The sequence below is a fragment of the Geotrypetes seraphini genome, chromosome 3, assembly GCF_902459505.1.
Source record: "Geotrypetes seraphini chromosome 3, aGeoSer1.1, whole genome shotgun sequence".
NCBI classification, from domain to species: domain Eukaryota; kingdom Metazoa; phylum Chordata; class Amphibia; order Gymnophiona; family Dermophiidae; genus Geotrypetes; species Geotrypetes seraphini.
The window spans coordinates 76,922,525-77,210,882 of NC_047086.1; the positions used below are offsets into that span (position 1 = coordinate 76,922,525).

The window sequence follows — 288,358 nt, forward strand, 5'->3', positions numbered from 1 at the left end:
CTTCAGATTGTGGCGCGGGGGTGCCGAATCGCGGCAGGGGTTGCTGTATCGCGGCGGGGGTGCCGGATCGCAGGGGGGTGCCGGATCGTGGGGGGAGGGTGCCAGATCACGGGGAGCATCGCCCGCAAATCGAGGCACACTTGGTTTCCGAGGTGCCGATTTCACAAATGTTTTGCTCGTCTTGCAAAACACTCGCAAACCGGTGCACTCATAAACCAAGGTACCACTGTACATATTTTCTGATAGATCTTAACTTTCTCATCACAAGGAAAGATTGTTTTATTATTGATTGTACTTGGCTTTTCATGGATAGGTGTCTATGAATTTCTACTCCCATGATTTGGGATTGTAGTTCTAATGGAAAGTCTGTATTGTCTATTGTAATTCTCGGAATGTAGTGTGGGTCAGTAGAGGGTTCTAGCCAAAGGAATTTAATTTTGTTATTATTAGTTTGAGGCAGTTGGTTGAGGTCTAGTTTTCTATGGTGTGGACACATTTCTTGACTGCAGTGAGGGTATTGTCTTAAGCAGCCATTACAGGTAGTAAGATCATTATGTCGTCCACATAGGTGAAATGTTAAATGCATACAAGATCTACAGTGGGTCAGCTCCTAAGGATTGCATTAGGAGGTTGAACACTGATGGTGAGAGTGGGGATCCTTGGGGGACCCAGCTGGGAGGGTGCCAGCTATCAGATAGTTTACCATCCTTACATACAGCATAGTGTCAAGTGGTTAGGAAGCTTTGGAACCAGGAGAGGACTGGGCTACTAAACAAAATCACTGATGATCTTGAACATTTGATTGAAGTCTACTAGATCAAATGTGCTGCTTAGGTCAAATTGGATTACGATTGCGTTGTGACCCTTGCTTAGTAGTTCTTTGCCATATGTTACTAGCACTATGACAACTGTCTCAGTGCTGTGATTTTTCCCTGAATCCCGATTGTGCAGGGTGGAGGATATTGAAGCATTGTAAATAGCATTTGAGTTGTTCTGTGACACATCCCTCCATCATTTTGATGAGTAGGGGGATGGAGGCTACTGGTCAGAAGGACTGAGTTTAGGGTTTTTAGGAATGGGCGTTAAGATAATTCTTCCTCCTAATTCATAGAAAAGACCAGTTTTTAGGTAATAGTTGAACTATTGGGTTATTTTTCCTATGGTTGTCAGGGTGGCTGCTTTGATCAGGTAAGGTGGGCAGGTGTCGAGGCTGTATGCATTGAAGTATTTTAGGAGAAGTCGTTTTGTGTCTTTGAATGTAATCTCTTCAAAATCATTCCAATATCTGTCTAGTGGTATTTCCATAGGTGGTTTTGTTGCAGTGGGCCTAGCTAGACTGATGGGGGGATAACTGATCTCATGTGGATTGGGTCTTTGTTTTAAAATAGTTGGCTAGTTCTGGGGCAGTTGGAGCAGAGGTGTTGTCGCCATTTGTGATCTTGTTCATATTGATTATATTGTCTGATATTGAGAACAGTTTGTTGATTTTAAGATTATCTTCTATGCTGATCTGTTTAGAGTAGTACTTTTTCTTCTTTTGTGTCAGTAGTAATTTATATTCTAGTGTTTTCTGGCTCTTGTTTTCCAGGGATGGGTGTTTACACCAGTAACGCTCGGCTTATGGCAAGCTCTTTTTAGGGACAGAAGCGTCAAGTCGCACATCTTTTCTGATGATCTTTGGATTCTTTTGCTGTATTTGAGTGGGGCTAGTTTGTTTAGGATTTGTTCATTAATCATTTTCCAATGGTCTAGGAAGTCTTGGTCAGGGATGGGGAGGGATAATAATGAATTATCAATTTCATTCCAGTATAATTCAAGGGCTACTTTGTTTCTATAATAAGAGGCTACTTAGTTATTGATATCTCATTCCAGAATATGGTAAATTTTAGGAGGAGGTGATCTGACCAAGGTACTTTGGATAAGGAATCAAGTTATAGGTAGCTTTTGCTTTTTGTTGAAGTAGAGGAGACAACTAATGATCCTTTTCATGTGTGGGTTGTTGAAACAGGGGTTTGAGAGCTAGCTCATTTAAGAGATTGAGGAATTTCAGGGTTTGAGAGATTGAGATTAAGTCTAGGTGGAAGTTGAGGCCTCCTATGATAAAAGTGGACTCATATTGTACTGTGGTTTTTGAGATGATGACTGAGAACTGTGGCTCAGCTTCCAGTCACTTTCCAGGAGGGATGTAGAATAGTATGCAGCAAATGGGGCATTCAGAAGAGTCGCTGTTTATTTCTACCATTAGTAATTCTAGTGAGGTGAGTGCTATAGATTCCATGGGTTCGATGTGAAAAAATGATTTGTGCAGTATCACCAGACTACCACCCCAGCAACCAGTTCTCGATAGGTGGTATCCCTGTCTCAACTGATGAATTCTCATTCATTTCTTCTATTCACTGGAAAGCTTGTCCAAGTTTGGATGTTTGCTTTCATAATTCAACACTTTTTGCTTTTAAAAAAAAATTTCTTCCATTTGTGCGTCACACATACCTATTCAAGCTCTAGGTGACATTAGAGAGGAAGGGGTTATAAGAGGGCAGGAAGGAGTGGAGAGAAACATGTAGAATATTTCATAGAAATTCCTACCTTTACAGATAGGAGCACCATCTATGTAAATGATATCGAAATGAATTAAAGGAATATGTAAAAAGGAATAGAAGGGAGGAACCATTAAACAATAGAATTCAGGGGAATTCAATTAATAAAATAAAAACAATGGGGTAAAAACAATGGAATAAAATTTATAAACTGGAAAAAAAAATCAAATAATTCTGACAGAAGTCCAATTTCCTGAAGCAGCTCTGTTGCCTCAGCATATTTTAAATAATCCCAAAGGCAAAAGTCCAGATGGGACAGATATCAGCTCAAGCTTTCCAGCTGCTGCAGCCCTGACTCATCGCTTCCAAACAGAAGATGCACAGAAATAGAACAATCCAGCGCCGGGCCATATTGTTCTCGGTGGGTCTGTTGATATTTTTAAGTATGCCTGGAGGCCTATGATATTAAACCTGTATCTACTTCTATAAGATCCCTTCGTGTTTCAGCTCTTGCAATGTACAATTTCAACATACACCAATTCTTATAGATTACTTCTTGGGCAGAGAGTTTTCTTTTTTTATATACAGTACTCCCCCGATATTCACGGGGGTTCCGTTCCAGGAACCCCCGCGAATCTTGAAAAACCATGAATATGTTTTTTTTGTGGGGGGAGACTGGAGAGGGCAGTGGGAGAGGTAGGAGAGAGCACCGGCAAGTGAAGGAAATCACTCGCTGTATGCTCCGACCTCTTCCTGCACTAAAGTCGGGCCTTACCAATCATGAGCTGCGTGTCAAAGCAGTGATTTCCTTCACTCGCCGGTGCTCCAGCTGCTCTCTCCTGCCTCTCCATCTGTCCTCTCCTGGGCGGCGGTTCATGGTCGGAAAATACCGCGAATGACCGGGACCGCGAACCGCGAATGACTGGGGGAACACTTTACTTCATTATGTATTTATCTGAGAGTCCTTGTGCTATTTCAACCAGAGTGACTGCAAGATGTACTACAAGTCAAACATGTCTTAAGTGCAGATGATGATGTGTGGCTTGTGTTTCCATAAGCTATCGCCAACCTATTCAGTTCGAGATTAATTTAATTAATGCTAGAGCTGTGAACAAGAATATCTTTCTTATTGAATGATTGTATTACTGATTATAATTTGAGCTCATGTCTTTACCACTGTAATAAATAAAATGAAAAAAGAAAATAAGATGATATCATCTTTTAATTAGAAACATAGAATATGACGGCAGAAAAGGGCCGACGGCCCATCAAGTCTGCCCACTCAAGAAACCTCCCTCCCAACTAGTCTGCCTACTCAATACATTTTAGTTTAGCTTTCAAAGGCAATGCCTTCTTCAGATCAGAAATGAGCAAATGTTAATAAATATTGGAACATATAAGTGAAACATAAAAGCATTTCTATGACAGTCTCACAGGAAGAGATGAGGGGTAAGAAACAGGGAAAAATGGATGGATGATCAGAGGGTGACAAAGCAGTATAATTTTATGGCTTATAATGTGATAAAAGAAACCCAGATCTTTGTAAAGTCCTGTCTGGTGGGTGTCATCATTTCAAAGGTCTTACATTCCTGGATTGTCTTAAAATTTGCTTTTAGCATTCTGATGGTAAAAGTCATCGATGCAGTGCTCTGGTTTTGTAGAGCGCTGTCCCACAGAAGTGGTATTCTGAATTGCATTCTGGTCTTTAATATGATATCTGTGTAAGTTAATGCTTGTCTTTAGCATCTGGCTTGTCTTCACACTTTTTGCACTGAATGATATATACCACATTTGAAAATGAGCATGTGCATGATCCTCTTATACCAAATGCTTTACCCACATGAATGACAGTGCTGTCCTGTAATATATGCTGACTCAGTTTGTAGCTTGGTATATTGCAGGGGTGTGTGTGCCATTCTCCTCTATTTTCAGCTTCTATTGGCAGTCTTTATAACTGAAACTTGGATAAGTGCAACCTGTTCACGCTTCAACAACTGGGTGTAATGGGGGTTTTCAGGCCAGATCTTGGTAAGGTGAGAGGGGGGTGCTAGTGAACATATAAAAATCTCTTTTGTGGTTAACTATGCTGCGTATCAAAGATATGTCTCCCACAGAATGTTTGTTAGTGTCTTTTTCTGCATCTTGAGGGACCAGCAAGTGATCATGCTTTAAGAAAGAAAAACTAGCAAGGGATCGTCTAACCTGCCCAATCTGTTGACGTGGTAGCTTTGTTGATGCGTAGTCTGCCCTATATTATTGCAGATAGTTGTTGGATTTTATGGATTTGCTTTCTAACTTTTTTGTTCAGCATAACAGATTATGGTGGGAGATTTTTTTAAAGATGCCTATAATTGACTATTTGATTTAGTCCAGCAAATTTGTTAACTTTTCCCTACCCTAATGTACTTTCCTTTAATGTATCTTTTCTCGATAAATATTGTAGTTCTCCCCCCCCTCCCCTTCCACTGTACCACTAAGGTCTTAATAGTTAAGTAAGAAAACTGTCTGACTTATTTGTTTGTCTATAAAAGTTTTTATTATTATTGTACAACGCTTAGTATCCTAGGATAAGCGTTTAATCAAATATATGAATAAACTTGAAACTTGATTTTAAATTGTTCTCATGAGGGAACGCATCAGGGTTATGATGCTCTTTGAGTCCAATTTGACCTAATATGATCCATCATGGTCTGTTACTGTTTTCTTTGTAAAACACAGGATTTTGTTCTTCCGTCCATGCTGGATGTTCTTATTTAACTGAGAGAACACCGAGAGTCTCTTAGAACTCTTTCTATGTTTGAATTCAAGAGTTTGACAGGAGGGGTCCCGCGAGGCTCTCTTTTATCTCCAATGTAATTTTCATTTCTACACATGACATTTTTGACAAATTCTTGAGGGTTTTGATGTGGAATTTCATATTTTTGCTGATGACATTCAATTGATAGTTTTTGTCAAGGACAATCCATGTGAGGCTATGGCACTTAAAAGTATGTGAGGCACTGAGGACTGTGCCTTTGTATTTGTCTAAGGCTAGAGGAGTACATTGCAGCCAGAGACTCGTGCGTTTTCACAGCTCTCCTTGCTTCAGTTTCCTCCTTTAGCTCCAAATTTCTGCTACCAGAAACAGAGCATTCAATTATGTTGATCTGTCTCTCCAGGATGCCCTACCTGTAGATTTGCATAGCACCAGTAGTTATCTTTGTTTTCCTAAAGTTTTCAAAACCACACTGTTTTTAAACCATTTTAAAAGCTGATATTTTAGATCTGAGCTGATCATAGTCTTGTGAAGTGACTTTTATGGTTAGTCTGATATTGCCATATGTACTTTTGATTATATTATCAAGACTATCATCTCTGTTTTAGATAAGACATACAAGTCAGAATTTAGACATCCAGATCAGAATGTCTCAGGTTTTATTAGTATTTTAGAACAGAATCTGCCAAAATACAGGAAAAATGGATGTTTATGCACCAAGTGTGGCTGGCACAAAACACTCATTTTCGAAAAGAAAAATGTTGACAATTTCCCTGGATTGAAAACCAGCACATAAACACGAATGTTTGACAGCACATACACATTTATCTATGGCAGTTTGAAAGTAGATACATGCATTTTCCCTGCGCTGTCACAGAGACCGATATCCCTTATCAGTTTGGTTTTTGGGTGGGACATAAACCACTGAGGGATTAAGGGAGCAACCTCCCCTAATTCCTCCAGTGGAGTGCTGCTCAATAGAAGCAGTTTGCCAAAACCTAAATATGCTTGGTAGAGGTGCATCTCCCTCACAAAATGGCTGCCACAACCTCTCACAGCAGCCTTGTAGTACTACACCAGTATTGTGAGCTGCCTCAATAAGTCGCAGAAGCCATTTCATGAAGCCAGCCACCAAGGGCAGGAGCAAGGTGACTACATTCCTGCTTCCATTGATCCACTGGACTACCAGGAATCAGAGGCAGGCCTAGGGAGGGTCTACCTAGAGCACTGGGAGGGATGGGGTTTGGGGTGGGGGAGAGGGAGATGGGCTTAAACTTGGTGTGTACTAGGGAGAGGTTTGGAAAGGGGATCGCGCACTTTTAAAACATTTTTTAAAGTTATGCGGGTGCCAGGCTGATATTCAGTGTCGGCATCTAAAACCTTAGATGCCTGTTAATTAAGCCAATTAGCAATGCAGATGACAGCATCTGCACAACAGTGGTCTCCGTCTTAATGCTGCCTATGACCTCCTCACTTTTTTTGTGAGCAATCAGAGGCAATATTTAGCAGTACTGCCCAGTTTATTGCTGTTAATATCGGGGGTTAGGCTGACACAGGAGATTTAAACAGGCAGGGGCCTCACCTGCCCACTTAAACTGCTTTGAATACCGGTTCATTTTGTTCAAGTTATTTTAATGTCACAGCCATGTTTTCGATTTTGCTCAGTTTTCCTTTAAGAAATATTTTTACTATTCTTACTACCGCTAAGTGTTGATCACAAGGCCTGAGAAAACCCTGCTACCTATCTATGCTGTCGCGGGATCCTAAAGTCAGGCCGCAGCAGCCATAAACTGATCACAACAGGAGAAGTTATCCCCGAACAGCTGAGCCAGCAGTGTTCCCCGAAACCATTAGCCAGGGTTTTCTGGGACTACATTTCAGCCACCTATCTTGTCTGAATTTAGGCGCGATTCTGTAACTGGGGCTGTCATGTGATTGACACACGATCAGCGACTGCTTTTAAGGCGGCCACCAACATAGGCACCGGTTACAGAATCCTGCCCTAAGTGCTTACACATGTCTACCACAGCTTAAAACTGCATACCATGGGACACACTCAGGCATCCTGCGGTAAGAGCCACATGTGCATGCTCTAATTGCGCACGAATAAAATATCCTCTTGATATTCAGCCAGCAGCAGGCAGCGCTTTGACTACCCGCTGCTAGCATTAAACACGGATATTCAATGGCAAAGCCATTTCTGTGACTAGCTTTGAATATCCAGGTTTTTCAATACCAGCTAGTGCTTGGCTAGTTAAGGCAATATTCAGACTTAACCATTCATGGCTTAGCAGGCAAAGATAGACCTGCTTTTAGTGTGGCCTTATTTGCCTGCTAAACCTGTCCACTTAAGTTTCAAATATCAGGTCTTAAGCGGTCACAATCCCAGAACACCTCCGGAAAGCCCCCATCACTTTTTTTTTTTTTTATAGGACTTATAAATGTTTATTTCACATTGTTAACTGAGCATTTTTTAGTGGGGGGATGGTGGCAGGAGCATGTGAGCATCCCTTCTGCCGGGGAATTTCTTGGAGGGTTCAGGGGTGGCAGTGGGAGGGAGTAGGCAACCCTTCTGCCAGCTGATTTCATGGTGGGGGGTTCCCTGGCATGGCTACTTAGCTGATCTTGACAGGGAGATTTACTTGCCACAATCAGGCATCTATTGCGGCCCTAAGGAGATGCCTAGGGCCACTTAAGCTTACCCAAGGCCTCTTCCAGGCAAAACCACACCCATACCCAGCCTTGGACAAGCTTAAGTATTCTAATGTGTCTCCCTGCACCCTTTACAGACACCTACAACGTAGATGGCTTGCCTCTGGGTGTTGTTTTTTTTTTTTTTACAAAACATGCATTCCGATTGGCTGGTTAGCAGTAGGACGCCTACCACTCCCTACAATTGGGAGGATGTTTATAGAATTTGCCCTAAATGTCCATTTTGATGGGCCATTTAGAAGAATATATGAATGCAATGGATTCCATAACCTGAGTTAGCATGGCAAGCCCAACAACCTTAGCTGAACCATACAATTTCACACCTCTAGCTGATTTGCATATTATACAATAAGATGCCAAAGATGCCCTATTTTACCACTGCATGTATATGCATGTGAATAATGCATGCATTGAAATCTAACTTCTAGTCAAAAGCAAGGCCAGGTCAAATATAGAACAGAAAGGCTTTTGTAGCTAAAAAGATGCTCTTTCAAGTGACACAAAAAATTAAAAAAAATTAGACAATGTAGAGTTGAGATATTTGTGCACAAAATATGGCCAAATTTTGTATGAAGAACTAATATCATTTCTTTGTGTAATTATATCTTTGCTTCCAATTGGCTACAAAGCCTCTTAATGCAAATCCTATGTGCATGTCATGTGCCATGACTGCTGGTACAGTTGTGACATTAATCGAAATACAGGTCAGGTGCAATGAGGAGTCAAAGTAGGCATTAAATTTCTTTTATAACATTTTTTGCCTACTTTGCTGGCTCATAAAAGGTGAGGTATACTAATGTTATATTCCAAACTTTGCACATGAAGTTAGTGTCATAGGTTGTATTAATCCGCAAAATTTCAATTCTCTTGGAGAGTTTGTTGGGCTGTAATGGTTGGACAAAGTTGCCATTTTGTGTTACACAGAGCACAATACTCTGAGAGACCTATATTTGACAGCCTCTAGGTCTCAAACCAATAGAGATCTAGCAGAAAAATATTACATGGTATCATTTGAGTCTATAGGGAAAATCCACATAAAATTTTATTCAATTTGGAGGAGGTTGAGTGGAGATGATTTTCAATATTGGACCACTTGACATGGAATAACCTAAATGGCTCATCCAGTCTGCCCAAAAACAGCATCCACTATCTTCTCTCTCCTTAAAAGATCCCATGTGCCTGTTCTACACTTTTTTTTTTTTTTTTAAATTCAGACACAGCCTTTGTCAGACACAGACACATCTTAGATTACTCCTAAGCCAATCATCTCTTAACTTCATCCTATGCCCTCTCATTCCAGAGCTTCATTTCAAATGAAAGAGATTTGCCTCATGTACATTTATGCCATGTAAGTATTTAGATGTCTATATCATATCTCCCCTCTCCCACCTTTCCTACAAAGTATACATATTGAGATCTTTAAGTCTGTTCCCATATATCTTTTCAAGAAGACCACCAACCATCTTAGTAGCCTTCCTCTGGATCGACTCCATCCTGTTTATATCTTTTTGAAGGTGTGGTCTCCAGATTTATACACAATACCTCCGACCGCCTCTTCCTGTACTAAAGTTGGACCTTACCAATCATGAGCTGCGTGTCCTGATTGGTGAGGCCTGACTTTAGTACAGGAAGAGGCGGTCGAAGTATACAGCGAGTAATTTCCTTCACTTGCCGGCACTCCGGCTGCTCTCTCCTGCATCTCCCGCTGCCCTCTCCAGTCTCCCCCACAAAAAAACGTATTCACAGTTTTTCAAGATTCGCGGGGGTTCCTGGAACGGAACCCCTGTGAATATCAGGGGAGTACTGTACACCACATCTAGCACACTTCATCTCTGCAAAGCTAACAGTTTATAGAATAATTACAAAAATCTAGGGCTCCATTTACTAAGGTGCACTAGCGTTTTTAGCGCACACACAAGGTTAGCACACGCTACAGTGCGCGCTAGATGAAAAATTACTGCCTGCTTAAAAGGAGGCGGTAGCAGCTAGCACGCACGACATATTAGCGTGCGCAAGTGCATGCTAAAACCACTAGCACACCTTTGTAAAAGGAGCCCCTGCTATTATAAGAGGGCAAATAAGAATAGCTGGACTGGATCCTGTATAAGTAATAATAATAATAATTTTATTTCTTATATACCGCCAAAGCCATAGTAGTTCGAGGTGGTTTACAACGAAGAAGGGCTGGACAATCAGCGAAATTGGTACAATGGTACAAACAGAGAAAATAGGTGGCAGAGAAAAATGGTACAAACAGAGAAAAATAGAACAATAAGCGAACGGTGGTACAATCGGCGAAGAATGGTACAATCAGCGAGGATAGTTACAATCAGGGTAATAAATGGTACAGGGAAGAAGGTCAAGATGATCTGCGTAAAGGACATGGTGAGTTAGAAGGGGCCAGGGAATGGCATAGGGGGTTAGGGTGTGATTCGGGTGAAAAGATTAGTTTTTAGTAATTTCCTGAAGTTTAAGTAAGATGAAATGCGTGAGATGATGTGGGCCAGCCAGTCATTGAGCTGACCTGCTTGGAAGGCAAGAGTTCTACTTAGATATCTTTTGTAACGGCAGGCCTTTAGGGTAGGATAGCTAAACAGGTGGGTTCTATGTGTGAGTTTGGATGGGTGGTCTAGGCTGAAATGGGATACCAAGTAAAGGCAGGCCGAGCCAAGGATGGATTTGTAACAGAAACAGGCGAACTTGAATTGCACTCTTGCTTCCAGGGGTAGCCAGTGAAGTTTGTGGTAGAAGGGAGTTAAGTGTTCCCATTTTTTTAGTCCGAAGATCAGTCGGATTGCTGTGTTTTAGATGATTCGCAGTCTTTGTATGGTTTTTTTTGAAAGATCCCAGGTAGATGATGTTGCAGTAGTCGAGTAGACTTAAGATGGAGGATTGCACTAGTAGGCGGAATGAGGGAGCGTCAAAGTATTTTCTGATGGATCTTAGCTTCCATAAGGTGGCGAAGCCTTTTTTGACCAGAAGGTCGGTGTGAGCTTCAAAGGTAAGATTGCGGTCGAGAGTCACTCCAAGGATTTTTAAGGAGTTTGTTATGGGAAAGACTTGGCCATTCAGGGAAATTGAGGTGTAGGAACTAGCTGGGAAACCTGGGTTTAACTGAATAGAAAAAGCTGCTGTAACTTATTTGGGATTAAAAATTGTTTGGAATTCCTGGCTAAGCCAAAGTATGTTAACATGGAAATTCATGTAAAGGAAGAGATCATCCTTTTGTTATTTTGGGTTTATGTTTGCAATAAAGTGGAAGCCTACAGAGTTCTGACCTCAGTCTTGGTCCTTCTTAAAGGACCTAGTGATAGAGTGGTGTAAAAAGGCATGAGATGCTCTTGTATCCATGACCAGAGAGAGACTCCCTAATCCTTGTACATTAGAATGTACAGAATGGGTAAAAAGATGGAATACATGTGCAGTCATCTGGCCAACCAACTCTTCATCTGTGCCTTATCTCCAGGATCAAAGGTTGTCTTCTCTTCAGATAGAAATGAAAGGTTACTATCTCACGTAAAAGGCAATTTGGGACTTTCCATAGTCTCAGCATTAATATGCAATGCATGTATTGAGACTGGGCTTCCTATGTGAGTATGCCTAATCCCCTTTCCCTACATTTTATCCTGTGTGATTGCTTCTCTCCTATACCGAAATGGTGTTCATTTCACAAGTAATTTTACTTCTATATTTTATTACAATCTGCTTTGACCTGCTGGTTAATAAAAGCAGTATATCAAAATCTTTCCAATAAACATAAACGTATTATCTCTCATAAACTGTGCAGGGTTATTGTAGAGAGAATCTATGTTGTGTGAAACAACAGGAAACTGCTTAAAGTTCTACTGTGAGATAACTTTACAGTTTCGGTCAGCTCCGGCTTTTTGAGTTTGCAGATCAGCCTACATGTTTCCCTGAATAAATACTTTTATGTGGATGATTTTTATTTTATGTGGATGATTTTAGTGTACCTTTGGAACTTTGACATTTTCAAATAAAGTCCATTAAGGAACATCATCATTCCACAGAGTTTCTTTTGGTTTCTTCTGGATTTTCTTCTCTGTGGATATTTTGGGGTCAATTTTTTGGATTTTCCCTGAATAAATAGCCTGTTGCTGAAGTTATACAAGTTTCAAGTTTATTCAATTTTTGATGAATCGCCTATTACAGATTCTAGGCGATGTACATATTACAATTTAGATAGAAGAAACTTACAAAATAAATACAAATTTCAAATTTAAAACTATATATACATGAGTTTGAGGAAAAGGGATAAAAGTTATAATATTTGGGTATAGTTAAAAAAGGAAAAAACAATAGGAAGGGTATTTTAAAACCAAAGCACCATGTAAGAAATAAATTTTAAAATATTTGAAAAAAAACTAGTTTTAAAAATCATACTACAAATCTGATTCATATGTTTTAGGAGGCCAGGATTACAGTACATCAGTAAATGGCACCATGCTCCTCCCACGATGGTCAGAATGTTAAGAATAGTATATGAATTGCCCTAAGGTCATGATCTTCCATGCACCTTTCATCTATACGTGCACTTTCAGCTACCGCATCTTCTAAGGTTTTCCAGTAGGTTGCCTTTGAAAAGGTCCATCAGGTAGTTTAGACCCTAACAACTGAAGAGATTGTATTTTGTATAGATATCTGGGGTCATTCTTTGCTAAAAGTAATAGTATGAGAGGAACTACAGGGTTTATCTCATGATTCTGTACAGGTCATCCAAATTTGGGTGCAGAGCTCAGATGTGCATGTAAACTAATTAATCAATTAGGTGTCAGCAATTAGGTACGCTTCTGGATTAAAATTTTAATCACGATTAATGGTACATTATTTATTTCCCTCACCCCACCCCTCACCTGAAGCTCATGACTTTGGGCAAATCTCTTAACCCTCCATTGCCCAGAGTCACAAGGAGCTGCAGAGGGAACAAAACTAAACAAAAAACTTACCTTTAACTGTGCAATTAATCGTGATTACACATTTTAATCAAAACTCAGTCCTAAATAAATTAAACAATAAAAAGTCATGAAAAGATAAGGAATACAAATTGCAAATTAAAGAATCTAAAACAGCATGCAGAAAAGCTGTAAACAGCCTTACAGTTTTCAGAGCCTACTTCAGAAATATGGCCTTACTAATAAAGGGCCAGATTCACCAACCTGCCCCCATCTGCCGGCATGGATTGCTTTTCTGCAATCCCCACGCATGCACAGACCATCTGTAGATGGTCTACGCTTGCCCGGCAGAGCTGCAATCTTTTTTTTTTTTTTTTTTACTTTAACTTTTATTATTAGTTTTTAGCCCTGCGAGCCCATGGTTTTAACTCGCTTTAAACCCGTGGGTTAAAACCACCGGCTCGCAGGGTGGGGAAGGGCAGGAAAGATTCGGGGAAGTCAGGGCAGGAGAAAACTGGGGCGACGATGCGACGAGCAGGCAGGAGAGTTTCAGGAAAGGGCAGGAGAGATTCGGGGAAGTCAAGGCAGGAGCAAACCGGGGCGGCGATGTGGCGATTCGGGGCGAGCAGGCAGGAGAGGGCGGCGAGCAGGGCTTCCAGAGTTGGAAAGACATTTTCGACTAGTCCCCAGCAGTTGCTTCTTCAGTTGATCAGCCAGCCCAGTCGGATGTGAAATTTTAATTTAATTTAATTCTTATATACCGCTAATAACCATGAGGTTTCTAAGCGGTTTACAAAAATGATATATTAAAGATACAATAAATAAAAACTAAATAAATAAGATAGGTACTTGGAAATTCCCTAACTGTCCCAAAGGCTCACAATCTAACTAAATTACCTGAAGAAACAGTATGAAAAATAGAATTAAAATAAACTGAAGTGATTGGGACGGGCATAATTGGGACTTGGGAAAGTTCACTTCGAACCCCAGGCGTTGAAGGAAGGCCATAGTATGTAGGGTCGCTGAGATAACACCTTCCCTGGTCGGGGCCTTGATCAGCCAATCGTCCAGGTAAGGAAAGACCTGGAACCCCCGAGACCGTAGTGCTGCAGCGACTACCACCATACACTTCGTGAAGACTCGAGGGGACGAGGCCAGGCCGAAGGGGAGGACTCTGTACTGCAGGTGCAGCTCGCCCACCTGGAACCATAAGAATTTGCAGAAAGCGGGATGCACCGGAACATGGGTGTACGCTTCCTTGAGATCCAGGGAGCACATCCAGTCCCCTGCCTCCAAGAGAGGATATAATACCGGAAGTGACAACATCCGGAACTTCTCCCGGACCAGGAACTTGTTGAGCTTCCTGAGGTCTAGAATGGGGCGCAAGTCCCCGGTCTTCTTTGGGACCAAAAAGTAACAGGAGTAAAACCCCCGCCCCCGCTGGTCGGAGGGAACAGGTTCCACCGCCCGAAGCCTCAACAAGGCCCTGGCCTCGGCCATGAGGACGGGGAGCTGGGTCCGGTTGTATGGGCAAGCCCCCGGTGAATGTTCCGGTGGCGCAGAGCAAAAGTTGAGAGAGTAGCCCTCGGAGACGGTCCGGAGCACCCAAGCGTCGGATGTTATCTCGGTCCAGGCCGCGTAAAAGGACCGGAGTCGACCCCCTGTGGGAAGGGGGTCCGGTGCGATGGCGGAGGGGGGCCGGCCCCATCCGCCTATCCCGTCAAAAGGACGGTGCAGGCTTGGCAGGACCCTGCGGTGGAGTCTTGGTTTGTCCCCCTCTGCCCTGTCTAGGGGGGCGCCGAGGCGGTGGCCTTGAAAAAGCCGGGGTCGACTTTTGAAGGTACCTCCTCGGGGGAGGCCGGAAAGGTTTCTGCGGCGTGACTCGAGGTTTCGGACGGACCAAGGAAGCTAACAAGCGCTCCTGTTCCGAGAGCCGTTTGGTCGCCGCCTCCAGGGATTCATCGAATAATTCGGACCCCACGCAAGGCAAGTCCACAAGGCGTTCCTGCAGGTTTGGGTCCATATCGAGGGTGCGTAGCCACGCCAACCGGCACATAGCTACCGCAAAGGCCGACACCCTCGATACCAGCTCAAACGTATCGTACACCGCATGGAAAAGGTACAACCGCAATTGAGACAGGTTGGACACAAACCTGTCGAACCCTTCCTTGCAGGAGTCCGGCAAGGCCTCACGATATTGGGGCAAATCCTTTACCATACCACGTAGATAGGAGGAAAAGGTAAAGGCATAATTTAACGCCCTGGTTGCCATAAAGGAGTTGGCATAGAGGCGACGACCAAACTTGTCCAGGGTCCGACCCTCCCTGCCGGGCGGAACCGCCGCAGAAACCCGGGAGGGTTGCGTCTTTTTGAGCGCAGACTCGACCAGTAGAGACTGGTGGGAGAGTTGAGCCTTCTCAAACCCCTTGGGTGGTATCGTCCTGTACTTGGACTCCATCTTAGACGGCACCGCTGCGACTGTAAGAGGTGAAGTCAGGTTTCTAAGCAAGGTCTGATGAAGGACCTTGTTCAGGGGTAGCCGAGGGGATTCCCTAGGGGGAGCAGGAAGGTCCTGCTCCTCGAGGAACTCCTTAGTATATTGCGACCCAGCCATGAGGTCCAGGCCCAAGGCCCGCGCCATGTCCTGAACAAAGCCAGAGAAGGAGGACTGCCTGGCCGGCGGGGAGGGAGTTCTCGACCTCTCCGCCGAACAAAAGGGGGAGGGCTCATGTGAATAACGGGGCTCCCTACCGGACCCCGAGCCCCATGAGGCCAGATCTAATGGTCTCGAGGGGGTCGGGGAACGTCTTCGCCTCGAAGAACCCCTGGGAGACGTCCCAGGCGTCCGAGGGACCGAGGTACGCCCACTTTTCCTCGGCGAGGAGTCGCAAGAACCCCCTCTCGCAGGGGAACGGAGAAGCCTCGGGTTATCGAGACGAAGCTCCGAAACCCGCAAGGCCTCGCCCCCGAGCGGCGAGGAGCGACCACGTCGCCGAGGAGAGCCTCGCGAACGCTTCGGCTTCCTCGGGCGACGCCTCGCCCGAGGCCGGCCCGAGGGCGAGGAACCCTGGGAGGACCTCGAGGAGGAGGAGGAGGAAATCCGTCTCACTCGGCGCACCTTGTCCCGGGGCCGAACGCTGCTCTCAGGCGGGGCCCCCGAGGTCGAGGGTAAGGTCGAGGCCGAGGTCGGTGGTGCCCCGGCCGCCGAGACCGAGGGAGTCGAGACCGAGGTCGCCGAGGTCGGAGCCCCCGAGGCCAAAGCAGTCGAGGTCGCAGCCCGCTGCAGTTGTTCGAGGGCGCCAGACAGCTCCGAGGAAATCAATGCTCGGAGCAGGTCCTGGAACGCCGGGATCCCAACCATGGTAGGCAGGTCCGAGGCCGGGGGATGCTCCCTGGAGGGCGACCTCGGTCTCGAGTATTCCCTCGGGGCATTAGTGGCCGGAGTCCTGGGCGGGGCCGAGGACGACCCACCCGCCGCAGAGGAACTCGAGGATGGCTTCTTCGACGACCCTGGAGTCGGGGATGGAAAAGAGGACTTACCCGAGGCAGGTTTGGTCGGGGCCGTCGGCTTCGAAGTCGAGGTCGAGGCACGCGGCGACGCCGAAGGCGCCGAGGCCGAGGTCAAGGCCGGGGCCGAAGCTGAGGCCGACGTCGAGGCCTTTCCGGGCGCGGAGTCAACTTGAAAAAGCTCTGCCATTCTGGCGCGGCGTCGACGAAGCGCTCTAGCCTGAAGAGTGGCACACCGATCGCAGGAACTAGTCGGGTGCTCGGGTCCAAGGCAGAGCAAGCACCACCGGTGGGGGTCTGTGATGGATAGTAACCGCTCACACCGGGTGCATTTTTTAAAGCCCGTCGAGGGACGGGACATGAAAAGAAAGTGGCCGGGAATGAACGAAGTCCCGCGGCCGCGGCTCCCGGGAGCCCCCGGAGCCGAACGGAGGAATTTTTTTTTTTTTTTGACGAAAACGACGAACTAAATCGAAAAAAACAATAAAGAAAGCACAGCGACCGAGCTAAACAACCCAGGCGCGGTGTCAGAAGGCTGAAAAAACAGAGCACAATTTCCACAGGGCTTCTGGCTCCGCGGAAAAAACTGAACTGAGGACCACGAGGTGGGATGCGCCCTCTAGTGGGCAAGAAGGCATGCACATGCGTGGTGCAGTGTAGCAAACTTGAAACTTCAATCAAGTTTGCTTGAAAAGCTGTCCGCGCTGGGGCTCCGTAGATGACGTCACCCACATGTGAGAATATGCTGCCTGCTTGTCCTGGGATAAAAACCCTTTACAGAATGCTTGCTTAGTGTAAATCATCCCAGCACCTAACGTTGGGTGCCATTTATTGAATTAGCCTTAACCGCATAAGGAACTGAGACCTGTCCATGGTGCCTTATGCACTCAATTTACCTTTCAGCAACGCCACAAAAGTGTAGCTAAGGAGACCAGGCTTCCCATTCTAAGAGCTGTGGTTATGGGTGGTTTACTACACACATCGTTGCTATCAAACTACATGATATGTCAAAATATACTCATAGATAAAATCACACATACATATAGGCAAAACTATTTCAATGTCAGAGGTTCCTATCTCACTTATTTACTGTAATCTCAGTAATACATTCCCTATCTATAAGAGCATTAGGTCATAGTTTATTTGAATTTTGATTAAACGCTTCACCAGGGGTACAAAGCGTTGTACATAGTAATTTAAAATAGATAGGGGACGAACATATTAAATAATTAAACATAGAGCAACAAAACAAACATACTTATGACATGAGAAACATTGGGAGAAAAGGGAAGAGCTACAATTTATTACAAAACAATACATAAAAGGAAAATAGGGAAATAGGAAAATAGGGAAGAGAGACAAATCAAGTAATGCGGAAGTAAATACATATGCAAGAAATCAATTATAGGCATCTTTAAAGAGAAAACATTTTAGGCTACTTTTAAATTTCTGCAAGTTTTGTTCGGCTCTGAAGTATAGAGGGAGAGAGTTCCAAATTAATAGGGCAGTGATTGAGAAAATGAGAGTACAACAAGTACCAATTATTTTTAAGGATGGGACATTAAGGGAATGTTGAGAGGCTGATCTTAAAGTTCTGGGAGGGTCATAAGGAATCAGTAATCTATCTATGAATGCAGGAGTATTAGTCTGTATAGTTTTAAAGGTTAAAAAAGCAATTTTATAGGTGATCCGGTGTGAAATAGGCAGCCAAAGGGGTGACATGATCAAATTTTTTGGAGTCCGAAATAATTTTGATAGCTGTATTTTGTATGAGTTGAAGGCGTTTTATATCTTTTTGATACAACCCTTTATATAATGAGTTACGATAATCAATTTTAGATATTATGAGGGGAAAATTTTATACAAGGCACCTAACTTAAAGCTCGTTATTGAAGCCAATTTACTAATTAACAAGTTCATAATTGGAAAAAATAAAATTTAATTGGGAGAGAGGCTCCCGGTTAGAGAATTGAGCCTGATCCCTTGCCATCAGCTGATCGCGGCAAGGGAATCCTCCTGCCATGATCAGCTGAGTGGCTGCTGCAACGAACCCCTGAACCCACCAATGAACTCGGTAGGCAGGAGGGATGCCCAATCTCTCCTGCCAGAAACCCCATCCATGAAGTAAGACAGGCAGGAGGGATGCCCACTGCTCCTGCTGCCACCCCCCCCAACTTGAACCCCCTGATACCTTCCCAAGGCTCAGGCCCCCCACCACACACCTCTTACTCTACCCTCAAACCCCCTGTTCTTTCAATTGAATGTCCAGTCAGAGGGACGCTCACACCCTCCAGATGACTGGCCTGCCACTACAAAATGGTAGGCCTTCCCAGTGCATCCTGGGATACAGTGGGAGTGGCCAAAGACTCCATTTGGCCCAGGTGCCTAAGGCCCTTCCTATGGGAGGGGGCCTTAGGCATCTGAGCAAATCAGAGCCTTTGGCCTCTCCGGCCAGACATTCAATTGAAAAGTACAGGTGGGATTGAGGGTTAGAGTTAGGAATGCACACTATAAAAGGCTTTGTTTAATGTAAGACTATCTTTACTCCACAAAGTAGGTCAAAGCTTGACTCTTCTCTTAAGCCTTTAATAGAAGCAACTAACTCTCTAGTCTCACACACAAGGACTAACACCAGCTGTACATACTGTAACAGGACTTGCTTATCCACACCTACTCTAGCTGAGATCATTTGCTTGCACATTTTCTGACTTCATTTGCAATTTTACAAGTCACCCACATTTTCAGTCTAGCTCCTGTAATTCTGTCTTATCTGTTTATATATTTCATCTCCTCTTCCACCCTGTGCTGTCTATTAAAATGTTTTAATGTGTTGTGTTGACATTGTAAATCATTGTAAACAGGTGTTTTACCTGACTCATTTAAAAAACAAACAAAAAAAGAATCCAACTGTTGACCCTTTGCTTTAAAACGATACGACCCAGATGTTGAAAGTACTTATTGGCTGATTTCTACCTTACCTGCCTTTAGCAAAACTTATTGAAAAAGTGGCATCAAAACAGCTGGACATGAACAACTGTTAGATTCTTATCAATATGAATTTAGGAACTCACATAATACAGAGACATTGTTGTTGTTTACAGTGGATGTTATGATAAGAGTATTTTGTGGTCCTTATGGATATTTCTGCTGCATTCGATACCCTTAATCATATAATTTTATTGATAAAATTGGTCTCATCTAGTTGACAGGGTATGTTTTAGCTTAGTTTACCTCCTACTTGTCAGGGAGCCAACAAATTGTACAAGTAGTGTCACATTGTACTACTGCTCGACCATTATCAGCAAGAGTGCCTCAGTGTTGTGCCTTAAGTGTGATGCTTTTTAACTTATATAGAGTATGGTTCCTTTATATCAACAGTTTAGGTAAATGAATGTATGTTATAGGATATATGCAGATGCTAATTTTTCTTTCCAATTTACTAATTTTTTGGAGCTTAGGAGTAAACTGTAGTCCTTGCGTACTTAGAACCCTCATTTCCCCAGTGGAAAGAAGCGTAAGGGAGCTTCAAGAGGAATAAGAGCTCAGAAGAGAAGTAAGAAACATAGTATGGAATCCCAGGGGCTAGAAGAGGTTGTTGTGTTTCTGAGGAATTGGGAATATCAGAAACTGATGTCCAGAAGGCATTGGAATCATCAGCTCAGGAAGTAGAGGGGCTGAGAAAAACCTGGGCTGATGCCTCCATATTGGAAAGGGTTTTAGTAGCCTCCTGGACCCTATTATAAAGGAAGGGAGTATAGGTATGGGTCCCTTTAAAGGCGGGGGGATGGGAGTCCCAGGACACTGGGGAATACTCCAGCAGCTAGGGAGACAGAAGAGAAGGGACGGGACAAGCAGAGAGAGAGAGAGAGAAAACCCATATGGAGCCAAGCTAGAGGGCAGAAAGGGCTCCCTCCCAGAGAGAGAGAGAGCCAGACAGAGTAAATGGGCTATCCAGCCTGGGTAAGGAGGACCCCAAATTAAGGACTGAGCCAGGAAGTTGTCCAAGAAGGAAATGAAACCTGAGGCGCTTGAGCGTGAGTGGAGAAAACCGCCGCCAAAGTTACAATGGATAACATGGAGTTGAGATAAGTCTCCAACATTATTGGCTTGTTATGACCTACAGCAGGGGTAAGCAATTCCGGTCCTCGAGAGCCGGAGCCAGGTCAGGTTTTCAGGATCTTCACAATGAATATGTATGAGATGGATTTGCATGCACTGCTTCCTTGAGATGCAAATCTATCTCATGCATATTTATTGTAGATATCCTGAAAACCTGACCTCCGGCTCTCGAGGACCAGAATTGCCTACCCCTGACCTACAGACTTCTTGTGTGCTGAGTTTTTGTATTCTTTTTACACCTGTGGCAGCAGTGGATGGGACAGTGTGGGCTGAATACTGTAAGGGAGGTGGTTGCCCTAGCCTGGGGAAGGTGCTATACAAGCCCCAAAGCTAAAGGGTTTTTCTGTTGTTGATTTTTGCAGGAAAAGCCTGAGAAAATAACTTTTGAACTTCATAAGTGCTAGCACAACGTTAAACTCTAAAAGAAGTGGAAAAGCAAAGGGGGTGAGGATCCCCCCATACTCATCTGGAACTCTATAGGTATCAATGTCTCTCAAGCCACATGGAGTAGTGTTTCTCAGTGAACCTAAGACAGGTGTTTGGTCAACCTTGTAGAAGCCACTGGAGACCAGAATGCTGCCATGAGAATCTGGCTCTGGAAACCAAGAGGAGGGGTTTTGTTTTTCCAGTTTTTGTTATTAACAGTTGATTTTTGGAAAAAGGGATAAACTCTGTAGCCTGGGAGGCTACTTCCACTAATAGCCAGTGATGGGGAGGGGGGAGGGGAGAGAAATGTACAAGCAAACGGTCTAAGCAAGATATTCTCTTCAAGGCATGCCGGTTCTCCTTGCATTGGCACAACAGCGAGGACCCCTCTGGATTTTCCCTGCACATTCACTTCAAAACACGTTGAGATTTATCCAGGCGGAGGAGTAGCAGTTACAGCCATCCTTACTTTCCCCCTTTCTTTAGACATAATTCAAGTTTCAAGTTTATTCATGTATCTGGATGGTTTACGATATTAAAAATTAGAAAGGTCTAATATAATTTTTTATTTAGGTAGGGTAAAATAAAAAGAGGGTAAACCTAAAACTATGACAAATTAGGACTGATTGGAAACAAGAGGTTTAGAGGGATAGGGAAGTTTTAATTACAATGATAAATAAAAATAAAAGGAAGGGTAGGGGAAGGGGAGTAACAAGAGGGAAACAGGGATGTCGCTTCTTAAAAGCTTCCCCCTCCCCCCCCCCCACACACACTTATTGGTAGGCATCTTTAAAGAGAAATGTTTTGAAATTTGTTTGAAATTTACTTAAGGAATTTTCATTGCGAAGATAAAATGGCATTGCATTTTAAAGCGAGGGAGCAACTGCTGAGAAAATGGAATTTCTAGTATGATTGAAGGTACTGTCAATAGGTTTTGATTCGTAGATCTAAGGACCCTAGGAGGGGAGTGTGGAATGAGATATTTATCTAGAAAGACAGGGAGGTGAGAGATCTTGATTTTTAAAGTTAGAAGGAGAATTTTATATCTAGTTCGGCAAGAGACCGGTAACCAGTGTAACTCTCGAAAAAGTGAGGTAACATGATCATATTTTTTGGCCTTAAAAATGACTTTGACTGCGGTATTTTGGATCAGATGTAATCTACGGATTTCTTTTTGAGTTATAGCATGGTAAAGAGAGTTGTAGTAGTCTATATGTGAAATAATTAGAGAATGAATTAGAATTTGGATTGAAGAGGTTTCAAGAACAGAAGTTATGGAACGAATTAAGCAAAGTTTGTAGAAGCAATTTTTGGTCACGGAACTGATTTGATCGTGCATTAAATAGCAATAAAAGGCAAAGTTGCAGGGAGACACCAGGTTTTTGAACAGTGGTAGTCTTTAGTATCGTCAGTACTTCACAGGTACTAATTTGTAATTGGAGTGTTCTCAAACGCAATGCAGATCTTTACAACTAGCACAGGATGTTAATTGTGGTTTATGTCTCATTGTTATTTGATAGTTATGTATGTACTTTTGTGAACTGCTTAGGTGTAAGCAGGCTAAAAGAACTTTTAAATAAATAAATGCTGCATCTAGACTTACCCCTCTTTTTACTAAACCTCGATAGCCGTTAGCACAGGGAGCCGCGCTGCTTCCGATGCTCATAGAATTCCTATGCTCAATATATGAGCATTGATTGGTCTAAGAAAACCATTTATTTATATATTGAGCATTGATTGGTCTAAGGCAATATTCAAGCCAGTTTCAGTTGGCATAGAGTTCCTATGAGCATCAGGAGCACCGTGGAACATTCAACGCGGCTCCCTGTGCTAATAACCGCTGTCGCAGTTTAGTAAAAGGGGGCTTAATGCAGGAATCACCAAGAAAAAGCACATATTACCAACTTTGATTAATGTGTATTTTTTCAATGGTCTATTTTATAGTGCAATTTAAAGTGTTTCTGCTGATATTCAAGACATGGAAGGAAGGAGGAGCTTACTAATCGTCACAAATCTTCCGTGACGAGTGTGTGGGGCACTTAGCAATTCTAGCTGGGAACCTTTTCTGTTGTTGGCTCAGGAGTGAAATTCCTAGAGGGCTTAGAGTAATTCCTATAGTTGAAATGCATTTAAGATGCTTTTGAAGGCAGACTCTTGTTTACTCAAGACTTTTTAGCAACTTAAATAGAATTTAAAGACTGATTAATCAATACATGTGTCTGTTATGTTTTAAGTTATGGATTTTATTGCTTTTAATTTATTTAATTTTCCATACCATTCTCCCAGGGGAGTTCAGAACAGTTTAGTTTAAGTTTCAAGTTTATTAAAATTGCTGATTAAACGCAAATCAAGATTTCTAAGCGTTTTACAAATTATGTTAAAAAGAGGGAAACGAAATTGACAAATGTCCACTTAACAACTCTTAACTGACAAAAACATTAGAGACGTTGGAAGAACTACAAATTAAAAGTACAGAATGCAAAAAAGGTAAACCACAATAGGGAGGGGAAGAAGTCAGGATTATCGAGCAACTCTGGCTATTATCGAGATCCATTTAGGAGTCATATGCATCCTGGAAAAGGTAGGTCTTTAAATTTCCCTTAAATTTGGCTGTTTTTCTCTGACCTGATATACAGAGGTAAGGAGTTCCATATTGTAGGAGCTGTAACTGCGAAGGAAGTAGCCCGACATGAGCCAATAATTTTCAATGATGGTATATGAAGAAGATACTGTGTGGAGGATCTTAGGGATAAGAAGTTTATGGATGAAGGCCGGTTCTTCAGTGTCTGGAGATTTAAAAGAGAGAAGTGCTATTTTATAAATGATACGGTGTGGGATAGGTACTCAAGCATTTTTTCCCTGTTTTTCCTGGTGGGCTCGCAATCTATCTAATGTACCTGGGGCAATGGGGGGCATTAAGGGCTAGATTTTTAAAAATCTGCATAAAAAACCAACGGTTTCCTGTCGCAGCTGTTATTGTACCGATTCTTTTTAAAAAGCAAGTCGTTCTCCCAGAAACGCTCATGCAAATGAGGTTGGCAGAGAGTAATGAAAATTTGCTAAGTTTGCAGGTGCCACTACTCCTGCTGCTAAGAAACCCCCCCCCCCAACACCCCTCGGTGGCAGGAGAGATGCCCATGCTCTCCCGCCACCAAGCAACACCTCCCCCCTTCTCTCTGCCCTCCTCCCGCTCCTCTCCTTGCGCGTGTGCACACCCCTTGCCTTCCCCCGTACCTTTTTTACTTCCCCAGTGCGAGGTTGCTGCCCACATTGGCTTTGGCGCTCTCTCTGATGTCACTTCCAGGACCCGCACCTAGTAAGTGACATCAAAGGGTGAGTGGACACTGACGTGGGCATGCTGCTCACACCGGAGAAGTTAAAACGGTACGGGGAAAGGGAAGAGATGCGCATGCGGCAGGGGGGGGGGGGCAGGGAAGAGGGTGGGGGAGGGGCTCCACTGCCCTGGGCGCTGCTCAGCCTTACTACGCCACTGGGGCTTGGTAAGGCTGTTTTTAGAAACAGCGCTAATTGCCATTTTTGTGACAAATGAGAAAATTCTTCAATTGGACACCTCATTTTAGATGCTCTCAGGACAGATGGTAGGACCCTATTTTATAACAGAATTTACATGCTAATTGCTTACTACACTGAAAGTAAAAAAAAAAAAAAAAATCAATGTGTGTCAGAACCCTGGATGCTGAAGCTCAGTATACCATTCTAACATATGGTTTTTTTACATGTATAGGTGCCTTTCTATGGTTGGTACTTACTGCTAGAGGGCGCTAAGCTGATCTGTGAAGTACAATTGGTGCAGAGTGAAAAATCCAGAGTGGATTCCTTCTGCAGTCCATGCAAGTATGGGGAAATAACCCTGTTATCTAGAATGTCCCCCCTATCTACTGGAAAAGAGCTTACCAGGGTAAGTGCATAATCTCTTTTTATAGGAGATTTTAACTAGATCCAAGATGGAATACTAGACAGGCAACCTAATAGTCCGTACAGATACTCTAAATCTAATACAGCCATCACAGGTAACCTAATACTCCTTACAGATACTCTAAATCTAATACAGCCATCACAGGACTAACACAGCATCAACATTCTCCTAGTCTATAAGGGCTGCATACAATTATTCACAGTAGATCCATTTTTCTTTTATTTCCTGTATGCTTCAGATATACAAAAAGGATAAGCTATCCTCCTAATTAAGGGGGGAGCGGCCACAAATGGGCCGAGGACTGACAGCAAAGGGTGGTGGGGGAGGGGGAGCCAAGGGGAGAAAAGGGACAGGAGAAGGCTAGGGCTGGATGGGTAGGCCAATCAGGGAGGAGGCAGAGGGATTAGGCACCCGGAGGAAGGCCGGAAGAGGAGGTCGGAAGAGTAGTGCCGGAGGAAGGTGAGGCAGTACAGCACACCAGTGGTGAGAAAATGTTTTAAATGCTTAAAATAGGCTTCAAAAAGTTTCCCAAAATATTTGTCAATAATACAAATAATACTACCCAAAACACAATTGGCAATTTTCCCCTACGCATTAGTTTGATTTTGCTAAGCTTTGGTGGATTATGCTCGCAGGATTTATGGTTGCCTGTTGCTTTACAATGAACTAGCTTCTTTTGCATCTCATCTTACCAGCAATTTAATCTCTGCTCCTGACAAAGATACCGAAACGAGGCTCTGTCGAGTGGTGATACAAACTTTTGATGGGTTTCAGCTAAGTGCTTCTTATTAATGGCTACAGTTTTTCAATGACTTTTTAATGTTAGCACAATTTCACTTTAATGTTTCTTATACAGATTTTTGATGAATTTATGATACTGGGAGACTAAAATGTTCATAATTCTTTTTTTCACCTGGTTCGATTTTATGCTTATGATTCATGGATTTTTTGCATTAATAAATTTAAAATATTGGACATAATGATGTACGGGGCAGGTCTTATTTAGACCTTGAGTCTGGTGCTTGTCACCTATGAGATCCTGCCCGGGGCTAAATCTTGCTCCCATTAGTGAGCTGTGCCCGTACTGACGTCCTATTATTATTATTATCATTATATATTTTTTTTCTAATATTCTTTTGAGCCTTATTTTCCGGCATACTCTTTCCAGGGGAAAAAAGTTGTTGCCAATTGTGTTTTGGGTAGTATTAAATGCTTAAATACAACTACATTAAGCTAAAACCAAGAGAACTGCATAGTTCTTTCAAATGGTAAGCACTGCAAGACATATGTGACTGTTAAGAGCAAGATTAGCTAAATCCCCTGCAGTGTTTAAATGAGTTTGCCATCATGATTAAACAGTTCTAAATATTTGGCTGATTTAGCTTTTAATGGTGCGAGTGAAGAAAAAGCAATGTTATTTTCATTACTCTGTAGCAGACCAGTTAACTTAAGATCTCGTTAATAAAGCGAAGGTAGAGCAAGGCAGTGGCAGAATGGACATAAATGCTCAAATGAAAGGATTCATCCAAGTCGTATTTTCACTAGATCACACTTCTTTCTTTCCTCTGATTAATATATAGCTTTTCAGTCAACACCAAAAAGATTTTACCTAGAGATGAATGCATTCTGAATCATGGTTCTACAAATGTGCAACTTTCGTAAATGTATTGCTTTTGTAGTTTTCTCAAAAACTGGAATATACAACTTTATTGTCTCTTACTCTCATTGTATGTATCATGCTGTAAACCGCTTTGAACTTATGGTATAGCGGTATATAAGAAATAAAATTATTATTATTATTATTAAATTATATTAATCAAGCATATACATTTGAAAACACAGGGAACAGGGCACGACATATAGCAATATGCAAAGAAGAAACAGAAATGAAAATAAATAATCCATAATCTTTTTTTTTTTTTTTTAATCTTTATTCATTTCATATCTTAAAATCAAGTCCAGTAAATGATGTTTAACAACTGAACATTTAAAAACACTTGAATTCTTACATTTGATCGTATCATCCTAAAATATTGTATCCCCCTCATTTTATTATATATATAATATATATATATATATATATATATATATATATATATATTTATAAAATGATCTATTTCTTTAATAATCAAATTTTCCCTCCCCCCACCCTCCCTCATATGTCATATATTATAATCGGGGAAGAATATTTTTAATCTTTGCAATAATCTATCAATGGCCTCCACACATCCTGAAATTTGCTATAATTTCCTTTTTGGACAGCTCATATGTGCCACATATATAAAATGGAAAGGACATTAGCTGTCCAAAAAGGAAATTATAATCCATGATCTTAAATTGTCCCCATGGACCCACAAAAAGATAAGAGGGAAGATAACCAATTAAGTAATAAGGCTGCTGTTTAAACTACAAAAAAAGAAAATAAGGAAAAATATAAATTCCCAGACATCTAAAATGGTGCTGCTTTTCGGGGCCCATTGTCTTTTTTTTAATTAATCTGCTTATTTAGCAAAGTCAGTTTAGACAATAGTTTAGCCTCCACCGCAGTTCTTCCCCTCTCTGATCATCTGTTAAGCTTCACAATTCAATCCCCTCCCCCTCCCCTAGACCCAGCCAATCAACACCAATAACTCGTACATTCAGAAATCTCCAGGTCATTGTCCCTTGCACTCTCTCCACCATTGTTTCACACCTCCTCTCAACCACAATACTACACAAGTCTGTCAAAGAGGCTGTCTTCTCCTATAATACCATGCTCTCTTCTGCTCTAGATACCCTCGCTCCCTCCACTCTGAATTCTGTACTGCACACCAAACCCCAGCTCGAGCTGACCTCCAGTATCCACTATGTTTGCTCCTGTGCCAGGCTTGCTGAATGCCTTTGGCTCAAATCCCACACTCATGCTGATTTTATACATTTCAAATTCCTCCTGACCTCCTTCCAGTCCACTCTTTCATTTGCCAAACAAGACTACTATACCCATCTGACTAACTCTCTTTGTCACACTGAATTATCTACTCAAAGTGCCTTTACCTCCAACCTCTCCATCATTCTCCACCAAGACTTTGGCTAAGTACTTCCATGACAAAGTTTGCAAGATTAACCTTGAGTTCTCAACCAAGTCACCTCCACCTCTCCCTCCCCCAGCCTACTCTTTCAACCCTCCATTGACCCCTGCTGCTTTTTCTTCCTTTCCTGAAATTAATGAAGAGGAAATTGCACATTTTCTTTTCACCTCCAAACTCACTACCTGCTCATCTGATCCAATTTCTACTCATCTACTCAGCACTATCTCTCCCACTGTCATCCCTTCCACATTCTCAAACTATCACTGTCCACTGCAACTGTCCCTGATGCCTTCAAACATGCTGTAATTACACCATTCCTCAAAAAACCTTCACAAAACCCTACACGCTCTTCCAACTTGCCCCATCTCCCTCTTCCCCTTCTTATCCAAGCTTCTAGAACACGCTGTTTACCACCGTTGCTTTGATTTTCTTTCAGCCCTAGTTATTCTTGACCTATTCCAATCAAGTTTTCACCCCCTGAACTCTACGGAAACTGCCCCTGCTAAAGTCATCAATGACCTGTTCTTGTCCAAATCCAAATTTGACACTTTTGAGACTGTAGAACACGACCTTTTTCTTGATATGCTGTACTCACTTGGATTTTAGGGCTCTGTTTTTTCTTGGTTCCATTCTTATCTTTCACACCACACCTTTAATGTATGCAGTGGTGGATCCTTCTTCACTGCTATCCCATTATCAGTCAATGTACCCTAAGGCCCTGTCCTGGGACCTCTTATTTTTTCCTTCAATACTCATTTTGTTGGTGCCCTGATCTTCTGCCATGGTTTTTAATATCACCTCTATGCTGATGACTCCCAGATCTACCTCTTCACATCTAAAATCTCTACAGAAATCCAGGCTCAAGTCTCAGCCTGCCTGTTTGACATCACTGCCAAGATGTCCCACTACCACTTAAATCTACTGACTGAGCTACTTATTCTTCCACCTAAACCTGCCCCCTCCTCTCTCTATTTCAATGGATAACACTCTTATCTTCCCTGTCTCGTCAGCTTATCATCTTTGACTCCTCTCTCTCTTTCTCTGCACAAATCCAACAGCCCATCAAAACCTGTCATTTCTCTCTCTATAATATCACCAAAATTTGACTCTTTCTCTCTTAGCACCTCTCACCTAGTCTACTACTTTTGTGAACCGCTTAGGTGTAAGCAGGCTAAAAGAACTTTTAAATAAATGCTGCATCTAGACTTACCCCTCCTTTTAATAAACCTCGATTGCTTCTCACAGGTCTTCCAAATACAGTAAAACCTTGGATTATAGAGGCATTTAAGTACCTACATGGCATAAATGCACATAAGGGAGCATAAGATGGAGGTAAAAGGGGATAGATTCAGAAGTAAACTCAGAAAATACTTTTTCAAGGAAAGGGTGGTGAATGTGTGGAACAGTCTCCTGAGGAGCTGGTGGAGACAAAAAATGTGTCTGAATTCAAGCTCGGGGCATGTATGTTGAATCTCTTGGAACAGCCTCATGGAGGAGGTGGTGAAGACAAAAAAAGTGTCTGAATTCAAGAAAGCTTGGGATAAGTAAGTTAAATCTCTAATGGAGAGAAAGAGATGGCATGAATAGACTAGATAGGCCATATGATCTTTATCAGCCTTCATTTTTCTAGTTCCTGTATTAATCTGTGATTACCAAACCTCTGACTAAAGTCAACTGGAGGTATCCAATTTTAATATTAAGAGACTATCTAGCAATAATCTTGTCTGGAAGGGGGTTAAGAGGTCCTCAAAAAGTTTATGTTGGATAGAGAAATTTTCTGGATGTGTCTGAGTTTGTTTAATGTTTGTTCCAAAAATTTCAATAACAATTGAATAATTAAAAAACAAACAAACCCTAACTGCTTCAGATTATAAAAGATGCAGTGATTTTAATTCATTTATACAACATGTTTAACCAGAAAATAAGGAAAAAGTTGCTCCAATGTTGACAACTTCTTGGCGCATTAAGAAAATTTGGTTTTTCATAATCTGTATCACACAGGAAATGTCAGGGATAACCATAGAGGGGCATAATCGGAAGGGACATCTAAGTCCATTTACGTCCATCTTGCAAGTCGTCCAAAGTTAAAAAGAGCATAAGACACATTTTCGAAAGATACGTCCAACTTTTTTTTACTTTCGAAAATGGTCTAATTATACGTCCTGCCGATCTGATCGTCCAAGTTGCTAAATCGTCCATCTCTATACCACATTTCCGTCCAACTTTCCGTCCAAGTCCAAAATGCCTAGAACAAGCCCTGTTGGTTGTGGGAGGGGTCTGCAAAGTGATGGACTGCACACCCAGACATGCCACCTAAATAGTGGGGTACCTTACAGGGCACTGCTGTGAACTTCACAAAAAGAGTGCCGTGGCTTCTCCTCACCACAGCTCCCTTATAGGTTGTGGTGAGCCCCCCAAACCACCTCCAGCATCCCCTAGATCCACTTATCTACCACCCCATTAGCCCTTATGGCTTCAGGAGCCACTTATGTCAGTCAAAAAGAGTTTTGGGGATGTATAGGGGAGTGCACGTTTAAGTATCAATGCAGTAATTACAGGGGCTTATGGACATGGGTCCTCCTCTCTATGGGTCCCTAACCCACCCCCAAGATGACTTAAGCCGCCTTTGTGCTGGACGACTAGGCTTTCCTATGCCAGGCGGCCAGGTGATGATGGTCTGGAGGCTGAAATTTAAAATCGTGAATAAAATTTTTATGGGGGTGGGGGGAGTTGGTGATCACTGGGGTAGTGTGTGGGGGTCTGTGTTATGTGTTTTCAGTGCTTATCTGGTGAGTTTAGGTGGGTTTTTGTGACTTAGACCATGTTTTACGTGGTCTAAGCCACAATGTCCAAGTTCTGTCTAGGCTCTGTTGTTAAACTTTCGGTTATACATGCTGTACGACTAAGTCTACGCCGGCCCACGCCCTGCCCAACTCCCGCCCTCGACACGCCTCCCGAAATGCCCCGTTTAGCTTTGGACGTTGAGCGGCACTATGAAGGCCTAGGTCATTTATAAATACGTCCAAAACCCAGTTTTATTATCGGCACTTGGACGTTTTTGAGAAAAGTTTGTTCAAGTGCTGACTTAGGCCGGTTTTTGGACATTTTTCTCTTTTGATTATGAGCCCCATAGCTTTTGATCTAAGAATAATTTCTCTTTATTACGAAAATACAATTTTAAGGTCTAGAATCTATCTGACTCTAAAATAAAAGATACAAGAAGAGTTGCTCTCACAATTCTCTCTACAAGTATATCTGGTTCTAAAATGCTCTCACAATTCCCTCTATATAGTAGAATCAACCAAAGCTTGAGTCAAATTCAAACCACTCAAAATTCAGATCCTCCAGGGTAGCGTTTTCAGAAATGTTCTTCGTTCCATGCTCATGTCCCAAAAGGCAAGCAGGGATCTGATGTCTTAATGTGTGGTTGAGACAATGGTGAAGGGATGAGGGATTTAGATTTGTTAGAAACTGGGAAACATTTTGGGAAAGCAGGAGCCTATTCCAAAAGGATAGACTCTACCTTAAATGGGGTAGAACCAGGCTGCTGGCACTAACATTTAAAAAAGAGATAGAACAGCTTTTAAACTAAAATGGGGGAAAGCCGACAGTTTCCCAGGAGAGCATGGTTTAGCATGCCATATCCTTGAAGGATACTATTGAAATAGGACATTTAGGCAATCCCAATAGAGAGGTTTCATCAACAGGAAAAGGACTGAACTGAGGACTTTCTTAGAGATCAGACTCTACAGGTGACCTTTGAGGGGAGGAATTCTGGCCTAGTGCCTAACCCTCAGTAAGGCTGATTCTAAGAGAGAGATTGTAGAGGCTCAGCAACCTGTGAACTGCATATATAATTTGCATATATTTGCTTGAGGAGAGAACTGTTGACTTAAAGGCTTCTTTGGATTTGTTTAGGTCCTTTTTGAGACTTTGGGGAGTAGTAAGTGGGAGAGAGGCCTGGAAAACTCTTAAAGTCAGGCCAAGTGCGCTATATTTCATGGGGGTGTGAATCCTTTTACCCTAACTGAAAAGTGCTCCTTGAGGAGAGACCTTTGAGACTGAACTCTGAGGACTTTCTTAGAGATCAGACTCCACAGAGGTGACCCTTGAGGTTAATTCCCTTTCACTCACACCAAGTTGGAGCTTTTTTGGTTTTGCAGCCAACCAAGAACAGGGCATTGCTTTAGTAGGATTTTTCTGTTCTTTATTTTTACTTCCAGGTGTAAGTACTTCTGCAACCACAGTACGTCTGGGAAACATCTTGTCACCAAAGCTGCTGCTCAGGTTATAGCTTCTGTTTCTGTGCAGACAGAAAATGCTACCCAGGCAGAGGGAGTGTTTCCTTGTGCGTGCTGTCTTCAGCTTGAATCCCTCATGAAGGAAGGAAAGAAACAGAGAGGATGTGGCAAAACTGAGACGCATCCATGAGAATGAGAGGTACATCAATGAAATGGTTCAAAGATTTCCAGTAGTGAGGAAGAAGTTGTGCTGAGGGAAGACAACTGGACTCACGGAACCCTGCAAGATTGGTACTGTGACTCCACCTGCCCTTGAACAGAAGAACCGGTATACTACCCTGGAAGTGGAGGAGATGAGAACATCCCAGGGAGAGGAAGGACCAAAGCTAGAAATCTTGAAATTGCTGGATCCATGACCACTAGGAGGTATAAGTTAGTGGTGGTCCCTTCTGAGAGGTACTGAAGTGACCAACTGCAGACCAGACATTATGTCCCGGGAGATATGCTGTCTGCCTAGTGCCAAAATCAAAGATGTTAAGGAGAGATTGCCAAGACTCGTCAAGCCTGATGACTATTATCCGATGCTGCTCATCTGTGTTGGCACTAATGATACTGCCAGGTACCCCTACAAACATATCAAAAGTGACTTTGTGGTTCTGGGAGAGGTGAAGCAGTCAGGTGTGCAGGTGGTATTCTCATCCATTCTCCCTGTCGAGAGTAAGGGCCAGGTCAGAGAAGCATGCATCCTAGAGATGAATGTATGGCTACGTGAATGGTGTCATCAGGAGCATTTTGGCTTCCTGAACCATAGGATGATTTTCTAAGGGCTGCTAAGCAGGGATGGTATAGATCAGGGATCTCAAAGTCCCTCCTTGAGGGCTGCAATCCAATCGGGTTTTCAGGTATTCCCCAATGAATATGCATTGAAAGCAGTGCATACACGTAGATCTCATGCATATTCATTGATGAAATCCTGAAAACCCGACTGGATTGTGGCCCTCAAGGAAGGACTTTGAGACCCCTGGTATAGATCTATTAAAGTAGGGAAGAAGTGTCTTTGGCAGCAGGCTGGCTAATCTACTGAAGATGGCTTTAAACTAGAAGTGATGGGGCAGAGTGATCAAAGTCCCCAAGTGAGTATAAGCCCTCACGTTAGTAAATTACTGAATACTTCTACATGGATGGGAAAAGATACAAGAAGGGTAATACGTATCTGGAAAGCAGTATATACTAATGCTTGAAGTATAGGAAACAAGATTCTGGATCTAGAAGCTGTCATGGAGGAAGATGAGTTGGATATAGTGGCAATCACAGAGATGTGATTCATAGAGAACCATGGCTGTGATGTAGTTGTACCAGGCTATAATCTGTTCAGGAAAGACAGGGTAGGAAGAAAAGAAGAGGGAGTAGTGTTATATGTTAAAGATCATATTAAAGCCGCACAATTGCAGGATCTGCAGGGCAAGGAAGAGGCACTGTGGATCAATTTGGAAAGAGGGAATGGTAAATATATTTACATTGGTGTGATATGCCAAATTTTCCTAGGTACACTCGTGTTGTGCGATGTGTGGATTGTTACTAAAAATCATGTTTTTCATATAGATGAGGGGGGTATCAAAATTTGATAGGCCCCAGGTGTCACGTATGCTAGGTATGCCACTGACAGAGTGAATGCACTTGTAAATCAATAAGAGGAATATGAACTGTATGTGGAAATGGATAGGTAGCTAATGAAGTGACTTGAGAAGGGTAATGTGAGCATAGCGACACCGGCAGAATATAAGTCATGCAGTACCTGGCAAAATCTCAAAATGAAAAACAGATTTCATGCTGCTTATCCTAGGAATAAGCAGTGGATTTCCCCAAGTCATCTTAATAATGGCAAGATTTCAGAGAACTGAAAACACTGGGGAGCAGATGCATACCACAGTAACTGAACAGCCTCCATAGAGCAGATGAGTCTTCAAAGCAGAGGAGGAAAGAGGTTTTTTGTTATGATTAAAAAGCTTATTTCTGATACTCCAGCTCAATGTACCTCTTTATTCTGTCAGGGAAAGGTCTTTCAGATTGTCAATTCATTTGAATCTATATCATTGCAATTGCCTGAATATAGCAGCCCTGAGGTTGATGTAGTATGAGAAGACTTTGCACTGGTGTTGAAAGAATTTATGCTCAATATAATTACTTTACTTATGGGTCCTTTTACTAAAGTGAGGCAAAATCAGGGCTTAACGCATTTTAACACAGGACTCTCCTTTGCGCTAAGCCCAGATTTAATGTGGGACTTATAGGAATTTTTTTTTTTTTAAAGCATGTCGTGCTAATGTTGCCAACACACAACACTTGCTTACAGTGAACACGAGAGTACAGCACATATTAATCGTAACACGCAAGCTGGACAACACAGGAATGCCCATGGCATGCCCCTTTCACAAATATTTTCAAAAAATATATAGTGCAAAATACTGCACAATGCTTAATGCATTCTGAGATATCCTGTTCTCATAGATACAGAGAAAAATGAAAGCAGATAAAGACCATATGGCCAATCTAGTTTGCCTATCCATGCTATCTACTATCCCTTCCTCTCCCTTAAAGATCCAATGTACGAGGGTTCGTTTCCGCACTTTCATATTTTTGTGCTCAACCAGAAATATTCTTTTCTGATGGCATTAAGAAGTTAGTAGGACGCTGGGAAAAATGTATCGCAAAACAGGGTGATTATGTGGAAAAGTGATGTAATTTGTCTTTGAGATATTTAATAAACCGTGTTTAAAAAAATAAAACTATGAATACTTTTTGAAGATTCCTCGTACTTATCCCAAGCTTCCTTCAATTCAGATATATTTTTTGTCTCCACTACCTCCACCGGGAGGCGATTCCATGTATTCACTATCCCTTCCATAGGTTCCTCTCTCTCTCTCTCATTACTCTTTAGCATCAGCCTCCGCCTTTTAACTCCCTGATTTGTATGCAGCTTTGAAACATCTAATACTTCTTCTGAAGTGATTTCTTTCCTAATGTTTTTACCACTCCTCATTTACCATCCTTTTTCATTAATTTTACTTCAATGTATTTTAAATAACCTCTCCCCCCCCTACTTTCCTTCCGTTTCATGTATGTTAATCTGAACTTGTCCAGTATTTTTAATATTTGTTAAATTGCTGTTTTTATGTGCTTATTTTAATTGCCTCTTATAATTTTTTATAATTTACACCGTCTAGACGTATTTTTATAGACGGTATATGAAAAATAAAGAAACTTGAAACTTGAGCCCATTTACAGCAAATCTTCAAGACAAAACAGTAGATTCCAGTTAATCAGACCATATTGGGACTAGAATATCTTGTTCCAGTTAAATGGTTTCCCCAACAAAGTTGCAGATAAAAGAGTCTAAGATCTGAATGTACACTTAAGACAAAAGATAAGCTTTCCATTCATTGACTAACAAAATACAGTACTAACTTTAGATGAGCAGAAACAATTGGTACAAATCACAGAAAAATATCATCATGAAAACAGTTAATTGGGTTAATTTGGGTTATTGCCAAGTACTTGTGACCTGGATTGACCTCCGTGAAGACAGGATACTGAGCTAGATGGACCATTGGTCTGATCCAGTAAGGCTGTTCTTATGTTCTTGGAGGAATTGATCAAGTGTAGCTGAACATAATTGGCACCAGTGCCAATTCTAGTGCAGATATTGGCATCAGCAAGCGTAATCTCTCCCAGTCAAGATTGAGAACAATAGTAACCAAGAGTTAATTTACACTCACTAAAGGGTGTACCAACTAAACGGTGTTAAGTCCTAATGAGCCCTTAACACACGTGAAAATGCTTACTGCAAAGCACCTTAAAGGGTTTTTTGGTAAGTAACCTTTATACGCACATTGAGCATGCATTATTTATTTTTATTTTTTTGGCGAGGGCATGTCAGTGGTAGAGAACTGGTGTGGCTATATTATTTAGCTAGCGCATCAACATTTGTGCGTACTATCTGGCCTTTACCATCTCCTAAATATGAGGCAGTAGGCACTCCCAAATCATTTTTCAGATTGCATGCACTAAGGTGAACATTAGCACACAACATGAAAAAGAAATACTAGAAAATGCTCTATTTCCTGGGCATGCTAGAAATGGACTTAGCATGAGCAGAAGTCCCACATTAGCGCACGCTAAGCCCTTGTATTAGTGCACTTTAGTAGGCATATCCATAAGTGACACATTGATGACGTGGAGGGTCATTTTCAATATGACATCTAAATCCAAGTTTAAGAGGTTTTGCAAAACACAGAGAAAATACCGGTACCAAATAAGCTCATTTTCAAAACTGCAAATCATCTATCTTGTTTTTTTGACAATGGATGTGCTTGTGCCTATCTTTTTGAACCATTTCCTCCTCCAAAAAAGTCCAAAACAAAAATGCACAGAGCAAGCCATTAGGATGTAGGATGGGGCCAGCATTCTTAGTAGACTGGCCATAGAGACATCTCAGCAGAGCAGTGGGGCACCCTAGAGGGCACTGCAGTGAACCTCACATAAAAGTTCCTAATATACTCCCATAAAACTCCCCTTATATTGTATGTTGAGCCCTCCAAAACCCATGGACCCAACTGTACACCACATTAATAGCCTTTTGCCTGCATGTGGTACCTATATGTGGGCACAGCGGAATTAGTTTTGGAGGGCTTACAAATTCCACTGTAAGCGTGGTAGTGGAGTATTGGCCTGAGTCCCTATCTCTGTGGTTCACTCCACCACCCACAGGTTACTCCAGGAACCTGCTTGTTGCTCTATTAGGACTGCCTATAACATCTGAAGCTGTCATAAAGACAGGTATGTACTGTTTCAGTCATATCTTTGGGGGATGGGAGGGGGTTATGCTTACATCCCTCCAGTGAGCACCTGTTCAGTTTTGGGCACTTTTACGTTGTTAAAACAGGTCCAGCCCCAGCCATCTAAATTGTGCCTTGGATTTATTTTTAATTGTTCAATTATGGCAGAAAAATGTCCAACTCATAAGCCCACCTTAGCCCTGCCCACACCATGCCTCTAACACACCCTCTTGAGATTTAGACAAACTGTAGATGAACAGCATAGAAAATATGTTTCAAGAATAGTGAATAAGAAGGTTTTGGCAAGACAAACATCTATCTGCCCCTTTATGACACTTTTTGGGCATTTTCTTTTTTGAAAATGAACTCCATAGTGATCAAAAGCATGCCATGTGGCAGGTATTGGTCCAATGTAATGGCAGGATGGCCTAAATAAGCAAATCAAATTTTGGTTGTATTGATTTATTTGCTCAAAATAAACAGCTGTACCAATTACCTGGTATCTCAATTAATTGGAATCCGCTGTATTTTATAGATTGGTTTGACACTTGAGGGACTGTTTGCATTTTATCATTTTTGGACTATACACTTCTCCCTCCGTATTCGCAGGGGTTTGGGTAACAGTCCACATGCGAATATGGAAAAATCACAAATAACTTTTTCTATGTTATTTGCAGGTTTTTTTTTAAACCATCATGAATTTGATGAAATCGCGAATAAAACCCTATGTTCACATTTGCGATTGTTTTGGACGTGCTAGAAAACAGCAAATTTCTCTCCCTGCACGCTGAAGCAAGTGCTGGGAAAAAAGCGCCAAACTTTTTATCGGCACTCTGGGATGACATCATTTGGGGGAGGAGCCATCAAGCCAAAAACCGTGAATAATCGAAATCGCGAGTAGTAAACCTGTGAATACGGAAGGAGAAGTGTAATTCAAAGCTTAGTTACTTCACATTTCAATTATTGTAATGCATTGTTTTGAGAGTTTACCATTATATTATTTCAGGATTCTCCAGGTATCCCAGAATTCTGCAGGTTATTTACTAATGATGACATCTTGTACAGACTTCATTTGCCCTTTACTTTTAAAGCTCCACTGGCTTCACACCTTTCGTCATACTCAGTTTAAGGTGTTATCTATTGTACACCATGGACCAGATTCTATAAACGGCACTTAAATCAACAGTCACCTACAAAAACAACACCAGTCGCGTGTTAATCATGCTTAGACACCATTTAAAAAGAATTACAGCTAATGGCGCCTACCAGAAAACTTAGACGTCTTCAATATAGGTCAGGGTTTTACTGGCCTACATTGTAGATGGCTCAGTTCTTTTGAGAATCATGTCTAATGGTGCCAAAGATCATTTCCGCCCCTTAACCAGGCCTACTTTGACCTTAGGTGTTAGGTGGCTTCGTGTAGATGCAATTGTTGCTGTCAAACTTCTACTATACAGATACAGCTCTTTGCATAGTCTTCAGGTTTTTGTACTGAAGCAAGGAATTCTCTAAGTTACTGGCCACTGTAAGAGTTTCCTGCTCAGCCAACCCCTAATTCCTTAATCTTGATGCCACCAGTTAGACTCTGAATCAATTGAACAGTTCTTTAATAACAAAGCAAATAACTTACAGTCAGATTATAGTTCAATGTAGTTCAAGCCTGTACATTCCTTCTCACTCCGCTAACATATCACATCTATGCTAGGAGTGTCTACACTGTGGAGATGACACTGGATTCCAGACTTAGAAGCTGTATTTGATTGTCAGAATTAAAGGGGTGAAAAACCTGGTGCAAGAATACCATTCTCAGGCTCTCACTCTAGCATGTGCTTAGCAAATATGGCCACTGTTCTCTTCAGACTGAAGGAGGCGGGCCCATGCTCTGTGGAAGCAGCCCAGACTACTGGAAGCAAAGCTCTCTGGGTAGTTGAGTCCACAGAGCAACCATAACTACTATACATTTAAATAAACATTAACTAAGCAAATGCCCACATAACATGGGGGCATAACAGCAATTACAAAACCTACTTTTTAAACACATTTTTAATCGGTATGTAATGGCACAGTCAGTTACCACACTGTTTAAAGCCAATTAAAACAATCAAGTTAGGTAGCAATAGGGCACCTACTGCTGCCTAATTTACAGCACACTTTACGGAATCAGGCCCCATGTCTTGAATGATACTATATCTTTACCTGTGTCCTCCATTTTAAAAATGTATTGTCTCTCATGATCATTGCTGTCAAGATTCTGACATTTCAACAGGCGAAGTTAGAATATATACACAACACAAAAAAGAGGCAAGTGAGAATACAACACGCCGACAAGGCTATTTGCGTACACCTTATCAACAAGTATCTGACTAGTCCCCTGAGAAAGGCTTGTGCCGAAACTGGAATCCTAGTTGGGACTACAACCGATGATAGTGTTTCTCTTTGTTGCACTAATAAACGTGTCTCATTTGGTTGTTTTTAGACATCTCACTTGCCTCTTTTTTTTTTGTTTTGTTGCTGATTTTATAGATGCTGGTTTTGTGCTTTTCTCCTTGTGAAGTTAGAATATATAACATCTTTTTATGTGGCTGGACATACCCATTGCATGTCTAACCTCTTAAACTCAGGCAAGTATCAAACAGTAATACTGAAAAAAAGAAGCTGGGGGTAGTAAATACCATCCAAACAAAACAAAAATCTCCCACCAGAAATATTTAGAACTACCAAGCACACAAGCTACCAGGGCAGTGCTGCTTTCATAGCGAAACGAAAGAAAAAGCCTGTAAATTTGTGTGCTTGTTGTTGAACCCGTTCTGTGTGCTGCTGCAAATGGTTCCTGAAGAAGCCTTGGAGGTGAAACAGGGATGACCCTGTAGGATCGCTGCATTGTTTTTTTCTCAACCTGTGCGAATGAAAGAGACACCGCGAGGGAGGACCGTTGTTGTGAGAATGGTCAGTTTTCAACAAGAGCTAAGTGATATTTTCTTTATTGTTGAACCATCGTGTTTGGCTGGAGATAATTTATTATACACTGATATATAAAAGCATGAAAATTCAATTATAAAAGTACAATGATAAAAAATACAGTGATAAAAATCCAACTGGACCCTACACGGTCCGTGTTTCGGCGAACACCCCTTCCTCAGGGGTCCAATGGTTTGCAAACTCACATATAGAGAATTGGACTGAAAACAGTCTATTGTCTTTAAACATGTGAGCAAAGAACACTGCAGACAATTGAATTTTCATGTTTTTATATGTCAATGTTTAATAAATTATCTCCAGAACATCTATATCCACAGTTTTTTGTTTTCATCGGTGGATTATTTTCACTGTGGATTATTGGGTCTCCCCTTTTTCTTCATTATAATAATAATAATAACTTTATTCTTTTATGCCGCCATAACCAAAAGTTCTAGGCGGGTTACACTAAAAAAAGCTGGACAATCAGCGAAATACAATAATACAGTAAAAAAATGCTAATATTTGTAAAATAGAATTTCAATAATAAAACTCATCAAATAATAAACTTATCGAACAAAGTGGTCTTAATTAATTTTCAAAAACAGCAATAGGATAACATAGCTTGCTGAATATATTTACCTAACCAAGATTGTTGCCTACCAGCTTAAACTGCTAGGGTCCTATCTAAGAAGGTCTTATATCTGCACCCATTAATTTTTGGATAAACAAATAAGTTGAAGTTTCTAGTTTCTCTTGAAGGTCTATGCAACACAAAGTGAGGAAAAAGATAAGCTGGAGACAATCCTGATATCAGCTTGCACTGGCACTATTTGATACAAACTTTTCATTGGTTCATTTGGGAGGTTTTTTGGGGCCATATGAAGCTGAACTGAGGCTTTTTTCTCCCAGTTTTGAAAGTGTGTAGGTTTTGGTTTTTGGAATAGTGTCACTGCTGAGTATTAGGGTTATAACGGTGTGCCCTGTCAAATTAAAATTATCCTGCAATTATATCTGAGTAAGGATTTTTGATTGAACGGTAACCCTCTCCACCATCCAACTATCATAGGCAAAAAAAAACTTTTGTTGCTATAAGCAGGCACCTTTTGCAAAATATACTTATGTTTAAATCCAAAACAAGAGGAACAACGCATTTCTAATCCGCACACAGAAAAGTAGCACATGAAATTATCTGTCACAAGCCAGCCTACGATCGTTTTGTAGCCTAGATGCTACTTCCTCAGGGTTATCCTCTTGCAAATAGCACCATAACAGTTAAATCTATAGATCCTCTGTGTCCTCTGACGATATATGCTTTGTATCAAATAAAAAGAGGAGCACCTGTAGGCACTGGAATATCTCCTGGGCGGCAGTGGTTGCTGAGATGTAGAGGTGGATAAGTCATGCAATCGGTGAGAAGCCTCCTCTATTTGGTCTCTGAACAAATCATGTGTAGGGAATGTTAGTGAGATGATCTTGGAGGAAAAGTCCATACTCTGCTGTTGAGACAGACATGGGGAAGGCCACTTCTTGCCCTGGATTGGTGGCATGGAATGCTGCTACTAATTGGGTTTTTGTCAGATACTTGTGACTTGGATTGGCCTCCATGAAGACAGGATACTGGGCTAGATGGACCCACTGGTCTGACCCAGTAAGGCTATTCTTATGTTGTTATATACCCAATGCACACACAGGCAAGTCTTTATAATTTTCTGAAGTATATTTTATTGAGCAAATAAGGTAGATTAGCTCACAATTGGTGAATCTCTTAGATGTTGCAGATGGAGAAGTTGTACATTTGAAAAATGAAGGTGGGGCAGAGTTGAGGTAAAAGGTAGACAGAAAGGTGCTCCTAGTTTCAGGATTGAAAGGCTGAATTCTTGCATGTGGCTGGGTAGTTTAAAGTAACAACACAGGTGCTTTTCTGCAGTGGATACAGCCATGTGCTAAGATGGAACCATGTGTGACTATTGGGAGAGAGAATCTCAGGCAGAAGCACCCAAGAAACACACACAGACTGGGGGGGGGGGACAGAGAGTAGAGGCCAATAGAGAGAGGGCTTGGCAACTGGGAGCAGACCAGGAAGTACAGCAGTAAGACAAAGAACCCAAGCTTAGATGAGAGGAAGAGGGAGGAGGTCTCAGGAAAAAGACCAATAGAGATGGGACTTGTACAGTAAGCAGGAATAGTTTCAGTGTGAAACTACATTCAATCAGAGCCTTAGGCCCACCATTTTATAGAGGCAGGCCTGCTAGCCGGAAGGAGTAGACATCCCTCCAGCCGGCCATCGTAAACAAGTTAAGAGGGAGGGGCGGGGGATGTCGGAGGCACAGGGGTGTCAGGGGGGTGTTGCTTGATTGCGGGAGGGAGTGGGCAACTCTCCCACAGCTGGGGAAGGTTGCTTGACATCGGTGGCGGGAGGGAGTGGGCATCTCTCCTGCTGCTGCAGAGGTGGATGTCAGGGTGTTGCTTGGTGGTGGGAGGGAATGGACATCTCTCCTGCTGCCATGGAGAGGGGACGAATTCGGCGGTGGGAAGGAATGGACATCCCTCCTGCCGATCTTCAATTTTTTTTTGTTGTGTGTTTATTTTGCACATGTGCTGATCGCTATTACCAGTGATGGGCACACTACTCTCTGCCAACCTCATTTGCATGCATGGTTTTTGGAGAATGACTCGCCTTTTTGAAATCGCTACAATAACGGCTGTGACGGCGGTCCATAGTTTTTTTAACCACAAAGTTATGAGAATCTAGCCCTGAATCAGGGACCTTGCTCATAGCAATGCTGAACACTGCCACTGTGCCAGTCTTCCATTTTAAAAAAGCCAAATCTGAACTTTATAAATGCGGCATGAAGTTTTCATAAAGCTAGCTCTCAGTTTTAGATTAATTTTCTGCCAATGCTATGAGACATACAAGCCTGGAAAAGATGGGATTGCTTTGTTATTGGAAGGTAAAGACCAGGGCCAGACTCCTATGTCTCAAGCTTTATTTTCCAAAGGCAGACCTTTTTTCTTTGTAGCACAGATTTCTAATAGCCATACTAGTCCTAAACAAAACTTGATCTAGACTATGTATCTCTGTTGGTATTTTAAAAAAGGTGTTGTTATAAGTACGCTAAGCATTCAAGATCACAACCTTTTCCTGAAAAAAAGCATGGACAGATTCAGAAGTCTCACAGTACAGTTTTTTGACTTTATAATCTGGACTGCTTTTATTTCAGTCCTCAGGTAAGTCAACATGTGCCTTCCACTGGTTCAAACGGCCAATTCAGAACATATCTATTTCTGGTGGAAAATTCAATGATCATCCACTGATTGTAAAGAATTATTTTACCTATATTTTTTCTACTTGAACACTTGGAAATACTATTGGAGCACTGCCATGTAAGCACTTGCATGACTATAAAATATGGAGTGGAATTGTCCTAATCAGAATGATGACCACAAACTATTATAAAAATGTCCTTTTATTCATCCAATGGTTCAAATGACTTTATTCATTCAATAACTCAATGACTCAACATGTACATGTTTTGGCCAAACAGGCCTACTTCAGGAGTCTACAAATATTCTGTATATATACATAAATAGGTTAACAACATGAAAATGCATCGGATCACAAATCAAAACACATGAAAATGAATAAGTATAAAAGCATATTTGCATAACCATAGCAACTTATGAATGAGAAAAACGAAATTACCCATAAAAACAAAATATTAATAATGCAAAAAAAAAAAACAATACCAACATGACAATAATATATATATATCTCATATACATACAGGGCCAACATTGTGAATAAATATATACCCCATATACATAAATCAATACTTTGCATGACCTACATTAAGCTTACCAGCTGGCTCCATTTTTTTCTAGTTAGACAGATCTAATCTTGATTTCTACCCTGCTCTCCATCCCCAAAGAAAATGGGCTGCAAGTCCATGGATGTAGTGCATAGATTCTCAACCCAGTCCTCAGGACATATCCAGTCAGTCAGGTTTTCAGGATATCCATAATGAATATGAATGAGAGAGATTGGCATAGAGTGCAGGTAGGGTGCCTGGGCCAATCAAGCCTTAGGATTAGTGGGATGGGCGAAGCCGCTATGCCTAAGGCCTGATTGGCCCAGGCTTCTAGAGCATGGGCCAATAAGGCCTTAGACTTAGTGGGGATGGGCCGGGAAGAGACAGGCCCGCCTCATTTCGACGAGGCGGGCCTGCCGGCTGGACGGCAACAAGACCCAGCCGGCCGTCCAACAATTTAGAGGTTAGTTGGGGGGGAGGTTATGGGGGTCAGCGGGGGGGGGGGGGTCGTTAGCATGGGGGGTCCGGAGGGGGTCTGGCTTTCCGGCAGGAGGGTTTGGGCACCCTCCTGCCGGCAATTGGGAGTTTGGGGGGGTGTTCCGGCAGGAGGGGTTGGGCACCCTCCTGCTGGCGATCGGACAGGCGGCTGCTATATTTATCCCTTTCCGCGATAAGTGTAGCAGCCGCGTCTACTCTAACCTGATTCTCTAACTGGCGTCTGTAACATGGACGCCGGTTACAGAATCGGGGTTAGTGTAGGCCCGATTCTGTATAGGATACCTCTCCCGGGCATCCTATATAGAATCAGGGCCTAAATGTGCATGTCTGAACTTCAAGATCTTATTCGGTATTTGTCCTCTATTAATTCCTCTGTCTTGGAACTCCAAAAAATATGGACTGGTTAGAACTATTCAAAAACTTAAATTATCTTTTCCCTCTTTGAAAGGTATAGCTTCTACTAGTAAACTGGGGAAGTCTCTCTTTATTTCAAACTAACTGAATTATGGAACAATATCCCTTTGTGACTGAAAGAACAAGGTTCTCTTCAAATCTTCCATAAACATATGATAACTTGCTATCCACCAAATTGTAAATTTCCTTCTTTATCATTTTCCCCTTTAATATTACTTACTGTAAATTGAGTCAAGCTTTATTTTTATAAAGATGACATGGTCTATAAATTCAAGTTTTAGTTTAGTTTAGGGCATGCAAATTTATCTCATGCATAGTCATTGCGGATTTTCTGAAAACCTGACTGGCTAAATGTGTCCCAAGGATTGGGCTGAGAGCCTCTGAGATAGTGAGATGAAAACCGGGTCTCGATCAATTTGACCTAGAGAAAGAGTCAATTGGCAGCATTACCTCACATATCCTGCATGTAATATGTCTGTGGAGGAAAAGATAACAGATGAGAATCTGTGGTATAAAAAGCAAATCCAAAAGAACAGAAGGCAGCTAATCTAAATTTGTCTCATGAGAATGGAAAACCAGTTCCAGAGCATGTGTTCTTCCCTCTTTCCAAAGCTTAGGGTGAAGAAATTCCAGCCCAAAATGCTTCTTTTTTTTCTTCAAAATATCGAGAATGAAAATATAATAGATATGTGTTGAGATGAAAAATCTTTAATTGAAAAATCTGGACAAGCTTGGCCTCACCTGATGGCCCAGTAGCATCACTGTACAGTATCATTTGGAAGACATGGGACCAGTTCCCTCATCCAGAGTCTACTCTTCAAGCCAGCAAAGACTGTTGATGCTGAAAAGGCAGAAAGAGCAATAGCCATGTCCCAGCACTGGTTTCTTCTTGTGGTATTAACAGCACATGTGGACCAGGTGCAAAAGCAAGCTACCAAAAACTGTCACTGTCACCGCAGAGCAGTAAAGACCTTCCTCTTCTGCCAATCGGGCCATTAAAAACTGCCTCCTCAATATACTTCTCCTAGTACTCTTTGCTATGACCAATCTGGTCTCTAGAATAAGCTCTGTTATTGTCTACTGTAACCTATTTGTTGTCATGACTAGTCTGTTTTCAAACGATTGTGAATGTCTACTTGTAACCCGTTCTGAGCTTCTGGGAGAACAGGATAGAAATCAAAATAAATAAATAATATAGAATAAGATAATAGCTAGTGACAGGAAATGAAGTCTATGGCATCTCAGTTCTTCCTGTCATGAGTGGCAGTGGATGTATGTAGACAAGTGAAACAGGTAAACCCCTCCACACTCTTAATGTGCGCTTTCAGCACACAAACAGATATTTATCCATATGTGGAAATGGACAATACACCAGATCTGATGATGTGTTTATAATATTAACAATGATTTATTAAACAGAAAATCTTGATCCTGACAATTTTTAACTAATGATCTCCATGTTTGATTTATTGTCATTCTGCACACAAATGTGAAAGCAATAAGTGTCTTTATACCACAGCTGCCAGTTCTGAGGAAGGAAAAAACGGCTACATGCATATATAGTCTCCTCGCCACTACACACCACATGCTGGCCTTTTCAAGTCACATCTCAATGCCGTTTTCACCCAGTGGCATTGCCCAGATAGCCAATTTTGAAAGGCACAAAGTTCTTTCTCTTCCCTCACCCTCCCCAGCACCTCCCTACTCAAAATATAAATACTTAAGCTGGTGAGGATCCCCAAGCTCTGTAAGCTGAAGTCTTCCTCCAAAGACAGCCAGAACTCCCTTTTTCCAAGTTTGATAGGCAGCAGCAACTCCTTAGGCCACCAATGCTGGCACCCCCATGCATGCTTAGTTGTCAGTGGTTCAAGGATGCTGCCCCTGTCTGCTCTGGCCGCCTTCAAAAGAGGTCCTCAGCTGGCAGGTCCTGGGGAACCCCCCCCAGCTGAGGTAGTCATGTTAGAAACAACATGTCAGGGTAGAACATAAAGATTCCCCCTCCAATTCTCTCTCCTCCCTGTTTCCCCCCTCCAATCTCCCAACCTGCCATTAAAATTACAACGACAAACCTTCACCAAATACAGAACAAGGTACAACAAATTATGTAGACAAAAATTGAACTGGCAACCTCGGCATGTACTGCAACATAGGAGAAAATAGAAATAAAAACAGAAATATGATTTATTTTCTACTGAACACAATAAAACAACATCCACTATGCACATTTCCCAAAGCTAACTTTTACCATTTAAAACATTCCAAATAAAATGTTTTTTCAACCTTTAAGTTGTTTGGGAATTTTATTATTCTAATCACATTGGCTCCGGTTTCTCTTTTATACTTTCTTGTCTGTCTTCTGCTAATTCTCCATCAAGTGGCTGTTGTCCATTTGTCTTTTCTCTCATTCCATTTCCTTGCTGCACCTGCCTCTGATATGGGTATGTTGATCTTTCCATTTTATCTCTCTGCTTTGTTTTTTTCTTTTTTGCCTCTCTGTCCACTCAGGATTTACCCTCTTTCTAACTTTCCATCGTCTTTTTTTAACCTATTAGCTCTCCCATTCCCCATCTCACTCTTTCCCCAGCTTTCTATTCCCTTTCATTATCATTACTATATTTCTATCCACTATAATCACTATCATTCATTTCTTGCCATCCCTCCTCCTTTGCCTCTCACACATGGTTTGCTCAATTCCAACTGTCTCCTTTCCTCCACTCTTTTAGCCCATCTACCCCCTCTATATCCCCTCCCCATCTTTGTAGCCCATCTCCTTGTCCTTTCCAATTAACCTCCCCTGCATCTTCCTGTCTCTTCTCTCTTCCCTTCTGCCCCCTCCCCAGTGGTCCAGCATTTCTCCCTCTCTTCGCTCCCACCCACTGTCCAGCATCTCTCCCTCACTCTCTTCTGTCCCTAGATCCAACATCTCCATCTTTCTCCCCTCCTCTCTCTTGTGCATCTCTCCTCCATCCCAGTATTCAATATCTCTCCCTCTCTCTTCCCTCCTCCCTTTCTCCCCCCGCCCCTTGCTGTGGGTGGGAAGAGATGTTAGACTAAAGCACATATCTCTATCCCTGCTGAATCTTAAGAACATAAGAATAGCCTTACTGGGTCAGACCAATGGTCCATCAAGCCCAGTAGCCCATTCTCATAGTGGCTAATCCAGGTCCCTATTACCTGGTCAAAACCCGAGGAGTAGCAACATTCTACACTATTGGTCCAGAACAAGCAGTAGATTTACTTAATGAATGCTTTCTCCAACACAAGAGTTAGCTTGACTCTGACCTTTCCCTCTAGATATTTTGTGTATCACAGAAACCTGGTCAAGGCCTGGTACAACAGTCATTCTTTTCAATTCCTGTCCCCCTGGTGTTCTCTCTCTGCATATACCCCATAATGCTTATCACGATGGGGGCATCACCTGCAACTGCTCCTCTGATCAGCAGGTCTCTCTGTCCCCATTCAAATCCCTCTCTATCACAGATGATATCCTCTTCACTTTTCTCTACCTTCCGCCTCTTTTCATTTGGCCCTTCTTTACCATCCATGCCCGCCTTCACTTGCCTCTATGGCTTTCACTTACAAGTGTTGCACCCTGTTCTCCCCTCTACTTCTTCTAGGTGATGGAATTCAAAAAGGCATGGGATAAACACAGAGGATCTCTAATTAGAAAATTAATGGTACAAAAAAACCCCCAAAACAATTGGTTGCTTGTGTGTTTGATGTGTCAAGTGGTACTTAGATGTCAATTCTGGCTGTGGAGAACTAAACAACAAAACAAAAAAAGCAGATTCCACAACCAAATATCGAATATACAACAAAAGTAGAACGCAACAAAAATTAAATTTATCAATTCAACTGCACTGATAGATAATTGTGGGAGAAGGCGAAACCTCAGACCATACTGCTGCATCACATGAACAGCCAATGGCTATTTAACAAATGTAGTGTTGTGGTTTCAATCATTGGTCCATCTCTGTCCCTTTAAATATAATAATTGATTAAGTGTTGTGATTGCTATTAAAAAAAATTTTCCAATGAACTTTATAAATATGATAAATAAAGTTGATGCAATTGTCAATTAATAATAAGGTTATATAAGATCATGTGAAAATTCTGTGCAAAATGGCAATTCTGTGCAAAATAACAATTTGTATAATCGTTGAAACTAACTCTTATTTGTGAAACTCACAGTTCTGTGCAAAATAGCAATTTTTATATGGTCAACAATAAGAATTCATAAGACCGATGGTCTGAATAAATGCTGTGGCAGAACTTCATAAAGCTTAATAAAGCTAATAAAAAAAAATTCATGGAACAGCCACTTATCTATATAGCACAGTAACTGACTTTGTTCACTTTGTGGCACAGTGACTGACTCTGACGGATCTGTTTCATTAGTACTTCTTCAGAGAATCAGTTTAAAAAAGCCATGCTGCTAACTGAGCCTTAAACTGAGCTTTTCAAGGAGCATGAATGGTCTATATCAGACCTGAATAATGGTGCCATTACCTGGAGAGAGTCCTCAGAGAGAGTGTCTGTGGAAAGACCAATGTACCAAGGAGGTTCAGGCTGACAGTGGCTGGTGGAGAGACCAGTGTGAGAGACCAATAGTGACCAGCGGAGCAACCAGAGGAACCAGCTGGAGCTAAGAGATTGGCAACCAGAGGGACCAGTGGTGTCCAGGACCAGTGGGAACCCAAGAGGCCGACAGCCAGAGTGACCAATAGGGCCCAGAGTGAGTGACCAGTGATGACCAGAGAGGCTGGCTACCAGAATGTTCAGAGATGACTGGAGTGACCGGAGTGAGTGACTGGTAACAACCAGAGGGATCGGCAAAAGCTAGAACAACTTTGGCAGCCCAAAAGACCAGGAAGGTTGTGTGAAAAATAGAAGAGATATAAGAAAAAACAGTGCCTGGAAGTCCAGAAGCACCTGGTAGTGAGGAGGTGAAGGGCAAAGATTGCTTGGCCCGTTCACAGGTAACCTGCGCTACCAACAAATTCACTTTAGACAGAACAAACAAATCTTGAAAATCCAGAGCCAAAAGATACAACTTTGCCATAGTCCTGGCAACTCACAAAGGACCTTCTAGAGTCCCCTAGTGCTCCATTAACAACATTGTAATGTCTGAATATGAAGGAAAAAAAATGGTCTGAGGCTTAGAGCTTCTCATGACAGAATGCTTAGCAATGGAGGTCTGTGGGGGCTCAAGCTTCAATACCCACAAGAATTCTGTGATGACTTCCTGCACAGCCTTCGGCTTAAAAAGGCAGCACACCATCAGATCCTCCCCCTGGTTTAGGCCATCAAGGACTCCTGAGCCACCTGCTCATTTGGGGGGGAAGAACTCTAGAGAGACCAGAGGGGGGATAAGCTCAAAGCTCATGTGCCCCACGGCATGTGAAACAAGGATAATCTCAGCCAGCCAGCCATCTAGTGCAAATCTGGCATGAATCAGGGATAAAACAGCCTAAGGAATCCATCTTTAATTATTTTAATCAAAATCAAGGTGTTTTTGAGGCAGAGAGAGACTTTTAAAAATTGAATTGAAAATCCAAGATGGCCACCACAGCAGATGGCCACCACAGCAGTGTTTTGGCATCAAAAAAGGCCTAGGAGAGCTAAGGTTTTTTTGGAGATAGTGTACCCAAGCCCCATAACCCCCCCCCCAAAAAAAAGGCAATTACAGACACCCACATGTCTCCCCTAGACTATAATAGGTAGTATTCACTGTTCTGCTGGTGCTATGCCTGCTTCGGCTACAACAGCAGCTGGAAGATGGGGAACATTGCTGCCTCAGACAAGCACATAAAAATGGTTCCAGATGCTTGTTTCTTTGGGCTACTAGTCAGACTATGTTAGAGCCTGACACCCCAGACCCCACAGCTCCTCGTGCAGCTTTGGTGGGGTGGGAAAACATAGAAACATAGAAGATGACGGCAGAAAAGGGCTACAGCCCATCAAGTCTGCCCACTCTGCTTACCCACCCCCTGTCTATGCCCTAATGACCCAATTTCCTTATCTTGACCCTCATAGGGATCCCACATGGGTATCCCATTTATTCTTAAAGTCTGGCACGCTGTCTGCCTCGATCACCTGCACTGGAAGCTTGTTCCAATGATCAATCACTCTCTCTGTGAAGAAATACTTTCTGGTGTCGCCATGAAATTTTCCGCCCCTGAGTTTGAGCGGGTACCCTCTTGTGGCCGAGGGTCCCTTGAGAAAGAAAATATCATCTTCCACTTCGACACGTCCCGTGAGGTACTTAAATGTTTCGATCATGTCTCCCCTCTCCCTACGTTCCTCGAGAGTGTAGAGCTGCAATTTGTTCAGTCTCTCTTCATACGAGAGACCCTTGAGCCCCGAGATCATCCTGGTGGCCATCCGCTGAACCGATTCAATTCTGCGCACATCTTTACTGTAATGTGGCCTCCAGAATTGCACACAGTACTCCAGATGAGGTCTCACCATGGCCCTGTACAACGGCATTATGACTTCAGGCTTTTGGCTGACGAAACTTCTATTGATACAACCCAATATTTGCCTTGCCTTAGATGAAGTCTTCTCCACTTGATTGGCAGTTTTCATGTCTGCACTAATGATTATTCCTAAATCTCGTTCTGCTGAAGTCCTAGTTAAAGTTTCTCCGTTCAAGAAGTACGTCTTGCATGGATTTCCACTTCCGAGGTGCATGACCTTACATTTCTTAGCATTGAAGCCTAGCTGCCAGGTTGAGGATCAACTTTCCAATGTAAGCAGGTCCTGCGCCATATAATTCTGTAAACTGCATTCACTTACTATATTACATAGTTTGGCGTCATCGGCGAATAGTGTTATTTTACCTTGAAGCCCTTGAGTCAGATCCCCTATGAATATGTTGAAAAGGAGTGGACCCAGGACCGAGCCCTGCGGCACTCCACTGGTCACCTCCGGAAACTGATAAAGTCACTGGTACCAACACAGATGCCACACAGTCTGCACTCAAGCTCTTGTAATGAACAGAAACGAACTTTGCTACAAGGGGATTAGTCCCCAAGTCATAAAATGTTAGTGCAAGCTGGCTAGGTAAGTGCCCTGGAAAAGGGTTGCCCTCCCAGCTGTATCTTCCCCCAGGCAAAAGTGCCCCAGGCATCATGGGGACCTCAGTAGCACTGACAAGTCTCTAAAAGTGGACCAAAAATCCCAGAAATGACAAACCAAAAGCAGAGCAGATCAATTGACGTGCACAGATTTACAGATTTATTTCATTTGATATACCGCTAATATACAAAAGCAATCCATATGGTTTACAATAACAATATAAAAAACATTTCAGAAAGGAACTACAAAATTTAATAGGAAAGACCCCCCCCCACCAAGAGTACTCAAAATAAATACATTAAAACATGCAATCATATATTCAATTAACTAGAAAACACCGAATGAAATAAATACATTTTAAGTTGTTTATGAAAATGAGTTATGGAACATTCCTTCTGCATATATACAAGGAGCACATTCCAAAGCAGCGGTGCTTGAAAAAAGAAAGATTTATTGCATGTTCTCATTAAACGTGCAGACTTAGGTTCAGGAATAACAAGATGTCTGCCACTAGATCGCAGAGATCTACAAGAAACATAAGAACAAAGAATTTACTCAGTGGTACTGTCTCTTATCGAATACAGGATTTTATGAACAAATAGTAAAATATTAAACTGTATCCTAAACCTTATAGGAAGCCCCTAATAGGATATAAATAATGGTGTTACATGATGAAACCTTCCAATATCGCCCTACAGCCTTAGAGCAGAATTCTATAGAGTTTGTAATTTCCGAAAATCAGTAGAAGATAAACTTATAAAAAGGGCGTTTGCATAATCTAAGATGTGTTGTAAAGAGTGAATACAGTACTCCCCCCATAATTTGTGGGGGTTATGCTCCAGGAGTCCCCATGAATTGTGAAAATCTGTGAAAAATGGATGTGGTCCAAAAATGCCTGATTTCTTTTAGGGCCCATCTCCCAGCTCCGTTTTTGGCTTCTCATTGCCACGGTGATGTCAGCTGGAAGGCTCCATCTCGTGTGCGTGCTCTACCGCTGCAAACGCCTCTGATATCCTCTCTCTCTCCCCCCCCTCTCCAATCTCCCTCGCAGTGGCCACGCTAATAATAATCGATGGTGAAAGCAGCAGGAAGACTAAGAAAAAACCCTTGTGAATGACTGAAGCCGTGAACTCCGAATCGCGACTTCGCAGGGGAGTACTGTATACCAAAGTTAAGAATGTCTGCTGAGTAATCCTTGAACACAACATAATTTATATAATAACATATATCCAGTATGTACCAAAGCTGCAACATGGGTTGAGAAAGATCATTTATCAACAATCACCCCCAAATAGCAAAAAGAATCAGTAATGGGGGCATTCTCAATCAAATAAGTTCACATTTTGGTCACAATCAAATTACTGTACCAGAATGAATCCAACAAATTGGGTAGAAGGAGAAACTAAGGAGCAGAAGCACAGAGCAGAAATACAGGAGGCAGAGCCGAAAAAGGTACTAACACTTATCACTTATATAGCGCTAAAAGGCGTATGCAGTGCTGTACATTTTGACATTGATAGACGGTCCCTACTCGGAAGAGCTTACAATCTAACTTGGACAGACAGACATGACATATAGGGTTGGGGAAGCAGCAGAACCCAAGGTGAGATTAAAGGTGAATTATATGCCCTTTGCACTAGAATTAAAAAATTATAGCAATCCCATTGTTCGGCTTCATATCCTGCCAGCTGACACAAGTGGAGCTCACACAGAGACCCAATCATTTTGCTTTACTATGAAATCTTTATACTACGGATAATCAATTATATTGATGTGGCCCCCATGAAAAAGGTGCCTTTGGTCCCAGAAGGCGCTACCTTTTCCCCTATGAAATATGTAGTGCGTTGGATATGTACTAGTTTACTCATTGTTATTAAGCAATAAGAGTTGTTTAATGCTGAATGCTTTCTGGTAGAGAATGACACAGAGACAAATTTTTTTTTCCATCCCCGCAGGAACTCAATTTCTCCGTCCCATCCCCACCAGTTTCGTTGTTGTCCCTGTCCCATTCCTGTGAGCTCTGTCTTAACTGCACACACCTCAAACACTTATGATTTTAAAGTGTTTAAGGCTTGTGCAGATGAGGACACAGCTTACAGGAATGGGGCAGGGACAGGAAAAGAACTCACCGGAACGTGACAGAAAAATGAGTTCCCGCAGGGGTCGGGGGAAAATTTGTCCCCGTGTCATTTTCTACTTTCTGGTTAAACAGATACTATACTGTCTGTGGTTGCTAGCCAGAAGCTACTGGGTTAACTCTGTCAGGCAGGAAAAAAAGTCATTCCCCCCCCCAAAAAAAAAAAAAAAAAAAAAAAGAGGACACTGTTTCTTTTTCCACCTTTCCAGGTGCTGATAGCCAGACTGCTCTCTGCATGTTTGTTCTGCACGTAAATATCAACTGTGAACTATGGAAAAAGCAGAATATAAAGATGTTAAATAATGAAATATATAAATAAGAAACTTTTGCTTGGCTATTATTTATGCACAGAACCACATGTGCAGATGTGTGCTAGGACTTTCATTGACTTCAGACATGCGCAGTGAAGCTACCCATACTGCAGAACCTTTTTGTGCATGTCAGGCTTTCCCTGACAAGTATGCAAGTTCTGCATGCTTTGAATTTGTCTCTCATTAGTTGATTAAATAAATAATGTGATAGAAGCCCTGTGCTCACCCATTGGCACACAGCTTTACCGCATGGCTTTCTACATTGATCTAAAAGACAGAGGGAGCTGACAGGCTTCATCTGAGCCATTTATCAGGTCAACAGTACCTTTCAGGGAAGGCGAGATTGGATGCTGCTTTGTATGCAGGTTGTGAGTAAATAGAAAAACTCTTGCTGGCGCTCAAATAACCTTAAGAGTTCTCATCGCAATGACCTGATAAAGAGAACTAGAATTGCAGCAAACCTCTACAATTAGGACTGCAGGCAGTGTCCACACCATTCCTTGCCTCTGGGAAAAGCATAAGTAAGATAAAACCAAGGGAAACAGAAGGTTGCATTGGAGATGTGCGCAGACAGCTTTGCACATAGCTTTCTAATGCAAGCACAATGCTAATTTTTGCTTGCTGATGCACTAAACAATTTTTGTGCATGCTTTATATCAGGGGTGTCCAACCTTTTTGCATCCCTGGGCCACATTGACTGAAAAAAATGTTTCTGGGGCCACGCAAACGCTACAGCAAGACAGAGGAGGGAGCCGGAAAGACAGTAAACACCCGGGAGCAGCAGAGGAAAACACTGCATCGCCCTAGACCGGGGTCGCACAAAATACTTCACGGGGCCGCATGCGGCCCTTGAGCTGCAGGTTGGACACCCCTGCTTTATATGCATGTAATTTGTGTGCTAACCTGGGAGGGTACATCAGATGCATGTGCGCACACAGTACTGTGCTAAAGGCAATTAATTTTTATATTTGTTGAATTTAAGTATTACACCAAGAAAAAAACTTACCCCCCTTTTTTTTTTTTTTTTTCAAAACCATGGAAGCGGTCTTTAGCGCAGAGCATTCAGCGCGCTGACCTGCGTTAAAAACCTCTTCTGCGGTTTTGTAAAAGGGGGAGTTAGTAAAGAAAAAGGGTAAAAGTAAAAAAAAAAAAAATATATATATATATATATATTTCACTCTACAGAGGAAAAGACAAAAAAAGATATGAGATACAAGAAAAATGTATATACAATCACCCATAATAATCCACAAAGAGTGGGAGATCCAAGGCATAATTCCAAGAAATTCCAAAATAGCATGCACTATAGAAAGAACATAAGAAACATAAAAACATAGAATAGCCTCACTGGGTCAGACCAATGGTCCGTCAAGCCCAGTAGCCCAATCCAGGTCACTAGTACCTGGCCAAAACCCAAGGAGTAGCAATATTCCATACTACCAATACAGGACAAGCAGTGGCTTCCCCCCCTCCCCGTTTTTCTCAATAACAGACTATGGACTTTTCCTCCAGGAATTTGTCCAAACCTTTCTTAAAACCAGCTATGCTATCCACTCTTACCACATTCTCTGGCAACGTGTTCCAGAGCTTAACTATTCTCTGAGTGAAAAAAAATTTCCTCCTATTGGTTTTAAAAGTATTTCCCTATAACTTCATTGTCCCTATAACTCCCCTAGTCTTTGTAATTTTTGAAGGAGTGAAAAATCGATCCACTGGAACCCATTCTACTCCACTCAGGATTCCTTCATATTAAGGTATAGATGTCACAGTTGATATTATGTTTATTAAAAAGTGTTGACTGTATTTCAATTTAGCAACAGCATGGTAATTCCATGGCTCTTGAAGAGCAACTACTCTTAACCCCCCTTTTACTTAACCACTATAGCGGTTATTAGCACAGGGAGCTGCGTGGAGCATTCAGCGCGGCTGCCTGTGTTAAAAACCACTTCTGCGGTTTAGTAAAAGGGGAAGGGGGTAAAAGCAGATGAGCTGGCTCATGAAAGATATATTATTTATACTCAAGGATAAACCAATCCGAATATAAACCGAGGTGACCCCCCCCCCAAAAAGGTGAAAAACAGATGACTCGAATATAAACCGAGTTTAGAAATTTAGGTGATCCTGGTGAGTCAGCCTACAAAAACTGCTTTTTTCTAGGCTAAGCAGCATAAAATTTGTTTTATTTGGGGGGGGGTGGGGGGGATCTTCCCAGCTAATTATGACCTGGATAGGCCACTGCTAGAAACAGGATACTGGGCTTGATAGACCTTCAGTTTGTCCCAGTATGGTAACTCTTATGTTCTTAAATAAGAGAATAGGCAACAAGATCTGATGTCCCTTTCCATGTGTGCTAAGAGTATGAAAAACAGACCTGAATTCTATAATTACAAACACTTCCTCTTTGTCCTTCTACTCACAAGTAAGTTCCTTTTCATTATATACCATTCTGGCATTTACACAGACATGGAATTAGAAATGAGATACAGTGGTACCTTGGATTACGAGCATGCTTGTAATCCAAAATGCTCGTTTATCAAAGCGAGTTTCCCCATAGGAAATAATGGAAACTCGCTTTGATGCGTTCCCCCCCCCCGAGAACCAGCATTGCTTCCCTCGAAGGCCCCCCCTGCGATTAGGCACCCCCCTGCCTCGAACCGGCACCCCCCTGCCACAATCCGACCCCCCGCCACGATTGGGCATCCCCTCGCCACGATCCGACCCCCCCCACCATGATTGGGCACCCCCCCGACACGATCAGACATCCCCCCGACACAATTGGGCACCCCCCCCGCCGCTTCTTACCCTCATCTGGGCACTCTTGAAGATCGGCCTACTCGTCTGCTGGGCCTTGAGCATCTGAGCATGCTCAAGCCTGCGAGTTCACGTTCACGTTCAGAACGTGAACTCGCAAACCGGTGCACTCGTAAACCGAGGTACCATTGTATTTCCCTCCCCCAGCCAGCATCATCTGTTGGTACCATTGTATTTCCCTCCCCCAGCCAGCAATCTGTTGGTACCGAAGAAACTTGCTGCTGAACACCAGCATGCCTATCCTCCATATAGGCTTCCACCCCCCACCACGCTCAATACATGCCCCCTGTGATAAACCTCAAAGCCGCTATCCTCTGTGCACAAAAACTCCTGCTGCCATCCTCCTCCATGCACGCCCCACTCCCCAACATCGTGCTTACCATTAGTACTGGAAACCTGCTGCCGCTGTCAATGCTGTATTCTGATCTGGTGTGGGGCCTTAAGTATCTGCGCATGCTCAAGGCCTGCCTGCTCCCGCCTTCTCTAAGAATCTCAGCCCCAAAATCTCGGTTTATATTTGAGTATATATGGCATTCTAACTTGACTATACATTTTGATGGGAAATTCAACCACAATAGCTCGCCAAGTTTTAATAACCTAGTTCTCATTTCAAGAAATAATTTTCAGCTTTTCTGAATTGTACATCTGGAAATACATGAACTAAGCAATTCAGCCAATTTTCCCCTCTTTTTCTAAAGAATAGACACCAAACACCCAATCTCTATCAGGCTCAAGTACACTGTGCGAATGGCAATTATGAGCTGCACACAGGTCTGGGCACAAAATAATTGTATCCGATCTGTGCGTGTGTTGGAATGCTACTCTGTGCATAAAAGTTTCACAATATCAATATTTTATTTGCAGAATAGCATTCCAGCACATGCATAGATGTATGCACAACTCCAGGTACTGATACAATCTTTTTGTGATCAGATCTGTGTGTATTTCTAGCTGCTTTTTGCTCTCAACAATCCAGTTCTTCCAGCTCAGTTCTATCATTTTTCATATTTTTTTTTAATAAATAAAGATGTGGGTCTTATATACAGGTGTCAAAAATAAAAAAAACACCCATGAAATCCCAACTAACATGACTGCAAAAGAGCATGCTAACTTTTTAAGACACCCTGTTTCCCCCTCCCCCCTCCCCCACTCACCTAGCATTAAAGCTTGGCGTTGTGCTCAACCTTTTCAGCTTTTACACATTTCTTTGCAGCTGCACAGAATGACTAACCTCATTACCACTGAATTCAAGAAATGAACTTGGGTCTAATGCACAGCTTTGTGCAGGATTAGCTCCTGTATAAAACCCAGTTTTGTATCTAGGCCCTCATGAAATTGTGCCCTACCACTTTGCTCGCCCTGTGAAAAGCATCGTACACTTTATTGCATTGGCCCCAGAGAGACTGTAATTTGCAGAGCTCAGAAGAACAATGTGCCACACACGCTGTCATATCTTAAAGTCCTGAGCTACAGAACCTCAATAAAAAAAGAATTGTGAAACCTCAGCATTCTTTGCAAATTGAGACTGATTTGGGAGCCTGGTTTGTGAGCAGATACATACCTACACAGCAGGAGTTCAGAACAGCCTTAGGTAGAAAGGATTAAACCGTACGAGGGATTAAACTCACCATACTTATTCAGTTTTCCCCGCAGACAGCACTGTTTTGTTTTTTAATGAAATGATGCACCCAATATTGCCTGAATCCCAAAGCACTGCTTTGCATATCTATTATATCTACACATTTAATTTATCCACATGTATTATATATATATATATATAATTGATCTTTAGGTTCATTATAATAATAAAAAAAAAACTATGCCGCTGTCAGTTTACTATTTCATTATCTTACCAATTCATCCATAAGGATCATAGTAACTCCTAAAAGCTGGGGCCTGGGTTGAGAAGTTCTTGCCAATGTCCAAAGCTAAAAAATGAGGAGGGGTCAATATCAAGTAGAAGCCATTCCTAAAGACCTGCTCCTTGTCCTCTAAAACTTTTTCTGTGCACTGACTAGCTCTCTGAAGGCTAATATGTTAAACTAATCACTAAATTTAAATATAATTCAGAACGGGTAGTTAATCAGTTCACGGGAACTTCCTCTAAAGGATTAAGGAGTTCACCTGGGGATATCCACAGTATGGGCACGCTCAAAGCGCACTATAGGATTTCACCCACAAACATCATCTGGCACCACCCAGTAGTGAAATTTTCAATTTATCAAAATGCTTTTTCTTAAAAAGTGCAATTTAAATATTATTTTTATTAAAGTGTCACGTGCAAAGAATAAGTTAGAGAAAATAAAAAATATAAAATCATTAAGACCAATAGGTCCTTATCACCAGCCATTTCCTCCTTAGTTTAAAGAATTATGAAGGGAAACTTAGCTTTCAAATGTCTGCTAGAGTCCAGAACCTTTTCTTTTAGGGGGTGCCTCAACCAAATGCCTTACAGTCCCCCATTTCGATTCCTCATCAGGGGCACAACCTACTATTCAAATTCACTGCTTGTCCATCTCTCCGCGGTTCTTGGACATTGACGCCTCTTACATACAATCCTCCTGGATTAAGAACTGCTTGAAAGACAAAAAAGCCGAGTGGGTTTAAATGGTCAATATACTCAATGGAGAAGGATAACTAGTGGGGTTCCTTATGGGTCTGTGCTGGAACCAATGCTATTCATCATATTTATCAATTATCTAAAGATAGGAATAACTATTGAGATAATTAAATTTGCTGATGACACAAAATTGTTCAAAGTTGTTAAATCGCAAGAGGATTGTGAAAAATTGCAAGAGGACTTTGTGAGACTGGAAGACTGGGCATCAAAATGGCAGATGATGTTTAATGTGAGCATGTGCAAAGTGATGCATGTGGGAAAGAGGAACCCAAACTATAGCTACGTGATGCTGGGTTCTTTGTTAGGAGTCACTGCCCAGGAAAAGGATCTAGGTGTCATTGTTGAGGATATATTGAAACCCTTAGCTCAGTGTGCAGCGGTGGCTAAGAAAGCAAATAGAATGTTAGGAATTATCAGGAAACAAAGATGAAAATGTTTGTTGGGCCGGAGACGACCCAACCTACCTGAACAACTGCCTTATCCAAACAACCTCATCCAGACACAGAAAAACACACACCCCATGCACACACCCTCCAATCAAAGAAACCAAATGGAAAAAACTATACGATGGCCTACTAGCCACTCAAGCAGCAAAATTAGATAATCAAATCTCCAACCTACTGATAACCACTCCACACTACAAGATGTTCAGAAAAGAAATAAAAACTATACCCTTCAAGAAATCCCTGAAACAGTCTTAACATCAGTTACCTCTCTTCCTCCCACCTACTCCCTATTTCACAGATTCTACCTATCCTAATCCTTACCTCCTCTAGAAATCCCCAATGATCTTCCATTGTAACCCTCCGTTTATAACTCTTTTGTAATCCGCCTTGAACCGCAAGGTAATGGCGGAATAGAAATCTCTAATATAATGTAATGTAATAATGCCCTTATATCACTGTACGGCTGCAGTTTAAATACTTTGTGCAGTTCTAGTCGCCGTATCTCAAAAAAGATACAGAGGAATTAGAAAAGGTACAGAGAAGGATGACGAAAATGATAAAAGGTTTGGGACGACCTCCTTATGAGGAGAGGCTAAAGCAGCTAAGGCTCTTCAGTTTGTAGAAGAGACAGCTCAAGAGTGATATGTCAGAGGTCTATAAAATACTGAGTGGAGTGGAGTGGAAAGGGTAGATATGAATCATTGTTCACTCTTTCCAAAAATACTAGAACTAGGGGTGTGATGAAGCTACTGAGTAGTAGATTTAAAACAAACCAGAGAAAATATTTCTTCCCACAATGTGTAATTAAACTCTGGAATTTGTTGCCAGAGAATGTGGTGAAATCAGCCTAGCTGGGTTTAAAAAAGGCTTGGAAAATTTCCTAAAAGAGCAGTCCATAGGCCATTATTAAGATTGCTTGGGGAAATCTACTGCTTATTCCTAGGATAAGCATCATAAAATCTGTTTTTCTCTTTGGGATCTTACCAGGTACTTGGGACCTGGGTTGGCCACTGTTGGAACAGGATACTGAGCTTCATGGATCTTTGCTCTGTCCCAGTTTGACAATTCTTATGTTCTCCCTTATGCACCATGAGCCAGGGGGAAAATATAGTAGGTCTTCCCTCCTTTGGTGGTGAATGTTTTCCTTTAGCTGAAGGGGGATGCTACAATAGTATTTTGAATCTTCTCTTCTCAAAGACCTCAGTGGAACAAGGGACACAGGGAAGTAGGACCAGACCACGAGTCCAGAATAGAGACATAAAGTTTATTGACAAGGGAGCATCCGTATTACAGGAAGAAGATGACATGGCCATGTTTCACCAAAGCAGGCTGCATCAGGGGTCACATTCTATTAGAAATTGACTCAAATAAAAACTCATGGTGTTTTAAAGACTGACCACAAAGAAACAGGTGAAGATGACAAAAGGTGCAAATAATTTTATTTTCTCAAAATAACCCAACATGTACATGTTTTGGCCTGTTGGTCTGCATCAGAGATCTTATTGTTTAGTAGATTAATATTTGTTAGAAAGGTAAATGATGAATCTCATCTCAGTGGTCTATTTGTTTATGAGCATGCCAAACAAACATGCCAAGCATGCTCATAAACAGATGGCTGAGATTGGTATTAGAGAATGACACGGGGACAAATTTTTCCCTGTCCCCACGGGAATTCATTTTCCCATCTCGTCCCAGAGAGTTCTTTTCCTGCCCCATTCCTGCAATCTCTGTCCTCATCTGCACAAGCTTCAAACACTTTAAAATCATAAGTGTTTGAGGCTTGTGCAATTAAGGCAGAGCTTATAGGAATGGGGCAGGGACAGCGACAGCAACAAAACTCATGGGGACGGGATGGGGAAATTGAGTTCTTACAGGGACGGTGAAAAATTTGTCGTCGTGTCATTCTCTAATTGGTATTGAAGGTCTTTGCTTAATTTTTGTAGCTAGGAGTTATTTGCCTACTTGCCAAAGCCTCTCTGGGGAGGAACTCATCATAGCATGAAGTGTGAATTCTATAAAGGCAGTTTCATGTGGAACTGTTTTTATAGAATATTAGTTTAGGGCCTAATTCTGTAAACGGAGCCTAACTCCTAGGTGCCTTTCAGCATAGTTGTCAATCATCCACTAGGAGCTGTCTATAAAATCACGCCTAGTGGTATTTAAGCAGTCCTAGGTGGCAGTAGACATTGAAAGCTTAAGCGCACTGCCATTTAGGCCAGGGTTTTCTTGGTCTAAATGAGTGCACCTAGGTTAAGTGCCTACTAGTGCCTAAGTCAAACAATGCCAAAATCTTCCCCGAATCCACCCCTAACCATGCCTACTTACTGATAGGTGCCTTGGTGTAGACATCTACCTCAAAGTGGTAGATGCTTACCAAGTTAGGCACCTACCAGCTAATTAATTGGGGTTTTTTTTAATGACGCTTTCAATTATCAGCGCTAAGCCAAGAAAATTAAGTTAGGCACCTAGATTGGCTAAGCGTGCTGATCTAGGCACCTAACTTCAGGTGCCATTTATAGAATCAGGACCTTAGTGTGCAATTCCATACCTAATTCTGTATGCAAACACTTATGTCAGCTTTTGGCTGGCATAAATGCTCACACCAGCTACTGTCAATTAGGCACAGAAATGCAAGTATTCTATAATTGCACTACTAAATCCTGGGAATGTCCCTGACTCACCCATGCGTCTCCCCTGGCCACACCCCTTTTGGAGTTGAACATGAAAAGTGAGATGAACAGGTAATAAAATAGGGGCATAGAGCAGATCTGCACCTATCTACTAATAATTGTCAATTAGTGCTTATTAATACCGTATATCACCCTTTAGCAATTAGTTTACACACAGATCTGTGATCCCTGCCCAAAACTGCACACCCAACTTTGAATGACCTATATAGAATCTGAGGGTGTATATGGTACATGGGTTGTCGTGCCACTGGGGTTTGCGTGCATCTGAGAAGCTGACAGCTATGCCATCAGTAGTTTCACTACCAGCAGGGCCTCTGAAGGCAGACAGGTTTCAGTGGAAATGTCAAACTAACAATCTACCACGCAACTGGGCAGTGTTGGAGGTAGAGGATCATGTTTGATGCAACAACATCAAATTTATACTACACAGAAGGAAGGCCCAGTAATCTACTTCTGCATTATACCACAAAAACTTGATGATGTTCATCCAAATTGCTAGGACTCGAACATGAGTAGATGGCACTTCCCATGCCAAACCTAGGTATAACCTGGAGTATGTGGCCCATATCTATAAGTCAGATGCATAGGCACCCAATATCTGTACCTACATATTTAGAGTGGATGCAAAAGTATATGTGTAAACAACTATCTTCATCAGCATGTGCATACCTGTTATAGAATACTAGCATAAGTCTGAAGTTACTCTCCAAACTTTAGATACAACCACTTATGCCATGTTTATGGCTCGCATAAATGGTGGGGCCTAAATGTGGCAGCTGACCATGTACCGTATATACATGAATATAATAATAATAATAATAACTTTATTCTTATATACCGCCAACAATCTTGCGACTTCTAGGCGGTTACAATGAAGAGAAACTGTACAGACAGCGAATTACAGAGTATAGCATTGAACATCAAGTGATAGTAACAGGAGAGTTACAGGGCTGCGTATTACATGGTTTCACAATGAGTAGCATTATACAGTCGACGATATTCAGAGCATAAGTAGGAGAAGAGAAAGGAGATTGTGCTTTGAGTTACAAAGGTGCAAGGCTGCGAAGGTGAAAAAGATAACATAAGATGTTGATGAGAAGTAAGTTGTTAACTTGGTACATTTGAATGAAGGACGGGCACCAGTGGGAAAAACTGGTAACAATTAAAGATAGAAATTTTGGCAGAAGAGGGTAGACGGACTCCTTGGGATGGGAGGAGGCTCCGATTTTAGGGGAGAAGTCCGGTTAGGTTATAAATTTCTTAAACAATGTGGTTTTTAGTTCTTTCCTAAAGATACTATATGATTCTCTGGCGGCATAAGTGAAGTAGCCTGTCCAAGTTTGCAGTCTACCTGCTTGGAATTTGAATGTTCTATCAAAGAAGGTGCAATATCTACAGCCTATGATATTTGGGTAGGTAAAGAGGTTACGGTTTCTGGTAGGCCTAATAGAGGAGTGGAATTCGAAGTGAGGTAGTAGGTAGCTGGGGGCCAGTCCCCAGATTAGTTTATAGCAGAGGCAGGAGAATTTGAATAGAATTCGTGCTTCAATTGGTAACCAATGAAGGAGTTTGTAGAATGGACTAACATGATCGCTCTTCTTTAGTCCGAATATTAGACGGATGGCCGTATTTTGAACTATTCTCAGTTTTCTCACATTTTTTTTAGATATTCCCAAGTAGACAATGTTACAGTAGTCCAGGGTGGATAAAATCAGTGATTGTACCAATATTCTGAAGGATATATAAGATATATAAGATGATCTAAATATAAGTTGATGTACCCTTTTTCCCCAAAAAAGGAGGAAAAAAGGTTGACTTGAATATAAGTCGGGGGTGGGGGGGGTAATATTCATGTGCCCTGGCCAGCCAGGATTTGCACCCAGCCCCCTCCTCTCTGCCCTGCCAAGCTCTCCACCCTGTCCCCCTTCCCTGCTAGGCTCTCCATCCATGTCCCCCCTCCCTCCCTGTCAGGCTCTGCAACCTGTCCCCCCTCCCTCCCTGCCAGATTCTCTACCCTGACCCCTTCCCTCCTTACTAGGCTCTGCACCCTATCCCACCTCCTTGCCCTTTACCCTGTCCCCCTTCTCTCCTGATATCCTGCAGGCCTCCACCAAGCCTGCTATATGACCTGGTGGTTCAGTGGTAGGCTAAGACAGGAGGGATCCCACTGTCCTGGCTAACTCTGACAATTTTTTACCTCTCTCCCGCCTCCCCCCGTGTACCTTTTTTGAATCCCTGGTGGTCCAGTGGTGTACCGGGTAGGAGCGAGCTTTCCACACTCCTGCCCCGCACTGAGCCCCTCCCAGAATGGCTGCCTCGAGTTCTCGCAATCCAGTGGTATGCTGAGCATGAGTGAGCTTTTTGCATTCCTGCCCGGCCCTGAGCCGCTCCCTGAATGGCTGCCATCAGTTCTTACGAGTCCCACGAGAACTGGCAGCAGCCATTATGGGAGCAGCTCAGGGCTGGGCAGGAGTGCGGAAAGCTCACTCCTGCCCGGTACACCACTGGACTACCAGGGATTCAAATAGGTATGTGGGGGGAGGCGGAAGGGATTCCTCCTGTACCGGCCCACCAGTCATACAGCAGGCCGGCGGAGGCTTGAAACAAGTTCGGGAAGGGGGCGGGTGGGCGCGGACCTGAATATAAGACGAGCCCCCCCATTTTGGGGCCCAAAAATCTCATCTTATATGCAACTATCCTATAAAATGCATGCAAAATAGTTGAATCATCCCTGACATGTCCATGCCCCTCCCATTTTAAAGTCTCCTTTGCATTTGCATGCAAGAGAAAGGCACACTATTTATAGCATAGGAGCATAGGGGAGAGTGTGGCATTGTGTTTAAAAGCTACAGTCTCAGCACCCTGAGATTGTGGGTTCAACCCCATGCTGTTCCTTGTGACACTGGGCAAGTCCCTTAATCCCCCCCCCCCCATTAGACAGACTATGAGCCAACCAGGACAGACAGGGAAAAATGCTTTAGTACCTGAATAAATTCATGTAAACCATTCTGAACTCCCCTGGGAGAATATTGAATAAATAAATATTGAATAGAAAATTGAATAAATAAAAAAAAGTACATTATATGCACTTATTAATGCCAATGATTGAAATTTATCGCCAATTTTGTTGTGCATGTAACTGGCGCTTTTCTATAACTGTGTGCTTAACTATAGGTTCTATTTATAGAATTTGAGGCTATAAGTACAGTGCTGCTGAAAATGTGCTTAATCTACATATACAGTATACCATGGTCATCATTTGACATCCTATTTGAAAACTGACTTATTTTCCCACAAATTTTCTATTCTAATGCTGTACCATGGAGGAAGATTAAAGTAAGAGGTTTCAAAAGTAATCTAATCACTGTTAAAACTAATTTTTCCCATAACTTTAATTAAATCTCTAGCCAAATTAGATTTCTGTGCACATTCTGATTAAAAAGTAGCTCATGCTTCATGTCTCTGCTAGAATCTCTTGTTATAGATTCATTTTCTATTGCTGCAAAACAGCAGGGAGAAGCAAAAAGATAACAGAACTGTCTGTCCAATGTCGGTTCCTGCTAGACTGCAACTAAGACTATTGCCTTCATTTGTATATCTGTTCTGTTGCATCACCACCGAAAAAAAAAACCCCACACCATTCCTTCCCATTTTATCAGTCTTGATTATGAGTATATAATCAAGACTAATAAAATGGGAATTCATCACATTCTGATTTCACCATACTATCACAAAATATCCTTTCCTGCTAATTCCTAACATTCAACAGAATGGATCCCCTCAATGAAATAAACAAAACTTAGCTGTTAAGATTCAATATCACAGCTATGTAGTTCAGTTACAGAAAGCTTAGAGAATGCTACAAGATAGACAATATGCACAGACTGGGAGGAAGACCTCAGAATGATAATGTCCAACGATATCGAGCTAGTCATATTTTTTATATATTGCCTTTCTGCGGTACAGCCAAAATATCTTATGTTTATTACATGCAGGTACTTTCTCTGGCTCCTGGCTCACAATGCTCACAATATACGTTTTGTACATTTTGCAGCTAGAATCATTACATTACATTACATTACATGAGGGATTTTTAATCCGCCAATACCTTGCGGTTCAAGGCGGATTACAAAAGATTTATGGTTGGTCTGTTACAAAAGGAGATCCGAGGGATGTTCTGCTAAACAGAAGAATCATAACCAGCAGAAAAGGAGGGGAACATGCCTTTGGGCCATGATGAGGCTTCATAAAAAAGAATTACATACAATTCTGGATGCTACTTCTGTAAATCAGTAGAGCAGAGCTTACTAATCTTTCTGCAGCCATGACCCCAATTTGTGTAGCCACAGAAAATGTGTGACTCCCAGATAGCACAGTACAATGACTTCCTAAGGACCACTTATTACTACTACTAGACCTACACAGTGCTGTACATCAAAACACAGAAGAGACAATCCCTGCTCAAAAAAGTTTACAATCTAGTCAAGAAAGACAAACTGGACAAGAGGGTGCATCAATATACTGTATGCTTAGAAGGTGGGTTGGAGTTTGAACTTGGAAGCATCTTCAAAGAAATGGATTTTGAGTCTGGATTTGAATGCTGGCAGAGACAGAGTTTGACATACTGAGTTAGTCAGGTTGCTCCAGGCATTCGATGCAACAAAGAAGTCTGGAATTGGTAATACAGGTCAACACATAATGTCATCAGAGTTAATGTTGGGTAGGTTTTGTAGTATTTTTCATGCTGATTTCAAATCTGTATTTAGTTTTACACTAGCATGTCACATTTTTGTGATGAGGCTCATTATATATAATTATAAACGTTAATTGGGCGATATATCTTACATTTATAGGATAAACGTATAAGGAGAGTTAACGACAGTTGTCTTTGTTTTTTTATGCTACAAACATTATTTACGGTGATTAATATCATTCTTTATCATGCCAAGACTTTGTACTAATCATCCAGATAGTTTCTGTTACGTCTGTGGTTCATTCACGATAAAAGCATAATGTTGCCCAATTACCGTAGATCTGAAGAAGGTATACAAATTGTACTTTGGCTGTCCACTGGGTAACCAGGATAAGTTTTGGGCTCCACATAACATCTGTACCAGTTGTTCCAAAGGACTTTGTGACTGGCTCAATCGATGAAAGGCAGCGATGTCATTTGCAATCCCAATGATACGGAGGGAACCGCGAGACCATATTAAAGATTGCTACTTTTGACTTGTGAACACAAGTGGATTCGCAGCTAAAACTAAGCACAAAATTATATATCCTACTCTGGATGCTGCTATTAGGCCTGTTCCTCATGATGACTCACTGCCTGTCCCTGTACCTCCACAAGATGGACTTGCTTCTGTAAAACATGATAAGGAATGTGATGATGATGCAGCAGCTGGTCACAATCCAAAATTATCTGATCCTGATGATGTGAATGATGAAGATTCAGAACCAGAGACTTTTACACAAGCTGAGCTCAATGATCTTATTTGTGATCTAAATTTTTCAAAAGAAAAAGCAGAACTTCTTGCTTCAAGGCTTAAGCAAAAGCACTTGCTTGCAAAAGATGCTAATATAACTCATTACAAAAAAAGGAATCATAACAACATTCTTCACTGTAAATGATGGCACATTTTCTTTTGTTTAGCAAGAAATGTCCAAAACCAGACTTTGACGTCCTTTTTGAAAATGGCCCTCAATGATTCTTGATGGAAGCAGGAACTTTTTCCACAATCTGCCTAATAATTTTAAGTTCCTATTTCCAGGATATTAATCTAATAATAAAGCCCTTTTACTAAACCATGGTAAGCACTTAATATACATTTTGCCACATGGCAATTACTAGCTTAGAACTGCATTAAGGCCCTTTGTGATATTTTCACAGTTAGCATTTGGCAAACCTCATGCTAAGCATGTTTCGTTTAGAGGGTTTTGCATGGACAGAGAGTGGGCATGGACAGCATTTGGCAGTTACATTTTGCCCTTACTGCATGCTAATTGCCCAATGTGGAGTTAATGCAGAATCACTTACCATGTGTTAATCTGAATGTTAACACACAGCCTGCAATAGAAAAGGGTGGAAATACCCTCAGTAGAAGCTGTGTTAAAACATAGTAGATGTTGGCAGATAAAGACCCGAATGGTCCATTCAGTCTGCCCAACCTGTTATGTCACAATAGCTAAAAATCTTACTGTGGATTAGTAAAAGGGTCTCAATATTAAATGTGGAACAATAATTTACAGGTTTCCATTTTGTCTGTTTTTCATAAAGTATTAGGTATTGTAACCAATTCATATGACGTATTTATGGCCCCAGCACAAGTTTCATAACATGTCAGTAATGAAAAATAAGATCATCGTGTGAATGTACTTGGATACACAGAAATAAAGGTAAGCAGAAAAGTTGTAATTAATACCTTTTCCAAGAAATAACTTTATACATAGGACAAGATTTCAAGGTTTTAAGAAAGGTTTGGAAAATTTCCTGGAGGAAAAGTTCATAGTCTGTTATTAAGACATGGGGGAAGCCACTGCTTGCCCTGGATCAGTAGCATGGAATGTTGCTACTCCTTGGGTTTTTTGCCAGGTTACTAGGGACTTGACTTAGCCACTGTGAGAACAGGCTACTGGGTTTGATGGACCATTGGTCTGACCCAGTAAGACTCTTCTTATGTTAGCTATATTTGGTTAATGGGCCAGTGCGCTGACATTCAATTTCTGTGCCATCCTGATAAAGGGAGAATAACTTTCAAAAACTAGTCCCAAAATATTAAAATAGTTCAATAGTAGCTTAATAGAGAAAAGCAGAAATAGACCAGTGGATATAGAGTGAAAATACCAACAGTAAGCGACTCCTTATTCAAGGCTACTTTGATGGTGCTGTTATTTGCTTCCATCTATTGTACTCTACCCAAACAGGTGGTGAGTATGCAAGATCCCCCTTGTGGTTCATATATCCATCATCTGTTCCCCTCCCATGTCCAAGTACAACGATAATCCAAACAGCCACCAGCATTGTAAATAAAATAATGTCATTGCCTACAGCTTGCTGTTCACCTTTATTTCTACATCAGCAATTACAAGGAAATTAACAAATGTAAATTTAGGTCTTTCTTTGTTTTCTTCCTTGACATAAGTAGAACTCTTAATTTATGAAGCAGGATTTCTGGAAGTCTGCTCATTTTTCAGCGTTAATGCTAACATTAGCAGGGTAATAAATAAAATAACAACAATGAAAGTAAAACCTATTTTAACAGTATTTATGGAAGTGTCTGAAATAAAAACACTGGGCAGAATTCTCCTCATGTAGAGGGTTAAGATGAGTATAAATATAACAATCTTGTTGAACTGAGGAACCTATTGAAAAGGATTGTTATTCTCAAGCTGTAAAACTACAGTATCTGGTTTTATAGTTGAGTATAATGGCTTAAAGAGCCCCCTAGTAGGCTGTAGAAAGAAGAAAGTAAGTCGGAAAACATGTTTTGTATTAAGACAATTAAGCATAATTTATTACAATTATTCAAAATGATGCAGGCCTTATTTTAGGAAACAAAAAACACAGTACATGTCATCATATAACCACAAGATATATATATATTTCTTTGTTATCTATAAAGCATCTTAAATTGTCTTAAAATATATCTTCCTAATTCCAGTGTAATTTTACAGTATTTTTAGGTTTTTTTCCCATCAATTATAAAGTTAAATCAGTTAAGAAATTATTTATTGCACCCTATTAATGAGAACTCCTGAAAAATACACAGTCACAATCAGATGCTTTACCTGGGACTACTAATTTACAAAAGGGTCCTTTTACTAAAGCTGTGGCGAACGTGGCCTTAGCATGCCGCTTACATGTGTCTTTCCCACGTGCCAAGGCCACTTTTACCATAGCCAGAAAATGGTCGACTTTCCCATTTTCTTAATTAATGGCCAAGTGCTAATTTTGTTATTGGCGCACAGCCATTAAAACAAGTTATTGCATGAGCCCTTACCGACATCTATTTTATAGGCGGTAAAAGCCCACAAATTAACCCAATTAGCGCATGTCAATGCCTCTTGTGCTAATCAGTGTTGTCACACCCACACTGCACCCCCAAATGCCCCTTTAGACAAAATTAAGAAAAATTATTTTAGTGTGCAGTGTACACGTGCATATAGGCAAATTTATCACAGGACAACAGCATACATCCTGCAGTAAGCCCTTTTAATGTGTAGCAAGCATGCAATAGCGCTTACCTCAGTTTAGTAACAGGGCCCCATAGTCATGACCAACATCAGTGTTACCTGTATTAGTTTGAATATGTTCAATAAAATCATGATGTGGTCAAATATATTGTGGATGATACAATGAGGATTTCCAATGGCTAAATTTTCAAAATAAGTTTAAACCCAATTTTAAAAAGATACTGGAGGATAAGCAGGCCAGCATGCACGTATATCAAATGCTTCTACTACTCTTACAATGCATGTAATTTGTGTGTTAAATAAGCCATGCTTTAATTATGATTTTACACAGAACTCAGTTTAAATTACTGAACTATGTTTGCCTAGTTACTAACAGTATTATACTGTAAATTGGAAGAAGGGAATAGCAAATTACTCCTGGATCATGGCAAGAAAAAAGTGATGCGGGGTGGGAGGGGGGGTGGCTTCATTGTGTGTTGCCAGGAAATGTTTAACATCTGCATTATTATAAATTAATTCTATAGGAATTGCTGCCTGCATATATTTCAATAGTCAATGAGACTTCTACAATTCTGATTTAGGTGGATCAAAGAGACCTCTAGTGGCTCTACTAAGGTATTGTACTTTGATTTGTACTTAGATTTGCAGTTTCCAGAAGAAAGGGAGGGTTCTCCGTGAGGTAATTGTAAAAGAAGACCCCTTTTGGAGAGAAACAGGCATTGATATAAAACCCTAGCCCTTTTTGAAATCCTTGTCTTTGGCCCTGATTTTCCAGCCACTGCACTAGTTCTGTGAGAGGATCAAGGACTTTGGTTAGCCCAATCATTGTGCCAGGAAGAGTAAATAAGTAGTAAGATATGATCGGGGTTGCCAAGACTTCTATATTTGTTTAGATGTATGATGTAGACATAGGAAGCTGGCTGTTTCTAAAGATAAGGAGAGAAGATGTGTGCAGTTGGAGAAACAGGAGAATAACAGGGGACTCTGGTCCTGAGAAAGCAGCAGTGGAAACAGTAGACGTCCTGGGAAGAGCTAAGTAGGAAAGAAAATGGCAGCAGTAGCCATGTCTGGGTTTACACAAACCCCAAAAGTGTATAAAAGAAAGAAAACTTGGAGAGTTCTGGGAGAAATAAGTGAGAGTGTTTTTGCCATTATCTTTGCTCTCTACTGTGTGATTTGTGTCCCCTACACCGCTGAATATTTTAGCTAGCACCTGCAGAGTATCAGCCAGTTCTTTCTTTTGTGCATAGAATAATCTTCCTAAACTCGGAATATAACCCTATATTTACATGCCTCGAAAATTTTGTAGAATCAGATCCAATATGACTAGCCATATTATGCTTAAATACACTTAAGGGCTCCTTTTACAAAGGTGCGCTAGTGTTTTTAGCACACGCACCAGATTAGCGCGTGCTATAGCGTGCTACCCGAAAAACTACCGCCTGCTCAAGAGGAGATGGTAGCGGCTAGCGCGCGCTATTCCGCACGTTAAGGCCCTAACACACCTTTGTAAAAGGAGCCCTAAATATTACCTTTAGAAATTCAAGAAACACAAGTAGTGGTCATAGAGGATCATGAATCTTACTACAGATGTAAATGAAACCTAAGGAACATGTTTTCTTCCTATGCAGGGAAACGTAGAGGAAGAGACATGAACAACAGGCAAAATGATATTTGTCTGGCTATTTAACTCATGGGAATATTAGCTTTAGAGAGAAATAAGAGATGCTGATATAAAACAATAAAGGTTTGAGGACCACAGATCTTTATATTGTATTTTGTTTTTACTATTTTATTTCATTTTTATTATTTGTGATTTATGTTGTATTATACGTTAACGTAACGTCTGTTAGATAATGTGGGCTAGAAATACTAATGAAAATAAATAAGGCTTATGAAGATAAGATTCTCCTACATGTTCAGATGAGGGAGTTGCTTTTGTAGTCCAGTAAAGAGCCCTTCATTAGGAATCAGAAGACTGTAAATTTCCATCCTGTGATCTTGGTTGGAAAACAATGTACCATTAAACATAGATTTCTTGCATATGGTAGCAAACAGTAATACATTTGACTAGACATATGTGAAACCTAACACATTAGGAAAGCAGTTTCCATGGTAAGGCACCTAAGTCAATGATTCTTACAGGACAAAATGAAGATATTAAGCAAAAAATAAATCTGTGGATTATTATGCTTCCAATTACTTCTTTAATATCAGAGGAACTAAGCTGACTTATTTTAGTTTACTTGCAATAATAGACTTTAAGTTTTTTTAAAAATGACTTGATCTATTTTCTTATCAGTTAGGCATTCCTATATAATTAGAAACTGCAGTTTTCCCATCCTTGTAGATCTTGTCAAATAACATTTTATCTCTTTGGAGACTCAGAAGCCTGTGTTCTAACCAGCATTATAAAATATCATGGTAATGCAAGTCATCAACCAGTTTGTCATGTCCAATGCACTTTACAGGGGTGTCCAACTTTTTGGCTTCTCTGGTCTACATTGGCCGAAAAAAATTTTCTGGGGCCGTACAAACACTGCAGCAAGACAGAGGAGGGAGCCAGCAAGTCGGTAAACACCCGGGGGCAGCAGAGGAAAACACTGCATCGCCCTCGACCGGGGCTGCACAAAATACTTCACAGGGCCACATGCGGCCCTCGGGCCACAGGTTGGACACCCCTGCGTGACTACACCAACAAACAGAAGAATGTGACATTATCAGGGTCACAGCAAAGACATGTTCACACTAATGATGCCACATCTGGCAATCAATGATTCACTACACAGACTGAAAAATAAGGGACCACCTTCCCCCAGACCATAATATAAGTCCTTACAATCATCTTGATACATCTATCTTCCCACGCCCTCTTAGCTGAGAAGCGTCTCCCAAATGTCAGGAGATGACAAGGGCATCCTGGTCCATCATACCTTAAGACCATGCTTACCCCTTAGAAAGTTATGTAAATCTTCACATATTAGCATATTTTATTATTTGGCCGAATATGAATACTGAATACAAATAATGGGCACTGAGCTTTAACATAACAAATATTAAAAGAAGCAACATGAAATCAAGGATCACGTGTTTTGTTTTTAATTTCAGTAGGATTTAGTACAGTACAGCTCCAGATTATTCATATGTGAATTTAAATCACTCTTTGTCCGAATATAAATAACATGTTCGGTGCCAAATAAAACTGAATTTGAATATTTGGTACAGCCCTACCACCAGCAGTGCCAAAACCAGAATGTGCTGCCGACTGACTGGTCCATCTAGGGAACCACAGCAGTCGATAAAAATAAATAAATAAATAAAACAAAAAAAACTCCCAAAATATGAGGAAAAAATGCAAGAGCAGTAACATTAGAACTTCAAAAGAAATCTTATTTATATTTTTATTCTAATCGGCCATAATTTTTCTAGGCCAAACATAGCCAACAGTAGGTTTGAGATTTTAATCATCAGTCCTTGGTCACATAGAGATACTTGCTTTAACACATGGGGGTAAATTCTACATATGTATGGTGCCTAAAATATCAGTGCTGAGAAAGAAAAAATGCTCAGCACCGGTCTATAAACAGTACTTAGAGTTAGGTGCATTTATAAGACAACACTTATGCCTGGGATTCATGCCTAACTTTACATGCATCTATTTGCACCAACTGAAGTATGGGGCAAATTGTCATACCTACTGTAAATTAAGCACGATCCCCTTTTTCCTAGAATTACACGCATAAATTCTAGGAATGCCCTCGATCCACCTATGACACTCCCATTCCTGTGCCCTCTTTTTGGACTAGTGCATAAGCATGTACCGTAACTTTTAATTAAATACAAGTAGCACTAATAATTGCTTGTTAGGAGCCAATTGTCAGCATTAATTGGCTCATTATTCAATTAAGCTGTGCACACAAATTGGGCATGATTCCAAATTTGCGTGTGCAATTCAAAACGCCACATAGAGAGCTCCTTTTACAAAGCCAAGCTGGAATCACTGGCGTAGCTATATAAAAGGCGCACACAGAATTTAACCCATGATAAAAATCAGGGTATAAATGGTCACAGACAAATAATATAGAGATATAATGTGAATGAAGCTGGATAGATATGGAGAATCCCTCAGATATGAAATTCACCTAAGCCATGACTTACTACTGTAATAAATTTAATCATTATGAAAGTGAAATCACTAGTTTCTGTTCATTGGGTTAACTCCAAACCAACTGGTGACTCAAATGTAAACCATTCTGAGCTCCCCTGGGAGAACGGTATAAAAATTTGAATAAATAAATAAAATCAGAATTCAAAAATATAGGATACTACTGTCACTTCCCATATAATTTTTTTTTAAATTTATTTATCATTTTTCAATTAATAGAACAAGTATAAACTTGTACAGAAAGGTAAAGTTAGGCAGAAAATAAAATATAATGCGGATTACAATATAATACAAAACAAAGCAGATTATCTGTTGTCATAACACCAATACCCATAAACATAAAGATATGCATACATATATAGCTTAACTTTAACTCAAGTCCTCATCAATCCAAGATGTAGAATCGGCGAAAAATATAGTAAGAAATTACAAAATAGCAATCTATAAGATTAAGGATTGTATAGGCTGAACTAGAAGGTCATATAATCAAAGAGTACTCATATCTCTCCTCCTTTTTTCAGGGGGGGGGCCATTGACAAGAAGGCTATAACATATGCCACCCTTCGTGGGGCAAATCCTTGTGCCTAAATTAGCCACGGAACCCCCTTATTCTACAATTTACTTAGTATATGAGCATTAACGCTAATACCCATCAGGCCACTCGGTGGGATGATAGCGATCAGCTACCTCTCACTTTGGAATTCTCGAATAGAATTTGCAATCACACATTTCTGTAGATCTGGCAAGATGTAATACGTAATCCAAGGCAGTGTGCCATTTTCATAGGCTTTCTTCTTGCTTTTGCTCTTTTTATTTATACTCTCCCAGTTAAAAAGAAAGAAGGAATTAAACCAATGGCGGCAGCAAAATTCTCGTTTCCAGGCAATTATAACAATGGATCTTCCTTGCGTTCAATTAAATTTAAATCTGATGGTCCACAGAGTTGCAACAAAAAAAGCCGAGCTGCTGTATGCTTCAGTGAAACTGGTTTGCAAAAGAGCAATTTAGCTAGTTTATGGTGTATCACGTGCAATTATGAAGGAAACAACAGACCACTTGGGAAACCAGAAATTGCATATAGTCAATGTCCAGGTTTCCTCCCACCACAGGAAAGAGGACATATAATTGAAAAGATTCTGGTTTGGATCTAGAAAGGACCAAATGTACAGAATAAGTGGTATAAAGCTTCTTATAGACAGAGATGATCTGAGTCACCAACTGCCTGAAGAACAAGCTGCTAGATTTATGATTCATTAATTGTCTCTTTTTCACAACTTAGTTAACACGAAGACAACTTCATGTGGCAGAACTATCCTCCTCTTGGATCAAGCTAGCTCACACCGCTGTCAGCAAAATGAAATTCATTCAAGGTGCTTTGTGCCGCAAGTCAACCCAGCATAACACATTCCTAGACAACAATTACACAGCTGATTTATCACCGTCGCTGTTCTGGTGTTCCTTCCTTAGGATTTTCCTTAGGATTTTCCTCAGGTGCAGGTGATAACAACACCAACTTTAAATGCTTGGCTGTAATGTCTGATGTTTCACAAAACAAATAAAAATCCAGCCTCATAGAAAAGTGCAGTTTTAAAAGATTTGACAGGACTTGTAGAAATAATGAACCCAAACACCAAAAATAACTCCTGTCTGTGAAAAAATTACTCAGTGAAACGTCATGTATATGAAATAAGTGTCAAACAAATTAACAGGCCTTTCTACTAAGCTGCGTAAAAGTGGCCATAGTTATTATGAGTGTAAGGGTTTCCCATGCACTAAGGCCACTTTTTAGTGTGGCTCTAAAATGGCTGCAATTTCCTTTTTAACCTGTGGTAAGCACGCATTAGTGCTTACTGCAGCTTAGTAAAAGGACCTCAAACTGTAGATACCTTTTATTGGAATAAGTTACCCCCTCTTTTACAAAGGTGTGCTATGCTTTTTAGCACACGGTAAATATCATTGCTCGCTAAACACGCGCCAAACACTAACGCATGCATGTTATCCTATGGACGCGTTAGCGGTTAGTGCACGCAATGATTCAGCGCATGCTAAATCTGCACTACAATGCTTAGCGCGCCTTTGTAGAAACCAGCGCGACGACTTTGGTTGAGCAGGGGTAAAATTGTGGAACTCACTCGTAGGGCAGATATGGAAATGTGTTGATAGAGGTACATTTAGGAAACTTCTTAAAACGCAACTGTTTGTAAATGCCTTTTCCATATGGTCTGATTTCTTCTGATTGTAGATTTTCTGAGGATCTAATCATTGATGTTTATTTGTTTTAAATTTATGTATGTAATATTATGCAATCCGTCTAGGTTTAAGACGGTATAAAAATTTTTAAAATAAATAAAATCTGTCAGTAAGGGGTTCTTATATGAAGGGCTCCTTTTACTAAGCTGCGGTAGCGTTTTTAGCACGCTAACCCCCGCGCTACGTGGAAAAACTAACGCCAGCTCTATGCAGGCATTGGCATCTAGCGCACCGGGCATTGTAGCGTTCATTGTAGCATTCAATGCACGCTAACCTCCGCACTACGCGGAAAAACTAACACCAGCTCTATGGTGGCATTGGCGTCTGGCGCACAGGGCATTGTAGCGTTCATTGTAGCATTCAATGCACGCTAACCTCCGCACTACGCGGAAAAACTAACACCAGCTCTATGGTGGCATTGGCGTCTGGCGCACAGGGCATTGTAGCGTTCATTGTAGCATTCAATGCACGCTAACCTCCGCACTACGCGGAAAAACTAACACCAGCTCTATGGTGGCATTGGCGTCTGGCGCACAGGGCATTGTAGCATGCGCTAAGTGCATGATAAAACCGCTAGCGCAGCTTAGTAAAAGGAGCCCAAAGCGGTGTCTAGTGCTACAGCACAGCTAACTCAGCTTAAGATGGCATACTGCAGGACACACTCAGGTGTCCTGTGGTAAGAGCCAAATGTGTGCTAAAAATATATTTTTTGAGGGGATAGAGAGAGCTATCTAGTGCTAATCAGTTGGCACAGGGTCGTTCCATCAACCAAGGAGCTGACCCGTTGAAACCACAAAAAAAGCAAAAGTCCAAAACAAAGGATGCTGTGGAGACTGATGTTACTGATGCAAACTTTATTTGTGGCAAGAAGGTAATCCACAACTTTGGAACAATGTTGAGCATCCACTGCTTGAAACAGCGAAGAGGACCCATCACGGTCCGTGTTTCGACCTTAATGTCTGCATCAGTAACATCAGTCTCCACAGCATCCTTTGTTTTGGACAGGGTCATTCCATGCCAAGTGCTCTAATGGTCCCCACCATTATGTTTCAAATTTTCTTCATAATTTGCACATAGAATAGTCAGGGTACTAAGAGAATTTTCCTAAGATTTTAGATTTCTAACTGCAATAGTCGTTGAGCTAGACCTACTTCTCTGGCTAGATGTTGGCAGCATTGTGCACAGTGATGATTAAGGTGTCAATTTTAGCTGCTTGTAAAATTGAGAATAATTGGTCAATAGTGCTAATTTTTGGTAGTCCAGCATAGCTTTTTGTGCTAGTTGCAATGATGCTAGCAAGAGCATCATGGATACAAAAGCCCACCTGAAAGTTTTGCTCACAGTGTGCCCAAAGATGTATTCATTTGTTGTGACAAATTTTGACCAGTGTATCAGCTGCTATAGCTCCAGAGCAAGAGAGTACATACAGACTTCAGATTTTTTTTAAAATCATAGATTATCACTGCATTGAACACTACATTCTCAAATTTGCTGCAATTCTGTATGAATAAATGCATCATAACTTCTTTCAAATTTAGCATCTTTGACAAAGGGGCTGAAATTAATCAATTTTCAGGGTCAATTTATATAGAAAAAAAAGAGTCTGCCTATATCTTCCTAACAACAACACTGAACGTAAGAACATAAGCATAAGAACATAAGCAATGCCTCTGCTGGGTCAGACCTGAGGTCCATCTTGCCCAGCAGTCCGCTCACGCGGCGGCCCAACAGGTCCAGGACCTGAGCAGTAATCCTCTATTTATACCCTTCTATTCCCTTTTCCAGCAAGAAATTGTCCAATCCTTTCTTAAATCCCAGTACTGTATTCTGCCCTATAACGTCCTCTGGAAGCGCATTCCAAGTGTCCACCACACGTTGGGTAAAGAAGAACTTCCTGGCATTTGTATTGAATCTGTCCCCTTTCAACTTTTCCGAATGTCCTCTTGTTCTTTTATTTTTTGAAAGTTTGAAGAATCTGTCCCTCTCTACTCTCTCTATGCCCCTCATGATCTTATAAGTCTCTATCATATCCCCTCTAAGTCTCCTCTTCTCCAGGGAAAAGAAACCCAGTTTCTCCAATCTCTCAGCGTATGAAAGGTTTTCCATCCCTTTTATCAGATGTGTCGCTCTTCTCTGAACTCTCTCGAGTAACGCCATATCCTTCTTAAGGTATGGCGACCAGAACTGGACGCAATATTCCAGGTGTGGGCGCCTTTTGGTTTTGCAATGCCACTGTCATAAATGTACAAATTCACCTCCAAATTAGGAATGCTTTGCGGTGTGACATGCAATATTTGCATTTATATTCAATAATTTGAATACCACTGCATTTCTAACTGTGCTATGCTTGTCAAAGATTCCTAAAGTTTCTACAGTATTGCTGCACTATGTGTTTTTCTGGTGAAGAGTGAGTTTTTGGGCTCCTTTTACGAAGCCGCGTTAGCGGTTTAACGCGCGTAATAGCGCGCGCTAATTTGCCGGCCACGCTAGCCGCTACCGCCTCCTCTTGAGCAGGCGGTAGTTTTTCAGCTAGCGCAGGGGTTAGCGCGTGCTAAAAAGTTGCGTGCGATAAAGCCGCTAACAAAAGGAGCCCTTAGTGATTGGTACTATATTTTGTGCTTCATTTGCTGTTCATTCTCCAGTGACGGTAGCACTGGGTTTATCAGTTGGTTGTTATGCATAACATTTGTATCCTATTTGCATTTTCCAGGTATAAAAATAGTTTTGACACTCAGAATCGATAGGCTTAAGGCCTTGTTGAATCCATTATTACAAATCATTTTAGCCATTTGTTTATTGCTTTGGCTCCATTCACGTGCTTTAGTTAGGTATTTTTAAAATTTGGGGGATCCTGTGGAAAGGAAACCCACCGGTGGCTGTTGCATGGCTACTGGCCGTGGCCCCTATGGCAACGGGGATACTGGTTTGCTCATTTGGAAACCAGTAGTGGCAAAGTAATCATGGACCAATGCAACACCAATTTCATATACATTTTCTAGCCTTGTGATGTGTGTATATCACGGGCCATGCACACAAAATATCCCATGCTTTTAAGCAAATTTCTATTTCAATAAGGGTTGCATTGCAAAACAAATAAATATAAATCTTGTAGAGTAATATTTCCTTTTGCAGATGGTACTAGTTTGAATAAGATTCAGGCAGACTCTTTTTTTTATAATTGATCTTGAAAATTGACAAATTTTAGCCCTTTTGGAAATGGTGCAAAACTGATTTGCTGCAAATTTGACAGTTTAGTGTCCAGTGCAAAGATAATCTATGATAAAATCTGAAGTCTGTCTCTACTTTTGCTCTGGAGCTATAGCAGTTGATAAACTGGTCAAAATCTGTCACAACAAACTGTGACAAGTTTTAAGGCACACTGAGCTTTTGCATTCCTGATGCTCATACTAGCATCACTGAAACTAGCATAAAAAGTTGTGCTGGACTGCCAAAAATTAGTATTTTTCATCAATTATTGTCAACTTCACGAGCAGTTAAAAATGACATTTTACTCACTGCTGTGCACGATGCCACCAGTACCCAGTAAAACAAGTGGGTCTAGCTCAGTGACTATCGCAACTAAGGGCTCCTTTTACAAAGGTGTGTTACGGCCTTAACGCGTGGAATAGCGCACGGTAAAATGCCGTGTGCACTAGCCGCTACCACCTCCTTTGTGCGCTAATCCGGTGCGTGCGCTAAAAATGCTAGCAAATGACACAGTGTTATTTGGTAGAATGTTAAGAGCGAAAAGTCAAATTTCCTCTCACAACAATAAACGTCTTTTGATAATGACAGGGGTTGCTATGCAACTGATTTTGAGAAATTGGAAAAACTGGGACAGGTTGAACTACGGTTTTTGGTGGGAATCGTTGTGTCATATTTTTAAAATGAAGCGGGTGTTGGCTGTACAACATGGAAATTATAAAAAATTGTTGAGGATTTGGGAACCATTGATAAGTTATTGTAAGGATTGATTTTATTTTTGGTCATTTCATTATACACATCCAGGGGGGGGGATTCACAGGACAATTCTAACCTGATTATGTGTAATGGATTATTAATTTGGGGGTGGGGGTTAAAGTGATTATTAGGTATATGTATTAGTTAAAAGTGCTTTTACTGTAACATTATTTCTGTAAATAACTGTTATGCACTATGATTGTTTGAATAAAGATTTATAAAAAAAAAAAAAACCAAAACCAAAAACGCTAGCGCACCTTTGTAAAAGAAGCCCTAAGGATCTGATATTTTGGAAAAATTTTTTAATGCTGTGCTAATTAAGCATACAAATTTTGAACAAAATCTGAGACATAATGGTGAGGAGCTTTTTTTATTTTACACCACTTGGAATGGAATGATCCCACAGCTGTATTACACCCCCCCCTCCTTTACTAACGCGTAGCGTGGGATTTAGCGCCGGCAGCAGTGGTAACTGCTCCGACGCTCCTAGACGGAGGTAATGAGATAGAGTCTTTCAACTGCACTCTAATGATCATGAGTGAGAGAGCCAAGTACTAATTTCATCTTTTACAGCATCTTGTGAGAAGTCTCTGTTTTATGAATGCAACGTTTTCATGTTGTGAAGTGTTAACCATTTTAATACGTATGTTCTTTTTGTAATCTGCTTTGGATAAAAAATGGAATAGAAATAATAAACTATTTCAAAGTATTTGATTATCACAATTTTGAACGTTTTCCGTTCTTGTGTAGTGAAGTTTCAGTTCAGTGCCCCAACTATCAGGTCACTGAGGGAGTGATCTCCCTATAAGAAATATTCACCTACTGACCTGCAGTAGCTTATGTTATGTCTACGAAGACTGACACAAGTCCTTAATTTCTGGTTTGTCTTACTGATATGGCATCCGCATTCTTTTTATATTGGATCATTTACAAGTTATTCATAGCGAAGTATGAATGTGAACCTTACATTCTGAATGTCTTTCCCATATTTTTGGGTGGTACATACTGGTATAAGTTGCATCATGGTGCCTTGTAGGGTTTTGTGCCATTTTCTTCTATTTGTTTGATCACTTGCCTCTATCCCCTCCCCCATCCCTCCCTTTTATGCTGTAAAAGCATATGCAGGCAGCCTAAGATTTAGATTTGTCCCTCCATTATAAATCCAGCACAGGTGTACTAGCCCCCTCTTTTACAAAGGTGTGATAAGTTTTTTAGTGCGCATGTTATCCTATGGACGCGTTAGTGGTTAGCGCACACGTTGATTTAGTGCACGTTAAATTTGCGCTAAAACACTTAGCGTGCCTTTGTAAAAGAGGGCCTATGTTTTCACTGAATGGAAGCTGACGTAATTTGCTGTGCATTAAATCCTTGCGTAGATATTCAGCACACAGGCTCCCAACGTGGAAAAAAGAAAAAAAGTTTTTTTCTGGTTATACAGTATACAAATCACATGTGGACAATCTGTGTGCAAAAAAATGTGCACAGGTAAGGAAAAGTGAACCCAAGTGCTCCAATAACAAGCAAATAGTTTCCTGTATTGGGCCTTAGCTGCATAAAAAAATCAATATTTTGCAAATTACAATGGGGCCTGGAGGATTACTGTATATTGGTTCTTTCTGCACATCTCCAGTGAAAGTTAAAATGAAGCTTGGAAAGGTTATAGAAACCAAGCTCTGAAACATACAGCTCCATCTTTCTAGTTGCTCTGGGCCAAAAATTTTAGTAGGGCCATGGCACCTGCGGCCATCCTATTCTGCTGCCTATGTCTAACCTTATTTGCTATGCAGAAAATGATACTATTAGTGCACGTGCTATTCACGTGCACTAATATTAAGGGACTGCCAGTTTCCCAGTAGGTCTCACTAGTAACAAAAGAAGCTTTTTACTCCTCCTATGGGTGGTGGGGGAGGCAGAAAGAAAGGAAATTCCTGTCTGAGGGAGAAGGAAGGGAAGCAAATGAGACATTGCTCAATTTTTCTGCTTCCACGGAAGATTCATGCTCATTTTTCACCTAAACCAAAAACATAGCCAAAAATTGAAACAACTTTTTGGCAGAAGCCAGAACCAGGAATAAAAAGAATTTGGCGCTGATTTTGGTGCTGAAACTAAAACTGAAATTCAGTCGACCTCCACTATAGGGCAGGAAAAGGTTATAGGTAATGGGGTGTTTTTTTACTCCCATGGATGTAAATGCTGTTTGTCCTATTCTTTTGCTGCATTTTTCTTGTGTGCCAAACTCCTCTCTACATAGGGAGAACTCCTCTGTACATGAAGATGTTTGCCGTACTTGGCGCTAAGCTAGTTCTATAACTTATATGCATACTAAGTAGGCCAACAAGAATATTCCTTTCCAAGCAGTATTAGTCTTTCCTTCTTACAAAGAAATAAAAGCATGGCAGTGCACGTGCTTAGGCTTTCCTAGAGAGAGCAATCCTATTGGGCGTCATTAAAACGCCAAGTTCCGCCATTAATAGGATTTATTTCATTTACCTATAAGACATATTTCTTTCAGTGCAGCCCGGGTGGTGCATGAGAGCACTGCCAAACTCTGATCTCCCACTGTGCCGTAGGGATGTACAGAGCTTCAGAGCAGCGCCAGCCAGTTTTGCAGGGCAACGCTAAAGAGCGTCGAAAGATGTGCAGGGCTGCCGCTCGTGCGTGCCGCGTTTTGCTGTGCAATCTAAAAAGTGCTGGTTTTATACGCGAGAAAGTGCAGCACTGTCCGATGCAGCACTACACAGAACTCCCCTGTGCTCTAGCAAAAATAGACCGGCCTCAGCCTACAGGACCTGTTCATTGCACACGCCCATTCTTTTTTTTTTTTTTTTTTCCTAGAATGTATAATACCTTAAGGTAGGGGGGGGAAGAGAAGGAGATTTCTTACGTGAATTAAAAAAGCGGGAGAGCAGAGCAGCAAGTCGGTGTCTGACTCATTCATTCATTCGCTTCCTCGCTCTCCCTCAGCGCTTCTCTCCCCCTTTCTTTCTCTCTATCCGTCGTCTCTTTCTTTCATTCTCTCTACTTTTCCCCGTTTTCTCTCCCCTTTTCTTGCCCTGATCGCTTTTATTATCTTCCTTGTCCCTCTGTCACCGTCGGATTTTTTTTTTTTCTCCACCCCCCTCTTTACATTTACTTTCTGTCTTCATTCCTCTGCTTCTCCTGCCCCATTCAGCGCATCCACCTTTTGCTCCCTCACCCTCAGAAGCTGCATTCTCAGCAACGGAAAACAGGCGGCACAAACACCAGGCGGACGAAAGCAGCTTTTTTTTTTTTTTTTTTTGCCAAAAGAGTACGTCGAGCCGATATATCTCATTATGTAATACCCTCACCTACGAAAACAGCAGTCCAGCAACCACAGCTGGCTAGCGTTGCATGCGGTTAGTTTCACAGAAATAAAATCGAATGGATTTGACAGGTCAAGCAAAGAGTAATTTATACTAGATTGGGATTTAAATAGTCCACTTTACCGCAGACAAAACGCAAAAAAAAAAAAAGCTTTCATTGTACGCTTTAGCGATCCATCATATCCTCAAAACGCTGGTGCACATGGCAAGAAAAAATATTTATAAACATAACAGTTCCTCTCGGTCTCTGGCACTGTTGCTTTTTTTTTTTTCTTTAACTTCTGCCTGTCCTTTTTAAGATCATTTTATGCATTTTTTTAATAGACTGTTTTTAATTCTTCCCTTTAGAACATCCATATTTTTTACGCAGGCTGTTTTGTCTACTTTCTAGTGTATCTTTTCTGCATTTTCCCTGGTCCTTTCTTTTTATTACTTAAATGTTTCAATTCCCACCCCCCTGAAACAATCTACGCTTGATCAAATTCACACGTCTCCTCTGTGCAGATCAGTTTTCGCACCCTTGGACATTAACACCCGCTGGTGCTGAAAGAGCGCAGCAAAGCAAAGCCCAGCATTTACCTCAGTGGGGCTCCAGCGGGTCAGAATCAGAGACCTCCACAGGCACCCCTCCTATGTAATCCGTCCTTATTTTAATAGAAAAGTACTACCATGCACAATGTAAAGAGAAAAAAACAAAACCTCTTATTCCAGACAGGATTTCCACAGTGAATTAATAAAGTCACCCTTTGCGCTTTTATTTTGAATCAAGTGCAGTATTAGGTCTTGGCGGTGCATTTCCCTTACCTTTTTCAGCGCTGACATTCTAATGCATTATTAATTTAGCTGGTCCCAGTTGACATGATGGGATCGGCAGGTTAAGATAAGAACAGCTGATAAATAGAAGATAGAAATGAATGGGGGTAACTCTTATTATATCGCTTAAACATTTGATATTCCAATCGTGGTTTACACGCTCCGCTGCCAAAACCCCTCTTAGAAGCACTCACATACTCTCCGGCTAGTCTCATTCTAACCCCCCCGCATGCGCTCACTTGCTGTCACAAGTGAGCATGCGCGGTCGGAAAGCGTCTCTTATGGGACGCCATGGAAGTGAGGTCCAGGCAACACTGCGGAGAGAACTTTCTTTCGTCCTCAATTGACACGGAAGGGGGCGGGGCGCGCATTCTGATTGACGAACCGGACCGAGCACCGATTGGATAGTTCCCGGGCCGCTTTGCACTCGTTGGCTGCTATAGGGGAAGTGGGTGGGGTATAGTAGGTGTGGCGTGCTGGACGGTAGTTTGCTGCCATTGGTAGTCTCAGGGAGGAGGATGGAGGCGGCGGCGGCTAGTAGGAGAGAAGGTAGGAGCTCAGCGAGAGCCGGTTGTGATCGGTAGATACCCGGTGGCTATTTCGTAGAGGAGAGCGGGACAGTCAGCTGCAAGTACATCTGGGCCCGAGCTAACGGCAGGGTTCCAAGCGGCCTGTAGGCAGCTCCAGTCCTCGTGAGTGCTCACGAGGCAAGAGCCAGGTTAATTCATCAATGCCGATTGCGAGGGCTTGACCATTCCCGGAGTTTTACCCCTCTTTGGATACAAGGACATTTTTTTTACCTCTAGTTTAACATTCCCAATTGTTTTGAAAAGTTGGCTTCTGTGGCTTAATTTGGCAGTCTGAGAATGAAAGTAGCTTGCAGATGAAGATCTCTTTAATTGAACGTTTTACCGATGCTGTGTACCCAAGGCAAGAGCAAATTTCCCTGCCCTGCGAGGTCCGTCCCCTGTTTTTTGTTTGTCACATTTTGTGTCCAGAGGAGACGTACTTTGCACCCTTGGTTTGTTTGCTCCCCCCCCCCCCCCCAGCTCCAAACCTTAGTTGCTAAAAACGGGGTTGGACAATAGTGGTTGGTTCATGCCCCTAGAGGCCCAGACTATTCCACTGTCTATGCTATGGTTTAAAGCGCCATTTAGTAGCAGTACACACTAACACCACGAGCATTTACTATACAATTCGAGATCTTACTGCTGACCTACAAGTGTGTTCATTCTGCTGCCCCTCAATATCTCTTTTCTCTTCTTATACACCTCCCAGACAACTCCATTCCTCAGATAAGCAACTCTTAGCGGTACCCTTCTCCTCCACTGCCAATTCCAGACTTCCTTCCTTTCATCTAGCTGCCCCATGCCTGGAATAAATTACCTGAGGACATGTATCATGCCCCGTCCCTTGTTCAAAGATAGACCTTTTCGATATTGCCTTCAGCACTTAGCCCCACCTAGCCAGCAGTTTAATCATCCGGTGCTAACTGCTAACCCCTACCCTGGCATCCTGTTTATCTGTCTTGATTGATTAGAATGTGAACTCGTTCGATCAGGAACTCTTTTGCGACTATGTACAGCACTGTGTACATCTGATAGCATTCTAGAAATAATTAATAGTGGTTCAAACAGTGGCATACCTAGCATATGTGACAGCCAGAGCCCATCATTTTTTGACATCCCCGCCCCATCTATATGAAAAATATTATTTTTAGTAACAATCTACATATCGCACAACAAGAGTGTACCTAGGAAAAGGCAGCATCTTAAACACTGCAGTGAGAACTAGAACACCAACACATACATTGTAAAACTAAACAAACCAGATCCTGCACAGTCAATTGATCCTGTACAGTCAATGCTATCAGAAAGCCATGTTCTTTTCATACACACAGACAGATACACCCTCGCCCAATATGGAATAATCACAAACTAAAAATAGAAATATGTAGACAAAAGTTAAACTGAACTGCCAAGAAACCAGACTCTGCATACAATACAACACCACAAAAACAGTAATACATGTCCTCTAATACTGTGCAAAATATAAAGACAGTAGATGTAAATTTGAAAAAACTGATACATAGCAATCACCACTTTACAAATTAACAAATAAAAATAAAACAAATAATGAGAAATAAGAAAATACAATTTTATTGGACTAATCCCTGTAAGCTCGGTCCTCATCCCCACAAACCACCTGATTCCATCCACACAAGCTTTGAAATGTTTTATATTGAACTTGTTATATTAAAGTATAAAAATAAACAATATTCTGTACAATTGTCAATTTATAAATCAGCGTCTTCTCCCCACTCTCTCTTCTCCATTTCCCTTCAGCGTCCTCAGCCCACTCTCTCTCCACTTTCCTTCAGCGCGCGCACATAAAAACAAGCAAGTAATTTTATATCATTTTCATTCTATCCATTCATAGAAATTAAAGTCTAAATAATGCCAGTCACAAAACAAAACATAATTTAAAAAAAATAATTCCCTGCACAGTCGAGCCTGCAAGGATTACTAGATGTCTTTCAGCAGCTCCCCTCCCTCCCCCTTACCTTTATGGCCAAGTCAAAATGATCTACCAACAATAAAATTTTAAAAACACGAAGCACACTTAATGCAGAGAAAATGTTAATTATCATTTTATATTCCATGGGTTTTCAAAGAGGTCAAGGCAGATGACTTTAATAATAATAATAACTTTATTCTTATATACCGCCAACAATCTTGCGACTTCTAGGCGGTTTACAATAAAGAGAAACTGTACATACAGCGAATTACAGAGTATAGCAGTGTACATCTGATAATGGGAACATTAATGATAATAACAACAGTTCGTATGCTGCAGGGCCTTGAAGTGCCATGCGGCTTACAAAGAATTAGAAAAATTCCATAAATTGAATGGGGTATTCATAGTTTGTGATTATGCAATGTCACCTTAGTAACAACTATACAAAAATAGACAAATATACCCCCTCCCTTTTTACTAAACCGCGATAGTGCTTTTTAGCGTAGGGAGCTGCGCTGAATGCCCCACGCTGCTCTCGATGCTCATAGGCTCCCTGCGCTAAAAACTGCTATTGTGGTTTAGTAAAAGGGGGCCATAGTGCAAAATATAGACAGCATATATAAATTCTCAAAACGGACACATTTTGATCACTAAATTGAAAATAAAATCATTTTTCCTACCTTTGTTTGGTAATTTCATCAGTCTCTGGTTGCACTTTATTCTTCTGACTGTGCATCCAATATTTGTTCCCTTCTTTCAGCTTCCTGTATGCTTCCTCTCCTCCAGACCTCATTCCCTCCCCCAACTTTTTCTTTGTTTCATCCTGTCCCCTTCTTTCTTTCTCTTTCCATGCCCTTTCTTTCTGTATGTCTGTCTTTCTCTCTCTCCGTGCCCCATTTCTTTCTTTTACCCTGCCCCCTTTCTGTCTGTCTTTCTCTCTCCGTGCCCCATTTCTTTCTTTCACCCTGCCCCCTTTCTTTCTGTCTGCCTTCTCTCTGTGCCCCATTTCTTTCTTTCTTTCACCCTGCCCCCTTCTTTCTTTCTCTCTCCCCATGCCCCTTTTCTTTCTGTTTGTCTTTCTCTCTCTCTCCGTGCCCCATTTCTTTCTTTCACTCTGCCCCCTTCTTTCACTCTCCATGCCCCCTTTCTTTCTGTCTTTCTCTCTCTCTCCATGCCCCATTTCTTTCTTTCTTTCACCCTACCCCCTTCTTTCTTTCTCCTCCCCATGCCCCCTTTCTTTCTGTTTGTCTTTCTATCTCTCAGTGCACCATTTCTTTCACCCTGCCCCCTTCTTTCTTTCTCTCTCCATGCCCCCTTTCTTTCTCTATGTCTCTTTCTCTCTCTCCCCCATGCCCCATTTTTTTTTTCTTTCTTTCACCCTGCCCCCTTTCTTTCTTTCTGGATCCCTGCCCCCCCTTTCTTTCTTTCTGGCTCCCTGTCTCACCCCCTTTCTTTCTTTCTCCCTGCCCTCCCCCATGCCACCGCCATTTGGAAACATGCTGCTGCCACCACCACCGGAGAAAGGCTGCCACTGGCCATCGGAAACAGGACGGCGCCGAGATCGCCCTGCTTCTCTTCCCCGCAGGCCGACCAACTCTCGCTGCCCGACGTCAATTCTAACGTCGGAGGACGTTCCGGGCCAGCCAGGCAGCGATTGGCTGGCCCAGAACGTCCTCTCCGATGTCAGAATTGATGTCAGATGGCTAGAGTTGGTCGGCTCGCAGGGAAGAGAAGCAGGGAGGGAGAACTCGGCGCCGGCTTGTTTCTGATGACGGCAATGGCAGCCTATCCCCAGCGGCAACCTATTCCCCGGTGAGTGGCCAGCTGTGCACCCCCTTGGGCCGTGCACCCGGGGAGGTCCCCCCCTCCCCCCACTCCCTTGATATGCTACTGGGTTCAACTGGTAAGGCCTTGTTGCAAGGAGTTGAATGGCATCACAGGCTTTATGCCGACTATCTCAAGAAGACATTGAATGCTTGAGTGTTTGGAACGCCATTGGTAGAAGGCTCCATCAAAGTGTACATGTTGGGGTTTTTTTAGCTATTAGTGAAGTATGTTAAATTTCTGTTTTCCACAATAAAGTGCAGATATTGAAGGTTCCTTTAATAATTACTGCTAGATTTTTTTGCATAAAATGTCCTTTTATCATTATTTGACAGGAGAATGGTTTTCCTATCCTTTTGTGGTTGTAACACTGTATTAGTGAAGTTCTAAGGAATCCAGCCACTCTAGTGTTATTTCTAAACTGATTTATTGTTGTTGTTTTTTTCTATAAAACAGACTTGATATATAATGTCTTTTTAACAATGTATCATTGCTGAGTGAGAAAACATAAGTTATAGCTATAATGCAGTTGTTCTCAACCTCTGAGTTGCGACCCCTTTGGGGGTCGAATGACCCTTTCACAGGAGTCGCCCAAGACCATCAGAAAACACATATTTCCAATGGTCTTAGGCAGTGTTCTTCAACTGCCGGTCTGTGGACCGGTGTCAGTCCGAATAAATTTTCTGCCGGTCCATAGTGCCGGCACGTCCATTGGGCCCAAGACAGTGTTCTTCAGCCGCCAGTCCATGGTGCAAACAACGTGGCGTCTTCGGGCCAGCTCCCTGAGTGCTGCAGTGCACAAAGCTGTGGGAAAAGGCTCCTACGCGTGGCCTGTGCCTGAATTGGAAGCCTTCTCTCTGACATCGCAATGTCAGAGGGAAGGCTTCCAGATGAGGTGCGGGACGCTGCCCACAGCTTTGTGCAATGCATCACTCAGGGAGCTGGTCCGAAGACGCTGCGTTGATTGCACAGTGGACTGGCCCAAAGATAACACCGGGGGGGGGCAGGCCAGAAGGCAAGGCACATGGAGGGAGCGAGACAACAATGGTAGGTTTATTTAGTGATTGATTTGTCTGTTCAGGAAGAAATGCATTTGTTTCTTTTCCTCTGGGGTTGTACTGCTTGCAGAGTCTTGCATCTTGGGGTTTGTTTGTAAATATTAGTACTTTTAGTTTTTTATCCTGCATTTGCTTGGGGTTATCTGTTTTCTGGTAGGAATGAATGTTAAGCATACAGTGTGCTTTGTGTATTTTAATTTTGTGGTTAACCATTATGTGTTGTTAATGCAATTTATTTGTGTGTATTAGTGCTGCCCAATTCACAATTCAAATCGATTTCAGTTTTTTAAAAAATCGGCCTCCCGATTCGATGACCGACCCTTCCCCCTTGCCTTCCTAAAGCAGGAGCTGCAGTGCTGCCTCTTGCTGGCCATCCACTGCTGCTCCTGCTTGAGGGAGGAGGGTCAGTCAGAAAGGCCTGCATGTTCCCCCAGCTTCCCCGCTCTTACTTTAAGCAGCTAATACGGCAGCCTGCAGGATCGCTAGTGCTATAGTGATCCCTGCAGCTGCACGTCATCCTCAGCGGCACGTTCTTTCTGCTACTGACGTCAGGGGCAGGATCACGGCAGAGAGAACGTGCCGCTGAGGATGACGGGCAGCTGCAGGGATCACTATTGCACCAGTGATCCTGCAGGCTGCTGTATTAGCTGCTTAAAGTAAGAGTGGGGAAGCTGGGGGAACATGCAGGCGGGAGGAACATGCAGGAGGAGGAAGAGTGCCTTCATGGCGGGAGGAGCAGACCTTCGGCGGGGTGCAGGAAGAAGAGTACCTTCGCGGAGGGGGGGCAGGCCTTTGCAGGGGGAGCAGGCCTTCACGGCAGGGAGGTAGGCCTGTGCAGAGGGAGGAGGGGGAAGAGAGATGCCAGACATGGGGTGAAATGAAGGGAATAAACTAGCCTTCCCCTCTCTACGCGGCATCCACTATGCAGGCAAACTGGGAAAATCCCTTCTCTTCAAAATCACAGGTCTTTGGAATGACCTCACCATCCCGTTGCGGAACCTGGGCTCCCTTCAATTATTCCGCAAACAACTGAAAACTTGGCTTTTCATCAAATTGTAACTCCATCCTCCCCCCCCTTTTTCTCCTCCCTTCTACACATAAGTTCATGTAAACCTTTTTCTTCTTCTCTACCTATTATTTAAGTTCTTGTAAACCGTGTTGAGCTCCATACTCATGGAGATGATGCGGTATATAAACTTAAGGTTTAGATTAGATTAGATTAGACCAAACCAAAAAGAGGGAGAGGAAAGCAGAGGAGAGGTGCTGGACTAATGGAGAGAGGGAGAGAGAAATGCAAGACCAGAAGGGGAAGGGTACAAGAGGAACAGATACTGCTCCAAAGCAGGTGGGCATGGTCAGGATGGCAGGAGAGATAGTAGGAGAAAGCCTGTACCTGGGGAAGGGGATACAGGAGGTAAGGAAGAGAGAAAGAAGAAGCTGGATATGGGGAGAGATAAGATGCTGTGCATGGAGGGAGCATAGGAAAGGGACACAAGGGGGACAGTACTGGAGAGGAGAATAGGGACAGGGACACAGAAGAGAGATGCTAGATGAAAGGGTAGTTGAGAAAAGGAGAGATGGTGGATCTGTGGATGGTGGGGTTCATTGCTGCAGCTGTGGGAGGATGGAGATGAACAAAAGGAAAGATGCCAGACCTCCAGGGGAGGAAAGGGAAACAGAAGGGGAGGACAGAGATGGAAGATGGATGGTTAGCACGGAGAAAGAAGGAAAGCCTGATCAGAAGACAACCAGACCAACATGATTTGAAAAATGACCAGACAACAAAATGTAGGAAAAATAATTTTATTTTCTGTCTTGTGATTACTATATGTCAGATTTGAAATGTGTGTCCTTCTAGAGCAGGTGTTAGACTGCGAACGTGAGCTAGGATTTAACAAAGAGAGGAAAAATATTTTTTGTTTGTTTATTTTGTTTACACCACAGGACCAGTGTGGGTAGGAGAGGGCAAAGGGGGTGAAGAGGTTATAAAATCAACCCACCAAGATGTTTGGAAAAAACCACCCAATTAGGCAGGAAAATCAAATCGAAAAATCGATTCAATTGGCTGAATCAAATCAAATCAAAAATTTTTTTCCTGAATTGGGCAGCACTAGTGTGTATATATGAAAAATGAATAGAAAAAATGGTGTTACAATTAGTACTATATTGGGGGCGGGGTTTGGGGTGGAGATTGAGTAGAGATGGGCACAACTTAGTCCAGTGTTCTTCAACTGCAGGTCCGCGGACTGGTGCCGGTCCACAAAATAATTATTTTATTTCCGCCAGTCCATAGGTGTCAAAAGTTTGAAGAGCACTGGTCTTAGGAACCACTCACATGCAGATACGCCCACATACATTTATTTGTAATTAGAAATAAATATTTAACAATATATAATTATATATTGTTTTTGTGATTAATCACTATGCTTTAATTATGTTTAATTTGTAACAATGAAAATACATCCTGCATATTAGATATTTATATTACGATTCATAACAGTAGCAAAATTACAGTTATGAAGTAGAAACAAAAATAATTTTATGGTTGGGGATCACCACAACACGAGGAACTGTATTAAAGGGTCGTGGCATTAGGAAGGTTGAGAACCACTGCTATAATACCAAGAAATTTGCTCCATTAAGCAAAAATAATAGCAAATTTTTAAAAAAATTAGAGCAAAGCCCAAGAGATAGGCAGAGCTTACAGAGTGCATGGATGTGACGATGTTGCAGGGAGGAGGGTTTTAAAATTGTTAGGAACTGGACAACATTCTAGGGAAGAGAGAGCCTATTCCAGAACTGTGTGCTCCATCTTAACCAGGGTGGAATCAGGATCCTGGCATCAACATTTAAAAAGGTAAGAGAGCAGCTTTTAAACTAGAAAGTAGGGATGGCCAACAGCGCAAAAGTGCATGGTTCAGAATAAGGTATCTTTAAGAGATACCACCATAACAGGGAAGATGGGGCATCTTTTTATAGGGAAGTTGCAATAAAGACCATAGTACAGTGTCTCTCAAACTGTGTGTCATGACACAGTGGTGTGCCCCGAAGAGATTCCAGAATTTTACTTTATTTTTAAAAATTCCCTTCATAAGTATACACTAGAATGTATGTCGTATACGCAAGAGTCTGTCAATGTTATGAGTGTCTGTGTGCGTAGGAATACAACCACCCAAACAAGCATCACTCTTTGATGTGATTGGTCCTTGCAAGCTAATGACAGGTAATTATATTTTTATTTATTGTTTGCAGTAGCTATCCTAACTTGAGCAACAAAGCAATCAAGGTTTTGTTACTGTTTGGATTTTATCTTTGCAAACTTGGATTTTTAGCTCTAACAGTAATTTTTAAAAAAGAGAATGAATGCAGATGGTGGATGATGAAATGTGTGTTTGCTTGTCGACTATCAAGCTGCATTTTGAGTTAATTTACACTAAATAAAAAACAACAAGCATATCCACTACAATTCTATTATATCTACTTTAGCTTCACCATTATTACAATTACAAATATATAGCGTGAAGCAGTTTCTCAACTTCTTCAAGCCAAGTACCCTTTAAGTTTAACAAATATCAACTGAGTAACAACCGCCCAAGCTCCGCCCCATTACTAATTGTAATTCAGTTTCTTCCATTCATTTTTCATATACACACAATATACACAGCAGATATAAATTCTCAAAACTGACACATTTCAATCACTATATTGATATAAATGCAAGCCACCTGTGGCGGCTCATCCTCAAATCAACCGGACACAGTGCAGCTGGCATGGTACTTCCAAGAGAAAACTGGGACAGTGAGGAAATCATTTGCACGCTCCTTAGAAGAAAGTGTCGGCCAGGACCGAACATGCCGCATTGCTGAGGAAGGCATCCTTTCTGACAGATGCTGTTTAGACTTCTCCCCGGTTATAACCAAGGAGATATCAAACTGGCTAATGAGGCGCTTAAAGAAACCATCCAGCCTATACATATGTCCAGCAAAACTACTGTGCCAGGCACCCCCACCTTCCTTCTCTGGCTGACAGACATGGTCAATACATGCTTGCGCAACAGCATTTACCCCAATGCAATATCAGTAATTACACTGACACCTATACTGAAAGCCAAAGGCCTGGACTTAGCTAGAGTTGAGAGCTTCAGACTAGAGAATGACATGGGGGACAAATTTTTCCACGTCTCCATGGGAACCCGTGAGTTCTTTTCCAGCCCCTGCTCCATGCCTGCAAACTCTGTACTCATCTGCACAAGCCTCAAACACTTTAAAATCATAAGTGCTCGAGGCTTGTGCAGTTAAGGCAGAGCTTACAGGAATGGGGCAGGGACAGTGACAAAACTCATGGGGACGGGACAGGGAAATTGAGTTCCTGCGGGAATGAGGAGAAATTTGGCCTCATGTCATTCTCCACTTCAGACCCAAAGCTGGAATACCCTGGCTGGCAAAACTGTTGGAATTCTGTGTCAACATGCAACTTCCAATTTCATTAATCAATGGAGTGGATTCCACAATATGCAACACAGCTTCAGAGCCATGCACAACACTGAAACACTTCTACTGGAACTAATCTCGAAATCCAAATACTACCTGAGCAAGGGTAAACATTCAGTCATGATGCAATTTGACATCTCAGCCACTTTCGACACTGTGGCCTCCTGCTCCTGAGATTGGATGAACTGAGTATATAAGGAACAGTCCTTGGCTGTTTCTCACAGTTCTTGAAAAATAGGTCCTACAAGGTTTGGAAGGGTGGCCAAAAATCCTCGAGTTAGATATCCTCCTGTGGGATCCCACAAGATTCACTGCTCTCACCCTCCCTGTTCAACATCTACCTAAGAGCAGTGGGCAACAGTCTCCCTTTCCCCCAGTCACACATTTTCTCCTACACAGACAAAATTTTCATACGTTACGCAGCCAAAGAATCTCTGGAAGATGCCTTGCACTCCATAAAAGCTGCCATTGAAAGCCTGAGTACATGGGCCCATAACTTCTTTAAAATCAACAAACAAAAGACCAGGTGCTCTGGTTCGGCAACTGCAGTTAGCTACCTTGGAAGGAACTACTGCTACCAATTGGCGAGATGCTTGAGATGACGAACTTCACAAAGGTGCTAGGATTTACATTAGACTCCACTATATCATTCAAAGGCCAGATCTCCTCTCTGGCAAAAATTTTTCTTCAGACTTTGACAACTGAAAATAATCAGACTGACCCTGTCTCAAAGCAGCTTTAGGAATGTGGCGCAAGTCGTCTTACTGACCACCTAGACTACTGCAACTCCCTATAGTACGATGTCACAAAGAAAGAACTAAAATGCCTGCAAATACTCTAAAATTCAGCAACAAGACTGATATTCCAATCACACCGCTTTGAGAGGGCTAGCCCATTGCTACTCGAACTACACTGGCTACCTGTGATAAAAAATAATTCATTATAAGTTAGCCTGTATGATTCACAAGTCCATCTTTGGAGAAAACTTCAGCAGACTAGAGGCCAGCATTTCAGTCTTGCACACTTTCCTTAACTGAAGGACCACAAAGTGATTTAAAATACTATTTTCATCCTCTCGAGTACGGTGGAGAGGATGTTCAACTCCACCTACGAGTTCCTAGCATCAGATATCTGGAACAGTCTACCTGCCTATCTGCGATGACTTTCTACATGCTGCCTGGTCAAGAAAAGACTCTACTTCTTCCCATCCCTCTTCATCCTTCAAGGGATCTGATCTGTGGGGGCAGTTGATAACAGTGGCTTAGTAGGAAGAAGGAGTAGGAACGTTGTTTGGTGGTTTGAAGTTGAAGGGTACGACCAGGGGGTGTTTTGAGGCATATTTCATTCTGAGAGTGGAGAAATATGTTTGGCATGTATGGAGGAAGCATGGTTGTTATGTAGCCTGGCTACAGGCAGCCAGAGGGCTGACGATAGTTTGTGAGACAGGATCACAGCCATGGAGGTTTTTTAAAAAGTCTGATTTCTGCATTTTGTACATGCTGGAGATGACATATGTTCTTTTCTGTGAGACCGTTGAATAGCACATTGCAGAAGTCCATGCAGGAGAGGACTAAGGCATAGAGTAGTTGTGTGAACTTGGACTCAGAAAAGTAGTGCCTTATTTTTTTGAGTTATCACAGATAGTAAAATGAGGAAGATAACCACCTGAGAGATATGGTTGGAAAGCAATAAGTTGGAGTCAATGAGTATTCTTTGGCTGTGTGCTTGGTCCTTCACAGTTATGGTAGTTGTGTCCCAGTGTAGTGAGGGATGGGTAAGGTTGCAGTGGTGTTTGCAGATCTAAAGGAGTTCTGTTGTGGAGATGTTTAGTTGTAATTTGTTGATGGACATCCAGTTTTTTTTTTCTGAGAGGCAGTTTAGGAGTTTTGTTATCTGGGTTTTGCTAGTTCTCCTAGCGGTAGGTATAGTTGGATGTTATCTGTGAAGGAGTGAATCTGTATTTGGATTATGTCTAGGACAGGTTTAATGTAGAGATTGAATAATAGGGGAGATAGTGGAGCCCCCTGTAGAATACTGAATTTGATTGGTTTTGGTTTCAATAGTGCATTGAGCAGTACACTTTGGGATTCAGGAAGGAGTTGAACCATCATAACGTTGTGTATCGGATTCCAATTTCAGAGAGCTATGCAATGAGAAGTGAATGGTCATAGTGTTGAACGCCATGCTGAGATCGGCAGTATCAGAAGAATATCATTACCTTAAGTTTCCAGCAGTCGTCAATGATGTCAAGAAGGATGGTTTCAGCACTGTTGAATTTCCTGAATCCTGATTGGAAGCTGGATAGTGCTCCTTGTTTGTCGATGGAGTGTAATTGGTTAAATACTTGTGTTTTCCAGGATCTTGAAGATGGTTGGAGATGGATCTAAAATTGACGGGCATGTTTAGAGTTGAGTGTGGGTTTTTTCAATCGGTCTGATGACTGCTGACTTCCAGTTTGCAGGCACTAGGCCTGTTTGTAGAGAGATGTTGATGCATGACATGACAGTAGATAAAGGCCAAAAGGCCCATCTAGTCTGCCCATCCGCAATACCAATATCTCTTTCTCTCTCTGAGAGATCCCACGTGCCTATCCCAGGCCCTCTTGAATTCAGACACAGTCTCTGTTTCCACCACCTCTTCCAGGAGACTGTTCCACGCATCTACCACCCTTTCTGTAAAAAAGTATTTCTTCAGATTATTCCAAAGCATATCGCCTCTTAACTTCATCCAATGCCCTCTCATTGCAGAGTTTCCTTTCAAATGAAAGAGACTCGACTATTCACATTTATATTATGTATGTATTTAAACGTTTCTATCATATCTACCCTCTCTCACCTTTCCTCCAAAGTATACAGATTGAGATCTTTAAGTCTGTCCCCATACGCCTTACACGAAGACCACATACCATTTTAGTAGCCTTCCTCTGGACCGACTCCATCCTTTTTATATCTTTTTGAAGGTGTTGCCTCTAGAATTGTACACAATATTCTAAATGAGGTATCACCAGAGTCTTTTACAGGGGCATTAGTACCTCCTTTTTCCTACTGGCCATATCTCTCCCTATGCAACCTAACATCCTTCTAGCTTTCGCCGTCAACTTTTCAACCTGTTTGGCCACCTTAAGTTCATCACATACAATCACACCCAAGTCCCACTCTTCTGTCGTGCACATAAGTTCTTCATCCCCCTAAACTCTACCGTTCCCTCTTGTTTTTACAGCCCAAATGGATGACCTTGCATTTCTTAGCATGAGAGGAAGGATCAAGTCTACAAAGGTGCCTTTCAAAGCCACTAGGGGGCGTGGGGGACAGGGGTCTAGGTTGGAGCCGGAAGGGCGAATAGTGTCTAGTATCTTGGTGATGTCATGGGAGGCCATTTCACAGTGAGTTAGGTTCCCAATTGTAGTTTTAATTATTGATTTTACCGCCTTTTTGAAGGAATTCACTCATAAGAACATAAGAAATGCCTGCACCGGATCAGACCTGGGGTCCATCAAGTCCGGTGGTCTGCACACGCGGAGGCTCAGCCAGGCGTACCTGGGCGAATACCTTAATCATTTGTATCCCTCAATGTGTCCCGCAAGAAGATGTGCGTCCAATTTTACCTTAAATCCTAAAATGGTGGTTTCCTCCACCACATCCTCTGGGAGAGAGTTCCAGGCATTCACCACTCGCTGTGTGAAGCAGAACTTTCTGACATTTGTCATGGCCTTGACCCCTCTTAGCTTCAGTCCATGACCTCTTGTCCGAGTCACATTTGACAAAGTGAATAATGCTGTTTCTTTCTCTCCATCCTTTCCCCTTGTCGGTGAGCGAGCTTGCTCCATTTTGTCGATTCCTTTTAAATATTTTAAAAGTCTCTATTAGATCCCCTCTCAGTCATCTCTTCTCAAGGGTGAATAATCCCAGATTTCTGAGGCGTTCTTGGTAGCTCAAGTTCTCCATACCTTTTACTAGCTTCGTCGCTCGCCTCTGCAGCTTCTCCAGCAATGTTTTATCCTTCTTCAGGTACGGAGACCAGTGTTGGACACAGTATTCCAAGTGTGGTCTGACCATTGCTCTATAAAGCGGCATCTGGATATATTTTTTTTGAAAAGTAGGGTTTTGATTTACATTACATTACATTAGGGACTTCTATTCCGCCTATACCTTGCAGTTCAAGGCGGATTACAAAAGAGCTAACTGGACATTTCCAGTGAAGTTACAACAGTTTTGTTTTTTTTTTTGTTACAAGGGAGGAGAGGTAGCTGGATTAATTCCAGAAGAACTTGCAAATTGGATATTAAATTGGCTGTACGTTACTGTGTGATATAACAAATTATGACCTCTTTCGATCTACTTGTGATTCCCTTCTTTATCATGCCCAACATCCTGTTAGCCTTCTTTGCTGCCGACGGCTTCAGATTCCTGTCTATCAGTACCCCCAGGTCCTTTTCCTGTTCGCTCTTCCCCAATGTTATACCTAGCAATTTATACTCATGCTCCTTGTTTTTCCTGCCCAGGTGCATCAGTTTGCATTTTTCTACATTAAAACTCATCTGCCAATTTTCTGCCCATCTCTCAAGTTGGTTCAAATCTCTCTGGAGTTCCTCGTTGTCTTTTTGTGATCTGATTGCCCGATAAAGCTTTGTGTCGTCTGCAAATTTGGTGATGAGGCTGGTCGTTTCTTCATTTACGAAGATATTGAATAAGATAGGCCCAAGAACTGAGCCCTGAGGCACGCCGCTAGTTACTTGCTTCCAGTCCGAGTACTCCCCAGTTATGCCTACTCTTTGTTTTCTGTATTCCAGTCAATTTCCTATCCATCTTAGTATATCCCCTTCTATTCTATGATTTTGTAGTTTTCTGAGAAGTCTCTCGTGTGGTACTTTGTCGAACGCTTTCTGGAAGTCCAAGTATATTATGTCCACCGGTTCTCCGCTATCGACATGTTTGTTCACCGTTTAAAAAAATTGAAGTAGGTTCGTCAAGCATGAGTTCCCTTTCCTGAATCCGTGCTGGCTACCTCTCAACAGGTCATGGGTATCCAGATGCTGGACTATGCTATCTTTAATCAAAGTCTCGACCATTTTCCCAGGGACCGATGTGAGACTCGCAGGTCTATAGTTTCCCGGTTCTCCTCTTGATCCTTTTTTGAAGATTGGGATGACGTTTGCTACCTTCCAGTCCTCTGGTATCCGTCCGGTTCTAATTGACATATTAGCAAGGGATTGCAGTAGTTCTCCAATTTCTACCTTTCTACCTTTAGCTCCTTTAATACTCTCGGGTGAATTCCATCTGGGCCAGGGGATTTGTCACTTTTTAGTTTGTCAATCTGATAGTATATCTGGTCCAGATCCACCTCCACTGTGGTGAGGCTCTCCTCTATTTCTCCTCTATGTCTCTGGTATTGATGTGTCGTCTTCTTTGATAAAGACAGATGCAAAGAAGGAATTTAATCTGTCCGCAATCTGTTTATTGTCTTTGATGTATCCTTTTCTTCCATTGTCGTCGAAAGGGCCCACTGTCTCCTTAGCCGGTTTCATCCCCTTAAGGGCTTGAAGTTTTTGGCCTCTTGCTCCAACTTTTCCTCATAGACCCTTTTGGCTTCACTGCCCTGGGCACTTCTTCTGGTTGGCTTTGAGGCTGTCCCAAGCCTCGGTTGTTTTCTCGCGTTTCCATTTTTTATGTTTAAATATGTTTAAGTTTGCAAAAAGGCCAAAAAACACAAGTACAAACACAGTATGCAATGAAATACATCCAAACCCCACCCACCCTCCCTCCCTCCCAATCCCCCCTCCACCCAAGTATCCCACAGGATCAGATGATCCATCCTCCAGTGAACACACAGAATTACAGGTTTAACAAGTTACTTTGAGCTTTATGAGTCAGTGTAAGCCAAAATGGCTCCCAAACAGAACAATACAAACGTCCCTTAGGAGTGTCCAATGATGTCAAGGAAAAACGCTCCATAGACGCTTGATGAAGCATAAGAGTACGCCAGAGTGACAAAGTTGGTGGGTCCAGTACAATCCAGCAATGTAAAATAGTTTTCTTCCCCAAGAGGAGGGCCCGAGTCAATCGTGTTTCCATTTTTTAAATGAGTCCTTCTTTTCCCTCACTGCATCCTTCACCTCTTTGGTTAGCCAAGCTGGTTCCCTTTTGTCTTTATTTTTCCTTCCTTTGGCTATCTGCGGAATATATATATTCTGTGCTTCGGTGATGGTATTTTTTAGTAGAGACCAAGCTTGCTCCACCGTTATGCTTAATCAAGCGTCTATGGATCCATTTTCTCACCATGGCTCACATGTTATAGTACCTTCCTTTCTTGAAGTTAAAGGTTGTGGTTTGGGTCCTGGTTCGCTTTCCCTTCCTGATGTCGAGCTTAAAGTCGATCATGCTATGATCACTCGTCCCCAGTGGGACCGTGACTTCTACTTCTTTTGTTTGCCCAGTTATGCTGTTTAGGACCAAGTCCAAGGTGGCGTTACCTCTTGTCGGTTCTCCTACCATTTGTTCTAAGAAGCAGTCTCCCATCATTTCCAGGAACTATGTTTCTTTGCCACAGTTTTAGGTTAGTAGGTTCCAGTCTACCCCTGGGAAGTTGAAGTCCCCAGTGATCGTTACATTGCCCGTCCTAAATTCATGCCTTATTTCATCTATCATCTCAGGGTCTGTTTCAGCCATCTGGCCTGGGGGACGGTAGTAGAGACCTATTTTTGTGTCCGCTCCGTTCACTCAAGGCGGTTTAAGATGGATGGGAAAATCCACAGCTTATTTCTAGGATAAGCAGCAAAAAATATGTTAACTGTTTTGGAATCTTGCCAGGTACTTGTGATCTGAATTGGTTGTACTGGAGAAGTAGGAGATGAGCAGTCTAAACAGGCTAACAAATTCTCTATTTTTCCTCAAACCTTCTGGTTTTGAGCTTTAGCTGTTAGCTTTATGTGAAGGTAGAAACTCTGAATGGAAATGATGACATTCTAGTTGACGGATGAAAGGTTGTAAAGTTTTTTGGGGGGGTTTTTTTTGGTTGTTTTTTTTTTTTTCTCTTGCTGTAGGCTCTAATACATATGTCAGAAATGATCTACATGTTTGGTGCTTAAAGTACTACGATTGCTTTATTTTTATTCCTAAGTTGCTGTTTAAGACTGGCTAAATAACATTTGTAGAAAGTTGAATTTATTTGCTTTGTAACAAATAAAATTAACAAGTCAATTTAACCAGTTGAAATATTGCCTAGAACAGGCCTTGACAAATTTTCAAGGAGCCGGCCCAAAAACTTAAAAGATGGCATGTAAGACCTTTCTTACTTCTCTTTCCCCACCTTTCCATTAAAGGGGTGGGGGGGGAGAGAAGTGGAATTTTCTCCTCAGATTAGCAGTAGCTCTTTTAGAAATGGATTTACTAAGATTTTATTCCCTCCCCCCAACAATTTTTTGTCTCTTGGCAAAGAAACTTTAATAAATCAGAGATAACTCCGCTAATCATTGCAGAAGTTGATAGTCCTCTTCCTAAAGCATGTTGTCAGCTACACATCAGTACTCTCTAGGTGAAACAGGCAGTTGCCTCTTTGCTTTACCTATCACCCTAGGCTGGACCCCCATCATTTTTCCTTGAAGACATCTGGGTACTAATGTTAACCAATTCACTGATTCACTTCAGTGAATTGATTCGAATCAATTTGTTGTCTGAAAATATCACTCACTGATTCAGTGACCACCCCCCCCTCAACCTGAAGTACCGTATATACTCTTAATATAAGTCAAGACCTCCTTCCCCCCCAAAAAAAAAATAAATGGTTGACTCGAATATAAGTCGGGCGGCTTAATATTCAAGTGTCCTGCCCTGTCAGGCTCTGCACCTAGCTCCCTCCCTGCCAAGCTCTGCGCCCAGCACCCTTCCTTCCTTCCCCTGTCAGACTCTGCCCTCTGTTCCCCCCTCCCTGGTGGAGGTGCAGCAGGTCTTCTGCCGATCGCTGGTGGAGGTGCAGTGGGCAGGAGCAAGCTTTCCAAATTCCTGCCCCGCTGCTAACCGGCTGGGCAATCCAATTTCTTCATCTGAGCGGTGTGAGCAGCAGTGCGATTTGGCACAGAGCAGCTTCCTTACTGGTGTTTATAATATGTCAGATTTGAAATGTGTATCCTGCCAGAGTTGGTGTTGACAGTGAGCATGAGCTAGGACCTAACAGAGAAAGGAAAAGTCTCTCTGTTTTTTTGTTTACACCACAGCGCTGGCATGGGGATAGAGAGGGCAAAAGGGGTGGGATGGGTCTCTACAAAATCAATCCGTCAGGACATTTGGGGAAAAAATGAACACCACCCAATTGGCTGGGATAATCAAATTGGAATATCGATTCAGTAGGCCAAATCGAATCAAACAATTTTTCCCTAAATCGGGTACATTATAACTGCCGCCTTTGAATTCCATAAAGCAACCAGTCTCAATCGACTGCCTAAGCCAACTGTACTAATCCCAGAATGGAGAACCTGATTGTGCTGAACATAGAGAAGCAGTTTGAGGTAATACTGTGAATGGAGCAAAAATCATTCAGGTATATGACATCCTGGGTACTAGTTTGCAATTTCTAGGTGCCAGGGCGATCTGGCACCTGGGATTCATTGAGCCCTGACCTAGGAGATTGATTACTGGGATATTAGTACATTTGGCTTTGACAATCGATCAAGACTTATTACTTTGCCTTTTTTGAATTCCACAGTTAGAATGTACCCAGATGTCTCCAAGGAAACTCAGAGGAAGCAATTTTTGTTGTTTACTTACAGTTCTTCATTTAGGGACAGTATTCCTATTTAAATGTACATGTAACTGGAAATACAAGGGTAGGAATATATATATTTTCTGACACAACTTTTGTTCCTTTATTGTTACTAAGATCGGTGGTAGTCAGCACTACTGCTGCCAGATTCAGGAATTCAATTTTCCTGCCTAATTGGATTTTTTTTTTTTTCTCCAAACATCCTGGTGGGTTTATTTTATAGCCTCTACACCCCTTTATAGCCTCTTCACCCCCTTTCCCTTCTCCAAACCACACTGGTGCTGTGGTGTAAATAAAATAAACAAAAATTTTTCCTCTCTCTGTTAAATCCTAGCTCATGTTTGCAGCCTAACACCAGCTCTGGCAGGATACATGTTTCAAATCTGACATATTGTAATCACAAAACAGAAAATAAAATTATTTTTTCTACCTTTTATTGTCTGGTTATTATTCAAATCTTGTTGGTTCCCTGGCTCTGGTTGTCTTCTGATAACTTGCTTGCCAGGGTCTCCTTCTTTCTTCTTTCTCCATACTAGCCATCCATCTTCTATCTCTGTCCTCCCCTTCTGTTATCTTCCCTCCCCTGGAGGTCTGACATCTTTCCTTTTTTTTCGTCTCCATCCACAGATCCACCTTTTCTCAACTACCCTTCCATCCAGCATCTCTCCCTCCTTCCCCACCACCCCAGGGTCCACCATCTCTCCTTTTCTTTTCCCAAATACCCTCCTATCCAGTATCTCTATCCCCCCTCCACACCATCCCTTGTGGCCAACTCCCTTTCTGTTCCTCCCCTCCCTAAATCCCATTGTCCACCATCTCTCTCCCTCTCCTAAACTAAACTAAATTAAACCTTAAGTTTATATACCGCATCATCTCCACAGATGTTGTGGAGCTCGGCACGGTTTACAAGAACTTAAAATATAGGAAGAGAAGTTAAAAAAAGGTTTACATGAACTTGTATATAGAAGAGAAGAGTAAGGGGGGATAGAATTACATTTTAGTGAAAAGCCAGGTTTTCAGTTGCTTGCAGAATAATTGGAGGGAACCCAGGTTCCGCAGCGGGGTAGTAAGGTCGTTCCAAAGACCTGTGATTCTGAAGAGAAGGGATTTTCCCAGGTTGCCTGCATAACGAATACCGTGTAGAGACCCATTATTTCTTCTCCCCAAAGTCTGGCATATGCACGTCTCTTTGAACCCCCCTTCCCTCCCTCCCTCCCTCCCTCCGTGTACTTCTACACCAGGGCACCCCACCCCTGAAGGCCTACCTGTCCCCCCATCCCTGAAGGCCTCTGCCATCATCCCTGAAGGCCTGTCCCCCCCCCCCTGAAGGCCTGCACCCCACCCCTGAAGGCCTGTACCACCCCCCACACCCGAAGACCTGCATGTTCCCCCTGGCCTCCCGCGCATCCATTTACCTAATATCAGCAGCCTGTAGAGAAGATCACCGATGCTAGCGATCTCTGCAAGCTGCCATAGATCTTAGGAGCAGTTTCCTGTGCTGCGGTCCCACCCCTTCTCTGATGTCAGAGGCGGGATCGCGGCAGAGGGAGGAGCCCGAAGTGCCTGAGCCAATCAAGGCCTTAAGCCCATTCCTGTGCATCACATGATGGACTGAGGCAGGGCCTAAGGCCTGAATTGCACAGAGAACGGCTGGTGGAGGAGCAGGAGGGACTGAGCACCCCTCCTGCTACTGACTAGTGCTGCCCGATTCATGATTCAAATCGGTTCATTTTGGTAAAAAAACCGGACTCGCCGATTCAGCCCCGATTCAAGTTAATTCTTTTTTTTACCACCGGACTCGTTCCCATCTAATGTAACTTCCGGTTTTGCGAAACCGGAAGTTACATCAGAAGAAACGAAAGGACGTGGGAGCATCGAGGGGGGAGCGAGCAGACCTCGGAAGCAAAGGGTAATCGGCAGGAGGGCTGAGAATCGGCGGGGGGAGGGGCTGAGGGCTGAGAATCGGCAGAGGGGCTGGGATTCGGCAGGGGGCTGAAGGCTGAGAATCAGCAGGGGGGCTGGGGGCTGAGAATTGGCAGGGTGGCTGAGAATCGGCAGGGGGACTGGGGGCTGAGAATCGGCAGGGGGGCTGAGGGCTAAGAATCGGAAGGGGGGCTGAGGGCTGAGAATCGGAAGGGGGGCTGGTGAGTCTTGGGGGCTGGGGATGGAAGCTGGGAATTGGCAGGGGGCTGGTGAGTCTTGGGGGCTGGGGATGGAAGCTGGGAATCGGCAGGGGGGCTGGTGAGTCTTGGGGGTTGGGGATGGATACTGAGAATCAGGCAGGGGGGGGCTGGGGAAGCTGAGAATCGGGCTGACCGATTCACGATTCAAATTGATTTACCACGACAAAAAATCGGCCTCCCGATTCATTGACTGACCCTCGCCCCCAAAGCAGGAGCAGCAGTGCTGCCTCTTGCTGGCCTGCCACTCCTGCTTTAGAGGGGGAATGGGGGAGGGTCAGTCGGGAAGTGGCTTCCCCTCTGGTGTCTGGCTTCCCCGCATCAATTTACCTAATTTCAGCAGCCTGCCCTGCAGAAGATTGCTGGCTTTAGCAATCGTTGCAAGCTGCCATACGTCGTCCGAGTTGTCTTCTCTCTGCCACGGTCCCATCCCTTCTCTGACGTATGGGGGAGGGGTTTGACCTGACCCAATGGCAGGAGGGAGTGAGCATCCCTCCTGCCATATCAGTTCAGCGTGTGTGTGGGGGGGAGCAATGGTAGGAGGGAGTGGGAATCCTTCCTGCAATTTTTTTTTGGGGGGGTTCGGGGAGGGAGGGGGCGCTTTGTTGGGGATGAGGGGGCTTTTTTTTTATTGGGCAGATATTTTGCATGTGTAATACACGCAAAATATCTGTGCCATTAAAAAAAAAAATTTAAAAAACCCAACCGGCAGAAGCCCTGACAGCAGTGACAGGAGGCTGCTTCTCCTGTCACCACTGTCAGGGCTCTGCACCGACTCAATCACTCACTGAATGATTGAGTCAGTGAGTTTACATGCAAATCATTTTCATGCAAACTTTGTAGTGAATCAGTTGCTGTTTGAAAATCGGTCAACAGCGACTGAATCGCTTTCTTTAGTGAATCTGGGCCTTAGAGCCTTCTAAGCCTAAAGGTCTTCTAATGTGTGGTGTTTTGAGGTTTGTTTGTTTTTTTTGGCTCCATCCTTTTTCGTCCATTCAGTTAGGTGGTCAGTTGTATTCTCTGTTACAACCCTCTAAGCCCTGTTTAAAGTGTGAAAGGGGCAGTTTGTGTACTGAATTTGTAATATTTCCAGGTTATTGTAAAAAGTTAAATTTCCTTAATGTATATAGTGTTCAATAATGAGTAACGGCTTCAGAGCATTCCACCCCTCTAACTGTCTAGAAAGATTAATGTCAGACACCTTGGATTGCTGGACCTATTTACCACTGTCTGCTCTGCCTCCAAGGGCTTTGTTTTAATTTATCTGCTGCTTGGTGCATATGCAGCTATTTCCGGAGTGGGTGTTTGTGTTTTTTTAAGAAAAAAGGACTGCAACCACTGCATTTCAAAAATGATGTGTAATACTAACATGCCTAATTGGTTGAATTAGATTGAGAAGCCTCTGATTTAAAAGCAAAACCACCGCATCTTCAGAGTAACTTAAAATGCACCATGTTAATCACAATGCTGAATGACTTATCTTCAGATAGGATGCAAAAAGCTTACGGCCTCTTTTACAAAGCTGCGCTAGCGGCTGCTGTGCGTTAATGGTCCCGAAGCCCAAAGAGATTTAAAGGGCTTCGGGGCTGTTGCCGCACGGCAGCTGCTAGTGCGGTTTTGTTAAAGAGGCCCATAGTCTGAGAGAAGAAAAGGGACACTGGGCAAAACTGATTTGGCTTGTAATTTACAGGTGTGATAGCTGTGATAGTGGTTAGTGTTGGAGAATAAAATATTCATAAAATGCCATATTTAGCAATATTAGTAGGAATCTGTCATTTCCTAAGATAAACAAGTGTCAGAGCATTTACAAGCTCTACACAGCACTGATGCTGGTGAATCTACAATGAGCTGTGTACCAGGTGGACAAAGCCTCAGATTGTAAACTCAGATTTATTATCAGCACTTAACCTTACAGAATGTTAGTACAAAAATCTTAGCAGTCTGTGTAGGGAAAATGTCCCTGCCATTTCTCATAAAATGCATTTGAATTGAAAGGTTTCGCTAGGAAGTATTTTATGAGAAAAGACTGCAGTGGGGCTTTGTGTCATCTGATCTATCAAAATGTTTTTGCTGATGTTCTGTGATAGATATGATATATATATATTTTTTTTTTAATGCTGAAATTAAGTACCATTTTAGATCCCTATTTGAAACCTGTTATGTTGGATTCAAGGGAAGAACTTTTTTTTATAATGTCTCTAAACTAATGGAAGTTGGAAGGAATTATACAGAAGGGGACAAGAATGTCTCTTTCTGAGGGCAAGTGATGGCATTAGCTTGCTAAAGGGACTGTGTGAATAATTTTTATGTTTGAGGATATAGACCACCCTTCAACTAGGCATCAAAACAGTTAACATCTTAAAAAGGAAAAAAAAAATCTACCATTTTCTTATACCGATCCAACTTAGAACTAACTACATATCAGAGAACTCAACCCTCCAGACCATACTCCATACCAGATGTGGTTTGATTCTTAAGAGGCATTAATCATTTGCAACCTCCTTTTAATCCTATGTGTCCACAGTGGAGCCTGAACTTGACTTTGAAAGCACTCCAAGGTCCTTCCTTTGGCCCACTCAGAAGTTCTACTCGAAAAGACCTCACTTTACAGTCAGTTTTTCTGGTGGCCATTACCTCGACCAGACCAGAACCTATCATGCAGAGATTCCTTTCTCATGTTGGCCATTACCTTGACCAGACCAGGACGTATCATGCAGAGATTCCTTTCTCATCTTTGAAAAGCTGAACTTTCTATATGGACTTTTTTGTTTTTTGGTCTTGGGTATCTTGGAAGTCGGAAAAGCTGATGGAACATGTTTGTTCTTCAAATTTTGTCATCTTGTGTGGGTCACAATTAAAGACTTGACTTTAAAACAATCTAAACTTTGCAATAAATACCAGTGTTTTTCTTTGTTTATAATATTTCTAAACAAAGAAGAAAAATGAAGTGTGCCAATGAAATGTTCCTTTTTATTTTGTCGAGTTGTCAGGACTGATGATCAGTCTGTTGTCTTTAGCCCTCATAGAAACATAGAAAATGACGGCAGAAAAGGGCCAGGGCCCATCCAGTCTGCCCACACTAATGACCCACCCCCTAAATACGCCCATGAAGTGATCCTACATGCCAATCCCATCTTTTCTTAAAGTCTGGCATGCTGCTGGCCTCAATTACCTGTTGCAGAAGGTTATTCCAGCGATCAACCACCCTTTCGGTGAAGAAATATTTTCTGGTGTCACCATGGAATTTCCCTCCCCTGATTCTCAACAGATGCCCTCTGGTTGCCGTGGGTCCTTTAAGAAAAAAGAGATCTTCTTCTGCCTCGATATGGCCTGTGACATATTTGAACGTCTTGATCATGTCTTCTCTCTTTCTCTGCATTCCTCAAGTGAGTATAGCTGCAACTTGCCCAGCCGTTCCTCATACGGAAGGTCCTTGAGTCCTGCGACCATCCTGGTGGCCATACGCTGAACCGACTCAACTCTCAGCACATCTTTTTGGTAATGCGGTTTCCAGAATTGTACACAGTATTCCAGATGGGGTCTTACCATGAATCTGTACAGCGGCATAATCATCTCAGGCTTACCGCTGACGAAGCTTCTACGGATACAGCCCATGATTTGTCTGGCCCTGGATGAAGCTTTCTCCACTTGATTGGCAGACTTCATGTCTTCGCTAATGATCACCCCCAAGTCGCGTTCTGCTACAGTCCTTGCTAGGATCTCACCATTCAGGGTGTAAGTCCTGCATGGATTTTTCCCACCAAGGTGCATGACCTTGCATTTTTTGGCGTTGAAACTCAGTTGCCAAGTCTCTGACCAATGTTCCAGCAGGAGTAGGTCCAGCGTCATACTGTCGGGCACTGAGCTATTGTCGGGCACTGTGCTTTTGCCTACTACGTTGCATAGTTTGGCGTCATCAGCGAATAATGTAATTTTACCTCAAAGCCCCTCAGCCAAGTCTCTTACGAAGATGTTAAAGAGGATCGGGCCCAAGACTGAGCCCTGTGGTACTCCGCTGATCACCTCCGTCGTATTGGAGGAGGTACTGTTTACCACCACCTTCTGAAGTCTTCCTGTAAGCCAGTTCCTAACCCATGCAGTTAATGTTTCACCCAATCCCATCGAACACATCTTGCTCAATAACCTGCGGTGTGGGACACTATCAAATGCTTTGCTGAAGTCTAGGTACACGTCGTCCAGGGACTCCCCTATATCCAGCTTCTTTGTTACCCAGTCAAAGAAGCCGATCAGATTCGATTGGCAGGACCTTCCCTTCGTAAAACCATGTTGATGGGGATATCGTAGATTCTCCTCATTCAGGATCGTATCTAATTGGCGTTTAGTGTTTCCATAACTTTACTCACTATTGATGTGAGACTTACCTGTCTATAATTCGCAGCCTCCATCCTGCTTCCCTTTTTGTGGAGTGGAATGACGTTGGCTGTTTTCCAGTCCAACGGGACTTTTCCTGTACTTAGGGAAAGATTGAAGAGCGCGGATAATGGTTCCGCCAGAACATCACTCAATTCCCTGAGCACCCTGGGGTGTAGTTCATCTGGTCCCATAGCTTTGTTCACCTTGAGTCTTGATAGCTCAGAGTAGACACTGCTGGGCGTAAACTCGAAATTTCGGAATGGGTCTTCCGAGCTTTCCCTTGTCTGCAGCTGAGGGCCGGATCCCGGGGCCTCGCAAGTGAAGACAGAGCAGAAGTATTCATTTAAAAGTTTGGCTTTATCGGAGTCCGATTCTACATAGCTCCCGTCGGGTTTTCCAAGGCGTACTATCCCGTCTGTGTTCCTTTTTCTGTCACTAATATACCTGAAGAAGGATTTATCACCCTTCTTGAAGTTCTTCGCTAGATTCTCCTCCATTCGCAGTTTGGCCTCTCTGACTGCTATTTTGACCGCTTTAGACTAGGCCAGATAATCGTCCTTGGGTTCTTGCTTCCCTGATTGCTTGTAGAAGTTGAACGCTCTTTTCTTTTTTATGAGGTCCGAGATCTCCGCAGAGAACCACTGTGGTCTATTGTTTCGTCACTGTTTACTTATTGATTTTATGTAGCGGTTAGTTGCTTCATGTATGGTTGATTTCAGAGTCGACCACCTCACCTCAACGTTGTCTGATTCGGCTTGGTTTTGCAGTGTCCGACGGACGAACTCTCCCATGCTTCCGAAGTCTGTGCCCTTAAAGTTGAGGACCTTGGTAGATGTGCCTGACTTAGTGAAATCTTTCCTTAGGTTGAACCATATCATGTTGTGATCACTGGAGGCCAATGTGTGGCCTACCGAGACCTCTGTGACACTTTCTCCGTTGGTGAGTATCAGGTCTAGTATCGCCCGATCTCTAGTGGGCTCTAATACCATTTGTCTAAGTCTGGCTCCCCTTATAGAGCTTGTGTAGTACAGTGGGTTGGATAACCTTTTTCTCTTAAATCTTTCTCATTTCACTGGCTTGGACATCATACTCTTCTAAAGTTGTACATAATCTTCCATTCTGCCAATTTTTATGTATAAGTTATCTTTTGAGACTTCAAACATAGAAACTGGTAGAATAGATACTTATTCCTATCTGTAGGTTTTTGGTAAACTGTGCTTTTAAGTGTCTTATCTGTAGGTTTTTGGTAAACTGTGCTTTTAAGTGTCTTATTTCTTCTTTAATATTAATATATATAAATATTAATATAGTGTCTTGTTTTTTCTTTAATATTAATTATATATTTATATATATATACACTAGTATTTAAGCCCGTTACATTAACAGGTGCTAGAATATATGCCTGTCTGTCTTTCTTTATTTATGTCTCTCTCCCTTCTCCTGTCTCTTTCTTCCTTTCTTTCTGTCTCTCTCCCTCCTGCTATTTTTCTCTCTCTCTCCCTGGCACCCTTTGTCTGTCTGTCTTTCTTTCTGTCTGTCTCTGGTCCCCTGTCTGTCTTTATTTCTGTCTGTCTCTCTCCCTGGCCTCCTTTGTCTGTATTTCTTTCTGTCTCTCTCCCCCACCCCCCACCCCCACTTTCCTTTGCAGAAGCAGCAGCGGTATTTCCCTTCCCCTCCAGGTCCCTGTGAAGTAGTAGCAGCATTTTCCCCCACCCCTCCATTCCCTTCTCTCCCCCCCACTTTCCTTTGCAGAAGCAGCAGTGATATTTCCCTTCCCCTCCAGATCCCTGTGAAGTAGTAGCAGCATCCCCCCCATTCCCTTCTCTCCCCCCTCCCCCACTTTCCTTTGCATAAGCAGCAGTGGTATTTCCCTTCCCCTCCAGGTCCCTGTGAAGCAGTAGCAGCATTTTCCCCCACCCCCCATTCCCTTCTCTCCCCCCCCACTTTCCTTTGCAGAAGCAGCAGTGATATTTCCCTTCCCCTCTAGGTCCCTGTGAAGCAATTCCCTTCTCTTACCTGAGCTGTCCTGCTCCGTTTGACCCCTCCCTGCGATCTGGCCTGCTCCGTTCGGCCCCTCCCCTTCCCTTCCCGCGGGCTGGCCTGCTGCGGCCGAAGGTTTTTGTTTTAAGCTTTAAAAGTGCCGGCGGCGGCTCCTCTCACGCTACTGATCCTCCTGTAAAGAGCAGCCTGCGATGGTGGCCGGCTTTAGCGAACCTCGCAGGTCGCTCTCCAGCCTCGGTAGCATGTTCACTTTGATGCACGGGATCGCGTCAGAGGGAACGTGCTACCGAGTTGGAGAGCGGCCTGCGAGGTTTGCTAAAGCCGGCCACCATCGCAGGCTGCTCTTTACAGGAGGATCAGCAGCAGCGGCGAGTGAGGGCCGAGGTGTGTTCCCTGCCAAGGACGCAGGCAGGGAGAGAGCTTGCCTGGCTTCCAGGGTGAGTGAGGGCGGGAGGAGGGGAGTGGCCAGAATGTTCCCTGCCGCTGGATTGGCTGCCACGGATCACACACCATAGCGGCAGGCAACACGAAATCCTAAGTGCGCATGTGCGCTTAGTCTTTTCTTTTATAGGATGTGTTTGTGTATATATATGTGTTTGTGTATATATGAGTAAAATATTTATTATCCACCTAAAACCCTAGGCCGCTCACAATAAAAACATCCAAAATCATTTAAAGGAACACTTTCAAAAATAAACCATTTACATCAATAAAATAAGTAAAATACCCATGGGCTAATTATAATACTGAAATCACCCTGAATGTAGAAGATTTTCAGTTTAAATGCCTGGACAAAAAAATGTTTTTAAACAATTTCCTAAACCCCAACACATTTTCACAAAAATATAAAGTTCTAGGCAAGCAGTTCCACAAAACTGAAAAAAGATTTTGCTGTATCAATATACTGTATCTCTCCTTTTCTCCCCACATCTAACAACATGTGACTCTCAGATCTCAAAGTTCGTCCTGGCTCATATATTTGCAAAATATCTAGGCAATTTGTCATATGTGCCATGATGAACCAATTTTAAAATTTTATATTCTATTTGAAGCTAAAGAAGCTTCTTTAATATGGGGGATATATATACATAGGAGATCTGAAAATCATCACAAACCATCTGAAATTTTAAATTCCGATCATAGGAGTTGAACTAGAGAACAAAGTTATTTGTTGGTGATCACCTTGCCACTGTAATAAACCATCAATGTATCTTTTCCAGAGAAAGATATGATCATTATATCCATTCTGAAAGACAAAGGTTTCTTCAAATTTTTCAACATATAAATTTGCTAGAACTGGGGCCATTGTGGTCCCCATAGCAGTACCTTTTATTTGCTAGGAAAATTAAACATTTAAACATTGAAGAAATTTTTGGTCAAGGCTAACCGGGCCAGCTTCATAATGAAACTGAGGGCTCCTTTTACAAAGGTGCACTAGCGTTTTTAGCACACGTACTGATTAGCGGGCACTACCCAAAAAACTACTATTGAAACGTTTTGTTTTCCGTTATATAATAAGGAGACGTGATGGGTATTGGATCAGATTTGTTATACCCAAAATCTCCTTGAGATACTTGTGAAAAAGAATCTCAGGAGAAATTAAATGGGTTACAGGAAAATTTATCATTCTCAAGTTTCTAGTCCTTGCAGCATTCTCCATCGATTCAAGCTTTACATGAATAGAATGGAAATCCTTCATTGAGGACATGCTGACTGCAAGTTTGAAACTTTCTAATCATTATTTACCATACGTGTATCTAAAATTTTAATATTGGAATTAACGTTTTCAAATTTTTACACAACCTCTTTTGAAAATGATTGAGACTGGATAACAGATTTCAATAAATTCTCCATCCTTACATTAAGGGCACCTTTTACAAAGGTGTGCTAGCGTTTTTAGTGCACGCACAAGATTAGCATGCGCTGTAGCGCGCGCTAGCCAAAAAATTGCCGCCCGCTTAAAAGGAAGCGGTAGCGGCTAACGCATGGCAATTTAGCGCGCGCTATTCCATGCATTAAGGCCTTAACACACCTTTGTAAAAGGAGCCCTAAATTGCCATAAATCCTTTAAGGAAACATCCTGCGGATTTTCATCCAAGCCTTCAAGCCCATCTATTACAACTGAGGAAATGAGGCATCTTCAAAAAAAGAGATAGCAATATCGGCTTGAGATTGGTGGTTTCAATAGAAACACTAGGACCAACTTCGGGTCCTACTGCTGCTGGAAGATCAGGAGCGAGAGGAGTTTGATCAGGAGAGCTAAGAGAAGCCCCTGAAGTCTGTTCTGGTCTCTCCAATCTGAAAGGGATTTAGCCCAAGAGTTGTCATATGACGGTCCATTGGGCCTGATGGTATTGGAGTAGAAACTTTATATTTTTCCTTTTCGTTTCCCCATTATCAAAGACTTTAACTACAATTAACACAATAAAAGAAAAAGAAAAATGTATTTACCAATCCATACTCCACTTGTCTCCATGTGGCTCCAAGGGGCTCCCAAGGGTCCTTGCATGCCCCTTAGGGCACACCCTGCGGCCACGTGTCACAAGATCCGTTGGCATTTTCTGTCTGTTACAGAGGACCCTGATGATGTCACAGTAGGTCCTACATAGTGCCTGTCCGAATCAAGGCACTGGAAACCAGAAAAAAACACTGCAAGGAGATTAGAAGGTAGGTAGAGACATCCAAAGGCAGCTCTTCTCTCTGTCACCAGATACCCTTAAGTCAGCACTCCCTTCCGTGCCATATTTTACAGGCAAAATTTTCCGGCAGAGTCTGAGCACTTGTAGCCTTACTTTCCAGTCAGTGCCAGAGCACTGATTGGCTCAGATACTGATAGGAAAGTAAGACTTGACAGCGCACTCTTCTCCCACCCCTTCCCCTGATCACAAATTTAAAAAAAGAAAAGACCCCCAAATTGAAGGACAGCAAGAGAGTTGCCCACTCCCTCCCACTGCCAAAGTCCCGCCAACTCCCCCTACACCCTTGAAAGGAGGGATTCCCACTGCCGATGATCCCAGACACCCCTATACCTTTCTGACGAAGGCTGGCCGGAGGGATGCCTACTCCCTCTGCCCAGCAGCTCAGTTGATCGGGGCTGGGAGCAGCTTTGACAGGAAGGAGGAACTGTGCTTAGTGATTTGCTCTTCTGAGCAAGTGCCAGGAACTGTTCCTTCCCACTCTTTACTGGCGATTCTCCCCACAAATAGCTTGCATATAAATTGCATGCTATTATGCTGAGAATTGTCTGTAAAATACAAGTTGCACTACATCAACTTGCTGGGTTTTACCGGCGAATTTTGAGAATCCAGCTTTGTTTGTAAGCCTTTCAGATGGTTGGTTTGGGCGGGAAAAAGTACCAAATAAATTTGAAACTTGTAGTGGTTCTTACAGATTACTACTTCTGTTGTTTTACAGTGTTCATAGAGAAGGTCCTAAAGAGATTGTACTCTGCTCCTGCATCACCATCCCAACTTCAAAGTCCACCTATGCAGTTAGAAACTTTATGTACTCCAGAAGCAGAACAGAAGGATTCGGTTACTCTGACTTCAACAAAGTGTACCAATTCCACAGGTAATGCAGTCAGTCTAGAGTTTACTTGCATTGCTCTCCTTTTGAAAACTACTGTAATCCTATAAATACCTTTTCCTTGTCATCAGCAGCAGATGAATCCAGGATTTCAGAGATGAGTGGGTTATGTCCACCTACCAACAGTCGGAGATAGACAGCACAAAGTTGAGCTCTGTCATATATATCAGTGGTCCCCAACCTTTTTGACACCAAGGACCACTTTTATAGAAGCAAATATTTCCAGGGACTGGTAAGGGGGGGAGGGGGAGGATTCAGGGTGAGTTCTTGGGGCAGTTTTATACATAATATACATTACATTTCTATTATTATTAAGTTATAATATCAAATTATACAACTTACCATAATGCAGAATCAGTGGGGGCCTTGAGATTGTTTTCCTGCAACCAGACGATCCCATCTAGGGACAATAGAAGACAGTGACACGCCAGGCCATGAGAGATCCCCTTGCACAACATCTTTCCATCCCGCATAGCAGAACCCCGCCGACCCTCCTACCACGAGGCCGACATACCTCTGGTCCAAACAGCAGCGGCGGCAGCACTGGACAAGCTGCTTCACTGCCTTCCCTGCCGGGGCCTTCCCTCTGCCGGCGCGTCACTGATGAAATCATCAGGTATCTTTCTATCTCTTCCTCCCATACCCCCCATGCAGCAGGACCCCGCCAGCCTATCCCCCTGCACAGCACCTTTCCATCTGTCCCTCCCATCTCCCATATGCAGCAGAACCCCGACGACCCCACCAACCCATCTCCCTGCACAGCACCTTTCTATCTCTTACTCCCATCCCCCATGTGCAGCAGAACCCCGATGACCCTCCGACCACAAGGCTCTGACATATCTCCGTTGTGAAAAGCAGCAGCGGCGGCAGCACTGAACAGGCTGCTTCGCTTCCTTCCCCACCAGGGCCTTCCCTCTACCGTCATTTCATTAATGATGTCATCAGTGACGCAGCGGCAGAGGGTAGGACCCCTGGGAAGGCAGTGAAGCAGCCTGTTCAGTGCTGCTGCCGCCACTGCTGCTTTTCAGAATGGAGGTATGTCGGCCTCGTGGTCAGCAGGGTTCTGCTGTGCGGGATGGCAACGAGGTATGGAAAGATGTTGCACAAGGCGATCTCTCGCTGCCCAGCTGTCAGATGGCTGCGGACCAGGGATTGGGGATCCCTGAGATATATATGATGGCATGCTCACTGGTACTTTAGTATTCTCTTTCTCTGCAGGCGGATGGACGGCTTTCTCCTGCTCCTGGTTTTATCTCTTACAGTCATGGCTTAGGAGCGGTTGCTCAGTCCAGCCTGGCTTAGCTCCTGTTGTAGTTTTGCTGTCTCAGATGAGTGAGGGGATTGGGCTACCTGGGTGCCTCTTCGTGGGCATAGCTGGTGGTGCCAGTTCCCAGCCCATCTCCTATACCCCATAACACTTGTTCTTGCACTCCTATCTCCTTCCTCACCAAAAAAAAAAAAAAAAAAAATCACCAGCTGGAGAAACGTGTGGCTAAACCCAGAGGGAGTGCTGAGTCAGGAGTGGAGTGGGGGTGAGTCTTTTGAAGGAGAATCAACAGCACAGAGAGTGCACACTGGCTGTTACTATTTGACTTTATGGTTCCCGGTTCACAAATGCTAATGTAGTACTATTCTTTAATTATTTTCGAATATCTTTAGGGTTTGTTCTTGCGGGGAGTGAGGCTTTCGCGGCCTATTCCACCGCTGCCTTTGGAGTCAGACTGGCCACGAGGGTTTTGGCGGGCTTCTCCCAAGGCGTGCCTTACTGGGACTGAGCCTTCCTCTCATGGTCGGGGGGTGGTTGATGGCCAGTGCTGGGTAATAACTAGTTACAATAACGTTAGTTACCTAAAAATGTCATTACAGTAACTATCATTGTAGCTAGTTTTTGATAAGATCGACTAAATTAAGTAACTAGTTACTTTATTTTAGTAACTACTAACAAAATTTACAAGTTACTTTTGCATTAATGTTTACATAGCATACAGAACAATTGACGACAAATTTCCATTCATGCTATTTTACTCATTATGCCTCAGGTTCCAACTTGTTTCTCTTGCCTTGTCACAGTGCATTACAGTAACTATCCATGTACCGGCTATATGTGGTGACAGCCAGCCAAAAAGACTCTACTGAACTGAAATAATTTCTTCATAAATGGCTGGACTGTTTTTGCATATTTAAAGGACTACTTTGCAAACTCATTTGCAGGTAATGTTCTTGTACAATCCCAATGGGTTGTTTATCTCCTCCTGCCAGGGATCTGTAGGAAGCTTCAAACATATGAAGCTTTACCCCCCTCCCTCATACACTACCGCTGACCTTCTGTCTTAAATTCCTATAGGCCAGGAGATTATCTTTTTTGCTCATGTTTCTTTTAGTGATTTCCATACTTTTCAGTCTCGGTTTCACCCTCGTGCTGTGGAGGTTCTCTGCGGAGACATCCTTGCTGCAGGAGTTTTCAGACTGTTTGAGACTGTATACTTCTGAGGGGTTTCTTTGTCTCCAGTAAGCACCCTGGACAGCCTGCACATCAGATCAGGGCTCCGGAGTCTCTCCCTTGGGGAGCTAGCTCATCCCAGTTCCGACCGCTAGTGGGTGTAGTGCAGGCTGAGTGGTTCCATGGAGGCACGACCGGGATCGGAGCCATACTGCATCCCTCCACCAGGCATCTGTGCGGCGTATCCACGGGTGGCGGAGGTCTCTGGCCATGGTGGTCAGGCCGGTGGGGTAGTCGGAAGACTTACTTGAAATCCAAATTTCCAGTTTCTTGATGCTCAGGATCTCTCTGTATGCTGTGTTCAGCTTTGCCCTCAGCTTCTATCAGACAGCACATGTAACAGTGAGTAAGAGACTGACAGACTGAATTAGCAATTTTTGAGGGTCTTCAAAAGGGGTTTTTGGGTGGTTTCCCTGCATGTTCTACCCCTCCCCATCGTTTTCTGAGGGTTCCGGGCTATTTTTCTTCAAAATCAGCACCCATGACAGCCATCTTGGATTTTTCCTGATTTGAATTAAAGTATATTTTTCATACTTCTGAGCTTTGTTTTTGCAATAAAACTTCATAGAAGGCCATCCCAGGACGGGATGGATTTATGCCTCGTTTGCGGTGGATGGCTGTCGGATATGCAGCCGTGCTCCACATATGCTGCGGCCCGCAACAGGGCGAGGTTTGCACGGAGGCAGTGCCTTCTACCTCGGGGGGGGGGGGGGTCCTTCAAGCACCTTCTGCCCCGACTCTCCCGAAATTGACACCTGGGGAAGTGCTATTGCAGTGTTTAGGTGAAATGCAAGCGTGAGTCCAGTGAAAAAATTCACATGTCAATCTGAGCCACAGAAATCTGCTCCCGCCACGGGGGACCTTTTTCCTCTGGATTTTGTGAATATGCTTTATCAGACATGCTTAAAGTCTCTGCTTATTTCCCTTCCGTCAGCTTCTGTGCCAGTCACAGGGACTCCTGCTCTACTGGAGTAGGGTCTTTCCTCTTGTCTACCTGCTGGGGCTCCGGAGAGTAAGATGGCGATGTCCCCTGTTGCGGCAGACACTCGATTTCTCTGCTTTCACCAGGTGGTATTACGGCGGCCGTGGATGTTGTGAATCCTGTGGATCTCCATGATCCAGATCAGTGTGGGACCTATAATTTGGTGGATGACCCCCTAGTGCACAGATTCTTCAAGCACGCACTTTATGGATTTAATTTCTGAATCTCTACAGGAATTGAAGCTGCAGTCAGATCAGCTGGTCACTGATGAATGTTCTCTTACGAGTGACCAGAGGCCACAATCTGCCTCTTTTCCTGATAACCCTGATGTAGTTCGGATCCTTTTAGATATCTGGGACAATCCAGAAGGTCCCATGAAATGCATTCGGGCCATGGCGCGGCTTTATCCTAAAGCAGATGGTTTTAACAAGCACTATGATTCTCCAAAGGTGGCTTTCTTGGTGGTGCAGTCTCAAGGGCTGAGGAGCAGTGTGCATGTCTGATCTGAGCGCAATTGCCTGGAACTGCGGGCGATTTGTCTGGCCCTTCTCCATTTCCAGGATCATCTCAATTATCGAGCTGTACGGGTGTTCTCGAACAATGTCAGTCATTAGGGAGGCACAAAGAATCCCTCTCTGAGTGTAGAGGCTCAGCTGCTCTCTTGGTGGGCAGAGAAGCACCTTGTGGCACTGGCAGGTGTGGACAACAATCAAGCAGACTTTCTCAGTCATCAGACACTGGACCCCGGAGAGTGGTCTCTCTTGAAGAGCGTTTGATTACATAGTGAACTGGTGGGGATACCCTGAGTTCGATCTCATCGCGACTGCGGAGAACAAGAAAGCCGATGGATTCTACAGACATTGTCGAGAGGTCGGCAGCGAAGGCCTGGACACTGCTTTAGCCCTGGCCCCGGGAGGTTCTTTATGTATTCCCTCCTTGGCCCATGATCAGGTGTCTGAGACAGATAGCAGATCACGAGGGGCCAGTGATCTGGTGGCTCCCGATTTGGCTGAGGCGGCTGGTATACTGACCTGGTTTGGCTTCAGCAGGATCGGGGGCTCCTGTTGCCTTGTCAGTCTCGCCGCCTCACCCAGGGGCCAATTGTGCTGTAGGATCTGGACCACTTTGGTCTTACGGCATGGCTATTGAGCGTACAACCTGGATAGGTCAGGGCTATTCGTCGGCAATAATTACCATGTTGTGTCACAGTAAACGGAAGTCTAAAGTAGTGGCCTATGCAAAGGCTTGGTGGTACTACTGAGTGTGGTACGCACTCCAACAGGAGGACCCTTCTCTTCCTTCAATTCCTCGGGTCCTCTAGTTTCTACAGGATGGCCTGAAGAAGGGCCTTGTGGTGGCTTTGCTCCGGGTTCAGAATGCAGGTCTTTCATGGGCTGTCTTGCTTTGAGGGCTCTCATTGGCTGTACATCCTGATGTAGTATGTTTTCTGCGTGGCCCGGTTCAGCTGCGGCCTCCTTTGTGCCTTCCCTGTCCAACGTGGAATCTAAATCTGGTTTTGTGCTCTCTGGCTCGTCCTTAGTATGAGCCTTTGGAGCAGGCGTCTTTGATGGATCTCGCAGTCAAGATAGTCTTCCTTGTGGCTATAATTTCAACCTGGAGAGTTTCAGAACTTCAGGCTCTTTCCTACAAGTATCCCTTCCTGCGTATTACGGATTCCGTGGTGATGCTGTGTACTGTTCCTTCCTTTCTTCTGAAAGTGGTTTCCTCTTTTCATGTGAATCGGGAAGAACAGCTCCCTGTATTTTCTTCCTTTCGCTCGAAGGTCCAAGACTGAGTGCTGTGGTCCCTAAATGTGTGCATTCTTTTGTTGTGGTACTTAGAAGTTACTAATGAATTTTGTCCTTTAGACCACCTGTTTGTTCTGACGGGTCCTGCCCGCAAAGGTACGCCTGTCTCTCTAAGGTTACCATTTCCAGGTGGATTCACTTGACCATTTCCATGGCTTATGTGGTGACCAGAAATAACACCCCCCCCCCCCCACACTTCGCGGTGTGGGCTCATTCTACCAGAGGTGTTTCATCCTCTTGGGCAGAGTCGGCGACTGGTTTTTCTGGATGAGATTTGCAGGGCTGCTAATTGGTCCTCACATTTTTTCACCAGGTTTTACAGGATCGATGAGGTGGTCAAGCAGAATGCTGCTTTTGGTGCCTCTGTTTTGGCAGCGGGCTTATCAGTCCCACCTTGAATTTTTGGACTGCTGTTAACGTACCAATCATCCTGGAATAAAGTGGGATTGTACAAGAACAAAAGACTAGGTTCTTACCTTATCTTCTTTCTTGTAAATCCACTCTTTATTCTGGGAACCCACCCTATACCTTGCTGATTTGACAATTGTCTGCCTTTACATGTACTGGTAAGTTGGATTTCTGTTTTTTAACCAACCTTTATAAGAGTGCCATCAGAATGGGTTTAACCCTTAGTTTTGGTGGGTCCCTAGTTCAGGTGCCCCCTTCTGACAATGCAGGCTGCGTCTCCTTGTAGCACTGTTTTGTCATTCATGTTTTTAATGTTTTATGTCCTGTTCTCTCGTTTTTCATTGTTGCATTTGTTGATATGAGCAGAATTGACTTATTTGTTGGGGTAGTGTCCCCGTTCCCCTTTCTCTCGTTCTTATCCTCTACAGATTTTCCTGACTGCTTTAAGACTGATGTTCACAGGGACAGTGATGAGTTAAGAGGGGGGGAGGGTTTAAGCCTCTGAAGTTTGAGGCTTCCTACAAAGTCCTGGCAGGTAAACGGAAATAACCCACTAGTCCCAGAATAAAGTGTGGGTTTACAAGAAAGAAGATTAGCAAAGGTAAGAACCTAATCTTTTCGATGTGTCTGCATCAAACACATCTGTAGCAACCTCGTACAAATCCTGGTCTATGTATGGCCAATTTTACTGAAATCTTTTAAACACTACAACATCTCCTCTAACTCCAAACAATTGGGTGAAGATGCTTCCAAGCACAAGGTCCATATTAAATCTTGTCCTACTGATGATTCAGTGAAGGTGCATGCACCATTCTTCAGGCCCGTATTACTCACAATGGTTTCAAACACCAGTCCCTGGACTGATCTTTGAAGACACTACTCATCCAGAGATGGGCTTCAGCTTGCTGTTTGCCAGTTCCATGGCCAGTTTTTGGAACTCCGAGTAACCTCTCTTCTCCATTGCCAGTGATAAATACTTCATTTCTGTCAAACATTTCTTTAGTTCCAGTAATATCCAGGAGGAGTTTTCTATTCCAGTGCAGCATTAATGGAGTTTCTGTTTTTGTTAAGGAATTTATCCTTCAGAGTGGCTGCCTCCTCTCATAGTAAACATAGTAGATGATGGCAGATACAGATCCGAATGGTCCATCCAGTCTGCCCAACCTGATTCAATTTAAATTTTTTTTTAAATTTTTTCTTCTTAGCTATTTCTGGGCAAGAATCCAAAGCTCTACCCGGTACTGTGCTTGGGTTCCAACTGCCAAAATCTCTGTTAAAAATTACTCCATCCTATCTAAACCCTCCCAGCCATTGAAGCCCTCTTCAGCCCATCCTCCCCCAAACGGCCATATACAGACACAGACTGTGCAAGTCTGCCTATTTTCCTCTCCACCACCTCTCTCGGGAGCGCATTCCAGGCATCCAGCACCCTCTCTGTAAAGTAGAATTTCCTAACATTGCTCTTGAATCTACCACCCCTCAACCTCAAATTATGTCATCTGGTTTTACCATTTTCCTTTCTCTGGAAAAGATTTTGTTCTACGTTAATACCCTTCAAGTATTTGAACGTCTGAATCATATCTCCCCTTTCCCTCCTTTCCTCTAGGGTATACATATTCAGGGCTTCCAGTATCTCCTCATACATCTTCTGGCGCAAGCTTCCTATCATTTTCGTCACCCTCCTCTGAACCGCTTCAAGTCTTTTTACGTCCTTCGCCAGATACGGTCTCCAAAACTGAACACAATACTCCAAGTGGGACCTTACCAATGACCTGTACAGGGGCATCAACACCTTCTTCCTTCTACTGGCTACGCCTCTCTTTATACAGCCCAGCATCCTTCTGGCAGCATCCACTGCCTTGTCACACTGTTTTTTCGCCTTTAGATCTTCGGACACTATCACCCCAAAGTCCCTCTCCCTGCCCATGCATATCAGCTTCTCAACTCCCAGCATATACGGTTCCTTCCGATTATTAATCCCCAAATGTATTACTCTGCATTTCTTTGCATTGAATTTTAGTTGCCAGGCATTAGATCATTCCTCTAACTTTTGCAGATCCTTTTTCATATTTTCCACTCCCTCTTCGGTGTGTACTCTGTTACAAATCTTGGTGTGCAAAAAGGCACACTTCTAACCCTTCAGCAATGTCACTGACAAACATATTGAACAGGATCGGCCCCAGCACCGAACCCTGAGGGACTCCACTAGTCACCTTTCCTTCCTCCGAGCGACTTCCATTAACCACCACCCTCTGGCGTCTGTCCGACAACCAGTTTCTAACCCAGTTCACCACTTTGGGTCCTAACTTCAGCCCTTCAAGTTTGTTCAATAGCCTACTATGAGGAACCGTATCAAAGGCTTTGCTGAAATCTAAGTAAATTACATCTAGCATATGTCCTCAATCCAGCTCTCTGGTCACCCAATCAAAAAATTCAATCGGGTTCGTTTGGCACGATTTACCTTTTGTAAAGCCATGTTGCCTCGGATCCTGTAACCCATTAGATTCAAGGAAGTACACTATCCTTTCTTTCAGCAACACTTCTATTATTTTTCCAACAACCGAAGTGAGGCTCACCGGCCTGTAGTTTCCTGCTTCATCCCTGTGACCACTTTTATGAATAGGGACCACATCCGCTCTCCTCCAATCCCCAGGAATCACTCCCGTCTCCAGAGATTTGTTGAACAAGTCTTTAATAGGACTCGCCAGAACCTCTCTGAGCTCCCTTAGTATCCTGGGATGGATCCCGTCTGGTCCCATCGCTTTGTCCACCTTCAGTTTTTCAAGTTGCTCATAAACACTTTCCTTCGTGAACGGCGCAGAATCTACTCCATTTTCTCGTGTAACTTTGCCAGACAATCTCGGTCCTTCTCCAGGATTTTCTTCTATGAACACAGAACAGAAGTATTTGTTTAGCACATTTGCTTTTTCCTCATCACTCTCCACATATCGGTTCCCAGCATCTTTTAGTTTAGCAATTCTATTTTTCATCTTCCTCCTTTCACTAATATATCAGAACAAATTTTTGTCTCCCTTTTTTACATTTTTAGCCATTTGTTTTTCCGCCTGTGCTTTCGCCAGACGTATCTCTCTCTTGGCTTCTTTCAGTTTCACCCTATAGTCCTTTCTGTACTCCTCTTCTTGGGTCTTTTTATATTTCACGAACGCCAACTCTTTCACCTTTATTTTCTCCGCCACTAGTTTGGAGAACCATATCAGCTTCCTTTTTCTCTTGTTTTTATTTATTTTGTTCACAAAAAGGTCCGTAGTCATTTTTATCACTCCTTACAGCTTAGACCAATATCTTTCCACTTCTCTTATATCCCCCCATCCTAACAGCTCTTTCTTCAGGTACTCTCCCATTGCATTAAAGTCCGTACGTTTGAAATCTAGGACTTTAAGTATTGTGTGGCCACTCTCCACTTTAGCCATGTTATCAAACCAAAACATTAGATGATCGCTACTTCCCAGGTGAGCACCCACTCGAACATTAGAGATACTCTCTCCATTTGTGAGGACCAGATCCAATATCGCTTTTTCCCTCGTGGGTTCCGTCTCCATTTGTCTGAGCAGAGCCTCTTGAAAGGCATCCACAATCTCCCTACTTCTTTCCAGTCCGTATCCGCCAGGTTGAAATCTCCCAACAGCAGCACCTCCTCTTTCCTTCCAAACTTTTGATATCCACAATCAGATCATTATCAATTTGCTGCAATTGAGTCGGAGGTTTGTAGACTACACCCACGTAGATAGAAGTTCTTTTTTAGCTTCTCATATTCATCATAAAGCTTCATCAATATGCAAATCTTTGACACCAGGCTTTGAGCTATCTATTAAAGTTCTCTATGTTTTTCACTCTTTGCTCTCCTTTTCCATATGCAGGTAGTATTTCAGAAAAAGCTAAAGTCTTTACAAAAGGTTTCAAGCCCTCACCAAGCTCCCGAAAAGCTTTCTGTGCTGCAAGTGTGGTGTTGTTGGCCAGGTCATTTGTTCCCAGATGGATAACAACATCAGTGTTAAAATCCTTAGTTTCTTCCTTAATTATAGTCTGTATTTGCCTGGAATTCATGGTAGCTGAGGATCCTGGAAAACATTTCACTATTTTAGTCTCCTCACCTTGGGTACATGATGATGGAATCCCCCAATAGTAAGTTTTCTGTTTTTGGCTTTTTTATTTGTGCTTAGGGTGCACTTGTTCTCTTGAGTTACCTTCATTGGTTCCAGTCCTTCCTCCCTTCTGTTTTCTTGAGTATCGCAGTGCACTAGTGGAGCGAAGGAATTCTGTAAAGGTAATATTAGTGAAGGTGGATGTTTCTGTGTTACATGTCACAGTCTTCCTGAGTCTACTGTGACCCATTTATTCCTGGGCTGTTTTATTCTTTGAGGTAGAACATAAGAACATAAGAAGTTGCCTCCACTGGGTCAGACCAGAGGTCCATCGAGCCCAGCGGCCAGCTCCAGCGGCGGCCCATCAGGTCCGTGACCTGTGAAGTGGTTTCTGTCTAATCCTATAACCTACCTCTACTTCTTTCTGTACCCCTCAATCCCCTTATTAGAGGTGGTAAGTTGGTATGATTTTGTGGAGTAATGGAAGCTGCTTTAATTGTATTCAATTCCTGTTTAGTTTGCATAGCTCCTCCTTAATACTAGCAAGTTGAAGACAGATGGGGCAAGCCTTAAGCCTCCAAATAGTGTGTCTTGGAATTAAAGCACCATAGTGATTGCATAGAATAAAGGTCATCTTGATTGTTTATGAAGTGACTTGATTTGAGTAGTCCTGATTATTTGGGTCTCTATATATGAACAGAGGTCCCTGGGGTGAGTGGGACTATAAGTCTTACCCTTATTCCTATGAAGAGGAAATAAGATTTAACAAAGGAAAGAGAAGGGTTTATTTTTTTGTGGTGTTTTTTTTGGTTTTGTTTTTTTAAGTAAGAAACAGGGAGGAGGAGAAGAGAAATGGAGGAGAAGAGAAATTAAGCAGATATAATGCTGAAAAACAGTGAAAAGAGCAGAATATGAAATGCTGAGTAACTTAGCTTTTAGAAGTTCACAGGGCAGACTTGTTCACTCTCAATTCTTGCACCATGAATGTCGGAGTGTGCTTATTGACAATGTCATTTCATAGTAACATACATAACGGTCCATCCAGATTTTTTTTTGGTTTTCTCTGGATTTTCTTCTTTGTGGATATTTTGGGGTCAATTCCTTTTGTTTTTTTGCTTATAACCATTAAAAATACATGATTAAATTAACTTCTCTCTTCTTTGATTTTTCTGGGTCATAGACTGTAAAGTTCACCTGGTATTGTCCTGAAGTTGCTGTCTAAACTCACTCCAGCCTATCCAACCATCCTGTTTGCAGGATATCTACCATAAAGTCTGACCAGTAACATCCTTATGTTCCAAGTTAGTGGAGTTCCCATCGATGCCCTCCCCAGCCCAATCCTACACCAAATCATCACATATGGGACACAGACAATGCAAGTCTGTCCAGTAGCGGCCTTAGCTTTTTAATTTATATTCTTTGTTTTCTAAATGCTTTGGCAGCAGCAGCACCATTGACAAATGTGGCACACCTGTCTGGCAGATTAACGATGATTTAACACTCCAGTAACTTCAGGATGTTCACCTTTGACCATTTTGACTGAGAACTAGAAAAAGAGGTTCTGCTGACTTCAAAATGTGCATCTGAATTTGAACAACTGTAGGAGTCAACTTCAGCAATATTCTTGGAATCTGATAATCCACTAGTCAGAGGGAGAGAAGTAGCAGTTGGCTGTGTAGAACTACTGATAATGACATTTGCTGCCTCTGCTTTGGCTTCAAACTTATTAAATCATTCTTCTACTCTTTCTGTCCTCCTTTGCAAGTACAGTGTCAATGCCAGCCATGCTGCATGAAAAAACATCTCACCTCTGCATGATTAGAAATGGTCTTCGATTTTCATTGTGACTAATGCATCGCTGGTAGCAGCATCAAAAAGATGGACAAGACATTCTTTGAAGGCTTCTTGATTCACCACGTTAATTGAATCTGTGCCAGTTCTTGTTTAGCTTCTCATATTCATCATAAAGCTTCATCAATATGCAAATCTTTGACTATTCGCTGAGTATTCTTGTACTGTGCCAAATTCAAGATCTTGAACATGGCCAGAAGAGCTGCTACTACTACTGCTATTTATTTCTATAACATTATCTGAAGCATGCAGCACTGTAAATCAGACACACAAGAGATGGTCCCTGCTTGAAGGAGCTTACATTCTAATTATGAAAGACACATTGGACAAAAATGATGAATCAAATACAAAAGGAGAAGAGGTAGAGAGGGTAGGGGCTATAGAGGGAATGACGGACAAATGCAGTGCTTTACAAATTGGTAGGGTCAAGACAAATCCGATTTTGAAAAAGTGAGCCTTCAGCCTGTACTTGAATACTGCCAGAGATGGGAGTCTTATCGTATGGAGTCAGTCAGGTTGTTCCAGGTATACAGTGCAGCAAAACAGAAGGAATGAAGTTGGGAGTTGGCTGTAGAGGAGATGGACACAGACAAGAGACTTACTCGAATGGAGTTTCTGGGGCAGAGTATAGAAAGAGATAAGAGGAAAGATATTGAGGAGCCAAAAATTGACTACACTTGTAGGTCAGTAAGAGAAGTTTGAACTATATACGGAAGCAGACAGGGAGCCTATGAAGTGGCTTGGGGTGGGGGAGGGGATAACGTGAGCATAATGACCTTGGTGGAATATGAAGCATGCGACAGAATTCTGAACAGATTGAAGGGGGGCGAGAAGGCTTAGCAGAAGACCTGCACGAAGCATGTTGTAGTAATGTAGGCAAGAGGTGACGAGAGCATGGATGAGTGTCCTGGCAGAAAGAAAAGTCTGAATTTTAACGATGTATAAAAAGAAATTACATCTTTTTGGTAGTCTGTTGGATATGTGAAGAAAAGGAGAGAGACAAGTCAAAGATGACCCCGAGGTTGTGAGCTGACGATACAGGGGGCATGAGAGTGTTATCTATTGAAATAGAGAATGGAGGAAGGGAAGAGGCAGGTTTAGGAGGAAAGATAAGGAGTTCAGTCTTAGCCATGTTTAATTTTAGATGACGACATTCAGGTAGCAATGTCAGACAGGCAGGCTGAGACTCTGGACTTAATATTTTATGCTGTACAGGAAGAAATGCATTTCTTTCTTTAGTGTTGCACTACATGGAGAGCCTGGAATATTTAGGATTTCAGTTTGTTGTTTGTCTAAATTAATACTTTTTTTCTGGCCACTTGTCCTGTATTTAAAGAGAGGCTATTTGTATTCTGTATGTGCAGCTGAGGTTAAGTCTGGTAGAGATGTATGTCGGCACACATTGATCGGTAATGTAAACTCTCCTTCAGCCCTTTTGAACCCAAAGTGGCCCTTACTTAAAAATTAGTAAAGAATTTTAGTGGCAGAGAGAAGGTGAAGACCAGAGACAGGTTAAAATCTATGACGACAGAGTAGATAGGCACAAATAAGCAGGTTGGTTGGACCAATTGGTACATTTTCTTTCTGAGGTTTTCTTAATTTCTACCCAATATACTCGAACATATACTGAAATTGCCAGGGAGAAGCTTAAAAGAATGTCAAGTAGCATTCTGAATTAAAACCAATCAAGCATTCCAATTTGATGTGCATACTTATTAAATGTACTGCATGCTGAGTAGATGGCACATAACTTTCTTTTTTAAAGATTTTTTTTTCTTTGAGTATATTCACGTTTGTTCATATCACAAGAAAATGAGTTTTTCTTTTCATTTAGTTAATTATGTAAGGATGGAGAAGCCAACTATGAAAGTATTTGATTCAAGGTCAGCCAAAAATAAATATTAATTGTCTCAATTATTATTTTTCAGAAGATGACAGTAAAACAGTTTTCATACTTGCTCCTTGTGACCCTGGGCAAGTCACTTAATCTTCCATAGCCCCAGGTACGTTAGATAGATTGTGAGCCCACCGGGACAGAGAGGGAAAAATGCTTGAGTACCTGATTGTAAAAACCGCTTAGATAACCTTGATAGGCGGTATATAAAATCCTAATAAACTTGAAACTTGAATTACAGATTCTTAATCTGTTTATGCCTTTTTGTCTCTGTTTACGCAACTGGGGTATGTTATTGCTGTTCTCCCCCTCTCAGAATATTTCTTGCAGTTTGAGTGGGTGGGATGGATGGAGGGGAAGGGAAGAGAAGAGAATGTGATTGTCAGAAATATGCTGCCAGGTGCTCCACTTCATTGGCAACTCTTTAAAAGTTTAACACTATGAGCCTTTCCAGAAGGCAACAGTATGCCATATTATACAGTATCTCTCACTAATTCTCTACACATTTCTGATATTTTGGTCACAATTTTAAATCACAGAAAGTGATAGTGCCATATTCAATAATATTTTGATCGTGTGATAAGGCTAAAAGTACCTAGGTAAATTTGTGCTATTCTCTGGCTTTGGATACATGTATGTGTATGGATTTCTGCATTTGAATAGGGGCCAATGAATGTTTCTGCCTGTTTGAGGCCTAATTTCAGAGTTGCAGCTGGAAGTTATGTAAGATGTCAACAGTGGGCAGTATTGCTTTACTCACAAAGGAACAATTATAGTTTTCTAAAGCTTGCATGTGACTCTATAGAAAGAATAGCAAAAAAAAAAAAAAGGGAGAGAGAATCTGGAATTTCACAACAGTTTGAGAGATTTTTCTTTTAATAGTAACGGAAGTATTGAAGAATAGTAGATTATAATAATCAACTTGGTTACACAGAATTCTGTGTATGTGTGTATATATGTATATACATGGATTTTCTGCCCTGCAACATAATAAAATCACATTGTTACTATTTAATCTGCTAAGCATGTTGTACTGAGTTGAATTTTTTGTTTTGTTTTCTAGCATGCATACATGCATGAAAGATTCAAAGAACAGAAATAAGTGTTGTGTATGTATGTGGAGGCAGCTGTGGCACTAATTCTGAGATGTATATTGTCAGTTCATCAGTGATAACAATAATAAGATTGGAGTTAGCCATTCACAGATAACTAACAATCTTCAAAATTATATACAAATTGTGGGATGGAAGATATAGAGACCTGATGTTTGATGCAGCTGTGTGTTGCCTGGAGGCAATTTTCATTGGTCTCTCTCAAAACTGCAGCATTCAAGGACCACTAGTGAGTCCTCCCCTGCTTTTAATTTGCTCAAGTTTATTTGGGGTCATTGCTTACTGAAACCTGCTTTCTAGCTTCCTTTTGAAGTTCTAGGAGAGATGACTCTTCTTTCTTGTGACCCGCCTCAACTTCCCACACACAGTTGTTTGGGGACAGTTGCCTTTTTCTCCCCATCCCAGACCTCATAGGAAGAACATCTGTAAACGTTATTTTACAGGAAGAGATTTGTGCACAAATTCCTTTTTAAACTGGAAACTTGCTGATCACAGTGGATGATTTTGTATTATCCCAGGACAAGCAGGCAGTACTGTATATGGACATTGCAAAAGTGTCTTGTCAGTAGGAGAGTGTGACGTAGTGGTTAAAGCTACAGCCTCAGTACCCTGAGGTTGTGAGTTCAAATCCACACTGCTCCTTGTGACCATGAGCAAGTTACCCCATTGCCCCAGGTACATTAGATTGTGAACCTATCGGGACAGACGGGGAAACATGCTTGAGTACCTGAATAATTTCATGTAAACCATTCTGAGCTCCCTTGGGAGAATGATATAGAAAATTAAAAAATAAATTAAATTTCTTCAACAGTGTTAAACTGCTTGTACCGCGCATGTACTAGTGCCTTCCCGACTGACATTGGCTCATATTCTCAGTTTTCTGCAGAGCTGAGAATCCGTATTTTTGGAGCTACTCCAGAGTGTGTCAAATTTACCCTTTTTTGTGCCTTCTCATCTTTTTTTTTTCTTCAATATTTTGTTTTTCTTTCCATATTGTAGGTCTTTGTTTCTTTAATTTTATCCATTTTCTCTGTTTTTTGTTTTTTTTTTGGGGGGGGGGGGCTTTCTGGCCTTGTGGAGCCTCTTTTTTAGGCCTGGTGCGTCAACCATTTTTCAGTACTCAACCTCCCTTGGACCATTGAGTCCTTTGACTTTGCATCGGTGATTTTTAAGCGATGCACTCTGTACAATAGGACCATCTCAGACATTGATCAACACAGTTGGTGCCTCCAGTGTCTTGGACCTGATCACCGGTTGGAATCCTGTAAGCACTGCTGCTAGCTGCTAAAAAGAGCCTTGAGGACAAGGTCACGCAATCCCCATCAACACCGGTCGAGAACTAGGACATCCAGACATCGGAGCTCTTCTTCCGATTTGATGTGGGGGAGGATATCGAGGTGGGGGAGGATATCTTCTTCTTCAAGGAACCCACGTCAACACGAGGGCATCCATGGAAAATCAGGGGAGGGTCATTGCATGGCGACACCAGGAAGTACTTCTTCACCGAGAGGGTAGTGGATCGATGGAATGGTCTTCCGATGCAGGTGATTGAGGCCAGCAGTGTGCCTGATTTTAAAGCTAAATGGGATCGAAAGGTGGGATCTCTTCGCAAAGGGAGGTAGGGGAGGGTCATTGGTGTGGGCAGACTTGATGGGCCTTGGCCCTTATCTGCCGTCACTTTCTATGTTTCTATGATGTCAGACTGCATCATCGACTATTCAGGAGTGCTTAAAGACACTCATGCCATCGCAGCAGACTCTCCTTCTCATCACTGCATGTCCAGGCATCAGTTATCGAGATGGTCTTCCTCACCACCACCAGTCATCGAGGAGTGTGATTCAGATTTGTCTCATACCTACCCTGACTGCCTGGACATCTTGGCAAAGGAATCTTGTAGTCTATCCTCTGAGTCATCTCCACCACCATTTCATATGAGATCACCCTCGGAGAGTCTTTTACACATTTCATCCATCAGATGGGTCAGGCTCTTCCAGTAAAATGGAGTCAAGAGTCTGAACCCAGGGCAGAATCTTTGAAGCTTTGGATTTTGACTAGGTTCCTAAAGACTGTTTAAAATTGCATTTTCATAACCTATGTTTAAAAATTGGGAGGCCCAGTGGCTCTCAAAGTTTGATTCCCTTTATCTAATATAATAAAATGGTAGGACGCGCATGCGCACTAAAAAATCGTGTTCCCTGATCCGTCACGGAAACACGAGTGCGCATTCGCGGGTTTTACATCACCGAACTCTGTTTCTCCTCCACCATGCCACGCCAGCCATGTCCGCTGCCGGCCTCGAGCTCCTGGGAGCCGGCGGCGCGAGCCGAGGCCCTGCCTCCCGCTTCCGCCCTACACGCTCTTCAATTCCTCCAGGCAGTGGCAGACCAAACAGGACCCGATCGGACACCAGGGTTCTACACACTCGCGGAACCCAAGGTAATGTTCACAAAGAAGTTATTTTTAAGTTCAGCAGACCCCAAGGTAATGTTGTGGCCGAAGTTATTTTTTAAGTTCTAAGCCGCCGCCGCGGCTCCTCTCACGAGCCGCACCTGTGTCGGAGAAGGCTTCCGACGCAGGCAGGGATCGTGAGAGAAGCAGAACTTAAAAATAACTTCGGACACAACTAAGGGAGTCATGGCTACAAAGCATTGGGCATTACTCACGATCCCGGCGCTCCTCACACCCACTAGCCTGCAAAACAGCTTCCCACGAGGAAATAAGCAAAATGGCCCTACACTCACAGACCCGCGAGCAGGGTTGCCATGGAAATGCAGTCGCAAGGGTCAGTGAGAGGGGATCAGGAGCGACATGCACAGCAGGGGCTTATAGGGCAAGAGAGTTGCAGTTGGAGAGACTGAGGAAGGGAATGTTCAGATAAAGAACTGAGACTGAAGAAGGAATTAAAAAAAAAAAAAGGAAGACACACCTACAGGGAAGTTTGCAGGAATCAGGAACATATAGAGAAAGGAGAGCAGAGACCCCTGCAAGAACAGAAAAAGAGCAAAGAGACTGGGGATGAGAAAGAGAGCAGAGATGCTTGCAGGGAGAAAAAGCAAGGCACTAATGTTACAGCTGAAGAGTGCAGAGTGAGGAAGAAAGCAGAGACAGCGCTACACAGGGAAATGGAGAGAGGAAAGAGAGAAAGAAAAAGACAGACAGACATATATTCTAGCACCCTTTAATGTAACGGGCTTAACAGATTTCCATGGAAATATGCTGCTCAGGGGGATGGGAGGCAGGCAGGCTGGGAGGCAATGGAGGGGGGGTTTCAATGGAAGGCAGGCTGGCATCGGAGGGGGGAGGAAGGAGGCACTGGGGGCACTAAGGACATAGGAAGGGGCACTGAGGGCACTATGGACATAGGAAGGGGCACTAAGGACATAGGAAGGAGGTAGTTCCCTCTAAGCTGAGCAGGTGTCCTCCAGCTGCATTGCTACCACTAGGGGGTGGAATATTTTCAGTCGCTAAGAACAGGTATGTTCCCTGGAGTCCTGCAGAACTTGCCTGTCCCTCACAATTGAAAATGTGACAGTAAAACAACACCCTCTATTGGTGAGACTGTGGGTGGAGGACTCCTGCTCAGCTTAGAGGGAACAGTGAAAATGACAGACAGGCAGCATGCAAGGAGAGAGACAAAGGAACAAAATACCCAGACAGACAGACATCCTACTGCAGGACAGGGTAGGTAAAAAGAAGGGAGAATGGACAGGGGGAGCAGGCAAGGGGTGGTGGTGGACAGCCAAGGAAAAAGAAAAATAGAAAGCGCAAAGGACAGACAGAGAGAGAGAAAGAATTAAAGACAGACATACACACATATATTCTAGCACCCGTTAATGTAACGGGCTTTAAGACTAGTAGAGTATAATCTTGTCCAGGATTTTATAAACCTCAGTTGCAACATAGTTCCTCCTGGTAAAGTCTGCACTTAAGAAAACTAGCAGTTCCAGAGTTTATGCTATCACTCTTCCAGGAAGAGAGGGACAAACTCTGAACAAGTTTGGGAAATATCGCTTTCAAAATTCCATGCTTACCAGTTGGTTCCTTAATTGTAATTTTTACATGACCACCTACCTATATGAAGTCATTAATCCAACAGTTGATGCAATTTGAACAATTTTTGCCTGATGATAAACTTTCCAACTTCCAACATATCTCAAAAAATTTGTGGGAAATCAGAAAGTTTATGGCCCAATCTGTTTTCGACACCTTTGATGTAACCTCTAGATGTCGGCCCTTTCGAATGCCATGAAAGGCAAGCTTGGCTACAGGTCTCAGACCTCATTAAGAACGTGCAAGACCGATTAGCCAACATACCATGCCTGGGAGATGAGTTGTTTGGTGAGAAGACCGAGGAAGGCTACCCAGAAAATCACTAGACATGAGCAGAATATGTCTTATCTGCTTCAAAAGCTTTCAGATCTCAGCCCCCAAGCAGTATTTCCATTCTAGATATCCTTCCTCCTCATACAACAAAAGGAGATATGTACCATCCTCCACCACATCGAGAGCTCCAACACAGAGGAAAACCTAGGCAGCAGAAAACTCAAGACTCAACCCCTGCCACAACTAAAGACACACCAGAGTTTTCAGAATTGTAAAACAAGGATATGCTCTACACCTGCAGAACATACCTGCAAACATACGTACACAACACACTTCTGTTCCTTGAATCTTCCAAGCAGACTTTGTTCAACAAGAGCTCTCGACTCTTCTGCAGCTCAATGCTGTCGAATCAGTACCCCTTCTGCAGAAAGGCCAAGGATTCTACTCCAAATACAGTGGTACCTCGGTTTACGAGTGCACCGGTTTGCGAGTGTTTTGCAAGACGAGCAAAACATTTGCAAACTTGGTGCCTCGTAAACCAAGCTTGCCTCGTAAACCGAGTTTGCCTCGCTGTACAAGCGCCCCCCCCCCAGCGATCTGGCATCCCTCCCCCGCTCACATCTGCCCCCCCCCGCGATCCTACATCCCCCCCGACCACAGCAATGACATCCCTTACTCCGACTGGGCACTAGTGCCAGTGCCCGAAGATCCTCCCTCTAGACTGGGTGGTGCGTCGGAGACCCTCCCTCTTCTGGGCTGGGCTGGGCTGGACTGGCTTTGAGCATTTGCGCATGCTCAAAGCCTTCTGGTCTCGCTCTCTCTGAGACTCGGAGAGAGCGAGACCAGAAGGCTTTGAGCATGCGCAAATGCTCAAAGCCAGTCCAGCCCAGCCCAGCCCAGAAGAGGGAGGGTCTCAGACGCACCGCCCAGCCTAGGCCACGCCAGAAGAGAGAGGATCTTCGGGCACCAGCACCGGTGCTGGTGCCGGTGCCCAGTCGGGGTAAGGGATGTCATTGCCGTGCTCAGGGGGGGGGGATGTAGGATTGTGGTGGAGGGGGGGCAGCACGAGCAGGGGGAGGATGCCGGTTCGCAGGGGGGGATGCTGGATCGCGGGGAAGGGTATGGAGCAGCGTTGGTGGCCTCAAGGGGAGAGGAATGGAGCAGCGTCGGTAGCCTCGGAGGGGGGGAGGAGGTGTGAATGCTGGGTGGAGGAAGTGTGAAACAAGGCTCAGCAAGAGGAAAAGGGGAGACTGCTCAAAATGGGGAGAGGAACAGTGAGAGTGCATGTGGCAGGGGTGGAGGTTGTATCTGGTGAATTTGCAAGGCTGTTGGCAAGAAAACTAGTTGTTTGCTGTCTGCTAGAGAAGGGGGAAAGGTGGAACCAATCAAAGCGAGTTTCCCTTACTTCCTATGGGGAAACTTGCTTTGATATACGAGCAATTTGGTTTACGAGCATGCTTCTGGAACGAATTATGCTCGTAAACCAAGGTTCCACTGTACTTCCTCAAACTGAAAAACATAAGTCATTGTCAGTGCGTCAGACTGTTAGTGTTATTGTATTGAAATTTGTTTTTAATATATGATTTATAATTTATTACTCTATGTAAGATCACTTTAATATTTGATAAGGCGGTATATCAAATTTTTAATAAACCTGAAATAGCCTTACTGGGTCAGACCAAAGGTCAAACCCAGTAGCCCGTTTTCACAGTAGCCAAACCAGGTCCCTAATACCTGGCCAAAACTCAAGGAGTAGCAATATTCCATGCTACTTTCCAAACAGGATTTCCTAAGAAAAGCATGACTACAACTAGTGGTGTAAACCCCCAGGGCTGGATCACCCCTTTTAGCAGATCTAAAGCCAGTTGACAAAGCTAGTCTACAGTGCGGTACTTTTTAACCTTTTGTGTAAGGTTGATTTCACTGGACCTTTTTTCCTAAAGTTGATTATATATCAAATATATTTGTCTTTTCAGCTTTCATACATATTCTATTAATTTTTGTTCTCTGGAGCATGAAAGAGTACAATTGAAAGACCATGATACCCATACAGATAATTTTAGAATTAGTTTTCTATTGTATGTTTATCCTAAGTTACCTGCTGCTTGAAGATGGTATGAGTTTTGCTGATAGATGACTTTCCTGAACATTTAGCCAGAGTGATCTGTGTATCTGTGATGAGGATATAAATTATCAGCAATGCATAACATGGAAGTACCTGCATAAAATAAATGTAAACTTCTTTGGTTGTACACACAGAAAACCAGTATATCAAAACTGTGACTCTGTTCTCGGTGGTGCTCCTAAACATTTAAATTCTATGGAAGAAGGTCAAATATAAAGTCAAATACTAAAATTCATATTTCTCAGATTTGTTCTTGCATTTCTTTTTATAGTTGGTGAAAAGCAGTTTCCAAATCAGAAGCTCTACACAGTCAGCCTGCCTCCTGACGGCTATCTGCCAAGCTCTCTTGAGACAACGAATCTTACTCATTCAGAGCACACTGAAAGCAGTGACGATTCAGATGGTAAGGAGTTATACTTTTCACTTTTTAAAGTGTTTGCTTTGTAGCTAAATAATTTAAAACTGTAATAGCTAACTCTTTTGTACACTATTTTGTAAATAAAAGTGCACATTCAGAAAAGCTTGACTTTCCTATGACACATTTTTATAAGCTATCCAGCTCATTTTCAAAAAAGATAAATGTCCAAAAGAAGCATAAACTGGCACTTGGCCATCTTACTAGTCAAAAATGTCCAAGTGGACATTTTCAAAACTGACTTTCCAGGTGTCTGTCTGGTTGTTTTGTTTCCAGTGTGTCTAAATCATAAGGGGGCATGGTAGAGGCATGATTTGGGCGGGCTTATGAATTGGTTATTCTACAGGGATAATCAAACTTTTAACAAAACGTCCAGGGCACAGTTTAGACATTTTGGCCTGGATTCTATAAACGGCGTCCCGATTGTAAGCAGCTGTCCTTCTGCTGTCTAACCAGCCAATCAGGATGCACATTAAAAAAAAAAAAAACTCCCAAGGCAGGCTGCCTACATTGGAGGTGCCTCCGGGAGCCTAGGGAAGTGTGCAAGCTCGCCTAAGACTAGACATGGGTGTGGTTTGGCCTGGAAGTAGCCTTAGGCGAACCTAGGCAGTTGTATGCATCTCCCTAGGCCAGCGGGAGACGTGTACAAAATAGGCCATCAAAATGCTGGCCTACATTGTAAGTAGACACGGCCGCTGAGCTTATCCCTTACCAAGATAAGTTTAGCGGCCACCCGTCCTCCTCCCCCCTTCCCCGAACGTTTGCTGGCAGGAGGGATGCCCAATCCCTCCAGAACCCCCCACCCACACTAGAACCCCTCCTAACCCCACCCAAACCCCCTCCTAACCTTTCTCGAAAGGCAGATAGACAGGTCTTCCCTCTGTCTGTCTGGCCGGCAGGCCCACCTCCGTCTGATTGAGGTGGGCCTGCCCCTTCCCGGTGCATTGTGGGATGCACCAGGGAGGGGCCTAACACCTGATTGGCCTAGGTGCCTAAGACCCCGCCTATAGGTTTGCCCATGGGAGGGGCCTTAGGCACGGACCAACCTAAGATTCCGGTTGGCCCAGGTGCCTTATCTGATCTGTATCAACTGATCTGTATTCAAAAGTACTTATGGAGACAAAATAATTTTATGTTCAAAATTATCAGTCCAGAAAGAGGATGAGATTTGGCACATTTTCAAAGACAGTACCAGTGGAGGCATAGTCTAATGGTTAGTGCAGTGAGCTGAGATCCTAGGGAACTGGGTTCAATTCCTACTGCCACTCCCTGTGACTCTGAGAAATCACTTAACATGGCCATTGCAGCAGGTACAAAACAATACCTTAGATTGTGAGCCCAGTACCTGTACATAATGTGAGAAAGTACCTATACATAATGTGTACAGCACTGCATTTGTCTAGTAGCACTATAGAAACAATTACTAGTAGTAATATTCAGGTAGCAATATTTAGCCACTAAATTTTATACATTTAAATAGCTCGCCCAGTGTCTGTCTAGGACATTCCAATTATGTGTGTATTCAGCGGCACTGCCTAAATAGATAAGGCTGTTGAATATACGTCCTACTGCTAGTAATCATTTCTATTGCCATGTTAAGTTAAACATTTCCACTTAACATATTCATTGCGTGGCTGAATACAGGCAGTTCCTGAGTTACATACACCCTACTTAAGTACAACTTATACTTAAGAATGCGGTCATGGCTTCATTTGATTTCATTGAGCAGTATTTCCAATGGCAGACTCCTACACTTCTCCTTTAGCAGATTCAGGAATGATGCATTGCCACATAGTTGTGCATGCTTTACCTTAGAGGTATCTGTAATAATCTTCCTATCCGTGATTACTCAAACAGCAGTCGCACACTCTCAGTCACAGAGTCAGCAATAATATATGGTGCAGTTTTATAATAATTTTTATCAGAGGTCCTTGGGGATATCAGATTGCCTTACAAACAACATAGTTTGAAAGGGTTATTTCCTCATATTACCCCGTGGTACCTCCTCCTCCTCTTGTTCTTTTACTTTTTCTATTTTACTATTTCTATTTACTTTTTTCTTTTTTCTATTAATTATTCATGATTCGTTGAGGGGATATATAGCAAGGCTGAAAGCTAAGTATACTCTTATCATAGAATCATGAATAATTAATAGAAAAAAGAAAAAAGTAAAATAGAAAAAGTAAAAGAACAAGAGGAGGAGGAGGTACCACAGGGTAATATGAGGAAATAACCCTTTCAAACTATGTTGTTTGTAAGGCAATCTGATATCCCCAAGGACCTCTGATAAAAAGTATTATAAAACTGCACCATATATTATTGCTGACTCTGTAACTGAGAGTGTGTTACCTTAGAGGTAACATTGCTAGTGACAGTTGGCCCTTTTGACAGCTGGGAGCAGAGGTTAGCAGCAAGAATCTTAAAATCTACAAGTTCTGAGTTACATTCCAAATCTGACTTAAGAACATAACTTGTTCTTAACCCGAGGACTGCCTGTATTGACCTCGCTGCTCTTATAACAGGAGTGCAACAAGTTGAAAGCATTAATATCCATCAATCTTTGTTTCTGTTCATATTTTATTTGCAGAAGAAGATTCTTCTGTGTGCTCAACAAGAAAGCGTGCAAGAAAAAAGAGGCAGCAAAAGAATTGGCAAGACTCAGGGGAACAAATGGCACCTAAAAGGCAGACCCATCTTTTACAAGTTGACAGAGACTCTCCAAAAATGAGTAAAAATAAAAAAAGGAAAATGAAAAAGAAACGGCAGAGAGAAAAAATGAGAGCTGCAGGTTGTCTGACTAAAGCCAGTGGTGTGGATTTTATGTATCAGCCAGAAGACTGTGCGAACGAAGAGGCAGACATTGATGATGTGGATAGGAAGATGAGCGAGATCCTAGAGTTCTTGAAGGCAACACAAGAAATCTATCTTGCTGACAGTATGTTCAGATTCTTTTTATCCATTTCCTTAATGTGAACTGTTCAGAGTCGGATTCCCAGGATAAGAGACTTCTTGATAATCCACCCAAAATACTTATATTTTTAGAATTATATGTGTGTTTGTGAGCAGGTATAGCAGAAAAAATAATTCTTTTTTTTTTGTATATTTTACCTCCAGTTCAGGGTGACATTGAACTTTCCTCTCATCCTCTTCCCCTTCCCCACCACCCCCTTGCAGCATAGTTTGGAGATCTCTGATATAGAGTATAAGAGCTCTCGCTCTCTCCCCACAGTGCAGGGAATCAATTTGCTCCTCCATTAGCCCCAGTGAGGTGGTTTATGATTTGGCTCTTGAGAGGTTGCATTTGAGGAAAGGAAAGGTGGTGTATCTAAGTTATCTCCACTCTCTTGAAGGCATGAAGATAGTCTATGTCGTTGGCTTATGTGTGTGTCTGGGGGACACTGTCACCATGGCAGGCACAGATCCCAAACCACCTAGAGCTTTTACAGAAGGTTCTTGTAGGCATGAAACATTCAGCACCCAATCTGAGTAGTCTTTCCACAATGGAATCTCATCTTGATTCTGAATGCCTTTTTGGAGGCTCTGTATGAGCCTTTGAAGAGAGCTTCGGTGAAAGACCTTACTCTGAAGGTGCCATCTCCTCAACTCAGAATTGAACAAAACACTGTATAAGTTGGATGGGCAGTTGTTGTGGTATTTGAAGATAACTAACTCCCTTTTGCCTGTCATAGACTTTTGTGCTGCTAAAGGACTATGTGAAGGTCAGGTGGCCTTGAAGTCTTTGATAGCATGTTAAGATAACCTACATCATTCACAGAAGGTTGGGGAGCCTTCCCCCACCCAGTAGGGTATTTTTGTACATCTCACTTATCTGGACTGGTCTAGCAAAGATTAAAAGAGGTGAAAATTATTCATACCTGTAATTTCCTTTACTTGAGTCCTGGAGGATCAGCCCAGGACCCACCCTGGAAAACTAGCATAGGGGATACTTTTTGGGCTCATCATGTTCCCTTTCTCTATTCACATTCAAATGCAGAAATTATATATAATGCTATTTAACTGTAGCATTGTAAAAAGGACTTATTGAAGTGAGTGGTGGTGCACTGGATCTAATTACATTACATTTATTGACTTCTATTTCACCTTAACATTTCAGTTCTTATCAGATCACAATAAGAGGTATCTGGACATTTCCAGGGAATTATATTTCAAAGCTTATTAAACAAGACTTGGAATAGCATTGCAGGACATATTCCTAAATGGCATAATTTTGATTTCTTTCCGGAAGATTCTGTAATCTGATATGCACCTAAGATTCTGATGACATCTTTATCTAGTTTTGCTGCTAGGAATGACAGTAGGCCTTCTAACAATTTTTAGCCTTTTTGGTTTTTTGATTGATGTGGTTTCATGTTTCTCCGAGGTCTTTTTGCTTCTTTCAGTGCAAGCCTATTGTTTAGGTAAATTGGGGCATAGCCCTGTAGTGCTTTTAAACAACAGGCAATAGAATTTGAATAAGATTCGGTCTTTCACCGGGAACCAGTGTGTTTTTTAGGTTGGCTGGTGTTATGTGGTCATATTTGTTTCTGGAAAAGATTAATCTTAGTGCTATATTTCGTATAATTTGCAATTGGTTTTATCTTTGATGTGGACATGGTAGGTAGAAGATGTAATAATCCAGCATTCCCAAGATTAGGGCCAAAATTGTGGCTCTTCAAAAAATTTGTATATGTTTTAGGTTGCACATCGCTATGAAGGATTTTCGATAACGTTGTTCTATAATTGAAGAGAGCTGCATCTATTCATAGTGACTTTTAGTGCGGGTTCTAGTGGGTAAATTAGGAAGTTAATTTTTATGTTGGTTGCTGTAGGTTGTTTAGTATTCTCCATTAATAGGAACCACATTTTTTCTGTGTTTAGTTTTAGTCTGTGGTCCTTCATCCAGGCTTCTATTGTCCTAAAGATATCTTGTATTTTTTTGGTTACTTTAGTTAGTGAGTTTTTAACTGGTAGAACTCATGAGAACTGATGGCAGGCATTGAGGAAGCAGTGTATTTTTGTTATCTCAAGTCTATGTCCTCTCTTTGGAGTAGCATAATGAAGAATTCTGGCTGCACCAGACTAGAACTTGACTAGGTTCAAGGAGCCAGATTTGTAACAACTGACTTATTTTTATTTATTTATTTTAATCTTCTCTTTCCTTTTAATGTGGGTGTGAGTTAATTTACCTTTTTTTTATTAATGCACATTTATCAAGCACTCAAGTTACTTACTACTACTAATAGCAGTTAAAAACTATTGTTTGGGGTAGATTTTGGTGAACAGATGGAGCAGACTATATGGCACAGACTCCAGTAGTGTAAGTAGAATAAGGGAAGGAGGGGAAGGGTGTTTATTATGTGGTCAGCCACCCACTCCCAGTAACCACAACCTCTCTGGCAGTGAAGATATGCTTTTGGCTGTGGTTGCTTGGGTGGCAGTGCAAGTGCTGTTGCTGTATGGATATGGGCAATGGACAGAAGCTGAAGCTGTATCCCCCACTTGCTCCCAGCAATCACAGCCTCAGCTACTCCCCATCATCAACCCACCTTTCCCCAGCAGCTTCAACTGTAGCCTCTCTGGCAATAGAATGAGACTTTAGGCTATGGTTGCTAGAGCAATGGGCTAAAGCTGCAGCTGATGGAAGTGAATGGGGCTGCACCCACCTGCACTCAGAAGGTACAGATTCAGTTTCTCTCCCATCATCCACCCACCCTCAGCGGTTTTAATCCTCCCCTTTGCTCATCTATCTATTCCCAGCAGCCACAGCCTAAAGTCTCTTTTGTTACTTCCCAGATTCTTACACTAGGTGTTCAATCCGAACCCGCAATCTGTCTGGTTGACTGGCAATCCAAAGATCTTCCACTCTGATCATTTGGAGAAGTTTCTGAGGCAGAAAAATCTTTTTCCTCTACTCAGCTGCTGTTTAAAACTGCCGACAGACAAGGCACAGCAGAACTGTGAGTTCCCTCCATTATTTCCTATGGGAACATAGTAACATAGTAGATGATGGCAGATAAAGACTCGAATGGTCCGTCCAGTCTGCCCAACCCTACCCACTCTTTAAATTACTGAATTAATTTAAATCTTCCTTCTTAGCTATTGCTGAGCCAGAATCTAAAGCTCTGCCAGTACTATGCTTAGGTTCCATCTACTGAAGTCTCCATCAAAGCTCACTTCAGCACATCCAAACCATCCCAGCCATTGAAGCCCTCCCCAGCCCATCCTCAACCAAATGGCCTTAAACAGACATAGACCGTGCAAGTCTGCCCAGTACTGGCCTTAATTTTTTCTGATTTAAGATCCTCTGTGTTCATCCCAGGCTTTTTTTTTAACTCTGTCACCATTTTCTTCCCCACCTCCCTCGGGAGCGCATTCCAGGTATCCACCACCCTCTCCGTAAAGAAGAATTTCCTTATATTGTTCTTGAGTCTACTACCCCTCAACCTCAAATTATGTCCTCTGGTTTTACCATTTTCCTTTCTCTGGACCCAATGGACTAAAAAAAAAAGTACGGGGGTGGGAGGGTGGTATTCTCTCCATAAGATGCACCTTTATTTTCACCCTCTTTTTGGAGGGGAAAAAGTGCGTCTTCTGGAGCAAAAAGTACAGTAACTCCTCCAATATTTAGCCCCCCTACTTGCTCAGCTAAACCGGGTACTCGGGGCCAATGCAGAAAGCAACCATAGGCTCAAAGGAATATAATAGCTCATATTTAAGCTCAGAAGAATAAGCGCCGACGTCTGCTGGCCCTATATGTGGTAAGCACTAGAAAGATGACTGCAGATAAGGGCTACAGCCCATCAAGTCTGCCCATACCATTGACCCCCTTTTAAGTCTACTGGCCCCCTTAACTCTACTGACCTGCTCTATTAAGTCTATATCCTAGTGACCCTATTCATTGGTATGACTCTCGCAGTGATCCCACATAGGTATCCCATTTATTCTTGAAGTCTGGGATATTGCGGGCCTCGATCACCTGTACAGGAAGCTTGTTCCAATGCTCTATCACTCGTTCCGTGAAGAAGTACTTCCTGACGTCTCCACGAAACTTCCCTCCCCTGAGTTTGAGCGGATGTCCTCTTGTGTTCGAGGGTCCTTTGAGAAGAAAGATATCATCTTCCACCTTGACCCGTCCCGTGATGTACTTAAATGTCTCAATCATGTCTCCCCTCTCCCTACGCTCCTCGAGAGTATAGAGCTGCAATTTGTTCAGTCTCTCTTCGTACGAGAGACCCTTTAGCCCCGAGACCATCCTGGTGGCCATCCGCTGAACCGACTCAATTCTGAGCACATCTTTACGGTAATGTGGCCTCCAAAATTGCACACAGTATTCTAGATGAGGTCTCACCATGGCTCTGTATAATGGCATCATGACCTCAGGCTTCCTGTTGACGAAACTTCTCTTGATACAACCCATCATCTGCCGTGTCTTAGATGAAGCCTTCTCCACTTGAGTAGCAGTCTTCATGTCTGCACTGATGATCACTCCCAAGTCTCGTTCTGCTGTAGTCTTGGTCAAAGTTTCTCCATTCAAGGTGTAAGTTCTGCATGGATTTCCATTTCCGAGATGCATGACCTTACATTTCTTGGCGTTGAAGCCCAGCTGCCAGACAGAGGACCAACTTTCTAACGTACGGAGGTCCTGTTCCATAGTATTCTGCAGATTGTAGCCGTTTATGATATTGCATAGTTTGGCATCATCAGCGAATAAGGTTACCTTACCTTGAAGCCCTTGAGTCAAATCCCTAATGAATATGTTGAAGAGGAGTGGACCCAGGACTGAGCCCTGCGGCACTCCGCTGGTCACTTCCGACGTTTTGGAGAGGGTACCGTTAACCATCACCCTCTGAAGTCTGCCACTTAGCCAATCTTTAACCCATGCAGTTAGTGTTACTCCTAACCAGTGTTCCCGCTAAGGTGCGTTGGCCTGCGCGCGCGCACAAAATATTACATCGCAGCGCAAAGTTTCTCTTCACAGCGCACACACGCGTCGCAAAGGTAAGGGGAGGTAAGGTAAGGGGACGCATTGGGGGGATTGCACTTCCCCACAATTGCCATGCTTCGGTTCCTCTTCTTCCTTCCTTCCTCCCCCCCCCCCCCCCCCCGCGGGACCCTGCGGCACCATCAACTCTTACTCCCTCTAATGTCGGCCCTGCAGCTCCAGACTTCCTCGCACCTTCTCCCCTCCCCCTTTGGATCGCTATTATTTTAAATGTTATAGCCGCGGAGCTGTATCCATCAGTGGAGATGTCTAACCTCGGCCTGCCCCGGAACTCTTACTGCAACAGTGACTTCCTGTTCCTGCCTAGACGGGCGGCTGCTGCAGTAAGAGTTCCGGGGCAGGCCGAGGTTAGACATCTCCACTGATGGATACAGCTCCGCGGCTATAACATTTAAAATAATAGCGATCCAAAGGGGGAGGGGAGAAGGTGCGAGGAAGTCTGGAGCTGCAGGGCCGACATTAGAGGGAGTAAGAGTTGATGGTGCCGCAGGGTCCCGCGGGGGGGGGGGGAGGAAGGAAGGAAGAAGAGGAACCGAAGCATGGCAATTGTGGGGAAGTGCAGAGCTGCAGGGAAGAGTGTTGCGGTACCCAGCTGGAGGGAGAAGGAAGATGAGGGAGGGAATTAAAGGAGATGCCAGGGCTTGGAGCGTAGGAGGAAGGTATGCCAGTCTAAGGGAAAAGGAAGGGGGAGATGTGAGAGCATGGAGGGGGAACGAAAGATGGAAGAAAAGGAAAGGAGAGAGATGCCAGAGAATCAGGGAAGGGGAGATACCAGACTATGAGGAGAGGTGTGGGAGAGGGAAGGCGAGGAGAGAGATGCCAGACCAATGGGGTGAAAGGAGAGATGGAAGGGGGAGGCATACAGTTTCTGGAAGGGGCATAGAAGGAGAGAAGATGCCATATAGGGGAAGAGAGACGGCAGACAGTGAATGGAAGGAAGAGAGTTACAAGAAGATGAGGAAAGGAGAAACCACAGAAGACAAAGGTAGAAAAAAATTTCTATTTATTTATTGCTTTAGGAGACATGTGTCACTGTTTCTGTGAAGCATTGTATGCAGAGTCCAGCTTCTTGCTGGTTCAATTTAACCTTTGTCTATGTATTTTTATTTTATCCCCCCTTTTACAAAACTGTGAAGCGTTTTTAGCACCAGCCTTGGTGGTAGCAGCTCTGATGCTCAGAATTTTATGAGCATCAGAGCTGTTACCTCCGTAGCTAAAATCCACACTACAGTTTTGTAAAAGAGGGAGGGGTTAGTTTGTGATTATATATTCCTTACTAGGCGAAGGTGTTTTCTGTGTTCTGTGTGTTCGAAAGACATGGTTTTCTGTTAGGATTGACGGTGTAGGATTGATCTGTGCTGGTCTGGCTTGTTTAGTTTTACAATGGGTGTATTGATGTACTGCTCACTGCAATATGTAAGATGCTGCCTTTTCCTAGGTACTCATGTGTGACGTGTGGTTTGTTACTAAAAATCATGTTTTTCTTACAGATGGGGGGGGGGTGCCAAAAAATGATGGGCCCCGGATGTTACATATGCTAGGTACGCCACTGTATGTAAAGATACCAGAAAGCTGGCGTAGCAAAAACTTCTAAGTTTTGAGTATTTAACCCTCCCACAATCTCACGGGCACTCGTTTCAAGTTTATTGAGATTTTGATTTAAACGCAATATCAAATATTTTCAATGCGTATAACAAAAATAAATTTGGGGAAATAAATAAAACCATTTGAACCAGTGTTCCCGCTAAGCTGCGCTGGCGTGCGCTGGCGCACAAAATATTACATCGCAGCGCACACGTTTCTCGTCACAGCGCACGATCGGAAGAGGCGTACGGCAGATGGCAGGGCGGCGAGAGGAGAATCGGGCGAGTTGGCTCATAACTTGCTGGCGCCCGATATTTTTGGCTCACGGTGAAAAAAGTTTGCTCACAACACCCGCCCGCTTAGAGGGAACACTGCTCCTAACCCCATCGATTCCATCTTGTTCAGCAGTCTGCGGTGTGGGACGCTGTCAAAAGCCTTGCTGAAGTCAAGGTATACGACGTCTAAGGACTCTCCCGAGTCCAGCCTTCTTGTTACCCAGTCAAAGAAGCTGATAAGATTGGACTGGCAGGACCTACCCTTGGTGAATCCATGTTGACTGGGGTCCCGGAGATTCCCCTCATTCAAGATTGTATCTAATTTATGCTTAATTAGTGTTTCCATGAGTTTACACGCTATTGAAGTGAGACTCACCGGTCTATAGTTCGCAGCCTCAGCCTTGCAACCCTTTTTATGCAGAGGAATGACGTTGGCTGTTTTCCAGTCCAACGGAACTTTCCCCGTGCTTAGTGAGAGATTGAAGAGCACGGCCAATGGTTCCGCCAGAACATCTCTCAATTCTCTAAGCACTCTTGGGTGTAAATTGTCCGATCCCATGGCCTTGTTCTCCTTGAGCCTTGTCAGCTCGCTGTAGACGTCTTCAGGTGTGAACTCAAAATTCTGAAACGGGTCTTCCGCAATTTGTTTTGCCTTCAACTGTGGTCCGTGTCCCGGTGCCTCACAGGTGAAGACTGATCAGAAATATTCATTCAGTATTTCGGCTTTTTCAGAATCCGCCACTGCGTAGTTTCTGTCCGGTCTTCTAAGGCGTACTATGCCGTCTGTGTTTCTTTTCCTATCACTAATATACCTGAAGAAAGATTTGTCCCCTTTTTTAATGTTTTTTGCCAAAGTTTTTTCCACTCGAAGTTTGGCCTCCCTAACTGCTGTTTTGACCGCTGCAGACCTGGTCTTATATTCTACTTTAGTTTCCCTTCTCTGCGTACGTTTGTAGGAAAGAAATGCTGTTTTCTTCTCCTTAATGAGGTGCGAGATCTCCTCAGTGAACCATTGGGGTTTATTGTTTCTTTGCCGTTTGTCTACCGATTTTATGTAGCGATTAGTAGCTTCGTGTATGGATGATTTCAGGTACGACCACATAGCTTCCACATTACCGGTCTCTGCTTGGTCCTGCAGCGTCTGATGGACGAAATCTCCCATGTGTGTGAAGTCTGTGCCCCGGAAGTTAAGTACCTTTGTTTTTGTGATTGATTTAGGGAATCCTTTCCTAAGGTTGAACCATACCATGTTATGGTCGCTGGAGGCTAGCGTATCTCCTACCAAGACCTCTGAGACGCTTTCCCAGTTGGTGAGTACCAGGTCAAGGATCGCCTGGCCCTAGTGGGCTCCGTTACCATCTGTTTTAGTTGTGCACCATTTATGGAGGCCAAAAGCCTCTTGCTGCTACTGGTGATTGCTGAAAATGTGTTCCAGTCTGCATCAGGCATGTTGAAGTCCCCAAGCAGTACAGTGTCGCCCCGTAGAGTGATATTCTCTATGTCCTCAATTAATTCAGTGTCCAGGTCTTCCATTTGTCTTGGGGGTCTGTATACCACACCAAGATACAAGCATTTATTGCCACCTCTTGCCAGGTTAACCCAGAGGGACTCCCCGGTGTATTTGACATTTGTGATCCTGGTGGTTTTGATGTCTTTTTTAATGTATAGTGCTACCCCACCACCTAACCTGCCCTCTCTGTCATGACGAAGTAGATTGTACCCCGGTATAGTCATATCCCACCCATGTGAGTCCGTAAACCATGTTTCGGTTATTGCCACCACGTCTAGGTTGGCATCCCTTATTTCAGTTTCCAGCTCTAGAATTTTATTGCCTAAACTGTGAGCATTAATATACATGGCCCTCCACACATTGTGTTTGCTAGGTCGCTGTAAGGCTTTTTCCACCTGAATCTGTGTGGCTCCTAGAGAACTGTTTGCTATGTGCTGCCCAATTCACAATTTGAATCGGTTCACCGATTCACTTTGAGTGAATTGATTCAAATCGATTCCCTTTTAAAAAAAATTGGCCTCCCCGATTCGGTGCCCACGGATTGGCTGCTGTTGCTTCGGGGTGTGGTTACGCATGGCATGGATTGTATCTTAAATGTGTGAGTGAGTGTTGCTCTCACCTTCTCCCTTCCCCTTTGGGGAGAGAGCTGGTAGGTGATTAGTGGACGGTCGTGCGGACGGGTTAGTTCCCCCACTTCCTATGGTGGCTCATGGCTGGTAAGTGAAATGGTGAGCAAGTGAAGGTTAGAACGGGGCCCAGTCTAGAAATGGTTCTGCGTCCCTCTGCTCGTTGTCTGGCACTGCCGTTATGGTGAAGAAGCCCACGAAGGAGCAGGATGAGGTCGGGGGTTAGCATAAAACTGGGGCTGTACTATCGCCCACCTGGTACGCCAGAAGGAGTTGGACACGGCTTGAAAGCTGAACTGAGACAGGAATGCAGGACTGGAAGTGTAACAGTGATGGGGGACTTCAACTACCCGGGGATAGACTGGAGTACGGGTCACTCCAACTGCACTAGGGAAACAGGATTTGTAGAAGCCGTGAGGGACTGCTTCATGGAGCAACTAGTCAGGGAACCGACGCGAGGGGGTGCTACTCTTGACCTCATCCTAAACGGATTAGGGGGGCCTGCAAGAGGGGTAGAAGTGGGAGGACCACTAGGCAACAGTGACCACAACGCGATCAGATTCAAATTAGAAAGGGGGACTCCCATAGTAAGGAGGACCGCAACAACTGCGCTCAACTTCAGGAAAGGAAACTATGTTGCTATGAGGGAAATGGTGGGGAGGAAGCTCAGAAACATCTTTAGGATGGAGACTGTAGGAAGCGCCTGGACCCTATTCAGGGACACCCTGCAGAAAGCACAAAGAATGTACGTCCCCAGTTTCAGGAAAGGCTGCAAGAACAAGCGGTCAAAGGACCCGGCTTGGATGTCAACTGAAGTAAAGAGGGCAATAAATGACAAAAAAGTATCCTTCCAGAGATGGAAAAAGGACCCAACGGAAGAAAATCACCAGGCGCACAGGAAATGCCAAAAGGAATGCCACCGAGAGGTTAGAAAAGCAAAAGGGAAATACGAAGAGGGGCTGGCCAGGGAGGCGAAAAACTTCAAGGCATTCTTCAGTTACGTAAAGGGGAAGCGATCAGCGAGAGAGGAGGTGGGGCCGTTGGACGATGGGGATAGGAAGGGAGTGATTAAAGAGGATAAAGAGGTAGCTGAGAGGTTGAACACGTTCTTCTCGTCGGTTTTCACGAGAGAAGACACATCTAATATACCGGACTCAGAGGAGCTCATGAGTGGGGAACAGGCCGAAAAATTGGAGCACATAGAGGTAAGTAAGGAGGATGTCCTCAAACAGATAGATAGGTTAAAATGCGGCAAATCACCGGGCCCAGACGGGATCCACCCAAGGGTTCTAAAGGAACTAAGACAAGAAATAGCGGGCACAATCCAGCATGTTTGCAACCTATCCTTGAAAACTGGAGAGGTACCAGAGGACTGGAAATTGGCGAATGTCACACCTATCTTCAAGAAGGGATCGAGGGGTGACCCCGGGAACTACAGGCCGGTGAGCCTGACTTCAATTATAGGGAAGATAGTGGAAGCTATGATCAAAGACGGCATTTGCGAGCACATCGAGAGAAATGGCCTACTGAGAACAAGCCAGCACGGATTCTGTAAGGGAAGGTCATGCTTAACGAACCTTCTGTACTTCTTTGAGGGAATAAGCAGTCGGGTGGACAATGGGGAACCCATAGACATCATTTACCTTGATTTTCAAAAGGCTTTCGACAAGGTGCCACATGAAAGGCTGCTTAGGAAGCTGTGGAACCACGGGGTGGGAGGGGATGTGCACAGATGGATCAAGCACTGGTTGTCGGGTAGACTGCAGAGGGTCGGAGTGAAGGGCCAATATTCTGACTGGCGGGGAGTCACGAGCGGTGTGCCACAGGGATCGGTGCTGGGACCGTTACTCTTCAACATATTTATCAATGACCTGGAAAAGGAGGCAAAGTGCGAGGTTATAAAATTTGCAGACGATACCAAACTGTGCGGTAGAGTTAGGTCCAGGGAGGAGTTTGAGGACCTGCAAAGGGACCTGGACAAGCTGGAAGACTGGGCAAACAAATGGCAAATGCGCTTTAACGTGGAAAAATGCAAGGTCATGCATATAGGAAAAAAGAACCCGTTGTTCAACTACAAATTGGGGGGGGGGCATTGTTGGGAGACAGCAGACTTGAGAGAGACTTGGGTGTGCTGGTGGATGCATCACTGAAGCCATCTGCACAGTGCGCAGCAGCCTCGAAAAAAGCCAACAGGATGCTGGACATCATAAAGAGGGGCATAACAACCAGGACGCGGGAAGTCATCATGCCATTGTATCGAGCGATGGTGCGTCCACATCTGGAATACTGCGTTCAGTATTGGTCGCCACACCTCAAGAAGGACATGGCGGTACTTGAGAGAGTCCAAAGGAGAGCAACGAAACTGGTAAAAGGGCTGGAACACTGCCCATACGCCGAGAGGTTGGATAGGCTGGGGCTCTTCTCTCTGGAAAAGAGGAGGCTCAGGGGAAGATATGATAGAGACCTTCAAGATCATGAGGGGCATAGAGAGGGTGGATAGGGACAGATTCTTCGGACTGAAGGGGACAACAGGTACGAGGGGGCATTCGGAGAAACTGAAGGGAGATAGGTTCAAAACAAATGCAAGGAAGTTTTTTTTCACCAAAGGGTCGTGGACACTTGGAATGCGCTACCGGAGGAAGTGATCAGGCAGAGTACAGTACAGGGATTCAAACAGGGATTGGACGGATTCCTGAGGGATAAAGGGATCGTGGGATACTGAGAGAGGTGCTGGGATTTAATACAAGTATAGAAAACTAATCAGGTAATAAGTATGGAAACCCAACCAAATCGTGAATGTGCAAGACCGGAGGATTAGGACTTCGATGGGAAGATAGGACTTCAATGGGAAACCAAGGTGGCAAGGGGGCCCCTTCTGGTTATTCAGACAGGTCGTGACCTGTTTGGGCCACCGCGAGAGCGGACTGCTGGGCAGGATGGACCTATGGTCTGACCCGGCGGAGGCACTGCTTATGTTCTTATGTTCTTAAGTACAGGAGCTGGGTTCCAGCCTGCCCAACCGCCACTGCTTTGAGTGTGAGCAGCACGGAGTGACGTAAATTGACATCACCGTCAGAAGCTTCGTGTGCACCTCCTGCTCCGGCCTCTTGTGAGTATCATCTAATAGGAGTCCCAGGGTATTAATAATCTTCTCGGCTGTTAATAGGGCTTATGCTATTCTTATGTGTATTCCCTCTTTCCCTATCATAGTAATGCAACTGTCTGTTCTATGCCCTTTCTGTGAATTCAAACAGTATTGCTAACACCATAAATGTCCGCGGAAAAACATTATTGGCTCTGTACTTAGTTATTCCTGCCCACACTTCTTACATGGATTGATTGCTTCCCTACATCAGCTTTAAAAAAAATGAGCAAAAAGAACAAACTTTTTTGTTTATTTTGTTTACACCACAGCGCTTGTGTGGGTAGGAGAGGGCAAATGGGGTGAAGAAGCTATAAAATAAACCCACTAGGATGTTTGAAAAAAACACCCAATTGGGAAGGAAAATCGAATTGAAAAATCAATTCAATAGGCTGAATCGAATCAAAATTTTTTTTTCCTGAATCGGGCAGCACAAGTAAGCACAACTTCTCCACAAAACCTTGGGTGCATATGTTCAGCATACAATTCCAACCCCTTCCCCCCCCCCCCCCCCCCAAAACACACACACACACACACACATTTACAGCAGGTTTTCTGTGCATAAAATTTGTATATAATTAACTTACGCATTCTGCAAGTATTACTCCGCAAGTATTACTCAGAGATCCACAAGTAGCTCTGCTATGAGTCTGCCTACATTGGCTCTCGGTTAATGAGTCTGGTTTGATGTGTAGACTGTATTTTCATGTTTAGTGTCGGAATTGATAAGTAGGGATTTAAATTTCAACAAGGCAGATATTTATTTATTTTTTTTCAAGCTTCATATGCTGTCATCTATTCAATTAATTTTGCAATTTATTCTCTTTTTTTAAAACCTTTTGTTTTGGAGCCATAAAGTATCATATTTAATAGCATTTCTGTGCAAATGTAATTTAGCCATGCAAAAACTGGATCTTAAAGCAATGAGAGAGAGAGCAGCTGTTCATTGGGAACTTGCTCAGCAGGAAAATGCAATCTTGCATTTGCAGTTAGTGTGACTGCTGATTCAGCACAGGAATATTAAATTTAAAAGGAATAGAAACCTTAATAGTTCAGTCACTACATGCAGAATGGTGCTGAGCTGTCTCTGCAAATATTCAGAAGGCATAAATCAAAAGACAGGCGAAGCTGTAACCTAAATAAAAATGTTTTCCGTCACCAACCTGGACCAAGTCAGGTTGCACAAGTGGGTGACAGCATCCAATGACACTAAACAGCGTTCTCAAGTATTGGTACAAGTGTAAAATTCTGAGTATGAGCAGCCCTTCTCATGCGCAGTTGTCTCCTTGATACTATCGCTTTTTGTTTTTGTTTCTCTTCTGCTGAATGGGAAAAAAAAAATACCTGTCACATATTTAAAGAGGTTTTGTCGGATCCACTTGTTTGATGTATTTTTATAATAGCTTTTCTAGAAAAAAAAAGTTCTATTGGATTTCTTTAGTCATTTTGTTACTGCAAAAAAAAAAAAAAGGTCCAAATCCAGAACAGCCATTCCAGGTGTCTGATTTGTGTGATCTCCAAACACAATTGAACTAACTGAAAACTTTGTGGCAGGATATCTCTTTGAGACTGAAAGAACCATCTGAATTGCCTCCATTTTCACCATGAGGTAGAAAAGAGATTCCTGTTAATCTAGAAGGATGAGAGGAAATGGTCAACAAAGATGGGGAAGAACCAACATAGTCTGTAGTGAAAGATACAAAGGCAAAACAAGGGAAACTGCAGACACATACAGTGATGCATGCTAAATTTATTATATCACATAAGTGCAGTTAAAAACAATATCTTAAAACAAACCAAAGGACCCGACACGGTCCGTGTTTCGTTAACACGCCTTCATCAGGGGTCCTAATAAACCAAAGATAAAAATGACTTAAAATGTACACATTAAAATTGTATAAAATTACATAAACATATAACAAGAAACATATGAAAAAGATATATAATAAGGGAATGGTGAAAACTCAATGCCAAAAGCTTAAGAAATAAAAACAAACGGACATCCAAAGCTGAAATTAACAGAACATAAGCATTATCACTCCTATTAGTTCTATTACTCATTTAATACATTAATCTTTTTATTATACATACCCTTGATGATTATACATACCCCTGTTTGGATTTCACCCTTGGTCTCTTTTGGCTTTATCACTCCTTTATTAGTTTTTGCCATATTGGTTGCTTATTATGTTCTGTTAATTTCAGTTTTGGATGTCGTTTGTTTTTATTTCTTAATCTTTTGGCATTGAGTTTTCACCATTCCCTTATTATATATCTTTTTCATATGTTTATTGTTATATGTTTATGTAATTTTATACAATTTTAATGTGTACATTTTAAGTTATTTTAATCTTTGGTTTATTAGAACCCCTGATGAAGGCGTGTTACCGAAACAAGGACCATGTCGGATCCTTTGGTTTGTTTTAAAATGTTGTTTTTAACCGCACTTATGTGATATAAATTTAGCATGCATCATTCTATGTGTGTCTGCAGTTTCCCTTGTTTTGCCTGAGAGGAAATGGTCTCCATATGCACACCTGTAGATTCTTCTCTAAAGACATTGCCTCTACCTTCATATGCAGTGATTTAGACAGATGAGCCATAAAATAGCAGTAACAGGGATTGTCCAAGATGGCATAAACCACCTTGGAGGCTTCTAGGCTTAAAGTGCGGTCATCTTGCTTATTTGTACAGGTTTCATGTTGAGGCAATCTCAAAGATGCCATCTGGAAAAGCATAGGCATCTCAGCACGGATGTTACTTGAGATATGACCCCAAAGTGTAGAGCTGCATTATCTCCTCCATCCAAAAGATAGTAGTGCTGCACTTTCTTACTCCTTCTGCATGGACATCACATTGGTCTTTCAGCCAGGGGCATAGCCAGAAGTTGATTTGGAAGGGGTGGGGGAGTGTCGGCAATCATTTTCTCTTGGTCTCCTCTCATATCATGCCCTTGCTGGTGGGATGCTCAAGCCCTACCAGCTAACGTTCTGCCACCAAAGCCCTTCATGTGCTGTTGGAGAAGCTGAAGGAAAGGGCCAGAAGAGTTGGTTAACCTTTCAAGACCCTTAGGTTCTTTGTATAAAATAACTTTCTGTTCCCCAGCAGGAGAAAATATACACTCCTCCCTCCGTATTCGCGGTGATAGGGGAATATCAAGAGCGCAAATAACTTTTCATATGTGCTGGGAAATGGAGATTGCTCTGTGCAGTGCTTGGAATCGGCAATTTTATTTTTAAATGCTGGGGATCAGCGATTTTTCTCTATGCATTACTGGGAATCAGCTATGCATGCTGGGAATCGGTGATTTTTCTCTGTGCATTACTGGGAATCGTCTATGCATGCTGGGAATCGGCAATTTCTCTGTGCAGTGCTGGGAAACAGATTGCCCTGTGCAGTGCTTGGAATCAGCGATTTTATCTTTAAATGCTGGGGATCAGCGATTTTTCTCTGTGCATTACTGGGAATCGGCTATAAATGCTGGGGATCAGCAACTTTTCTCTGTGCATTACTGGGAATCGGCTATGCATGCTGGGAATTAGCGATTTCTCTGTGCAGTGCTGAGAAACATTGCCCTGTGCAGTGCTTGGAATCAGCGATTTTATCTTTAAATGCTGGGAATCAGCAATTTTTCTCTGTGCATTACTGGGAATCAGCTATAAATGCTGGGAATCAGCAATTTTTCTCTGTGCATTACTGGGAATCGGCTATAAATGCTGGGAATCAGCAATTTTTCTCTGTGCATTACTGGGAATCAGCTATAAATGCTGGGAATCAGCAATTTTTCTCTGTGCATTACTGGGAATCGGCTATGCATGCTGGGAATCAGTGATTTCTCTGTGCAGTGCTGGGAAACAGATTGCCCTGTACAGTGCTTGGAATCAGGGATTTTATCTTTAAATGCTGGGAATCAGCAGTTTTTCTCTGTGCATTACTGGGAATCAGCGATTTTCTCTGTACTATATAATCGTTGGTGATCAGTAATATTCTCTGTGCAATTTGGAATCAGCGATTTTCTTTGTAAAAGTTGTGAATCGACGATATCAGTGATGTAATTGGGGGGAGGAGCCAGCATACTGAAAACCGCAAATAATCGGAACCGCGATTGACGAAACCGCGAATACTGAGGGAGAAGTGTACATGTCATTTGGGGTGGTTCTAAAAGAAAAAATAATCTAATGGTGTAGTTGATTTAGAAGAAAAATTTGGCAAAATGTACATTAGTTTCTGATCAAAAGAGCAGAAAGTGCCTGGTCTTCAAACCTCTCTTTATTAATAGTAAATAAATAATAGAAGCAATTAAACTAAAACAGTCATGTTAAACATATGGCAAATGATAGATTCAAATCATGGACTTGACACGATCCGTGTTTCGACTATGGTGCCTGCATCAGGAGTCCCAAATGATAAAAACAAAATCAAATCTGAATGCTAAAAGATAAAAACAAGCCACAAGTTGCATCCAAATTCGGGATGACAGCTGCTATCTCACACTGGAGTAGACGCTGAAGTGTGGTTTTTTTCTATCTTTTAGCATTCTGATTTGATTTTGTTTTTATCATGTTTGCGTGACTGTTTCTAGCCATAACTTCAGAAAAGAAATAAAAACTACATTCTTTAAGAAATTCCTGAAACAGCCCTAATTTCATACTTACCGTCCTTCCCCCCTCCCTCTTCCCGCCACACAGAAACTACATAACCTACTCTTTACCTCTCTAGAAAGGACAAATGTTCTTCCATTGTAACCCTCTGTTTTTTTATCTCTTTTGTAATCCGCCTTGAACTGCAAGGTAATGGCAGAATAGAAATCTCTAATGGAATGGAATGTAATATATTATTTATTTACTATTAATAAAGAGGAGTTTGACAACCAGGCACGCTCTGCTCTCTTGTTTGGATTTTGCCACTAAGGGCTCCTTTTACAAAGCCACGCTAGTGGTTTTATCGCATGCACCGGATTAGCGCGTGCTATAGCGCGCGCTAGCCAGAAATCTACCGCCTGCTCAAAAGGAGGCGGTAGCGGCTAGCGCGTGCGACAAGTTAGTGCCCTAGCGTGGCTTTGTTAAAGGAGCCCTTAGTATGCAGAGACGACTTTCTTTAGTTTCTGATGCAATCCCTACAGAAAACCTGAAAGTGAAGTCCATAAAAGTAGTTTCTTAAAATCTGAACAGTGTTGAGAGAGTTTATAAGCCTCAGATATAATAAAAATTAAGTTCTTATATGATACGCTTGTATAATTGAAACTACACTTCCCCCTCCCTATTCGTGGTTTCGATGTTCGTGGTTTCAATTATCCGTGTTTTTTTCCCCAGGGCCCCCCCCCCGAGAATTGCTCGTTGGCATCGGGGAAAAAAACGGCCCTAGGACTTGGAGGGGGGCGGCGGAGGGGGGCTATCCGAGGTGACGGGGGGGGCGATAGGAGCATGGACCTTACCTGGTGGTCTAGCGGTGACACGGGGCAGGAGCAATCTTCCTACACTCCTGCCCCATTCAGAGCTGTGCGGTGAGTTCCCGTGGTCTTGCGAGACTACAACAGGGAGTTCCTGTTGTTGTCTCGTGAGACCACGGGAACTCAGCAGCATGGCTCTGCATGGGGCAGGAGTGTAGGAAGATCGCTCCTGCCCTGCGTAACCACTAGACCACCAGGTAAGGTCTGGGGGTGGGTCAGAGCCGGCCAAAAGTTATTCGTGATTTTTCCCTATTCGTGGGTTGGCTCTGCCCCTAACCCCCGTGAATAGGGAGGGAGAAGTGTAGTCTTTTGTTCTGTAATAATTCCATGTTTCTTGAAACTTAGGGCTCCTTTTACTAAGGCGAGCTAGTGTTTTTAGCGCAAGCAGCAGATTAGCGCATGCTAATCCCGTGTTACGCAGCTAGAACTAGCGCCAGCTCAATGCTGGCGTTAGCATCTAGCGCGCGCTATTCTGCGCGTTAATGCCTTAACGCAGCTTAGTAAAAGGAGCCCTTAGTGTATGCAATTGAGATAGCTAGCCCAATTTAGAATCGGCGTGTGAAAAAGTAATTATTTATTTTGTTAGACCAGTCCAAATCAATGAGTTATATCCCCCTACCAGCAGACTAAGATCAAACATTTAAAGATTCCATTTAAAGAAAGCGTTTTAGGATGGGATTGGGAGGGCTTCGAGAGCAATTTGAAAGACTAGGACGGTGCTGGAAGAGTCCTTTGGCAAATCAAGTAAGACACTGCTAGATTTGGAGCACAGTTCGGTGATGAAATTTCTCACAAAAGAAGGGAAAAAGCCAAAGAAGATCCATGAATGCATGACTGCATTTTATGGTGAGTCTGCCCCATCATCCTACAAAGTAAAATTTTGGAACAAGCGGCTTAAGTGTTGTAGAGAATCCATTGAAGATGACCCTCACACTGAGCAGTCTGTAGAAGCAATCTGGTTAGCCACAGAAATGTACAAGAAAGTTGAGGATTTAATTTTGTCAAACAAACGAATTAAGGTTTCCCGAATAGCTAAAGAAGTGGGCTTCTCTGCAGGTACAATTTGGAAAATAATTCATGAGAAATTGGGCATGTGCAAGGTTAGTGCAAGATGGGTTCCAGACAATGCTGATGCCATGTAAGAAGGCTATGAGGCTCCAGTGCTGTTAGGAGAACTTAGATGCTCCTTAAAGACCAAATTATTATTTTTTTCATTATTTGGTGCCTGGAGATGCGACTTGGATCTATCACAGAGATCCTGAGTCCAAAATGGAGTAAATGCAGTGGAAGCACAAGTCATCCCCCCACCCCAAAAATGTTCAAGACAGAAAAATCTGCAGGCAAAACCATGGCAACCTGTCTTCTGGCATGATAAGGCTTTTGCTTCTGAAATTCATGCCACACAAGACAATCGTAACCGGGAAGAGTTATGCCAACACCAAAGATCGCTTTGCAGGAGTCAAATCAAGGAGAAAAGACGAGGAAAGCTCACAGCAGGCGTGCTACTTCTTTACGACAATGCGCTGGTGCACAGATCACGACAATTACAGGCTGTCATTCGAGAATGTGGGTTTCAGCAGCTGAACCACCACCCTACTGTCCTGACCTGGATCCTTGGATTATTTCCTGTTCAGAGTTTTGAAGAAATACCGTATTTGCCGGCGTATAAGACGACTGGGCGTATAAGACGACCCCCCAACTTTTACAGTTAAAATATAGAGTTTGTTATATACTCACCGTATAAGACTACCCCTTCTTCCGCACACCTTCTGCACAACAAATAAAACTTAAAAGAACATCAGAATTTATTTCAACAATTTTAATTAATTCACTAAAGCAATAGAATTCTTTTCCTACCTTTGTTGCCTGGTTTCTGCTTTCCTCATGTTCTCATTCAATTCCTTCCATCCACTATCTCTCTTCCTTCTGCATCTTCCATTTGCTCTGTTACTGTGCCTCTCCCTTTCTTCCCCCTTCCAAATTGGTCTGGCACCCATCTTCTTCTCTCTGCTCCCCCCATAGTCTGGCATCTGTCTTCTTCCCTGCCAGCGTCTTCTCCCTACTCTCTCTTCCTCATTTCCTTTGTGTCCTTCTCCCCCCCCCACCCTTCCCATGGCCTTTCAGCATCCTTCTCCACCCCTTTGTATTCCCCCATGTGCTTTCAGCCTCCTTCTCCCTCCTCTGTCTTCAAGTGCTTTCAGCGTCCTTCTCCCCCCCTCCTTCTCTACCGCCCCGGGTGCAGCACAGCCGGCCAGGTTCCCTTACTTTTGTGGCACTTCCCCGATCGACCGACAACAGCCCCGGTCCGACAAACCTCCCTGCCCTTAACCGCGAATCTAAATTACCTTCTTACAGCTGCTGTAAGAAGGTAATTTAGATTCGCGGCTACAGGGCAGGGAGGATTGTCGGACCCGGGCTCGAACCGCGAGGCTACTCTCCTTCTCCTTATCTGCCCTGCCTGCAGCACAGAGCCGAACGGAAGTCTTCCCGACGTCAGCGCTGACGTCGGAGGGAGGGAGGGCTTTGTTTAAGCCCTCCCTCCCCGCTGACGTCGGGAAGACTTCCGTTTGGCTCTGTGCTGCAAGCAGAGAAGGTAGGGAGAAGAAGAGCCGCGTACATCCAGAAGACTGAGCATCTAGCCCCGCAGGAGCCCCGCGACCCTCGGAGGCGTCCCCATGGGATCCCCGCGACCCTAGGGGGCGTCCCCACGGGATCCCCGCGACCCTAGGGGCGTCCCCGTGCAGCTCTCTAAACAGTACCCGGCGTATAAGACGACCCCCGACTTTGGGGAGGATTTTAAGGTACTGAAAAGTCGTCTTATACGCCGGCAAATACGGTATATCTCTGTGGACAGCAGTTTTCAAGTGATGAGGATGTCAAGGATGCTGTTGTAATTCCCTGGTTTGAAGGTCAAACAGAAGAATTATTTTCAAAGGGGTTAAGTCATTGCAGGAAAAGTAGATGAAGTATATGGTGCTATCACTGGACTATATTGAAAAACACAATTTTTTTAGAAACTCTTTCCTACTAAGGTATATAAATTATTGAATGCTCCTTGTAAGTCATGTGAGGATTAAGATATTCTGATTTCATGTTTGAATTTTTTTAAAAAACCCAACATAACTGCTTTTTTTTGGGTTTTTTTAGGAACATCAAAATGTGAAGATTTAGATATCTGCTCAGGAACTGCGTGCGGAATTTTAAAACATCTTCAGACCCATAGAAGTCCTTTCTCAGATGTGACTCTTCTTTATAAATTGAAATCTCTGGTACTTTTGCAAGATATAGAGAAGTTGAAAATTGCACTACAACACTTTGAAGAGCATTCTACTATGCTTCCTGGTATGTAGATTATATTAATTTATGTACAATTTTTTCAATAGTAAATATATTTCATAGAGCTCTAACTCTGAGCCTGATATAATAAAATGAGTGTAAAAAAGTATGCTAAAATTCAGCTTCTACTTTCTTTTTTTTAACTCATATACTAAACAGAAAAAGTGATTAAGTTAAAGTATAACGGCTGTAACCAGGAAATCTTACTGGGGTTTCAATCCCCCCAAAAAGTGCTAATTCTATCTAAGAAAATGCTAAACCAAAAAGATAAGTTTTTTTCAATAGGCTTCTAAATGTTATATAAGAAAGTTCATTGCATAATTCAGATGGAAGAGAGTTCCACAAATATGGAGCAAAATCAAAAAAGGCAAAATTACATGTGGAAGTCAGCCCAAACAAGTGAACTGAGGGCAAAGACAAATGATGAGCATTAGAAGAATGCAAATTTTGAATTTGCCTATAAGGTACCAAGAACTTAGCTAAATAATCAGACTAGCCCAATTGTAATACTTTAAAAGTTAAAGTCAAATTTTATGCATTAGTCAAAACTTTACAGGAAACCAATGAAACTCTTTCAAAAGTGGGGTCACATGATCATATCTATGAGCATTAGTTAAATCCTAACAGCAGTATTTTGCACTGTTTAACTTTTTAAGGGCTATTTTTGGAAGACCAGTGCAAATATTACAATAATCCAGCTTGGAGATAACCAAAGATTTGCAGCAGGACTTGTCAATCAATATATGGACAAATTTATCAAATTTGATGCAATGATGCAAAACAAGATCTAATCACTGAAGTAAGCTGTGAACTAAATGACAATGGGACATCTAATTAAAATGTGTTGGGAACTTAAGAAAGCAGTTTGACAGAATCTGTACTAAAATTGGAGAGAATAACTTTGAGCTTAGAATAACTTTTTTATCCCAGGACAAGCAGGCAGCATATTCTCACATGTGGGTGACATTATCCACGGAGCCCCGACGCGGACAGCTTTTCAAGCAAACTTGAAAGAAATTTCAAGTTTGCTGTGCTGCACCACGCATGTGCATGCCTTCCCGCTCCACTAGAGGGCGCATCCCCACCTCGTGGTCCTCTGTTCTTGTTTTCTCTCCGTGTGAATTGCCTTCTAGCACCGCGGCTTTGTTGTTTTATCGGAGTCGCTGTGCGTTTTTTCTCTTCTGTCTTTTTTTGCTCTTGTTTAAAAAAAAAAAAATCTACTTCGTTGTTCGGCATCCGGGGGCTCACGGTTTGCCGTTGCCGCTTGACCTCGATCGGTCGCGGCCTGTTGGTTTTTCATGTCCCGGCCTTTGTTGGGGTTCAAAAAGTGCACCAAGTGTGATCGGCTGCTGTTGATCACCGACCCCCATCAGTGGTGCCTGTTGTGTTTGGGTGCGGACCACCCTACGGATTCGTGCCCCTGGTGTGCGACTTTCCAGTTTCGGGCCCTCCGCCGCCGTCGTATACGCATGGCGGAGCTTTTTGTGGTAGAGCCCTCGGCGGGCCCGGCCTTGACATCAGCCTTGGCTTCGGCCCCGGCCTTGACCTCGGCCTCGGTCTCCTTGGCCCCGCCTCGGCTGTCCTCGAACTCGAAGCCCTCGGGCTCGAAGCCTACTCAGGGTAAGTCCCCGCTTCCCTCCTCAGGTGCCGTTCCGGCGAAGAAGCCATCCTCGGGGTCCTCGAAGGGACCGGGTGGGTCGGCCTCGGCCCCGCCCCGGTCTTTCAAGTCCTCTACTCCTCGGGAATACTTGTTACCGAGGTTGCCCTCTGCGGAGTATCCAGCTGCTTCCGACATGCCGTCCATGATGGCAGTCCCGGTTTTACAGGACATGCTCCGGGCTCTTATTTCCTCAGAGCTGTCTTTGGCCTTGGCCCACCTGCAGCCTTCCTCGGCCCCGGCCTCGGTCCTGGCCTCGGCCCCGGCCCAGCCTGAGCGCAGCATCCGTGTGCCCCGGGACAAGGTGCGCCGGACACGCAGGCTCTCGTCCTCGGACTCCTCCTCCAAGGCCTCGGGGGGTTCCTCGCCCTTGGGTCGGCCTTGGGCGAAGCGCCGTTCCAAGAGGCCGACACGTTCTCGAGTATGCCTCCGAGGCGTGGTCGCTCCCCGCTGGCCCGGGCCGTCAAGGTGCTCCGGGTCTCTGAGCTTTACCTTTCTAACCCGAGGTTGCTTTGATCTCCTCCTCGGAAGGGTTCGCCCCGGGGCTCCAGGGATTCCTCTCCGAGGCGTCGGAAGGTTTCTGTGCCCCGGACGCCGAGGTCTTCCCCGAGGGCCTCCTTGGGATCTCGGAGGTCTCTGACCCTGGCGCATTCCCTTGGCGCTGCTTTTTGGGGGTCGGATGTGGGAGCTGGTCGAGAGCCCCGCTATTCCTGCGAGGCCTCGCCTTCTTTTTCGGCGGCTCGCACTCGCCTACCCCAGAGGATGACAGGTCCGGTCTGCGTCCCTCCTCGTTTTTGAGGTTTGTTCAGGACATGGGGCGTGCGTTGGATTTGGACCTCTTGGCAGGGTCCCAGTATTCCAAGGAATTCTTGGCGCAGCAGGATTTGCCTTCCCCACCTAGGGAGTCTCCCCGCCTCCCGTTGAACCCGGTTCTCCGGCAGGCTTTTTTGCGGAATCTGGAATCCCCATATGCGGTGACGGCAAAATGGAATCCAAATACTGCACGGTGCCCTGTAAAAGGTTTGAGAGGGCTCAGTTATCCCACCAGTCCTTGATGATGGAGTCATCCCTCAAGAAGTCCCAGCCTTCTCGGGTTTCCGCTGCGGTTCCGCCGGGACGCAAGGGTCGCACCCTTGATAAATTTGAACGGAGACTATATCAGAACTCCATGATGGCGAATCGGGTTCTGAATTATGCCTTCACATTCACCTCCTACCTCCGTCACATGGTGAAGTCCTTGCCGACCTTTCATGGGGTCTTGCCAGCATCTCACCGGGACGAATTTGGGCGGCTGGTTGAGTCTCTCTCCCAGCTTCGTCTTTATTTGTTCCATGTGACCTATGATGCGTTTGAGCTGGCCTCCAGGGTCTCTGCGTTTGCTGTCGCTATGTGCCGGCTGGCGTGGTTCAGGATCATTGATATGGATCCTAACCTGCAGGAGCGCCTGGCCAATCTGCCCTGTGTGAGCTTGGAGCTCTTTGACGAGTCCCTCGAGGCGGCCACGAAACGCCTCTCGGAGCACGAACGGTCTTTTGCTTCTCTGGTACGTCCCAAGGCAAAGCCGTCGGCTCCTAAGACCTACCAGGCTCCGCCTAGGCGCTAACCGCAGAAGACCACGCCTGCTTTCTCCAGGCCACCTCCTCGGAGGCCTCCTCAGCAGTCTCGAGCGCAGCAGCAGAAGCCTCAGGTGCAGGGGGCGTCTAAGCCCACCCCGTCCTTTTGACGCTCTGGGCGGTTGGGGGCGGGCCCCCTCAGCACTGTCATCGACCCCGCTACCCATCGGGGGTCGTCTGCGCGCATTCTATCACTCTTGGACCCTTCTCACCTCGGACGCTTGGGTCCTTCGGGTCGTTTCCGAGGGTTATTCCCTCAACTTCTGGGAACTTCCTCCGGACAGTCCGCCCGGCGCGTGTCCTTCCAACAGGTTGCAGCTCCCCCTTCCTTCGGAGGCTAGGGCTTTGTTGCGCCTCCGGGCGGTGGAGCGTGTTCCCCCCTGTCAGCGGGGCAAGGGGTTCTACTCCCGCTACTTTTGGTCCCGAAAAAGACCGGGGACCTGCGCCCCATTTTGGACCTCCGGAGGCTCAACAAGTACCTTGTCCGGGAGAAGTTCCGTATGCTCTCCCTTCCGGTTCTGTACCCGCTGCTGGACGAGGGGGACTGGATGTGCTCCCTCGACTTGAAGGAGGCTTATACCCATGTTCCGGTGCATCCCGCCTTCCACAAATTCCTGCGTTTTCAGGTAGGGGCGTTGCACCTTCAATACCGGGTCCTCCCCTTCGGATTAGCTTCGTCCCCTCGAGTCTTCACAAAGTGCTTGGTGGTGGTCGCAGCAGCCCTGTGGTCCCGAGGGCTGCAGGTCTTTCCTTACCTGGACGATTGGCTGATCAAGGCCTCGTCCAGGGAGGGGGTTATCTTAGCGACCCAACAGACTATCATCTTTCTTCAGCGTCTGTTCGAGGTGAATTTTCCCAAATCCCAGTTGTGCCCCTCTCAGTCCCTACAGTTTATCGGGGCCGTGCTGGACACGGTTCGCCTCCGTTCGTTCCTTCCTCCTCCTCGGTTGGAGACCCTGGTCCGCCTGAGTCGGCAGGTTTCGCTCCTACCCTCGGTCTCGGCACACCGCCTGATGATTCTCCTGGGTCATATAGCGTCTTCAGTCCATGTCACGCTGTTTGCCCATTTACACCTTCGAATCCCTCAGTGGACGTTGGCCTCTCATTGGCGTCAGGATCAGGACCCGATTTCCACTCATGTGACAGTGACTCCCTCTTTGAGACGCTCGCTCCGTTGGTGAACCAACTCTTCAAATCTTTCCAGGGGTTTGCTCTTTCTCGCCCCTCGGCACTACAAGGTCCTAACCACGGACTCCTCGGAGTACGCTTGGGGGTCTCATCTCGACGGTCTGCGCACTCAAGGCATGTGGTCGGCGGATGACCGTCGTTGTCACATCAACGTTTTGGAGCTTCGAGCCATTTATCTGGCTGCTCGAGCCTTCCGCCACCTGCTTCACGATCAGGTAGTTCTAGTCCGGATGGACAACCAGGTGGCGATGTATTATGTGAACAAGCAAGGGAGGACGGGCTCTTGGTCCCTGTGCCAGGAGGCTCTTCGTCTCTGGGGGTGGGCGATTTCCCAAAACATCTTCCTTCGAGCGGTTTACATTCAAGGAGAGCGGAACCATCTGGCGGACAAACTCTACAGCCTTCTACAGCCGCACAAGTGGTCGCTGCACTCTCGGGTCCTGTGACAGGTGTTCGACCGGTGGAGGACTCCTCAGATAGATCTGTTCGCCTCCCCGGTGAATCACAAACTGCCTCTCTATTGTTCACGGATGTACTCCCCGGATCGTCTCGAGGCCGACGCCTTCCTTCTCGATTGGGGAGGGAAGTTCCTCTATGCGTTTCCACCTTTTCCTCTGATCCTGAGGACACTTGTACATCTCAAGTCTGTACGGGCCACTCTGATTCTAATTGCGCCTCGTTGGCCTCGCCAGCCGTGGTTCTCCCTGCTTCTTCAACTCAGTGTCAGGGAGCCTCTTCTTCTGCCTGTTTTTCCCTCTCTGCTGTCTCAAAGTTGGGGTTCTCTTTTACATCCCAATCTTCAGACCTTACATCTGACAGCTTGGTTCCTTTCCCCCTGACTTCTGTTCCTTTATCTCATTCAGTCTGGGAGGTTTTGGAGGCTTCTCGCAAGGTCTCGACTCGGCTTTGCTACTCCCAAAAATGGACCAGATTCTCATCTTGGTGTTCCTCTCATCATCTGGACACTGTGTCGGTTCCTGTGGCTTCGGTCCTGGAGTAATTGCTTCATTTGTCTCATTCAGGTCTGAAGACAACTTCTATTCGGGTGCATCTTAGTGCAATTGCTGCTTTCCATCGGCATCTTGAGGGAAAGTCTTTATCCCTTCATCCTTTAGTTTCTCGTTTCATGAGGGGTCTCTTGAACGTCCATCCTCCCCTTAAGCCTCCTCCTGTGGTTTGGGATCTTAATGTGGTTCTGGCTCAACTTATGAAACTCCCGTTTGAGCCTATGGATAAATCTCATCTCAAGTTCCTGACTTGGAAGGTGATCTTTCTACTTGCACTCACTTCCGCTCGACGGATTAGTGAGCTGCAGGCCTTGGTAGCGGATCCACCCTTTCCTGTATTTTATCATGACAAGGTGGTTCTCCGCACTCATCCTAAATTTTTGCCTAAGGTTGTGTCTGATTTCCACCTCAATCAATTCATTGTTCTTCCGGTGTTTTTTCCAAAGCACCACTCTCATCCCGGCGAGGTGGCGCTACATACGCTTGACTGTAAGAGGGCGTTGGCTTTTTATCTTCAACGCACTCAGTCTCATCGGAAGGTTCCTCAATTTTTTTTGTCCTTCGATCCTAATCGGCTGGGACGTCCTGTTTCCAAGCGCACCTTGTCCAACTGGTTGGCTGCTTGTATTTCCTTTTGCTACGCTCAGGCTGGTCTCGCGCTGCATGGTCGGGTTACGGGGCATAGAGTCCGAGCGATGGCGGCTTCTGTGGCTTTCCTCCGGTCTACACCTGTTGAGGACATCTGTAAAGCTGCCACTTGGTCTTCGGTTCATACTTTCACCTCCCATTACTGCCTGGATACTCTGTCCAGGAGCGACGGCCGGTTTGGCCAGTCAGTTTTGCGTAATCTGTTTTCTTAAATTGCCATCCTCCCACCTTCCCTTTTTTGGTTGGCTTGGAGGTCACCCACATGTGAGAATATGCTGCCTGCTTGTCCTGGGATAAAGCACAGTTACTTACCGTAACAGGTGTTATCCAGGGACAGCAGGCAGATATTCTCACAACCCGCCCTCCTCCCCGGGGATGGCTTCTTTGCTGGCTATGGAACTGAGGACCACGAGGTGGGGATGCACCCCTCTAGTGGAGCGGGAAGGCATGCACATGCGTGGTGCAGCACAGCAAACTTGAAATTTCTTTCAAGTTTGCTTGAAAAGCTGTCTGCGTCGGGTCTCCGTGGATGACGTCACCCACATGTGAGAATATCTGCCTGCTGTCCCTGGATAACACCTGTTACGGTAAGTAACTGTGCTGTATTGGTTAGATATAATAAGACAGTAATTTTTAAAAGTATACTAATTTTGACATTAGTCAAAAATTGATATTATCCCAGGACAACCAGGCAGCCTATTCTCACATGTGTGTGACATCATATACGGAACCTGGATGTGGACAGCCTCGCAAGCAGACTTGCTTGAAAAAACTCGGAAGTTTCAAGTCTGCCGCACCGCGCATGCGCGAGTGCCTTCCCGCCCAGCACAGGGCTCATCTCCTCAGTTCAGATACCTAGCAGAGAAGCCAACCAGGGGAGGTAGGTGGGTTGTGAGAATAGCTGCCTGCTGTCCCTGGTTACGGTAAGTAACTGTGCTTTATCCCAGGACAAACAGGCAGCCTATTCTCACATGTGGGTGACCTCCAAGCTAACCAGAATGGGATGGTCGGAGTGTTGGCAATTCAGGAGAATAAATTTTGTAACACTGCCTGGCCAAAATGGCCATCCCGTCTGGAGAAAGCATCCAGACAATAATGAGAGGTGAAAGTATGAACCGAGCACCAGGTGGCAGCTTTGCAAATTTCCTCAATAGGAGTGGATCTGAGGAAAGCTACTGAAGCCGCCATGGCTCTGACTTTATGGGCTGTGACTCGACTTTGTAGATGCAGTCCAGCCTGAGCATAGCACAAAGAGATACACGTAGCCATCCAGTTGGAGATGGTTCGCTCAGAAATCGGATGTCCCAACTTGTTTGGATCGAAGAAGACAAAAAGTTGAGGAGCAGATCTGTGTGCTTGAATGCGTTGCAAGTAGAAAGCCAAAGCACGCTTACAGTCCAGAGCATGAAGAGCTGTTTCTCCAGGGTGAGAATGAGGCTTTGGAAAAAACACAGGAAGTACAATGCATTGATTGAGATGAAATTCTGAAACCACTTTAGGTAAGAATTTAGGATGAGTACGGAGGACCATCTTGTCATGATGGAAGACTGTGAAAGGTGGATCAGCAATTAAAGCTTGCAGCTCACTGACTCTACAAGCAGATGTGAGAGTAATGAGAAACACCACTTTCCAAGTGAGATATTTCAGATGAGCCATAGACATTGGTTCAAATGGAGACTTTATCAACTGAGCAAGAACAACATTGAGATCCCAAACAACTGGAGGCGGTTTGAGAGGAGGTTTGACATTGAAAAGGCCTTTCATAAATCTGGAAACCACAGGATGAGCAGAAAGGGGTTTCCCTTCAATAGGCTGATGGAAAGCAGCAGTTGCACTAAGATGGACTCGAATGGATATAATGTATGGTCTAACATGAGTAAAGGAATTATCATAATGCTTGAAATGGATAAAGATATTTTTAAAGTGAAGATTTACAATTTTAAGCATAACCTGTATTGCCTTTTTGCATATATATTTTTGAAGGTATTGTTCAAAACGTGTATGCTGACAATTCCATGCTGGTTTTTTTAAGATTTCTTAGTAAGATGAGTCCCTGAAGAAGCAATAATTTGTGAAATGGTTGAGCCTCCATTGGACAAGTTAAGTGCTTTTTCTGCACAATGTGGAGTTGCATTCTAAACTATACTATAAATTGAAATAAGGAACAAAAGTAACTAAAAAAATATAATTATAATTTCATAAAAGTTTTTTTGGACCAATGATAAAGATTCATACCCCATTAAGACACTGGCTGATTGGAAGTGTTTGGGTTTTTGAGGTCCATTTTCTTTGTAGTAATATTTGCTTGAAGGTTGAAATGCTCATTCTTAATATTGGTTTAACAATATATTTAGTCAAATGAAGTCTTGCCTCACCAGTCTTTTTATTTAAGACATGGATAAAGGTGAGGCAATTGATATCTAGATTTTCAGAAACCTTTTAAGAATCTCTCAAGAAAGATTCCTGAAGAATTAAAAAGCTGTAGGATATGAGACAATATCCTGTTGTGCATTGGGAATTGGTTAAAAAACGGAAAACAAAGAATTGTTGACCATTCTCATTAGAGGAAGTTGAATAGTGAAATACTACAGTCATCTGAACTGGGGACAGTGCATAAATGATCTGGAAATGTGCAGATGACTTGATTGTTAAATCTCAGGTGAATCATGAGAAATTGTAGGAGGACATGACAAGAAGACTGGGCATCTAAATGGCAGATGAAATGCAACATGGACAAAGGTAAAGTAAAATCTGTTCATTGAGCAGCAGCAGCAGCCAAAGAGCAAACAGAATTTTAGAAATTAGCACAAATATAATGCATCTCGTTGTGACTGTATCCAAAATGTTGTGTGTAATTTCTGGTTTCCTCGTCTCAAAAAAGTGTGTGTGAAATTAGAAAAGGTACACAGAATGGTGACCAAAATGATAAAGGGGATGGAATGATTCTCATGTGGAAAGGCTTTGGAGGCTGGGGCTCTTTAGCTTCTTGAAGATGGCTAAGGAAAAATTTGATAGGGGTCTCTAAAATTCTTGGTGGAGTGGAAAGGTAAAAGCAAATTGATTGCTTTTTCAGAAAGTGCAGACATGCCATGATGTTAATAAATACTTAAAATAAGTGAAAAAAAAAAAATTTTCTCATGAAACACACAAGCTCTGGAATTCATAGCTGGATGTGGTAAAAGCAGTTGGCATAGCTGGATTTAAAAGAGGTTTGGATACATTTTTGGAAGAATGGTCCTTAAGCTATTAAGAGGGATGATATAGACTGGAAGAAAATTATTAAAGTAATTGACAGTAAGCCAATCCCATTTTATGTTGTACTCGCACCATCTGAAGAACTTTTCATCTAAACTTGTCAAGTGGTGAGGACTGATAATTCTTGCAGGATTTACACAACACTCGGGTCTTTCAGAGGTGTACAACACAATATTGCTTCCATGGAACAGGATGTTTTCAACTATTGTTTTATATCTAAAGGAACTGATCTCACTATTTCAGAAATAAACATATATATTTTTCTCTCTCTCACTTTCAGAGTATACCAGTGTGGTCTGTTCTCTTTTCAACTACTGGATTACTGATATCCTGCCTCTGAAAAATAAAAAGCACGAGGATGGAGAGCTATCTGTTTGCACTTAAAATGTAATATAAGTCTATAATGGACACATGAAATAGGCATACATGTTACCACGCTTAATAACCATATTTCTTATCATTGAGATGCTTTCCAGAACGAAGGCAGCATTTTACTAGTATATTTTATTCTGTATGCAACTAAGTGTGATGTGCAAAGAAATGGTTCTGAGAGATCAGAAATTGGGAAGTATATGCCATTAAAATCTCCTTTATGTGTAATTTTAATGATGATTGCAAATGTATTTATGCAGTACAATTTTTTTTTTTTTTTTTAACCTGGTGTTCATGTAAAATTAGACTAGAGTCATATTATAAAGCAGTCTTCAGTTACCGGCCTCCTCCATGTAGAATTCCCTTCCCATCGAAGTCTTCATAAAAAAGAACTCTACACATAAATTCAAGGAAGGCATGAAATAGTTTTGTTTCATAATGTTTTTGCTGGGTTCTTAGTTCCTGGCTTATCTTCTTCCTCTTTGCCGCCTCTTGTTCTGTTTGTATTGGTGTTTTCCAAATTTATTTAGGCTTTGATATACTGCTCATTATTACATGACTGAGCGGTTCCACTCATCACCCTACCTTCCCAATCAGCATTTGTATTGTCTTTGCCTCCAGATGTGTGTGGATTTTTTTTAAGAGATGGTCCTTTGTAACTATTTTTCCTCCTAGATTGTAAACAGTGCTATCTATTTTGCTGCTTAATTTGTGTTCTAAGAACTTGAAGTCGTTGAATCTGTTCTTTTCACCTGTATAAATTTCTATGCCACTGACTGACACACAGTCTCAAACCATAAAGTGGTTAACAGTGGACAAGGTGTTCTTCAGATGCTTCACCCTTTTTTTTTTAAAATGTCAGTTCAGTTATGGGAGAGGGATACAGTGGGGGACCAACAAAATGAGGGGTTTAGTTTTTACCATTTATTATTCAACTTCCAGTGCTGATATCCTGGTCACTGATCAAGGACTCGCTGTGAAGAACAATCACCTCCAAGACCAGGCTGACCTGATTATCACCAAAGACACATGTTTCTTCTACTACTAATCATTTCTATAGTGCTGCTAGACATATGAGAGGTGTTCAATAATTATCTACTTGGGCATGAAAGAAAATAACAATTGTATTTAAATAAATCTGTGCATGTTGTAAGGCTACTCATGCAAGTTGCAGCTCCGTGCGAGTCTAATATTCCAAGAGACAAGATGTCGGGTGAGTATTTGTGCGCATCAAGTAAAAACTGCTAGATTCGGAGCACCATTTAATGATAACATTTCTCACAAAAGAAGGGAAAAAGTCAAATGAGATCCATGAATGCATGACTGTAGTTTATAGTGAGTCTGCCCATCATCCTACAAAGTAAACGTTTGGAACAAGCAGTTTTAAGTGGGTTAGAGAGTTCATTGAAGATGACCATAACACTGGACGACCTGTAGAAGCAACTTCCATAGAAATGTACAAGAAAGTTAAGGATTTAATTTTGTCAGACAAATTAAGGTTTCCCGAATAGCTTAAGAAATGGGTATCTCCGCAGGTAGTTTAGAAAATAATTTCATGAAAAGTTGGGTATGTCCAAGGTTAGTGCAAGATGCCAAGTCAGATGGCCATGAGGCTCCTGTGCTGTCAGGAGAATCTGGAGATGTTCTCTAAAGAATAAATTAAATTTTTTTTTCCATTGTTTGTGACTGGAGATGAGACTTGAGTCTATCACTGAGATCCTGAGCCCAAAATGGGAGTCAATGCGATGGAAGCACAAGTCATCCCCCACCCCAAAAAAGTTCAAGACAGAAATATTTGCAGGCAAAGTCATGACAACTGTCTTCTGGGATGATGAAGGACTCTTGCTTCTGGAGTTCATGCCATACAAGGCAACCATAACGGGGGAGAGTCAGGCATGCTGCAGCTTCACGACAATTCGCCAGTGCACATGTCGCAACACTCACAGGCTGCTATCTGAGAAAGAGACTTGGGAGTGCTGGTCGACAAAGTTGATGAAGCCGTCCAAGGAATGTACAGCGGCGGCAAAAAGGATGAACAGGATGCTAGGAATGATTAAGAAGCGGATCACGAACAGATCGGAGAAGGTTATCATGCTGCCATGGTACGCCCTCACCTGGAATACTGCGTCCAGCACTGGTTGCCGTACATGAAGAAGGACACGGTACTACTTGAAAGGATCCAGAGAAGAGCGACAAAAATGGTTAAGGGGCTGGAGGATTTGCCGTACAGTGAGAGATTGGAGAAACAGGGCCTCTTCTACCTTGAAAAGAGGAGACCGAGAGGGGACATGATCGAAACATTCAAAATACTGAAGGGAATAAGCTTAGTAGATAAAGACAGGTTCACCCTCTCCAAGATAGGGAGAATGAGAGGGCACTCTAAAGTTAAAAGGGGATAGATTCCGTACAAATGTAAGGAAGTTCTTCACCCAGAGAGTGATAGAAAACTGGAACGCTCTTCCGGAGTCTGTCATAGGGGAAAACACCCTCCAGGGATTCAAGACAAAGTTATACAAGTTCCTGCTGAACTTGAACGTATGTAGGTAGGACTGGTCTCTGAACAGAGGGTCGCCGCGTGAGCAGACTGCTAGGCACGATGGACCACTGGTCTGACCCAACGGCAGCAATTCTTATGTTCTTTTAGCAGCTGAACCGCAACCCTAGTAGTGCTGCCTAATTCAGGGAAAAAATTTTTGATTTGATTTGGCCTATTGAATAGATTTTACGATTCGCTTTTCCCTCCCAATCATGCATTTTATTCAGATGTCCTAGCAGGTTTATTTTGTAGCCTTTCACCCACCCCCACCCTCCTTTGCCTTCTTCAACCCCACGCTGGTGCTGTGGTTTAAACAAAATAAACAAAAAAGACTTTTCCTCTCTCTGTTAGGTCCTAGCCCATTCTTGCTGTCTAATACCAGTTCTGGCAGGATACACATATCAAATCTGACATATTGTAATCACAAAATAGAAAATAATATTATTTTTTCTTCTTTCCACTGCCATATCCAACATTTATGTTTCTTTTCCACTATCTACCATCTCTCTGTCCCTGCCTTGTGACCTAGGTCAAACCTCTCTATTCCCTTCCATACAGCATCTCTCCCTTCCTCCTCTCTATTATCATGTGCAACATTTCATTCTCTCTCGCTATGCATCATCTCTCTCTGCCCTCTATATCCAATATTTCTCCCTCTCTCTTCTCCAAGCATGTCTCCTTCCCCTCCACCAGATGCAGAATTTATCCTTCTCACCCTTTCTGTTGCATCTCTCCCCCATGTCTAACAATTCTTCCTCTCTCCTTTCTCCCCCCCCCCCCAGCATCTTTCCTCCTCTCCCACCCATCCCCCTATGCATCAGCTCCCTAATGACACCCCCTCCCCATAAGATCTGATATACCTCCGGGCCTGCCAAAGCAGCGGTGGCAGTGGCCAGCTGAAAGAGGCTGCACTGTGAACAGGCAACTTGTGGCCTGCCCCGCTTGGATTTCCTTCTACCATATCATTAGTGATGTCATCAGTGATGCAGCAGAGGAAAGAACCCAGCAGGGCAGACCACAAGATTCCTGTTCAGAGTGCTGCCTCAGTTGGCTGGCCACCGCCACCGCTGCTTGAGGAGGCCCAGAGGTATGTCGGGTTAATCATTGAATTGGCATGTCCAATTTTTTTCATCAAACAAATCAATTCATCAGAGTGAATCGATTTATCAGTGAATCTGGCAGCACTACCCTACAGTCCTCCCTGGCTCCTTCGGATTATTTCCTCTTCCAAGTTTTGAAGAAATATCTTCGTGGACAGCAGTTTTCAAATGAAGACATCAAGGAAGTGGTGACATCCTGGTTTGAAGATCAAACAGAAGAATGTTTTTCAGAGGGGTTAAAGTCATTGCAGGAAAAGTGGATGAAGTGTATGGAGATATCAGGGGACTATATTGAAAAATTAAACAATTTTTGAAAACTATTTTCTTTCCTACTGAGGTAGATAAAATATTGAACATAGAAGAGACAGTCCCTGCTCAAAATACAATAATAATATAATGATTTGCATACTGCCAATACCTCCATGAAGTTCAGTGGTTTACATGAGTAATTATGGTGATACAAACTAAAAACATGTATTACAGTATTTAGGAATCATTTGTAACAAATTCTTGAAAAAGATAGGTCTTTAGGTCTTTTTTGAAACATTTAAAATTAGATTGCTGGTTAATATTAGTTGGTAATGCTTTCCACAGTTTTGCTGCTTGATATGCCCATGTGGAGTTAAAAGTTCTATTGTATCTAATAATAATAATAATAATAACAGCTTATATACCGCAATACCGTGAAGTTCTATGTGGTTTACAGAAGATTAAGCAAAGGTAACAAATTGAATTGGCTTTAAGAGGGGAGGAAGAAAGAGAATTAATAGGACAGGAAATTCATTGTTGAGGAGAGAGTGATCAAAAGGACAAGTTAATCGCTATAGAGGGGAGAGAGAAGAGAGGATCAGTTGTCTGCTTTAGGAACAAGTGTGTTCCTATAACTGGATACCAAAAAGTATCATTGTTTCTTAGGTTCAAAGATGGGTTATTAGAAATTTTAATAAGATGTGGCATATAATCAGGAGTACAATAGAATTTATAAAGTATTCTCCTTTCTTTAGAAAGCCAGTGTAATTTAAATAAATAAGGTGTAATTTTATTGCTGTTTTTCAATCTGAAGATTAATCTAATAGCTGTATTCTGAAGCGTTTGTAGTTTGTTTGTTTTTATTATAAATTTAGGGCATTCTAAAAAGGTGATATTGCAATAGTCCAGTTGAGACAAAACTAAAGATTGTACTAATAGGCGGAATTAATAACTATCTAAGTACTTTCTAATCCTTCTAAGTTTCCAGAAAAGACCAAAAGACTTCTTTATTAACAAGTTGACCTGATGTAATAGTGATCAAAATGAACTCCTAATATTCTTATTACTTTTTAACCAGTGGATAATCCATCTTATTTATGGTTTATACTTTTTATTAAATTATCATAATATGAATTGTGAAACTAATCATAATTTAGTTTTATCCTTATTCAATTGAAACTGATGATTCAGCATCCAATTCTCTTAACAACTTCATGCAAAAATTTTTAGTTTTAATTTAATATGATCTAACAAGCAGGAAAAAGAAATGAGAACAGTAATGTCTGCATATATAAATGACGGGAATTTGACTTTTTCCAGCAAAAACCCAGAGAATGTAGGAAGATTATATTATATAAGTATTATAGGCGATCTTAATTTTATAGTCCAGTTTTCATGAGGTTCTCATTAAGACTGATTCATGAGGATTCAATGAGGATTTATATCTTGTGTTATGGAAAATTATATTAAACAGGGTAGGTGACCTTGGGGGAACACCATAGGGAAGAGAGCTTACAATCTAGTCAAGACAGAGAAACTGGACAAGAAGGTGCATCAATATGCTATTTTCAGGTGGAAGGAGCTAAAGACAGATAGGGATAGGGTAATTAGGGGGCTAAAGACAGATAGCAGATAGGGTAATTAGAGGGAGTGGCAAGACATTGGTGCTTAGAAGGTGGGCTAGAGTTTGGAAATTTTAAAAAAAAAAATTTTTTAGCCTATAACCTAGGCGGATTACAATAAAACAGTATATTCCACATAATCGTCACAACAAAACAACACTGCAATAAGTAACCCTACTGCCTTGAAAGCATCTTCAAAGAAGTGGTCTTTGAATCTGGATATGAACACTGCCAGAGACAGCTTGACGTACTGATATCCAAAAGTCTCAGAACCCCTGACTTTAAGCTAGAGAATGTGTGTGTTGGTTCATTTTACCTTTATATGTTTTGCCATTATGTGTATTTTATCTTAGGAACTTTTCTAATTTTACATGCTATTTTTCTGTTTTATTATTATTTTTAAATAAACATATATTTTTCTATTTATGTGTGATCCTGTAGTTGAATATTAATAATAATAATAATTTATTTCTTATATACCGCTATACCGTGAAGTTCGAAGCGGTTTACAATAAAGATACATTTGACAGTACATGGGATAGAAACGGTTTACAATAAAGATACGTTTAGTCAGTACATGGGATGCAAGTGGTTTACATTAAAGATTCATTTTGTCAGTACATGGGATACAAGTGGGTTACAGTAAAGATATAGGGAAACTAATCTTAAGTCAGCTAAACTTTTTTTTTCTTTTTTTTATAGTGCTACCAAGTTATTAGTTAGGTCTTTGTCCTACCTCTAACCAGTAGGAGCCAATGGTGATTACTGGTAATATTCTCACAGGAACTTTTCTGTTATGAAGAGTATTCTCCTTGAGCAGCTGATTCTCTGTAAAGAAGGTACCCTCTTCTGTCTGCAGGCAGTGCCTTCAAAATAGATAGTATAGGAGTGAATTTAGATGACCCTGTTACGATAAGCAGAAATCAGTTTCCTTGTGCACCTACACCTAGACCTGCAAGCCCTTTAGGAGAGGCATGACACCTATAGAGTAGGCAGCAAAGTACCTGCAGGTGTAGCTATCTCACAGGGCTATGCTGTTCAGCAAACTATATGGTCAGAGGTTAAAAGTATTCTAGAAAACTTTGTTCACCACAAATGATTTTCTTTCAATTGTTAAACATAGGTGCAGGATTCAAACTGAGGCTGTCAACACAGCATAGGTCTCACTCTTTTACAAAATAAAATGCATAGTATAGGATAAATGTAGACAAATTAATTGACAAATTAAAACGCATATAAAACCCAATATGGCCACATTTTGCCTAGAGACTGCATCAAGGAAAAACAATGAGACAAATGAAAAATAAAAACATATAAAAGTGGTGGCTATTTAAAACCTTTAACCATTACAATAATAAAAAATGAAAAGAACATAAATATAAATTGAAAAAAAACCACATAAATTATAATATCTATAAGATCTATTGATGGGCCTTTTTAGTGCCTGTTACATACCAAATTCTTACAGAGGACAAATCTGAGGTTGTCAGATACTCTCAGATACCTGAATTCTAAAAAAATAAATGCAACAGTATTGCATAAAACCATGAACAACCACACTATTTTATAACAGCAAATGTCCTATCTTAAAAGTGCTAAAGTATTAGTATTAGAATTGCAATTCCAAAACATCTGTATATAATGCTGGTCTTGGAAAAACTTTTTCAAAAATTCATTTATTGGGTTATATAGTTGTGCTCTTAAACTCTAAACATTGCATTTGTATTTGTCCTATATTGTCCATGTGGTTTTACTCTCCCTCATTCTTCTAACTACACCAATTAAGTTGCCTAACCTATAGCTGCTTATAGCGACAACCTGGCCTGAGAGTGTTGAGGAAAAGCCATGAGAGGATGGAAAGCCATTAAAAATTTTAAATCCTCTTTCTATAGATCAAAATCTGCCACGATATCAAGAAGCTGAAGAACAGAGTTATCCACATGACCCAGCCTGAAATGCTGCAGCAGGCATGACAGCAACTGGTAGAGGAAGAACACTTGTATCGTTTGTGGAAATATCAATATCAGAAAGTGGGTGCTTGTCATGTTGATGGAAGCTAAGCATAAAGATCTGTACCTTACCAAACAGCTTATGTAAGGCACTGACACTGCCCCCCCCCCCTTTAAAAAGTGATCACACAAGCACAAACTTTGGCCTGCACACACTTGGGAGGAAGGCAGACGGTGATGTAGCTCTAATCATTCATCTACATTTGTACACATGTTGAGCTGTATCTTGGGTCCCAGGTGGCACATTCTCTAGCATGTCCAAAAAGATTCTAACAGCCAACACCAACCTCCACTAAGCTGCCACAATAGAATGCCTGCCTATGACAGCTGTAAAAGAAGTACCTGACTCGAAAGAGACCAGATGCAAGGAATCCCTTAGTGCATTGGTTCTCAAACCTGTCCTGGGGGACCTCCAGCCGAGATAGATGAAGGGCATGTGAATCTGTCTCATACATATTCATTAAGGATATCCTGAAAACCTGACTAGCTGGGTGTCGTGTCCCGTCCCCCCCAGGACAGGTTTTAGAATCACTGCATTAGCTCATAGATTGGCTGGGTAATATTTTCACACACTCCTCTTCCTACCTAAGTTTCAGAAAACTAGTAAAAACAAACTTGTTTAACCAATTTGTAATCTAAGACCTGTTAAGCCTTATCTCTTCAACTCTAACCGAATTGTTTCCCAAGATCTCTTATGCCTTACCTCTGTATCCTGCTCACATTTATTTTGATGACTTTACATTGTACCTATATTCGCTGATTGTCCAGCTCTTCTTTGTTGTAAATTGCCTCAAACTACTACAGCTTTGGCGGTATATAAGAATAAAATTATTATTATTACTATAGTATAGCATATCATAATACAGTTTAACCTATAAAGGAGCTATAGAAAATGCAATAAAGGGAAATCTTGCTGCTAATCTGGAGTTATGCCATTGCCTTGATACTAGCCCCCTAGTAATCTGTAGTTTCTTGACTCTTAGCTATTTAAAAATAAGGGGGAGAGGGCCAGGCTGGGATACTGTGCCTTCCTATGGAAAATAGATCCAAATTAGCTCCCAGTTGAGTTCAATGTGTCATAAATAAGCTACAGTTCATTGTGCACCAAAAAATGCAACAAGCGTTTTGTCTTGTTTGATAGAGTCTGGTGGAGCAAATGAGATCAGTGCCATATGCTCTCATTGATGCCATATTGCAGCTGAAGACACAGAGCTCTACTTCTCTCAGGTCAGAGTAAAAAGCTTCATCTGTGTGTTGGTTCCTCATTAACCCTGATCCTACCAAGTGTGGTCCAATTGAACACTGATAGAAATCAATTGGGGGAGGCAGGAATACTCAAAAAGCAAGAAGTTCTACTGGTAGAGATTGCAATGAATTGAGGGGAGAGTACAATAAAACTTGAGCGGTAAAGAACCACTAGTCCTCCATCCTTATGGCCCGATCTGTGAGATATATACATGATCCAATAAGACACATACGTTTTTACAAACTCTGTTTTCGCCAGCGCCATTTTTCAAAAACAGAGTTTGTAGAAACTCAGGTGTGATGCAGAGCATGGAAGCGCTGTCTCTTTTCAATGGTCGGATGTTTGCACTAAGCAGAAACGGCGCAATTTGGAAGACAGAGAAGCCATACATTATACTACAATATTCTTTCGGTCTGTATTGAACTATACAGGGTTCAGTGTGGTGATCTACATAGTTTCAAGCATAATTTTTTTTTTTCTTTCTTTGTAATTGAAATCGCCTATTATTATACTGTTGCCCAATTCTCCAGCTTTCCTAATCTCTGAAAACATTTCTTCATCTGTTTCCTCATTTTGTCCCCGGGGACAGTAGTATAACCCAACCTTTGTATCGATATGGATTCCACACTGTTTTCTATGTAATGCAGAATGTTTATTTTATTTGATTCAATTCCCTCTTTAACGTAAAGCGCAAACCCCCTCCAATTTGATCTACTCTATCCCTGTGATATAATTTGTACATAGGTAATACAGTCTTCCATTTATTGTCCTCCTACCAGGTCTCTGAGATGCCTATTATATCTACCTCAACATTCAGTGCTATATACTCTAACTCGCCTATTTTATTTTTTAGGCTTCTAGCATTTGAATATAGACACTTCAAATTGTGTTTTTTGGGTCTTTACTCTGCCTTCATCTTAAATCCTCCTAGCTTTCTTTCACCATGATTGAAACCTCTCCACTGGGACTCCCTAAATATTGTGTTTCAATAGTATCCTTCAAGGATACATCCCACCGATCTATCTGCTCCTGGGCGACTATTGGCTTTCCCTTGCATCTCAGTGTAAAAGCTGCTCTATCTCCTTTTTAAACGTTAGTGCCAGCAGCTTGGTTCTATCCTGGTTAAGATGGAGTCCATCCTTTCGCAACAAGCTCTCCCTTTCCAGTAAACCAACCATATTTATTCCTGTTCCCGTGGACTGAGAACATAAGAATAGCCTTACTGGGTAAGACCAATGGTCCATCAAACCCAGTAGCCTGTTCTCACAATGGCCAAACCAGGTCCCTAGTACCTGGAAAAAACCCAAGGAGTAGCAACATTCCATGCTACCGATCCAGGGCAAGCAGTAACTTCCTCCGTGTCTATCTCAATAACAAACTATGGACTTTTCCTCCAGGAAATTGTCCAGACCTTTCTTAAAACCAGCTACGCTATCTGCTCCTACCACAACCTCTGGCAATGCATTCCAGAGCTTAACTATTCTCTGAGTGAAAAAATATTTCCTCCTATTGGTTTTAAGTGTTTTCCTGTAACTTCATCGAGTGTCTCCTAATCTTTTTTTGATGGAGTGAAAAACTGATCAACTTGTACCCATTCTACTCCACTCAGGATTTTGTAGACTTCAATCATATCTATGCTCAGCCATCTCTTTTCCAAGCTGAAGAGCCCTAACCTTTTTAGTCTTTCCTCATGCGAGAGGAATTCCATCATCTTGTTCGCTCTTCTTTGAACTTTTTCTAGTGCCACTATTTCTTTCTTGAGATAAGGAGACCCAGAATTGAACGCAATACTCCCTATGTCATTCTCTAATTTTGTCTTGGAGTCTTCTACATTCTCCTACTTCTTCTTTCTACTTTCTACATTCTTATCTATTTCTTAATCTGTGTACATCACCCACATTCCCCCAACTCTTCACCTTTTAGATTAGAGGTATGCAACTCTATTGCTCAAGTTCTGCAAGCCACTCGAGATTTCAAGATATCCATATCAGGTATGCATAAGTTGCATTTGTGTGTATTGCCTGACTATACGTGAAAGCATATTCTGTATGGTTATCCTAAAAATTCAATCAGCTTGCATGCAGCACTCAAGTGTCAGTTGCCTATCCCTACTGTAGATGTTCCTTCCTTTTGGACTCCAGCTCCTTTCTACCCTTAGTTATTCACCATGTTATTCTTGCATTTACAATGGTTCACAACCCTTCCTCAGGAATTCCCAGCTAATCGGATTATCAGGATATTTTCAGTGAATGTATGAGATAAATTTGCATGAACTGTCTTTTTGTGTACATTCAGCATGCATATTCATAACTAAAATACTTAAAAACAATTGGCTTGGACTTCCTCAGGACAGAACAGTTCCTTGCTGTCAGCAGACCTTACCACTCCTAGACTCACTAGTACCTGGCCAGGGTACAAGTACAGGGGCATGTTGAAGACTGTACTGCAAGGGATAGTAAGAATATTTAATTAAACAGTGAGGGGAGATATGATTGAAGTCTATAAAATCCTGAGTGGAATAGAATGGGTACAAGTGGATCAATTTTTCACTCCATCAAAAATTACAAAGACTAGGGGACACTCGATGAAGTTACATGGAAATACTTTTAAAACCAATAGGAGGAAAAATTTTCACTCGGAGAATAGTTAAGCTCTGGAACGTGTTGCCAGAAGATATAGTAGCTGGTTTTAAGAAAGGCTTGAACGAGTTCCTGGAGGAAAAGTCCATAGTCTGTTATTGAGAAAGACATGGGTGAAGCCACTGCTTTTCCTGTATTGGTAGCATGGAATATTGCTACACCTTGGGTTTTGGCCAGGTACTAGTGACCTGGATTGGCCACTGTGAGAACGGGCTACTGGGCTCGATGGACCATTGGTCTGACCCAGTAAGGCTATTTTTATGTTCAGTGTACTCAGAAGACATGCTTGAATTACAATTGATTTAACTGTGTCAGGACAGTTGAACAGCTGACTGGAGGAAGTTGAGCAATAAATGATTGAGATCTAAAATGGGAATAGGCACAATAAGCAAGGTGATAGGTTAGGAAAAATTGGGGATTAAGAGTGAAGGTAATTGGAAAGAGTGTTATTAAAACATTAACCCCTGGATTCAAAAAAGGACACCCAAATATCTGGGTGCAGTCCAGATAAGTGTGTACAACCTAATTGATTTAATGAGGCAATTAATATTAGTAATTGGGCACCAATTAGGGGGTACACAGGCATGTGGCTGGGTCCTATTCTAAAATTCTTGTCCCCCAAATCCCATTGTGTGCTATCCACATGGGAGAAACAAAAAAAAAAAACACTGTGGAGTGTTCCTAAATGGACTTTATTAAAAATGTCAAAGTTCAAAAGTATTATAATATAATCCACTCAAAGATAAAATAATCCACATGAAAATAAAATAATCCACATAAAAACCTAAAGGTCCTAGTCCGCTGAAGGCATGGGGCCCAACACGGTCCGTGTTTCAACAAAAAGTCTTCTTCAGGGGTCCCTGAGAGTCCTATGGTTGTAGATACGTGGAACAAACTGATATGTGGAGAGTCGTGAAACGGACGCTGCTTAAAACCATGAAAGAGGCAAAGGCGGGTTAGGGACTTTCTCAAAAAATGTGTGCAATGTGTTAGAATTCAAGGTTTATTATTAATTTGATTTATCGCTAAATCTGTTTACAAATCTGATGTACATAAATAAAAGAATAAAATATAAATTCCAGGGATCTGTGCCCAACTTGTATGCTGGGACTTACACCTGGTTTCAGATGGCATAAGTCCTTGTGGCCAAAGTTGGACATGAAAATCCCCACTAGGTGCTTTGCTGTGAAGTGTGTTTATCCCGAAGCACATGTATAGAATAGCGCTGAGTGCTGATTTTGTCCAGCACTTAATGTTTGTAACATTTACTGAATCCAGCCTTCAATACTTCTTTAGAAGTCGGAGTAAAAGAGCAGCATCTGAACAGCTTTGTATACTAATGCCCAATAATTCATTATTCTAAAAGCTGTAATTGAAGAATATAATTAATATACTTGGTCAGACAAAAGGGTCTATCAAGCCCAGTACCTTGTTTTTGACAATGATCAGTCAATGGCACAAGGACCTGGCAGGATTCCATAAGCAGTAGTTTCCTCCAGTCTGCTTGGTTAATATGTTTATGAAGTTAGGAACTTGTCTAAAATGTATTTTGAATATAGAGAATATATAGATATCTTGAATTTTTAAAATTAATATTCCTGGTATAGCACTGTGTAGAATGACTGAATTGGTGTGATTTCAAGATAAATTAATCTCCTGAACTCAGGTTGAGCTAATTTTTTACTTTGTACACTGTAATCTAAGGAAGTTACGGTAAACCAATGTAATTTTATTTGAAAACAGACAACCATGTACTGCAATGACCACCACTTGTGTCATTAATATAATCTAATAGGATTAAAGCTTCTTGCTTTAAATTAGGTCGACTGTCTACTTAGCTAATGAGTCTTCAACAGTTATAAACATTTTCCCAATACTGCAAGACATACCTTGATATTTGAAGTCTTGCTGCCAGCACCTAAGCTCTTCAGATAGATCACATATGACAACTTATATTATTCAGTTTTGCTTTATATATGAGTAAAAGAGGGTCAGTAGAAGACTTTCAAGTCAGTAGAGATTTTAATGTTCTAGCTTCTGTACTGAATATAGGAACAATTTTTCTTAATGGATATTTCACTAAAAATGATACTTCAGAGCAGATTATTGTTTTTATAATTCCATCTACTAAAATGACAAGAATAATTTAATAGAATGTTCTTTTGTCTATGAAGGATTGCTCCTGGATATATCCAATTGCTGCAGGTACAAATGTTTTATAGCTATCAGAGATATTAAATGAAACATGATTAAATGTTATATCCAAAATTGTTCTTGCACATTACATTGTTTAACTGTGCAAATTGTGAAAAAGAATTCATGTTAACTGCTACGGTCTGTGACAAAAAAAAAGTCTTAAGGGGTGATTTTATAAGGAGGTTAACAACAACGAGGTAGCATGAATGTATGTAAATTATTAGAATTGCTTCATATATGCAAGTTCTAGTCTGCCAACTCCCAAACAACTTTAAAGTGGATCACACAAAACTAAAATTTAAATTAAAGCTTAAACAAGACATTTCTTGAACAGATAAGCCTTCAATTGCTTACAGAATATCAGATAAGAAGGAACAGTGTTCAGTCCAGACAGCAAAGGCCATACCAAAACAGCATGATATAGAAATGAAGTCAAAATAGATTTATGTACTTTTTGATCACAGCAAAAGAAGGAAAATAAGTTGGTCCCTGGCTCACAAAAATACAGAAGATAAAGGAAAAGAAAGCAAAGATACTAAATATGGTACTCCAGAAAGGTACCTGAAAACATCTTATACACCCAGCTTGATAAAAATGATCAGCTTTAATGGGCAACCAGTGGAGCTTTCTCAAAGTAGGCGTTACATGATCTGATCTTTGTTGTCCAAAAATTAATTTAGCTGCAGTATTTTGTACTAATTGTAACCTAGAAATCAAATTGACTGAAAGAAGAGAGTACAATCCATTATAAGTAGTCCAACTTAGAAAGAATTAATGCCTGAACGAAAATTTTAAAAATGTTTATCTTCAAAAAGAAAATGAATGCTCCTAAGGCTATATAATTTTAAAAATATAGCTTTGATATCTGTATTGATGTGGAGGGGCATAATCGAAAGGAACGTCTTTCTCTAAGTTGCAAGTCGTCCAAAGTAAAATAAAAATAGCCTAGGACACATTTTCGAAAAATATGTCCAAATTTTTTTTATTTCAAAAATCATCAAAGTATAGGTCCTGCCGATCTGATCGTCCAAGTCGCTAAGTCCATCTTTATACCACATTTTCATCCAACTTTTCATCTAAGTTAAAAACGCCTAGAACAAGCCCTGTTGGACGTGGGAGGGGTCTGCAAAGTGATGGACTGAACACCCAGACATGACACCTAAATAGTGGGGTAACTTACAGGGCACTGCTGTAAACTTCACAAAAATGGTGCCATGTCATAATCTCACTACAGCTTCCTTATAGGTCATGGTGAGCTCCCCAAACCACTTCCAGAATCCCCTAGACCCACTTATCTACCACCCTAATAGCCCTCATGGCTGCAGGAGCCACTTATATCCCAGTACAAAAGGGTTTTGGGGGTGTATAGGGGAGTGCACATGTTTCAGTATCAATGCAGTTATTACAGGGGCTTATGGGCATGGGTCCTCCTCTTCATGGGTCCCTAACCCACCCCCAAGATGGCTTAAGACGCCTCTGTGCAGGACAACTAGGCTTTCCTATGCCAGGCTGCTAGGTGATGGTCTGGAGGCTGAATTTTAAAGGTGTGATTAATATTTTTATGGGGTTGGGGGGGGGTCAGTGGTCACTGGGGTAGTGTGTGGGAATCTGTATTATGTGTTTGCAGTGTTTCTCTGGTGATTTTAGGTGGGCTTTTGTGACTTAGACCATGTTTTAAATGGTCTAAGTCACAACATCCAAGTTCCGTCGATCCTGTGCTGTATAACTTTCAGTTATACATGCAGTACGACTAAGTCTAAGCCAGCCCACATCCTGCCCAAATCCCACCCTCGACACTCCTCCTGACACGCCCTGTTTAGCGATGGTCGTTCAGCGGCACTATGAAGGCCTAGGTCATTTGTAAACACGTCCAAAATCCGTTTCGATTATCGGCATGTGGACATCTTTCGTTTATGATCATCCAAGTGCCGACTTAGGCCGGTTTTTGGACGTTTTTCTCTTGACTATGAGCCCCATGATGTTTTGAGGTAGGTGAAGTATCCAGATGTACTACAAGTATCTTTGATGGCAACAGTCTGGTTACTCATTCAATCTAATACGATGGTGCATGGTTTGACAGTGAGCTAACACAAGGGCAGAGTCTGGGTGAAACCTGGGTAAGATACACAGTGATATGCATAACTTACTACAGCATTTTATAGCAAACTAGGCCTGAATAGTAACACTACTCTATAACTGTTGTAAGTGGTTTTGCCTAAAATATAGGCTGTTTTTGATCTATTTTGTCAGTATTCTATAAAGGGGTTTACCACCCTTTTGGTATTGCCTTCACTATGTCTCCTTATATGGTCTGACATAGATTGTGAGCCGAGAACAAATACTGCTAGGTTGAATATTAGCTTTCCTGATAATTTTCATTCACACTGTTGACACAAACAGGCAGCATAATTACTGGTTGAGCTTTCATTTCAACAGCTACATAAAACAGACTCCCGATGCAGGCCATAGAGCCAAAACCCATTTGTGTTGAGTCATTTTTTTTTATAAAGAATAAAGTATTCCAGTCATATTGGTCACCTTCACTGTTTTGTTCAACGAGTGAGGTGATTAAATTTGCAGATGACACTAAACTGTTCAAAGTTGTTAAGATGTATGTGGATTGTGAAAAATTGCAGGCAGACCTTAGGAAATTAGAAGACTGGGTGTCCAAGTGGCAGATGAAATTTAATGTGGACAAATGCAAAGTGATGCACATTGGGAAGAATAACCCAAATCACAATTACCAGATGCTAGGGTCCACCTTGGAGGTTAGCACCCAAGAAAAGGATCTGGATGTCACTGTAGACAATATGATGACATCTTTCTTCCAATGTGTGGCAGCGGCCAAAAAAAGCAAACAGGATGCTAGGAATTATTTTAAAAAAGAGATGGTTAACAAGACTAAGAATGTTATAATGCCCCTGTATTACTCCATGCTAATCTGGAGTATTGCATTCAATTCTGGTCTCCCTAACTCAAGAAAGATATAATGACGCTAGAAAAGGTTCAAAGAAGAGCGACCACGATGATAAAGGGGATGGAACTCCTCTCATATGGGGAAAAACTAAAAAGGTTAGGGCTCTTCAGCTTGAAAAAGAGACAGCTGAGGGGCAATATGATTGAAGTCTACTAAATCCTGAGTAGAGTAGACAGGTACAAGTCGATCAAATTTTATTTATTTTTTTTTTTCCGTCAAAAATTAGGGGACACTCGAAGTTACAGTGATATACTTTAAAAACCAATAGGAGAAAATTTTGGGAACTTATTGCCCGAGGTTGTAGTAATAGCATAGCTGGTTTTAAGAAAGGTATGGATAGTTTCCTGGAGGAAAAGTCCATAGTCTGTTATTGAGAAAGACATGGGGGAAACCACTGCTTGCCCTGTATCAATAGTATGGAATATTGCTACTCCTTGGGTTTTAGCCAGGTACTAGTGACCTGGATTGGCCACCATGAGAACGGGCTACTGAGCTTGATGAACCATTGATCTGATCCAGTAAGGCTATTCTTATGTTTTTATGTTCCTGAAATAAAGAATACTAACTAACAATAATACTTTCTTTATAATTTCAATAGAAAGGAAGACATGATAAATCAACAATATAGAAAGCAAAGAAGAAACAGTTCTTGGAACCAGTTGAGAAAGAATGCAACTTAAAAAGAAATAGCTGTTGATAGTACCCATCCCATACAAAGGGGTCCTTTTACCAATCAGTGGAAAAAGTAGCCTTAACATGCCCTTATGTGGTTCATTCCTGCGCACTAAGGCTGTTTCTGGAGGAAAATTTGTTGTATTAATGGCCACATGCTAATTTTCATATTAAGATGTGGCCATTAGTGCATGAGCCCCTATTGCCACCTATTTTGTACATGGTAGGGGCTCATGCACTCAACTTGTGCTAATTGGTTAGCACATGGCAGTGTCCATGCGCTAGCCCAGAACATGCCTACGCTCCGCTCCCAGTGCTAAAAAGTAAATTTTTGTTTTTAGCATGCGAGTAGTACATACATATCTCCAAATTATTGCAGGACATCTCAGCACAGCCTATAGTAAGCCATGTTTTGCAATGGTAAGCACCTTTGTAAAAGGGCCCCTTAGAATAATACTTTGGTATTTCAAAAAGGGCCTACAATGCACATATCCCAAAAGAAAATAATGTGGCTTAGTGGCGTACCAAGGGGGAGCGTGGGGGGCGATCCGCTCCGGGTGCCAGCCCTAGGGGGGGTGCACAGCTGGCCCGGTCCGGAACCTCCAGCGCTGCTTTAAACGGCACCTCAGCGTGGCTGCCGTACTAATTCTATAGCAGAGTCGGCAGCCATGCTGTTCGACTGAAATTGAAGGAAACCAGAGCAGGGGCTCCCTCCTCTACCGGCACTTCACTGCACGCAACTTCCACCATGTTCTCCTCGCACCGCGCCACAGCGACTATAACTCCCAGTCTGCAATGCGACACTCTTCAAGTGACGCCAGCGGCACTGACAATCATGACGTCCACAGCTCTGATGAAATCTACCCCAGTGTAATGTTCGGGGCTGAGCAGAAAAGAAGGGCTTTTCTCGGCATAACGTTTGCCAGGGAATGGATACCAGCTGCTTGGCCAGCCTCTGCCTGAGTTCGGCTTTCATTAGAGTCTCTTACCGTTTCTGGTTGTAGCTTGCAACTACACAACTTCTCCTTCCCTCAGGAGGAGGGAAAGCTGGGCGAGGCTGGCTTCCAGGAATAGCTTCTCATCACAGATTGGCTGCTCCAGCTATCAGTTAGCGGCAGCTGACCACTCAGCACGGACGGGGAGTCGAGAGGCGGGTGTGAGCTTGTTGCCATGGCTATCCTGTGATTTCCTTATTGGTAGGGAATATTACTGTAGTTATTTTATTGCAGGATACCTGCAGGCAGGAGTAGAGAGCGCAGGAGGCAGCAGCTAGTACAAGTTTACCCACAGGTAAAACAGAGTGTGCCACTAATCGGGGGGGTGGGGGGAGGTGATAGGCAAAGAAGCCCTAGGACTTCTCACTGATCCAATTCCTGAACAGAGGAGAGAGATGGAAACACTGCAAGAGATATGAAAGAGGAGAGACTGGAGAGTGAGGAGAAGATATAAAGTAGATTGGCTAAGAGATTTAGAGGTGGGAAAGAAGAGAAAGAGATAGAGGGAGAGACTTATAGGCAGTAAGGTGAGAGAGATGAAGAGAGAGAATATGAATGGAGATTGGGGAGATTTAAACAAAAACTGGATACAGATGTTCTGGAAATAATTTATTATACACAGGCATATAAAAACATGAAAATTCAATTTAAAAAGTACAGTGATAAAAAATACAGTGATAAAAATTCAATCGGACTCTACACAGTCCGTGTTTCGGTGAACACATCTTCCTTGGGGGTCCAATGATTTGCAAACTCATATAAAGAATTGGACTGAAAACAGTCTATTGTCTTTAAACATGTGAGCAAAGAACACCGCAGACAAGCTGAAGTAGCAAAAAAAAAAATGCTAAGGAGGTCAGGGTGGTATGGAAGGGTGTGAAGGGTGAGAAAGGGGGTCAGGGTGGTATGGAAGGTGAGGGTGAGAAAGGGATCAGGGTTGTATGGAAGGGTGTGGAGGGTGAGAAAGGGGGTCAGGGTGGTATGGAAGCGTGGAGGGAGAGAAAGATGGCAGATGCTGATGGAATTGCAGGGAAAAGGGAAAGAGACATAAGAGGAAGGATACTGCATGGAATTGGGTTGCAGGGAGAGAAGGGCTGATGCTGATGGAAGTGGGGGGAGGGGAGAGGAGAGAGTGAAATGCAAGACCATGGGAGTGTGGGAGAGGGAAGGGAAGGAGAGGAGAGATGCCAGACCATTGGGGGAGGGAAGGGAAGAAGATGGATGCCAGACTAATGGAGAAATGGAAGGGGGATGCATAAAGTTTCTGGAAGGGGAATAGAAAGAGAGGGGGAGCTGTTTACTGGCTGTTTACTGTCTTCCTTAATTTCCTTTGTTTTAAAACTCGGACCACTGCTGTGGTTACAATTGGGAGCTGTTTACTGGCTGTGAGGACGTGGGAGGAGACTTTTCTGCTGCCCTGTGTCTCCTGCAGCAGCGGCTGAAATTTCTTGAAAATCGGGCAGGCAATGCTGAAGACGGACCCCTGACGTCATCGGGTCCGTCTTTCTTAATTTCCCTCGTTTTAAAACTCGGACCGCAGCCGCGCGGCCGCAGGGTGTGGCCGAAGGGGCAGGTCCCGCCCCTTGGGAGCCCCTTGGAGCAACGAGGAGCCGGGGAGCGAGAATCTCAGGTTGTATAAACTTTAATCCTTACACTATGGGGAAAAGGAAAATTAAGCCTAAAAGTTCAACACCAGCCGTTTCTGGACCAATGGACAGGCGTTTGACTTTTTCCGCAGAAAAAAATTCACCACAATCTTTACATGATATGAACTCTCCCATGTCAGGTGCATCAATGAGTCCCCTTGAAAGGATCCCCCCCCCCCCCTTCATCCAGTATCTGGTGATAGCGGGAAGATCAATCCCGCTATTTCCACTGAATATCTGGTTTCTTCTACACAATTAAGTAAACTGGTTTTTACTGATATACCTAAACCGCCTGAATTTTCAGGCGTTGTAGAGGATCAACCACTACCAGTGGAAAAAGAAGATATTACTCTTAAGGATTTGTGGTTAGGTATATCTAGAGTTGAAGAGTTTCTCAGAGAATTAATGAAACAAACAGTCTGTGTCTCAAAAGTTTATGAATGTGGATTCTAATTTAAGTTGCATGGATAAAAGATTAAGTGTGGTAGAAAATCAAAGCAATACATTGCAAGCCGTCTCAGTATCTGCTGTTAAAGATTCTACAGTATTACATTCCAAAATTGACATGTTGGAAAATAGGAATAGATTGAGAAATCTACGCTTGGTTAATTTCCCAGTGACACATTTACTATCTCCTGAAATTTTGTTAAGAAAATTTTAGAAATACTGGGATTATCCAATGCAGAGACTTTTCTAATTTGTAACTATTATTATATTCCACAAAAGAGAGTACAATCTGACCAGGATGTGGACCACCTGGTCACAAATGAAATTAATCTAACTGAATTCTTGGAGGATAGTCAAGATGTGATTCAGACTATGGTCCACTATGGTAATAACATGCATGAGTGAGACCAATAAGGCATTAATAATGAAACTTTACTTCAAAAATAGGCTGACAAAGTTTTGTGGAGATTTGGTTAGGATTTTTCCTGATGTCTCAAGAGCCACGCAATTAAGAAGGAAAGAATTTCTAAAATTAAGAACAAGAGTTTTGGCTCTTGAGGCATCATTTGATTTAAAATTTCCCTGTAAATGTCTTATCAAGGTACAAGACATTGAATATGCTTTTTGGGATCCTATTCAGTTACAACAATTTTTAATGGTAAGAGAACAGAAATGAGGTTTTGTTGGTGTAATGTTTCATGACTGAGATATTTGGAGGTTGTCAAAGTCCCAATATTATGGAAGGGTAAGATTCATATGAATCAATACCCATTCTTAGTTTCTTTGTATTTTTATGTTAATTGTTAATGTGGTGGGCTTGAAAAGGAATTTTTGAGATAAATGTATAATTAATGCATATCTAAATGTGACTATCCTTTTTTCTTTGATATCACTTGATATTAAAATTGTAAATCTGCATAAATAAAATAAAAAAAGAAAGAGAGAAGATGCCATATAGAAGGGGCAGAGAGACAGTAGACAGTGGATGAAAGGAAGAGAGTGACAAAAAGATGAGGAAAGCAGAAACCAGAGAAGACAAGGTAAAAAAAAAAAATTCTATTTATTTTTTTGCTTTAGGGGAGATGCATCTCTGTTTCTGTGATGTTGCATTGTATGCAGAGTCCATCTTCTTGGTGCTTCAGTTTAACCTTTGTCTACGTATTTTTATTCTATCTCCCCATTTACAAAACTGTAGAGCGTTTTTTAGTGTTGGCATCTGAGCTGATACCATCATGGCTAAAAACTACACTACAGTTTTGTAAAAGGGGGAGAGGTTAGTTTGTGATTACATACTAGGCGAAGGTGTTTTCCTGTGTTCTGTGTGTTCGAAAAGACATGGTTTTCTGTTAGGATTGACTGTGTAGGATTGATCTGTACTAATCTGGTTTGTTTAGTTTTACAATGGGTGTATTGATGTACTGCTCACTGCAATATGTAAGATGCTGCCTATTCCTAGGTACACTCTTGTGTGACGTGTGGATTGTTACTAAAAATCATGTTTTTCATACAGATAGGGGGGGTGTCAAAAAAATTATGGGCCCCGGATGTCACATATGCTAGGTACGCCACTGATAATGACAGAGGGCTAAGATTTATCAAATTATTCTAGATGTGTGCCCTTGCTTACTGATGCAGTTTCATATTTATGAATCATACATTATCTGCCACAACTGAGCATTAGCCAGTGCTATGTTTTTCCAATTATCTAGTACCATGGAAACTGCTATAGAAAGCAGTTTTCAGTAGCAAATGTGGATCAGAGGAAATAAGATCTTGTAGTGTTCCTGATTGTAAGATAATGATTTTAAAAGTTAAATCATAGTTGATCTGAAATCTCTTAACTTTTTTATCCAAACTTGATCCTAATATATATATATACCTGTAAATGGGAGCATGGAAATAATACATGCTCAAAGACTCATCTAACCTCATTACAGAACCAATAGAGTGCATTGGAGCTAAGGCTTACGCTATATAGCTTGGGGGGGGGGGGGCAGAAAATACAATGCTTGTCTAAGCCATGCAGAACAGACAGTTACAGCTCATTCAAAACACCTCAATTAAACTCTTATGGAACGCAAAGAAATTTGATCACATTACTCCACTCCTCAAGAAATCTCATTGGCTCCCAATAGCCCACCAAATAACCTTCAAGATCTGTCTATTAACCTTCAAATCAATTCTCCATAAAACCCCAGCCTTTATTGAGCGAGTTTTAATACCTTATACTCCTGTTCGATCACTTAGATCTGATAACCAACACTTGCTGGTAATCCCTTCTTTGAAATCTATTAATACCCATAGGCAATACATTTTCTCTGTCGTTGCTCCGCAACTGTGGAATTCCCTCCATATATATATATATAGTTCATCCCCCATTTTCCTTTTGGATCTATTTTGTTTTATTGTCTGACTTAAGTTAATCATGTCGTCTCCCCGTATTGAGAAATGTACCACATGTTTTTAGATTTGTTTATCGCTTCGTATTACAATTAAGCGATCCATCAAATTTTATTAAAACTTGAAACTTGTTTTTAAACAGATTCTTTCTAAAATGGGGCCATATGGGATATGATAGCGAGTTTCTTCACTCATTCTTCCTGAAGGTTTCAGATGCAGCAGAGGAAAGACCCCGTTGTCCAGAGAGGCAGCCCTTAATGCTGTCTTTGCTGCTATAGCATCTGGAGGACATGTTGGGTGGATAAGCGGCCGGGCGCAGGGAAAGATACTGGACCTGGACGTGCAGATGGAAGGGTTCAGCTGCAGGCAGGCCCTACCATTGGGCAACCCTGGGCATTTTCCCAGCTGGCTCAGTGATAGCTATTTCCCTGATCTAGAGCATACGGGGCTGCATGTGTGGCTGCTATGAGTTGAATTTTATATTGCTTGGATGGTAGAATATCTGCAGGTATCATAATAATCAAAATCTACACGTCAACATAAATTGGTGTCAGAAGTGAGATTGTTAAAACTGCCTTGCAACCCAGAAATTGTGTCCCCTCAGGAAAGTGATGATCTCCAAACAAACAGGATAACATGGGCTTGAAGGGCAGTAATCCTTGGGGGAGGAATCGAACTTGAATTTGTCTTTTTTCTCTCTTGTCTGCAGGACAATGGCGTCAGAGGCTGGTTTAAAATGGATGGCCGAAAAGATTCAAGCACAAGGGGAGATGATGGAATGCCAGTTTTCTCGAGCCTTTAAACAGCAATGGCAGTGACAATACTTGATGCTTCAACTATTAGTAACACAAGTGAAGGAGCTGCATTGTTTGGCAAATGGGATCCAACACAGTACGACCTGACAGGACATGAATGCAGGCTGAGTGATGGGGAACTCTAAACCAGACGCAGGAGACTGGACCAAACCTCTAGTACTAACTAAATTGAGGCCTAAGGATGATCAGAGAGCAACAGCTGATTCACGGTTTCAATAAATCATTCCTACCTCTTATTTGTCCAGCATAATAGGCACCTCAAAATGGGAGCATTGCTATTTCCACACTTATCCCCCTTTTATAATGCCGTGTTAGACTTTTATATCGCCGGCCTTGGTGGTATTAGGTCTGACGCTCATAGGAATTCTATGAGCATGGGAACTAATACCACTGTGGCTGGCAATTAAAAAAAAAGCCTAATGGGACTTTGTAAAAAAGGGGGGGGGGAACTCTAAACTATGAATTCCAGTTCTGTATAGGTTGTCCAAATCAAGGGCTTTACATATCCAAGGAGCTCCAATGAAGAAGTCAAGCTCTGGAATGCTTTGCCAGAGGTGGTGGTAATAGCAGATAGCGTAGCTGGTTTTAAGAAAGGTTTGGACAGTTTCCTGGAGGAAAGGTCCATTGTCTGTTATTGAGAAAGACATGGGGAAGCCACTGCTTGCCCTGGATCAGTAGCATGGAATGTTGCTACTCCATGGGTTTTGGCCAGGTATGAGGGACCTGGATTGGCCACTGTAAAATTGGGCTACTGGGCTTGATGGACCTTTGAAATGGTGCTGAACATCAAAGAGATAAGCACAAATTCCCCTCAATTGTTCCTCTGAACCCCAAATCCAAGCGAGTAGTTAGCTGACAATTATGCATGACTCAGAGTAGGTATAAATGCCCACAGGTGAATGTTTTGTGTATTTATACTGCATAATTATAAAGTCTGTCCAACCCTTCCCTGAATATGCCCCTTTCAAATCTGTGCAAGCAGATGCATACATACAAGTAAAAGTAGTATGTCTTTTTAAAATCACTGTTTATACATATATGTCAATATATATGTGTATATGGTGTTTTTACTGTAAAAACCTTCTATCATAGCACCTCCTGTATAAACTCAAAAAAATGTTATCAAAAAGAAAAAAAACAAGGGATGGGGAAGGGAGACTGATCAGACCACTTTGTGGACAAACATGTTTATTTACAATATAAAATCTCAATTAAAATTCACACAAATATACATTTAAATAAAACAAAATGTAGCAGGCAAGTAAAAGAGCATATACTGGACCCCAACATGGTCTGTGTTTCGGCCACAAGGGCCTTCCTCAGGGGTGTAAAAGTATCCCAGTAGATTACGCCAAATGACCAAAAAAGCCAAACTGAGTAAAACCTGGGGAAAAAAACACGCTAAGGTGCCTAGTGCGATATCTAAAATCGCTCACTTTGAAGAAAAACACCGCGATAGCCAGGAAATGAAGCCTTGTTTTGCCACAATGCTAGGAAGGAATTTTGGTTGGAATTTTTGATGCATAACAAGAGAAATCACAGTTTTCTTTTATAATTCTTTTAAGAGCATAAACACTTAAGAAAAACCATACCGAGGCCCAGATTCTCAAAACTTTAACGCGGTTGCTTAACTGGTTTCCGAAGGTTTAGCCTGCACGCATTTTAGCAGCGGATTATTGAAGGGATGCAGCAGTTATGAACCAGGGCAAGGTCAGCACACCGGCAAGGTCAGCACACTGATCAGAGGCCTTGTGTAAGGATCTGAGCCCCTGTAAAAGAATTATGAGCCCCTGTGAAAGAATTATGAATTATTCCCATTCCCTCACCCCTCATTAAGCAAGGGAAAAGGTTAACACCTTATGACAGAATGATGTGGCATTCCCCCCTCCCTTCTTGTCACAAGACCCCTGTCACATATTAACCCTTATCTTAATCAAGCAGTCATTTGGAAAGGACATCAGCTGACAGGCATTGAGGACATGCAAAGACTCAGGTTCTGTCCATGTGTTAATCAGGCCCTTGTCTAAGTGCTGAGTTGGAGAGTGATCACGAGGTAAAAGCACATGGTAAAGGGAGGGTGATTACAAGGTAAAAGCATGTACCTTTGTACCCACCAATCATTAGGTGTGTAAACGAGGGAGTTACTATGATATCATTAGCTTAGAAGCATAATAAAAGGGACTCGGAGCTAGCCCCTGGCAGCACCTTCATTCCGACTCTAAGACTGCGTGTGTGTGTTTCCTGTGTGACATCCCTACAAATGGTGCCGGGAACAGGGACCCTCGCCGATCCTCGCCCTGCTTGCTCCGTTTGACGATAAGATTTGGTGCACCTCATCCTCCAGGATCCCTTCGAGTAAGTATGGGCAATTCCCTGTCAGATTTGCAGCGTGCTCATGTGAAAGAGATAGGAGAGCACCGCTCCCAGTATCCAGAAAAGGGATTATTAAAATTAGAAGATTGGCTTAGAGTCGGGAAAGTTTTATATGCTGAGCCTAGTGCCTCGGCAGCCATATTGGTATGGCATCAGTGCGAGTGTGCCTTGGAGAAGGTAGGTACAGAGGCGCCTTCCAAGGTGGCAACGGTTTCATTAACCGTTCCCCCCCTGACTATTCAAGTCAGAACACATATCCAAAACTCATACCTCCAGCACAGGTATCCCCAGCTCCTTTAAAGAAAAAAAAGGCAGAAACATTAGAGCAACCTTTAAGCGCGTTTCAAGCAATGATCAAAAAGGCCAGAGAGGAAGGGCAATTAGCAGCAGAGGACATGAAAGATTTAATTTGAGCCTATTGTGAGCCTGCCGGTGCTGGGTTTTGCAACTGGCTCCCGACCAGGGCTCAGCAAACACCGTCCATAACGTGCCTTCAAAAGAGGTTGAAAGGGGGGGTCACGCGCGGTCGGAGAGCTTCCGCCCCACGGATGAAAATTCAGCATAAAAAACGGCTTTTCTGCATCTTTACCGGAGCCGCGAGGTCCTGGGATCGGACACTACTACCTGCTCCTTAGTAGCCCGAAGGAGCGAACACGTCGGAGCAGGGCATGCCCGTTAAATCAGCAAAGGGAACCCGGGACAAGCCCTCTCTCACCCCCTCCAAAATGGCGGCGGAACCGGCCACTTTCACTATACCGCCTGGAGAATGGATCACCGATATCACGCGCTCGGTCTCGGCAGCGCTGGCGGACAGGCTAAACAAAATACAGTCGGCTGTGGACGAAATGAATGAGAAGTTTGATTCCCACAGCCGACGGCTAGCGGAAGTGGAGCAGCGAGTGTCCGACCAGGAGGACACGTGCATGGGCCTAACTACCCAGGTGGAGAAACTACAAAAATCTAACCGGGAGTTAATGGCTGCCCTGGAAGAGCAGGAGAACAGGAGCCGCCGAAACAATCTGCGGCTGGTCGGGCTCCCGGAGACGGTAAGCGAGCAGGACCTCTATGATGCCTTTAGCACGTGGCTGCCTGAGCAATTGAATCTGGCCGGGGGCGCTGAGAGCTTTACGTGTGAGCGAGCGCATCGCATCGGAGCCCGGCCAGCGGAGGGGGGGAGAGCGAGGACTGCAATAGCCCGCTATGTTAACTGGCGGGAAAAGGAAATGCTACTCCGGGCCTATCGCAAGGCAGGGGCCCTGGATTACAAGGGTTCTCGGGTCCTCCTGTTCAATGATTACTCCTTGCGGGTGGCGGCCCAACGTAAGACCATGGCGCCTTCCTGCACGGATCTCCACAACAGAGGAATCAAGTTCGCGCTGGTTTACCCTGCGAAGCTTCGGGTCTGGCATGATGGTAAGACCCTTACTTTCAACACTGGCGATGAGGCTAAGGCGTTCCTGGCAAAACTACCTGCCTGATGAAAATTACCTGCCTGATGTAACTGAACTGAGCTTATTTGTCATCTATTTCTTGCCTTCTACAACGTGTTGAGCTGGGGTCCCTATGAGCTCGGACCGTAGAGCTGACATCTGCCTGAACATTTTAACATACACCTTGTGGATGCAGGATCCCGGCTACTGTGGAGGGGTCATTTCTTCCAGTTTAGAGCCAGCTTCTGAGCCTGCTTCGGAGGACTTGTTCAGGTGGCCTGTGCAGAGCTGAGCAGGGCTTTTGTCCCTTTGCGCTTGCAAGGATCCCTGTCTACATCCCGGCCTCATTCCATTTTGAGGGACCTTTGGGACCTAATCGGCGGTGGACATCTTGACCAGCTCAGAAATCCTTTGGGCATAGTGCGGACCCTATGTAGAGTTTGTCCTGGACTTGTTGGAGACATCTTATGACTTATGCATTATGTTTACGTTTCTATTTTATTTCTGGGCTGTGTGGTCTTTCGGAATGCAGAAGGGGAGTTTCCTGAGGGTGGGGAGAGGTCTCCGGGCAGGCTGCGGGGTACATAAGGGTATGTATGCTGGCAGGGAGGGCTCAGCATGGGGGGATGGGGAGGGGAGGTGGGTTGTTGGGGGGATGTGGGGTGGGGTGTGAGTGGGGGTGTGTGTCTGAGTCGGGGATGTGTGTGGGGGGGGGATGTGTGGGGGTATTGTTTGCTGGGGTATGGGGCACCTGGATAGCGAGGGCGGCGAAGCTTAGCTGGGAGGCTTCGTCTGTGCCTATCTGTTACTCCTGCACAGGTTCAGTTCATGTCTGGCTGGTGGAGAATGGATGAATCTTTACGTTCTTGGAGGGATGTTTCCCTCTGGGTTTTTGCGAAGTATAATGTTTTCCTCTCTTTGCTATGGCTAATCTAAGGGTTGTCACCTTTAATGTTGATGGCATCAGGTCCCCAGTTAAAAGATCTCGCATACTCACCATCTTGCGTAATTTGAAAGCGGATGTGGCCTTTCTGCAGGAGACCCACCTAACTCAGATTGAACACTCCAAATTGCGGAGAAATTGGGTCGGGGATATCTACTCCTCCACTTCTGGGGGCCGACAGCGGGGGGTGGCAATTCTGCTCCATAAGCGGTTGCCCTTTGTCCTGCATAAACAATTGATGGACCGGGAGAGGAGATATGTTATTGTCCTGGGGGAGGTTTGGGGTCTAAAGCTGTTGCTCTGTAATTTATATGCCCCAAATTCTTACTGTCATAAATTTTTCTCCACAGTCCTCTCTATGGTATCGGCTTACCCAGATTATCAGATGATCCTGGGGGGAGATATGAATATCACTGCAGACCCAGGGGTGGATTGCAAACCTCCTAGGGGCAGCTTGAGGGATCATGACAACAAGGGGGTGGGATTCCTGGCACAGCACTTAGGCCTGATGGACGTCTGGCGGGCACTACACCCATATGATTCGGACTTTACCTTTTACTCTCATGTCCATAAAGTGTACGCCCGACTGGATTACATCTTACTTGACCAAAGGCTGTTCTCCAGGGCTACTAGGTCGGAAATTGTGGAATCCACGGTATCTGACCATGCCACCGTGGATCTTACTTTGACTCTTGCAGCTGGCAGCAAGACTTCCTCCTGGAAAATGGCGCTGTACTTGTACCATGATCAGGAATTTCGGACATACCTACGGGCGCGTTGGGTAGATTATCAGGCCACTAACGATACTCCTGAAATAGGGCCGGTATCTTTTTGGTACGCCTCCAAGGCAGTCCTGAGGGGGCACGTGATTGCATATACGGCTGCCAAAAGCCAGGCCCGGGGAGCAGAGCTTTTATCGCTTACGCGTCAGCTACACCAATTCCGCAGGGCCCATATCTCCTCTCTGTCGGACTCTGATAGAATGGACTATAAGAAAATACGAGAACGCATTGAGACTTTACTTCATCAGCGAGCGGAACAGACACTTGCGTTTCAACGGTATAATATGCATAGGTGGGGGGGCAAGACGGGGAAACTTCTGGCAAACCTAGTGCGACCGTATAAAAAACGCCAACTCATCACTGTAATCCGCGACACTATGGGAAATCGGCATGAGGGGGAGAGCCAAATTGCAGAACAGTTTGTCAGGTACTATGAGACCCTGTATGGTAAGCGCCCGTTGGATGAGACTGCCCTCGTGGAATTTTTCCGGGGCCTATCTCTACCACACTTGGAGGAGGATCAGGCTGCATCACTGAGCCTACCTATAACTGAGGCTGAACTCCGTGTCTCCATTCGGTCTCTCAAACTGGCGAAAGCGCCCAGCCCGGATGGGTTCGGACCTGAATATTACCGGATTCTCGAGGACCTGGTGGCGCAGCCCCTGAGTGCAATGTATAACGCAGTGGCGGAGACGGGAGGCTCCTTTCCGGATAATATGGTCCACATAGTTCTGCTCCCTAAGCCGGGTAAGGACCCGGATCTGGTGGGGTCGTTTCGTCCAATTTCCCTTCTAGATCAGGACATTAAACTTCTGGCCGTAACTCTGGCGCGGCGTTTGAACCGTTTTCTTCCTGACCTTATTCACCCAGACCAGGTTGGGTTTGTACCAGGCCGCTACGCCTCTATGAATTTGCTGAAGGTCTTGGGCGTGATTCACGACAGGGTGGGACGAGGTGGCCAAGAGGCGGTGGCAGGACTGGATATGGAAAAGGCGTTCGACAGCATCTCTTGGAATTACCTTTTTTGGGTCTTGCGTAGGGGTGGTTTTCAGGGTGAGTTTCTGGCCTGGGTGACGGCTTTATATCATAACCCCAGGGCGTGCTTACTGATTAATGGGGGTGAGTAGTGGGGAGATCCCATGTGGTCCTAAGCTGATCAAAGGTGGGGAAGACCCCCGTGCCCACCTCATAAATATGGCGTATACAGACATAGCCCCGGGTCTCCCACAGCTGGAATGCCAAGGCGCTCATCCCCGGAGTAAAGGCAGCATTACCCACCAAAGGAAGAAAAGGAGACGCCTGAGGGGTACGTCGCTGTCTCTGGCGCCACCACCGCCACACCATGCGCAATGGATGTAAAAAATCAAACCGATGACCCGCCCCCAAAACCCTCCATGACTCCACGTGCAGCAGAGAAAGAAAGGAGTGGGACTCGCACCACGCCGCCATCCACCCCGTAGGAGAAAATCTACAGTCTCCCATGAAACCTTCATGCACGAACCGCATCAAAGACGCTACACTATACAAGTGAATGTCCGGGAGATTCAAACCCCCCAGCCGTGCATCCAGGGACAAAGTACAGTAGCTAATCCTAGACGCCTTGTTCCGCCATATAAAAGAGCTCAAGATAGATTTAAAGGCCCGCTCGTCTTTAGTAGTGATCCACAAAGGACTTGTCTCTAAGGGATACAATAGTTTAGGTAGTAAAGCCATCTTAAACAAAGCTACCCGCCCCCAAAGGGACAGAGGCAAATCTTTCCACTTGGTACAAAGGGCGTGGATAGCTTTGAGATGATTAAGAACATTATAGCGATACAAAAGAGAGGGTTGGGTGCTCAAATAAACCCCCAAATAACGCATGGGTTTCCATACAGGAGGGATAGGGAGCCTATCATGCCAGCATTCATGGCGCTCGGAAACCAGAGGGGAGTAACTCTGATTTGGCACAATTGACTCGAAGGCCCAAAATGTTCCCAAAGGCCTTACAATATTTAGAACCAGGGTTAGGTGTAGATGAGCTTTTTCTAAATAAAGGAGAATGTCATCTGCAAAAAGATTAAGGCGCTCCTATCCGTATACCCAGAATAACAGGGTCTGAGCAAATCTTAACCACCAAAGGCTCAATAGCAAGGAGAAAGAGAAGCGGGGATAGCGGGCAGCCCTGGTGAGCACCCCTCTCCAGAGGGAAAGAGGAGGTAAGATAACCATTAACCAAAAGCCGAGCCCGGGAAAAAAGTAAAGACTGCGCACCCACTCCAATAAAGCGCCGTCCAGTCCATAGCGTCCCATGACCCAAAAGAGGTACGACCACGAAATGCTATCGAACCCCTTTTCCATATCTAATCCCACAATAGCCGTTCTACTGTCTCCCCCCGCCGAGAGTGAATAGCCATTAGCGCTCGGGTCAAGTTCATAGAAGCGTATCTACCAGGCACAAAGCCCACCTGATCCTCATGGATAAGGAGGTGCATAAAAACATTCAAGCGCTTCGCAAGTAAGGTGGCCAACAATTTTGCGTCCTGATTAAGAAGTGATATGGGCCGGTAGGAGCCCACCTGGGATAGGTCTTTGCCTGATTTGGGCAGTAGGACAACATCGGCCATATTGTAACTGTCAAGAGCTGTCTGAGAATGTGTATTATTATAAGCTGCGCTTAGAGATGATGTAATGACATCTGATAGAATCTTATAATATTCAAGCCCATAGCCATCCGGGCCCGGAAATTTGGTAAGCTTGAGCCCCTTGATACCCACTGTCACCTCCAAGCTCGTAATAGGAGCATTCAGCTGCTGGATCTGATCCTGCGTGAGCTTGGGAAGCGCGACATCCCAGAAAAACATATCTCTATCCCCTTCCTCAAAAGGCCTATGGACGTACAACTCCTGATAATAATTCACAAATTGCTGATGAATAATAGCTTCAGTTGTATGCGTCTGATCCTGCGAATCAGTAATAGACCTGCCGTTTACGTGATGGTCGGATTAAGCGTGCCAGCAAACTACCCGCCTTGCCTCCCAGCGATGAGGGTGATAGCGACGGAAGTAAATATCCCGTTCTGCTCTAGCCATGAGAATAAGATCAACCTGCTGCCAAAGTTCCCGCAATCTAGATTTGTCCATGAGGGATAAACTACTCTGATGGCTACGGCGCAACTTTTGCATTTCACCCGACAACTCCAGCAACTTCCACTCCTGTTGCTGCCTCCTGCCCACAGTATATGCTATGATAAAGCCCTGTATAACTGCTTTGGATGCCTCCCAAAAGAGGCTCGGATCAAGGACTGGCGTGTAATTGTTACCGTAGTATGCCAACCACTGATCACGGAGATACCGGTGGAAGGCAAGATCTTTGTACAGGTAACATGGGAATCGCCATGTCCTATCCGCAGGTTCCGCAATAATCTGGATAGAGAGCAATACCAGAGAATGATCCAACAAAGGTGTGTCTTCAATATCAACGTTAGCGACCACTGGGAGCAAAGAGGGGGACAACATAAAATAGTCTAGACGAGTATAAAGATTATGGGGTTAGAAAAAAAGGTATAAGTGTGTTCCGTAGGGTGTAACAACTGCCAGATGTCCAAAAGCCCGAGCTGTTGGGTTAGAAAATTCACCCCTTTACCATCGTGGCCCTGCAGGAAAGCCTTCAGGGGGCAAAGTCCAAAGTAGGATCAGCAATAATATTGAAGTCCCCACCGAGCACTAATTCAGAAACGGTGAGTGTAAATATTGGGTGCATAGACATTACAAAACAACAGTTTATGTCCCCAGAGCTCCCCCAGTACTAGCACAAACCTACCTTCCCCATCCTGAACGACCTTATGCAAGTAAAAGAGTAGCTGCCTGTGGACCAAGATGGCAACCCCCCAATGACGGTTGCTGTAAGAAGAAAAATAAACCTCACCCACCAAGTCCCTTCTTAGTTTCTCATGTTCTATGGCAGGAGTAGGGAACTCCGGTCCTCGAGAGCTGTATTCCAGTCGGGGTTTCAGGATTTCTCAATGAATATGCATGAGATCTATTTGCATGCACTGCTTTCAATGCATATTCATTGGGGAAATCCTGAAAACCCGACTGGAATACTGCTCTCGAGGACCGGAGTGCCCTACCCCTGTTCTATGGTATTGAGATGTATTTCCTGCAAGAAGGCAATATCAACATGTGCCTTGCGCAACCAGGTCAACACCTTCTTCCGTTTGATAGGGGAGTTAATCCCATCCACATCAATTTAACCATACTCTACGCGCCCATGGTGGTAGGAAATAAAAAACAGTTCCATCCCACAGGAAATGGGAGAAAGACCCCCCCCCCAGCCAGGTCCCTCCCCACAAGCAAATAGAATGTCATACAATCCAGGAAGCTACAAGGCAGATCCGTAAAGGAAACAGAGCCCCATACTCTCAAGCCACCATCCATACATCCCCCAAGCACACTTCCACTCACACAGCCCCAGACATACCCCCCCCACATGCTCCCCCCTCCCGCCCCCAATCCTGTCACCCTCCCAAGAACACATCAACTAAACAGCCCACCGTCCACCCTATGTATCCAAAATACTACATAAAGCCCCCCCCAGCCCCCCTCCCCCATCAACAGAAATCATGAGCAAGATGTCCAAGTTTGTCAGCATACAATAGGTTCAGCACCGGAGAGATGTCTGTAGGGGGGGAGCAACTAGAAAGCCCGATAGCCATATCATACACAGCTATCCCCCCCCCCCCTTGAAGCGAGGGCTTAAGATGTCATCGGGCCGGACATTCCCCAAACAGCAAACAGGATAGAGGTCCCAGCCATGCAGGAGAAGCCTGCAACAATCAGCAAATGAAATGAAAGTGCCCAAAACCGAAACTGGGCTCTACGATGAGATCTGATACCAGGAGATTCGCGCCCAGTCCGGCTTCACAGCCCACGGGGTGCATGAGGTCCCCTAGTTAGGGCACAGGCAGCTTAGCCAGAAAAGATTGAAGGTCCGCAGGGGTGTCCAAGGTGACCATCCCGTTGTGCTGAATACAAACTTTAGCAGGATATTGAAGTGCGAATCGAATCCCCCGAGAATGCAGTTGAGAGCAGTATGGGGTAAGGGCTCGGTGTCGCTCAGAAAGCTGAGCGGAGAAATCTTGGAACAGCAGGAGCCTAGAACCCTGGTAATCCAAGGTGCGGGTCTGGCGATAGGCTTCCAGGATTTTTGCCTTCGTGGCATAATTGAGAAAACGTGCTGTCACACCGGCCTGGGCCAGGCGCCTTCCGCAAGCAGTGCCCCGATGCGGTGAGTCCATTCCACATGCACCCGGCCCAATGTTGTGGCTAAGCCCAGGGTCTGTGGCAAACAGCTCTCCAACAGCGGTCCCAATTCCACATCCTTCAGTGTCTCCGGCAGCCCTATCAGATGGAGATTCTTCCTGCGGCCGCGATTTTCAGCATCCTCCGCTCGATCCGCCAAAGTTTTTACTTTACTCTCCAACATGGCAACACGCTACTCTGCAGTTTCAGCCAATCCTTCTGTGCCGAAATCTGTTCCTCAGCCTGTTGAAGTCACGCTGTGTGGCCGGTTATACTATCTTTAGCCTCTTCAAGGACAGCATGAATCTTGGACAGCTTCTCGTCGAGCAGGGTAGACAAATGACAAACAGACACCTGTATGTCGTTCTCGTGCTGGGGCGTGCTGCAAGACGCCGAGCTGGAAGCCGCCATGATGGGAGTCTGAACGGCTTGTCCTTACCAGGCCGCGTCGATTTGATAGGCATAACTGCCTAGCCGCTGCAAGGAGAACTCCGGATGATCCCTCCTGGGGAAGCTGGTACACGAGAGGCAAGGGTACCTCCAGAAAGAAAATAGATAGCTGACAATCAAAGTATATGGGGTTGTATGCGGAGGATAAACAGAGCTCGAGCTAGAGACGTCCGCTCACAGCGCTGTCATCACGTAACCCCCAGGCCCTTGTCTAAGTGCTGAGTTGGAGGGTGATCATGAGGTAAAAGAACAAGGTAAAGGAAGGGTGATCACGAGATAAAAACATGTACCTTTCTTTGTATCCACCAATGTAAAAGCATGTACCTTTGTACCCACCAGTCATTAGGTGTGTAAATGAGGGAGTTACTATGATGTCATTAGCTTAGAAGCATAATAAAAGGGACTCGGAGCTAGCCCCTGGCAGCACCTCCATCCCGACTCTTAAGACTCTGTGTGTGTGTTTCCTGTGTGACATCCCCACAGATGATCAAAATGGCTTATCTTGGCCTTTAGCGAGCTTTCTAGCAGTCTCCGATACAGCCATGCAAATTGGCTCTTCAACATTGACATGAGCATTCCGGTGGATTCTTCAAAATCGCCGAGCCATTCTTCATGAGCAGCATTGGCTTTTGGTGACAAAAACCAGCAACTGGTCCGGGAGGGCTGGTACAGTGATAGCACTGTTAAAAAGCGTATCTTGTGGCATGTGTTTTGACTGCATTATAGCCCCCTGTAGTAACAGGAGAGATGCTGTCTCTCCTGCCGCCAACTGACACCCCCCCTCTCCAGCAGCGGGAGAGATGCCCAATGTCTCCTGCTGCAAACAACACCTACCCGCCCACAGTGGGAGAGATGCCTAATCTCTCCCACTCAACCGACACACCAAACTCCCTTCCACAGCGGGAGAGTTCATGCACTTCTACCGCCACACAACCCCCTCCCTGTACCTCCACTGACCTCCCTTTACCTTATTTTCAGATGGTTGGCTAGAAGAATGCCCACTCCCTCTGGCCAGCTGATCTACCTCTTCAAAATAGTGGGTCTTCCTCTTCCCAGTGCATCCGGAAATGCATCCGGGGAGGGACCAAGGCTCTTATTGGCCCAGACACATAAGGCCTCACCCATAGGAAGGGCCTTAAACAGCCTGGGATGCACCAGGGAGGGGAAGGCCTGTCACTTTAAAGAGGCGGGCCAGCTAGCCGGAGGGAGTAGGCATCTCTCCAGCCAGCCAACTGAAAATAAGATAAGGGAAGGTTATTGGAGGCATGGAGAGGGGGTTGCGTGACAGCGGAAGAGCATAGGCAACTCTCACACTGCTGAGGTGAGTTGGGGGGGTGTCAGTTGGGTGGGAAAGATTGGGCATCTCTCCCACTGCCGAGAGGAGTTGGGGGTGTATGGTTGGCAGCAGGAGGCATTGGGCATCTCTCCCGCTGCTGAGAGGAGTTGGAGGGGTGGGGGTTGGCAGCAAGAGACAATGGCAATCTCTCCTGCTGTTTTTTGTTTGGGGGAGTTATTCTGCGCATGTGCCCATCACTGTAACCAGCGATGGGCACATGCAAATTTAGCGAGTCTTCGCTACTCTCTGCCAACCTCATTTGTATGAGCATTTTTGGGAGCATGACTTGCTGTTTTACAGTCACTACTATAACAGCTGTGATTAGCAGCCCGTCAGTTTTTTAGCTTTTTTTTAAATCTAGCCCCACATCAAAATGAGATCTCTTAAACCCAGGATTCTGTCTCAGACAGTGACCAGTTTGGATAAAGTAGCCAGCAGATCCTAAACACATCTAATTTCCATAGTTTGTTCCAAAGATGGCCAATGGCTCTCCAAGTCTATGTGTCTAATCATTTTTCAGAGTGTTTCTTCCAGGTCACTTCATTTTTGTTTAAATGTTAGATGTAATGTTGAAAATCAGTGGTACATCAGACCACTGTCAGCACAAATGGGTTGAGTCTAATGGAAATACCTGAAAGTGGTAGGTAACCTAGAGCAGGTCCTCGAGAACCTAGAGCCGGTCCTCGAGAACCGGAGCCAGGTCAGGTTTTCAGGATATCCTCAATGAATATGCATGAGATAGATTTGCATCTCAAGGAGGCAGTGCATGCAAATCCATCTCATACATACATATTCATTGAGGATATCCTGAAAACCTGACCTGGCTCCGGCTCTCGAGAACCGGAATTGCCTACCCCTGACCTAGAGTATAATGATATGTACTTGCTCGATTACACTCATTTCTGCCGACTTCTATAGGAAGGGTTATAGTTGATGGGGGGGGGGGGGGTTCATAGTTCAGTAGAAGAGTTACTTCAAATTTGTCTATTAATAATTTAAAAATCTGGTGTCAGTAAGATGAAAAGATATTACATTTACAACTGGCTTTGCAGGAGTTAAGAGTTGTTCCCTGGTTCTGCAGCTCACTCCTCGAGTGTTTGTATAGTACTTGTCAACATCAGCCGCACTGATTACTTCTGCATGAAAACTTCTTTGCATGCCGATTTAAAATGAAGAATTAATTACATTAAAGGAAGTGTGATTACTGAGTAGTTCTGAGTATGGAGATAGAATTCTCAGTATCAGATTTCTTTCCAAATACATCAAATCTTCACTTTTTTCAAAAATGTGACATCTGATGTTACAGAGCAAGTAGAAATGAGCAAGAAAGGGGATAGATACACATGAATGTGTGTATGGAGACCTTTTTCAAAATTGAGTCAATGACTCTGCTTACTACTATGAATTCTAAGGTATATTTTACATAGCAAACAGTGCTAACTAATAAGCTGAAATAGGCATTAGGACAGGGGCTGCATTAACACGAGGGCCGCATGTGACCCTGGTTCTCCTTCCATGTGGTCCCGGGGTTCCTTCAAGAAACCAAGCCAAGAGTGAATTTGACTTCTGCCTTCACTTCCAGTTTACTCCGCTGGAAGTCAAGGCATTTCACACTTGACACTGATCCCTCTTTCATCCTTCACCTCTTGGTTCTTTCTTCCTTTTTTTTGCAGCATTCCCCCAACTCCTCCCCCCCCCTCAGCTACCAGTGCCTCCTGCTATAGCATTCCCGGCAGTCCTTCTTCTCTCAGTAAGCTTCTTTTTTTTGGGGGGGGGGGGAAGCATCGCAAGGCAGATAAAAAACATTAAATAAAATCATTTTCCGTGTTTCACATGATTTGATATGCATAAGAACAGTTCATAGGATTAAAAAGAAAGTGAACAGATAAAAATTAACTGTTATCTGAAATAGAAAGGACAGCTCAGCTGGGGGAGGGGGCAAGCAATGTTAAAAAAAAAATCTTTCTGGGTTTGTTTTTATCTTTATTAAGGAGTCACATTTTAGGGTTTATAACTGTTAATTAGATAAAATGAGTTTTAAAAATATATATCCATGTAGAATCTAATTTGTATTTAAGTTACATGTATAGCCTGAAATCTTTTGATGGTCCTCAGAGCATTCTCACATACACTTTGCAGCCCTTTACATTTAAAAAAAAAAATTGGATTAGGGTCTACTAAAACTGAAATTCAATTTAGTACCTGGAGTTGTAGTATACTTGGTAGCTAGATTGTGAGCCTACCAGGACAGACAGGGAAAAATGCTTGAGTACCTGAATAAATTCAAGTAAACCGTTCTGAACTCCCCTGAGAGAACGGTATAGAAAATTGAATGAATGAATAAATAAATTCATGTACAGTTATCTTTCTGTACATAAATATTTTAGCCCATACAGTCGTGTGAAAAAATTAGGATACCCCATGAAATATTCAGTTCCTTCTAAAGAAATGTTCACATATCGATGTCAAATCTTTTTTTATTTATCTTTGGAAAAGAAAGTGATGTGATTGCAGGTAAACAACAAAAATTTTACTTTATTTACTCATTAAACAAAAGATATCCACAAAAATGTGTATTCTAAGTGAGGAATAAATCAGGACACCCTACACTCTAATAGCCAGTGTTACCCCTTTGGCTGAAATAACTGCAGTGAGACGCTTCTTGAAGCCATCTACCAGTCTCTGACATCGGTCTGAGGAAATTTTGGCCCACTCCTCAATGCAGAATTCTTTCAGCTGTAAGATGTTTGAGGGGTTTCTTGAAAATAAAGCCTGTTTGAAATTACCCCACAGCATCTCAATGTGATTAAGATCAGGGCTTTGACTCGGCCAGTCCAGGACTCTCCATTTCTTAGTTTTCAGCCAATCTTTGGTGGATTTACTGGTATGTTTTGGGTCATTGTCATGTTGCAGGGTCCATTGCCACTTCAGCTTTAATTTGTCTTTTACATGTTCTTCATGCACCCTCTGATACACGGTAGAATTCATGGTGGATTTTATGATGATAAGCTAGCCAGGTCCTACTGCAGCAAAGCATCCCCAAACCATGACACTTCCACCTCCATGCTTCACAGTTGGTATGAGGTTCTTTTCCTGGAATGCTGTATTTGGTATAACCCAGGAACAAACAAAAAAAGGAACTGCAGATATGTACAAGATGCAGGCGAAATTTATTGTGACAAATATAAATATATAAAAACCTTTTTACCTTTTTTCGGACAAACCTTCGTCGGGGGTCCAAGATGAAAAAAGGTTTGGAAAAATATGCCACAAAAAAATTGTAGAGTAAAAAATGTCATAAACCAAAAGGTCCGATGCGCCGAGAATCGCCAACTGCTGTAAAGCGTCTCACAAAGTTTTTATATATTTATATTTGTCACAATAAATTTCGCCTGCATCTTGTACATATCTGCAGTTCCTTTTTTTGTTTGTTCCTGGTTGGTTCTTTCTGCAGACAAGGTTGGACCTTTCCTCCCTTTTTGTTGCTCTTTGGTATAACCCAAACATGTCCTCTTTTCTGGTGGCCAAATAATTCAGTTTTAGACTCATCTGTCCATAGAACACTATTCCAGAAGTCCTGGTGTTTGTCTACATTGTCTCTGGCAAACTTGTTTCTCTTAAAGAGTAAAGGTTTCCTCCATGCACACCTCCCATTCAAGTTAAATTTGTGCAGTCTCTGACTAAAGGCATGCACTTTCACATCAACATCAACACTCTCGAAGCGGTCCAAAGGAAGGTGACGAAAATGGTAGGAGGTTTGGGCCAGAAGACGTACGAGGAGAGACTGGAAGCCCTGAATATGTATACCCTAGAGGAAAGGGGAGATATGATTCAGATGTTCAAATACTTGAAAGGTATTATTAACGTAGAACAAATCTATTCCAGAGAAAGGAAAATGGTAAAACAGAGGGCATAATTTGAGGTTGAGGGGTGGTAGATTCAAGAATGTTAGGAAATTCATCTTTTTTTTTTTTTTTTTTTACGGAGAGGGTGGTTGAGGGGTGGAATGTGCTACCGAGGGAGGTGAAAAAGAAAATGGTGACAGAGTTCAAACAAGTGTGGGATGAACACACAGGATCTCTATTCAGAAAATAATGAGTATACATTGAAAGAACTACTGGGCAGGCTTGCATGGCCTGTGTCCCGTATATGAACATCCTCGTCACTCTTTAATATTTATGATAAATATATGAATACAAGAACACAATAGCAAGTGGGAGTTATCTCTGATTTCATATGCGTAGCGCAACGGGATATCAGAAACGACATAAACACAAACCGAAGAGTGCTACTACTCGTAGGTCATATCTGATATCCCGTTGTGCTACGCATATGAAATCAGTTTATGCACTAGAGATAACTCCCACTTGCTATTGTGTTCCGTATATGAACATTCAGTTGACAGGCTGGGAAGGGTTTTGATGGCTGGGATGGTTAAGATGGACTGGAGTGAGCTTTGATGGAGACTCCAGTAGATGGAACCTAAGCACACTACTAGGCAGGGCACTGGGTTTCTAGCCCAGAAATATCTAAGAAAAAGGACCACTTAAACTAAATAATTAATTTATGTAGCATGTATGGTTGGGCAGACCTGATGGACCACTCTGGTCTTTAACTGCCGTCATTTATTATGTTACTATGTAACAGTAGCAAGAGTCTGCTGTAGGACTGGTGATGACATTTTAGTTGTTTTGGAGACTGTTTTTAAGCATCTTGTGGTCTGCTCTGGGGGTCAGCTTGCATGGATGGCCAGACATAGGCATGTTGGCAGTTGTTTGGAAAGTCCTCCACTTGTACACTATTTTCCAGACCTTGGAATAGCTAATGTCAAATTCTTTCGAGATCTTTTTAAAGCCCTTACCAGACTTATAAGCTGCCACAATCTTCTTTCTGAAGGCCTCAGACAGCTCTTTTAATCTCACCATGGTGTTCACTCTCACCGTAGCAGTCATGAGCACACCAAACAAAATGTCTAAGGTTTAAGTAGGGCAAACCTCCTTCAAAGTGCTGCGTAACGATGTTCTAATGTGCACCTGATGTGATACAGCTGTGTGTGATTTGAGCCACTTTGGGCTAGATTCACTAAGCAAACCGATTGCGGTTTGCGAGCCCTTTGCGACCAAATTTCCCTCCAACCCCATTCACTAACGCCTGTAGCGATCCGACCCCGATCGTCCCATGCAAATTAGCAAAAACTCAGGCAAAATAGCTAAACGATTTATTCACTAACAATTGCTTGACTATTTCAAATCGGGTTTTACTATTGGCAAACCCGACTGCTGCAGATCTGTCGGTAACTGAGTTACCGACAGGTCTGCAGGTTTTTTGACAGGCCTGCCTGTCTTTTTTATTCATTTTTTTTCCATGACACAGATATTTTGTGTGTGTTACACATGCAAAATATCTGCCCCATAAAAGAATAATAAAAGACAGGCAGGCCTGTTAAAAAAATGTGCCCCCACACACAAATGTGCTCCCCCCCCCCCAAGCAGGAGGAATGCCAACTCCCTCCTGCCTTAAGTGCTTTAAAAATCCCCCAAACAAACCCACATTGCCAATGCTGCAGCATGGCACTTCCCCTCCCCCCCTTCCTGGCACGGCCTACCCACCCTCGGCACCAAAAATTGGGGTACTGAACAACTTAGGGAAGTTCTGTCAACTTCACTAAATGACCTCTAATCTTTAGATTTTTTTTAAATTAGAGCTTTAACTAGAAGATAGTTGGTAGTACAAATAGTTTGGGGTGATGGGTAGAGGAGAGGACTGTTTGGAACAGCAACAACCAGAATATGCAGTCATGTGAAAAATTAGGACTCCCCATGAAATATTCAATTCTTTCTTAAGCTGTCCAAAAAGGAAATTATAGCAAATTTCAGGATGTGTGGAGGCCATTGATAGATTATTGCAAAGATTAAAAATATTCTTCCCTGATTATAATATATGACATATGAGGGAGGATGGGGGGAGGGAAAATTTGATTATTAAAGAAATAGATCATTATATATAAAACTAGCTGATTACCCGGCGTTGCCCGGATATTTATTTATCCCAAAATGTCCAACCCCCTACATGTCCCACCCCCTATGTCCCACATGTCCCGCCCCCCCCGTTACCCCCCCCCACATGTCCCATATGCCCCACCCCCATGTCCCAACCCCCTACCCTCCACATGTCCCAAAGGAATGTCCCTCTCTATGGGGCTGAACTTAGACTTAAACGGCATCGGGAGTGTCGGTATTCATCTCTGCGAGCCCGAAAACTATGGGTTGGACATTAATATCTGTCGCTTTTGATAATTTTAACATATCACCCCCTTCCCACCCCCACAGTATTTTACCCCATCCCACCTGCACAATATTTTTCCCCAGATAGTAAGTCATATGTGTACCAAGTTTGGTTGAAATATCTCCATGCGTTTCAGAGTTATGCTGAGAATTCATGTGTGAGCCCGAAAACACTATGGGGTAGATACTAAAATCTGTCATTTTCAATCATTTTTACATATCCCCCCCTTCCCACCCCCACAGTGTTTGTCCTCAGATAGTAAGTAATGTGTATGTCAAGTTTGGTTGAAATCTGTCCATGCATTGAAGAGTTATGCTGGAACATACATATACACACACACATATATTCAAATTATTATGTGAAATATTTGACAAAATGAATACAATACAACTAACGCAAAACTTGATTATAAACAACAATTTTAGTTTCACCTCCAGGAGCAAGAACATATAAATTCTTGGGTGAACCCACCCTTGAGCAAGCAACATAGAGTTGTGGGCCGCGAGACCCCCAGAACATATCACCCCAGGTAGTGAGGGATCTGCATACCAAGTTTCGTTCAAATCGGTCAAGCCGTTTTTGAATTACTGTGAGAATGGCAGCTTTTTACATTTTTTCCATTGACATGAATGGGTGAAATCTGATTTTCTGTTTGTAGCTCCGGCCACGTGTGCAGGTGGGCCGTGAGACCCCCAGAACATATCAACCCAGGTAGTGAGGGATCTGCATACCAAGTTTAGTTCAAATCGGTCAAGCCGTTTTTGAATTACTGTGAGAATGGCAGCTTTTTACATTTTTTCCATTGACATGAATGGGTGAAATCTGATTTTCTGTTTGTAGCTCCGCCCACGTGTTCAGGTGGGCTGCGAGACCCCCAGAACATATCACCTCAGGTAGTGAGGGATCTGCATACCAAGTTTCGTTCAAATCGGTCAAGCCGTTTTTGAATTACTGTGAGAATGGCAGCGTTTTACATTTTTTCCATTGACATGAATGGGTGAAATCTGATGTTCTGTTTGTAGCTCCGGCCACGTGTGCAGGAGGGCCGCGAGACCCCCAGAACATAGCACCCCAGGTAGTGAGGGATCTGCATACCAAGTTTCGTTCAAATCGGTCAAGCCGTTTTTGAATTACAGTGAGAATGGCAGCTTTTTACATTTTTTCCATTGACATGAATGGGTGAAATCTGATTTACTGTTTGTAGCTCCGCCCACGTGTGCAGGTGGGCCGCGAGACCCCCAGAACATATCACCCCAGGTAGTGAGGGATCTGCATACCAAGTTTCGTTCAAATCGGTCAAGCCGTTTTTGAATTACTGTGAGAATGGCAGCGTTTTACATTTTTTCCATTGACATGAATGGGTGAAATCTGATTTTCTGTTTGTAGCTCCGCCCACGTGTGCAAGTGGGCCACGAGACCCCCAGAACATATCACCCCAGGTAGTGAGAGATCTGCATACCAAGTTTCGTTCAAATCGGTCAAGCCGTTTTTGCGTGATCGCGGCACATACACACATACACACACACATACACACAATACATACCTCCGATTTTATATATATAGATGAGGGTGGGGTACAATATTTTAGAATGATATGATCAAATGTAAGAATTCAAGTGTTTTTAAATGTTCAATTGTTAAACATAATATACTGTACTTGATTTTAAGATATGAAATGAATAAATAAATATAAAAAAAAACAATTCTTTCTTAAGAAATTTTCACATAGCGATGTCAAATCTTTTTTTTCATTTATCTCTGGAAAAGAAAGTGATATAATTGCAGGTAAACAACAAAAATTTTATTTGGATTTACTCATGAAACAAAAGATATTCACAAAAATGTATATTCTGAGGAATAAATTAGGATACCCCCCCACATATCCTCCCATTTAAAGGGCTAGATTCACTAACCTTCCCGAATCGTAACAATCCATTTCTGATTTGGGCAGGTCCGACTGATTCACAAATCAGTCATATTCAAATGGGGGCTATTGGAAGAATGCTCCCATTTGCGAGCAGGGATCCAAATGTGCGATCCCCGCTCATGCGCAAACCCTGACAGTAGTGACAGGAGAAGCAGCCACCTGTCAGTGTTGTCAGGGCTCTAACCTGATCTCTCCTGCTTGCTCACCCTGACTTTCTGGCTCCCATGATTCTCCTGCTTTCTAACCCCTTCCCCGAAGTGCAAGCTCATGGTTTAAAAGTGGGCTGTACTGCGGGGAACGGCGACAGAGAGTAGGAGAGTTGGGGAAGCCAGATAAAATAGCCCACCCACCAGCCCGACACCCCGGCCACCCCCCACCCCCCCGTCCGTACATAGAATTCGGGAGCAGGAGGGGTACTCAATCCCTTCTGCTCCGTTGGCCTCACCCCCTTTTGGCCCCACTGCCGCACGACTGGCCCACCCCCACGTATTTTTTAAATTGTTGGGAGCAGGAGAGGTGCCTGGTACCGCCTGCTCCTTACGGCAAGGCTCCTCTTTGGGAGCAGGAAGGGTGCCCGGTCCCTCCTGCTCCTAGGCCTCAATCTTCGGGAGCAGGAGGAAGCGCAAAGTCCTCCTGCTCCTGCACCTCCGCCGGCTGCTGTGCAATAGCGGCCTTAGGCCACACCCCAGCGCATCATCTGATGCACAGGGAGAGGCCCGAGGTGCCTCAGCCAATCAAGGCCTTAGAGCCCTTCCTGTGCATCAGATGATGCGCTGGGGCATGGCCTAAGGCCGCTAGTGCATTCTTCCTCCTGCTCCCAACTATTTTAAAGGTACGGGGAGTGAGGTGGGTGCAGGCAAGTTGGCCGACCCTACCAGGGGTGGGCCGGGAATGAAAGGCCTATGGATCAGGAAGGACTGAGCACCTCTCCTGCTTCCCAATATTTGGTGCCGAGGGTGGGGCCGTGCCAGGAAGGGTGGGAGGGGAAGTGCCATGCTGCAGCACTGACCACTAGGGTGATATTCAAAACAATCTATCTGGCTGCTGACTGGTAAAATTGCTTGGTTGAGGCTAGCTGCTAATTTTCCATGGCACTTAACATAAGAATATAAGAACTTAAGAGTTGCCATACAAGGACAGACTGAAGGTCCATCAAGCCCAGTATCTTGTTTACAACTGTGGCCAACCCAGGTTGCAAGTATCTGGCAAGATCCTAGCAAGTAAAATAGATTTTATGCTGCTCATTCTAGGAATATGCAGTGGATTTTTCCCAAGTCCATCTTAATAACAGCTTATGTTTTGTTTTAGGAAGTTATCCAACCCTTTTTTAAACCCAGCTAAGCTAACTACTTTTACCACAAGGTCGAAATAGATGGTTTAGGATTTTGATCAAGGTCCGTAGGCAGATTAGTATGTGGTTGCAGGAGCTGGGGGTTGCCAGGTGCAGCATGAATGGGTTGATGTGGAATGTCTAGAAATGTTTTTGAGGGATGGGGTGCATTTATTAGATATTGGCCAGGAATTGTGTTTTAATGACCTGCAAGAGGCCTTGGAGGGTGTTCTTCCTATTACTTTGTCCTAATGCTATTGATATTTGCGGTTAACATCTAATTCAAAGTTGATTATGCTGGAGGCATTCTAGGGATAGAGTCAGCACTTGGCTGCTTAAGTGCTGATATTCAGCCCTTAAGCATCCAGGTTTTGTGTATAAATGGGACCAAATAAAAATGTGTCCTATTTTTAAGCACTAGCACATGGTTGCTTAAAAGCTGAATAGCAACTTAAGAAGCTATGTGTTGAGGATTCATCTCCATTTCTCTTTCCTACCCTTGTCTCCAATATTCTTCTCCTCCCCCATGTTTAGCATCTCCCTTCCCTTCACTAACTTATTCCCACCCCCAGATGACCAGATGATCTCCCCTTCCCTCTACATCCAGCATGTCCCTTCCCATCTTTAATTCCCCTTCCCCCAATGTTCAAAATTTTCCCACCATTTCCTATCCCTTCCTCAACATATATACAAGTACAGTAGACTCTCAGGTAACTGGCACCCATGGGGATTGATAAATGCGGGATAAAAGTAGTTTCTGGTTGCTTGAGAGTTACTATTAAAAATAGGCCTAACTAATACTATACCTCATACTATGCCATACCATAAACTTTTCCAGACAAACTACGTGGGCATACTCAGGTATGGCTTGCCAAGTTTACACTTAGGGCTCCTTTTATGAAGGTGTGCTATGGGTTTTACCGCATTCACCGGATTAGCGCACGCTATTCCATGCGTTAAGGCCCTAGCACGCCTTTGTAAAAGGAGCCCTTAAATTTCTGCCAGAAATTGATTTTATTTTCATTTTTATTTAAAGTATTACAGTGTTCTTTGATTTTTTTCTGATTTCTTGAGTTCCAGTTAACAAGCTACTGTATATATGTTATATAAACATATGTATGCATGTGGCTTAATAATATAGCAGCCCAGAACCAGCCCCAAACCTCTGAAAATCATATGCAGGTATTATGGCCATTCTGTACAAAGCAACATGCAGTAAGCAGTTTGGAGGAGTAGTCTAGGGTCCGATATTCAGCTAGGGGGGGGTGAGCGATTTGCTCATCGCTGATGGAATTATTCCTGGATATTCAAAGCTGGCATATCTGTCCAGGTTTTGACTTTGAATATCTTTTTTTATTTTGAAACCAGCTAACACATGCTGCAGCATCGGCAATGTGGGTTTGTTTGGGGGATTTTTAAGCACTTATGGCTGGAGGGAGTTGGCATTCCTCCTGCTTGGGGGGGGGGGCACATTTGTGTGTGGGGGCACATTTTTTTAACAGGCCTGCCTGTCTTTTATTATTCTTTTATGGGGCAGATATTTTGCATGTGTAACACACACAAAATATCTCTGTCATGGAAAAAAAATGAATAAAAAAGACAGGCAGGCCTGTCAAAAAACCTGCCCAAAACACACCCATCACACTCCCCCTTGCTATTTGGATGAACTGCAGTGTGAAACTTCCAAATTCTGACTTTCCAAAATCAGGATTGGGACATTTTTAGCAGATGAATGTTTTAAAAGGCATTTTGAGGCATGTGATTGTAAAATTGTCCCTATTGAGACTAGCATGCATTTATAAAAATATTGTATATGATTGGAAGTGGCATTAAAAAAATCATTTTGAAAACCGCTGATAATGCTAACTCAACATCACTTGTTTTAAAGATTTAAGACTTGCATTTTTTAATAGAAAATTATGTCCTTATAACCCTAATTATTTTTTGTAATTAGAGAATATGCATACATCTAAGATGTAATAAGAAACCTCATTTATAAGCTGAATGCAGAGTAGGATTTACCCATAGGCTATACGGCAGCCATTCCCAGCCCAGCCTTTGGGGCACACCTAATTCCATTATTCATGAGTTAGATTTTCGTGAAGAAAGCGATAGGTGATAAGAAGAATTCATTCAGGAAATGGAAAAAGGGCAAAACTGAGGAGAACTGGAAAGAGCACAGGAAGTATCAAAAAGAATGTCACCGTGTGGTTAGAAAAGCCAAAAAAGAATATGAAGAAAGGCTAGCCAAGGAAGCACGAAATTTCAAACCGTTCTTCAGATATGTTAAAGGGAAGCAGCCGGTTAGGGAGGAGGTGGGTCCGTTGGATGATGAAGACAGGAAGGGATACAACCAACATACTGGAACCTGAGCAAATCTTCAAAGGAGATCAAACAGATAAATTAACATCCACGGAAGTAAGCCTTGAAGATGTATGCAGGCAGTTAGAAAAATTAAAACCTGACAAATCGCTGGGCCCGGACGGAATCCACCCAAGGGTTCTGAAGGAACTACAGGAGGAAATAGCGGAACTACTACAACAAGTTTGCAATCTATCCCTGAAAACAGGAGTGATCCCGGAGGATTGGAAGATAGCCAATGTTACGCCCATCTTTAAAAAGGGATCAAGGGGTGACCCGGGGAACTACAGACCGGTGAGTCTGACCTCGGTTCCGGGGAAAATGGCGGAAGCGCTGATAAAAGACAGAATCGATGAGCATTTTGAAAGAAATAAACTTCTAATCACAAGCCAACATGGCTTCTGCAAGGGGAGATCATGCCTAACAAACTTACTGCACTTCTTTGAAGGAATTAACAAACGGATGGATATCGTATACAGTATTTAGATTTCCAAAAAGCCTTTGACAAGGTACCCCATGAACGCCTACTTCGGAAACTGAAGAACCATGGGGTGGAAGGAGATGTACATAGATGGATAAGGAATTGGTTGGCGGGTAGGAGTAAAAGGCCACTACTCAGATTGGAGGAGGGTCACGAGTGGTGTTCCACAGGGGGTTGGTGCTCGGACTGCTGCTATTCAATATATTTATTAATGATATAGAAACAGGGCCAAAGTGCAAAATAATAAAATTTGCAGACGACACCAAACTATTTAATGGTGCTCAGACTAAACAGGACTGCGAGGAATTACAAAGGGACCTGAACAAACTAGGGGAGTGGGCGACAAGATGGCAGATGAAGTTCAATGTAGGGAAATGTAAAGTATTGCATGTAGGAAGCAGAAACCCGAGGTAAAGCTATACGATGGGAGGGATGTTATTGAGTGACACTACCCAAGAAAGGGACTTGGGGGTAATTGTGGACAAAACAATGAAGCCAACGACACAGTGCGCAGCGGCCGCTAAGAGAGCGAATAGAATGCTAGGTATAACCAAGAAGGGTATTACAGCCAGAACGAAAGAAGTTATCCTGCCATTGTATCATGCGATGGTGCGTCTGCATCTGGAATACTGCGTCCAATATTGGTCGCCGTACCTTAAGAAGGATATGGCGATACTCGAGAGGGTTCAGAGGAGAACGACGCATTTGATAAAAGGTATGGAAAATCTTTCATACACTGAGAGACTGGAGAAGCTGGGGCTCTTTTCCCTGGAGAAGGGATTAGAGGGGACATGATAGAGACTTACAAGATCATGAAGGGCATAGAGAAAGTAGAGAGGGACAGATTCTTCAAACTCTCGAAAACTACAAGAACAAGAGGGCATTCAGAAAAGTTGAAAGGGGACAGATTCAAAACCAATGCTAGGAAGGTTTTCTTCACCCAACGGGTGGTGGACACCTGGAATGTGCTCCCAGAGGGCATGATAGGACAGAGTACGGTATTAGGGTTCAAGAAGGGATTGGACAATTTTCTGAAGGAAAAGGGGATAGAGGAGTACTACACAGGTCCTGGACCTGTTGGGCCGCCGCGCGAGCGGACTGCTGGGCACGATGGACCCCTGGTCTGACCTAGCAGAGGCACTTCTTATGTTGTTATGTTTATTAAAACATAAGAATTGTCCATCCAGCCTAGTATCCTGTTTCCATAGTGGCCAATCCAGGTCACAAGTACCTGGCAGAAACCCAAACATTAGCAATATTCTATGCTACCAATCTAAGCCAAACAGTGGCTTCCCCCATGTCTGTCTCAATAGCAGACTATGGACTTTTCCTCCAGGATCTTGTCCAAACCTTTTTTTAAACCCAGTTATGTTAACCGCTGTTACCACATTTTTTGGCAACAAGTTCCACAGCTTAACTATTCTTTGAGTGAAAAAAAATCTTCTTATCGGTTTTAACTTCATTTAGTGTCCCCTAATCTTTGTCACTTTTGATAGATAGTGTAAAAATCGATTCAGTCTCATGCATATTCATTGTGGATATCCTGAAAATCCAATGGGACTAGGAGTACCCCAAGGACTGGTTTGGGAATGGATGGCTTAGGGCCTCACATTACAAGGGGCCTCATTGTCGTTATGTAAACTTTAGTTATAGTTAATGCAGCATTTTATGCACATTCCTTCACAAATATGGAAAACTATTAAATCTAAAATTCACTTCTTATTTAATCGGGGAAGGGGGACTTGCAAATATTATAGCTTAGGGCAAGGATAGTCAACCTCGGTCCTCAAGGACCGCAATCCAGTCGGGTTTTCAGGATTCTGCCCCCCCCCTTCATGAATATGCATGAGATCTATTTGCATGAACTCCCTCCATTTTATGCAAACAGATCTCATGCATATTCATGAAGAGAAATCCTGAAAACCTGACTGGGTTGCGGCCTTCGAGGACCAAGCTTGCCCATCCCTGCATTAGGGGTTAAAATATACATACAGCTGGCCCTGGTTGAATGTCAAGTAAGAAGTCTGTATAAATGCATACCCTCAAGAGCATTATCACACTCCCAGAACAGTTCTAGACTCCAAGAATGCTGAAATAGAAATTATTTTCAGCAAAGAATGCGGTTGAAGATTTCATACTGCATATTTTTCTTACAAATATTTACACAGGCATAAAATGTTTTTATTAGATATGCCAAGTGGTTGGCCTTTACTTCAAGATTTATAATTGAGTTCAGTGTCTTGCTCTTTATTATAATATTTACAAAAGTGTGGAAGGATAATGAATTTCCCGTTTTGTAGAAATGAAGTTACTTAAAAAAAAAAAAAATAGTTACTACTTTATATTAGGGGTTCTCAATAGAGGTGTAAAGCTAAAATATTATATGTCATATCATTTCTAGTACACACTTTTCAAGCACTTATATCTCTCACCATTAATAATTAAGGTGTAGATTCACAAGTCTCTATTCAGTACCATAACAATCATCAATCTTCCTTGAAAAAGCTCCGGCGAAACATAGGTCTGTGTTGGAATAAGAACCCCCTAGCCCAGTGGTAGGCAATTCCAGTCCTCGAGAGCCGGAGCCAGGTCAGGTTTTCAGGATATCCACAATAAATATGCATGAGATAGATTTGCATCTCAAGGAGGCAGTACATGCAAATCCATCTCATACATATTCATTGTGAATATCCTGAAAACCTGACTTGGCTCCGGCTCTCGAGGGCCTGAATTGCCTACCCCTGCCCTAGCTGCATCTTCACATAAGATGAGTATACTTAATATACTGAATAAAATAAATCTAAAGTATTAAAATAAATGAAGATTAGAAATTATAAAATTTGAGACCAATGACGATGAAGGCGTTTTGAATCTATGTGAAGTTTATATACACAGAGTGGCGCCGCTGAGGTCCGAGGGATAAACTTTGAAGACTGATGATTTTTAAGGTATACAGTACTAAAGTACTGAATATCATTTCTTCTGTCATTTATGCAAATGTTTGGTTGAGAGTTCTGACTTTTTGTTATGGGAGCAATGTTAACAGAGCATGCTCTTTTTAGAAATGGGATGCACTATTTTTGCCCAAAATATACACCCTTTCCTGATAGTGTGCATTTATGTGATGGTTCATGTACACAAGTGCTATTAGAAAAGTGTGTGCCCTGTTTCCAAGAGTATGCACTATTAACAGACAAAAATCCACAAAAGTGGCTGTACATAGAAGGCTTCTGGGACAGGATGAAGGCAGTGCTTACCTTACTGATGCTGCCGGCAGCCTGCAAGTCTAGAAGAGTGTAGCATGGAGTCAGCAGAAGAAATTAATAGTGTGGGGCGCATTGGCACCATTTTCTTAGAAAAATCTGTTGGGGTGCAACTGCTCCCCCTATGCCCCGCCTAGCTACGCCTCTGGCCATGCTGGTCTTTATCTGCCAAATTACAAAATACTTCAGCTGTCAACATTTAACCCAATTTCAAATAATACTTAAAACATAAAATTTCAAATAATACATAAGGTAAGAGGTCACTCACACGAGTATAATAGTAATTCCAGCCTTCAATACAGTTTTATTAATATTTACAGCTGTTAAATAGGCTATAGAATTTTTTTATAATCATTGAAACCTCCATATTAAACAACCTTCAGTGAAAATGAGCTGAGTGCTACAATTACTTTGCCTAATTAGCAAACTTTTATTCAAAATCCTTGACAATGACTTTACAAAATGCTATAACATTGCCCTATAATGTAGTCCTTTCTTTTTTCAACAGTGGATCCCCAACCCCCAAAACAGTGGTTTACGAAAATCAGTATGGGAGTCAGATTGAGGGGGGGAGCCACAGTCAGAACTTGGATATACTAGAGTGAAGATGGCTAGCTATGTGGCTGCTCCAGATAAGAGGTCTCCTTATTCTTTTCCTTCAAAGCATTTTAAATAAATTTGCACATTCAGACATTGTAATTACAGCATTCAATATGTTTTCAGTGAAGACTGTTTAATACAGAGGTTTCAATGATTGCAAAAATTGTATAGCCTATTTAACAGCTGTAAATATTAATACGGTTATGTTGATGGCTAAGGTTAATATTATATGAGAGACCCCTTATCTCATGTACGTATTATTTGAAATATGATCATTGGGTTAAATGTTGATGGCTGAAGTAGGATATATTTTGTAATTTGGTTGACTGTAATATCCTATTCAAGGTTTTTTGATTTTGCATTTTCATCTTTATCTGACATCATTTACTATGTTGATTTTATGCAAATACCTTATGCCTGTCAGGCATAAGGTATTTGCATAAGGATGCTTTTGAATAGCATTGATAAACACCCAGACCTAATTCTCGCCTTCATGAGACCTCATATTGGGAGAGAGGGATACCTTTATCTGGCATGACCCTAGTATATATACTTGAAGCATACAAAAGTTCCTTTAGCTTTCTACAGGTAGGTATATACCTTTTGCTCAAATGTACCAGCAGACGTTACTCATATATAACAAGGTAAACATGTTCATATGCTCTGCCATAGAGTCCATCCCTGGAGTGTTACAAAATTGCTTCAGGTCTGTGAACTAATGAGTTTGAGCCAGATTCTATAAACGGAGCTTAAGCTTGCCTACATTGTAGACGGTGGTTGTCCATCAACTACTACTTATAGAATCCCACCTAGATTGTGAGCCCACTAAGACAGACATGTTTTGAGTAACTGAATAAAAATTCATGTAAACTGTTCTGAGCTCCCTTGGGAGAACCGTATAGAAAATTGAATGAATGACTGAATAATGGTGCCTAAGTGGCTCTAGGCAACCTAGAGGTAGGCACTGGTATATTAGGCCAGATTTTACTTGGCCTAATTTACCAGCGCCTAGCTTGGATACCTAGCAATGCCTAAGTCAACCAATCCTGTTCTCCACCCCTAACTACGCCCACTTTTCAATTAAGTGTTAGAGCATCATTAAGCATCTAAGAGTTTGGTGCCGAATACTTAAATTGAGATTTGTTTTTTTTTGGGTTTTTGATTGTCTAAAAACTGGCATAGTCAATTAGCACGCCAATTTAAAAAAAGTTTAGCGCAGATTCTGAAATTAGGCATTGCTAGGTATCCTCAATTAGAGTGTCTAGTAGCTTTTGAGAATCGCACATGGATGCCCTATACAGAATCGCCCTAAGCCACCGAACCACCACTCTATGTTACAGGCATCAATTAGAGAATTGCGTTGCTGCTGAACTGATGGCAGCAAGGGATCGCAGCAGGAGGGGCCTAAGGGATCTGGCCAATCACAATTTTAGGCTACTCCCAGTGCATCCCACAATGCACTGGGAGACAGGTCTAAGATTCCGATTGTTGATTGGGCCGGAAGAGACTCTCCCGCTGCCAAAGGGGACTATAATACACATGCTCAAGAATCGTGCTTTTACTGCTCCCACTAAAAAACAAAATAGACTACAATTTATGATTCTTTCTGTAATTTTTTTTATTTTGTTCATTAGCCACAGTAAAAAAAACACATCACAAGATGCACTTTTAACAGTCACAGATTTTTGTCACCAAAAGCCAATGCCACTCTTGGAGAATGGCTCAGAGATTTTTAACAATCCACTGGAGTGCTCATTTCAATATTGAAGAGTTCATTTGCATGGCTATGTCTGAGACAGCTAGGAAGCTCGTTAAAGACTGCGATAAGCCATTTTGATAATCCGCCGCTAAAACACATGCATACTAAACCATCTGGAAACCAGTTTAGTAACTGCGTCAAAGTTTTGAGAATCTGGACCTAAGTGAAGAAATGCGGTAGGGATGGATGGGAGTTGGGGGTGGGAAATAAGAGCTAGTCCTTGCTAAGCCTTCTAGAGGCTGTTAACGGTATAAGCTAAGACAGTTAAGTATTTTTTTTTTTTTTATCTCTTGCACATTTAAAACTATGGGGAAAGGCTTTTCTACTATGGAAACTAGCTAATAAGTAAAATTTAAACTGTCTTTATAAAGGAGCCTACAATTTATCTTTTATCCCCAAATTAAGCACAGAGCAAAATATGCTCCCTTACCCAGAGAAATGTTGTATTATCTTCCCCACTCAGAAAGTATAGATTCATTAATAGCTGGGGAAAATTTTGGAAAATGGGAAACATTCTAGAAGGATAGGCTCCTCCTCAACTAAAATAGAATCTGGCTGTTGATGCAAACAATTAACAATTGGGATAAACGTGATTTTTTTTTCTTTACATTTCTACTTGTGTGTATGTATTCACGTGTATTCCCAGTTTGTCTGTCTCTGATGTGAAGGTAAATGGGGTAGTTTGATTAGTGGGGTGGTTCTTAAACATTGTTGGTTTACAAAGGATAATAAAACAGAAGTGTGGTAACATATCAAAACATTAGAGATCACTGTTAACAGATTTCAAATAATGCACTTTATGTTTAAACCAAAGGGTGCCACTGTCTCACAGTAACACAGTAAATCCTTGAAGGCTGGAAACACAACCAGCTACGACGTGATTCAGTCACCAGGTGTCATAGTACATAGCAAACATTAAGAAAACTATTAAGGGCATTTTTAAAACACAAAGAAATTTATTTTTTTTAAATGGCATAAATTGGCACTTAGACATCCTAATTGCCAGGACGTCCAAGTGATGATTTTCAAAACTGTCTTTCTGGACATCTTGCAAGGCATTCTATCTGCTGTGCATGTTCTGGCTGGGCTTTGGGCGGGCTTAGACTTGGACATCTTGTGGTAATAATAGAACCTTTCCCAAGACATTCTGGATGGAACTTAAATGTTCTGAGCTAGACCTGTTTTAAAACTATCTAAGTGCCAAAAAGGTACCCAAACTGACCATATGAACACGGACGGGATTAAGTAATGACCCACACACACTCCTCCAGTTCCTGTTGTAGTCTCGTGAGACCACAAGAACTCACAGCATGGCTCTGCACGGGGCAGGAGTGTAGGAAGATTGCTCCTGCCCCGCGTCACCGCTAGACCAGTGGTTCCCAACCCTGTCCTGGAGGACCACCAGCCAGTCAGGTTTTCAGGATGGCCCTAATAAATGTGCATGAAAGAGATTTGCATGTAATGAAGATGATAGCAATGCAGATCTGCCCCATGCATTTTCATTAGGGCTATCCCGAAAACCCGACTGGATGTTGGTCCTCCAGGACAGGATTGGGGACCACTGCACTAGACCTCCAGGACAGGGGGTGGGTCAGAGCCAGCCCAAAAGTCATTCGCGAATTTTCCCTATTCGGGGACCGGCTCTGCCCGCGAATAGGAAGGGAGAAGTGTAATGCCACTTTTTTTTTTTTTAACATATTCATTTGCACTGTAAAACGGCTTCTTTCTGTGTGTGTGCTTTCAAATACAGCTGCTTATTTGGTGGTGGTATGCATACTTTACATAGGTAGGTTTTGTGGACCTCAGTGTCTGTTTTTCTACCTATACTGAAGCAAGCACAAGTTTTTTGTGGTTAACAACTTCTACCCTACTTCAAATTTGCCATTTCTTGCAAAGACTGTGCAAAAGTTATTTTTTTTTTAAAAAGATATTTTCTCTGTCAGACCACTGAATATGTGGTCCTAAATAAATCATCATTATCTGCTGGTCTTAGCCCCAAACCCCATCATGCCTCCATCACTTTTTAAATGGGTACACTTTGGCTGAATATTGAATTGCTAAACAACAATACAGAGTGGAGCCAATTGAAACTTAATGGATCCTGTATCTTGATAAACTATGCAATGTAGCATACCCAAATAATGTTTATATCGAGTTATTTTTTTGTTTATAACAAGGAAAAAAACCTCAGCACAGATGGAATTAAGATAAGTGCTGTACTGTTACACCTTGTCGTTTTTTGTTGACCCATGTGATTTTTGGAGGTTTTTGGGCCAATGATAGAGTTGTTTCTCTGGGGGCCTGCTATAAGTATTGTCTTGGCGGTCCTCCATATATGATGAGGTATTTTTCCTCCTTATAAACATAAAATAGCTTGATATAAACATTATTTGGGTGTGCTACATTGCATAGTTTATCAAGACACAGGTTCCATAAAGTTTCAATTGGTTCCACTCTGAATTTTTGTATAGTAATATATCTTTTGTGGACCTTGCCTATTTTCTTTTTTAAAAAAGAATATTGAATTGACCAGCCAAAAGTTATGTATGTCCCAGCCCTGAATTTTCACTATGAATAATTTCTGCAGTTAACTGCATAAATCATTTTCAGTATCATCCTCAAAATGCATTCCACATTTGCTACTTGCTCTGATTTATTGATCTTAATTATGCTAAGGAACATCACCTGTACTCTCTTCAATATCCATTCCCTCATGTCAAATGTAACAGCATCCACTGGTGTTTGTAAACTATGCACGACAATCTCAGATAAGAAACATTTAAATGATTTTAAAACCTGTGCAGACAGAATGCCCAATTCATATTGGGCCATATTCTATAAATGGCACTGCTCGGCACGACTGTCAATCAACCACAAGGTGCCACTTATAGAATCACACCTAGCGGCGCCTAACAGACTAGGCATCGCTAAGCATCCTAAAGGTAGGCACCACGCCATTAGGCCAGCTTTTCACTTGCCTAATGTACAGGCACTTGTCTCGGATGCCTAACAATGCCTAAGTCAACCACACCTATTCTCCACCCCTAGCCCTGCCTATTGTTTAAGATAGGCGTCGTTAGGCGTTCTTAGGCATGGGAGGGCGCTGTCACTTAGGTGTCACTAGGTGTCTAAGAGTTCAGTGCCAAACTCTTAAATTGTTTAATTTTTTTTGTTTGTTTGAGTGAATGAAAATTGGCATGATCAATTACCACACCAATTAAGCCAATTTAAAAAAAAAGTTATGCGTGGATCCAGAAGTTAGGCAGCCACAATTTGGGTGCCTAGTGGCACCTAATGTAGATGGGAATATGGTCCTTATTCATACATTTCACTATATGTCTATGTTAATGCGTCAATTACAAATTATGGGGCCCTTTTACAAAGCTGCAATAAACACTAACGCATGCTTAGTGCAGCACAAAATGGCATTCCATGTGGCATGCTGAGGTGTTACATATTTAATTTTGTCATGTGCACATGCTACCCACAGATTTATTTTTGGCACATGGGGTGTCTGGGACAGATAGTGGGCATGTTCCCGTGAATGGAATGAGATTCCTCTATATGCAGTATACGACAGCAGGAAAACTTTAAAAGATTATTAAAAAGATATCTTTTTTGAAAATGAAGTATGGGATCTGAATTTTAGGTTGTATGATTGAGCGCTGGTTCCTTATTCGCTTCTTACTGTTTGTGATTGCTTTGCTGTGACTGTACTGTTATGATTATAATTATGTAAGTATTTGTTGTGCAAAGCAGGATAGAAATAAACTATTAGCTATAATCACATGGTAATCAATTAGCTTGAGTCCTTACCACCTACATGATGGGCAGCAGTAAGGGCTCAAGCGCTTGTCTGTTCTAATGGCCTTGCCCAAATGGCAAAATTAGTGTGTGGCCATTAATACAAAAAAATAAGAAATTTGGCTATTTTATCCCAACAGTAAAAATGGCCTTAGTGCATGAGAAAGACTCTTAAGGATGCCTCTAAGGCCATATACTGTAGCTGCAAGGTACATACATGGTTTTTAACATATGAGCTTCATGCTAACTTTTAAATAGAATCTCTCAGTGTAGGTTGTCTTTGAAACTTGTTATAAAGTATATGGATTAAAGGCACATGTTTGTTTTGAATCTGCTATTTTGTGCAGGTGGCTCAGAAGGCTAAAATAGCATGCATACTTTTGAAAATGGCTTCAGCTTGCTGTTTTCTTCCCTGAAGACAGTAAGATCTTTATTAGTACTTTGAGGAAGAGAATTTCCAGATGGACAATCTAGATCAGTGGTCTCAAACTCAAACCCTTTGCAGGGCCACATGTTGGATTTGTAAATACTTGGAGGGCCGCAGAAAAAAATAGTTAATGTCTTATTAAAGAAATGACAATTTTGCATGAGGTAAAACTCTTTATAGTTTATAAATCTTTACAAGTCTTAATAATAATATTGCAATTTATAGCTAAAGAGATATGACCAATAAACTTTTATTTTACTTTTGTAATTATGATACACACTGAGGGCCACAAAATAGTACCTGGCAGGCCGCATGTGCCCCCGGGCCGCGAGTTTGAGGCCACTGATCTAGATAGTGGTCCCCAGATTGTGGGGCAGGACCCTTAATGGGTGTGGAGTGGCCTAGTGGTTAGAGCACTTGGCTTGATATCCAGGGCTACTCAGTTCAAATCTCGCTGCTGTTTTTTATGATCTTGGACAAATCACTTCACCTTCCATTGTCTCAGATTTTACAAATGAGATTGTAAATCCGCTGAGCTACTACTGAAAACGGTGTGAGCAAAATCCAAATAAAATAAATAATCTGTAGATAGGACTCCTGAAACAGGGTTGCTTTGCCCTCCCTTTGACTCACACTGTGACTCGTGCACAATAGTGGCAGTTACTGTAGGTTGTGGGCCTGTGAATTAAATGTGGAGTTTTTGAGACCGAGGATGTGTCCGCACCTTCAAAAAAAATTTTTGAAGTTGCTATGTCCGGAGAATTACAAAATTTTTATATCCTGTTCAGTCGTTGAGGTCTTTTCTCCACTGCTGTAAAAGTATCTGTGGTGGCTTTCCTATTGTGCTGTGGCACCTGAATGCATGTTAGAATTAGTGATTTAAGGAGCATTCCGTTTGATTGATTTTTCTACTTTCCTGTGAATTAATGAGCATTCACATGCCTGCTCCTCTTGTGTAAACTTCCTGTTGACTAAAAGTACACATTGACGCACTCAGTCCTGTGCTACTGTCGCCCACAGTGCTGCTGCTGTCTTCATGCTTTGGATAAATAGGAGAGGAAGTAGATGGGATTGAAGGCTTCCTCCTTTGTTTTCATATAGGAAAAATGTGATTTTGAAGTGTTATAATGGGATCGTATTTGATAAAAGTTTGAGTACTAACCTAGATGGCTTCAGAAATTGTCCTCCCCTCGACTTTAACACTAGCCCTATGAGAGTGAATTTTAATTCTATTTTCCCAACACTAAATTCTCCTTGCTTGCTATGTTGTTTTAACTTTAAGGTCGCTGGCAATTCATCAACAATTTGTTTGGAGTAAAAGCCAAGGCCTGGGAGTCTGTTTTTGAGTGGCATCATGCCACGGCAGCAGAGCTCATGCTCCAATTTCTCAGAAGCTCATGTGATTTATTTATTTGGGCACGTACAGTATTTTGTTGGTTTAAAAGAGTGATTCTCCTTGAAACACTCTAACTTTTGGCATTTGTAACGTTAAAATGGCAAAATTTGAATGTCACATGAGAGGCCAAATATTATGAGCTGCTTACTAATATGCTTTACAAGCTGTTTTATAGAAATATATATTATTTTTCCTTACTTCACAAGGCCAAGGAGATACATATGAATAGTTATTGTTTTGTTGTTTTTTTTTTTTTTTACTATAAATTCATATTCTCCACAGAAGGGCTCTTTAGGAATGCTGAAAATTATTTTGGCTGTAGTAGTTCTAAGCATTTCAGGCCAGATTCTATAAACTTTCCTTTTGAAATCACAGGGGTAATACTAGTTAAAAACTAGTGGAAGTCAGAAAATGCTTGGATCCAAAAAAGTAAACTGACCTCACATTCAAAATAGTAACCTAACCATGGACCATGACCAACAATTTCTAAGTCACTCAGAAACGTGAAACTCTTCAAGGGGGGACCGCACCCCCCTAGAGATGAACCAGAGTTTGCCTTCCAGTCATTGCAACTGTTTCAATGCTGGTCACGCTCCAAGGGTGGTTACAAAAATAAATAAATAAAGCTCTGGCAGTTGAAATGTTTTGCACCGACAGCGTTCTTCGACGATGTTGCTACATCACGAAGTCAAAAAATTTTACAAGCATTGGAAAGGACTCTTACTACATTTATGATAGGGTCTCCTGAAGAAGAAATCGAAACGGGGCCATGTAGAGACCCCTAACCCTTCATAAAGCTAAGTCACTATATCATAACTTATTCATTTCAAAGTGATGTTCGTTTGACAATATAAGAAAGAAAGAAAGAACCTTCACACAAGTATTTGAAAGACTGTAACAATCTTTATTTATTTATTTTTGTAACCACCCTTGGAGCGTGACCAGCATTGAAACAGTTGCAATGACTGGAAGGCAAACTCTGGTTCATCTCTAGGGGAGTGCGGTCCCCCCCTTGAAGAGTTTCACATTTCTGAGTGACTTAGAAATTGTTGGTCATGGTCCATGGTTAGGTTGCTATTTTGAATGTGAGGTCAGTTTATTTTTTTGGATCAGATTCTATAAACGGCACCTAAATCAGCCAGTGCCTAAAAAAATAGGTGCTGGCTGTGTGTCAATCACATGGAAGCTCGGCTAACAGCACCTATGTAAAAATTGTAAAGGCCTACCTTTCAGTCACCTATGTTTTTGGAGAATCACTCTTAGCGGTGCCCAAGTCACGCTTTGCCCATAAAAATGCCCACATAGGCATTTGGCACTGCTAAATGCCATGTTATAGGTGCCTATCTTTTATAAAATTGGATAAGCACCTATCGCACAATTCAACTTTTTTTTTCCAATTATTGAGCATAGCAAGGTTATTTTTCCAATTAACAACCCTTTTACAAAACCGTAGCATGGATTTTTAGTTCCAGCCAAGGCGGTAACAGCTCTGATTCTCATAGGCACTAAAATCTGCACAATGGTTTTGTAAGGGGAGGGAGGTAAGTTAGGCACCCTTTATAGAATTTCCCTGTTCAAGCAAATGGCTACAAAAGCAATCCTGAATGGTTGGCTAGTCACTACTAGTACTGCCCAATTCAGGAAACATTTTCTTGATTCGATTTGGACCATTGAATTGATTTTTCAATTCGATTCACTTTTCCTGCCCAGTCAGGTGTTTTTTGTTTTTTTTTCAAACGTCTTGGTGGGTTTATTTTGTAGTCTCTTCACCCACCCCACCCTACCCCCTTTGCCCTCTCCAACACCATGCCGGTACTGTGGTGTAAACAAAATAAGCAAAAAAGACTTTTCCTCTCTCTGTTAGGTACTGGCAGGATACATATCCCAAATCTGACATATTGTAATCACAAAATAGAAAATAAAATTATTAGTTCTACCTTTTGTTGTCTGGTTATTTTATTATTCAAATTATGTTGGTCCCAGGCTCTGGTTTCTGTTTGTCTTCTGTTAACTCGCTCGCCTGGGTCTCCTGCCCATTTTATATTTTCTTCTTTCTCTCTGTGCAACAGCTTTCCCTCTCTATCCCCCAGTGCAGCACCTCTTGACCGACCCCCCTCCACTGTGAGATCTGACATATGGGCCTCCCAAAGCAGCAGCAGTGGCGGCGGTGGTTGGCGGGAAAAGGCAGTGTTTGGAACAGGGCTTCCCTCTGCCGTATCATCAGTGAAGCAGCAGAGGGAAGGCTCCGGTGGGGCAGGCCAAGAGCAGCCTGTTCCAGTACTGCCTCTTGCCACTGGCCACCACTGCTTCTTTAGGAGACCTGGAGGTGTCAGGACTCACTGAATCGGTGAGTCCAATTTTGTTAGAAAGCAAATCGATTCGAATCGATTCACCAATATGAATCAGTGAATCGATTTGAATCAGTGAATTGATTTGAATCAGCGAACCAGATCAGCAGTAGTCACTACAGAATTGTTTTTGTTTATTAGTGAAAGGCTCGATGTCTACTGATCAAGCTGATTTATTCATGTTTTTTTTCAGCTGCACATATGAATGTGGAGTCCTGCTTTGATAAGGAAATTGAAACTAACTGCCTCTTTTACAAAGCCACGCAACAATGGCCCCGAAGCCCTTTAAATCTCTATGGGCTTCAGGGCCATTAGCACAGCACAGCCGCTAGCGCAGCTTTGTAAAAGAGGCCGTAAGAGTTCCTGCATGCGTTTGGAGTTAAATTAGAAATGGATCAGCCTAACCAGAAAAAGGAGGCTAGTACACAACCAAACAATTTACAAGAAATTTTCTGCTTAAGTAACACATTGGAGCTGACACAAAGTTGAATACCAGTCACTTGAAGCTCAAATACTACTACTACTACTACTATTTATTAAAAGGCGTATGCCGCAGGAGAAAGACTTCAGTGCTAAACATCCCGATCAGGAAATCAATCACAAGTCTAAACAACTGACCAATGGCCAATAAACTCCAACTGAAGGGGCCTTTACTAAGCTGCACTAGTGAACAGGCTTAACACATCCTTAAGCGGGTCTTTCCTATGTGCTAAACCCATTTCTAAATCAATAATCAAAAATTTCTTTTTTTCTTTTTCTATTTATTTTATTTCTGGCTGAGTGCTAATGTTAGCATTAGCATGTGGCCATTTTAAACAATTACCACAGCAGCACTTCCTGCCTCCTCTTTAGGAGGCACTAAAGGTCAGATGCTATAAACGGCACATAAATTGGTCAGCGCCTACAAAAACAGTGCCAGCTATATGTCAATCACACAAAGGTTCTGTTAACAGAATCATAGCTACTAGTGCCTAAGGGCTAGATTCACTAACCTCCAATTCGTGTCTGATCCGTGTCCGTTTGCATGCAGGCCGACAAATTCACTAAAGGCCTGCATGCAAATGGGGACGATCGTTGGCATGCCACCAACCGAATGCACAGATCACTAGAGCTCTGACAGTAGTGACAGGAGATGCAGCCTCCTGTCACTGCTGTCAGGGCTTCTGCCAGGTTTAAAATTTTTTTTTTTTTTTATCGGGCAGTTATTTTGCGTGTTTACGTACGCAAAATATAAGCCCAATTAAAAAAACAAAAAATTAAACCCCCCCCTCTCCCAACAAGTGAATCGCATCCTTCCTGCTTTGCATGCCGTTTCTCCTCATTTGCATGCATGGATCGGAATCGGATCAGAGGAGAGGCTAGTGAATCAGGTTGGAAGGAAATCGGGTCGCAAAGGGCTCAAAAACCGATTGATACACGATCGGTTTGCGTAGTGAATCTAGCCCTAAGTATAAAGAGGCACCAGTAGGGTTTTAAAGGCCTACAGGATTTTTGGAGAATCACACAGAATGGTGCCTAAAGTCATTTCTGCCCTAACCACACCTACTTTGACCTCAGGTGCTGTTAGGTATCATGCTATAGGTGTGATTCCAGTGGATACTTTTTTTTAATGGGTTTTTAATTGGTTTAAATGGCATGGTCAATTACCACACCAATTAAGACAATTAAGTTAGATGCTGGTAGAGCGTCTACTAGCACCTAACTTTCATCATAGTTAACAGAATCCGGGCCTAATGGCCCCTGCTATATAGATGCACTAACTAGTTAGCACATCGGTAATGTCTGCGAATTAGCTAGTTAGTGCATTCATGTCCATTCTTCACTTCTCACATGCCTCCATTAAAAAAAAAAAGAAAAGAATGCTGTGCACTTTACTTGTACTTGCTAAGTTCCTCTATAAGATGTCCCCCCACAATAAGCAAGTCCACATTCAGATTATATGAATGTGGTATAAAATATGCATGCTTGCTCCTGATCTGTCCTATCATATACAGGACACAGACCATAGAAGTCTATCTGGCATCAGCCATATTGCCCCTGTGCTGAAGTTGCCGTCAAAGCTAATTTCAGGCTGTCCCGATCTGTCTTACCATATCGGGACAAAGATTGTAGAAGTCTGTCCAGCGTCCGCTTCACTTACCACATGCAGATGGCTAAACTAATGCAGACTGCTTTTGCACATCCTGTGTTAGGCCATTTTTACTGAACATAAGAAATGCCTGCATCGGATCAGACCTGGGGTCCATCCAGTCCGGTGATCCGCACATGCGGAGGCTCAACCAGGCGTACCCTGACGCATACATTAGTCACTCGTATCCCTCAATGTGTCCTGCAAGAAGATGTGCGTCCAATTTTCCCTTAAATCCTAGAATGGTAGTTTCCTCCACCATCTCTTTCGGGAGAGAGTTCCAGGCGTTCACCATTCGCTGTGTGAAGCAGAACTTTCTGACATTTGTCCTGGCCGTGTCCCCTCTCAGCTTCAGGCCATGACCTCTGGTCCGAGTCTGGGTCACATTCGCCAATGTGAATAAAGCTATTTCTTGCTCTCCATCCTTTCCCCCTGCTGGTGAGTGAGCTTGCTCCATTTTGTCGATTCCTTTTAGCAATTTAAAAGTCTCTATCAGATCCCCTCTCACTCTTCTCTTCTCAAGGGTAAATAATCCCAGTTTTCTGAGGCGATCCTTGTAGCTCAAGTTCTCCATACCTTCTACTAGCTTCGTCGCTCGCCTCTGCACCTTCTCCAGCAGTGTTATATCCTTCTTCAGGTATGGAGACAAGTGTTGGACACAGTATTCCAGGTGTGGTCTGACCATTGCTCTATAAAGCGGCATTATGACCTCCCTTGATCTACTCGTGATTCCCATCTTTATCATGCCTAACATCCTATTAGCTTTCTTTGCCGCCGCTGCGCATTGAGCCGACGGCTTTAGGGTCCTGTCTATCAGTACCCCTAAGTCTTTTTCTTGTTCGCTCTTCCCCAATGTTATACCTAACAGTTTATACTCATGCTCCTTGTTTTTTTTCTGCCCAGGTGCATCACTTTGCATTTTTCCACATTAAAACTCATCTGCCAATTTTCTGCCCATCTCTCAAGTTGCTTCAAATCTCTCTGAAGTTCCTCGCTGTCTTTTTGTGACCTGATTGTCCGGCATAGCTTTGTGTCATCTGCAAACTTGACAATAACACTGGTTGTTTCTTCTTCCAGGTCATTTACGAAGATATTGAATAAGATAGGCCCAAGAACCGAGCCCTGAGGCACACCGCTAGTTACTTTTTTCCAGTCTGAGTACTTCCCATTTATGCACACTCTCTGTCTTCTGTTTTCCAGCCATTTTCCTATCCATCTTAGTATATCCCCTTCTATTCCATGACTTTGTAGTTTTTTGAGAAGTCTCGCATGAGGTACTTTGTCGAACGCTTTCTGGAAGTCCAAGTATTACGTCTACCGGTTCTCCGCTATCGACTTGTTTGTTCACTCCCTCAAAAAATTGAAGTAAGTTGGTCAAGCACGACTTTCCTTTCCTGAAGCCATGCTGACTACCTTTCAGCAGATCATGGTTATCTAGATGCTGTACTATGCTGTCTTTAATCAAAGCCTCAACCATTTTCCCAGGGACCGATGTGAGACTCACAGGTCTATAGTTTCCCGGTTCTCCCCTTGATCCTTTTTTGAAGATTGGGATTAGAGAATGACACGGTGAAAAAATTGGTCCCCGTCACCGCCCCGTCCCCGTCTCACCATCCTCTGCACCGCCCCGTCACCGCCATTCCCTTCACCGCCCCGTCACCGCCACTGCCACCCCATTCACCGCCCCGTCACCGCCACTGCAACCCCATTCACCGCCCCGTCACCGTCACCGCTGCATATATAAAAGCCTCAAACGGGTACGATTTTAAATACTTTTCTTTATTTACGTATAAAGGAAACATTCTTTAAAACTTAGTTAAATATTAGTTAATAACTATACAAAAACAAACACGACATGTACTTTTAATGCTTACAATGTTAGCCTATATGGTAAGTAGACGCGGCCGCTGTACCTAATCGCGGCAAATCGTGTACCTAATCGTGTACCAAATCGTGTACCTAATCGCGGTCACTATGCTAATCGTGATTAGCATAGTGACCGCGGCTACGGCTGCAAGTCTCCCCTCCCCCCAGCGATCACGGCAGGAGGGCACCCAACCCCTCCTGTAGACCCCCCCAACGGCCCTCCCGACAATCGCAGCAGAAGGGTACCCAACCCCTCCTGCCGGTCCTCCCAATGGCCTCCCCTAAGATCGCTGGCAGGAGGGTACCCAACCCCTCCTGCTGGACCCCCCCCCCAACGAACCCTCCCACCCCGGAACCCCCTTAGTCTTACTTTCCAAGTTGGACCGGACGGCTCCTCACACGTATGGCCAGCAGGCTTGCCTCCGTCCAAATGAGGCAGGCCCGCCCCTACCCTGCCCAACCCACAGGATCCTAGGGCCTGATTGGTCTAGGCACCTAAAGCCACTCCCGCTATAGGAGGGGCCTTAGGTGCTTGGGCCAATCAGGCCCTAGGATCCTGTGGGTTAGGCAGGGGAGGGGAGGGGCGGGCCCGCCTCATTTGGACGGAGGCAGGCCTGCTGGCCAGACGAGCGAGGAGCTGTCCGGTCCAACTTGGAAAGTAAGACTAAGGGTGGTGTTTCGGGATGGCGGGGTTTGTTGGGGGAGGGTCCGGCAGGAGGGGTTGGGCACCCTCCTATTGGCGATATAGGGGGCCGTTGGGGGGGCCGGCAGGAGGGGTTGGGCACCCTCCTACCAGTGATCATAGGGGGGCTGTTGGGGAACTGGCAGGAGGGGTTGGATATCCTCCTGCTGCGATCGTCGGGAGGGCCGTTGGGGGGGGTTGGGGTAGACAGGAGGGGATGGGTACCCTCCTGCCGCGATCGTTGGGGAGGGCTGGTTCTGTCGGCATGAAGGGCTGAGCACCTTCCTGCCGGCGATCGTCGGGGGGGGGGGGGGGGGGTTCTATTGGCAGGAAGGGTTGATCTGACAAATGAGGAGCCAGTATATTGGGGGGCGGAGTCAATGCGGCAACGTGCAGGTGAAACACAGGTAAATAGCGGTTCCTAGAAGGGGGGACATTGGCCTGCGGGGACAAATCTATTCACCGTTTTTGCGGGCGGTGAAAGGATTTGTCCCCGCGTCTGCGGCGATTTGCTAATGAGGTCACCATAACCCGCAGCCAAACCGCAGCCACGCAGCGGTTCGCTGCGGGGATCGCTCCCCGTGTCATTCTCTAATTGGGATGACGTTCGCTATCTTCCAGTCTTCTGGTATCCGTCCGGTTCTAATTGACATGTTAGCAAGGGATTGCAGTAGTTCTCCGGTTTCCACCTTTAGTTCCTTTAATACTCTCGGGTGAATTCCATCTGGGCCAGGGGATTTGTCACTTTTTAGTTTGTCAATCTGATAGTATATCTGGTCCAGATCCACCTTCACTGTGGTGAGGCTCTCCTCTATTTCTCCCTTGAAAACTTTCACTGTTTCGGGTATTGAAGTGGCATCTTCCTTGGTAAAGACAGAAGCAAAGAAGGCATTTAATCTGTCTGCAATCTGTTTGTCTTCTTTGATGTATCCTTTTCTTCCTTGGTCGTCGAGAGGGCCTACTGTCTCCTTTGCAGGTTTTTTCCCCTTAACATATCTAAAAAAGGGTTTGAAGTTTTTGGCCTCTTGGGCTATCTTTTCCTCATAGGCCCTTTTGGCTTCTCTCACCGCCTTGTGGCACTTCTTCTGGTCGTCTTTGTGACTGTTCCAAGCCTCGGTTGTATTCTCGCGTTTCCATTTTTTAAAAGCAGAAAAAGACCAATGGCTAAAAAACTTCCGTTGATAACATTTGATGGTCATTCTCAAGGCAGGACATTTATTTATTTTCCATACTTAAATCTCACCTATATACTGGTAATTCTAAGTGGCTTACATAGAGGCATACATAATAAAATCAAATTCACGTACTAATTAAACACAGTCAGTACATAATATAGCATCATCATAGACAAAAGATCCGTTCCTGTGGCAACCAGAAGTAACCGAACCGGGAAGCTGAAAAGCAGACCTGCTCCAGAGGCATTAGCACTTCAGCCTCGTGTTACTGTGGTTTGAACTACTGGCTTTCCAAGTACCGGTACTTTTTTCCCCCACATTGTTCTCTTCATATCTGAGGAGGCAGGAACGGTACATAGATGAAAGCACGTGGGACAATCTCGTGAGGACAAAGGAGCTCAGACAAATACACGCAGGATGTCAGCGTGCCAGATTAAAAGTTAAATTTAAAGCACTCCGAGGAGGGTATGGGGGGGAATCCCCTAAGTTTACTTAGAAATGATGGCGCTGCCTTTGGAGGTTCGGGGGGAATACAGAGGAAAGTGTAATTTTTCCCTGTTTTAGGGAAAAATTACAGTTTCTACCCCCAACAGCAGTACTAACACTTTTAAGTAAAATGGGGGGGGGGGGGGTTCCCCACCCTCGGAGCACTTTAAATTTAACTTTTAATCCAGTATGTTGATGTGCTGCACGCATTTGTCTGAGTTCCTTTGTGCGCGCGCGATTGTCTGGCGCACTTTAGTCCCGTCACCAATTTTAGGTGGCGGTAGACATCCTACTGCTGTCTGGCAGCCAACAGGATGCACGTTTTCTAAAAAACAGGCGAGGAAGGATGCCTACATTGTAGGCATCTGTCATGGGTCTATGGAGACATGTAGGGGCACTTAAACATGCCCAAGGTGTGGCGTGGTATGCTTTTACCCAGAAGTGGCCTTGGGCATGTTTAAGCATCCCTATTTGTATTTTTAGACTTGCAACATATACCTGAAATGTAGACCTGCAAAATGCTGGCCTACATTTCCCAGTCATAAAAGTAGATGCCACAGCCAGCATGGGAATCACCAATCAGCTGAGCTGGCAGGACTCCCCGAAAAGCACAGTTACTTACCCTAACAGGTGTTATCCAGGGACAGCAGGAAGATATTCTCAACATATGGGTGATGTCATCCATGGAGCCCCGATGTGGACAGCTTCACAAGCAGACTTGCTTGAAGAACTTTTAGAAAGTTTGCGACTGCCACACCGGGCATGTTCGAGTGCCTTCCTGCCCAAGGTAGGGCACGCTTCTCCTCAGTTCAGATAGCTAGCTAAGAAGCCAACCAGGGGAGGTGGGTGAGTTATGAGAAAATCTGCCTGCTGATCCTGGATAACACCTGTTATGGTAAGTAACTGTGCTTTATCCCAGGACAAACAGGCAGCATATTCTCAACATATGGGCGACCTCCAAGCTAACCAGAATGGGATGGTGGGAGTGTTGGCAATTCAGGAAAATAAATTTTGTAATACTGCTTGGCCAAAGTGGCCATCTCATCTGGAAAAAGAATCCAGACAATAATGAGAGGTGAAAGTATGAAATGAAGACCAAGTGGCAGCTTTGCAGATTTCCTCAATAGGAGTAGATCTAAGGAAAGCTACGGATGCCGCCATGGCTCTAACTTTATGGGCTGTGACTCAACCCTCTAGATGCAGTCCAGCCTGAGCATAGCAGAAAGAGATGTAAGCAGCCAAACAAGTTGGAGATGGTGCGCTTGGAAACTGAATATTCCAACTTTTTTGGATCAAAGGAGACAAAAAGTTGAAGAGAAGATCGCTGTGGCTTAGTCCTTTGCAAGTAGAAAGCCAAAGCACACTTACATTCCAGAATATGAAGAACTATTTCTCCAGGATGAGAATGAGGCTTTGTTAAAAACACTTGAAGAACAATGGATTGATTGAGATGAAATTCTGAAACAACATTAGTAAGAATTTAAGATGAGTACGGAGGACCACCTTGTCATGCTGGAATACTGTGAAAGATGGGTCCACCACTAAAGCTTGTAGCTCACTGACTCTGTGAGCAGACATGAGAGCAATGAGAAAAACTACTTTCCAAGTGAGATATTTCAGATGAGCCGAAGACATTGGTTCAAATGGAGGCTTCATCAACTGAGCAAGAACAACATTGAGATCCTAAACCACTGGAGACGGTTTGAGAGGTGGCTTGACATTGAAAAGTCCTTTCATGAATTTGCAAACTATGGGATGAGCAGAGAGGGGTTTCCCTTCTATAGGCTGATGGAAAGCAGCAATTGCACTGAGATGGACTCGAATGGATGTTGATTTGAGGCCTGATTGGGATAAATGCAACAGGTAATTCAAAACTGAAGACAAGGAGGTAGATTGAGGCTCCTTGTGATGAATGGTGCACCAAACAGAAAACTTAGTCCATTTCTGGTTGTAACATTGCCTAGTGGTAGGCTTTCTGGAAGCCTCTAAAATGTCCTTGACAGATTGAGGGAACTGTAGATTGGCAGTTATGTTGAAAGGTACCAAGTTGTCAAGTATAGAGACTGTAAGTTGGGATGAAGCAGAGATCCTTGACTCTGTGTAAGCAGAGACGGACAACTGGTGGAAGAAATGGCTCCCTGTTGCTGAGCTGAAGTAGAAGGGAGAACCACGGTTGTCTGGGCCACCGAGGAGCTATCAGAATCATGGTGGCATGTTCGTGTTTGAGTTTGACGAGTGTCTTGAGAATGAGAGAAAATGGAGGAAATGCATACAGAAACTGATTTGTCCATTCCAGTAGAAAAGCATCTGTCTCCAGACGGTGAGGAGAGTATATCCTGGAGCAGAACTGAGGCAGTTTGTTGTTGTGGGGAGATGCAAAGAGATCTACTTGAGGAGTTCCCCACTGAGAAAAAATGTGATGGAGAGGCAACGAATTGAGCATCCATTCGTGAGGTTGCAGAAGACGCCTTAATTTGTCCACAAAAGTTTTTCTCTCCTTGAATGTAGACCACTTTCAGAAAGGTGTTGTGAAGAATTGCCCAATTCCAAACCTTCTGAGCTTCCTGGCAAAGAGGGAGAGATCCTGTTCCTCCCTGCTTGTTGACGTAGTACATGGCAACTTGATTGTCCGTACGAATGAGGACTACTTGATCGTGAAGAAGATGCTGAAAAGCTTTGAAAGCATTGAAGATTGCTCTGATTTGCAACAGATTTATGTGACACATATGACTCATGCTGGACCAATGTCCTTGAGTAAGGAGACCATCCAAATGAACCCTCCAAGTATAGGTTGAGGAATCTGTTGTGAGGACCTTCTGATGAGGGAGCGTTTGAAACAGTAAACCTCTGGAGAGATTGGAAGAGAGCATCCACCAGTGAAGAGACTGTCTCAATGAAGGAATCACTGTAATGTGCTGAGAGAGTGGGTCGAAAGCCTGCGCCCACTGAGATGCCAGGGTCCACTGAGGAATTCTGAGGTGAAGTCTGGCAAAAGGAGTCACGTGAACTGTAGAGGCCATGTGACCTAGCAAAATCATCATGTGTCTCGCTGAGAGTGAAGTGAGAGATGATACTTTTTGACAAAGTTGAATGAGAGCATCCTGATATTGTTGAGGAAGGAATGCTCTGAGTTGCACAGTGTCCAGTACATCCAGTGTCTGAGAGATATGTATCTGGGATTTCAGAAAATTTACTTCGAACCCCAAACAGTGGTGGAACCAAATAGTCTGTTGGGTCGCTACAATAAATCTCTGAGATGTTGAATCTTTGATGAACCAAATATCCAGGTATGGGAAAACCTGAAGACCATGGTTGCACAGAGCTGCTGCTACCACCACTAGGCACTTAGTGAAAACTCTGGGAGATGATGCCAGGCCAAAAATGATGATTTCCCACCTGAAATCTGAGAAACTTGCGAGAGGCTACATGAATGGGAATACGAGTGTAAGTCTCTTTGAGATCCAGAGAACATAACCAATCGTTGTAATCTAGAAGGGGATACAAGGATGATAGAGACAGCATCTGAAATTTTTCTCTGACAAGAAATTGATAGCTCTGAGATCCAAAATAGATTACAGATCTCCCGTCTTCTTCGAGACAAGGAGGTAACGGGAGTAAAACCCTGTGCTTTGCTGTTCCAGGGGAACTTCCTCGATGGCACAGAGATGAAGCAGAGCTTGAGCTTCCTGAAGAAGAAGGGTGGTCTGCGATGGATTGGAAGGATACTCCCTTGGGGGAAGATCTGGTGGAACCTGGATGAAGTGAAGAGAGTAACCCTCCCTGATGATAGTGAGGACCCAGAGGTCAGATGTAATGAGCTCCCATTGTTGGTAAAAATGATGGAGACGACCCCCAATGGGGAGAGGAGAGGACATAGGCAAAACGAATGAGGTTATGCTCTCTGTTAGATGGTCAAAAAGACTGAGAGGCCTTGGGTGCAGCAGGAGTCTGAGGTTTATGCTGCCGTTGCTGTTGCTGCTATTGTTTCTTAGGAGGCGGCCTTGAATAAGGTGCTGACTTTTGAGGAAAAGCCTCTGGTAAGATGGAGAAGTCCTATAACCCTTAGCGAAGAAAGGCTTTGGCTTTGGCCTGATTATGGAAGCAAATGACTTCTCATGTTCAGATAACCTTTGTAGCTGCCTCAGTAATCAAACAACTCATTGCCATGGCATGGGATATTAGCCAGTCGATCTTGTAGATTCGAGTTCATATCTATAGTGCGGAGCCGGGCCAGCCGGCGCATCACCACAGAGAATGCAGTGACTCTAGAAGACATTTCAAACACATCATATGCAGCTTGAACCATATGCAGGCGAAGTTGACCCAGAGTGTGATGTATGTGTTGAAACTCTGGAAGTCAATGTTGAGGAAGATATTTGAAAAAATTAGGCATGGCGTTGACTAAATGCTTCAGGCAAGATGTGAAGACAAAGTTATAGTTCAAAATTCAGTTTGTCATCTTCGAATTTTGATACAGTCGACGACCAAACTTGTCCATGGTCCTGCCCTCTTGGCCAGGAGGGATGGTGGCATAAACTTTGGCAGGATTGGTTCTTTTTAAAGAAGACTCCATGAAAAGAGACTTCTCAAATCCCTTACAATGGACCTTCTTATATCAAGATTCCAACTTTACTGGCACAGCAGGAATGGAATATGGTGTATCAAGATTTCTTTTGAAAGTCTGAGAAAGAATGCCATTCATGGGTAACTTGAGAGACTCCCTAGGAGGATGAGGCATACCCAGTTCTTCCAAATACTCCTTAGAGTATTTGAGTCAGATTCCAAAGTGATGTTAAGATCTTTACTCATTTGGCATAGAAACTTGGTGAAGGACACCGGATCTGAAGAGGTATGACCCCATTGAAGAGAAGGTGAATAGAAACCCCTCGAGGTACCTCTCATAGCAGAGAATGAAGGTGAAGCCTCTCTGGATTATTGATACCTGAGATCTGAGTCCATAGGCAAAGATGACCCACTTCTGGAATGTGAAGGAAACCTCGCAGGAGAAGAACTCAACTGACGATGAAGGTGAGGCTCTACAACAGATCTCTTCGACAAAGAAGTTGGTGGTCTCGAAGAGTCTTGATGCCTCAATAAACGAGACCTGTCTCGAGAAGAAGACCTGGGCCTTGATGAATGCATCAACAAATGATGTGGAGAACTATGCCTTGAATCATGGACCCATGATTGAGTCAGATCCAGCCTCAAAGATGAATGTCGACGAGTCCTCAACCTGTGCCTCAAAAAGGGCAACGCCTTATGTGAAGAGGTAGGACTGGAAGTCGGAGATCGACGTCGAGACACTGATATCCTTGTGTAAAGGTATCTCAAGGCACTCTGAAGGACTCAACTCCTTGTTTAGAGTGTGTAGAATGATCTTGAGGCACTCTCAAAGACTCAACTCCTTGCATAGAGTGTGTAGATTGAGCTCGAGACACTCTCAAGGATCAACTCCTTGTAATACTGCTGAGTGCTCAGACTGGACTGCAGGAAGCAGAGTCGAGGCAGGAGTTAATTTGGCAAGCATGTTACCAAACTCCTGATGCAGAATAGTTTCCAAAATATTCTGCAAAGCCGGCACCGAGACCACTGGATCTGGTACAATTGGTGTGGCTATGGACTCCGAGGAAGACAACCTCAAGGAAGATTGTTGCCTTGATTTTGAGATACGTTTCCTGGGTAGCCACGGTTCTAAGGGTGGCATGTCCGGAGGGGTTGGCTTAGCTATCTTACCTGAGGGAGACAGTGAGGATAATGGCACCTCAAGAGAAGATTTAGCTGATTTCCATGAAGATGAAGACTTCCCCCTCGAGGAAGGTGTGAGCGAGGTCGAGGTTAAAGGTTTTTGCCCCGTAGAAGACTTTGCTGGAGTTGAGGTTGGGCCCAGAATTGGGGTCAAGGCCTTAGGTAGAGGCTGATCCATTCTCCCAAATATTTTTTCAATCTGGACTCTATGATGTTTAAGGGCTCAATTTTGAAGTATAGCACAGTGGTCGCATGACTCCGGATGATCATCAGGTCCTAAACACTGTACACACCACTTGTGTGGGTCAGTGATGGAGATTGCACGTTGACATCGGCTACACTTCTTGAACCCTGTGACCAGCCGGGACATGGAATGAATGCGGTGAAATCGAAGTCCGCAGGCTGAAGCCACGGAGTATTTGGGTAATAGCTGCAAAGAAGCCGGAAAAGAAATTAAGCTGATGTGAGCAGCTTGAAGGGCTTTAAAAGTTGATCATGGAGCATCAAGGCCCTGGTGATCCAGCAGTGCAGCTAAGTGTCTTTGCCTTGCTTTTTTGGTAACACAGTCACTGCTATGTTTCAATCTTGTCCTATGAATAGGGAAAACTGTAGCCCTAAGTTAAACATCAAAGAGTGTACTGCATGAATGAGACTGATGACTGTTTACATACAGACAATATATGGAGAAAATTAATGATCATAGTTGAAAAAGAAAAGTTTGCTATTGAAGAAGAAAAACTTGCAGTACTCAAGTGGAGGTTTTTTTTTTTAGCCCCATGAAGAACAACTGAGGTCTGTTTTTCCACCTTTTTTTTGTTTTGTTTTTATACATTTTTCTTTTATACATGTTTTTTATACATTTTTTTTTGTTTTTATACATTTTTCTTTTTGTTTGTGTTTTGCGCTCCTATTATGCTATTTAGTAATGGTTATCTCTAGTCTTTGTGAGTAAGGATTGAGGGCTCTTGTCTCCATATTGTATAGCCTAAGGGGCTCATAATCGAAAGAGAAAAATGTCCAAAAACCGGCCTAAGTCGGCACTTGGACGAACATTTCTTAAAAACGTCCAAGCGCCGAAAATAAAAACGGGTTTTGGACGTATTTCTAAACGACCTAGGCCTTTATAGTACCGCTCAATGTCCAAAGCTAAACGGGGTGTTTCGGGAGGCGTGTCGAGGGCGGGAGTTGGGCAGGACGTGGGCTGGCTTAGACTTAGTCGTATAGCATGTATAACCGAAAGTTATACAGGCCAGGATCGACGGAACTTGGACTTAAAACATGGTCTAAGTCACAAAAACCCACCTAAACTCACCAGATAAGCACTGCAAACACATAACACAGACCCACACACACTACCCCAGTAATCACCAACCCCCCCACCCCCATAAAAATTTTATTCACAACTTTAAATTTCAGCCTCCAGACCATCATCTGGTCTGGCATAGGAAAGCCTAGTCGTCCAGCCCAGAGGCAGCTTAAGTCATCTTGGGGGTGGGTTAGGGACCCACAGAGAGGAGGACCCATGTCCATAAGCCTCTGTAATCACTGCATTGATACTTAAACATGTATACTCCCCTATAAACCCCCAAAACCCTTTTTTACTGGCTTATAAGGGCTATTGGGGTGGTAGATAAGTGGGTCTGGGGAATTCTGGAAGTGGTTTGGGGGCTCACCGTCACCTATAAGGGAGCTGTAGTGAGGAGAAGCCATGGCACCCTTTTTGTGAAGTTCACAGCAGTGCCCTGTAAGGTACCCCACTATTTAGGTGGCATGTCTGGGTGTGAAGTCCATCACTTTGCAGACCCCTCCCACGTCCAACAGGGCTTCTTCTAGGCGTTTTGGACTTGGACGGAAAGTTGGATGGAAATGTGGTATAAAGATGGACGATTTAGTGGCTTGGACGATCAGATCGGCAGGACGTAAAATTAGACGATTTTCAAAAGTAAAAAAAAGTTGGACGTATCTTTCGAAAATGTGTCTTAGGCTCTTTTTAATTTGGACGACTTGCGAGATGGACTTAAACGGACTTAGACGTCCCTTTCGGTTATGCCCCTCCACGCACATATACATGTTTTGAATTTATGGTTATTAATGTGCTCCTCATTTTGCTGTGCTATGATTTGAACTACCTCAACATTGACTGGATAAATGTTGCATCTAGGAGTACTAGCAAGGTAAAATTTCTAGACGTCATAAATGACTGCTTCTTGGAGCAACTGGTCCAGGAACCAACAAAAGAGGGAGCTATTTTAGATTTGGTCCTTAGTGGAATGCAGGACATAGTACGGGAGGTAACTGTGTTGGGTCCACTGTGAAACAGTGATCATAACATGATCAAGTTTGAACTTTTAACTGGTGTGACATTGCTAAAGAAATATACTGTAGTGGCTTTTAATTTTTGCAAGAGCGACAATGAGAAAAATGGTTAAAAAGAAGCTAAAAGTATTGCGTTCAGTTCTGGCCTCCTTGTATCAAAAAAGATATAGTGACACTAGAAAAGGTTCAAAGATGAGTGACCAGGATGAAACAGAGGATAGAATTTCTCTCATATGAGAAAAAAACTAAACAGGTCAGGGCTCTTCAGCTTGGAAAAGAGACAGCTGAGGGGAGATATGATTGAAGTCTACAAAATACTGAATGGTGTAGAATGGGTACAGGTGAATTGATTTTTTTATTGCATCAAGATTTACAAAGACTAGGGGATACTCGAAGTTGCAGGGAAATACTTTTAAAACCAATAGGAGGAGAAATTTTTTCACTCAGAGAATAGTTAAGCTCTGGAACGCATTGCCAGAGGATGTGGTAAGAGCGGTTAATGTGAATGGTTTTTTTTAAAAGGTTTGGACAAGTTCCTGAGGAAAAGTCCATTAATTCCTGTTGAGACAGACATAGGAGAAGCCACTGCTTACCCTGGATCAGTGGCATGGAATGCTGTTACTACTGTTTGGGTTTTTGGCCAGGTACTTGTGATTTAGATTGGCCTCCATGACTATTGGATACTGGGCTAGAAGGACCATTGAGCTATTCTTAGGTTCTTAACAAAATAAGATAACAATCTTTTGAGCTACAAGGGCAAAATAACACTCAGAATTTAGAAAGTTGGTTGGTTAGGCTAACCTATAAAGCAAAAGGGTTACTTTATTCCACATTTTATTATAGGTGATCATTAAGGCTGCTACATTCTGGATATGATTTCATTTTTTAATCTTCAATAGGCATAACTAGGAGAGGTTGCTGAGAGGTTCTCAGCCTAACCTCTCAGCAACCTCTCCTAGTTATGCCTATTGAAGATTAAAAAAATGAAATCATATCCAGAATATAACAGCCTTTATGATCACCTATAATAAAATGTGGAATAAAGTAACCTCTTTGCTTTATAAGTTACACAGGATGCCTGTAGAATCTAGGATTATTTTAAAGCATTATGTGTGGTATTTAAAGGATTGGACTGTTTTTATTTGAAGAATGGTCTAAATGTTTGAACATAACAATTGCCATACTGGAACAGCTCAAAGGTCCACCAAGCCCAGTATCCTGCTTCCAACAGTGGCCAACCCAGGTCCCAAGTACCTAGTAAGATCCCAAGTAGTAAAACAGATTTTATTCTGCTTATCCTAGGAATAAGAAATAGATTTCCCCAAGCCATCTCGATAATGGCCTATGGACTTCTCGTTTAGGAAACTATCCAAGCCTTTTAAAAAACCCTGCTGAGCTAACTGATTTCACCACATTCTCCGGCAACGAATTCCAGAGTTTAATTACATGTTGTGTGAAGAAATATTTCCTTTGGTTTGTTTTAAATCTACTACTTAGTAGCTTCATCGCAAACCCCCTAGTCCTAGTATTTTGGGAAAGAGTAAACATGCAATTCTCATCTACCCTTTTCACTCCCCTCATTATTTTTATAGACCTCTGTCATATCACCCCTCAGCCATCTCTTCACCAAGCTGAAGAGCTCTAGCAGCATTAGGTTTTCCTCATAGAGAAGTCATCCCATCCCTTTTATCATTTTTGTCACTCTTCTCTGCACCATTTCTAATTCCGCTATATCTTTTTCTGAGAATTTAAGTTGAAGAGAACACAGGCTTGGTGTTTCACAACTTTCACAGGTGCAGTTCCTACCCTTTGGAATAAACTTCCAATGGCACTGAAAAATGTAAATGATTATGGAGCCTTGAATAATACAGCCATAGAGATGGTTAAAAGTGGAATAAACCAATTTATTTTCAAAACAGAAAAGTTAAGTGGCCTGTTTCTCTCACAGGTCAGGAGGATATAAGCATACCAAATGGTAGTTCTTGTGTTTAATCTGTATTAAAGAAAATATTTTCTCTCTGACAGTTTTCATACACACAAGCACTGTCCCTGCTTCTCATTCACAAACACCTCAAAATACTTCAGAGATCTCTCCTATGGAAATACCTACCTCTCTAACTCAGCTGCTTCTTCTGCCAAATTGCTTTGCTGACTCTCTAACTTTTTTTTTTTTTTAGAGCTATGTCGGAACTCTGCTGTTCAGCATTTCATGTGCTGCATGACAGGCGTGAACTCTCTGCAGTTCCATCCAAAGGCTGCAGCCATACAAGCGTTGCCTTCTTCACAGTTTCTGCACATATAAAAATACTGGTTCTCCCGATGACCCATACTCATTCCTTTACACATACTATAAATAATTTTAAGAACCTGTAGCCCCATTTTATGCTTATACTTTGCGAGGGTTCTGTTTAATTTTTTTTATTCTAGCTCTCATTTACAAAAACATAAATACAAAATTTAGTAATGCATAACTGTTACAATTGAGTCTGAATTCATCATAACAATATATAGAACTAAGAACTACAAAAGGCTCCTTAGCAGTGACTCTGTTGAGGAGTCCCACTCTGCTTCTTGCTTCAATTTGAAAATGAATTGTTGGCACCTCAAACCTACAATGGATTCACCTGTCTCATACAAGTAATACTGGGGGGAAGGGTGTTGTACCCTAAGCCAGTGGCTGGAATTTCTTTGGGACTTAATGAGAGGCTGACTCATGGTGTGTCATTTCTCGGCAATCTAGTCATCTCACTTAGTCCTTGGTGAGCATTCTTCTCCTCCATTGCCTAGGGAAGCCTTGAACACACGCTGCCGAACCCCTTTGAACAAGCTTCCCCTTTGGAAACTTCTTCACTGCAATTAGCCCAGTTTGGTGAGTGGAGGAGCATGGTAGAAGTAGAAACCACTGTTTCAAATCTATTTGAGGCTTATGAAAGACGCTTATTCTTAAGAAGTGTGTGTGGCTGTGTATAATATAGTAGGTATGAGTAAACTAGGTGATTCATGTGTTCAAATTTTTGTTTGGTTCTGATAAAAGATGCTAGAGTTATCCAAATAATTCTTTCTATGTTGAGATAGTGGTATTCTTAAATATAAGTCTAGAAGAAATGGTATGCAAAGGCCATACTGGTCTTCAGTGATAAGTTTCACTATTTCTTAATGACAATTTATAATATATCTGTTTTGTTTTCTAGCTGTTGATCTCATAAATAATTTACTGCAAGTAAAAATGAGAAAACGTTACAGCGTGGATAAGACGCTAAGCCATCCATGGTTACAGGTAATGCATCTTCAACATCCAATAATAATGTGTTTTGTTTTGTTTTTACTTTGATTGGAAAGAGTATTAACACAATGGCATGGAGGGGCATAATATAAAAAAAACCCTCTAAGTCCCCTTTTGGCCTAGGCCCTAAACGCTGAAAGTAGAAGCAGGATTGCTCACAGGATTATTTTTTAAAATATTATTTCTTACCTTTAAAATAAAATCATAGCATTCCCCAGCATTTATGGATAGACTATTACTCCCTTTTACTACTTCAAGATTACTCTGATCCACCCAACAAAACCTTCTATTAATTCCTTCCGTACGCCAGATAGTTTATGATACTACTCGAAAAACTATTTTTTTCAGTAGTAGCACCCACTTTATGGAATGCACTCCCCAATAATCTAAGACAGGAAAATTGCATCTCTAAGTTTATATCAAATCTTAAGATATTTATGTTTTATTAAAACTTGTTATACAGCTTTAATATATTACTAACCTAAGCGGTTTATAATACAAATAATTTATGAAAGGAACTCCATTAAAGATAGGAAAGCTAGAGATAGGATACATATATCATCATAAGTGTCTAGAAGAACCTCCCCCCCCAAATCATTAGATAATTCTGTGCAGGCAGGCAAGCACGACTGTCAAAATCTGACGAAGTCAGACACTTTTCACAGCGGTCTGAGGCAGGAGGGGCCCACCAACCGAAGACAACAGGTGGAGGAGAGATGATAAAAGGCAGGCCACAGGAGGTCTCACGACGCAAGGCCAGGCAGACTCTGGCAATCCACCTCAGTCCCCAATCACAGCCACCTCCAGACTCCCAATCACTGAGCTCGATAGCATGAAACAGAGTCGTACTGAAATTGCTGCCACAGATAGAACAACAGCCGCACTCAACAATGCTGATATCCCGGAGAGCAGGGGAGCTGCTCCAAAGCAAGAGAGGAGTTGAGAGGGTCCAGACCAAACTTCCCAGCCAGATCCAGCATCCCCCAATCACCATACCGAAGACCAAGGGCCACCTCCACTGCTGGTCAAGAGCCAACGGTCAAAACACCTCCAGACCAGATAAAATCAAGGGCTCCAGAGTTGAGGAATGGAGCCAAAGAACAAAGTATTAAATAAAATGAAAGCAATTCAAATGAAAAAGAAATGAAAAAAATAATATTAAAATAAGAGGGGTAAAGGAGGCACCAACACTGGTGAACTAGCCAGGTGCCATCTTGGAAAAAAAAAAAAAAGATATTTTTGTTTAAAGATGCTTTTGAGGTTTAAGTTGAGTTGTTTTTAAGCTTAGCTGGAATTTCTTTTATTACCACCACCCCCAGTCCCTGTCCCCTTTTTGTTCTATCCTTTTCCCCCCAAATTTTATGTAAATTTTAACTCCTACCTCCCTTTTGTATCTAGTAATGTTACCTTGTTGTCTGTTCAATCTTCGTTTTTATATACAATTTGTAAATCATTTTGAGATAAGTGGTATATCAAGTAGAAATAAACTTGAAACTTCGAGGAAAAATACAAGTTGGCAGTATGGAAGAGCCTGTAAGCAAAGCTGTGCTCCATGTTTGGCAGAGCTGGAGAAGAACACGAACAACCTCCTGCTAGCATGACACTAAGCCTTGGTATGGTCTCCATGTAAAGTCTGGGATTCAGTACCTTGAGCGAATCCTATAGATGTTTTTGTTTTGTTTAAATTTAATTGGTTGGGCATGCTCAAAAGTTCTGCCAGCCCAACCAATCAAATTAAAGCAAAGCAAAGTAAAAAAAACAAAAAAAACAAACCACCTACGGGATTCACTTACGGCACTGAATCCCCGACAAGACACGCTCCAGTACAGCAGGACGCTATGGAGGAGGATTACATGCTGTGTTGGCCTGGGATTGATCAGCCTTCAGCAGTCAGGGGATTCTATCTCTGTATTGAATCCTTGACTGCAAGAGGACAGCCTAGGCAGGCACGGAGGAGCTGGGAACGAGCAGTGGTAAAAAGGATCTGGAAGCGAGCAGCTGGCAACCATCGGTTAGGGCCTTTTATTGAATACCCTGAAGGACCTGACCACATGCCACTGGTTGCCTAAAGCAGTGATTCCCAACCCTGTCCTGGAGGAACACCAGGCCAATCGGGTTTTCAGGCTAGCCCTAATGAATATGCATGAGAGAGATTTGCATATGATGGAAGTGATAGGCATGCAAATTTGCTTCATGCATATTCATTAGGGCTAGCCTGAAAACCCAATTGGCCTGGTGTTCCTCCAGGACAGGGTTGGGAACCACTGGCCTAAAGTATATAAACCAGGTGGAATTTTGGAAATATTTATAGGTGCCCCCCCTGTTATAAAATTATTGCAGTGTATCTATGAACATAAGAATTGCCATACTGGGGCAGACCGAAGTTCTATCAAGCCCATCATCCTGTTTCCAACAGTGGCCAACCCAGGTCCCAAGTGCCGAGCTATATCCCAAGTAGTAAAAAAGATATGTTGCTTATCTTAGGAATAAGCAGTGTTTTAGCTTCAAATTAAAGGCAAAATTTTTTTTAATACTTTAAATAAAAATAAAATCAGTTTCTGGTGGAAATGTAAGTGTAAACTTGGCACACCACACCTGAGTATGCCCACGCTTTGTCTACCACATGTCCGCTAGTTTGTTTGGAACAGTTTATGGTATGCATAGTATGGGGCATAGCATTAGTTGCAGTCCTATCAGAGGTGGATGACTGCAGTAAAATTGTTTGTTTTTTGTCTAATTGACATTTCAATTTTCTTCATGATAAATTCAAGGACTGGTCAATTAAATTCCTCCTATACCTAGCTGATTTTACCCCCATTCTAGTGAGTCTCTCTATGCGATGAGAATTGAAATGAATGAACTCTGTGCGTATGTTTCTTTTTGATGCTATCTTACTGCTCATTGGCTATGATGAATGATCGGGTCTGGAAGAATGGGACCTTTCCTGCACCCTGTTTACAATGTCATGGTTGATGAATTGCTGCTATATGCTGTTCAATCTCTTCTTACGCACCAATAAAGAGGCTGTATGCATGCATTTAAATTGGCTACCTTTTATTTTGCAGGCAACTTTATTTTATGACCATGTAGTTAATGTTAGCACAAGTAATTGAGACCTATCTGCTAAAGAATGTTAAACAGATCCAGTCGTGCATATTGCAGTGCAATTAACAATCTGTTCACTTTGGGGTAAAATTTTATAACTCCCTGCACTAGTGAAAAGTACATATGCACTTTTCACTGTGTGGGATCTGTTGGATTTTCAAAGAGAAAGAGTGCATGTATTTTCCCTGTTTTTAATCATCCTTCAACCTGGTTGTAATAATGCATATCAGATCTTCCCAGCCCCTGGAGAGCTGAATGTGTCCTACAAAACAACAAGTGCCTGGAATCAGCCTCCACAGTAGCTCCCATCACTGTTCCCTCTATCCCAATGGTCTCAAACTCAAACCCTTCGCAGGGCCACATTTTGGATTTGTAGGTACTTGGAGGGCCTCAGAAAAAATTAGTTAATGTCTTATTAAAGAAATTATAATTTTGCATGAGGCAAAACTCTTTATAGTTTATAAATCTTTTTTTGGGCTAAGTCTTAATAAGAATATTGTAATTTATAGCTAAAGAGAGATATGATCAAGAAACTTTTATTTTACTTTTGTGATTATGATAAACACACCGAGGGCCTCAAAATAATACCTGGCGGGCCACATGTGGCCCCCGGGCCACGAGTTTGAGACCATTGCTCTAACCTGAGTGGAAGTCTTCCAATTGTAATGCTGCCAGTCAGGAGAAGTGTTTCACTCTTTATTAATGACATTAAAAAAAAAGCAACAAATCTTTAGGGGTTTTCATATCATTCCATGTAGAAAACAACACAAAATGTCTTTTCTAGGTCTTTTCAAATGAATGCACGTTTATACTCAGCTCTTCTCTCCCTTTGGCAGGCAGGGTCCAGGTTTACTGCCTACTGAAATGTTCTGGTCTCCTTGTGCTATCCTCCTTTTTCCATAGTTATTATTCTGTGCTGCTTCACTGCTTGTTCAGGAGGTGGTGCCCAGTTTTCCTACCATTCTTCTGTAGATTCCAGCTCCTGCCCTGTCTCTCTCCCTCTCTCTTTATCCATCTGCACATGTACAAGCATACATATAGACAAATGGACAGATAGACAAATAGCAACAACCTCCACAAAAGATGTCCTAACTTGAGTGAAATGTGACTAACAAAGACAAGCAGAATACTTCAGAAAAGAAACATATACAGTAGGACCACTGGTATAGAGAATCCCCCGGTCCAAAAATTTTAAGTGGAATAAAAGGTCACAATACAATATTTTAGTAGAACTAGTAGAGGTCTCTGCTATCTAAGCAAGACAGAATCTTAGATAACTCTCTACATGTGTATCAACGTTCCTGATCAGCCTGACGTTTCCAGCAAAAAAAATGGACATATGAAAAGTTTGCTAACCTGAAAATCACCAGTCCAGAATATATGAAGAAAACACACATACTAGCCTCAGTTTTATTTAGTAGGATTAATGTTTTTCAGGAAACAATATAACACTTCATGTGCCTGCTGTAGGCCTCCTACTGTGTCTGTCATTGTTCTGTTTTCACTGCCACATTATTTGAAGAGATGGCAAGTCAGTAATTAATGAAGCATTAACTTCTATCAAAGAGCAACACATAATCAGTTGTTCAACTCCTATGAGATGTGAACAGAAAGATGTTACAGCAGTTATTATTGTACTTAGAAAGGACTGATCTGTTTTTGACCACTGTCCAAATATACTTTTATTAAATGATGGGTATGCTAATGGCTTCCTGGTTAATGTAGTTTGCTAAAATGTGAGATGTTTGGCAGCCTTGTTTTTTTCCATTTTATAATGCAGTAGCCCATGAACATATGTTTTTGTAATGTGGGGCTGGGAAGTTTTATTTAATCTACATGTTTTATATTCATGGAGAGTAGAATGCACACAAAGAAGAGAGAAAAATCAGTTTAGGCAAGAGAAAGCTGTACGGTATCAGGCTCTCAATAGTCAAGAGAACCTTTATTCTAAAAGTAGTTTTACATAAATTAAAACAAAACACATTAACCTTATGGGGAAACTGGCTCACTAATGTCCAGTGAGAAATTAATTCAAGCTAATGCCTGACAGGTTTCAACATTTCCATTCAATCAATAAAGATCTGCACATCAAGCAGACAATGCCATAGCACTAAAACTGACCATTACAAGAACCGTGCATGAAAAGCAGGGGTAAGGGAAAAGACAAACAAGAATCAAATCTTATAAAAAAAAAAAGAAGTACAAATTCAAATAAACATATATGCATAAGAAAATAATAAAGGATATTACCTTAGTAACCAAGGGATCTCTAATAACATGCATGCTCCAGTGGGGCTACCAACTCTACAACCTAAAGGAAAATAACTTTTCTACCACCCATTCTAAGGGTCTACTGACAGTTTGTAGAGCCTCCTCGCTCTCAAATATGAGCTATGGTCCAAAAAGGAGGATAACAAGATCTTCTGGTTCCAGTGACGGGAATAGGCCACCATAGGGAAAATGAAAGAGACAGTTCAGAAAGACACGGAATCCTCCAAACAAGAGAGATATGGGTCCTAACAGGCAGGGCCTGAAGTTACAACATTCTCCTGTCTGAAGCAATCACTGTAAGGTTTGTTAGTGGCCCCCACAATATATGGTTCAGTTCCCTCACTGAACATTCCCAGGAAGTAGAATCAAAAAGGCACAGCCAGAGGTGATTGCATAAAGAATATATTATAGAAATAGGCTTACAGAAAAGCAATATTTATAGGCATTACAATTAATGAGAGAGCATCGCAGTTTCCTTGCCTTACAGAGTTCAGAGGAAAAGAGAGACATAGAAGCCTGAAGTTCCAGGGAAAGGCAGAGAGAGAGAAAAGGGGGATGGGGTGATGGTCCAAGCTTCGTGTTCCATAGATAAAGAGAAGGATAGACAGAGAAAGAGAGAGCTTAAGAGAAACAAGAGAGGACCAGAGTGCCAAGAGCCAAGACAGCCAAGAGATAGATTTTTGTGTGTTGCAGAGAGGAGGCTTTTATAGCTTGGAATCTTATTCTGAATATAGAAAACTATTGAGCTTCAATAGAAGTTAAATCTCCCCCTCCTTAGTAAACTTGTGCTAGACAGCCGAAGAATAGGCTATGGTCAAATGTAATTTCCAGTATGCCTCTGACAATAGTTTCTGATTAACTTTAGTTATCTGTGCACCTGGACCCATTGTCCTAAGCACCCTCTTAATCAGACATTAACACCTTTTAGCTAATCATGATTCAATCAGGGCTACTTAAAACAGTCTTTTTGGGTTATAAGAAACAGTCTACCTACACTCAGGGTCTATCTACATTCACATACCAAAGTCAGATTGATATAATTTCCCATACGCCTTTGCTGACATAAGTAATGCCAACTGAAAATGCTGAATGCTATGCTGACAATCACCATCAAAAGGAATATCTCCAAAGTGAGGCCCTTGATCAAAACTAACTTCAGAAACTCAAAAGGAGTTTATGGGAGGACATTCAGTACTAGATTCAAATCTCAAAAGGGAAAAGAAGGTTGAATGGGAGGCCACTTGTGGTCAACACACTTCTGAAACAGAGTGATGCTCCCATGAGCCACCAGGGAATTCCTAGAACCTTACCCAGGTAACAGGAGAGGGTTGCTAGCTGGACCTTAAGAAAGCTCAGCACTAGCCCTTGATTAAATCCCTGTTGCAGAAAACCGATCACCTTCAGGATCTGAGCCTTCTGTTGAGAAAGAAAATTATATTTGCACCAGTGCACAAAATCCCTCCAAACCTGGGCTAAGCTAAGGAACTGGATGACTTGCAGGTTTTGAGCAAAGTGGCAAAATCCACAGAAGAAAACCCCTTTCTTACTAAATACGGAGGGCCAAACAGTAAGCCAGAAGAGATCCATATCCTCCACTGGACTCATCCTGAGCTGAGGGTTTCAACATATCCTCAACATATGTTGTGAGAGTGATGAGGAGAAAGCAAATATGCTAAACAAATACTTCTGTTCTGTGTTCACAGAAGAAAATCCTGGAGAAGGACCGAGATTGTCTGGCAAAGTTTCACGAGAAAATGGAGTAGATTCTGCGCAGTTCACGGAGGAGGGTGTTTATGAGCAACTTGAAAAACTGAAGGTGGACAAAGCGATGGGACCAGACGGGATCCATCCCAGGATACTAAGGGAGCTCAGAGAGGTTCTGGCGAGTCCTATTAAAGACTTGTTCAACAAATCTCTGGAGACGGGAGTGATTCCTGGGGATTGGAGGAGAGCGGATGTGGTCCCTATTCATAAAAGTGGTCACAGGGATGAAGCAGGAAACTACAGGCCGGTGAGCCTCACTTCAGTTGTTGGAAAAATAATGGAAGTGTTGCTGAAAGAAAGGATAGTGTACTTCCTTGAATCTAATGGGTTACAGGATCCGAGGCAACATGGCTTTACAAAAGGTAAATCGTGCCAAACGAACCTGATTGAATTTTTTGATTGGGTGACCAGAGAGCTGGATCGAGGACATATGCTAGATGTAATTTACTTGGATTTCAGCAAAGCCTTTGATACAGTTCCTCATAGGATGCTGTTGAACAAACTTGAAGGGCTGAAGTTAGGACCCAAAGTGGTGAACTGGGTCAGAAACTGGCTGTCGGACAGACGCCAGAGGGTGGTGGTTAATGGAAGTCGCTCGAAGGAAGGAAAGGTGACTAGTGGAGTCCCTCAGGGTTCGGTGCTGGGGCCAATCCTGTTCAATATGTATGTGAGTATAATGCACAACACTTTCACAAAGAATATATTGATGTCACAAATAAGTGTAGGCAGTGCTGATTTAGTCCAAGGGGGTGTATGTTTTTCAAAAAACGGAGGAAAAAGCCTCAGGCAAATGCCCTCCCACCACCACAATGGTGGATAAAGGTGGTTGGGTGGTAATCTTCATTGGCAGAAAACCTCCAATTTATTCCCTGTTGAATAAACTATAAGCAGGGCTGTCTATGCTAATGATAGATGAAAAAAACTTTCAACTTATCTATGATCGGTACACTGACAATGGCCAGCGTTTCACCAACTTGCTGTCTCAGGGTGTAACAGATTCCGATCAAACTTTTAACCGGGACGTGAAGAACGTCTCCTTTGATCAAAGCAGCACTGCCTACACTTATTTGTGACATCAATATATTCTTTGTGAAAGTGTTGTGCATTATATTATTGATATTTCACATACCCGAGTTTCTTTTGCAATATGTATGTGAGTGACATTGCTGAAGGGTTAGAAGGAAAAGTGTGCCTTTTTGCAGATGATACCAAGATTTGTAACAGAGTAGACACCGTAGAGGGAGTGGAAAATATGAAAAAGGATCTGCAAAAGTTAGAGGAATGGTCTAATGCATGGCAACTAAAATTCAATGCAAAGAAATGCAGAGTAATGCATTTGGGGATTAATAATAGGAAGGAACCGTATATGCTGGGAGGAGAGAAGCTGATATGCACGGACGGGGAGAGGGACCTTGGGGTGATAGTGTCCGAAGATCTAAAGGCGAAAAAACAGTTTGACAAGGCAGTGGCTGCTGCCAGAAGGATGCTGGGCTGTATAAAGAGAGGCGTAGTCAGTAGAAGGAAGAAGGTGTTGATGCCCCTGTACAGGTCATTGGTGAGGCCCCACTTGGAGTATTGTGTTCAGTTTTGGAGACCATATCTGGCGAAAGACGTAAGAAGACTTGAGGCGGTCCAGAGGAGGGCGACGAAAATGATAGGAGGCTTGCGCCAGAAGACGTATGAGGAGAGACTGGAAGCCCTGAATATGTATACCCTAGAGGAAAGGAGAGACAGGGGAGATATGATTCAGACATTCAAATACTTGAAGGGTATTAACGTAGAACAAAATCTTTTCCAGAGAAAGGAAAATGGTAAAACCAGAGGACATAATTTGAGGTTGAGGGGTGGTAGATTCAGGGGCAATGTTAGGAAATTCTACTTTACGGAGAGGGTGGTGGATGCCTGGAATGCGCTCCCGAGAGAGGTGGTGGAGAGTAAAACTGTGACTGAGTTCAAAGAAGCGTGGGATGAACACAGAAGATTTAGAATCAGAAAATAATATTAAATATTGAACTAGGCCAGTTACTGGGCAGACTTGCACGGTCTGTGTCTGTGTATGGCCGTTTGGTGGAGGATGGGCAGGGGAGGGCTTCAATGGCTGGGAGGGTATAGATGGGCTGAAGTAAGTCTTAACAGAGATTTTGGCAGTTGGAACCCAAACACAGTACCGGGTAAAGCTTTGGATTCTTGCCCAGAAATAGCTAAGAAGAAAAATTTAAAAAATAAGAATAAAAAAATTTAAATTGAATCAGGTTGGGCAGACTGGATGGACCATTCGGGTCTTTATCTGTCGTCATCTACTATGTTACTATGTTAACAATGACACCTAGATCCTTTTCCTGGGCAATGACTCCTAAAACAGAACCCAGCATCATGTAGCTATAGTTCTGGTTCCTCTTTCCCACGTGCATCACTTTGCACTTGTTCACATTAAACATCATCTGCCATTTTGATGCCCAGTCTTACAAGGTCTTCTTGCAATTTTTCATAATTCTCTTGCGATTTAACAACTTTGAACAACTTTGTGTCATCAGCAAATTTAATTATCTTACTTGTTATTCCTATCTCTAGATCACTGATAATTATGTTAAAAAGCAGCAGACCCAACACAGACCCCTAGGGAACCATACTATTTATGCTGCAAAAAATACCTCTCTTTTATGCTTCTTTTCTTTGTGTATTGTTTTTTGGGAAGAAATGGCAATAAAAGCTCTTCTCCACAACTGTGTCTCAAATGTATTGTTAATTATTTAAAAGGGGAAGGAGCCTCAGATCCCTGTGCCCTGTGGCTCCACTTCCCCTCCTGCCTGGTGTAAATCGTTCGATGCTAGCTTACACTTCAATATGTTATACTCTTAAAAACACTTCACTTCAAGAACAAAAGAGTAATGCAAAGAACTTAGCTTAGGCAGGGTTTCAATTATGTGCTGCAGGCATATTAATTCTCCTGATGTCTTTGCCAGTCCACTTTTGCCAACGGAGGCTAGCTGGCGTTTCGCTGTGTAGCTGCGTCAGGGCAATGAACTTCTACAAAAAACAAAAACAGCAGGATTAGAGCAGAAGTGAGGAAAAAACAATCATCCCCGTTTCTCCAGCTTACCTCGGCGTTATTTCTCATGCTCATGCAAAGATGGCCGCTGCTGCGGGCTGCTCTCTTAAATAACGTCTGATGTTTAAACCCCACTTCTCCATTGAGAAAATTGACCATTTAAACCTACTCGCTGTTTTCTGTCTTTCAATCAGTTCTTAATCCATAAAAGGACATTACCTCCTATCCCATGACTTTCTAATTTTCTCAGAAGTCTTTCATGAGGTACTTTATCAAATGCCTTTTGAAAATTCATATACACAATATCAGCCAATTCACCTTTATCCACATGTTCATTCACCCCTTCAAAGAAATGCAGCAGATTTGTAAGGCAAGATTTCCCTTGGCTAAATCCATGTTGGCTTTCTCTCGTTAATCCATGCTTACATATATAGGGTGGATGGGAGGAAATACGGAGAGAATATTAAACTTTAAAGAACAGAGATGGATCTACCAGCTGGGGACGGTGGAACCAGGGGGCTTGAACATAGAAGTTGAATGGGGCTCTTTGATAGGCTGATTCTGCCCGGAAAGAACGTAGGAGGTGGGAAAATTTGATAATGAGATACACTTTAAAAACACTTGTTAGAGGACGCCACTGCCATCTTGAGATCTGAGTTTTGATAGAGGTGGATTGATTCCGGTGGTTGTGGTAAAGAATTTACTTTTAAGATTATTAAAATAATAGTCAAGTGGCGAGGGCTTACATATTCTATGAATGAATTCTGTTTAACAAACCTTTTTGTTTGTAATGGGGAGGACCCTTGAAACAGCATTGGGCGAAACATGTCGGGTCTAACCCTCCCAAGCCGAACAAACTTTAACTGAAGGTTTAAGAAAGGAGGTGTACATGAACTAAACAACACTAAACTAAGCTAAGTTATTTGCCTTATTTATATATATTTATATATTTAAAAAAGAATATATTATAGGAAGCTGATGGAATGAGTAAGCACTGAGCACTTTAATATATAGTGGTGCCTCGCATAACGAACGCCTCACACAACGAACGCTGCACACAACGAACTTCATGTCTTGATTCACACAACAAACTTCGTTTCACACAACGAACTTCGTTTCACACAACGAAGTCGCCCGAGCTGCCGATGTATTGCATCCTTCCGCGCAGGCACTGCAGGCAGTCGTTAGTCACTGCGCTTAACTGCCCTCTCTCACAGCCCTTCGCCTGGCTCCCTGTGCAGTGGCGGATCGTCGGCTCGCCTCCTTTTATGGAGGGGCCCGGCGCCTACTGCTGATGCGTTGGGGGGGGCGGAGCTACTCTCGCCGCTTCCCCGATGCTAGAAAAAAAAAAAAAAAAAGAAAAGTTAAGTCCCAGTTTTTGCCGCTGAGACTCTGCCCTCTCTCACTGTATACAGTCGTCCTTTTAAGATAAACTCAATATTTTTTATATATCATGGCTTCTAAAAAAAGCAGGAAGGTGATTTCTGTTGAAATGAAACGGGAAATAATTAGAAGGAGTGAATGTGGGGTAAAACAGTGTGACCTCGTCAAAGAGTTTGGCCTCAGCAAGACCACCATTTTCACCATTTTGACAAATTTATCTTTTTTTATGTCATCTTAGCATATTTTATGCTGCAGAACGAATTATTTTTTTTAACATGTATTGTTATGGGAAAACGCGTTTCACATAACGAACTTTTCGCATAACAAACTTGCTCCTGGAACGAATTAAGTTCGTTGTGTGAGGCACCACTGTATAGTGCAATAATGTAAGGCACATATGCACTTTTTAAAAACAGTTGAAAAGGAAAGGAAAATAAATATCACAAGGAGCCGATGAGGAAATGATCACGTAAAGTTTGCCGCGATGAAAGGATTTTGAGGCGGTGAGTGGTGGGGCTGAGGCTCATGAAATAGTTTAAAATTAGATATTCTAGAAGTTGTGAAAAGCTCAGAGTATTTTGAAACTTAATTACATATATGTTCTGTTATTTTGTTCTTTATAAAAGTCTCTACCATTTTGCCCAGCACTGACGTCAGACTCAAACAAAAAAGTGAAACTGCAGACAATTGTACAAGATGCAGGCTGTGTTTATTTAGACAATCTTTTTGTTGCGCAAAGTATAACCACCTTTTTACAAACTAAGGGACCCAACACGGTCAGTGTTTCGATCAGTACGTCTTCTTCAGGAGTCCCTAAGCTGTGATGGTCTTAGGAATGCCACAACAAATGAACATGAGCCTGTGTGTTGAAATTTTAAGTTCCCAGGTTTTTCAACACACAGGCTCATGTTCATTTGTTGTCGTATTCCTAATATCATCACAGCTTAGGAAGCCATGAAGAACACATGGTGATCGAAACACTGACTGTGTTGGGTCCCTTAGTTTGTAAAAAGGTGGTTATACTATGCGCAACAAAAAGATTGTCTAAATAAACACAACCTGCATCTTGTACAATTGTCTGCAGTTTCTCTTTTGTTTGCTGTTGATTGTGGTTCATTGCAGACCTGTTGTGTTGGATTTTGTTTTTGTTCAACTGACATCAGACTCACCAGTTTATAATTTGCCAGATCAACTCTGGAACCCTTTTTAAAAAAATCGGCATCACTTTGGTCACCCTCCAGTCTTCTGGTACTAATCTGGATTTTAAAGAAAAATTACAAATTATGAATAGCTCTGCAAGTTCATTTTTCAATTCTATCAGCACTCTGGGAAGTATACCATCTGGTTCAGATGATATGCTACTAGGGTGGAGGTGTAAGGCTCTGATTAACCCAGACACTATGAGAGGGGTTTTAGGCATCTGGGTAAATCAGAGCCTTAGGCCCCTCCCTGGCACATCCAGGAAGGGGTCTAAGGTTCTGATTGGCCCAGAAACATAAGACCCCTCTCATAGGAGGGGCCTTAAGCAACCTGGGCCAATCAGAGACTTAGACCTCTCCCTGGCACATTCCAGGATGCACCAGGGAAGGGAAGGCCTGCCATTTTGAAAAGGTGGACCTGCTGGCTGGAGGGATTAAGCATCCCTCCAGCTGGCCATCATGAGCAAGGTGGGGGGAGCGGGGTGTCGTTGGGGCACGACAGTGGTAGCGGGAGGGAGTGGGGTGTCCTGGGGGTTGCTTATAGGCAGGTGTAAATGTATGTGCTTAATTTGGCACCTTGTATGCCTAACTGAAAGCATTCTATAAAGTACACTCTAGAATAATGGGAATGTCCCTTACCCCACACATGAACATCCCCTATGTATGGCACTAGACAATGTGCATGCCTAGTGACCTGGGTTGGCCACTGTTGGAAACAGGATGCTGGGCTTGATGGTCTGTCCAGGGATGGTAATTGTTATGTTCTTATGTCATTTATAGAATAGGGTCAAAAGTCATGCACATAACTGCCAATTAGTGTTAGTTAAGACCAATTATAGTTATTGCCAATTAAACACCACCAATTAAGTTTCATGGTAAGTGGTACTAGTCTATAAACTTGTATAAAATTTCACATATAACTGTGCATGCTATTCATAGAATTAGAGGGTTAATGTTTCGTAGTCATCTTTACTGAGACAGTCTACAACAGTGGTTCTTAAACTCATCCTGAGGGACCCCCAGCCAGTCGAGTTTATATAATATCCCTAATAATAATAACTTTAATAATAACTTTATTCTTCTATACCGCCATAGTCGTGAGACTTCTAGGCAGTTCACACTGAAGAGAGCTGGACAGTCAGCGAGTTACAATATGTTGAAGGCCGGGATACAGTATATAGAAACTTACAAAAAGGTAGAGAGATACAGCAAACAGAATCTTAAAAAGTCAGCAAACTATAATGTTAATCATTTCAGACTTAAAAGCAGGAGTGGACATATGTAGTGTTAGGTGTAGATACTTTTTTAGGTGATAATTTTGTTGAAAAAGGCAGTTTTTATGGCTTTTCTAAAGGCATTATATGTCAGTCTTGCTCCATTTATGTAGCTGTCTAACCAGTGTTGTTGTTTGTTTGCTTGCTTGGTACTTAAAAGTTCTATCCAGGAAGGTTTTGTATTTGCAGCTGGTAATGCTTGGGTATGCAAATAGGTTGCTGTTTCTGGTTTGTCTCGTAGGTCTGTATAGAGTGAAGTGAGGTAGCAGGTATGTAGGAGCTAGTCCCCAAACCAGCTTGAAACATATGCAAGAGAACTTGAAAATTATTCGTGCCTCCATTGGTAGCCAGTGAAGCAGTCTGTAGTAGGGGCTAACATGGTCGCTCCTTTTTAATCAAAATATCAAATGGACCGCTGTGTTTTGGACAATCCTAAGTTTCCTTACAGGTTTTTTGGGTATACCCATATAAACAATATTGCAGTAGTCCAATGTTGAAAGCACTAGTGATTGCACTAGTAGTCTAAATGATAGAGGGTCAAAATATTTTTTGATGGACCTTAATTTCCACAGTGTCAGGAAACATTTTTTTACTACTATGTTCGTGTGTTCCACCATTGTCAAGCGTGTGTCTAGTGTGACTACCAATATTTTTATTGTTTTAGTAATCAGGTATGCATGATCTTTTATATGTAATGTTGTATTGGTAATTTTGTCTGTTGGGCTTGCAAGGAAGACTTTTGTTTTTTCTGTGTTTAGTTTCGGCTTGAAGTTTATTGTCCAGTGTTCTATTTCGGTCATAATATGAGAAATGTATTCTGAGGTCTTGTTTATTATGCTGTTTACGGGGATTCAAATGGAAATCTCGTCTGCATATATGTAGTGGATGAGGTTTAGCTTTTTTAGGAAGTGTCCTAGGGATGATATGTAGATGTTGAATAGAGTAGGTGACAGCAGTGAACCTTGTGGTACTCCCGAGGGGTTTTTCCAAGTGTTTGAGTATGTCCCTCCACTAATCACCTTGTATGATCTCTTTGTTAGGAAACCCTGTAGCAAGTTTCTTACTCTTCCCGTGATTCCTATTCCGTCTAGGCAGTGTAGCATTATTTCGTGATCAACCAGATCAAAAGTGCTGCTTAAGTCTAGTTGTAAAATCAGAGCACTTGTTCCTTTGCTGAATAAGCTGTATAGGTGATTAAGGATCGAGGCTAGGACTGTCTCAGTGCTAAAACCTTTTCTGAATCACAATTGGTGTTCACTGAGGATGTTAAATTTGTCTAGAAAGCCTACTAGCTCCAAATTGACCTGTCCTTCGAGCAGTTTGGTGAATAAGGGGATGCTTGCTATCGGTCTGTAGTTGGTTTTTAGGGCTAGTGAGTTTTTTTGGTCTTTTGGAATGGGTGTGATTAGTATGTGTCCCATTTCCTCGCGGAATGTTCCTTCAGTGAGAGTGGTTGCTATCCAGGTAAAAAGATCCTTTTTAAAATCTAGAGTAGCTGTTGTCATGGTTTTGGAAGGACATACGTCCAGTAGGCAGTTTGATTTGCTAAATTTGTTGTATAGGGTTAGGAATTGGTGCCAGTTTGGAGGTTCAAAATGGTTCCAGAGCATGTCTACTCTTGTTTCTTTTTCGTGAGGTTCTGATTGGAAGTCGAAGTTGGGTGAGAGTGAAGGTATTGTTGTTCTTGCATCTAAGATTTTGTTTTTAAAAAACGTGGTAAGGGTTTCTGCCGAGGGTGTACATTCATTATTCTGTAGCATGATTTGGGTGGTGTCTGTTAGTTTGTTTACCAACTTGAGTATGCATGAGGTAGATTTAAGTATGCATGAGGTAGATTTGTATGTCTGTCACCTCTATTATATGCAAATCTGCCTCATTTATATTCTTTAGGAATATCTTGAAAACCTGACTGGCTGGGGGTCCCCAGGACAGATATAAGAACCACTCTATGGCCATATATGATGATGAGTGACATCATCAACCAGGACCAAACAACTGGTGGATCTGGAACATTCTTGGACACAGGGACATTCCACTCTCTGGGTCCAAAAATGTCCCAGATCCATCAATTGGTATTGCCTTTGTCACTAGCAGCTAAACCCCTTTTTTTTCTTTTAACTCCTTGAGGTGATTAGGTTTATTAGAAAATTTGTTCTATCCAAAATGTAAAGCACTAATGAATCAATAAGGTATAAGTGAGGTTAAACTACAGTTTTTTGTGGGAAACCTTGTGCCAAATATATAAGTTTGAACGCATGAGTTCAATGCATTTGGGACGTTATAAGAAGTTCAAAGTAATTTGGGACCCATTACCAAAATTTTGCAAGAATTGATTATTAGTTTTGCCTTTTTTTATTTTGCACATCCAGGGGGGGTGTGGTGGAAGGCGGGATATGTATTGAATTATTAATTGCTTGTAAGGTTGTCTATCTTGATCATTTGTGTTATCCTGAGCATTTTTACACTTTTAGGAAGGGTGGGGATGGTTGGGGAGGGGAATATGTATTTACTGTATCATTTGATGATATTGAGGGCTGTCTAATTTGTTAACTGTTTGAATAATATGTTGCACTTTTTGCTGGTTTTAAAATGAATAAAGTTTATAAAATAAAATAAGGTATAAGTGGGAGAAATATATACAAAAATAATAATCACACCAGTAAAGTATAATTTAACCTTCAAATAAAGGACAGGGCTATTTTGAATTGAGAAGGACATCATCTTTCGGTTTTTTCAAGTGTTTTTCAACACAAGGTATTTCTGACTAGCACGCAGGTAAACACAATTTTGAATTTTTTTTTTTTTACATTTTGTAGTCATAATTGACAGAAATAATATGTGAATATCAGTATACAGTACATGAGTGTGCTGTGATGAGATACAACCTGTCTTCTCATTCATTTTAGTATGTGGCACTTTTGAATTACTGAGCACATTTTCCAAAAAGTATGGGGCACATTTTCCAAAAAGAAAGACATCCAAAATATGGCGTAAAGGGGCAGATGGATGTTTTATCTTGCCAAACCCTTCCAATTCACTATTTTTGAAACCCATTTTCTACACAGATGTGTAATGCTGTTCATCCGTAGTTCATCTAAATCTCAAGAGGGCATGAGATGTATGGTATGGGTGGAACTAGGGCAGACTTATGACCTTGATATTTTTCTTGCCATAATTGAACATTTAGACGCCTGGGATTAGACCTGCTTTAACAACAAATAAGTGCATAAAAGGTACCTGAACTGCCCAAATGACCACTGGAGGGATGTAAGCATGAACCCCTCCCCAAAGATGTGAATGAAACAGTACATACCTACCTGTATGACAGCTTCGGATGTTATGGCCAGCCCTAGTAGAGCAGCAAGCAGATTCCTGGAATAGCCTAGAGATGGGGAATCAGGCCCATACTCTTACCATTACCCTTGTAGTGGAACATGCAAGTCTTCCAAACCCAATCCTAATTCCACTGTCCATATAGGTTACACCTGCAGGCAGAAAGGGCTATTGTTGTAGTCTACAGTACAGTTGGTACAGTGGGTTTTGGAGGGTTCACCATAAGGGAGCTATGGTGAAATGAGAACCTGGGACTTTGAATGTGAGATTCACTGTAGTGCTCCACTACTCTGCTGAGAAGTCTGTGTGGCCAATCTACTAAGAATTCTGGCCCCTTAAACATCCCAATGGCTTGTTCTGTGTGTTTTTGTTTTGGATGTGTGGTGTGTTTTTTTTTCCAAAAATGGTTGAAAAAGATAGAAGCATTGAGCACAAACACATTCATTTTTGAAAAAAACAAAATGGATGTCTTGCAGTTTTAAAAAATGGGAATATTTGGTACTGGATTTTTGTGCATGTTCCTCAAAAGGTCTCAGATTTAGATATCATATTGAAAATGCCCTCCACATAAAGAAATTATTGGGTCCTTTGACAAAGCTGTTTTCTATCTTTTAACCAGTTCTTAAATCACAAATAGGATACTATCTCCTATCCCATGATTTCTTAATTTCCTCTAGAATTGTTCATGAGGTACTTTGTCAAAGGCCTTTTGAAAATCCAGATACACAATATCAACTGGCTTTAGCACAATTTTGTATTTAGTGGTATATTAAGCAAATAAATCACTTCAAAATCAGAGGCTAGAATTAAACGGTCAGTGTTTCTAATGAAAAAGTTTAGTTAGTGGGGTTCCCAAGAGGTCTGTGCTAGGACTACTTCTGTAAATGATCTAGAGATGGGAATAACTAGTGAGGCAATTAAATTTGTTGATGACAAAAGTTATTTAAAGTTGTTAAATCACAAGAGGTTTGTCAAAAATTACAAGAGAACCTTGGGAGACTGGGCATTTATTGTGAGCAAGTGCAAAGTTTTGAAAATATAAGTTTTGAAAATAGTGATTTGGACTTTTCTAGCAAGAAAATGTTCAAATATCACTTTATACCAGGGGTGTCCAACCTTTTGGCTTCACTGGGCCGCATTGGCCGAAAAAAAATGTTTACGCTGCAGTAAGACACAGGAGGGAGCTGGCAAGACAGTAAACACCCAGGGGCAGCAAAGGAAAACACTGCATCACCCTCGACCGGGGCCACACAAAATACTTCACTGGGCCACATGTGGCCCTCGGGCCGCAGGTTGAATACCCCTGCTTTATATCATTCTTTGGATGTTTTTCTCTTTTGAAAATGAGCCCGTGTTGGGATGTCTGTGTGGCTGGCCTACTAAGAATGCTGGCCCCCTCTCCTACATCCCAGTGGCTGGTTTTTGTGCATTTTTCATTTGGACTTTTTTGAAACATATTTGAAAAAAAGATAGACATTTGGTTCTTCAAAACTTTACATTTGCGAGATCTGTGCTCTCTTCAAATATTTTGCAAACATTTGAAAACTTGGTTTTTTTTCGAAATTGTAAAACCCTTCCTTCCTCTTTTTTTCTCTATTATTATAAATCTTACTATAAACTGAGTCGAGCTCATTCTGCATGGAGAAGACACAGTCTCTAAACTTAAGTTTTAGTTTAGTTTAGTGATGGATTTTGTTGCATTCTTCTTGGATTGGGATAATTTTGTGTTGTGTATATTTGATTCTTGTTCAACAATAAAAAGATTTTAATCTAAAAAACATAGACATACCGAGGACAAGCACATCTAGGAAATGGCAATTTTTGAACAAAATAGATATTTTTCTGGTTTGAAAATGATTATTTTTTCTACTAGATTTTTGGATGTTTTTCCTGAAATGTACAAAATTGGATTTAAATGTCATATCGAAAATACCCCAGTATATCACAAACCAATGATTAGAATGATGATAAAAGGGGCACCAGGGTTAAACCTGGGGCAGATAATAGTGGCAGAGCACTTCCCAGGCTGTCAGGGAAAGAGTAGGTGAGTAAACTCGTGTAAAGTTTAAGTTCGCCTGCTTCTGTTTTAAAGTTTTCTATGGTCTAACCCCTAAATACATCACTGACCTATTCTCCTTCTCAGCCAACAAACACAAGAGAAGTTCCCACTCGCACTTCGTTTCTCCCCCGGTTAGAGGATGCAAACTAAAAAAACACCATGAGCATCTTCTCTCACATCAGGCTGCTCTATGGGGTAAAGACCTAGAACAACTCCTATTGCCCACCACTTATGAGGTATTCAGGAAACGCCTCAAAACTCACCTATTCCTGAAATACCTAGACAGCTGACCCACTTCCCTCTTTCCCCTCCCTTGCCCTTTCTCCCCATTGTTCCCCACATCCCTTAAGTTAATTCAACTTGTATGTCAACTCAACTTGTACTCCAATAATCTTTTGTAAACCGCATAGAACTTAACAGTATTGCGGTATATAAACTGTTATTATTATTATTATTATTAACTAGGCGGGGTAGGAGTTGGGGTAGTGTAGGGAGCAAGAGTGGGGTTGTGGAAAAATAGTGTGGTACAAGGAAGAAGTCAGTGTTATTATTAGTTAGATTGGGAGGTAAGGTAAAAGAAGATTGGGGAAAAGGAAAGTGGGTAAGGTAGGAGGTTGCTGAGGAAATAAAATATTTGCTGGGTGAGGAAAACTTTGCATTTGGGGAGTGAGGAAAGAAGGCCATGGGGAGTTTATCCTTCCCAACCCTCCCTTTTTACCTGCACTGTATTTGTTTCCCTCTGAGGGATAGGGTGGTTGTCTGGTTGCATGTTGTTATGTTTTGATCTATGAGAGGGTAGGGTAGTTGGGGCAGGGTGGTCATAACTTCAGGGAAGGAGAGTAACAAGGGGAGTGCTTATTAATTAATTGTGGTTGTAGGGCTCAGTGAAAGCCTCATTAAGCAAGTCTCTTGTGTGCAGCACTGCAATGAGAGAAAGGGGAGGACACGCCCCCTGCAATACCATAGGACGTGCAGGGTGAGGGGGTAATGGATAGTTAATAATCTGAAAGTTTTGAGGAAAGCTGGTTCGTCATCGACTGGCTGGCTGGGGTGAGGAATAGTTGATGGGGGATGACGTTGAAGTTGGACTTGCTAATATTGTAAAATGTTAATAAAGCTGCAACCATTGTCTTGCCAAAAAACAGAGTTGTGGTGTATTATAAGCATTACTGTTATTGGTTGGATGATAGAATGGTGGAAGTGCAGAGGGAAGGTGTGAGTGCCAATGTTAAATTGAAATTACAGAATGTAGTTCTACTCAATGCAAAAACATAAATTATTTTCATACTTAGAAAAAGGGAATAGAGGACGTAATCTGTAGAGAGTAGCAATTGCAACACTAAGGACAAGGGAGATAAGTTGTACGGAGCAACAGATACAACCCTAGCCACATTTCAAGACAGACTTGTCTTTATCTGCTGTCATTTACTTTGTTACACTGTAAAATCTGGTGCAATGTATTACTTTAATCAGTTTACGTGATGATCTTTAGGTAACAATTTATTCAACAGTTGATGGAGTATGAATAGTATTAAATTGTTGGTAGGAGGTTATGATAGCTTGTATTTTTGCATCCTCTAGGTTGGTGTGGATATTTTAGTGCATGCTTTCTTAAATATCCTTACTGAGAGTCTGGGAAAGACATATTTCCCAGGAAACCTCCTTAGATGTTCTTTACTGATTAAAAAAAAAATATTGCCTATAGGGTAAATATTTTGTAGAGATTGTTATAAACAGAAATATCATGAGTACTCTGGTATAAATTAACCATAATGGTGGTTTTTGTTGCAAAACATTGTGGAGACAAGATATCATGCATTGAAATAGGTACGTTTCAATCGAATGCACATGCCATTTTACAGTTTTACAACTTAATCATATAGAATAAATGCTCTTAAACATATATAAGGAACCTCATGGATATCAAAGCTAATAAAAACATTGTAGAGCAGAGAGCAGAAGCAGCCCAAAATAAGTTTATCAAGGGTTACTGAGAGGCACAGAGGCCCCGATTCTATAAATGGCACCTAAAACGTAGGCGTCGAGGAACATGGCACTTAGTGAATATAGGGTTACCATATTTCTTTCTGCACAAAAAGAGGACCTGTGGCCCTGCCGCATTCTACCCTGTTCTGCCCCAGCCCCACCTCCACACAAACTTCAGGGTTGCATTTAGAGGGCTTCTGAGCATGCACGAAAATGATGGTGTCACATGCATGTGCGCATACATGGATGCCCTCCAGACGTGGCTCTGAGCTCCTAAATCCAAACAAACTGCCGGCTTTTTGAAAAACCACCCAGACATCTAGACAATCCTCTAAAAAGAGGACATGTCTGGATAAATCTGGACGTATGGTATCCCTAAGCGTATGTCAATTTTAAGTTAGGAGTTGTTTATAGAATCACACCTAATAGCGCCTAAAATGAACTTAGGCACCGGTAGGCATCCTAGCCTTAAGCATACCCTATTTATGCCAGGGTTTTCTTGGCCTAAATAATGGCACCTAAGTCCAAAACATGCTCACGATCTGCCCCCTAACCATGCCTAATTTCTGATAGATTTGTAGATTCTATGTATGCCTGCAATTTAGTGAAGAAAAAAAACGGGGGGAAAAAACAAAACCACAAACACAAATATGCAGAAACCAGAGTGGTTGGGCCCATGTGCCTCAGGACCCGCCCCCAGGAGGGACCTAAGGCTCCCGGGCCTATTCTGATTGGCCCAGGCGCCTTAGGCCCCACCAGTAGGCGGAGCTTTGGGGCGGATGGGCCAATCCGGCCTCATTCCGTCGTTGGCTGCCTGCCGGACAGGCGGGTTTGGCTCCCGTCTGTCCGGCCAACTACAGAAAGGTACGGGGAAGGGGGTTGGGGGTGTCGTGGGGGTCGGCCAGGGGGGTCGCAGGTCGGCTGGGGGGGCGGTCTGAGATTCTTGGGGGGGGCGGTCGTTGGGGGGAGGGGGGTTTGCGTCGAGGGCAGGAGGGCCTGGGATCCCTCCTGCCCGTAATGTAGTGCGGGGTGGGGTTAGGGGGTCGCCGTGGCCAGGAGGATTTGGGCTCCCTCCTGGCCCGAACAACTAAGGGGGGGGTCGCCAGGGCCAGGAGGAATTGGGCTCCCTCCTGGCCCGATATTGTCGGGGAGTTGGGGAGTCGGCGGGGCAAGAGGGCTTGGGCTCCCTTTTGCCCCGATCGTGTCGGGGGTGCCAAGGTTCGCTGGGGCAAGAGGGCTTGAGCTCCCTCTTGCCCCGATTGTGTCGGGGAGTCGGCGGTCCTTCGGGGTGGGGTGCGGGTGTGTGCGAGCGGTCCTGCGGGGGGTGAATCGGACGTCGGGGGGGGGAACTATGTAAAAAAAATTTTGTACATCGCGCTCACGCGTATACCACACAAGGGTATGCACGGTTTGTAAAAACACGTATAACGCACGCGTTATATGCATGAAAATACGGTACTCTGTCTTAGTCTTTTACATTTTTTTTTCCTATCTCTGCCTCCCATTTCTCTCTATTCCACAGAGCCATTAACAAGCTACATGTCATTCTAATATGTTGTTTTATCTTTTCTAGAAGCAGCTCAGATAGTAAGTCCAGGTGAGAATGATATTTTGTAAGCTACTTAGGTGTCCTTATGATAGAACTAAAGAACCAGAAAAACTGACTTCTCTTTATGGGCTTTCATTGTGTGCTATTGTTTATAATAGTTATTTTATTTCTGATATCTCCTACTCTCCATTCCACAGGGCTGACAAAAATGACTGAGAAGACTGATAAAGACCATGCTGGTAGAAATTTTGCTGGTAGAAAAATGGATATGTAAGTAAAATGGATGTGTTCACACATCTGAGAGGGTTTACTCATAGAGCTAAAGTTAATTCTTTGTAGAATCAAATTACAGGCAAGTTAAAATCAGGTGAGGAATGGTTCTGTGTACTAACTCATTGATAAAAAATAGGTCGGGTGTGTTGGGGGGGGGGGGGGGAAACACTGCCATTCAGTGGACATCCAATCAGTGTACATGGTTCAGGTGGAAAACTCCTATGAGTGCCTAATGGCTGCCATTTTTAATAAGGAGTCTAAAGGTATGTTAGCACCTCTGTTACTTCTAGGTGTGTGTTCTGCCACAACTTCAGTGTTTAATTTTGGAGACATAGATCTTTGTTAACAGTTTCTCTCTATTCTTCATTTCAGGTTAACTATGCTCATCACCTATGTGTTTGCCAGAGAGAGACCAGACGAGCAGCTCAGCACACCAGCTTGCACCTAGCCAAACAGTTGTAGGTGAGAATGATATATGGTAACCTTTATTTGCTTACTCTACTATTCTTCACTTGAGTCACTCTTCTGATGAGTGAAATAAATGTTTCACACTTCTATTGTTCTCTTCACACAGGTATCCTTGATGACTTTCAGGAACAATAGTAAATTGATAATGTTGGCCTCATAGAACACCATGGCACGCATTCCTGCTGTTATATGCACACAAACTTTTTGTTTTCAGTTAGTCTATTCCCTCACATGAGTTCTAAACAGTAGCAGTGGAGGATTATAGGTGATATTAACCCACACCATCAGCGAGTTAAGGCTATTGCTTTAACAACTATACCACGGTGACATCTAAGCAGCTCAACATAAATGAGGTTAACACTTTGCTTCAGGGAAGGGAGGACAGATATGGACCTTGGGGGTTGAACCCCCTGTTTGTGAACCTTGTGTAAACCAGCTTCTCCTCTTTTCTGTTTTCAGGTGTCTTAGACAGGCAACTGCAGTATTGTCAGATGGAGTTTTGTATTACTGAGAGCAGTGCAGCTGTGAGCATCTTTGTGGTTTCCACACCTGCTTAACCAAAATAGTGCAGCTCAAGAACCAGGAGGATAGATTGAGGTATCTGGCCTTTACTTCCATCACCTTCAGTGAAAGGAAGAAAAACCCACATGTCTCATTTGGATTCTCCTGGTGTGGAGCCAACTCTTACTAGCAGTAACCCTATTCCTCAACAACAAATCTACCACAGTGACTTATATTCTCTTCCTTATGTAGCCATTTACTTTGGAACAGGGACAGGCTTACTTTGCACATCATAGCTGAGATGTCGTCATCTACCTACAGTTGCATATACCCTTGCATTCACTTGCTTCTTTCCTAGATTCTGCAATGATTTGACATCAGAGTGGCTAGCAGGTAATAGAATGAATGACAGACCCCAATAAAGATTGTCAAACTTTCTATATGTCACCTTGTTGTTATATTGAAAAGGACCCATTCAGCAGTCCCTCCTGAACCCCTATCTACCTTGGACTCTGTCCACTAAACTGCTGATGCTACAAGGTTAAAACCACACAGGAAAGTTTAAACTATAAACAATTTTTTTATTCAAATATAAAACTTTTAAAAATTTAAACTTAAAAAAAAAAAACTATTTACATAACACATAACGCAGGGAAAGAGGGTGGGTGCCCTCCAAGAGCAGCTTGAGCTACCTCAGGCGAGGGGGGCGGAAGAGGTGCAGTTATTGAGAGGGTGTATGGCTGCTGGCACCATGCCCTCTTTCGGTTACCAGCCGCAAGAGGGCATGTTCCATCCTCTCAACACACCCTCTCAATACCTGCACCTCCTCCAAGAGGGCAGAGTAGGGCTCCATCTCCCTGCCCGCCCCCTCCTGAGGCTGGTCGGGCTGCTCCTGGGGGGGAACAGCAAGGAAAGGGGGTGGGATGGGATCAGGAACATGAAGGGCAGGAGAGTGAGGGGAAGGGCTATGGGTGGGGGTAGGGAAGGTCCAACAGGGGATGGTGGTGGGGGTCCTGGAGGTAGTGGTGGGGCAGGTGGTGGGGGTCCAGGGGGCAGTGGTGGGGCAGGCGGTGGGGGTCCAGGGGGCAGTGGTGGGGCAGGCAGTCCAGGGGGCAGTGGTGGGGCAGGTGGTGGAGGTCCAGGGGGCAGTGGTGGGGCAGGCGGTGTGGGTGGTCCTGAGGGCTGCCAGGGAGAATAATCCCCCTCCTCCTCCTCCTCCTCTTCCCTCTCCTCTTCCTCCTCCTCCTCCGCAGAGGACCAGGGTGGGGCTCCCTCCATTAGTTGCGGTGCCTCCTGAGGGGGTGCCTGCGCTGCTGCTTGACAAGAGAGAAATAGGATACAGTTAGATATGTCCACAACACTTTTGAACATGACATTCTTTACTACGTTATTTTCTTCAAATGCTAATAACAGGATGCAAAGCACCTACTCCACTGTAAACATCAAAATGTAGCGTAAGTAAGTGAGGCAAGTAGAACACCATAAAGCCATTGTGACATGATATCACAATAGCAGCTTTACTGCAGATTTTATGATTAAGAATGGTTTACAGCTACTCAAGCATTTTCATCTATTTATTCTGGTAGGCTGATCACAAAGAAACACACGCTGGACTCATTACTCACCGGCTTCAGCGCGCAATTCCTCCATCACCCCTCAAGGAAGGCCCGCTCCTGGCGCCTCAGCAGCTGCCCCCTTTTCCTGAGATCCTCAACCTGGATAATAGAGAGAGAGAGAAAGAACAGAGAGGGAGGGATATGATGAGTGCCATCTAGCACTGTGGCATAACATGTTTACTTAAGTATTGACCTCTATAAGCACATAAAAATGGAGTATGCTGCCCTCCAAGAGCCCCTATCCGCTTTGCTGCCTGCCTCCACCCCCTTCTGCCACATGTTTTACATGAATGTATTCACGTACTCCAGCATTTTCCCCTTTCTGTACTGGAGGCATCGCTATCTCTCTACTGTACCTGGGACAGTGGTGGGGGGGGGAGGTTTGAGGTGACATGGCCAGCATCACAAGGAGGAGTGTGGGATTGAACTCACAACCCCAGGGTGCTGAGGCTGTAGCCTATCAGCACTGCCCCACATTACAGCATGTCCTGGTGAGCTTACAATCATGCAGCAGGGGCAATAAAATAGTTTGGTCAGAAGGAGCAGCGTGGCTTGAAACCCCTGACGTCAGGGTACTGACGCTGTCACTTTAAACGTCATGCCACTATCTCCCTAGACCAGCAGATTGATACAGGAAAGTTGTAGGTACTTGAAATGACATAGCAGCACTTTAATATATTTGTTTTCCTTTGGCAAAGTTGATTTCAAGATGTTTCTATTACATATGCGAAGCTCGTGACCCAAAAATTAGTTGTGTGCATGTTGTGAATGGAATAGATGCCTTCTAGGAGCTGAATTTGACATTTGAAATCCTACTACTGCTCCTTTGAGATGTGCTTTAATTTCAGTATTCAATGTAAAAGATTTATTATGCACAATTGTAGTTTTTAAAAGGAATCAAAATTTACCCACAAAAACATGACCAATTTGATTGAGACAGGTTTCCATCATTACATTTTACATGATTATTTGTGAGGGCCTGACTTGGAATACTTACTTCCCTGGGACATGAGGATCTTCTGTTATACTGCCAGGTCAGGCGGGTCCAGGAGTCCCTGAACTGCAGGTATGACCTGCGATGGCCTGCCACTCTAAAATAGTGGTGCTCATGTACCAAAAAGAGCCTGGCCAGCAGCCTGGAGTCTTCAGTGCTAAAGTTTGGCTGTCTCCTGGCAGCCATTTTAGGAGAAATAACTGCGTATGAAGAACGGGCGATTCTATGACGTCACAACGCAAAAAAACACGATGACGTTTTTGTGCCGCTTGGGCGTGCTTGCAGCAGCCGCTCCGCGCTACATCAACACTGTTGATTACATCCTAAACCACGCCGATATCGCTGTTATACAAAAAAGTATAGCAGAACGCTTAGAAGCTTACCATGTAAACCTAATGAAACTTCACCTCCCCCCAAACACAATGACAAGTTATAAATGAAATAAATGAAGATTGGGAAGTAGGAGGTTCACATATTTTAGCTTAGCTATGCATGTTTGGGTGGGTGGAAAAACAAAATAATATTATGTCTTTGGTAACCTTAGTCAGGACTTGAACCCCTGACCTTTGGAAGATACATACAGTGCTTTTAAGCACTGAGCTATGTTGGAGATTTGGAAATGGGAGTCTCCAGAAATGACTTTAGGTACAAGCTTAGAAGCTTACCATGTAAACCTAATGAAATTTCACCTCCCCCCATGTATTTAGGTTCACACTATCTACATTTGAACAAACACAATGACAAGTTATAAATTAAATAAATGAAGATTGGGAAGTGAGGTTCACATATTTTAGCTTAGCTATGCATATTTGGGTGGGTGAAAAAAAAATAATATTATGTCTTTAGTAACCTTAGTCAGGACTTGAACCCCTGACCTTTGGAAGATACATGCAGTGCTTTTAAGCACTGAGCTATGTTGGGGATTTGGGAATAGGAGTCTCCAGAAATGGCTTTAGGTACAAGCTTTGACAAGGGGTAATCATTGCAAGTATCTACAGGTGTATTTGATCTGAGAACACCCAATGAACGTCCAAAACGATTTCAAAATTCTAACGGCTTCTATGACGTCAGACGCTATTTTATGGTTAGGGTTAGGGCTAGAGTTAAGTAGCTCAGTGAGTAAAACGCGCTGTACCAATCATCCATGGGTTGTGAGTTCAACTCCCGGCTTGTCTTTTACTTGATTATAACATGAGGGGTTTATGCTGCAGGGGTGTGTTGTTGGGGTGTTGCAGGGGTGTCTAGGATGACAGAGAACAGTCACTTGCATTTTCAATAACGCATTTGAATTTCTTAAGATGAAACCTTAGTGAGCCGGGGGAGGGAGGTCACTGCAGCCTCGCGCCTCAGATGAAAAGGTTCATTTTTTAGGGACCGTGTAAGCAGATCTGGGGCAGTCTTCAGCGACTCGGAGCCCTCCTCCCGGCTGGGCAGAAGGAGGATGCTTTGGCGGTGGTGGTTTTGGTGGTGAGTGAGGGTGGGAGGGGGGAGTCACCTGGCTGCTGCATCTGCACTCCTGCTGGCCACAGACCTACTGATCACAGAGCAGAGATCACAGAAGCACGCAGGTATGTGCGCATGCGCGGCTAGGGTTTTATTATATAGGATTACACCTATCGCATCTCATTTTCATCACAAACACATTAGCGAGACTATACACAATACATTACAAAGTTGAGCTTGGGTTTGATAAAATAAACAGCATAATTTTAACTCTGTATTATATTTATTGAACCATACTTAAGAATATGGGTGTTGCATCTGTGACAACGGTGCTTTACACCATTGAGTTACCAGTCTTTTGCCTCAACTGACTGTGATATGATAGCTAAGTAGAGTATACTTTAGCACATCACTAAGGTATGCTATGACAGGGGAACCAGAGATACAGGTGTAGGTCAGTGAGTAAAAGCACTATATTGATCATCTGTAGGTTGTGAGTTCAACTCCTGGCTTGTCTTTTACTTGTGGCATATCTACCTTCCAGGTGCACCTTGATGATGTCACAATGAGGTCAGCATTGTGCTGCTGGCTACTTCCTCTTCCTGTGAACTAGAAGCCACATTCAGGTCTGATCTGTGTTTTGATTCTGTTTCTAAGTTGGGCCAGTGTAAGTTATGGGATTTACCTTTGTTGTGAAGAATGAGCTGATTGTAGGAATGTTTTAAGACCAGGAAAGTGTTCTTTCGAGCAAGATATCACTTCTAAACTATCCTTTCTGAAATAATGTCTCTGGGAAATCGAGAGAAAGCTTATTGGATGACTTAGGGTGCCTTTCCTGCCAGTCTTTGTGGAACTTAAACGAAGTTTATATGGTGTTCAAAGTCCTATCCTTTCCACTTCTAATAGGAGGTGAGTATGACATTCCTGTACAGCTTTCTGTGTAGCATACATCTACCGGTTCCCACCTTCCATACTGATAATGTAAGTTCAACACCCACTCGGTACGTTTCATCTTCTAGTTCTCCTTTGAAACGTAACATATTTTTTTCCCTTGTATTAATGGTAAACTGTACAATTCTGATATCCTAGAGGAAAAAGATACAACACAGCAGTGTTCTCTGTCTGCCATTTCCTACCTCACTGATATTGCCAGATCAACTAATATATAGTTTATAAAATGGTATTCTGTGTTTTGGTTATCCTTTTCATCATCCTATACTTAAGAATGCTGAATGACTGATAATAAAGAGTATAAAAAAAGTATAATCTAAAAAAAAACCAAAAAAAACATCGTACCGACGACTATCACGGGTCTATTGGAGACGTCTTAATGACGTTTCAGAAACCTGCGTCTATCTTGCGCCAAGCGGTTGTAGAGACGTCTACCGCACGCCTAAGTACCGTTTGATTGACACTTGCGTTTGCCGGACGTCTAAAGCACGCCTATGTTAGACGTACTAATAGAGAATTTACCCCTAAGTGTCTATTACATGTTGGAAATGTTCCTTGATGTCAGAAACAATGGATGGGTACATGATGGAAGGATGTTGAAGATGGTAGGAGTATGATCAGCAGACAAGACTCTTGTTGCCACATCAAAGGCACACAATACAAATGATGTCATTTAGCAGTAGTTCATCTAAATCCAAAAGCAGCTTCTGCAATGTTTTTAAATCATTGAATTCAGTTGCCAATTGTCTAAGAAGTGTTAAGTTTTTACATATTGATACTATTATCAAGTTTTTAGAGAATGACACAGGGACAAAGTTTGTCTTTGTGCCCCACTTGCTCTGTCTCTGTCCCGCGGTTAATTGTGGGTGCCTATCCCTGTGTCATTCTCTAGAACAGTTCTCTGATTGGATACGCTGGGTGCTGAAAGACTTGCTGGTATAGATCTACAAATGGACAGTAGATAAGGTAAGCTCTTGGCTAATTAGGACAACTGAGCTGGATGGATGGTGGACGTTATCAGAATAGTCCATAATGGCTGTTCTGCAGAAAATATAATGAGGTACTGCAGGTGCTTCTGAGGATAATCTCATTCCATATAATTAAATCTCACTCTGTAAGTTTCACGCCAGAGACAAACACAGATGCTCCTAGGAATGTCAGTCTGAACAGTACACAAATGAAGTCTTGAAGTAGCCAGGACAAGATGGCTATGTTGCAGTCAGAGTTTGGTTCATAAGCCTCAGGTTAATACAAACCTTTTGCTTACAAAGGTAAGGGCGGTATACTGTATATTCCTACAGCATCAGGCTGCGACTTTGAATATATTTCCTGAGTAGTTTTAAGATTTCATACCTCTCAGCTTTAAGCATAAAAATCTAACTATCAGAATGAAGTGCTCTGAGTCTGCAATGATTTATGTTTCCTGATAGTACAATAATTTAAGAAACACGCTTGAAAAATTCAAGGCAGTCTTCATTAAGATGATGATTTTATAACCATTTTGGCACATAAAATTGGGTTTTATGCAGGGAAATGGCCTCTTATAAAATGAGGTCACATCTAAAAGCCTGCATGGTGCAAGCCAGCATGGAGGAGTGCCCTGAGAACAAGGGTGCTGAGTTTGATTCCCACTGCAGGTTCTCATGACTCTGGGCAAGTCAATTAACCCTTCACTACCCCAGTTACAAAATAGGTACCTGTATATATTATGTAGCCTGCTTGTAGTATAACCACAGAAAGACAGAATATCAAATCCCATCCCCTTTCCCTACTTGTATGGGAAGAGGGCACAGAAAAGGAGCATGGAAGGAGTGACAATTTAAACTCCGGTTTTGGAAAACACATGTGTAATGTTCACACCTTGAATTTAGGCACTATGACTGCTTTGTTTGGGCTAGTATTTTATAAAGACACATAGGTGCCCATGTGCCAAAAATAGGTACCTGCCTGATCGCTTAACCTAGGTACCTGCCATAAAATTACCTTCTATGGAGGTAATTCTATAAAGTAGGTGCTGATTGTGCATGTAAATGATTAGAATAGTGGCATATATGTACTTATTCGCACTTATCACTGTTCCCTCTAAGCTGAATGGGTGTCCTCTAATTACATTGCTACAAGTAGGGGTGAGGCTTCAATATTGTATTTTCAATCAGTCGGGACAGGCGAGTTCCCTGGAATCTGACAGAGTTTGCCTGTCCCTCACTATTGAAAATGTGATAGTGAAACAGCGCCCCCACCACCACCACCACCACCACCACCACACACATATACACACACACACACACTGGCAGGACTGAAGGTGTAGGACTCCCAATCAGAGGGAACATTGGCGCATATACGACAAAACTCTACCCAAGCCCTATTCTCTAAATACATCTGTGCTTGATATAGTTCTTACTTTCAAGTTTATTAAAATTTGATATACCGCTTATAAATTGTCTAAGTGGTGTACATAATTTAAAGAAGGCTAAAAGCATAAAATTTCACAGGTGATCACAATGACTAAGACAGACAGATATGTTCATGGGAGGAGAGGTGGGAAGAAATACAATATTTGATAGAAAAGAAAGACGATGAATGGGAAACACATGAGGGGGATGGTTAGGGCAATATTAGCAATCAAAAGCGTCTTTGAACAGAAATGTTTTTAAGTTTGATTTGAATTTTGAAAGAGAGGAGTCTTCTCGAAGAAGTGATGGCATACTGTTCCATAGCATAGTAATTGAAAAATTTTGATTTTCTAGTTGTATCATATACAGTGTGTCGGTTTGATGGGATCTCTAGTAGGTTATGATTGATTGAACGTAAAGATCATGAGGGTATATATGGAGACGATATCTGTGGAGACGATATCTGTTAATGAATCCCGGGGATTGTATCATTTTGATTTAAAATTTAGGAGAATAATTTTATAACTCAGACAATGTGATATGGGTAATCAGTGTGCCTTAATTAGGAGGGGAGTAACATAATCAATTTTTTTTTACTCAAAATAAGTTTGACGGCAGTATTCTGAATTATTTGTAGTCTTCTAAGTTCTTTCTGAGTAATTCCTTGATATAGTGCATTGCAATAATCCAGTTGTGACATGACTAGAGAGTGTATAAGGATATTTAAGAAAGGGGTTTCAAAGAGATTAGAGATAGAGCGGATCATACGAAGTCTATGAAAGCATTTTTGGACTATTGTACTGATTTGTTGATGGTATATTAGGTGATTGTTAAATGTCACTCCCAGTAACCTGATTGTGGTCACCAACTCTAATGCTTCTGAATTTAGGCAGATGGAGGATGCTAGACTTTGGAACATATTATAATGTATATGAGAGATGAGTATCTCCACCATTTATGAATAGATGCACATATGCCAGCTCTTTGGCTGATATGATTCAGACGTTCAAATACTTAAAGGGTATTAACGTAGAACAAAATCTTTTCCAGAGAAAGGAAAATGGTAAAACCAGAGGACATAATTTGAGGTTGAGGGGTGGTAGATTCAGGGGCAATGTTAGGAAATTCTACTTTACAGAGAGGGTGGTGGATGCCTGGAATGCGCTCCCGAGAGAGGTGGTGGAGAGTAAAACTGTGAATGAGTTCAAAGAAGCGTGGGATGAACACAGAAGATTTAGAATCAGAAAATAATATTAAAGATTGAACTAGGCCAGTTACTGGGCAGACTTGTACGGTCTGTGTCTGTACATGGCCGTTTGGAGGAGGATGGGCAGGGGAGGGCTTCAATGGCTGGGAGGGTGTAGATGGGCTGGAGTAAGTCTTAACAGAGATTTTGGCAGTTGGAACCCAAGCACAGTACCGGGTAAAGCTTTGGATTCTCGCCCAGAAATAGCTAAGAAGAAAAATAAAAATAAAAATAATAATTTAAATTGAATCAGATTGGGCAGACTGGATGGACCATTCGGGTCTTTATCTGCCGTCATCTACTATGTTACTATGTAAGTACCACAGCTAAATGCCTATGCTTGTATATACCCAGTTACACTAGTATTAATGACTTAGAAGTGCATTCATTCTGTAGTCCCTGAATATCTCACCTCACTTATCTCCCCTTATGGTCTCCCCCCTCCCCCTACCCATGAATGCCATTTGTCGGGTAAATCCTTCTTATCTGTACCCTTCTCCTCCACCGCCAACTCCAGACTCCATTTCATCTTTCTTGCCTGGAACAGGCTGCCAGAGTCAATACGTCATGCTCAATCTCTAGCAGTATTCGAATCCAAGCTAAAAGCCCACTTTTTTGAAGCTGTTTCAACTCTTAACTCCCTCTTACTGTCAGCTACCTAAACCCATTGCATCATTCTTCCTATCAGAAACTCCCTAACACTGAGATGTCCTGTCTCTCTGTCCAAAGATTGTAAGCTCTTCTGATCAGGGACCGTCTATTGAATATTAAATATACAGCACTGCATATGCCTTTCAGCACAATAGAAATGATAAATATTTGTTGTTGTAGTAGTAAGGATCAATATTCAAAGTGACTTAACCAGCCAGAAATGATTCCTAACCAGTTAAATCACTTGCTTGGGGCTAACCAGTCATTTTCAATGGCACTTAACTGGTTAGTGCCACTGAAAATGTTTGGTTACCACCTCTCAAAACTGGCTATTTTGGGGGCATTCCAGGGTGGAGTCAGCACTTGGTTGGTTGTATAAATATCTAGCACTTAACAGGCCAAGGTAACCTCATATGGTAAATAGGGCCATAAAAGTCAGTCCTATTAGTGCCCCATAGCTGGTCAAATTCTAAATATCACACAGCCAAACATATTTTAGCCAGTTCCACAAACCCACAAATTCAATACTAAAACCTGAACATGACCCTGCATTGAATTTCTGGCAATCAGCAAAATGCTGAGTGCCAAGCAGAAATTAGGTCTTACCTAATCATTTTCTTTTCGTTAGTCCTTCACACTATTCCAGACCAGTGGAATAGTTATGTCCTACAACCAACAGGTGGAGATAGAAACACAACGAAGAGCTGTCTGATATAGATCCTCGCCAACCCTACAGCATTTCAATATTTTCAGAAATAAGCAGAGGAAACCCAGGAATCAAGAGCCAGACATCACTTGCACTCAACCCTTGCCCTGATCTGATCCCCTTACTGCAAACTCTGTCATCAACCTTTTGTGGTTCACATTTGGTTCCACTTTTTCTTTTTTTCTACATTTTTGGAAAGATGCCCAAGTATCTCATCCCAGAGGAAGACTGAACACTGAATGAACCACAGCTCCTCTAGACCCACAGAGGGAGGGCCTCTGGAATAGTGTGAAGGACTAATGGAAAGAAAATTATCAGGTAACACCTAATTTATCCTTCCATAGCATCCTTCCCACTATTCCAGTGGATGTTCCAAAGCAGACCTCATCAAGGAAGGGTAACAGGAACTGACACTCGCAGCACCGAAACCCCAAACCAAGCATCTGACTGCCATATCAATCTGGTAATGCCTGACAAAAGAATGGAGAGACAACCAAATGGCTGCTATACAGATCTCGGCTGGCAACAAGAGGGCCGCCCCTTCCCATGAAGATGTGAGGCACCTAGTGGACTGAGCCTGCAACAGTCTCGGAGGATGAGACCCCGACAGTAGATGTCGCATCACTTTTCATTTCTCCACATTAAATTTTATCTTCCATTTGGACGCCCAGTCTTTCAATTTTCTAAGGTCTTCCTACAGTTTATCACAGTCCACATGTGTTTTAATAACTTTAAACAGTTTAGTGTCATCTGCAAATTTAATCACCTCACTCGTGGTTCCAATTTCCAGATCATTTATAAATAAGTTAAATAGCACCGGCCCCAGTACAGATCCCTGTGGCACATCCCTAATTACCCTCCTCCATTGAGAAAAATGGACATTTAAACCTACCCTTTGTTTTCAGTCCGATAATCAACTTTTAATCCAGTAAACAAACAACTGTATTGGTTAACCTGCCCTACTCACTTGATTTATTCCCCAGTGACTTTTTATTTTACCCGAAGATAAAGGAAATATTGAAAGGAAGACATTTGGATGACATTCAAGACATCAAGGGTAATATGATGACAGCTCTGATAGCCATTCCAAAAAAAGAGTTCCAAAATTGCTGTGAAGGGTGCTGGCGTCAGTGCATAGCTACCCAAGGGGAATACTTCGAAGGTGACTGAGTGATATTCAGCAATAAGGTATTTAGCACTTTTTCTAGCTAGATTGTGAGCCTGGGAAGAATAATCCAAATCATAGTTCCGGGTGCTAGGGTCTACCTTGGGGGTAAGCACTCAAGAAAAGATCCGGGTGTCATCATGGACAATATGCTGCAACCTTCCATCCAATGTGCAACGGCTGCCAAGAAAGCAAACAAGATGCTAGGAATTATTAGAAAATGGATGGTAAAGAAGACTAAGAATGTTATAATGCCTCCGTATCACTCAATGGTGTGACTTCACCTTGAGTATTTCATTCAGTTCTAGTCTCCTTATCTCAAAAAAGATATAGTGACACTAGAAAAGGTTCAAAGAAGAGCAACCAAGATGATAAAGGGGATGGAACTTCTCACATATAAGGAAAGACTAAAAAGGTTAGGACTCTTCAGCTTGGAAAAGAGACGACTGAGGGGAGATATGATCGAAGTCTACCAAATTCTAAGTGGTGTAGAACGGGTATCAGTGGATCGATTTTTTACTGCGTCAAGATTTACAAAGACTAGGGGGCATGCGATGAAGTTAAAGAGAAATACTTTTAAAAGTAATAGGAGGGATTATTTTTTCACTCAGAGAATAGTTATTATTATTATTATATTACATTAGTGATTTATATTCCGCCATTACCTTGCGGTTCAAGGTGGATTACATCCAAACTAAAACAAAAATTACATTCAAAATTTGAAGGAAGCTCTGTAATGCGTTGCAGAGAATGTAGTAAGAGCAGTTAATGTATCTGGTTTTAAAAAAAAGTTTGGACAGGTTTCTGGAGGAAAAGGCCAAAAACTGCTGTTGAGACAGGCATGAGAGGCTTGCCCTGAATCGGTGGCATGGAATACTGGTACTATTTGGGTTTTTCCAGGTACTTGCGACCTGGATTGGCCTCCATGAAGACGGGATAATGGGCTAGATCAGTGGTTCCCAAACCTGTCCTGGGGGACCCCCAGCCAGTCAGGTTTTCAAGATATTCCTAATGAATATGCATGAGAGAGATTTGCATACCTGTCACTTCCATTATATGCAAATCTCTCTCATGCATATTCATTAGGGATATCTTGAAAACCTGACTGGCTGGGAGTCCCCCAGGACAGGTTTGGGAACCACTGGGCTAGATGGACCATTGATCTAGTAAAGCTATTCTTATGTTTTTATGTGAGCCATATGAGCTGGTGCATTCTCATGTTGCAAGAGCCATGAGTTGTTGGCGAAAAGTTCAGGTCATTTTCATCTAACTTTTTCAAACAGCCTTTTCAGTACTTCTAGATACTAAACTTGGTTAACTGTCCAGTTGGTACAAATTCATAATGAACAATCCCTCTGATATAAAAAAAAAAAGAAAGAAAAGGTTAGCAATATTGTTTTGACACTTAACTTTTTTGGTTATTGAAAATTGGCTGTCATCCATTGTGCACTTTGACACTTTCCCCCTCTTCTACTAAACCGTGCTAGCGGTTTTAGCATGGGGAGCCACGCTGAATGGCCCGCGCTGCTCCCGACGCTCAGAGTTCTTATGAGCGTTGGGAGCAGCGTGGGTCATTCAGCGCGGCTCCCCATGCTAAAACCGCTAGCACGGTTTAGTAGAAGAGGCCCTTTGTTTCAGGATCATATTAGTACACCAATGTT

The 288,358-nt window shown here is 42.8% G+C and overlaps 1 protein-coding gene and 1 long non-coding RNA gene across 4 annotated transcripts; one reads left to right on the plus strand and one right to left on the minus strand.

Moving 5' to 3' along the window:
* Positions 1–51,955: 51,955 nt before the first annotated feature.
* On the minus strand, positions 51,956–85,855 carry LOC117357693. The gene is made up of 3 exons (XR_004538848.1): positions 85,741–85,855; positions 85,538–85,623; positions 51,956–52,331 (listed from the first exon to the last, which is right to left on the minus strand). It is a non-coding gene; the product is annotated as an uncharacterized LOC117357693 (long non-coding RNA).
* Positions 85,856–85,965: 110 nt separating this feature from the next.
* On the plus strand, positions 85,966–171,747 carry ERICH1 (glutamate rich 1). Of its 3 annotated transcripts, none has more exons than XM_033935948.1 (6): positions 85,966–86,095; positions 116,159–116,314; positions 137,707–137,838; positions 140,438–140,785; positions 161,586–161,780; positions 171,423–171,747. In XM_033935948.1, exons 1-6 carry the CDS (start codon positions 86,065–86,067, stop codon positions 171,524–171,526), a joined length of 966 nt encoding a protein of 321 aa, XP_033791839.1. In that variant the 5' UTR covers positions 85,966–86,064; the 3' UTR covers positions 171,527–171,747. The 3 variants fall into 3 exon arrangements, with proteins under 3 accessions (XP_033791839.1, XP_033791841.1, XP_033791840.1); XM_033935950.1 differs by lacking the exon at positions 85,966–86,095 and adding an exon at positions 86,409–86,429; XM_033935949.1 differs by lacking the exon at positions 85,966–86,095 and adding an exon at positions 86,446–86,476.
* Positions 171,748–288,358: the final 116,611 nt, after the last annotated feature.

Excerpts from the sequence above, each read along its gene's own strand:
- ERICH1 (XM_033935948.1), top strand. The coding sequence starts at position 86,065 with ATGGAGGCGGCGGCGGCTAGTAGGAGAGAAG. Across the intron at positions 86,096-116,158 it reads GGCGGCTAGTAGGAGAGAAG|TGTTCATAGAGAAGGTCCTA; the intron begins GTAGGAGCTCAG and ends GTTGTTTTACAG. Across the intron at positions 137,839-140,437 it reads AAGCAGTGACGATTCAGATG|AAGAAGATTCTTCTGTGTGC; the intron begins GTAAGGAGTTAT and ends TTTTATTTGCAG.